Source organism: Lampetra fluviatilis, chromosome 3 (assembly GCF_964198595.1).
Source record: "Lampetra fluviatilis chromosome 3, kcLamFluv1.1, whole genome shotgun sequence".
In the NCBI taxonomy this organism is placed as follows: domain Eukaryota; kingdom Metazoa; phylum Chordata; class Hyperoartia; order Petromyzontiformes; family Petromyzontidae; genus Lampetra; species Lampetra fluviatilis.
In genome coordinates, this window is record NC_136277.1 from 16,971,576 (window position 1) to 17,259,933 (window position 288,358).

A 288,358-nucleotide genomic window follows, 5' to 3' on the forward strand; every position below is an offset into this window, starting at 1 on the left:
CTTACCCCGAACTAACCCTCTCCTACGGATCCTACCCTCCGCTCTGAGGTGTTGTAAGGCGCGCAACACGATACCGTCTGTAGTCCTTGGTGACCTTGCGGCGCTCAGATCGTCCTGCAGACAATCTAGCGGCTCGCCCGATGACTCCTTCGTCGCTGACCCCGTGTCCAAACTCCAGAAGAAGAGAGTTCCCTACTGCCCCTGCGTTTTCTTTTAAACTATTCACATCAAAGGCTAGGAGCCCCCGTCCCGACCGCCTTGGTCTCTCGACCAATCCTGAGCCTAGGATTTCCCGCTCTTTTGCGATCCCGCCGGCCTTTGAACTTTCGACCAATCAGTCGTCCCGGGTCCTGATCCCAGCTATCTGCCTTGCTGACCCGTGTTTGTGTTTGTATGCGTTTCTAACTGCGGGGCTCTCTGAGCTCGCCGTGGTCGTGCGATCTCAAATCCGCCCACGGCGCCGCAGTGTTACTTGGCCTGGGAAGGGTCCTGTCCAATTCCCTGGCCCTGAGAAACCGTGGGGTAACCCCCCTAGGGGGCCCTCGGGTGAAAACTCAGGGTAGGTGACCCGACCACGAGGCCCTACGTGGGTGCGAGTGCGTGTTTATGTGGGGGGGGTGATGGGGGGCAGTGCGGCGGTGGAAGCCGGGCGGCTCCCTGGCTCGGCCGAGCGGCCCCGTCGCTGTGGCACCACACTAGCTTAATGTGGAGGGGAAGTTTGTTCCAGTGCAAGGGGGTAAGTAGGGAAAAGGAGCGTAAACGGGATTGTGCGCAAGGAAAGGGAAGAACGGTTAAGAGTAGGAAAAATTGAGAGAGGAGCGGGCGGGAAGGGACATAATGAGACGAGGGAAGCGAGGCCATAGAGAGATTTATATACTAGCGTAAGGAACTTGAACAAACACCGGTAGTAGATGGGGAGCCAGTGCATTTCTATAAGGGCGGCGGTGCGGGAGCAGTGTGGTAGGTTGTAAATGAAATGTGCAGACGCATTATGGATCTGTTGTAGGGGAATTAATGCATAGGCGAGGAGACCGAGTAGGATAGAATTATAGTTTAAACGAAGGAAGATTAGTGAGTGTATTAGTAGTTTGGCGGTGGACTGAGTGATGAGAGGGCGTATTTTGCTAATGTTTACAAGGTGGAATCGACAGGTGCGGGTGGTGGTGGAGATGTGAGAGGCGAGGGAAAGAGAGGAGCCGAAGAGGGCACCAAGTTTGCGGGCCGAGGGGACAGGGGTGAGTGAGAAGGGTGGGAAGGTGATGGTGGGGGTGGGTGGAGGGGAAAGGGCAGCAGGGAAAAGGAGAACCTGGGTTTTAAAGGGGTTGATGACAAGGAAGTGAAGCGACATCCAAGGCTGAAGGGTGGTGAGGCAGGCTGAAATGCAAAGAGAGCGGTCCAGAGTGAAAGTGAAGAAAGAGAAGAATATTTGGATGTCGTCGGCGAAGAAGTGGTGGGAGAAGTTAAAGGAGGAGATAAGGGTTTCGAGAGGCGAGATATAGAGAGAAAAGAGAAGGGGGCCCAGGACAGAGCCTTGTGGAACACCTGCTGTGACAGGTGAAGGAGTGGAGCAGTTGTGACTGAAGGAGACCGAGGATGAGCATGAAGAGAGATATGATTGGAGCTAGGATAAAGCAGTACCGGAAATGCCAGATTCGAGTAGAGAGAAGAGTGGGATGATGGACACTGTCAAAAGTCGAGGAGATTGAGGCCTGAGGAGACATGCGTGGGCAGAGTTGGTCATGTGTTTCTGGATGGTAATGAGGGCGGTTTCTGTGGGGCGTAGTGGGCAAAAACCTGACTGGTGGATAGGGTCGAGGGAATCGGTGCGGATTAAGTCGGTGTGGTGAGAGTGGACAAGGCGCTCGAACTTTGAAGAGGAAGGGAAGCAGGGAAACGGGACGGTAGTTGGAGATGCAGTTAGCATCGAGGGAGGGTTTCTTAATGGGTGGGGTGATGATGGCAGACTTGAAATTAGCAGGAAAGGCACCGGAGGATAGAGATTAATTTAAAATGAAGAGTAAGTAGGGAAGGATAGAGGGAAGGACGGAGGTAAGAAGGGAAGCAAGAATAGGATCAAGGTTTATGGCTCTGACCGAATGCACTGGTGAGTACGTAATTCTTGTATTTTTTTCATGTCATCATTCAAAGTTAGTTTTGTTACTAACATATTTTACATTTATTGCGTCATATTTTATCAAAGGTTATTACCGATACCCCCATGAAGCCTTCATATATGTATCGCTCATAGTACCAATACCCTTGACTGCAGCATAGCCGGATGTCACTTCAACTATTGCAATCTTGTCCTTGTTCGATGTTCATGAAGCAATTTTCAGATTTGTCACCACAGTCTAGATTTCCTTGCTTCTCTCCAATCCCTCGACTGGCTTCCCATTAATAGCAGGGTTACAAAACCGCTTGCCTATGCCAACGCGTCTCTATTTTCGGTCATTCACAACTGTTTATTTCCTCATGTGACCCTAAACTCAGCTCATGGTAGAACTCAGCAATGTGACTCACAACCTCCTCTTTATACCAAGGTCCAGGACTCGGTTGGAAAACACATTGCAGCAAGCATACCTAGGGCAGTTTTTGAAGGTGCTCTGGAATCAAAATGATGAAAGAAAGAGGCAGATGAGAACAGGTTGGAGTGCTTTTGTTAAACGGAACTGAATATACAGATGTGCCCAAGGAAGAATGTTTTTAATGAGTGCATATTTTCTGCTATGACATATGGATCAGAAACATGAACGTTGACAAAAACTTTGTACAAAAGCCTAAAAATGTACAACACATAGAGACGTGCATGCTTGGGAATTAAACTGATACATGTGTAGGACTTGAAATATGGCGCACCACGCGTTCTCTTGTGCTGTTGCTATGCAAGAGAGCAGTGTACAGTGGGGGTATTTGAGGACGGTGTTGTTGTTGTTGGGCGAGAGGGAGACGCCGTTAAGAGGCGCGACAGGTGTTAGGGGTAACCGGGGGACACAGGCCGGTGATTGGTTAAGAGGGTGAGTGCTTAATGATTGGCGCCGCTCAGGCGGGAATAACAAAGTCACGTGAGGCTGGGGGCCTGGGGGCGAGTGGTAAAGCGGGGGGGGGGGGGGGGAGATAATTGATTGGGACTGATTGGTGTGGATATAAAAGGATAGTGTAATGTAGAGACGGGAGTCTTGGTTGAAGCTGGAGTGATGGTGGCCGGTGATAGATAGAGCAGAGAGTACGGTAAGAGTGATAGATAGAGCAGAGAGTACGGTAACAGTGATAGAGAGAGCAGAGAGTACGGTAACGGTGATAGAGAGAGCAGAGAGTACGGTAATGGTGATAGATAGAGCAGAGAGTACGGTAACAGTGATAGAGAGAGCAGAGAGTACGGTAACGGTGATAGAGAGAGCAGAGAGTACGGTAACAGGGATAGAGAGAGAAGAGATTAGGGTAGAAGAGGAGTGTACGGACCTTGGGAGAGGCGGAGAGAGAGCGGAGCGGAATCGCGGAGCGCAGCGAGCGAACGGGGAGACAGGGAGTGTCGTTAATGATGGACTGTGGAACGGAGCGAACGGGGAGACACGGAGCGGTGACGATGAGGAGGTGAACTCTAAGTGTGAATAAAGCGAACGGAAAGACAACCCGAGTACGAGTCCTACACATGGAATAGAAAACATACCCAAGTTAGAACCATTATAGTGAAATCATAGTGTTCTGGCTTGGCTGATGTAATTTGAATGGACTTGTCTCTGAGATAGGTTGACAGTGTTGCTATTATATTTACAATAATATAAAATGTGAACACGACTGATTTTTAGAAATCAAAAGTATTGTATTTTCAAACAAGTGTAATGCGAGCATATGCTGGGTTTTGCCGCCCCAGCCCCTAAGTCAACCAGGTGCCACAAACCATCGGGGGCAGGGTTAAGGGCGGAGCCCGCGGGTGTTAGCGGGTGGTATTATCTGGAAAGTTCTTAAGGGGTGTGGCGAAGGGCGGAGTCTGGGTGACGTGGGAAGAGGATATAAGGGGGAGCCGGAAGGGGCTTGGGGTCAGTTGGTGGAAGCTGGAAGCTGGGCCACGTGGCGATGCGGAGACGGCTCCCAGCGCGCCGTCTGCCAGCGGTGCGCGGGAGCGGGGAAGCGAGAGCGAGAGGCGGCGCGGAAGCAGGACGCCAGCTCACGCGACGCGCCGAGAGCGAGAGATCGGCACTTCGAGCGGGACGTTAGCTCCCGCGATGTGCCGCGGAACGACCGAGAGAGCGGAACGCGAGCTGTCCAAATAACGAAGAAATAAAGAGACGGAGACACAGTTGCTTGTCGTCGATCTGTTTTATTACACAAGTATGCAGTGTATGTGTAATACGAGAGTTAACCGACGGTCGTCGATCGGTGGGATAGGCTCCGCCGCCTCGGCCATCAGCCAATCAGAGGGATGCGCCGAAGTTCAAGGGCAGAGCTCAAGGGCTCTTGTGGGTAACCAGCGGGAAGGTTCGTTAGGGGGCGTGGCTGTAGGCGGGGCTTGGTGACGTACGTGAAGGGTTATAAGGGGAAGCCGGAAGGGGCTCGAGGTCAGTGTGTGGAGTCAGGAAGCGAGACCACGTCTCGCGCCTCCAGAACGCCAGCGGCCACGTGGCAGGCCGGAGGCTTCCTCCTTGCGAGCCGCCTAACAGTGGCGTGCAGGAGCGAGGAAGGTGTGAGCGAGCCGGCGTACATCTAAACGCGCGGAACGGGAGTGGAGCCATGTCGGAGTGAAGAGAGCGCGGAGCTGTCCAGCTGTCGAGGAATAAATAATAAAGAAGACACAATTCACAGATCGTCGTCGCAGAGGTTTATTACATATGTATTGTCATTTTAGATTAAACTATTTGCACTATCAATTAGGAAAATACCGTTTCCCACACACATTGTCATGATATTTCACTCTTTTTTGTTAATAAATGTAAGTTGGTATGAGTAGGTCACGTTGCTAAATGGGTTGATGGTTAGTGGTCGAGACTAACGATTAACTGGCAACCCAAGGACGTAACACACAAGAAGTCCACTATGGAGATGGTTCAATGAAATCAGCTCATGTGAGGTGCGAGATGGATTGTTGCATCCCAGGATGGAGGAATAGCGATGACTTGGGGAGCCTTTGTCCAGCAATGGAAAGATCATGGCTGACGATGATGCTAATGTTTGGAATTGCGGGCATTCATTTTCTAAATTCCTTAAAAATATATCCTCACGATCTTCATATTCCCGCATGCAGTGAACTATCTCCCCTCGTGTTCTTTTCTTTGATACCAAATTTACCAATTATCTTTTCAAATCTGGTCCTTTGCCCATGCGCCAAAGTCCTCTCATTATGTTGGTCCATTTTGCTAGAAAATGGCAAATCGCTTCATATATTTCATCTGGAGATCTTATTCAGTTTTTGAATCCTCAAAAAATCAGGTTTTTAATTTAATCATATTTCGATGATTCTTAATGATCTATCTCCAAAGAGATGACAAAGCACGCATTGGCAGTGGTGCACAGCCAAGATTTTTTGTGCTCAAAAGAGGAGGCTGGTGGCTCAAGGCGTTAATACCATGTCAGAGCACTGAGATGGCAGTGCTGATATCCTGGCCTACACTTTAATAGGATTCTTGGGTAAGAGGATGACAAATGAGTATTACTCGTTTGTCAGCCTTTGACAAATTAGTTTTTTTTCCCAGCTCTTTCGGGGCAATCCGGTGGAGTGTTAATAAATGGTTTAAGGCAAGTATTATGTGACTGTGCCTCTTCAGCATGACGTAATTTTACTAAGGATTTTCTTCCCATGAACCACTGACTCTCACATGCCTATCCAGGTCACCAGCCCATTATAACTCCCTATGTTATATTTTGACCGCATTATGGAAAAGATTGTTAAGAACAATTCATATTAGACTGGGTTTTTACTTATATCAGCCATCGATGTAAAATTCAACCATTTGCTCAGTAAAGCAGATAATCAGATAATTCATTGCTAATTTTTACTGTTATTGCTTTGGTTGTCAACTTTAATGCTCACAATTGAATTGTTAAATACCATACGGTATCCTCATTTTCTTAACCTTGTCACCATCCAAGCTCTCCATAGATAATGAACATGATTTTGTTAGTATTCTTTGTTTACCCAGGAAAGCATAACTGAGTCTCATGACTCTTTCAGGAGGGTTCTACCAAGTTGTTTGCTGCATCGGACGATGATTGCTATGTATCTTAATTTGGGAGCTTTCGTGACTGCAGGAATTATTCTTTGGTTTTTTTCGGTTAAGTCACGTCTAAAAATAAAATAATAAATCAAAATAAAACAACACATTACGACGTTTCGATTGCAACACAAGCAATCATCATCAGGCATAAAAGAAATAGCAACAAAAATCTAACTAGAAAACTATAGACCGACATACAAGCAGACAGACATCACAACGGCACACATAGAGAGGAGTATACAGGCACACGAAAATTAAATAACCTAGTAAAATATTGAAATGTGATGTAATACAACACAGAGAGTCGGTTAACACACAATTAACGCATGGCCTGGTTGACTACGTGTTTCAAAATTTGCTAAGTTAGAATTTTAAGTGTGAGCAACAAATATCTAACCGAAAAGAACCAAAGAATGATTGCTATGTATATTTCAATTGGCAATAATTCTTCAAATTTAACGAATTTGAACCAGTACTTGGGCACACAATTGCCTACTCTTGTGAATAACGTCAGGGGATATTTAACATCTACTGTGAAAGAGAAGGTTCATATCAATTAGGGTTAATACACCCGCAGTAATAACCAGAGCGGCGACTGCAATAGAACCATGAACCTCTGCAACAAGCGTCAGACACGCCAATGCTAAGCTATGTCACCGGCCCATGACCAGTTACATTACGTGACTTGCTTGTATTGCCTATGATTGCTCTTCCCTTCAAGCCCTTACAGTAGCTATATTTATATGTAACTAGCGACTTGCACATCATTTGGACGTGATTGCCAGTCTGCATGTTCCTCCAGGCAGCAAAACTTTTTAAAATATATAATAGAGTACAAAAGTATCCATCATTGAACGATGGTCTTCCCCCACCCCTAACGTTCCCATCTCCCCACTGCCAGGTGCCCCCTCTACCATGTGACAAGCACCAGCTCGCCTTCGCACACATATATCTCCCAAGTCGCCCCCTTGCACCCACCCTCTCGCACCATTTTCCCGCACGTGCCTCCCCCACGGCCCCCACACGCACCCATGTGCCGGCCTCCTCCCCTCTGCATGCCAGGTAGCACATGATCACCCAGCCAGCCAGCAGAACTTTTTCTCCCATAGGACTGGGGTGAAGTATGGGTGGGGGATAGGCATGATGTCAGCACGACGCATGAAACTGACTCAATGCTTTGGGAAGTGGGTAACGTCATGACGCAAATGTGTGCGGTGACGTTACCACCACGCATGCGCATCTAGCCAGTGAGCCTGGAAGCCATCTAGCCAACAAGTAAAATAATTTTCTCATAGTATCATTCATACTGGCACCTGTATATCAGTGTGTGGTTTATGTACGTGTAGTGTAATAGCGTCGGCTGGTGGACAGCAGTGGCAATTGTCGTGGACAGATAGTACACACGCCGGTGAGGGCGTGCACGGTGTGTGGGCAGAGGGGAGAAACTAGGGTAAGGGTCACGGAGGACCCCGTCTGGAGGCCCCTGGAACCTGCTAGCGGGTTCGAGAAGGGAGGCGTGATCAGCGTGGAGCCAGGCCGCACTGGTAGCATAAAAGGATCCGAGAGTGAGGGCTCGAGGCATGCGGGTTTGGGAATGGACTCATCTCGTTGTCGCTAAATGTCTCCGCTAGATATTGCACACCGAAGGATAGTAGTTGGCTATCTCAGTCAGCGCCGTCAGTGTTAGACGGCTAGTGTTGTGTACAGGCTAGGCTGAGCTACTGTAGAGAGTGTGCGGATGAGACCATGGAAGTTGTTCATAAAAGAGTGCCTCCTAGAAACTCTGCCTCTGAATCGTTGACACTACAAATGTATTGTGCAGGGGAAGGGCACCATAAATGCGAACATAGCTAGCCATGGGTTTTGAAGTCCATTTTGCACCACAGCCTTGGAGCATATCATATTAAATCCATTAGCTAGGAAACCGCAGGGCAACTATCAGGGCTATATATGTAATGTTGTTATGCCTGAGATAAGCCAGTGTATGCATAGAGACATAGTACATTTATCTGTAATATAATGGATTTGAACACATCTATTAAATCGCGTTTCAGGTAGATATGAATCTGTGTAAGTGTTACAGAGCATGACCCCTGTACCAAATCATGGAAGGAACCAATTTTAGGGTAATCAATTGGATAGTAATGTTGCAATGATATACTTGATATGTCCCAAGCATGGTGACAAAAGTGAATATATATTCCACTCAATTAGTATATCCATTATATTCGAGCATGCTATTTATTTTGCGACTATAGAATGCTGCAGTGATCCATATGAAGTGATTCATGAATATTGATAATAGAATTGTGTGAATTATTGGTGCCACAGTGGCGAGATGTTAACTACCTCACCTGTTATACAGGTCGTGGGTTCGATCCCAACCCTGACGCCTGTATATTTGGAGTTTGCATGTTCTCTTTGTGGTCACATGGATTTGTCTCCGGGTCCTCCGGTTTTCCCTCTAAAGTTGGAAACATGCATTTCGAAAATTTGGGTGCTATACATTTCCATGTGATAAGCCACTTTGTTGAGCTATAATTTTAAAATACTTTCGTTTTTAGTTTAAATTATATCCAGTAGGGGTTCTCTTTTTTACATAAACAGGTAAAAAGGCTGGAGGAAGTCAGAGCATCTCTTTTTCCAGAAGAGGTAAGAATCTATCTCCTAGAAAAAGGTGATATGTTATGTGAGAGAATAGATAAAGGAGCCTTACAAGTTTAAAGGGCTAGGTCACTCTGGGAGATGTATTCCCCATTTAACAAGGGGCTTGGTGGTCTCGTGGGCGAGCTGAGTTGGAGTCACCCATATTTCCATGCACCACTATAGACTGGGAATTCTGGTGATGCAGGAGGGCTGTGTTGGAAAAATGAAAGTTGACTTATGGGTTCATCCATTCTGGTTTGGGGTGTTGGCGACTGTTGAATGAAAGAAAAGGGATTTACAGTACTGATGTTAATCCCGATTTTCATAGGCGGCTGCCAACACACTGTTCCCACCCATCTTTCCCAGCTTAACATTTGTTTGTGTTATAGGTGTTTTATTGTTTGTGGGTGTGTATATATATATATGTTAAAATAGATAAATAAATAAAACATACATTGAATTGCTCGTTGATAGTTGTAAAATTAGACCTTTTCAGTTGCCTGTAGGATGCAGGCATTGGTGAACGTCTGTATTAATCTTTGATAGAAATTTCTATGGATGGAGGCTTCCCAATACCCTCCGGGGGGGAGGGCGGTTGGCACCCACCAGACTCCGCGTTTTCTGGGTGCCCAGCACAGTATGATGTTTATATGTTCTGGTTTGGAGTGTCAGCAACTGCCTATGAAATTCTGCATGATTGTAAGTAATACATCCCTGTTTTACCTAAATAATTCTACACTATTTCCAGCATGCCAAACATCCACCTTAACTGGAAAGGCTCCCTCCCCAATTAATTTGGCTTTGAAACGTTTTACTGTACATTGAAACTCACCTGTAATCCCTCATTCAAATCTTACTATTATCGATGAACTAGAATAAATTTGTACAAATGGCTTTTATATACGCAATGATTCATCCTATTATATCCATGGATTTCCTCAGATAAGAGGGACTGTAAAGTGGTGGTAAATTCATCATGTTCTCTGTGTTTATTGCTGCATAGCGACATAGATAACACTGTGTAACAAAAACAATTGTTCGTGGGTAGTAAGTGTTATTTCCTAATTGCCTATGCCTCAAAAGTACAGAAAATGGCTATTCCCCACAAACTTTGCTTTTGTGACCAGGACAGTGATATTTTGAAATGTACCTATTTTCAATTCGAAAACGTGGCGTGCATTTGTGTCATTCCTTCACATAAAGTCCTGGTCACAAAAGCAAAGAATGTGGGGTAGAATAGGCATTTTCTATATTTTTTAGGCATCAGCAATTAAAAAATAACACTTACTACCCAGGGACAAAATCGTGTTGCTTCATGTAATTGTATCAATGAATAGTGCCCCCCACATCACTATAGATGAGGGGCCTAAATATCGAGTAAGATTATTCATTCAACTTTAAATACTGTATTAAAATCAACTATAGATGAACTAGCTGTCAAGTAAAAGTTGAATTGATCAAGTCTGCCAGCTTTATAGGTTGGAGGCGAAGCGGGAGGGTCGGTAGGAGATTTTTCAACATGACAGTGATCCAGCTAACTTTTAGCAACAATCTGTTTTCTGGCTCTATCATTTTAATTTGCTAAGCTGCAAATCTCAGATAAGTGCTACTTCAACCATGTTTCTGCTTTTTCACATTGTAATCCATTGTGGTTGCTTACAAATATTTTACACATGACAATGAGTCGTTTAAAACAAGTCAAATAAATCTTCGTTTTTCATGGTTCGTGTAAACATGTTTTACTGTTATAGTTCATGACTGATTTTATTATATTGACATGCAGTGTTTTATTTTGATTTGTTTCATTTAGATTGTTTGAGAAGTGCAATAGTTTGCATTTTTTGACGTGATGCAATGTAATGTATTTGTTATTTTCGTTTACTTTTTTTGTATAAATGGTAACATCTGCTTTGGTTAACTAGAGGGTGAATTCAACTGAGTTTATTACGATCGAATCATTGTCACATGAACCGTGGTGCTTGAACAGTGGCTAAATTCCAACTCTGAGATTTGAATATATATTGGTTGGACTTTACTCTTTAGTAGTAAAGTGGTTGGGAAAGTGCTGCCCCGACTGTGTAAATAAATGGTCACTTAAAATAAACTCAAAATTAGTGCTCTGATCACCACTTTCATAGGCCAATCTTGAACACATGTTGGGATAAAATATGGAAAAAGATAAAAACATAAAAAAAATGAAAAACAAGATATGATATACCTTTCACTACAAAAACGATATGAATTGTAATTATGTACACAACATATCAGGATCTATTATCAACAGAAAACCTTTTTACAACCCACGGCCATGCCATTCTCACCATCCACTTTTACTATGAAACTTCTTACATTAACACCAGGGGAGGATTTTATACAGTAATAACATGTCAGACTTTGAACCTGTTTTCACAGCTCTTGTGTTACACAAGCAGTGCAAGCTGACAATGGCAATTCATCTCACTCTGTCATCCCTGGATAATTTAGAGCATGCCTTAGTTAATCTGTCTTTCACCGGTGAAGGCACGCTTCCATTTTGCATCTGGGTTGACTGTAAGAGAAATAATCTGTGGTTGCAATGCAGTGTGGGCTCAGAACTTTATTATTAATCACACCATACACATTTTCTTTTTTTCTTGTCAGATGGTAGTGCCACAATGAATTAATTTGCACCAAACAATATATACCATATATAGCATTTGAATCAGTATAAGTTAGCAGATTTGGAAATAGACACACCATGCCCTTCACGAATGTCTTTCCAGAGTAAATCACAACTATTGTGTTATAACTTCAATTTTTTTGTACAGTGGTATTTTCCCTCAAAGTATATTTGCTTTAAGGAGTTTGTGTTGCATGATGGTTAAAATTGGTTATTACCTAAACATTACCACAGTTAAGCAATGCTTGATTTTCTATTATTCAGACCTTTGGGACCAGACCCAAAATGCGTTTTCGGGACTTGGTTAAAAAATATTGCTTTCACGTTGTAAATGTAATTTGGCTTGCCTGAAAGTTTTGCGATGACCACTGTTCACACATTTTTTTATATTCAATTAATTAGCACCCTTTGATGCCATCCATACAATGAACGTAGCCCACATCTACCCTGCAAATACCAACCAATCCAAAGATAAGAGAAGTGCAAAGGGATTTTGTTGCAGTGTTGTCATGGTTCATAACTCTAAATCTGAAACACACATACAAGGGATGTTCCCATATTTCAGATTTAACTGAACACTGCGCCTTGGCATGTGCGATCAGAAACGTATTGTTTTGGATTGATCCAAAAATACGACGGCATATCAGGTTTTCCCAGCTAAAAGTGGTGTCATGTGGCACCAGGTGATATCACTTTCGTTAACACAAAGATAGATTAATTACATCGAGAAAATGATCAGAAAATGTTGCTCCTCTTAACTAATGTAATAAACCTCCTTGAGACGGCTTCCGGAATCAGTCCTTTTTATTTTCAACTTCCACAGTTACACTTTACACACACTCCCCGTTGCTGGCAGACAACGGAGAGAGGGCAGACTTCTCGCCAAGTCCCCACCGCGCACGTGGCACCCAGAGCCCCGTACGCGCGTGACTCTTGCTCTTGTCGTCCCCAAGTCTGCTCCCGACTGTCCTCTCTCCCTCTCTCTTAATCCCTTCGTCACGTGGTACCCCCCAGCCAATCATCTATAGACAGCGTTGACCGTTCCCGATGGTTCCCTGTCAATCCCGGGACCACGCCTCTGATCCGGCTCCCCATTAGCTGGGGCCCCGATTGGCCAGGCCAATCACCCCTGCTAACACGCCGCGATCACGCCGAGGCCATGCTCCCTGGCTCATCCCTTATTGGCTACAAAGCAGGACCGGCAAGCCAATCCCCACGTGAACCCTCTATGGCTGTTATTACACTAAGACAATTGTCCATTACATCTGCTGATAGAGTGGTGCAGTGGTAACACTTGTGCCTCACAGTAAGCAGCAAGAAGGACCTGGGTTCGATTCCTTTCTAGGTGCCGTTTGTATGTTCCTCCACCTATTCTGCATGGATTTCCTTCGGGTTCTCCAGTTTCCTTCCATAGCTAAAAATAATGCAACATCCTCCCCTCCTGCAAATACTTGGAAGGACCCGTCCTGAACATCCTAGTTGCCCACTTTCCCATTGTGTGTGTAACCCCCACTATGTTTCGCTCTCCTTGGCCGTGATTTTCGAGTGCATAGGGGTGACATTAAATCTCATCTTAATGAGATTTATAAAGCGCCTTTACCAAGGCGCTTTACAGTAATTATAACATTGTACATAGCATGGCAATAATTTGAAATAAAGAATTGAGTTATTGTACGTGGTATAGTTTTGATGCAGCAAAGCAATATGGATTTATAAAGTGAGGCTGGAATAGGCCTGGTCGTAGTTGGGGGGCGACAGAAAGCTGTGGGGCTGGAAGATAATCCGCAAACATTGCATTGGGAGACAAAGGGGGGCGGCGAGGGGCTGGAGCGTGCAGTGCAGCAGTGGAATCCCGGCCACAGCTCATTTGCCATGGACGTGAAGCTTCCCTCTGTGCCCGGCATACTGATATGGTGAAGACTGTCCCGGCAGGAACTCAACCTCCCATCCTTAGGACCGCACAAAGCCCCATGATGTCCTGGGGGTGCCGATGCCTCGGCGGCCACGTGGCCATGCGTGGTGGCCATGCGTGGTGGCGCGGAATTCGCACGGCGCTGCCGTGGCCCGGTGGGCTACCAAGAGGACGCCCGGTGGGCGCAGGAGCAGGCAGAGGACGTGGCCGGGGAGTGGCACCTCCAAAAAACAAAGGCTTCGCCAAAATAATGAATAAAACAAATAATAGTGGTGGAGAACGGGATGAAGAAGGGGAAGAGAGAAAGAGAGGTAGGGGTGGTAAGGGATGGCAGAGGGAAAGTAGGGATCGAGCAGATGGCTGCTCCTGCCATCTTGCTCTGGTCAGAGCATGTATTTTTGGTATTACTCTTGCGTTGTTGTCTTTACTTCTCCTCTGTCTCTCGCGGCCTCTGCAGCACACTCACTCTCTCGGCGTCACAAACAAAGGAAATTTCCAACAGCTGGTGTAGAACTTCATCCAGGGTGCCTTTAATTGTACAACGGAAGGGCACCAATAGCATCGGTAACTTTGTCAAAGCCTGCAATGTGATTTTCATGTCACAATTCCACTTTGACAACAATTCTCCCTTCTCTGTTCATTGTCTCTATTCCGTGGCAATAAACCGTGACCCACAGTGTAAATAATCTTTTATATTAATACCATATTTTATCACAAAATTTCCTTGCAAATATTGACCGGTTTACCTTCTATAATTAGAAATATATGTAAACTAACATTTGCATGTGAAATGTAATTGCTTTTATCCTAGGATGGCTACTTACCTCTCAATCGCTTCGCTGATTCTGGGGGGTAAGCCACATGACTAATTAAACATATTCTAGATTTGAAGCTTTCGTGACTGCAAGGATTCATACTCTTAGTTTTTTTCGGTAAAGTAACGTAGGTAAAAAATAAAATTAAAAGTTAATAAAAGTAATAATGGAAATAAAATAAAATAATAAATCACGACGTTTTGGAGGCAACACAAGTCTCCTTCATCACTTGATGCAGTAAATTTAGCTGTGACGGTCCCACCTGATGAGGAAGACTTGTGTTGCCTCCGAAACGTCGTGATTTATTATTTTATTTTATTTCCATTATTACTTTCATTAACTTTTAATTTTATTTTTTACCTACGTGACTTTACCGAAAAAATCTAAGAGTATGCTTAAACACATGCCAAGGAAGCGGCGGATCCTAAAAAGTTATCTACCTACCTAGCAACACGTTGCCGTACACTCATTGATATGCTAATTTTATCTGCCCCCTCCCTCTCTCCGTCCCCGCCCCCCCTCTCTATATTTAAGGGACCGTCACAGAAACGACCCCTCTCTCTGTGCCGATATGTGTCCTCTCTCTGTGTGTCCTTGTGATGTCTGTCTGCTTATGTCTGTCTATAGTTTTCTAGTTAGATTTTTATTGCTATTTCTTTTATGCCTGATGATGATTGCTTGTGTTGCAATCGAAACGTCGCTATTATTTTAATTTATTATTTTATTTTTAGACGTGACTTAACCGAAAGAACCAAAGAATAATTCCTGCAGTCACGAAAGCTCCAAATTAAGATTTACCTACCTACCTGTCAAGGCCAATCGCACACGGAGCCAACCACGTCGCTAATTCCCTTAATGTCGTCGATAAGGGACGTGATTACATGCATCGTTTATCATGAATCTAACCAACCTGGTTAAATGTGCACAGCAATGGCCAGAAGCATCCTTTTAGATTTGATAAAATGCAGCTCTCAGGATGACATAAATTGTTTATTTTCAAAAAATCTTTTAGAATTAATGTTAGATATTGTCTATACTTCTTAGGTATTTTACATAAAGATAAAAAATATATTGTTTTATCGAACTAGGACTCCTAATTGGAAGGGTCCCTGCCTATACAAAAAAATATGGCAGTTGAGCATTGGATTAACAGTCTAACCCTACTGATGAGACACTGTCAAAAACAGTCCATGGAATATCTGCATTAAACCAATGCTACTGAAAAAATGCACTCCCAGAAGGCCGTGTGGCCTATGGTATGTATAATTTAATAACTACCTCGCTTTTATGTATGTATTTTAACTTATTTCGCACTGTATGTAGCCAACCATGCTAATTGAAGGTGCGGGGGAAGGACAACAAACTAAACACAATAATATATTTTTCAATCTAGATTTAAAAGTGCATAGCTCCAGTGGATTCGTCATGTCGGAAGGAAGAGCGTTCCAGATAGATGTAGGAGCGTTTCTGAAAGTGTGCGATGCAATGACCGTCATTGTTCGATGACCAACCAAAAGCCACTGGGAGGATGACCGGGGTTCGTGTGATGGTTTATGCTTCTTGATTTTGCAGTACCTGTCATAACACATGCCAGAGAATTGTGTACACACTGCAGCCTAGTAATGTTTCTTGCCTGACGTCTCGTAGAGTAATGAGTTGCAATAATCGAGCCTTGTTGATACTATGCTACTCGCCACCGTGTTGGCGATGTCATGACTCAACAGTGGTTGAATGTTTGTAGAGCCCTGATATGAAAATTGCAGGACCTGACTATATTTTGCACATGGTGCTCAAACATATTCTGGTCGAGTATGGTGCTGAGGCTCTTTAGATGAGTAGAAAACTAAATTCAGGAGTCCACAACCGCCACACCTCATCCTCCCAAAAATATTTCGCCTGAGCCTGAGTGCCAACCAAAAGAACCTCCGATTTTTCTGGATTAAGCAGAATTTCGTTTCGTGCAAACCACACGTGCACTGCTCCTGTGCAGCCTTCGAGATTATCAAAGCTCTCTTTATCTAACTTTGAAATACAGAAGGTCATGGGTTCGATCCCAACCCTGACTCCTCTATATTTGGAGTTTGCATGTTCTCCCTATGGCCGTGTGGATTTTCCTCTGGGTCCTCCGGGGTTTCCCTCCACATTTAGAAACGTGTTTAGAGTATTTTGCTGCTTTACAATTCCATATGATAAGCCACCTCGTTGAACTATAATTTGTGGCCATGTCACTTCTTAAATAGTGCTATATAGCTCAGTGGGCCTTTTAAAATAGTTTTATATTGGAAGAAGACACATTGTCTCTTATTTACTTTGCTACTAATATTTTATATGACACGAATCTATTAACTACTCAAAATTATAGATTTTTTTGAACCAGGTAAAGCCCACTGAGTTATTTTTCAGAAGCGACCCGGCCACAAATGATAGGTCAACAAAATGGCTTCGTGCAAATACTCTCAACACATGTTTATAAATGTGGAGGGAAAACCGGAGGATACGGAGAAAAATCCACGCGACAACGGGAATGACATGCAAACTCCAAATATAGGCATCAGAGTTATTATTCATGATGCAACGCATGAACTAGTGCATGTGTGCGCATTGGTCCAAGCGTGTTGTATCGTGAAAATTAACAAATAAGCTTCAATGTAGCATCGATAGAGCATCAATCAAGCTTTGACATTATGAGTATGTTGGTCTACTGTATCACTGATTGACAATGCATATATTACTATAGCATGTTTTTGTTGGCATGTTCACCACAAGTACGTGTGGTTAATGCAGACATGATTCCTTGCAAAAGGTTTCTGTTTGGTGTTTGAACATCTTAAGACCTATTTTATTGCCAGAAAGGGTCAACCCTATTATTATGCATTACAAGTACTTCAATGCTATCAGTCCCTCAAAGGCTGATACAACATGAGCAAGAAGACATTTTGACTTGAAGTTTGATTGTAGCCTTAACTATGCACACAAAATACACCATTTGTCCTTGATTATTGACTATGCAAAATACAATTATAAAACCCTAACTCCATAGGTAAAATATACCTTAGAGGTAATGCTATCAATGTATTACGTTGATACAATTAATACGATGTAAATGTAACATAGCTGCATTTAAATCGGTGCAATTTCCTTCCCAACCAGAGCAAGATGACAGATTTGGCGCACAGCTTGATCTCATCGAGTCTTCTTTTTGTGACCTATGTGCAGCTATCTAAACGGCTGCATGATGAAGAAAACAAGGGGAAAGTAAATTTTTAAAATATAAAATATAACAGATTTTTCAAAAGTTTTTTCAAATATACAAATCTAATTCTTACACAAGGTGAGTAGAATATGGGGTGAGGTTGAGGCAGAGTTGTGTGTTGATGGATGTGGTAATTACACATCCAGACACCATTTTATTCCTGCATGGCAAATATATTGGTAATTTATCATTGGTGACTGGCTATCACAATGCAGTACAAAAATAAAGGTTGAATTGACAATGATTTAATGATGTTATTTTAATACAAAACTTGCATACATAGACTAATCTATTATACAATAATAGTGCACTTTATTTACCCCAAAAAATACCGTATTTGAGTATGTAGACATTTAAAAAAAACTGCAGGACACGGAGAAAAGCTATGCATATAAAAATAAAACACTGAACTCCATAGGGATATGTTTCATACACTGATATACTTCCTACTTCTCAGTAGGCTGCCTACTTCTCAATAGGCTGCCTACTTCCATGGCTACTTCTAAGTTCAAGCCTACAATGCCTGCTATTCCCTGGTGACCTCCCCTCCAAGTATTAGCCAGTCTCAACTTTGCTTAGGATCAAAGAGAATTGGGCTTATTAAGGGTGATTTGGTGAAATGTGGAAGCCTATTTCTTTGTATTGTTAATGCAACTTGCTTTGGAAATAATGACACTAATGTTTCTTTTCAGAGGTAGTGGAGCCTATACTTGAGCCTGGGCATGTGGACACCCAACATTTTGTCCACGCAGTCTCTGCCCTCCCTAAAACTAAAAGATGATATTGTTAGCTTCTTCCAATTATGAAAGAATAAGAATAGATTTGACCTGTTCTGCCAATTAAACAGGTGTTAAGATGTTCAAACAGAAACCTTTGCAAGGAATCATGTCTGCATTAACTACACGCGCTTGTGGTGAACATGCAAACAAATGTAGTGTAATAGCGCCGGCTGGTGGACAGTAGTGGTAACTGTGGTGGACAGATAGTACACACGCTGGTGAGGGCGTGCATGGGGTGTAGGCAGAGGGAGGATCACGGAGGACCCCATCTGGAGGCCCCTAGAACCTGGTGGCATGAAAGGATGCAAGAGCGCGGGATCGAGGCTGCCGGTTCTGGGAATGGACTTATCTCGTCGCCGTCGTCACTAAACGTCTTCGCTAGATATTGCATTACGAAGGATAGTAGTTGGCTATTTCAGTCAGCACCGGCAGTGTTAGACGGCTAGTGTAATGTACAGGCTAGGCTGAGCTATTGTGGAGAGTGTGCGGACGAGACCGTGAAAGTTGTTAATAAAGAAAGTGCCTCCTAGAAACTCTGTCTCTGAATCGTTGACACTACACAAATATGCTCTGATAAATAATATATGCATTGTTTTTTTAAACTGATTGACCTACACTAGAGGCAGCTTTCTTTAGGGCCTAATCTCACCAGTGTCAGACCAGAGAACGCCAAAAGGCGAACAGCACAAAGACAAAGCACTATCAGAGCATTTATAGCTCAGGGTGAGCAGCTACAAAATTGGACATTTTTTCCAGTATCAAAGTATGAAAAAATAAGAATAGGTTTTACCATTTCTGGCAATAAAAAGCTGTTAAGATGTTCAAACACCAAGTAGAAACCTTTTGCAAGGAATCATGTCTGTATTAACTACACGTACTTGTGGTGAACATGCAAACAAACTGATTGACTTACACCAGAGACAGCCTTCTTTAGGACCTAGTCTCACCAGTGTTAGACCAGAGAACGTCAAAAGGTGAACAGCACAAACACAAGGTTCGTGTATCGGTGTCTTTATTAGACAGCACCAACACTAGGCCCCGTGTCTTGCTTAACTCTTGAAGCTCCCACTATCCCCCGAATGTCCCCTCCCCTTTTATCTATTTTGAGCCCCTTCTCTAGAAACTTCTCTCACTGTGCTCCTTTCAGCCAATCCCCGTCTTCTCTCAACGGTTCTCAACCGTCGCCTCAACGCTCAACCTTTGCTTCTCGCCTTTTTCAGTTTGAACCTCTCCTCCAATCCTTTCAAACCTTGCCTCCCAACCGATCACTCTGGAGGCCTCTTGCACCAATAGGAGGCCTTGGTCTACTTCCTGGTAGTCTGTTTGGCTGCAAGTTTGCTTCGGTGAGTGATCTAGAATTACGATAATTACACTATTATCTGCAAGTCCCTGATCCTAGTATCCATGTTTATACATGGATAACTTACCTGGATTTGTTTTTGTTGTTGACCTGAGTACAGCACATTGAACAATATACGCAATTGTAGAATTTTTATAAGTCCAGTTAAATATTAGGTGTGTTATAACTCCAAATCCATAACGAAGTTAATCAAATTAAGCATCGTAAAGGTATGAAATAACTTAGTGGTGGTCAAGACCACTATCAAGTTGCTTGCCAAAGTAAAAAAAAATAATTAATGACATTTGCATTCATAACGTTAATCATTTTAAAAACGAAATATAATGAAAATTGATGACATACATATCCTTACTTCAGCCACAGACCAGCTGAAGCACACGCAGAAGCACATGCAGCAATGACATCATGACGGTAATATTGCATGGGGGTTGTCTTCCAGGCAGTGATGTAATGAGAGTAATGACTATTTCCTAGCACCATTGTGCCAACAGCATTGACATTTATATTTCCTTGGAAATATTTGCTTTTACGTCCCTTTGAATTGTACTACAATTGCAGCCTGCTGGACTTAATAACAAATTGTTCAAGTATATAGAGGTAGTCCTCTACTTACGATGGAGATGCGTTACGACGACCCCATCGTAAGTAAAAAAATATCGTAAGTCGAAGATGGCCTAGCCTACCCAATAGTCTTAGCAAAACATTGCAATTTACAGTACCATACTGTATAAACTATATACTGTATAAACTATATACTGTATGTATTTATGTATGTTTTATCGTATGCTGCTGCGTTTGCCTGCCACGCGAAATTTAAAATATTTGACAATTTTGTCGTATCGCTATCGCCATCGTAAGATCGAAATAGTCGGACCATCGTAACTCGGGGACTATCTGTAAATGTGTCGTTAAACCTGTCACCACCCACCCGACACAGGCAATTAGTAAGGTTTGTCACGTAAACAGAACATGCCAATTCGTTACTAGTACAGCACACCGGTGTGTTGGAGAGCAAAGCCAATTTACAATTTGAGTACGTTTCGCAAGTAATTACAACTAGCTTCATCAGGCGACAGCCAGATTTGGGGAGAAATCCTGTTTCGTTCCTTAAATAGAGGGGTAGATGTGATAACATTTGTGTGCTCTTCTTGCTCAAAGTGGGGGGAGGGGGGGGAAGGTGTCACGTGGCATCATGTGACACCATTTTTGTGAGCCCAAACAATATATCTGATCTGAAAAACCCAAAAAGATCTGACTTGTTACTGAGAAATCTGAAAACCGAAATATTAAGATCTATAACTCATGCCAAGCACATTTGCAGAGCATGCTAGTTGGCTTATACAAGTAAAATGAAAGATGAACATTGAAATATTGACAAGGAGTGGGACAGACGCAACACTTAAAAATGTTCATCAAATTCCCATTATCTGAATTTACCCATGGATTTAGGATGTTTCCACAGGCACATCCCATTGTCTGTTTTCACGGATACATATATTTACTTCTCTTCGCTCCCTGTGGAGCATAAGGCCGCAACAAGCCCACGACATTCTGGACGGTCTTTAGCAGCTTTTTCTGCTTCGCCCCAAGAAAGACCCATGGTCTTTAGTTGTATTCTATTAAGGTGTGTTATTGCTTCAAACGGTTGGTGTGGATGCTTAATTGATAATACGATAACGAAATGAGGATGTTCATAATGTGAATAATTGCTTCTACTGCGGATGCTGCTACTTGTCAATTATTTATCCAGGTAAACATTGTTAAATCTAAAGACTCTTTTGAATGAATGATTTTAAACGTGGTGTATCTGGAGAAAAGTCAAGTACCTGTATATGAGGAAATAACTCACGTACTCATTTTACTTTATTGCTATTTTCTCCCCATCTGAACACCGAATAGGTGCTTGCTAACAACACTTGCCCCAACAGTCTGTTAGGCTATACGGGGGATCTTGCACTGTGGTTCTTCATGTATGGTACGTGTTACAGATTTTTATTATTTCTTTAAAAATAATAATTTGCATTTCTCGTGTTAAAAAAGTTGTTTAAGAGTGGAACGTTTTGGGGCTGAAATGTAGCTCAGCTTTTAACATGAGAGTTGATGGGTAAACGATGATCGTTTCACGAGTTTTTACTTACCGAGCAATTTTCGCAATAAACGTACATCACTCATTAAGCGAGACACGCTTGTACTCCTAGGGCATGGCACTTCTCTACATCGGTTTCTCGAAAATTTGTTGATGACATTTATTCAACATCTCTTCAGTACCAGGATCCCTGCCTTTCAATATTTGAGTTTTTTTTACTTTGTTATGACCACTTCTAAGTTATTTATTCTACAACTCTTCAGTTTGTTCCTATTTAGATAATGATCCCATGTTTTAGCATGATTTTAAAATTATTTTTCCGAGACTTGTTATTTTCTTCCTTTAAAAGAGAAACTGGCTGAACCACCACTCGTAAACCTCCAGGACATCCTCCTCAAAACAATCTGCACATCAGCTACTCTGAAACCATTCTAACCCTTAATTAATATAAATCCTCTTTACAAAAGGGATTTTCACTGGAGAGGGGACTGGGTTGCTAAGAGCACTGAACTGGCACCGCTGAGATCCTGGGTTCAAAGCCAAGCAGCTTCCTGTGATTAAATTGGGAACTCGGGTGTCGTGAGTTGATGGTCTCAGCCCAGTCACCAATGACTGCACAAAACACCAAATCCCATTAAATTTAGTTCTGCACTTAATTTTTCTAAATTCCAGCTTTCAGAATGATAATATAGGTTTGACTGTCACGTGACAAACCTCATTCATAAAAACACAACACATTTGTCAATAAACCTGCATTATAAATTTATACAATAGGCGAGATTTTGGGAACTGGCACCTTCTTCATAGTAGATAGAGGCCACAGAGATAGCGTTAATACGGGTTGGAGTAGGTTTGACCAAACACCGTCCTCATGACCCACCACTTTACATCTTTCCGCGTTTACCAATGTACTCCCATTCAAATTAACTTGTCCAACGCTGCACGCGTCAGATGATGATTAAATACGTCCCACGTGACGTGCTAAGCAATTAACGCTGTCTACGTTAATGTAGACGACTCAAATTAAGATTGAGATATCAGTATGCCTGTGTGTACACATGTTTCAGGTGACGCAGACAGCGTTAATTGCTTAGCGCATCACTGGGGACATGTTAACAATCACTGAGCGTGCAGTATGGAATGGTTAATATGTATTTGAATGATTGGAGTTTGGGAAACACTGGGTTGGGGTGCACTTAACATCACGTTTTGGGCCGTTAGGCCTGTGCTAAGAAACTGTGTAAAACTGTCGAAAAGGTGTTGCTTCATGGGGAAAACATAGATCAGATATTGAAATATACGAAGGCATCTATCAAGTGAAAGTCTAATGACAATAATTTATCTGTGGTCCTAAAAGGAAACTAAAACGAGATGATGCTTTAATGGTTATAACATTATCTAATTTCTGATAAAGACAGCAGATTGGCACAAAAGGGGGCACGGCGATGTTGAATAATCCTTGCCAGGACCTTTTTTCATTCCACTGAGGGAAATGTCCCAGTATTTGTTATGATCTGTACAGTCACCCCTCTGAAAGAAGGGGGCCACCAGGGCATTATTCCAATCCTGCGAACCTGTTTTGTGGTCCAGACATTTGTGATTGTCATATAGAGCAGTCTGCATATTGACCCCACCCTTCCTCAGCAGTTCGCTTGGGAGTTTATCCTGGTCTCAGACTCTGGATCGCCCCTCGTACTTCCTCAATAGATGGCACCTCATCTAGCCACTCACAAGGGGTGACTACTTCCAATATTTGAGGCACTTCAGTCCAGCAGGGTCGTTCCCAATTTGCCCCATGGTGTTATCTGAGCTGAGGGATTTTTCCTCCCCAAAAACCTCACAGAAATGATTTTCAAATATACAGACCTGTTCCTGGGGGTTGGAGATCATATCGCCATTTTCCCCTTAAGGATGGTGATAGGTGTGGCACTATAAGTGTCTTTGTTTATGGAATAAAAGAGCGATTTGTGATTGCGGGCTACCATGGTAGATTCCAACTCATCAGCAACCTGTGACCGCCACGCATTCTTGCAGTGACACACGGCTCTCCGAACCTCCGAGTGAAGGCTGCGGTAAGCCTCCTCATTCTCCGATGTGGGATGTTGTAGACGGTGGAAGTGGGCCTGTTGCTTTCTCTCAGCAAGAGTCTCTGTGGAGGTTTGGACTGTGTACCAAATGCAGCCATTGCAGCTGCATGAGCCACAGTCCTGAACCTCATCCATTACCCAGGCACACATAGACAACAAATACAAAGACCCCCCGTATAGCCTTAACAAACGGTTGGGGCAAGTGTTGTTAACGAGCATCTTTGAAGGCCGGCATGGCACACGAGGGGGTGGGTGGCCAACAACGCCCGGCCGTCTTTATCTCCGAGTGGCGATGTTTCCACACTTGCATCAGGTACTCATTTGAGGCTGAGTCGACCTAGGGGAGGCCTAGGACCGGTTCAGATAATCGTTACTGGTGTTGGTCTTGAGCTGCAATCGAACTGAGGTCGCCGGGTTCGTAGCGCAGCTCGCTAACCGTTGCACTACCACAAGCACACACACAGACGTCAACATAGATCAAATAGACAGATACATGGACATTGAAATTAACACAGTAGACAAAGAAATAAAAATACGAAATAGACGTACGAACAGATGCCACCCTAACAATTACCAATTAAACATATACACACAAAACACACACACATCTTCCCGTTCTTAGTTAATTGGCCCAGCCAGGTACTCCGCACGAGTATTTGAACCAGAGCCTCACGCATCTGCGGTTCTTATTGAGTCATGACAGACGTCGGGCACACATAGTGATCGAGCGGAGAGCGACATGCAATTTTCTAAATTCTACATGTTCATGCCAGCACCAAGTCGGCTTGTAATAGCATATCACTGGAGAAAGAGGTGCGTGTTCTACACACATGATCATCTTCATCATCAGCCATGAACAGTCCACTTAACAATGAGGGGCCCACATGTTTTGTTTCTGTATGCCGGGAAGATCAAGCAAGGTCAAAATTAGACTGAAAAAAGCATCATGCCAATCAGTCAATGGCCTTCCTTCAGAGCAGAAAGGGCACAGAGAATGAGACTGGCTTAGAATTGGATAATCATTTTTAATGTTTTTAGGATTTTTTTTACCATTACAGAACAGAATGGGTATTTGGGTGATTAGTTCCAGTGTACACTCTGGTGGAATGTTCTGTGTAACATGATTTTTTTTAAAATCAACATCTTCACAATGATTACAATGGTTACGACAGTTAGAACAACTTAACTATTAATTTTGGTTTATATTTATTTTATTATCATCTTTTACAGTGCGATAAACAATCTTATAATGTTAATGTCATTTTTAATTGTTAGAAAATGTAAAAATGAATACAATTGCAATTGTAATGCTGATGAGAATGTAACACGATGTCAAAAATCCACAACACAGCCTAATGTAAATAGTTGAAATATTAAAATAATACCATCAGGATATATATTCTTTTATAATTTGTTTATCTAATTTTTAAGAGAAACAATATACTTTTCAATGTAAAATTGAAATTAGTACCTTTGTGTAACAACTTTTTAGTCACTTCAAGATAACAAGTTTATTAAACAAATTCATAAATTCCACATATTGAGTACCATTTTAGTTAAACCTGTAAGCAATGAGGCTCATATACAGCAGTTGAATAGAGTTAATAATTAAATCCCAAGAGGAAGCTTGCATCCAAAAAGTCTCTTCATCAAAGAAGTTCAATGCATTTAAATCTTGAAACAGTATCAATTTGAAACATTTAGTGGCTTGCAAGCTGTCATTTTTAATAGGCGAAAACGATAGGATCACAGCATCCGCATGTTAATCTTCGTTGGAGTCTTTGGTTGGCTGACAGTTGCAGCACTCGAGTGTCTGGGTGCAACATCAATGTAGATTGCTGTGTGCCGGTAGCGACCCTTGCCCTTGCTCCAGATACAGAGCAGGAAAAGGCAAAGCAGCACCACACCCAGAAAGGAGCAGCAGCCCATCACTATAGCCATCACCACAATTTTAACATCGAATACCAACTTTTGGTAGGTGAACAATGTGCCATTGCGAGAGTAGCTGGAATAGTTCAATTGCTGTGGGTCGCTACCATTGGAAAGTGGGCCGGCATCGTGTTCAATCTTGCGCACAAAAAGTGTGACAGTGTAGCTATCAGTGCCACCCGCATTTGTAGCTACACATGTGTAGGTGCCTCCATCCTGTGTCTGTGCATAGCGCACCTCGATAGAACCATCGGCTGTGACGAGCAAGCGACCCACACTTCTGCTCAGCAAAACTTTGCGCTGTGGAGTAACCCAGTGGATGCGTGGCGTAGGGTCACCCTCTGCCTGACATGGGAAGCGTACTGAGTGCCCTTCCATGACAATGTAATGCTCGGGCTCCTTCTCACGAATGCGCGCTCGCTGGCATGTGAAATGATTTGGCAGCAAAATTTCTGGAAAATCCTGCCGAGAAAAGAGAAATGTATATGAACAAAATCCATGGTTAGGTTATATACAAATACAGTACATTGTAAATCAATGATCTTCAATCTACAATGAATTAAATTCACTGATTTATGCATGAAGCAATACAAAATAACTTAGCAGATGTTTTGAATATTTTTATTTTATTTTTAAACTCAATTAGCATGGCTGCATATGTACGGCGCAAACGAAGTTCACCATACATTTAAAATATATTGTAACTCATGTTTGTAATACTGCTGTTATAAAACATTCTGGTATTTCTTTACACCATAAGCAGTGTGAATCACAAGCAGCGCGGTGATGTGCCAACCATTGTTATCTGACCTTGGAATGATTCACCCCCCCTCACCACAAAACCCAGGGATTATTGCAATTCAAAACAAATAATTATTCGTACATCAATGTAAATTTTAGTGCTGTTCGTGGCTGCAGGAACAAAGTGAAACCTATTACATACTGCTCTATGTCAACCCATTGCGAGATGAAGGCCTCCTCATGCCATGTTGGGTTGTGGTCATTGTGAGTTGGAGAAGATACAACATATGTGATTTTAAAAGTATTTTATACAAGTGATTTCGTGCATTACTGTGACCTTATGATTCAACATTAATTTATGGAACAATGCACTATTCCACTACTGACAGTATACATTGTGATTACTCCTGTCATCTAAGGCCGAATGTCCAATACTCCACATAAATCGATCCTATAAAATTATATGATCTATGAGTGAAGTATTCCTATTGTTCGTGTTATTCTATAGATAATAAGAGTCACTCAAGGGTAGTGAAAAATGTATACTGCAGTAGTCCCTCGGCTAACGGTTTTTCGGTTAACATTTTGCCTCCTCCATGGTTTCGACTAACGTGAATTTTTGATTAATGGTGTGTTTACGTTATGCATGCTGGCACCAATTTTGGCCAATCCGAACGCCCATAAGTGGGCTGAGCATGCCCAAAGCCAATCAGCGACGCCCTTTTATGAGAGTTTAGATTTCGACTGGCTATGTTTACATTGTTTTCTCTTTTGGCAGTGGAAACAGCTCTCTTACAGGCTCAGTGATTTTTACTTGTTTTTCAACTTATGAGTGAATTCGATTAACAGTTATTTCAGTTTCATGGAACGGTTTAAAAACGTTAACCGAGGGACTACTGTATTCATATTTGATCTCTCCATGACGCACCCGGAATTCTATTCCAGAAGCACAAAATTCCTCCTTTGCATGAACTAGAGAAGTCATCTATAAGTGGTGGCAAATTAGCCCTATTAACTCCATTTATCTACAGATAATTGTACAAATAATTTTGACTTAAAACTTTCGTGACTGCAGGAATTCATATTCTATGGTTCTTTCAGTAAAGTCACGTGGATAGAAAAAAAGAGTAATAAAAATAAAGTGAATACAAATATCACGACGTTTTGATCACAACACAAGCGGTCATTAGGCAAAGGTGATGACGACCGCTTGTGTTGCGATCGAAACGTCGTGATATTTTTATTCACTTTATTTTTATTATTATTTTTCCTATCTACGTGACTTTACCGAAAGAAACATATAATATGTACAAATAATGTATGTGGATAAAGACGGATAATCAGACCTACCAATAACGCCGTCTACATCAATCTTGTTTCACGTAAGTGAATTACTGTATATTGTATATAAATCGCATACTATTTATTCAGTTGTATGCTCAGCACTCAAGGCAGCCGACACTCCCCATCTCCATGTTCAAATAATAACATGGAAATGTAAGAGAAAAAAAAAACATGCCACAATAATGTTTCATACAATGTCTCTGCATCCGAGCAAAGTCAGATTGACTCACACTCTGTAGATGTTTCCTGCATTGTGTTGGCATATCAACATTTTTCTAGAAACATAAATTGAGACGAAAGCAAAACCTTGAGCAACAAAAATGGATAAACACATGTATTAATAATGTAAAGTATATAAATATTTAAAATATATGAAGAAATTTGAGAGCACAGAACTATATCATGGGAGAACGATAAATAATAGCTGTTTTTAAAAACTGTTTTTGGCATGAACTAGCAACCAACAGCAGTTTTTTTTGTCACTTTCATACTAATAACAGGTTATCAGATTCCCATCTCACCAATAATTTATCAGGCTGTGCCATTACTGGCACCCGCACCTCCGATTTCCCGCACCTCTGATTAACACGGTTGGCTACGAACAGTGCGAAGGAAGTTAAACACACATACTAGCAAGGCTGGTAAAGTTAGAGTGGCCAGGGTGATATGTAGGTGTGCCGAGAGGAATTTGCATGTTCAACATATTTCAATTTGTGCTATCACTCAATGTGGGTGTTTGTTAATTACCGGAAGTTTTGACCTGCAGGGAATTTACACCAGAGGATCACAGCAGCATACAGGTAAGTGGCACAAGCAACAAATGTGGGCCTCAGGGACACAGCCAACCTCCCAGCTACTCTCACCCACCCTACTCCCTCTCTGCCCTCTCCTCACAGTGAGCTCCCGCTGTGTTACCACCCGTTATGACTGTTGTGAAGGCAGGCCTAGTTTGTTTTTAATAGTGTGGTACCTGGGTGTGGGTTCCCCTCTGCAAGCTCGACGTTGCAGAGCAATGTATTACACTTATAAGTGCATAGATGCAGATATGAACCTTGCAGCCTTGGCCAATCACGTGTGGGGTGAGCTCAGGCATCATCTTACTGCATAACACAAGTGTGGGGTCCACCCCTCGCAGATGATTGGCTGCCAAGTAATACTCAACAGGGGCACCAGCGTTATCCTCCAGTTATGAACACAGAAGAGAATCCAGTAGTAAGCACCGGCTGTTATCCATAGCTGGGTACTAACTTTGTGTGATTTCCCAGCAGAGAAGGAATGTATGGCCAACATCCATTGTGTTAAAAAAAGCAGATTAAAGCCATTTGTTAAGTAATTTGTATTACCAATGGATTACCTAAGACATTCACATTTGAAAATGATCTGCAGCATGAAGTGATTTTATTCATGCTGCAGAATATTTGCAAATTATAGTGAAAAGATTATTTGTGCAATAAATGTTGTTCAAATTAATATTTACTCATGCTAAATTACTACATAACTGCACAAGTAATATGGTTGTTCTCACATATATTTTTAAAAGCTAGTTTTATTTTGATTTATCCATTTATATACGATGTAACTTTGCTGACGTCGCAACTCTCCCAACCATACACGCTTGTGCATACAATTACATCTCTCAAAGTCATACTAAAGGGGAGAGAGTATTTTCAGGCATGGGAGCTGCAGCAGAGGAAGAACCACCATTCAGTGTTGTCGAAGTTGACTAGGGGTTTTCACTTAAGGCCTAGGCTGTTAGAGCAGGGAACATGTGAATGTAAAAGGTTGGCAGGAGCAATGATGAAGACAAGGAGTAAAATGTTGAACAATATTTGGCAATGAGTCGGTCATATGAGAGGTCTGCTGATTTGATGATGATGACATCACTGATGACGTGTCTCATGTTCCTCCCACATGGTTGCAGATCCGATTTGGTTGCATGATATTGCACGACCTTAAGGTGGTTTGAAATGTTTTTTCCCCAAAATATTTACAATAATTCACTTTTAGATTCCACAAGCCCCAAGACAGGCTAAAAAGCATGACTCCCAGTCTCCCACCAACTCGCATATCTTCCCCAATTGTCCCAGTCATAACAGGTCACTAAAACTGGGTAATAAATCTGTGTAAATAATGACAGCCTACCTAGACTATTTGTGTTGTGTAAATAATAACACTTCCAGTGTGTCCTGCCGTGTGTGTGGGCTGATCGACATGTTCCATCCAGTCGTATGAGGCCAACAAGTCCATGGAATGTTTTAGGAAGATCATTCAACTAAGTTAATATCTAATGTCGTGTTAAAAGGTGTAAAGAGGATCAGATAATGATGAATAGCAAATACAATTTCACGTAGAGTTGGGCAGCAATATTACAATTTAGAATGAGGCCAAAACAGGGAGAGATTCGAGTTGTGTTTCAGATGAGACAAGGCTTCAAAGAAGTTCAACATAAATACATATCAGTTTAACACGTGCATACATACATATAAAATGAGATTAAGGTTCTTTGTTGGATGAGATGAGGGTTCCATATTGTAATGGCTTCTCTCTATAAAATAAAACTTCATTTGGGGGTCCTCTCGACCCTTGGTATATATAATACATGTGTAGTGGGTTCGAATTAGGTGCACACACACACACAGCTTGGAGGCAACACTATTTATTTATTAAACGGTAAGTAATATAACACTGTACATGAGGTGGTGACCACCTTCCTCAACTCACTAGCACTCTGGAACACGACACAGACTGGACCAGGCAGCCAATGGGCTGCCTGGTCCAGAACGACGACCTGGGACTTGAGGACCGATGATATCATCTTCACTTCGGAGTTCAACAGCCCCGCTCTGCGTTCACATCACGCTTATATCTGCTCTGGCGTGGCCGGCTCTGCCCAGGCCACGCCTCCCTTTCCAGGCCACGCCTCCCTTCCCCCACCTCACGGGAGGTCTGGGTCCCTCCACCACGTGACCCCCCAGGCACCCCCTTGGGGCCCCCCAACCCTCGTACGGGCCGACACAGTAGTGACGTCCTATGTCACTACACATGTTTTGCCTCGCAGCATTCACGTGTCCCCCCAGTAATGTCTTCCCAATTCCAGCCCTTCAGGTATCTACGTATTTTATGAAGTTGTTTCAAGGCAATAACTTCAATATTTTTTGGAAGTTGAAATGGATCTCCCATTTTCACTATAAGAAACAGTGAAGAAATTATAAATATGCCATTACAGTATTTAGGCTTTGGTTTGTGAGACTTTGGATATTTACAATGATGTATGTGAACTATTTATATACATGAGGTAATATAATAATGGGTATGTAGTTATTTAATGTCACTTTTATCAGCATTTTTGAAATGAGGATTGTCTTGAGTAATACTTTTATAAGTGAAATATTGAATTGATTTTGTCAACATGAAGTGCTTTTTTGATGGTTGCCACAGTTATACCATACTATACTATCAAGCGTAGATTTAACTTGAAGTCACCCATCTGGTATTCCTCATCTGAGAAATGATCTGATGCCTAGGATACATTATTTTCTGATAGAGATCTCCGTACAATTGTTCCAATCATTTAGAGATTCTTTATCTGTCATGGGTTAAAGTTCCATCTTGTTCTCCAATGGCTACCTTTTGTGAATTGCCTATTGTCAAACCTATTTCTGCTTTATTGCTCACTTCCATTGCTTGTTATGACATCTGCAATTTTCTGTTGTGTTCTATGATTTTCATCATTCTCTTCCTGATTGTTTAGAGTTCTGTGTGTTCAATAATTTTGTTTAGCATCTCCTTTTTATACCTATTCTTTAAATCAACATATCTATTGTGGTTGCTGATTTTTTTTATCCATGTTTGCTTATTTACCTCACCCTCTATATTCAATAAACTATACAATACTAAGTTAAAATGGGGACATTAATTACATACATTTCCTTCTCTAGGCATTAAAACCTCAACACAATTTCAGTGTATATTTCTACATGCTGCCTTCAATCCATAACGTATACTTTATACGATATATTCCCTTTAAATAATTTTTGTGCGACCTCTTTTCACATTAATTAATTTGAGTGGTTTTAATATCGATTGCCTTTTTTATTGTAAAGTACATCTAGATAATGTATACACCTGTAAAGGTGTTTCTATAGGTTGCTCTCTGAGGCCTGTGAATTGTGCATCACAAATATTATTATAATCATGAGTTGTATCCCTCCAACAGACATTTTATTGTTTCGTAAAATAGTTGTACATTCTTTTAGTTTTGCTCATTTAAGTTCAAAGTAGCCTTTGTACAGTACTTCAATCATTCCCTGTAATTCATTTTCATTAGTTTTCAAAACGACGAGGCAACCTCAGCATCTGAGAGGGCTAATCATTTCTCCATTTATGTTCAAGCTATCATTTCTCCAATCAAAAAAATCTAATCCTGCTGTGAATAATGTCTGGCTCTACTTCAGGGGCACAATTCATGACCCTAGTGGATTTCCTGGCGAGCGATAGACAGTTCCGTCACTGGGTATTACCCATGAAAGCTAAGCTTTGCAATTGCAGCGCGTGGTGGCTCACTCTGCTAGCTTGTAGAATGGGTGTGATGTTAGCCTGCTCACAATTTTCTCGTTAATCATAGCTTATAGGCAGGGAAAGGGGGAATCTGTCATAGCTATGGGCTGGAGCTAACAATCAGGTTTATATCTGTCTCACACCACTACAGCACAGTTATCATGACATAGTGTTGCCCATTCTATTGGCCCCAGACATGATAATAATGCTCACAACTCCCGACAGCTCTTTTTAAGTTCAATGTTAAATGAAGCCCTCCTCATCATGTTGGTTATGGGGGCTGTCGACCAAACGCTTCCACACCAATCAGTACGGGTTGGTGAAGGGGAGGGCTGGTAGGATTGGTTCAGTTGTCACTCGTCACTGATATTATCCGTGACCAGGAGATCGAATCTAAATTGGTAGGTTCATAGTTCAGTCAGGAAATTTGCCAATAAATCAGTAAAACGATTAACTAATCATTCAATTAAACAATCAAGCAATGTTCTAGCAATCAGTAAACCAATGAAGCAATCAATCAGTCAAGCGAGCAATTGAGCAACAATTGATCCTTATGGCGGTACCCCAGGGTGCCAAATAATACAAAATGGCCGATGCAATTAAATATTTTATTTCTGGGATACTTTTTTCCAGGGGTGTACTTAACTCCGCGACTGGGGTACCAATCAATCCGTGCTACTCTGCGATGTCGAAACGCAGCGAGGACGATTGCGCTGAAACCATGAATGCTCGTATGCACCACAGTGCATCGTGTACAGCTCGTCGAGATGAGTCGATTGCTGCATCGCCGACCATCAACAGACTAAAAATTACTGCATCACAGACATTATGCGAGAGCCGGGATACTATGTTACCCCGGGGTACCGCCATAAGGTTCAATTGAAGATAGTAGTCAATCTGTCAAGCAATATTACTCCAGGTGAGACAATGAGCCTGTCAATGCATTACTCACCCGTCATCATTGGTATATTAAGCCATATAAATGGGTGCATTGGTGAGCATTCTGTGCCATGAACGTAGTTACCGCAATTCAATTTCTGGCCACTGATGACGATTATTCAGGAAAGCTACATAGTGTTTTTTATCTGCAGAAACAAAACACTGGGGCTCCAAGAGTAATCCCATGCAAATGAGTTCTGCAAATGAGAGTTGACATACCCACTTGTTGTACTATCATTGCCTGGCCATCTTACAATCCATAGGGATTGGGAGTTACGCACATTTGTATGAGCCACCTTCCTATGACTTCAAACCACTGTATTCAAAGCATGGACCACTGCCAAATGTTTCCACTTTTTTTGTTGCTACTGCTGTTCATAATGCTGCTCTTGCTGCTGGGAGAGTGTGTTTATGTGAATGTAAATATGGCTGTGAGTGAATATATATATGCTAAATGGTCAATGGCTTTGCCCGCTTTTCTTTTGGCTTCAACATCAAAAGTTAAAAAAGTTACCAAAAAGTAGTTTTCACGATTGAAATATCTGCAGTATGCACCATTGAAAATTTAGAGATATTCATTTTCATTGACTAATATTTAAAAACAGAACATGCAAAAAAAATTCTAGTTGACTAATTTTATCACTTTGAGAACATAATTCGAATTTTCATCAGTAACTTAGCCAGTCAGTCAGAATTGTTCATATTACAATGTATGTAATGTTGTATATGTATGTGTTAAAATATATATGCATATATCTAGTATATATGAGTTTCCTTCCCAGCCACGGCTAACATGGATAACATCAGTGGCTAATATCTGAAATGGTCCTGAGCCTCCACCAGACCAACTCAGCCTTAAATCAGTACCTTTTGTGGTGTGCAAACATTCGCAATTTAGAGACAAAGACGGATGAGGCGTGGTTGCTGGTCAAACCACCCCCAAGTGTGCCGTGTCAGCCTTCATAGGTGCCTGCTAACAGCACTTGCGATAACGTTATGTTAAGACTATACGGGGATCTTTGTTTTTGTGGTTGTGTGTGTATATCTGTATCTATGTGTATGTATGTGTAAACTTTGTATGTGTAAACTTTGTATGTATAGTCTATGTCTGTGCATGTGTGGGTATGTACATGTATGTGAGGAGTGATAGTGTAGCGGTTATCACGCTGCGCTACGGACCTGGCGAACCGAGTTCGATTCACGCTCGCGGCCAACACCAGTGACGATTATCTGAACTGGTCCTGAGCCTCCCCTAGGTCGACTCAGTCTAAAATTAGTAACTGGTATGGTGTGTAAACATCGCCACTGGGGAGACAAAGGCAACCGGGCCTGGTGCTGGCCACCCACCCCCTCGCGTGCCGTGTTGGCTTTTATAGGTGCTCGCTAACAGCACTTGCCCCAAGTCTGTTAAGGGTTTGTCTTTGTATATGTATGGGCTGTTATTGTTGGTTGTAGAGGCTCCTGCATGGACCACAGGACATGTTTTGCAGGATTTGAAGGATGCCCTGATGACCCACCTTTATAAGAAGAGGGACTGTAGTGATTTTAATAACTACTGGGGCATCTCCATCGTCAACATCCTGGGAAAGATAATTATCGAATGATTATTTTATATTGCCTTGCCAGGCATGCTGACAAGAACCTTGCGGATGTACAGTATGGTTTCAGGCAGTGACGGTCCTACACAGATGCCATATTCTCTGCCTGTCTCTACCAGCGAAGATGTAGGGATTCCCAAGGGAATATATGCCTCTACTTCATTAACTTAGCCAAGGCCTATTATACTATAAATAAGGCAGAGCTTTCGAATATATGTTATGCTTTTAGAGTCCCTGATCCGCTGCTCATGATCACTCAGGAATTTAATTCTTGGGTGTAAAAACAATGTCAGTGCAATTAGCCGACAGGCATTTTATCTGTCTACTCCACTATTTAACATCTTCTTTTAAACGCTGTAGTTCGATATGCTTTCCATGGCACCTACGAGTAAAATTTCCATCTCGCAAGGTTGAATATACTTGGGTGAGGTCAAAAGATGGCTCGATATTAGTCAACCATGTTATGTATGCTATAACCTGTTAACTAATACTCATTCTGGGAATTGGAGATTTTGCTGTTGAACCTGGGGCTTGCCACAAAGAGACAGGGTCTTACTTTCAGCCTCACCTAAACACCTGCCCAGGTACTCTATATCATCAAACATCATTCCACCCTCTCAATATACATTGTGAGTAATGGAGTGATTCTTGACAGAGTTGTGGACTTCCTGTATCTGGACAGTGATAATCTTCGGACACTGATTTGGCGGCAGAGGTTTCACCCAAAATAGAGTGGCATTATATTTTCCTCGGTTGAATATCACTCTGTTGAAGCTGCCTAATCTGTCACTCAACATGAAGCCCCCCATCTTCTCAGCAACAATCATAACCTCTCTTCTCTAGGCTTCTGAGGTGTGGTCCTCTTTACTGGAAAATCTATTCTGGCTTGAAACGTTAAAGCTCACTTGCCTTTGATCCATCGTGGGTTTAACTTGTAGTCGATGATTGATTTAGGGAATTAGTTCCATAGTGCAGGACGTTGGCTCAGTTTCTTCATGAGTGGTATTTAATTATTGTATGTCAAAAAACAGAAAGTCGTACAAGATGATGTCAAGGTAATATTGAAACATATAATGAATGGGGTTATGAACATAGCTCAAATCACAGAGTGAGATTAATGTATATTAAGAAGTTAGAATAAAAAATAGTTGGCAGAATGGAAGATGATGGCAGAAAGTTGAACCAAGAACTAAATTATTCAAAAAGACTTGTTTATGGAACGACGAAGAGCTATTCACATACTGTACCCAGAAGATATATGTAATTAGTGCCTTGACTGTTTTATAATACATAAATTATAATCAAAACCAAAATGTGGCAGGAGGTATGATAGGACAATGAATTAAAGGCAAATATAAAATTGCAAAAATGTGCAAATAATTAGATAAAATAAGTTGATAAATTCACAGCTAGATTGGAAATAGAACTTCATCATTAGAAGCTCATACAAGGCGGAGAGCACTGTACATGCAATGTGGTCACATGACATGCACACAAGGAATGATGGGAGTTGTGCCTTCCTACTCTCTGTGCATACACCTTAGAGTTGTTAAATGTAACATATCTTATGATAAGTTTTATAACCATAAAAGAGCAATTGATAAGGTAATTGATAAAAAAATATATAACTTGGCATTCAAACAGGGTACAGTACTAAATAAATAGACCAGATGAATAACCTGTCTAATATATGTATACAAATTAGATACTCTGTGATGTGAATTTACAGAGCTGTCATTAGTTGTCATCATGCATACAAACTATATGATCAGGTGTTGAAAGCCAGGTTGTGACATATTATCAATCCTTAATTTCTGTAATGCAAGTTTGGTTTGCATAGGTAAAGGGGACTATAGATGCAATTGACATTTTGAGAACCATTCTTGATTTAAGATGATGTATTGAAAAACAATGTGTCTTTATATTTGTACATATTGTCAACTGTGCACAAAGGCAAACTTATTGAAGTCAGCTCTTCACATTCAAATATGCTGACATCAATTATGAAGACCACAAAAAGTAAAATATGAACTGTAATTGAAGTCAACAAAATAGCTTTACATCACCAGCATTGCTGGTAATGTACACGGACGACATTGAATTAAATGATGGAGTTCCATGACACCATACCCATACAAATATGGTGCTGATTGTAGATAACAAAAACTCAGTGAACACTATTAATGATGTTTTAAATGATTAAATCCCTTTGTGACTTTATAAAAGTGTATTTCTCTTTTGTTTTCAATTGTGGTTATTGTTGCCAAGGAAGACTCATTACAGCAGACTTATTACAGCTAATGACAAAGCCCTCACGCCATAATTAATATAATTCCAGCCATATGGATACATCTTTTAAAAAGGGCAGGTAAAAGAATGCCTTTTTTCTATCAATAACATTGCTTACGTAACTTTACCACAATTTTTACTTTTGTGGCACAATTAAAGTATAAATTTAACGAAAATATTTTTTGACTTTAAACTTTTGTGATTGCAGGAATTCATATTCTTGGTTCTTTAGCTAAAGTCACGTAGATAGAAGATAAAATAAAAAATAAAATTACAATAAAAGCAAAAAACCCACGACGTTTCGATCGCAACACAAGCGGTCTTCATCAGGCGGAGAGAAAAGAGGGCAAGCCTCCAAATGCAACTGCTTATAAGGGCACATCTTGACTTAAAGCTTTCGTGACTGCAGGAATTCATATTCTCTTTTTTCACCTGAAGACGATTGCTTGTGTTGCGATCGAAACGTCGTGATATTTTTTTTTCTATCTACGTGGCTTTACCGAAAGACCCAAAGAATATGCGTACAGTATAAGGGTTTCCAACGTGAGTGGGTGGGGGATGAGAGTTGGGGGGAGGAGAGCTTATGCAGCATAAACAGCATGGGCGGGGCAGCCAGTCATCTGGTCGAACACCAATCAGTTTCAAGGACAATGCACCAATTATCAGAGTATTGTTTTTTGTTTGCATTTGACTGGAAGTATTGTGGTTAATGTAAACATGATTCCTTGCAAAAGGTGTCAGTTTTGTTGCCAGAAAAAAGGGGAAACCCCTATTAGTATATTTTGGTACTGGCAAAGGAGGTCCCATGATGATATATTTTTTTTACTTTACGAAGTAAGGCCCACTGAGCGATATAGCTCTTTTTCAGAAGCGACCTGGCCACAAATGGATAGCTCAACGAAGTGGCTTATGTGGAAATGTATAGCAGGTAAATACTCTAAACGCATGTTTCTAAATGTGGGGGGGAAAACCGGAGGACCTGGATAAAAATCCACGTGACCACGAGGAGAACTTACAAATTCCATAAGAACATGCAAACTCCATCAGGGTTGGGTTCGAACCCACGACCTCCTGTATACCATGTGAGGGAGACAACATCTCGCCACCATGGGTACCTAGCATTAGCTTCAGTGGACAGCGATTCCTGACACTCAAAAAGAGACAGCAACACTTTTGCAGATGTCCTCAACATTCATGAGCCGTTATAAGGTGCTTGCTGCATTTATAAATCCTGTCTAAATGGCAGCTGAAAGACTTGAACGAACGAAACCTTTGTCTCTCCAGTGGCAATGTTTACACACCGCACGAGGTACTCGTTTGAGGCTGAGTCGACCTAGGGGAGGCCCCGGACCGGTTCAGATAATCGTGGCCGGTGTTGGCCGTGAGCGGGAATTGAACCCGGGTCGCCGGGTTCGTAGCGCAAGCGTAGCGCTAACCGGAACACTCTACCCGGTGACACAAACATTTTAAATAGAATGTGAGGAGACTATGACTTGTCATAATGTCATATCCACTGCTGGACGAGGGCCTTCTCAACGCATCTAGGCCATATTTCACCACACTCGTCGGTGTGGGTTGAAGGTGGGAGAAAAAAAAACTTGAGGGCATAGAAGTACAGTACAACAATATATTTTGGTGCACTTACCTTTGCTCATGATCTGTACCAGGAACATTTTATTTAACGGGTATGGTTTGACTTGTGGGTGAAGAAGTGCACCTCATCACCAATGCATATAAGAGGTGTGTCTCAGTGGGCTCTGCTGCATTATACCTTCAGCTCCTGCCCATGCACGTAGTCAGGGGTAGCGCAGATCGGCTGATGTCCGTCAAAATTGAGGCGACGTCGCCGGCGAAGGATCCACAACAGGCGGCAGTCACAGGCCAACGGGTTTCCATCCAGACGAAGCACATCCAGGTTTCCTAGAGCCTGAAAAACGTTCTCTTCCAGCGTCGTGAGAAGATTTCCAGATGTGTTCAGGACGCGTAAGTGCAGAAGCCCACTGAATGCCTGCGGCTCGATGGCTAACAGCTGTGCATTGCTGACATGCAGCTCAGTGAGCCGCACAAGGTCAGAGAGTGCATGTGCTTCAATGACACCTAAAGGGTTATGAGAGAGGTTCAGGTAGCGTAGATATACAAGATGGTGCATGGCAGCATGCGGAAATGTAGTCAGGTTGCAGTGGGTGACAGAGAGTGATGTCAGGTTTAGGCCATAGAGGCTCTTGGGAGGCAGACGGCTCAAGTAGGGCCAGTGGTCGATTTCTAAAACCTTCAGCCGTACAAGACGTTTAAAGGAATAAGGTGGGATGGAATGAATATTCATGTATTTGAGTCTCAGCACTTTCAACCGATGCAAATGCATGAGAGAATCTCTGGGTACCACAGTTAAATTATATTTCTCCAATGTCAGTTGTTCCAAACTGTATAGCCCACTAAATGCATGTTGTGAGATGTAGACCACATCGTTCTCAGCCATCATCAGCCAACGCAGGTTGTGCAAATTGTGAAACATGTAGTCGAGTAGAATAACTATTTTGTTCTCGCTAATGTCCAGTTGTGTCAGGTTTTGCAGTCCAGAAAACACACCCATGGAGATGAGCTTGAGGCGGTTGCTTTGCAGATGAATAGTGTGCAGATGGTGCAGGTTGTTGAACGCGCCTGGCTCAATATTAGAGATTACATTCTCATGGAGATCTAACTCCTGCAGTTGTGGGTAGCCTGAAAAATCTCCATAATTGATGCACTTCAGACGATTTTTGCTGAGATCCAATACCCTTGTATCTATGGGTATTCCATCCGGGATGGTAAGAAGTCGCTTGCGATGACAAACAACCGACCAGTTGGGAGAGGGCAAGCACTCACAGCGCGAGGGGCAGCACTCTGCAGCACCCCATATTGCTGTTAGCATTGCCACCATGAGAAGGGAAACCTGGCAGGGGCATGAGAGTGAGGAGCGTATGGAGAAGGGTCTTCTTTCCACCATTTCACCTTCTTTCTAAAATGAAAACAGCCATAAGAAATAACGAATAAGCAGAATACACAATGCAACGATATTCTGCAATGCATCCACATACAGGAAGCAAACATACAGGCATATAGATTAAGCTTTGTATTTAATTCGCATACATGTTAAGGAGGATAATTTAAAAGACCTAGAAACATCAATGGCAATTTTAAGCAAACAACACACAGCTGAAAGAGCACCCAACAAGGAAATACAAAGATCCCCTGCTAGTACCACACATATGGAGATGGTGGGTAGAACACTCTGCAGGACCACTTTTATCTCGCCAGGGCTGACGTTTACATACTGAAAGAGGTAATCATTTACGTGAATAAATCCGTTTTCCCAACATTCTTAAGCCTGTTATTTGCCAATCACATTGTTACGTATATCAGTTGCATTACTTTACACAGAGACGTATATTAATACAATGCGCACTTACAATTTACGAGTTAGATGTTATTTAGGCAATTTGGTTAAAAAACCCCAATATATTTAAACAATCTATTACACAGAATATGGGACTTGTAAGTAAACACAGTTCAAAAGAGTGCAACATGGGACTTGATATTGGACAGCCTCCGTCTGTGAGTCTTCAAAAAGAGCTTCTTAGCCCAGTGGGGGCTTGACTCGGGATATAAGAGATGCCAGCGGAGGGAGCTGGTTCCCTTCTCAATGTGACACCAGAAATTGCCACGCCCTGCGAATGCGCGAGATTAAGCGCTGTCATCTTGAGAGCGAAACACTCAATGTTTTAATCTCTTGCTGATTGAATCGTATTTAAGAGGCTCTGATTTGTGGACATTTGTGAGTTATACAGTAAGTCAAGTGGTCAATATATGTTGGCCGACATTCAAAACAATACAATTTTGATATTACAGCATCTAAATGTGTTCTGCATCCTCAAGATGTAATAAACATGAAACATTAATTGAAAATTATCATCACAACATAAACAAAACAAATCTTGCTGCAAACAGAAACCAGCTGTTTAAATCGCATTTATATGCAAACTGTGGGGAGACATTTATTTATCATCATGCTCTAAACATGAAACATATGGAACAAGATATTTAAACAATGGAGCACTAATCCAATGGAGGTATCAGGGTTGAGTTATGTTTGAGAAGAATAAAGATGTGATTAACATTTGCATACAAATTTGGTGGGACTAGCAGCTCATGGCTGTTTTTGCGAGCAGTTCACACCAACATCCAAGTTGCCACCTTCACATGCAACTGGCAAAAACCAACCCGTGCTGTTGTAGCATGACTGCTAAAGGGTGCATGGGTGGCATTATCTATGGGTATGCCGACGGGAGTTTGCATGCCTAAAATAATCACTGGCTCATTGTTTCCACGTGCATGCCAGTCTTACCAGTTCCGAGCTGGTCAGAAGTTACAGTCAGGGGGGACCGGTGGGGTATAGGAGAGTGGTGCATGCACCGTGGGAAACACACGTGGTGTTCCACACACATAGCCACTCTCACATCTGGCTGCCCAATTGCTGCTAACCCTGCTTCTACCCCCCACGAGACACCTCACTATGTGATGTTGCCACGACTGATGGCTGCTGTAGGAGCTGCCAGAGTGCAATTTCAATGGCACTGGCAGTGAGGGTGCCAAGGAAGAGTTGCCAATGCAAACATAGCTACTTGAAGCTTCTCAGTCACCACCAATCACGCGGGGTTGGCCCTGACATTGTCATGTTGCCGGGGGTGTATGCAGGTTCCACTTACCACATTTAATTGTCTGGTAGTTAACATGCGGAATTGTTGTTTATGTTACCGACAGCTATGGATTAAGGATGTGAATCTGCTGGTCTGCAGAGACTGGTAAACATGACCAGGATATCTCTTTTTTAGCAGGATGCACTCTAAGTGTTCAAGAGATATTTGTATTTCATACATTTGTTTCTAAATTAAATGATCTCAATAGAACCATGGTTTACTCAAATTATAATCTAAAAAGCGTCTGGTCTGTTGTCCAATTCATAGAAATGAATTGACTCTTTCTCTTCTTATTGGCATGGTGGCAAATAAAATGTATGTTGTTGGTGAGGATAACATCTCACATTTGTTAAATTGGGTGTAGACTTTTTTCTACGAGGAATTTGCCTTATCTTGCATCCCCCATGAACACAAGCATGATTTTTATTCTAAGACATTCAGTCATTTTAAGCATTGAGTAAGCTTTTACTTCCTTAAAAATGAAATTGACTTCCATGTTCAACCAGTGAAATATATTTTCAACATCTAATTACTACACATGCAGATTACGTGTAGCACATGCACGTGCCTCATAGATTCTGTGAAATCAAAATAATTTGCACATTTCATAATCATGGAGATTAAATAAAATCGGAAAGGGTTAACGTTACATTTCAATATGTATTGATCAGATATTCCTATAAACACGTTTTACAGATATACCGTACTGCACTTGCATATATACTATGTTCTTGCTTGCCATGTGGACGTACCACTCAGTGTTATTAATTATTCAGTTATTAATTCGTATGAATTAATTCAAAGGAATTAATAACTTAAATAAACATACTATGTTGATGCAGTACCTAACATTGTTATTGACACTGAATAGCATAACAGTTACAACAATAAGTTGAGTTTGCAGTTGGAAGATTTATATTGATGGAAGGGCTGTATCAAACTCTGTTATGATTTGTTATTTAATTCTTATTTAAATTTGATGAAGCATAGAAATGTAGAACATCTGCATGTTATTACTTTTGTAATCACAATTACACTTCCTCTGAATAACATAAAGGATCACTGCTGCAATTAAATAATCATTATTTTACCTGTATGTTATATAAAAATGCGTATTTTTATGGGCTCAAATTCAGGGTCAAAATTATATTTATTTTCTAGTTGTAAGCATCATATTGACTATTTGTTTTGAACTTCAGCTTTCTGCCACTTTTTAGAAATGGGGTGCTCAAATTGTATCATATAACAGATTTCTAACTCTTAGAGAATTGCCCGATGATGCTGGATGCAATTACCAGCGAAACGTCGTACTCAAATTGTAAATGTTGTGGTTTCGCGCTTCAACATACCGGTGGGCTAAAGCAGTGAACTATTTGTCCTTTGTCAACGTGACTCTTTTTTACTGATTGGCCGTGTCGGGTGGTGGAGGGTTACGACACATTTATAAATAACGCGATCAAAACCCAAAAACGTTGATTATGAATAATATTGGTCGCGAAAGCCTACGTGTTAAACTCTTAGAGAATTGCAAGGTAACTCAACCCCCTCATTTGGGGAGGGAAAATGGCTCCCATTTTATTCGAAGATGTTGGATTTCATGCCCAACAGTTTGAACATTCTCAATACCCTGAAAAACTTTTCATGCTTGTCCTATCAAAATCGGTTAAGAATTATGGTCGCGAGAGCACTCGCAGACAGATGGAAATTGTGATTCCTTTACCCTTACCATTTTCAATTAAAGAGTTAAAATAAAAAACAGAAGCTAAATATTATTGGATCTTTCGGTAAAGTCACGTAGAAGGGGAATAATAAAATAATACAAATAAAACACAGCAGCTAAATACATCTATTTTTGTTAATTAGAATTGTTAATATATGCAAGTAAACCATAACATTTCATTATCACAAGTAGATTATTTGTCTGGCCTCTAACGTTTAACATCTTAAAATGTGCAGTTTTGAGCGGATTTTTGGATTTCTTCTGGGATGAACTAAAACGTATATCATCTGTGAAAGTCCACGGATTATATATTGTAGGCGGCTTCTTTCCTCCGACAATTTGCAAGAAATTGCGAAGGCAATGTATTTTTTTTAACTACAGTGGCTTTTCTTTTAATACCCCAGAATTCCCTTTCCGGTGCTTCACACACACAAAGAAATACATGTTTGAAGCACTTAAACACACATCTCTATAAATGTATCTTTGTGAGTCTGAGATAGAGCGACAGATGCAGATAGAGACAATCAGAGATACTGAGAGACTAACGAAGATAGAAAGAGACAAATGGAGATAAACAAATGACTATACTGATAGACAAATGGAGTTATAAAAATAAAAATGCAGTGAGACAATGGAGATGCAGAGAGACAAACATGCATAAAACAATCATTGTTTTTGGTTCATATCATTAACTGTGCTAATGTGGTCTGTTAAGTATTTAATGATTTTTGCTTTTTTTATTTTCACTTGGATATTAAGTCCAAAATTCCAATCTTCCTTTATTGTAGACCCATATTCCCAGATGTTATCCATTTAGGTTGAAATTGTTGTGAACACCCTATAATATGCAGGTTTTTACATTTATTTATGACGTCATTAGCCAAGTGCCATGCTCATCCTATAATCCACAAATGTTCACGGATTACTGGAGTTGCATGGATAATTTTTCCTAAAGTGTGCTGTGCACTGATTTATCGTCAAGGATTTTGAGATTCTTTACGGTGCATTGTGAATTACAGGGTCCGCACGGAGGTGCCCCATATCACCGTGCATTTTTGGATTGACACTGTCAATTCCTTATCATCTGAAATATTGTCCATGATTACATACTAAACTTTCTGAAGCCATTTAAGCTGAAAGTGTGTGTTTTCAGGACAAATTTCCCTTTTACTTGATGACTCAATGTCTTAAGTATATTTTAGCCACAATATATCGTTCAACACCCAAATCCGGGTTTTTATTTAATGCAATGCACATCATACTGTATCAGAGCCTCTTTTTCCAGAGAAGATGGGGCAAACACTTTGCACCAAAATGTTAAATTATAAAGTCCACAATAATAACAAACGAGGGATGTAATGATTAACCCTCCCAGCAATTCGATTTATTGTCATAATTCAGGGTGATGATTCAATTCAAGAATCTGTTTTTATTTTGGCAAATGTAGTGGCCAATAGTGGCTGCATGGCTCTTGTGAAAAGATGACGTCCAACATATATGCTTTTTTTTAAAATCGTACTATGGACATGTTTTGAAGCATGCATCGTGAGCTTGAGACTCAATATTGATGAATGAATGTATCATTATACCCCCATTATAAACATAAATAAAATGAGAAAAAACATTTATACAACACTTTTCATACAAAAACATTACAATATCAACAATCTTGATTTTAAAAAAAGTTCATGCAATTTACACTTTTTGTATAAACCATGCCATTTAAACGACTACCTTTAACACAAGCATTAAGCATGTTTCCTAATTCTGTTCCTGCTCAACGTTAAAAAAATGAGTTTTTCTGCAAAATTCCAATAGCTTAAAACTCGTAACCTGTGTGGAATTGCATGTAATAACTAACTATATACTCTCATATATTCAGTAATAGTGAAACTATTCAATTCGTTTAATTGTCTGCCCTTTATCTACCAAGGCAAGCAGATAAGGATCATATAATATTTACCTTAGGGGGGGACGTGTGTAATTTAAATTAATTGAGAATTACGTTTTTTCACACTGGCTCTCACAAAGGGAAACAATTATTCACCCTTATAAATTGTGATATTACATGGTCTTTAATATTTTCTCTGCAGTCCACCGTTATGAATTCCCCATAAAAGGAGCTGCAAAACATGACATTTCTGCATAAATACAGTATTGTCTTTGAAAATTGACACTGACTTCACAAACACTAGACCAGTGGCAATCATGTTTCACTGCAGTGTATAATTGTATATTCAGCTTACAATATATTTTAGGTTTTAGTGTTTTTACATAACATTTTCAATATATGTTTTAAGTCTGAAACAGAAGCAAAATTTGCCGAAATTGTATATACTGTATATGTATAAATATCCATGGATAGCATCCTCTCCCATACTATGCCATTGTTGTAATCACATTTAGATGCACAGAAAATATGTTAAAGTGGCTTTATATGTATTTCTCACAATGTGTGTGCGTTTTTTTCTAATGAAAATAGGAAGCCCAGCATCAGTCATGCAGAACATGTTGTGACTACAATGTCCCACTCAGAGCTGATGCAGTGGCACTGTTAAATGGCATTCTCAAAGTCTGTTTGGCTGGAGTCATTTATCCTACATTGCAGATGTCACTTTTTTCTGCTCTGACCTTTCCTGTTGAAAATTTCGTTGCATTTGGTTTCCTGACGTAAGATATGGAATATTAATGAGTGTTATTTATACGTTCCATGCCACCTTTTTGCAAGGCCAAAGGAGAAATGCCTCCTATCTAAATAAATGTATTTGAAATATTCAAACCACACGATTTTCATACATACATTTCTTGCTTATGAAGCATTTCTTGCATGTTCAATTTCCTTAAAATGTTTTTGTTTCCAATATACTGTAGTGTGTGGTAAATGTAAAGCTAATTAAGCAAATTTTCGACATTTTTATTTTAAATACATAAATACATCTTAATACCCATTTACAATAGAACACTTAACAGGGATGTATTAATTTGCTGTATTATAAAACGAAAAAACGTTTAGGAAATAATTAAGATACTGAGTTGCCAGTGGCATACTAGCACAAATAAAAAAAACACTCCACTATTGTAATTAAGACAGTTTTATAACAAAGAGTATGTAATTGACTTTTGTTTAAGGTTCGTTAGACAGAACATGCAGTTATTGACTGTCTCGTAGCAGAAGATCACACATGAGACTGTGAAGCCCTGTGAATCTTGTCATCAAAAAATAATTAACCTCAACTTCCACAACATTCTCACCATTGACATCTACAACGACCATTTTCAAAGGACTACTTACGTGCTTTTTGAAGAGACATACACCTCCGAAATCAGCTGGTGCAATACGCTATGTGAGACACCAATTATAGTAGTGTACGAGGTACATTCTCTTGCAACCAGGAAAGATGCAGCAGTTGTATCTTCACATAACCACGACATTATCACCATTGGTGATGATCAATCTACTGCTGAATGAAGGCCTCCCCAAGCCATTGTCATCCCTCATGATCCTGTGATGTAACAGTCCACCTAGACCTTGCACACAGGCTGATTTATTCATTCCATCTCCTTGGTTGATGTCATCTTGGATATGTTTCATCCCTTGGCTCTATCAATATTCTTGACCATCGGCCATTGTCCCTTATAGCAACGTGTCCTGCCCAAGCTTACTTTTCTTAACAATTTGAATGATATCTTTAACCTGGGTAGAGTCTCTAATTTATGTGTTCTTCTTTCTATCTCCTAATGTAATTTTGTTATTGTACACGGACACATTGCTGCAGACGTGACAAGATCTGAAATCGCTGCAACCCTCAAAAGCGCTAAGATACCAGTCAGCAACATCAGTAAAGATGAGAGTTTTGAGTTATCTCAGTTGAGAAAGAGGGATGATATCGTCATCCTCTCAGTCGACACGGTCATCATGGAAAAAAACGTGTACAATAACAAAATTCAGGACCTACTTAATGATGGTAGCTACACAAAAAATAAAAGAGATCCCACCAACAGTCTCATTACAAAAACGAACAGTATCATCACTGATTCAGCTTAATTAATTGAACAGACCAAACTGTTTTCCTTAAAACCTTCTGCTGCTAGAACACCCATATTACATGCCTTACCAAAAATCAATAAAGAAGGTACACCCCTTCGTCCCATCGTGTCCACCATTGGCTCACCCACCTACAAACTGCCCGATATCTGTCTGAGACCTTGCAGCCATTCATTGGTAAGACCACCTATTCTGTACTTAACTCAGCTCATCTCGTATAGTAAATTAAAGACATCTCACTCTCCCCAGGTGATTTGTTCGTTAGTTTCGATGTAGTTTCTTTGTTCACCAAAGTTCCTGTGCCCAATACCATTTCAATCATTGAAGCTTTGGTCCAACAAGGATTGAATGCTGATGTACCGGCCCTGGTGAGACACCGCCTCACCAATACATATGTAGTAACGCTTATGACTCGTTCACACCGGAGTTGGAGGCACACTTGTTTATTTAACACCAACGTTGTGACATACACATTTGAGGGCGTATCGGCCCCCTCACCCGTCTATCTGAGGACACACCTCTTAGCTAACCCTAGCCTGCCTCAGAGTCCTCCACTAATGGGCTAGGGGAGGCTATCTTGGCCCGACACTGGTCAGTCGGACCCGGTACCCAGAGTCCAGACCAGCACTGGCTCTGGCTCTGGTACCACGCCACTGGCTCGAGCCTGCGCGGTCCTGATAAGGACGGCGTACCAGGGGGAGACCAGGGCTCTATCTAAGACGTCTTCCGTCTTCTCTTCTTAGCTAACACATCACTCCCGAGCCCCCCGATACATTCCCCTTTTATACTCCCCCCTCCCTGAGGGGTGGGGCCCCGGGGGATCGTAACGTCCGAATCGGCCCCCCAGGGTGCCTGGCGCGGACGTCGTAGAGGGCACCTGCCCGTGCACTCACGTAGCCCCGCTTACTGTGTTTGTTTACCATAGGCTGCCATGCATAACGGGCTCTCTCTCTAACACCCCTACACATACTTCACCTGGAATTGAAGATTCTACAAACAAATTGAAGGCACCCCGATGGGTTCTCACTTATCTCCGGTTGTAGACAATATTTTAATGGAAAAATTTGAGACGGACGCCATCCAGGCATCCACTCTACACCGGTCCTTGTGGAAGAGGTACGTGGATGACATGTTTGTCATCTGGCCACATGGCCGACCGGCTGTGAACCAATTCCTCAACCACATCAATTCCATACACCCAGCCATCAAATTCACCATGGAGGTATAAAAGGATGGCATGCTACCTTTCTTGGATGTCCTAATCAAAAAGAGACCTGATGGCTCAATGAGCCATGCTGTCTACAGGAAAGTAACCCATACTGACGCCTACCGAAAACCTGATTCCCACCACCATCCATCCCAGAAGAATTCCCTGATCAAAACGCTACACCATAGATCTCAATGTATCTTCGACCATGAACACCTAACCAGTGAACTCAAACACGTACACCAAGCTGTCAAAGCGAATGGATACTCTGACTACACAATCCGCAAAGCCATCACCCCAACCGTGAGAAAGGAGCCATGTGAGGATGCAATCAAAACCATCACCTTGCCATACATAGCAGGGGTAACCAAAAATATTTCCAAAATTATGAACAAACACAAGATCCAGGTCCGATTTAACACAGTACATAAATTTGTGATCTGATCCCATCTCTGAAGGACACGATTCCTGACATGCAATATCCCAGCGTCTACAAACTAAGCTGTATCTGTGGCAGCAGTTACATTGGAGAAACTAAGCGACATGTTCTGGACCATGTTCGTGAGCATAAGGCAGATTTGAAACACGGTATGACCAATACTCCTGCTGTGGCTGATCATTACTTTAATGCAGCTGGCTCACATGAAATGTATTTATCTTAGACGTTGGTACTTTGCAAGCCTACTGGCTATCATCAAAGATTCGTTCATGAAGCCATCAATTTTTACAGACATAGACACAATTTCAACAGAGAGGATGGTTATAAACTCAGCAATCATTGGAAAGATGTCATCAATCACTTTGGGTCAGTCATGACTTGATTTGTGTTTTCTTATTAACCTCCACCGTCAGCAGTGTGGGTGTGTGGAGCGAGGTGCAATGCTTTGATTGGTGTAGACCTACTGCCGGTGTCGAGGTTTTCTCCTACATTAACATTCGCTGCCCCGCCCGTCTCTAAACCTTTATAAACAGTTTGCGTTTAGTGGCTAACCCCCCTTTTCCTGATGACGACCGCTTGTGTTGTGATCAAAACGTCGTGGTTTTTTTATTCTTATTTTTTATTACATTTTATTACTGAAAGAACCAGAATAAGTCTACATTATAGACTGCCAGTGCGCTCACTCAGTTTATTAACCATTGCTACAGTCTACATTATAGACTGCCAATACGCTCACCAGCTTAAAACCAGGCTTCAGTCTACATTATAGACTGCCACTACACTCACCAAGGTTAAGAACCAGGCTACAGTCACTGGCGGAGCCAGTGCGGGGGGTGGGGTGGCACGTGCCCCCCCCCCCCCCCAATGATCCGATTGAAATCCCTAATTTTGATCGGATCATTGGGGTTTAATAGTAATAAATCGGCATTTTGCGACCCCCACTGCCATTGTGTAGTATATTATTACGTGCCAGGGACTCTATGAGATGATAGGACAATAGTCCATAATTGGCAATAAGTAACGGCAAAGCAGTTATAAGTGACTTACAGAATTGTGCGCAGTTGTGTATACAGTACACGACTTTACCTGAAGGCAAAACAACTTCAGCGAGCGCGATGCCAATCACACAACGCGGTTCGAATTCGACCCGCCATCGCCGCACACGCGTCGAATAAAAAGCAAGGGACAAGTCCTTATTTACTAACAACTCCTATACGTTTTCATTGCTGGAGGGGTCGCCCCCCCCGACCTGAAAATCATGGCTCTGCCATTGGCTACAGTCTACATTATAGACTACCAGTACGCTCACTTCGATTAAGAACCAGGCTACAGTCTACATTAGTGTTTTTTTGTTTTTATTATTTTTATTCACTTTAGTTTTTATTATAATTTTTCTATCTACGTGACTTTACTTAAAGAACCAAATAATATGAATGCAGTCACGAAAGTTTTAAGTCAAAACTACTAATTATTGTCTCGGAATGTTTTTGTATAGGGGTTTTTACGTCTATTTTTGGTTGCCGTTTTCCTAACCTCATTATTTAGGTAAGGCTAATTGATTATCCTGTTTTTGTCTTTCGCAGCACTTTCCAAGAACGTAACCCCCGCGAGATTCAAGGGTCTCCTGCACCAAAAAAGCATGATATATGTTGTGACCTCTTGGTAGACATCTAGGCAAATAATTGAACATATCCATTCAGTCTGGCTTGGTAATATGCCTAAACCATTGGCGTATCATCTCACAAGTGGTGACCATAGTCCTGATTACATATCTATATGTGGTGTCACTCTATTCTTAAGTGGAAATGAGGCTCGGAAAAGAACACAGCGCCTTATATACAAATTGAATACAATGAACCGCTCACCTTCACTCCAAAACAGATGAACTAATGCATGTCAGACAAAGCATATTTATTTGTACATATGTACCTAATTGGAACTAATCGGTTTTCAGACTGCTTTATCTGTAAAATTACAGTAAACACTAAGCCAATATTAAAATACATTATTTCGCTTTTTAAGCGTAAGAAGTGTTTAGCACAGGCTGTGAATGCGTATGCATTTGCACGATACCGCATGCATTCACGTCTGGTTAAATATTAATGACATACAATACGTATGATTTCACCCAGAAAACGGCTCATCTAGCAGGAAAATGGCCTTTCATGACCAATCAACATTATTGGCTTTCTCATGATACAGTTCATCAGTTACGCTTGATCAAATAACGTTTTATTGAATTTTTAAAAATATATTTATGCTAAACCATTTAAAGATATGTTTTGTTACCCACTGTCTGGAAATGAAAGCTGCTCGTTTGCTGATTTAAAAACTGTTCATTCGTGAAGTTTTAAGCTTTTTGAGTTTTGCAGGAGTCTGACCCTCCAGGTATAATTCAGTCATTTTCTTTGCACTCTGCTCCAAAGAAGGGCCGTATTCTGTTATGTTCGCCTATTACTGTATACGTATGTCTGTTATTAGGCAGTGTCAATCATTAATATAGTGAGTGTAATTTCGCTCAAAGCAAATAAAATAATCCACATGTATGTAGACATTTTCCATATATATTCAGCATTTCTTTTAAAATTATCAGTCTATAAAATCATAATATGCTATGTGTCCAATGAGTTTGAATGTCGAAGTCAGTTTTATAAGGCCTGCCTTAAACTGTGATATGGACTACTTTCACAACTGTATACAGATACATAGTCATGATATTAAATACACATTTGGCTTACAATCTGATCGACAGTCCACCAAAAAATGAGCATAATGAGTTGGGGGGTCATTACAAAAACTTTTAACGAATGCATTGATCAGATTCATACACCATTCCAATGAGATAAAATAGGCAGAGCACAAATTTGCTCCAATTCTGATGCATGGATGAGATGTGGTTTATTCCATGTTATGATCCCAGGGAAAAATCTCTGCCAATGGGCATTGAGAGGTCCCTGTCTCCTGGCTTGTCAGGGAATGGCAGTATGGCAAGTGGATTGACTTCCATGTTTACCGGAATTGAGCGTTACCCCATGGAAAGCATTTGGGTCCCCGGATTTCCCTCTGGGTTCCACCTCCATGTATAAACACTCATTAATATAGGTGGCCAAATATTACAATAGAGGGCCAAAGAGCTTGGGCAATTATCGGCACCAGTTCTGACTGTCTTCCCACTGTCTGTGGCTTTCTATTACTTCTGAATAATTATCTCTGCGAGTGAGCGCAGAATGTGCATGTTAGAAAGCCTACATTATTATCGTTGTTGGTAGTGAAAAAAGTTACAAATAAAAATATAAATAAAATGTCATTGTAAGCACTATATTCTGGTAGAAAATTCCCTCAATGCAATTTATTGCCATTAAATCTCAACGAGCTTCACACTAGAATATTTGCATGCAGAGTATGCATACAGTACATTATCAGTAGCACCCATTATCAATCCACTGCTAGATTAATGCCTCGCCAAGCTGTTTTCATCTCTCACGGTCATTTGATACAACAATCCATCTAACACCGATAGACAAACTGATTGCATCACTACATTCTCATAGTGGACGTTCTCTCGTGCATTTTCCCTTCTTTTGTTGCCACTCCATAGTTGGTCTCAACCACAGTCCATCATCCCTTCCAGTGATGTGTCCTGTCCAAAACCTACATGCATTTGTATGTATGTTGAACTTCTTCCGCAGCGTATGTAGCCAGCCGTGCTAATCAGAGGTGCGGGAGAACGCCAACAAACTAAACACAAACAGTTCTTAAGAAATTATTTTTCAATCTAGATTTAAAAGTGTGTAGTTCCAGTGGCTTCCTTATGTCAGAACCAAGATAATTCCAGACAGCCGCAGAAGTACCTACATCTGAAAGTGCACGATGCAGTGACCATCTTTTAATATTCTCAAATGCCTTTACAGTCAATATCATGTCTCTATCTTGTATATATTCTCTAATCCATGTGTTCTTCTTTCTGTCTCTCACATTTTATCTGTTTTTCTTTGTCAGCATACATGTTTCTGAACCATATTTCACAAAACGTAATATACACTGATCAAATGCTCTCTTTTGGGGGAATATTGGAATGTTTTTTTCATAATAATTTTCCAAAAACATTGCAACTTGCTCTCTCATTTGCCTCTGTATTCGTTGTCTTTGTTTTATTTTATTATTTCCCTTCTACGTGACTTTACCGAAAGAACCAAGAATATGAATCCCTGCAGTCACGAAAGCTTTAAATCAAAATTTAAAATCTGTATTCGTTGTTTTGATTTCAGTCTGCCTTCATAAACTGTACTTAAGACACTCTGCTGTGTTTTCCAGTTGCATTCCTTCCAACAGATATCTCCAATTGTCTTTCTCAAATTTATCTTGAGCCCAACTTTGCAGCTGTCTTTATTTTATTCTAACATTCCACGTAGTTCATCCCCATTGGACATTATTGACTATGTCTTCAGCAAATCTCAGACGTTCCTATTTAAAAAATGTATATGTATGCTTTTGCTTCTCGAATCCACATTTCAAAAACTATCCTCATATGCCTCCATGAATAATTTTGGCAAAAGCATGTCTGGCTCTCCCATCATGTCATGTCCTGCTCAAGTGAGCTTGTCCTGCTCAAGTGAGCTTGAGCACGACATGGCATGGCATGATGGCCAGTGGTCAATACGAACGACAGTGGCAGCCAAAGGAGGGAACAGGTATGAGAGGCTATCTACTTATGAGACAGAGTGATGAGATCGGCTCGCAGGAGCAAAATAATTGTTTTGCATGTTTTGACCATAAGGGATGGCAATGGAGGCATTCATCTAGCAGTGGGTAGATCGTGGCTTATAATGATGGTATGCATGTAATATATATTTTTGTGAGAAGGGGGTTTAGATTTATTGTGTTTATGGTAATCTGCATCATATCACAAAAGGTGAACTTTAGTGTAAAGAGACAGGTGTTTGAGGCATGAGTAATGTCAGTGTTTCTGTGCAGGTCAGAGGGCTGGGGTCTGATTTAAGTGTTTTCCGTTTCCCGTTGCACCTTATTGTGGTGGATTGGTGGCCGATTGTGTGGACTTATTCTACCATTTAATATTCATGAGTTGCAGTTTCCTAAACAAGGGAAATGTATTCTGCTGTGCCTTAAACCGCATGCTGGTGTGCCCCAAAGTTGCAGAGGAGATTGCATGGTGGCATAATCTACACAATTCTTAATATGCATCTTTTATGTCTACTACAAAAATGTGCCTGCATGAAATAGGCAGTTCCATCTCTGGCATATTTGTCCCATTGCAGTTGGATCCACTCTATCCCTGGTGTATCCAAGCACACACAAACACACGCAAAGACAAATATCTCTTCTATCGCCATAGCCTAAGCAGACTGTGAGGGTAAGTGCTGGAAGAAAACACCCATGAAGGCCGGTATGGCACAAGTGTTGATATTTACACACCACACCAGGTATTATTTTTTGACTGAGTCGACCTAGGGAAGACCCAGAATCGGTTCAGATATTCATCACTGAAGGTGATTGTGAGCAGGAATCGTACTTGGGTCACGGTTTGTAGTGCAATGCACTAACCACTACACTTCCCCAACTACACAAATATGCCAATAAAGCATTTGACAGACTGTTGAGGTAAGTGCTGTTAGCGAGCAGCGCCTATGAAGGCCGGCACGGCACATGAGGGTGTGTGGCCAGCACCATGCCCGGCCCCGTTTGTCTCCCTAATGGCGATGTTTATATGTAGTGGTGGTGCGGACGTGCGCCCGCAGTGAGAGATCACGGGGCGGCGTGGGGTGCGTGGTTGTGCGCGCTGACACAAGGTGGGAAAGAGGATCGTGGGCAGCGCGCAGTGATTGGTCAACTGGGGTGGGTGCTCTCAGCGACGTCCGCATGAAGGACTATAAAGGGGGACGCGCGGGAGCACTCGGGGAGTTGTTAACCAGTCGAAGACCGAAGACGGAGTTCAGAGGTAGGCCCTGAGACCCCTAGTCCCGCTGTCCTTGTGAGGGCCGGGGCCCTGTGTGGCTCGGAGGCGAGACTGTGGGACCCGTGGTCTGACGTCCATGTGGACCGAGACGGGGGGACCCAGAGTCGAGACGGACACCCCGGCTGGGTGTGTTCCGAGAGGCTATGGGGCGTAAGAGCCCGTGTGGATGTAGCCGGGGAAACCCCGTGGGTTAAGGCTGGAGTTAGCCACCCGTGTAATATAAGTTGGTGTTAATAAAAGAGTGTGCTACCCGTAAGGTCGTCTCCCGCCAAGTTCCTACATTACATATACAATGCACCAAGTACTCATTTGAGGCTGAGCTGACCTCCAGGAGGCCCAGAACTGGTTCAGATATTCTCGGGTTGCCAATTTTCTAGTGCAGCACGTTAATCACTATACGACCTCTCCCCACACATACGTGATAGATATATACACTCATACAAGTGTAGTGGTATAGTGTTGGCTGCTGGCGAAAAAGGGGAACTGCGGTGTACAGCAGGACTGAAGTCATCAGGCCATGATATACACTAGAGGGGGACATCTAGTGGAAAGGTCACAGAGGGGCGCCCATCGGGAAGCCTCGGGAACCCGCTAGTAGGTTCCAGAGAGGGGGCGTGGCCGGGGCGGGGCGAGGCCACGCTGAGAGTATAGGAAGGGCCCCTGTGAGGGACCTCGTGGCTGTTGCTGCAGTGGGATCCCCGTTGTGCTGTTCAAGATCGTCGCCATCGTCGCTGTCATCTTCACTCGATATTGCGCTGCTAGATAGTTGTTGGCTGTCTCGGTTTAGCGCCATCGTGTTAGAGAGTTAGTGTTGTGTATCGACTAGCAACAGTAATAGTGTGTACCCACGTAGAGTTGTGTATAGGCGAGCAACTGTAGAGTGTGCACCCACGTAGGGTGCGTATTATCCCGATGTTGTTAATTAAAAATAAGATGTGCCTCCAAGTCTTATTGCCTCCGAGTTAAGTCACTACACAAGCATAAAGACAGCCACATTGCATATATACACAACACGCATGGCTGGCTGGAACATATATTGGGGTTGTGGCACTGTCTTTGTTATAATTAGAGGTGGTGTTAGGCCGACAGTGCTAGTGTCGACTGCGTAATACTACTCGGTAGGTTGCAAGCACAAATTCTAATGGTGATCGTTATCATTACCACCATACTCTAAATAAGGTCAATACAATAAGTAGTACTGCTTTGTCAGAATTCAACAAGAGTGGCTATTCTATGGAAAGACTGGCCATATAAATATGGAGGTTATACCAATGGATTAGGGCTATCAATGAAGATGGGCACCAGGAGTTCACTCTATATTTGGCAAGATGGCCCAGTTCCTAGTGGACCAGGCCCTCTAATATTGTGCAAACTCACCATGTATGAAATGGATCGCAGCCTGATTGGTTGGCTCCATCTGTGAGTGGAGATTGAGCCATAATGTCATTATACTATGGCAAAATCCCTGAAACCCATCCATTGATTATAATTGGTTAGCGATTGTGAAATATATACCTACGTGACTTTACCGAAAGAACCAAAGAGTATAAATAGAAGTAAAATAAGCTTCTGGTCTTTGAACACAAGGTTTTGTACCTTGGTAAAAACTTGTTTCTCTAGTTCATACTGCCATCCACCAGTCATAGCATTATTCATCACATTGGACAGAGAAAATAGGTGGATGCTGAGGATGCTAGAAATATCATGGCAGGTAGAGGTAAACAGCGTAAAAGTGTGGAAAGTGCTGTAGATGAAATAAAACAAATTCGTGATAAATGAGTCACGTGTCAGATGGAGGAGTCAATGTTGTATGTGTGGTTTTTTAGAACTTAATATTGTGATGGTTTGCTATTGGAGTGTTTTGGAGTATATCTATGTTGAGATGGGATATCTGTGAACTCACACGCATGTAACCCCTGATTGATATTTATTGTGGAAAGGGGGGAAACCATGAGGCCTGGATATCTGCTATTAACAACTTTTTGTGACGACTCCAACATCAAGCAACTCACACTCATATAACCTCATGTTTCGTATTCCTTGTGGAGGAGGGGTGATCGTTAGGTATAGTGGCATCTGCATTTTACAATTATACATGGTGACTTAATGTCTACCGAGATCACCTTTAGGTAACTTGAATGTTTATTCATTGAGGAATGGAGTTACTGTGAATACCTGGTTTTTATAGCAGGGTAGATCAATAAATAAACAATTTAAGATTATAAGTGCATGAAGAGAAAAAAACAACCCAGAACACAAAACGTATATTTTGCATCAGACAACCTCCAAGTGCTCGACTCATAAAATAAGTATCTGGCGAGATTCTACAAAAGGCATAGCTCCTGAGCACTTATGTTGATCCTGAAGTAAAATAAGTATTTGCATCAGGCAAGCTCTGAGTGGACTGCTCGTAAAATCAAACGTGGTTGAGCTATTGCAGAAGGCTTAACTCCCAAGTACATATATCGCTCCAGAATCAAACTAAGTCTTTTGCGACCAGGCAGGCTCCGAGAATACATTTTATTATTATTATTATAAAAAATAAGCTTTTCCATCAGGCAAGCTCCAAGTGCATTACTTGTAAAAACAGGTCCCTGCGGGGTGGGCTGGTAGGAACGAATAACCAAAGAATATAAACATAACGTATTATCACACTTGTTTAGCCAGGAAAGCCTCACTGAGTGTAAAGGTTTTTGTAGGGTCCTGCCAAGTGTTTGCAGTAGGGGGCGATGTTGCTACACCTAATCGGACGATACGAAGGGAGAGTTTGAGGCCTATTCTAGGCTTTAGGCCTAGCTGTAGGCTTTAGGCCGCTGTGAGTTAATTTTTAATTTAAATGTTTTAATTATTAATGTAAAAGCTTTAAATGTAAATGTTTCTATAAAAAAACCCATCAGGGAATGTAACATTGTTAAACATTAACTCCCTTTCACACACGCGGGGGTACAATACGAAGGGAGAGTTTGAGGCCTAGTTCTAGGCTTTAGGCCTAGCTGTAGACTTTAGGCCGCTGTGAGTTAATTTTTAATTTAAATGTTTTAATTAAAAACTATCTCAGGGAATTATAAGGGAATGTTACACTTGTTTAGCCAGGAAAGACTCACTGAGTCTAAAGGTTTTTGTAGGGTCCTGCCAAGTGTTTGCAGTAGGGGGCGATGTTGCTACACGGACGGACGGACGGACGATATAATCTATTGTAGGCTGGTTCACTTCGTTCCTACCAGTATAAGATTTTGCATCAGGAAGGCTCCGAGTGCTCTGCTTGTACAACAACACATTGTAGAGCTATTGCAAAAGGTATAGCTTCCGAGCACATATTTCCCCCGGAAGCAAACTGAGCATTGCATCAAGGCAAGCTCTGAACAGGACGGTGCATAAGTAAACTTTGCTTCATGCAATATGAGCAATACATTTCATTATCTCAAGGGTGCTTCTACGTGTGCTTTCAGCTAAAACGCTGCCTCCATTAAGCACATGTGATTGTTAACGTGGTATTGCCTCGAACCCCTCCCTTTCCTACTAATTGAGCTGGTAATGGCGCACAGCTTCAGGTTCCTGTTTGATACATATTAAGCCACTGTTTTTGAGCACACTTGAGACATGGTGAATTGCAGCATTGCTATTGTGCCATATCAATTTTGCACACACCTCTGTACGATTCATACGAGGTTAATTTCATTCGGGACTTGCAAGTCCATTGTAAGGTGACCCTGGTATGTTACTGTGAGGGGTGCATGATGTTTAACCAACAATAACAAAGGAATAGTTGTGCGACACCGGGAACAACGCCGAGAAGCACTGTGGGCTGGATAAATGTGAAACGGCCATCCATCAGCACTGGTGGGCCCGAAGTGGCCAACTGCAGCTTTATCAGGTGATTGTGGTCCTCATGCAGCAGAGCGAAATACATCTTTATATTGCCTATATCACCTTTATATTGACTATATCGCCTTTATTTTGCCTATATCACGTATATGTTGTGTTGCATTATATCGGTCGCATGGGATTTTCCCTTTATATTGTGGAATTGTTGCAACCAGTGCAGTGCTGATTGTAAATCTGAGATACTAGATTGATATTTTGACATTAAATTACCTATATTAGAAGTGTCTTGAGTACTGGAGTGATTTTTTTTATAGTCCATGTATTGATATTCACTTCTGTGTATGTATCCTGCTGGTGTGATCTATGAACTTTGGGACGTAATATATCTTATAATTGAAAATACATAACATACAATGGGAAAGCAAGGATAATTTATTATAATATCATTTAATCATTAAGACATACCTACATAACATAATACAGGCATTGATTAGGTTTTAGATTAGATTTGATTCAATTTATTTCAGCAAGATGGGTCCAATGAGCTGGTAGGCTTTGTTTCATGGGCATCTTGCAACAGTACAGATGTTGTCGAGGGTATTCAAAGGTTAGAGACCTATTTGAACACCTAAAGCATGATGAGGGACATTTAAAACCATACCTCAGAGGTCAGACGTCAACTATGCAACATATGAATATAGCAGGAGAAATCAGTGGAATGGTATGGTGGAATCACTGGTTTTGGCCGTGATCTTGACCTGACATTGAACACTTTCAAATGGAGATATTGGTGTGATCCTTGATTCTTGCTTTCCTAACTTGCTATATTGGAAAGTCGCTCAAACCATATTTTGGCTCTGAACATATTTATGCTTCATCATGGGATCTCCTTTGCCAGTACCAAAATATGAGAATCGGTTTTCCCCTTTTTTCTAGCAACAAAACAGGTGTTAAAATGTGAACTGATTGGTGTGGACCAATCACTTTCAAGGACAATGCATATATCATCAGAGTACTTTTTTGTTTGCATTCTGACCACAAGTATTGTGGTTAATGCAGACATGATTTCTTGTAAAAGGTTTCAGTTTGGTGTATTCACATCTTAACACAGCTGTTTTGTTGCCAGAAAAAAAGGGGAAAACCTATTCTCATATTCATGCTTCCCTGCTTCTTTTATCCACCAGCAATTACTGGTCATAATTCAGTATTAATGATTTATCTAAAAATATGCGGTCAAATATCTGTCACCATTTTGGTGTTTTGTCGAGTATTGCCGGAGGGTTGCACCCTTTGCAGACATCTCTGGTTGACGGTATTGTAGTGGAAGTTGCTTGAGACTTGTGATAGTTTGGGTTTTGACTCAGAGCATTGCCAAAATGCTGTCCGAGTGATGAAATATCTTCCACAAAGATACTTGGCAGGTGCATGGTAGATGATATATAAAAGCTCTTAGATAATCTTTGGTAAACAGTTTAAGTATGGCCAGTCATACATGACAACTATGTGTACATGTGCTCAGATGAAATGTGCCCAACAGTAATGAATGTCTTTCTATTATGCAGCCTCGCCACCCTCAAAGCAGACCTCCTGGGGCCATATTTTCCTTATTTATGTCACATTTAGGACTGCAGTTTGTTGTACACTGTTGTGCCTTGATTTAAAAAATGGGGGTGGAGGGATGGGAGCTTGGGAAAATTTCCATGCATCACAATTTGTTGCAATTTTCTAGAATAGCAATAAATCTGGAAAAAAAGCTCACATAGGTCTTATCAGCGGCAACATGTCAAAGGTCTGTAAATCATTGAGTAATGGATGTATAAATTTGGCAAGGTAATGAGCACAGTAGCACAGCCTGTGCGCATCAGTGCAAAAAAGCCTCAGAATAATGCCCCTCAATATATGTTTGACTATGTATAGTATATAAACAAGAACTGCTACAGTTGCTGTTTTCCTACAATGACTACATATTATATAAACATGTATTGGTTTGAGCTGCCAACTGGCTAGGAGACAAGTCATTGAAATATATCTAACAGTTGAACACTATTTCGCAGCATGCCTGTTCTTCTGCTTCAACATTGTTCCAGCTATTGCTGACAAAATGCATGTTAACCTAGTGGACCTGTAGCATTTAAGAATACAAATACATTTCAATGCACATTAATTTGTTGTTTTTCATGCTCATCATCAGCCAATGTTTATCCCCTGCTAGATAAGGTCTCGCTACTGTCACCGTACCTCATGGTCTTGCATTGCCATGCTTAATTTTGTTCAAATTATAAAACTCATCGCATGGCTTACTCTCTGCAGTGGTTTTCCTCTTGAGCATATTCACTCCTTTAGCTGCTATTCAGCACCAGTCTCCTCCATCATTTATAGTCTCATCTTGTGATATGTCCTGCCGAAGCCCACGTGCTTTCCTCAAACAGACATTGCGATGTCTACAGTTTGTTCTCTGGGCCATGTGTTCGTCTTTTTGTGTTTAAGTGTGACTCACAGCATGCATCTCTCTATGCTTCTTTCGATACTTTTAAGCTTTTGTTTCATTTATTGTTGGTGTCCATGATTCCAATCCATGTCACAGCAGGTAATATGCGCAGTTTGAAATCATTATTCTTTAGGGCCAATGGCAATCCGCACGTCCTTTGGATGTGACTGTCCCTCCGTCCGTTCCTCACAGCCAGCCAGACAGCGAACTTTACTCTTAGAGCCCTGTCTCTCACCACTTTCTCTTGTCTTCGATGTGCTGTATATCCCAATTTGTCTAAAATTTAGATTATATATATTTATATCTGTTTCTCTATTATTGTCCCCTCTGTCTCACCCACCTCCCTCCCCCTGTCGCTCTCTCCGTTTCTGTCACCCTCGCCATTTTGCAACAATTTATTTATTTTGTTCAGTTCACTTTGGTGCTTGATATTTGTTGCTCATTTTTCTTTGATACAACTTTGCAGCCTTCCTAAAGTTCGTCCAGCATTTCTTGTAATTAATTTCCATTGGTTGTTATGATTACAGTGTCACCAGAATGGTTAACAAATTTTTCCATTTACATGTATGCATTTTCCTCCGCTCCATTTGCGGACATCACTGTGAAAATCCTTGGTAAAAAAGCTATATCCTTGCCATTTGATTTGCATTTTTTCATGAAATTTAAAAGTAGTTATTCCATCTTAATAAATTGGTTTAATAAGTTATATTTTTAAGGCCTTGGTTTGGGAGACCTTGGATGAATCAATCACCTTTTCAGAGTCTATAAGTCTGGAATCGTGGTATTTTATATGCACGTATTTTTTCTATGATGTGAATGATATTTGAATGAAATAAAAACGTATTCTAATTGACCTTACATGGTTAGTTGGCCAACATTTTTTCCTTAATTCAGTTCTCTTTGATTTTTATGAACAATTTATATACATACCATAAGATGCTAATGGGTATGTAATGCTTCACATCAAAAGTTCTGTTTCCCTCTTGTATAAAAAATTGTTCGAGACATTATTGCACATTAGAGTATTTCATTTCTGTGTTAACATTTAATAAAAAATGTCTACTAATTTTGATTCAACAGCTGGTTCTACTGTTTTGGTGATGTCTAAAGATGTCCATCATTTTCATCTGGAATGGGAGCTTTCCGTTTTTTTCTTCTGTTAAGTCTGACATGTGGGAAATCATCCCCCTTATCTGGAAATATTTTATTTAAGCAAATTGACCTATTAAGACAACAAATATTGTAATTGTATTATTATTATTCATGTGTCTTATATTTCCACATGTAAAATTTACCTTAGTAGATTTAAAGCAAATTCTTACAAGTCTGCATATAAATTCCCCCTCTGCCCAACCATTTTTGTCCATACCTCTTTTGCACTACAATCCAGGCCACACTTTGTTCCAAATCACTGATTCACCCGCATGTACATCGCAACCACAACTTTTCTACACAAGTTCCTCATACATCCAACTTCATACCTTGGAGATGTCAAGGGTATAACGGATAACTTAGTGTACACAGTTATACACACTATTTTAGTGCTTAAATATGGGTTTCATAAGTGGTCACTGACATGCTCCGATCATGTACATTAGAATACCATTCCAGTGCCCATCACTTGGGACACTTTGCGAATGCATCACATTTTACACTTAATATAAATGTAATTTGTACTCCTGGAAGAGATGATGGCCACCAGGAAGACTGCCTTAAAAAGTTAGCAGTCTCTCCGAGCAAGTAGCTAATGGTTCAAAGGGTGGTTTACATAATACATTCAGTACCATGTGCAGATTCCATGGGGCAACACCCGAATCTACAGGGTGCCAGAAGCCTGGAGACTAGCTTGTTTGAGCAAAATGGGCTCTCGCCTACCTCCTCGTGGAACACCGAAATGGGTGAAGCGCTCACTGACAAGTTAGATTTAAAGGCATCCACTAGGTACCGCACCACTGCCTGTTCGCTGCAGAAGACGGGGACCAGCTGCCTATCACTGCACCATTTGCAGAACACTTCCCAGTGCGAATTGTATACTCACCACATAGACCCATGTCTGGATTTCAGAAGTAGGTCCTAGACCTCCATGCCCAGATCTAAATGGGCGATCTTGACCTCTCAACTGCTATGCTGTCAGTGGCATTTCCAGCAGGGTCTGTCACCAGATTCCCCTGTGACTGAGTAGTTCTGGTCTCATTCCGAGCTACCAGGCTTCACCCTGCAGCAGTGCCTATAGGTCTGAGAACCACGACATCCTGGGCCATTTTGTGGTGATGAGCACCCCCGAGTCTGCTCTTTGCTGATCCTTTCCAGAAGCTTGGGGCTCAAGGTAAACGGGGGAAAGAAGTAACCAGAGCTGCTGGCCCAAATGCATGATAGAGCAGCAGCTAGTAAGGTAACCCAATTCTGGAACCTGGATGCAAACTACTTTAGTTTGGCATTCTCTGTATTGGCGAGCCAGTCCACATTTTGCCTTCTGAATCTCTGGGCCATCTGGTCGAATACCTGGGGATGTAGCGCCCACTCTCTGTGGTTGAGCCTCTGCTGGCTCAGCCAGTCCACTGTCTGGATGTCGACTCCTGCCAGATGGCGTGCTAACAGCCTCACCTTGTTACTTTCTACCCAGGATAAGAAGGATTACGACTTCTGCATCAGCTTGTCGAACCTTGGTAATCTTTCTTTAGCTTGGCCACTGCTGTGACAATGTCACGGCGAATCTAGGATATCCTTCCTGGACACTAGTTCCTTGAGCCACTGTAGCACCAGTCTTATGGTTATGAGCTCCAGAAAGTTTATACTCGCCTTTGCTTCTGCTCGGGACCACTGCCCTTACAGGGCCTGGTTCTGGCAGCACGCTCCAAAGCCCCTTAGGCTGGAATCCATTTCCAGGACCACTTGCTCCTAGAAGAACCCGAGGGGGGACCTCACTCTCCAGCTGGGTAAAGTGGTTGCCACGGTGGTGAGACATTAACTACCTTGCCTGGTATATAGGAGGTCGTGGGTTTGAACCCAACCCTGACACCTGTATATTTAGAGTGTGCATGTTCTCCTCGTGGTCGTGTGGCGTTTTCTCTTGGTCCTCCAGTTTTCCCATCCACATTTAGAAACATGCATTTAGAGTACTTGGCTACTATAAATTTCCACATAAGCCACTTCGTTGAGCTATCATTTGTGGCCTGGTCACTTCTGAAAAGAGCTATATAGCTATATGGGTATTACCTGGTAAAAAGTTAAATAGTTACTAAGTTCAACCACCACTCGAGGTCTCTTCCAGCTGGTTCAGACCACGACCACAGAACCCATTGTAACGACTAAAGTGTCGGCATGTGTCACCTGGTCCACTGTAGCCTCATACTATTAGGAATTTCCTTGTTTGGCCTCTGTTTCCTGAGACCAGCAATGAAATCCCAAACAAGAGTTCTGCTGAGCATGGCACCCAGGTATTTAGAGCCTCCGCTATGGAACGTGGCTGCAATTCTGGCTGTTCCTGAAGCAGATTTCTCTAATGCCCTTGATAGTAAGTCATCCAGGTATGTATACACGTGTTTGCCTCTGGCTCTTGGTTGGGTAGAAACTATTATTAGGACTTTTGTGAAGACCCTCGGAGAGGCCAATCGGCTAAACGGCAATATCTGAAATATCCAATGATCTCCAAAGGCACTGAACCTCAGGAACCCTGTGTTCCTGCCATTTTACAGGCAGATGTAGTTATGCGTCCTTGAGGTCCATTGACACAAGCCAATCTCTGATACGGATGACTTTAAAAATGGACGCCAGTGATTCCACTTTCACCCTCCTGCACATTAGGTACTGATTTAGCCTCTAAGGTGGGTAAGTAACCCATACATCACCCCCAACCCCCCACCCCCTTCTACTGTTTAAAAGGGACGAGCTGAGAGCCCTTGGAGGCCCGGCCTCTACCTCGTCCTCTGCCCTCTACCTCGTCCTCTGCCCTTTGCAGATATACCTGAGTTCCAGGTTGTCTTGCCCACTTTAAAGTAATAGTGAGTCATAATTCACAGGCGCATATCCTCTAAAGCCATGCTATTGGCTTTTGTGTTGAATTTTGGCACCAGCCTATCACAGGTGCCAGCTTTCATGACCAAAGCCGCTGTGTGGAAAACTTTCTGACTCTATTTTTGCTGCCCTTTCTCGTAACTGGGCAGTAGGCTCAGTGGCTCATCTTGTCACTGAATGTTATTTGGCATTTTGCGCCTCATCATAATTCCATCAACCAGAGGTCACCATGATAGGATATTGTACAATATATGTTAGTCCAGGGATACTCCTTTTGATTGACTTGGGGACTGCTTGATTTACACTCTCCATGCTCTCTCTTCATAATCTTTAGCAGGCAATGCGCTGCATTAACGTAATCCTCCACGATATGATTGTACCCGAGGTAGTTGAAACACAATGTTTTTAAAGCACCCTTTTATATCTCTCTCACTTGCGTGTATACACGTTGCCATCTCTGCTTATTCATTAATTAGAGATTCCTTATGTGTCATCTTGCCAATGCCGATTAATCTAATTTTTTTTTATAAGAAACGTGCCCGCTGACCCTTAAAAGTGTCATCGCTAACTTCCTAGCGCGCTGACACACTTCAGACTCAAAATTTAGAGCTTTACCATTACATACCTGTTGGTTATTCACTTAAAAGCTAAGTTTTTTAAAGTTCCCATTTCGCGTAGGGCAGGAAACTTTTTAACAATCAGGAAATGGTGGCGAGTGGTCGCGAGCGTGGGCTCCATCCCCTAGCTCCCTCCCCCTTTGCCCCTGAAGGTGGGGGGTGAGAAGCCCCTGTCTATAAGTACTCATTAAATATATATTGAATGGCAATGTAATGCCTTAGAAAAGTTCCCCAAGTGCTGAGCATTAGAATGGTGTTCTGTAGTTATAGTTCTCATTATTTTATCAGAGCGTGTCAATGACCACTGTATGAATAATCCATTATGCCTATATCACAGTAATTCCCATCCCCTGCATTCATTGATATATAATGGGGTGAGAGAGCTTATGTTTACAGCACATGGCACGACCAGTGAGAAAGGGCACTTTTGTGTTGAACGTTACCTGGGCCAACCCTGCACTGTTCTATAAATCCTGCCTGCAAAGCCAACACTTATAACATGTGTGCCCAATAAGTGGGATTGTGTTAACATGTGTGCCCAATACTGTGCGATTGGATGGGCAGCATTATAGATTATTCCCAATCTTTTAAAAAATCATTTTCTTTACCATGTTATATTATTGTTTTGTGGATTGTGCTAAGTGAATTAAAACCGGCGATTGTGATTGTGGAAGTTATGCAGTACCCATAAGAATACAAATGCATATTCTTAGGTTTTATCGGTAAAGTCACGTAGGTAAAACATCAAAATTAATGAAAATAAAATAAAAAATAAAAATCACGACGTTTCGGAGGCAACACAAGTCTCCGTCATCAGGTGGGACCGTCACAGCCGGATTAGCTGCATCAAGTGAGGCAATGATTCAAGATGTAATCCCTTAAAAGCAAGTTGAAGGGGGGAGGAGAGGGGGGGGGGAGCTCATCAGAATGTGGTAGCCAATGAATGGAACGTATCGGGAGGGAGGGGGGCGGGGCTCAAAGACGACACGGAGTGCCACGTACAACGCATCGGGAGGGGGAGGGGGGCGGGGCCAAAAGGATGGACGACGGCTTGGAATGGCTCCTGATGACATCCTCGTCAGCTTTGATGTAGTATCTTTGTTTACCAAAGTCCCAGTACCGGACACCCTAACAATAATTGAGGACTTAGTCCGACATGGATTGAATTCTGATGCACCTGCGCTGGTTAGGCATTGCCTCACCAACACCTATTTTACCTGGAATGGCACCTTCTACAAACAGAATGAGGGTACCCCTATGGGCTCCCCCTTGTCACCAGTTATAGCCAACATGTTCATGGAAAAGTTTGAATCAGACGCCATCCAGACATCCACCCTGCGTCCTTCCCTGTGGAAGAGGTATGTGGATGACACTTTCGTCATCTGGCCACATGGCCTCCCAGCATTGAACCACTTCTTGGACCACATCAATTCTAGACACCCATCCATCAGATTCACCATGGAAGTGGAAAAAGACGGTAAACTACCATTCTTGGATATTCTGTTTGAGAGGAGGCCTGACTGATCCTGGGGACATTCTGTCTACAGGAAAGCCACCCACACAGATTCCTACTTGAAACCGGATTCCCACCACCACCCATCTCAAAAGAATTCTCTCATCAAAACGCTATACCACAGAGCCCATGGCATTTCTGACCAACACCACCTGACCGGTGAATTAAGACATGTACATCGGGCCCTTAGGATGAACGGATACTCTGACCGTACTATCCGCCAAGCTGTCTCTCCCACCACACAGAAACAGCCACATGAAACTCCGACCAAAACTATCACGTTACCATACATAGCAGGCGTGACCAAAAAGATCTCCAAAATTCTAAACAAACATAAGATCCAAGTCCGATTCAGTACAGTGCATAAAATCCGTGATCTGATTCCATCTGTGAAGGATGTCGTTCCTGACTTACAGTATCCTGGAGTCTACAAATTGAGTTGCATTTGTGGTGATTGCTACATTGGAGAAACGAAACGTCATGTTTCTGATCGTGTCCGCGAGCACAAGTCAGATCTGAAACACGGCAGAACTGATTCTTCGGCCATTGCCGATCATTGCTACAACTCGGTGGGCTCTCATGAAATTGTCTTTTCCGAGACCAAGGTTCTCTGCAAACCTCCCGGCTACCATCAAAGGTTTGTACACGAAGCCATACAAATATACAAACACAGACATAATTTCAACCGTGATGATGGGTACAAACTTAGTAATCAGTGGAAAGATGTTATCAACCACGCAAAAAAGACTTAATTACACTTTTTTGGACCATCTTATCTGACAGGCACTATTTTACTTTACTTTACCGAGTGTTAACATTCCCAGTGTTTAACAGTACTCTCTTCATTGTTCAGCCAGCATTGGTGTAAACATGGGCATTTTCGTTCTTTTTCTATCATGTGTATCAGGCCTCCCCTCCCCCTCTCTGTCCAATGCGTTGGCGTGTGCAGCAGCAACCGCGTCCAAGCCGTCGTCCTTTTTTTGGCCCCGCCCCCCTCCCCCTCCCGATGCGTTGTACGTGGCACTCCGTGCCGTCTTTGAGCCCCGCCCCCCTCCCTCCCGATACGTTCCATTCATTGGCTACCACATTCTGATGAGCTCCCCCCCTCTCCTCCCCCCTCAACTTGCTTTTAAGGGATTACATCTTGAATCATTGCCTCACTTGATGCAGCTAATCCGGCTGTGACGGTCCCACCTGATGACGGAGACTTGTGTTGCCTCCGAAACGTCGTGATTTTTGTTTTATTTTATTTTCATTAATTTTGATGTTTTACCTACGTGACTTTACCGAAAAAACCTAAGAATATGAATCCTTGCAGTCACGAAAGCTTCAAATCTAGAATACAAATGCAGCGATACGCGCAGAGACACTCGGAGTAGGAGGCACTCTATTTATTATAGCCTTCACAGGGTACAAGAGGTAACTACACTTTCAGTCAGGACAGCTAACAGAAACAGACTGCCTGACTTATAACGCCGAGAAGGTGAAGACGGTGACGAAGACTCCAGCAGCCCGAGATTATTCCACCCCAAGCAACAACCCTGAACCTTCGCTCGGGGTCCCCTTTTATCCTCCGAGCGTGGCCTCGCTCCGCCCCCGGCCACGCCCCCCTTCTAGAACCTGCTAGTGGGTTCCCGGGCTTACCTCACGTGCCCCCTCTTATCACCTTTGCCCTACATCCCTCTCTCTGCCTATCGCGTGACCTGCTGACAGACAGGGCTGCTGCAATCGCAGATCCCTTTCTCTGCCAGCAATCAGCGCTATGCTCCATGGTGACCCATTTCATGTCACTGCACAAATGTTATGTTGTTGCTACATTTTTTTTTACTCTGGCACAAGACGTATGAATGCATGGATCAAACACAAGGTACATGAATGTATTTATCATCCTGATTGTGTCAGCTGAATGCAGCACTGATAGGTTTTAATTGTATAGTTGAATGCTAATTTCTCCAGTACACTTATGCAGTGCCAGTGGCAACTCTGAGAAATGTAATAAATTAGATTGTGTACCATGTTGTGCAAGGCACACACAATGGTGGTTTATATTTATACATACTTACATAATTATTGAATCTGATATAATTACAGGTGGCTTTTATGCACTCATCGATCATGACAACCATGTATTAGCTTGTGTATTACGAATGGTGTGATTTGTCACATACACAGCAGTAATACTCTGAGGCAATGAAGCACATGTTTCCATGCCATGTGTTTATACAAGGAATCGTAACTCTTTTTGTGTCAAACACGTGGTAAAGCATTATCTATATTTGTAGTTTTCTACACTATAATCTCCCTTCGTGTTAATTACTATGAAATTTAATCTTGACTTAAAGCTTTCGTGACTGCAGGAATTCATATTCTTTGGGTCTTTTGGTAAAGTCACGGAGATAGGTTATTTTCTTTGAACCTATCTATATACGTGACTTTACCGAATGACCCAAATAATATGATGAAATTGCAAGAACATGTAAATGTTTAATTCAACGTTTCATGTAACAAAAAATAAGAATGCACACGATAATTGATGGGACTAAATCTATTTGATGTTATCGATGAAAGTTCAGGGGTTTGCTTGGTTAATCACTAAAACCAGAGGAGCATAAAAAAGTATTGACACAATGGAGCTTGGCCACACTTACATATCATATGATGGACAAGGAATTAATTTCTGAAGTAGCCAACTACATACCATGACACTGGTATACCTCCCTGCTGACACATTTTCCATTTCAATACTGGAATCCCATTGCAGTTTTCCCTCGTGTCCCCTGTACAAACTGTCAATATGGTCAGAAAAATCCATTGTTGAATTTTTAAATACCCACGGCATGTTACGAAGAGCACCTGTTCCAATTCACATCCATTTTGTAATGTATTAATTCATTGTAACCTTGATTTCTAACTGATTCAAATAATTATCACAGTCTATATCTATAGTGTTGGGAAGGCTACTTTTGAAATGTGCAGAAATAAGTCGATGAATGATGATTGTTTTAAAAAGTAACATCTGAGGCCAAATTAACGAAGGGAACATTTTCCATTTTAATGTAAATCTTCTGGGGAAAGGTTACCATAAAAAATAATTCCACTCATTCATGAACACATGTTAGACTCGATTTACTGACAATTATGGCTGGATCCACATTTTTAACTGGTTACAGAAACCAATCTAAAGTTAGGGGAGGGACAAGGGGATTCTTCAGTGGGCATCATGGAATTGGTAATCAATCCAGCCCGTGGACAAAGTAAATTAATCAGACTCTGAACCCCCTCACGCACATGCACACACAGATGATTGTATTATGATTCATAATTAATATATTATTACAGATTTAAATATGTATTTCAATGGTTCCTCCCCTTCCGATATATTTCACAACAGCATATTTGTTCTTTATAGAAATGGATAACCTTGCACATTGCTGAATCTACGAGCAAGTGGGTTGAGAGAATTGCAGCAGTGGAGTGAAACTGAACTCCTGTCTCAAACATAATATTATGTGTCTGTATCTTCTTTCTCATGTATCAACCCCGGATTACAGTTAATACTGACATCTGTGCAAGCTATACAAAGACAAACATATCCTGTATTGCATATATAGACTATTGGGGCAAGTACTGTTAGTACTGCTCGCATCTATAAAGGTCAGAACAGTGCATAAGGGGGTGGTGTGAGAAGCACCATGTTTATAAACCTCACCTGATACTTATTTTAAAGCAGAGTCAACCTAGCGGAGGCTCAGTACCACCTAATATATCACTTGCCACTAATGTTAGCCATGGTGAAGAATAAAATTCAGATTGCTGGGTTCGTAGTGCAGTGCGCTAACTGCTGCGTGACCGCTTTGCACATACTATACGGATACAAAGAACTCTCGTTTAGGCTTGATTATATTGTTGAGATAAGTGACATAAGCAATTAAGGCCAGCATAGCACCATGCATGGCTGCATTTGTTTCCTAAGTGCTCATGTTTACACACCACAGCAGGTATTCATTTAATAATGAGTCAACAAAGGGCCTGGAACCTGTTCAAATGTTAATCACGACTGACATTAGCTGTGACCTGGAATTTAACTTAAATTGCTGGATTCTCAGTTCTAACCACGATGCCACTGCTGCCCTCAGTATGCACACGTACATTTGTTGTGACTGAGTATTGAAGGTTGGATTATGATAATGATGAATGATGTGGTTGAGGGGCGGATGATGCAGTGGTGGTGTGTTGCGTGGGCATAGGGAGAAGGAGATCTCACAGCCAACGAAATGCAGGGTGAAGGGTTAAAGATAAAGGTTGCCGTGCACGACCTACAAAGTTCTGCAGCGCATGAGTGAGGAGTTGTGTTAAATGGAAAGGATCCAAATGCTGTCCAATCAAGGTAAAGATGTGAAGTTGCGAGAAAGAAGCATAGTTATTCGGAGGATAGGATCCAAGAGGAGCCAATCAGGTGAGAGATAGCAGGGGGTGCAGGAATCTAAAATGCCGGCCCTAATGGCTATGCAAATGAGTGAATCTAAAGGGATGTCTTGCAATTGTGGCTATATAAGGCACGAGCTAACACAGATTGCGAGTGTGCGCAAGATGGGGCTGGAGACTGCAGTAGAACAAGGAGTGGTCAAGAGCAAGTGGAGAAGTGGGCCGAGAGCGCATCCGAGAATGTGCAGGAAAGTTAGCGCAAGAATGTGTGGAAAAGTGATTGTTTGGCCAGGGTCAGCGAAGGTGATGGCCTTGGAGTGTCAGCGATACCTAGAGTTACTATAGTGATAGCAGTAGTGAGAATGCGGGTGATGCGGACTAAGAAACAGTGATTAGTAGACGTTTATTGGTTGTTTAATAATGAAGGTTCATTAAAGTTATTCCACTCATATATGTTATAGAGGTTCACAGTATTTGATGGAATTGCTTTTCTGATAATGCGGTTGTAAATATGTTCATTTAAAAAATATCAGTGGAAGTCGAAGTGTACACCCTTGATCTATTAATATTTGAAAACGATGATATCTAACATATAGTGAAAGGCTAATAGAATACATACATTCATACACATACACACAAATGATCTCCAGTCTTATAGACTGGAGAATCTACACGTTTTTACTTCCTCAAAGGAAACGTAGTCTTAAATGAGTCCCAATTTATTGTGTATTAATTTAGTTGCTCGTCATGTTCCATGCTTCCCCTGTAATTCACAAATTGTCTGCATATTAATGGTTTTCATATCTGTTTCATCCCATAATCTGCTGTTTACCCCGTCCACGCGAACATTTTTGCAGATTATTTGGTCTAACATCCGCGGTACCTTGCAGATTATAGGATCTATGATATAGTGCTCGCTTATCAACACTGATTATAGCATTTCTACTGGATATTTATCATCATCAAGCATCATCATTCATAACTACCATTCATGACCATTTACAACAGTCTTTCTAACTCAACTCGATATAAATTGCAGCTGCTTAAAAATACAGCTGCTCGGTTAATCTGCAGGATAAAGAAATATGAGCACAGCATTCAAGTTATCAAAAAATGCATTGGCTTAACATTGAACAATGCATCTATTTTAAGATCTTGACAAACATTTAAGGAATTTAATCAGTAATTATTGGAGAGTAATGTAAAATTATTTAACATAGAATGTTTTCTTAACAATGGCATAAAACTACCATATTTATTTTGAATTATTAAAAAATTCAGAGAAAGTACTATTGAAAGTAAATAGGTAAAAATGTTACCCAAAACACAATCACTCCCCAAATCATAATAGTGACTATGATAAGGCAATAGATTTGTAGGAAAATCAAACAGTCATCAAAATTTCCCATTCCAGCACTTAATGATGAGCAAATATAAATGATTACAACCAATTCTAAAATACAGAATTGCTACTTTGACATTTGGTAAAAAAAAATCACAATACAAATGGGACAGATTCAGAGAAAGCGATATGCTCTCGCCAGGACTGTTCACAGCGATACTGTACTTGTACATGTACAGCCCTTTGTCAATCCATTGCCTTCACTGCGATGGTCAGTGCCATTTGGTAAAGGCGGGAAGCATACATGTACGAACATATAAGTACATTACCAAAATTCCACACTGCTCTCTGCTGCCCACCATGTAGCCATACAGCCTATAACACCCATTATGTATGGTGGTTGCCCATACAAGCACTGGACAGGCTCAAACCTGCTTCGTTTTCAAGATTTGTGAAGTTCGGGCACATTCCGGAAGATTTAGTTACATTCTTCTCAAAATGACTTTCCTAAATATGTATAAGAGAAATAAAAGCCGAAAGAATCATGCTGAAATTATTAACTATCTCAGATTTTCTAATGACAGTCATAATAAACAAAGATTATGAATGATGGGAATCATATACATCAAAATAATGCAAAGTAGTGAGAGCTGAATAAAGTCATTTTAGACCATCAAATGTGGTACTTAAAAGCAACAAACCGATGTGCTTAAAAAAAAGTTTTGAAACAGTGCATATCACCTGCCATGACATAAAATTGTAAACATTGAACTCTGCTGCAAATTAGAAATGAATGTGGAGATGTATGCTGGGGATAGAAAGATGAACACATGGTTTAGAGAAGAAATGTAAGTGAAATTGTACAGGACACATCGCTCGAGAGGATGATTGCTTTGCTTCTCTCTATCCCAGTATTTGAGTGAGGGGCATTGACAAATTATGACATGCTAGTATTTTTTTAATAATTTCAGTCATACATAACTATTCTCCTGTCAAACAGGCAGCTGATATGTAAAAAAAGCATCCACAAAACATTTGTTCTCTCTGCGTGTGTTGCCTCCCGTGCCGCGTTTGTCCTAATTTTCAGGTTTGCCTCCCGTGCCGCGTCTATCATCTCACTTATAATGGGAGTACGTTGGCGTGCACTCATTGATATGCTGATTCTCCCCGCCCTCTCCCTCCCCCCGCCCCCTCCCCCTCCTCTCTATATTTAAGGGACCGTCACAGAAACGACCTTCTCTTTGTGCCGATTTGTGTCCTCTCTCTGTGTGCCGTTGTGATGTCTGTCTGCTTGTATGTCTGTCTATAGTTTTCTAGTTAGATTTTTGTTGCTCACACAGCCGATTTGTGTCCTCTCTCTGTGTGCCGTTGTGATGTCTGTCTGCTTGTATGTCTGTCTATAGTTTTCTAGTTAGATATGTGTTGCTCACACTTAAAATTCTAATTTAGCAAATTTTGAAACACGTAATCAACCAGGATATGCGTTAATTGTGTGTTAACCGACTCTCTGTGTTGTATTACATCACATTTCAATATTTTACTAGGTTATTTAATTTTCGTGTGCTTGTCTACTCCTCTCTATGTGTGCCGTTGTGATGTCTGTCTGCTTGTATGTCGGTCTATAGTTTTCTAGTTAGATTTCTGTTGCTATTTCTTTTATGCCTGATGATGATTGCTTGTGTTGCAATCGAAACGTCGTAATGTGTTGTTTTATTTTTATTTTTATTTATTATTTTATTTTTAGACGTGACTTAACCGAAAAGAACCAAAGAATAGATTTATAGTGGCTTGTACAATTTTATTTTGTTTTCAATAGAAAATTGTAATGGATTAAAACAAGAATTGGATGGAATGGTGTCAGTGGTTAGACACCATGATGTAATCCCAGCAACCAGAGTCTGATTCCTGGTGAGTGATATCTGAACTATTCTTGGCTACCCCCCAACCTGCGCTGATGAGTGTGGTGAAATATGGTCAACCAATTCCCATGACCTTCATCCAGCCGTGGGTTTTTTGAAAGAAAATACTAAAAGTTACTCAATTCAATGTAAATATATTATTCAAAGGCAGCAAGCACAAGTCAAGACAGCTTAATGGATAATGTTTGTAAATACATTTAAACTAGGAATAATGATCATTAAATAGCCTATATTAATAATTTGTCCTACCTGTGTTTCTTGTCATTGATCTTGTGAATTCTTTGTGCCTGTAGTAAGATGTATTACTCGTTATCTAATGTCACTTATCAGGATTGGAGTTAGGTTTTTTCACAAAATGCAGTTCTTTCAGAATGGATCCTCCTACTTTTGTTGATCTGTTTTACTGGCATTGCCATGAATTGTGGCTTATATAACAAAAATTGGGTATCCATTAATATAATCTTTTGGAAAAATATATAATCGAACTTCAAAGTGCCATTATTTGAAATACATAAAACTACCAAAAAGTGAGAAAATGTATTTCGTCGATGTGGTTATTCTTTGCATTTAATTTCTACATGTCCACCAAACCAATATTTTCTCAGTTGGTTACAGTACTCCTCCAGTCAACAAAATGGTTATCCTTGACTTCTATGCATTTTCAGAAGGGTTCTCTGAACGATTTCAGGGTGCCAGGTGCAACAGTGAGAGTGGGGAAAAGTGCCCGACACGAAAAAATAGATGTGGCTTGAAATTAATGGCTCATTCTAAGCAGTTTGTAACAAAGTTTACAAAATAAATGACAGATAAATACTGTTTACAAAACTCATCCAATTACTTGTAATTTAGTTCTATAACTAAATTTTACTTTTAAAAAAAGTCATGCTAGAATCATGTAGTTTTGTTCCATTACACAAAGCAGTGTAGAGTTTATGGAATGGGCAGTACAAGCATTGCTTTACTGTTTGCACATCCTGCATCAAAGCAGAAAAGTCGATTAAGAAAGGTCACACAGCTTTAAAATGCCACTTGGTCGATTTAATTTGTTTAACTCTCTGTAAGAATATTGATTTATACAAATTACTCTGCCATGACAAAGTAGGGGACAAAAGGTGCTATTAATCAGATGAAATCCTCCTTCAAAGGTCCCCAACTCTGAACCAATTAACTTAACGTTTCAGAAATTACTAACATGATGTCTGTTCGTTTATTAAATTATTATTTTTACAAAAAATGTTGAACGTGTAAATATAATTGATTGCCATTGGTTGATTTGTTTTTACCAAAAATTAATATGTTCCTGTCATGCTGGAAATTTTCAGTTTCACAACGATTATATCTTTTTATCGTCATTGACCATATACAGTTGTTTTCTGGGTTATTTTTTCATGTTTTGTGTGCTCTAACCAGGTTTTAATAGTGTAACCAGGTCTCTATCAAAAATGAGCATGTATTGCCCAATGGATTGTACCTGTGTCAAATAAAATCAAAACCCTAAAATATTGGATTTGTTTTTATACCTCCAGAGTTATATTTTACGAAATGTCATTATCATCCTCTCTGTAATATTTGTAAATAAAACATTTATTGATACGAATGTATTTCGAATTGTATATGGCTGTGAATGCACATTGTTTATAAGATATTTTAATGTGCTTCAGCTGTAAACGCACACTATCTTATACATGGATATTCTTTCATTGTTATGTCCCCAAGGTATGCCTTTGTAAATGTTAAATACAGCTATTCTTCTGCAAAATGGCATGCATTCCTGAATTTTCTTCAATCATATATGATTAGTCACAACTGTTATAACTATATGTGTAATTGTAAAGGACAGTTTACACATACATACAAATTAACTAAATAATCTTGATTTGAAGCTTTTGTGACTGCAGAAATCCATACTCTAAATAATATTCATTTTTTTATGGAAACAATGTTACATTTGTCACATTTGTTAATAGTGTTTCAGTGGAAATACACTCAGACACAAGGCTTTCCATTGAGTGATGCTGTAGTCGAGTAGATAGAACATGTTGGAGTTATTAGTTTGGTATTTGGCTCCAAAAACAAAGTTTTAGCTGTAAAAAAAACCGTTCAATTACGACCAAAGTTTGGTAATGAATATATAACCTTCACAAGTCAAGAAAAGCTCTCGTGTGCTCTCTATTCAGTCATTGTGCCTTTTGACTGATACTATTTTCAAATAACCAATACTGTTGAATGGATGCTAGGTTTTTTTGCGGACTGCATATTTTGTTACAGTTACATATGTATTTATAAAAAAAATGCATCGAGAAACTTGGTTCCTCCCAATCAGCTGATCCATTCTGCAGATCAGCACATGACCCGACCTTGGATCAGGTCAGCGTCTGATGTTTACACAGTTAGTATGATTGTGCAATCCAATCAACTTTTAAACACAAAAATCAGATCATGTTCAAATCTACAGCAAACTGATCATACAGTCCTATGTTGTGTGCATGTTAATTATGGTGAAATAGCATACAAGAAAGAAGTGCACCATTGATTTCTCGCCATGCACGCAAGTGGAAATTGATACCCACATCTAACAAGGACATTCCGTAGATGAATGCAGTATAAAGTAGAAACAAACGAGTACTCTGTGTTACCACCAAATGCAAGTATACAAAATTAATGCCCACGGTGCATTTTGGATATAATCCACATGGTATCCATTTGTGAAAATAAAATATTAAATTGTACCCACTTTATTGTTTGTCATCAAAATGTGTACGTATAAAAATACTTCATAAATCTGATACACAATGTTGTGTCAAGTTCTAAAAAGGCAAGTGTAAAAAACTTCCTGTGGTCAACAATGTTTACTGCAGTGAAAGTCACGGCACTTTAACGCACACGCTCATGTTCTCACACGTGAAATGACTCGATAAACCACGATGGAAGAATGAGTCTTGTGACAATACAAATCATACTCTTTGGTTCTTTCGGTAAAGTCACGTAGGTAAAAATGAAATAAAACAAATCACGACGTTTTGATCGCAACACAAGCAATCTTCATCAGGTGGAACAACCACAGCAAGAAAAAATGCTGAAGTAGGCGAGAGAGCTGCCGTGGCAAGAGGTTATATATGTAATGTAGTAACTCGGCGGGAGACGACTTCACGGGTAACACACTCTTTATTTTATCAAACTCGTTCACAGGTGACTAACACCTACTTTGTATCTCGGGTGACAAACACCCACTTAGTATCTCGGGTGACAAACACCCACTTAGTATCTCGGGTGACAAACACCCACTTAGCTACTTGGCGACTAACGCCCACTGAGCTACTCGGATGACCAACATCCACTTAGTATCTCGGGTGACAAACACCCACTTAGCTACTCGGCGACTAACGCCACTGAGCTACTCGGATGACCAACATCCACTTAGCTACTCGGCGACTAACGCCCCTGAGCTACTCGGGACCCTCCCTGCCCGGGGTATCCGTCTCGACTGTGGGTCCCCAGCCCGACCCACGGGGGCGTCGGACCCCGGGTCCCACAGCCTCGCCTCCGAGCCACACAGGGCCCCGGTCCCCACAAGGACGGCGGGACTAGGGGTCTCGTGGCACTAGGTCTTCAGCTCCGTCTTCGGGTCTTCAACTGGGTAACTCTCCCCGAGTGCTCTCGCGCGTCCCCCTTTATACCCCACCTGCGGACGTCGCTGCGAGCACCCACTTATTCGACCAATCGCCGGGCGCTGGCTACGATCCTCTTTTCCCACATCTCATCGTGCCTCACCACTCACGCCGCGCCGCCCCGTCATCTGTCACTCCCGGCGCGCGCGTCCACACCACGCCCACAACGCGTGCCCAACCCCGCACCCCGCGCCGCCCCGTGATCCATCACTGTCACAGTCGGCGCACGTCAATACCACCACTACATCACCCCCTACCACATAGCTCGCAGCCGCCCCGGCTGCTATAAAAATATACAAACCGCCCTGTGTGCCCCGTAACACAACACAACAACAAGAACAACAACTAACCTAACAACACAACACGACGCGAACACTACCATCCGCAACCCTCAACCAATGCCACCGCGACAATAGAACAATATATACAAACCGGCGAGTGACAATAGCAATGTGTATGCAAAAAGGAAAATAAATGGAAAATTTTTTTTTTCTTTCGACTCGTGCAGTGTCCCCTTTTTCTTCCGAGCGTCCCTGCAACGGGACATTACCCCGGCAGAGGGGAACACCGGCGAGCTCGGTGTAGAGAAAAAAACGTCTTCATGAAAATTGTTGAGACCTAGCCCGAGTCCGCCTTGCCGGTCCGTCGTACGGCACCAGACGCGGTTGAACGTCCGGTGGTGCCGGCGGTTCAGGAAGACATCGGCCAGGCATCGAGGACTCGTGCGTGCCCCGGGGTTCAGGCTCTCGACGGTCAGCAGCCGTCAAGCCCGAGGCACCGGGTTTTGTTGGGATGACTTGTGGCCCTGGTCGTCGTCCCGATGTGGTCCTGTGGCGCGCTGACGCGGGGCCTGGCACCCGGCTGCGACGTGACCCCGAAGGCCGCAGTTGTAGCAGACGACGGACGTCGTAGGTTTCGGTTGCTCCAGCTTGCGGGGCGAACGTGTGGGCGAACGACCTCCCGTTCTCCACTCCCCCGGACGCGATGCAGCGAAGGCCTGCTCCTGCACCGCAGCTGGCTGAGGTTCGGCGATCGTGGCGGCCAGTGCCGCGTTCCCCGCCCATTTGCAGACGACCCCCGGCTTGCGTTTGAGGACCTCGTACGCGTGAATGCTCGTGGCGATCGCCAGGGAGCAGATATCCATCTCGTCTGCCACGTTGATGGGGACCCCCAACTCGTGGGCCAACACCAGCAGCTGCTCCGTCACCATGGCGTCCTTCCCCTCCTTATCCATGCGGGGAAAAGCTGCGTCCGCCAAGGCGAGTAGTGCCGTGCGGTAGGCTAGCGTCGTTTCCCCAGCCACCTTCCGCCGATCGTAGAACTGGTGGCGACACGTGGAGGGCGGCCCGAACACCTTCGCCATCAGGTGTAGTGCGGCCTGGAGCGTAGAGCGGGACGACCTTGCAGCAGATGTGAAGGCTGCAAGCGCGTCGTCGTCAAGCATCGCTGGCAACGCACGCAGGGCAGTGGTGTCGGACCACCCCGACATCTCCTGATGAGCGAGGAACCTTCGTTGGAAGGCTCCCCAGTCGCCCCCATCCGCCTTGAACGCCGACAGCGCGGGCAATCTTTGCTGGAGGACCCGATCGTCGTCGACGTCGGAGAGATTTTCCCGCGCTCCGCTGGAGTTGTGTAAAATGTCGGCTCGGTTGTCAGGCGCAAAATGGAGGGCTCCGGCGCGCGCTGATGACGTGGGCTGCGCTGCGCGGAGGTGTCCGGCCACGTGGCGTCCGTCTTTCCCGCCAATCGGTGGCGGCCCCCCAAAAACGGCGGCAACTTCCAGACTTTTGGCGCGAAGCGCCTTTTGGCGGGAATCCTCCAACGTCGCTTCCTCCACGACCCCCGCAGCCGTTTTTCCGCTCGCCGGAACGGAGATGTCGGCCAAGACAGCGGCGGCGGCGAGTAGCAACTCCGCCAACCGGGAGTGCGCGTCCTGGAGGCTGGTGTCGGAGGCAAGCGGAGCGTCGGCCATCACCGCGAAGTGCTGCATCGGCGGCAACTCCTCGTCCTCTACTCCCGAGGTCGGTGTCCCCGGTACGCCGTCGTCATCCCGACCTCGCTCGTGGGTACGGGTAGTCTTCCTTGTGTCCATACTTCTTGAAGACAGGTTTACTTCTGACGCCAGTTGTAATGTAGTAACTCGGCGGGAGACGACTTCACGGGTAACACACTCTTTATTTTATCAAACTCGTTCACAGGTGACTAACACCTACTTTGTATCTCGGGTGACAAACACCCACTTAGTATCTCGGGTGACAAACACCCACTTAGTATCTCGGGTGACAAACACCCACTTAGCTACTTGGCGACTAACGCCCACTGAGCTACTCGGATGACCAACATCCACTTAGTATCTCGGGTGACAAACACCCACTTAGCTACTCGGCGACTAACGCCACTGAGCTACTCGGATGACCAACATCCACTTAGCTACTCGGCGACTAACGCCCCTGAGCTACTCGGGACCCTCCCTGCCCGGGGTATCCGTCTCGACTGTGGGTCCCCAGCCCGACCCACGGGGGCGTCGGACCCCGGGTCCCACAGCCTCGCCTCCGAGCCACACAGGGCCCCGGTCCCCACAAGGACGGCGGGACTAGGGGTCTCGTGGCACTAGGTCTTCAGCTCCGTCTTCGGGTCTTCAACTGGGTAACTCTCCCCGAGTGCTCTCGCGCGTCCCCCTTTATACCCCACCTGCGGACGTCGCTGCGAGCACCCACTTATTCGACCAATCGCCGGGCGCTGGCTACGATCCTCTTTTCCCACATCTCATCGTGCCTCACCACTCACGCCGCGCCGCCCCGTCATCTGTCACTCCCGGCGCGCGCGTCCACACCACGCCCACAACGCGTGCCCAACCCCGCACCCCGCGCCGCCCCGTGATCCATCACTGTCACAGTCGGCGCACGTCAATACCACCACTACATATAGATAAGAAAGGGGGGAGGAGCAAGGGGGAGAGAGAGGGGTGGGGGGGGGGTGTTTGGTCGGGGAAGGGGAGCTGCGTGAGCGCTCGGGGGAGAAGAAGTGAGACTGGGGGGGAGGGAGTAGGCGGGGCTAGAAGTAGGAAGCTGAGTGTGGGATACGGGGGGGGTGGAAAGTAACTCGGAACAATAGACTAATACCCGGCGGGTATGATGGAAACAACCACAACCAGTTAAGGCTTTACCTGGTTAATAACATCCTTCCAATGATTTGTATCCATCTTCTCGGTTGAAGTTATGTCTATGTTTATACATCTGGATGGCTTCGTGAACAAATCATGAAACACCCATGAGTGAACACCCTCGAGCATGTTATTTAGTCAAGTGCAGGATGCTGCCATGGTGTAATCGTTAGCATACTGGACTTGCCATCCAGAGGTTTTCGGTTGAAACAGGATACGTTTTATAAAGACCCCCCCACCCACAACCACCTCTGTCCACCCTGCTGTGTCAATGGGAACACCAACATTCTGTTTTAATACATTTGTTGAACACAGGCCTCAAACAGCAAGCAGCCAGCAACCAACAGCCCGATCAAGATTGTTATAGATAAGAGTTAACATGTTTCTTGAATTAAGCAAGGTTATAAGCGTTGGGAAAAGTGATCAGATAAGATATCGGTACATACCTAACAACAGCACTTTGCCACGTTCACTTGGAGGTGCCAGCCATCTGGGTTCCTCTTGGTGATCTCCCTAGCCAACTCCTTTCCCATGCCCAATCCTCGACAATGATTATTTTATCCATCTACATGTTGCATGTGGTTATCCCCTTGGTCTCTTCCACCCGTGTGGCACCACTCTAGTACAGAGAACCTGGTGGGCAGGGTCTACCATTGGGAAACGTGCCACATGCCCATACAGGCCCAGCTGACGCTCCCTTATCAGGCAGGTTGTCAGTCCCATCTCAGCTTCCATTGGTATATTTCGGTTTGATACAAAGCCATCCCATAAATATCCCCTGGATTCTTTGTGACAAAAGAGTTGAGCTTAAACTTCAACGCCTTCTTGAGCGTCAAATTCTCTGCTTTGTAGAATACGACAGGGAGGATCAGAGCTTTGAAGACCAGAACTTTTGTCTTCCAGCCCAAATATTGGCATCGCCAGACACTACAATTGAGCATTTCCATGGTCTCGTGAGCCAGGCCCAGACGTCTTTGGCTCAAGCGACAGATGTCATTGGACGTCTGTCTCTGAGCCCTCGTCATCCTGGATAACACTACCGAGGCAAGTAAATATCTTCACACACTTCTACATTTTCACTGCTTACTCTGACCAACCGTACAGCATCATCCATGGAGTGACCAAAGTCAAAGATACCTGTTATCCCAAAGGTTTTAGTTCCAGATCCAGGATCTCAAGAGCTATAACAAGGACTTCCAGCGACTCAGCGAAAATCACAGAGTCGACAAAGTCTAGGTTCGTATGCTTCACTTCGCTAATGGATGCTCCATGCCAACTGATGCTCCATGCATCCATTGGCCATGGTCCGTCATCCTGTTTAGCACTCAACCCATGCAAGAGATAAAGAGCGATGGAGCAAACACACATCCATTGTCTTACCCCATCAATTATGGGGAATAAAATGGAAGTGTGTCCTCTCCACTTGATAGCATTCACTGTTTCTGAGTACAGCCCAGTATTCATAAGGATTTTGTCAGAAATTCCCCGCAGTCGTAGGATGATCCAGAGGGTCTCCCTGAGTCAAACATATTTTTCAGGTCTACGTACGCTGCAAATAATTTCTGACTGAACTCCTACCTGCGTTTAAAAAATATTAATACTAAAAGTTAAGTTATAAAATGTTTCTAGCAAATTCAATTATGGCTAGTCCTATTATAGCGTGCTCAACAAAACCATCATAGCATAATCCACTTAGTGATGCATTCCTGGGTCCAATTATCAATTCAACAGGATTAGAGAGGATCTCAAAATATGCTAGGATTAAAGGGATTTTCAATGTTTTATTTTCCTGAACCTTGCAAGCAGGGAAGAGGAATTTATCGGAGACAATTTAAAACCTAGTCTTAATTGAGTTCATTTTTAACCTATGCTGTATAATTTTACTGACAAAGAGGATTTGTTGTATAAACACATGTGTGTTCCAATACGAGGCACGCCATATATGAACCTACAAAGGGATAGAGTTTTAGAAACACTAAAAAATTCATATTAACTGAAGGTGAGGAATTAATTCAGGCGTGCAGACTTATAGCTATTCAGTTTGAGAGGTGGCCTGTCTTTTTTGTGTTCTCATTCTCACTAGAAATCAAGACAAGATCATGTTTCTCACTCATTCTATGGTCCCCAATGTTGAAGTGACACAAGACACTCGTTTGGACATGTCTGCATGGTAAGCTTACAGAAAAATTGTAGATGTTGTGGGTTTACTCTCGAACACATCAGCGTGCTAAACTAGTAACGCATTGGCATGTTTTGTTTACGTGACAGACCTTACTAATTGGCTGTGTCTGGTGGTGGCGGGTTTAACGACACATTAATATTTACGTGATCTAACCCAAAAAAACTCTAATGAAGAAGATGGATATTGGTCCAATCTATCACAAGACATTTACCATTTTCTCCAATGTAGTGGAGGCACGGCGTTTACATATGATGCAATAAACAAGAATGGTGGAGATGCATGTAAACCTATGGTACGTCACACATTCTGTTTTGGGTGTTTTGATCCTTGTATCAGCTGATGTCAAGATACACGTACAGCAACTTCTCAGATTACATGGGAAGGTGCCTGGTACGCTGTTGTTATTGCTGGTGTTCACATAGAACTGTGTTGTATCCTGAGGCTATGACACATTTTAAGAATTTATTTTTGATAGCCAGCATTTATAGGTGGTATGTCAGGACACATGGCACAATGTCTTGTATTTTTTGGTTGTCCGGTTGCATAGTTGCTTTACAGTCCACCTTAGAAGGAACGTTGGTAGTCACTCTCCACTACCTCTTGAGGGTATTTACAAGCAGTGAAGAACCTCTTCATTTTATTGTTATCTCCATGGTTGCCGCACAGGTGATGGAGGTAGAGAAACTGTGAAAACGGCATTGCCCCCTTCGTGTGGGCAGTGAGATGATGTGTAGAGCACGTAGGAGTGTAAGTCTATTGGTTTGTATTGTATGACACAGATGTGGCTCGTTTATTCACTTGGATGGACAGTGCGATGTCCAGAAAGGAGAGGCTGTCTATTATTATTTACCAAGTAAATTTTATTGTGGGATGAAAATTGTTCACATTGTTCACAAGAGGCAATGCCCACACAGAGTCATCTGTCTACCAAAGAAGGCTGGTTTGGTAACTGTATGCACGCAGTCCTCGACTTGCGAACATAATTGGTTCCTGAGACCCGTTCGTAAATAGAACAGTTCGTAAATCGAACGGTTCATAAGTAGGAACGCAATAATGTACTGTTTTTAAACGCCCATACGGTCAGTGTTATAACATGTGTTAAGGTTCAACAAAAAAGGGAAGCATTGTTAAACTCATAAATTAGAATAAATATTGTACATTCATATGTAACACTAGAAAACATACTGGAAAGTAAATGAAATAAAACATAACAATAAGTAACATAAATAGAAAATCTAAAATGTTTAAATTTCACTTACCTTGAGTTCTGATGCTGCCTTGCTTGTCAGAAGGGGCACACTGAGTAACCACAATCGCACACACTCACACAAAGACATCAAGGACAACGATCCCCCGTGTAGCCTTCACAGGCTGTTGAGGTTGTTCGCGAGCAGCACCTATGAAGGCCGGCACATTACACGAGGGGGTGAGTGGCCAGCACCACGCCTGGCCGCCTTTGTCTCCCCAGTGGCGATGTTTACACACTGCACCAGGTCCTCATTTGAGGCTGAGTCGACCTAGGGGAGGCCCAGGACCCATTCAGATAATCGTCACTCACGTTGCTCGTGAACGGGACGCCAGGTTGGGAGCACAGCGCGCTAACAATTGCACTACCGCTCCCCACACATACACACATGCACGCACACAAAGATCCCCTGTATAGCCTTAACAGACTGTTGGGGCAAGTGCAATTAGCAAGCATCTATGGGCAACTCCACGCCCGGCCTCCTTTGTCTACCCAGTGGTGATGATTACACACCGCACTAGGTACTCACTTGAGGTTGAATCGACCTAGGGGAGGCCCAGGACCGGTTAAGATAATCATCACTGGTGTTGGCTTTGAGCAGGAATCAAACTTGGGTCGCCACTTTAATACTGCTCCCCACGTACTCATTTTCAACAACAACAATCGTCATTTGCCACTTAGTGGCTGTAACATCACAGCGCTTGGGCCAGGCTATGTGCACTTTAAGGCCACGTGAAATATCGACGCCCGCTGGCAGGAGGTGACGGGACAGACCCAGGTGCCATGGGTTGAATGAAATGACTGGTAGATGCACTACATGTGCTCCCTACTCTGCCAACTTTCTGTGCTTTAGCCACCCGGCGCTCCGCTCGTTATTGTGAGCTTCGCTCCTCTGCCCTCCGTTGTTGCTGGAGGGCGACTGCCACCAATTGCCCAGTAGCGTCCTTCACGAGCCTCCTCCACAGAGGCAAATTTTGACACCGCTGATACCAGTCATCGGCAAGTCCACTCAGCTCCACATCCTCCTGTACCACATCGCTCCATCTCTTCTCGAGCCCATGCCGTGCCTATTTAGCCTGCTTTATCCGGCCGAATAAAAGCTGTTTAGGCATGCGGTAGCCAGGCATGTGGGCTACATGATCCAGCCAACGTAGCTTTGCCTGCCAGAGGAGCTCACCGATGGGACTTTGTCCGGATCTTTCAAGGATTTGTGAACTCACACAATGCAGCCTGGTTAAAAGCACACACACACACGTGTGCGCACACGCATACACAATCACTCCCAGCGTGAGGCTGACACATTACATTTCATGGAGGATCACTTTGCTGAACAAAATAGTTCCATGGTTCAGTTTGCAAATGCAAGTTCACATTTTAAGTCAATGTAAAAAAAAACATCGAAGGTGGTTCGTAAGTGCAGGTGTTCGTAAGTCGGGAGTTTTTAAGTTGGGGACTGCCTGTACTGTTGGAAAATCTGTCCGACAAACAAGTTGCCATAGCTTGGGCCCATGCATGTGCCCATGGCCATACCACTGGTCTGGATGCAGTGGCATCCACCATATTGAGGGTGAGCACAGGTTCGGCCAACCTCAACAGAATCAGAATCTTTATTAAGACTGGAATCATCCAATGAGCTATTTAGCTCTTTTTCACAGATGTCTGGTAGGGGCAGGTCAGAATGTAACAACAAACACTACAAACACCGATAGGAGTGCAAAGTATATGAAAGCTAAGCAAGTCCCTAAATATAAAAAAGTATATAAGTACAAATTGCATTAATTCCTGCTGATTTTCCAAAACTAAATGCTATCTTGGGCAAGGCAGAAAAACAAACAGTCCCAGACTACACCGAGACAACACACAGTCCCTCAATATATTTGCAGATTAAAATGTAACTTTCGATACATGGGTAAGGATCAAAGTAAAAAAAATCACATTTGCAAATGTGGTTGTATCCTGCACGTATGTTCTGCTTCAGATTTTTTTAAAGGAAGATTTATGATGTTAAGGGAATACACCAGGATGTTCCAAAACGTTGGTGCTGCAATAATGGCAAAGACTTTGTCACCTATTCCAATTTTAGTTTTTGGGATAGTTAAGAGGCAATTAGATGAAGGTGTTAGGTTTCTTGGGTGTGACAATGGGTTTATGAATTTGCTATGTATAAACGCAGATTTTCCAATAAGGATTTTATGGATGAACATGGCCCAATATAGATTTATTTAGTAGCTGATCTGTAAGCAGCGTCACAGTAATCTAAACGTAGTAGAATCACAGCTTCAACAATGTCAGGCACAATCGAATCTGAAAACAATGTTTATTTCGATATAAAACCCCACATTTTTATTCAATTTTCTTTGAGATGTAACCAATATGGTGTTGGAATGTAAGTTTTTAATCAATCACTAAATCCAAGTATTTGAAGCACTCTGTTTGTTAAATGATGTTGTATCTGATATCCGTAAGAGGCTAAGAGAATGTAACAATTTTAGTTTTTTGGGGATTTAGGAGCAATTTTAGTCACGACAATTGCTATTGAATTAAGTCAAAATCGTGTTGGAGATTCTGTTTGATTTCGTTTGGAGATGTACCCGATACTGGCATGACTGTTATCAGCAAAGAAATGTAATTCTGAGTGATTCAAGTTTCGTCCAAGAATCTTCTGGAACACCCTTTGTTATTTTAATATTTGTGTATGAGATGTTATCACAACGCACCTTTTAAGAACGGTCTGAGTAGGCAGCTCTTAAACAATTTTATTTCACTGTCTGAAAATTTTAGTTGACCAAGTCTTGTAAGTGGAATATCATGTTTTTCGGTATCAAAGGCTTTAGACAAGTCGAGGAATAGTGTGCTGCAGTAGTGGCCTTTATCCAGGTTACTGAAGATACATTTGAATACATCCATCATTGACGTGGTGGTGTAGTAAATCCTCTAAAAAAACAGACAGTTTACTTTACAGGATCTTTTGACGTTTTACGTAGCAGTTTATTTGTGAATTAAATATTGTTTTTTGATGAAGTCCTTTAGCCTGGGTGTTGAACAAATGTGTAAGTACCTGTGAACTCATCACAATTGTAAATGATGGTGTACAGTGAACTCATGTCCATAATGAAAAAAAAACTGAGGGCCAGTGATCTAAGGTTCTTGAAGTGGTGTAGGGCATGGTTATGGTGATACTGTGTTACATGTGTTTAATTGAAATGACTGATGCATGCAGTGAACTGTCATCTGCAAAGACGTGGATGGTATTGTGATCAAAGACTCACTGCTGATTAATGGTTCCCCATGGCCCCTCCTGCTATCTGGAATTCCATTCTCCTTAACATGTGCAGTATTCAGCCATCTTCCACCATCAAAAATTATCGAAAGACTCATGTTCCAGCAAGCTTTTGAGGAACTCTGAGCTGAGCTCTGTGCCTTTGAGCTGTGTTTGAACTTTTGTCTGTGAAATTGTGAACGTTAAAAGTAGTTTATTATTATATTAGACTATCGATTATCCACGCTAATGACGGGGAAGATGGCCGCGGATAATAAAAAATCGTGGATAATAAAAAACAAAAATCAATTTTCCGCGTATCGCTATGCCAAAAACAACGAATATAAGTATAAATCACGATCGACGCCACCCACTAAGTGGATAGCAGAGCCACGCCAATCAAAAGCAATCAAACTCCGCCCACTGTTGTAAAGACATGCAACTACTGTACTGTAGGGGCGATCACGTGGATTTCGGATTAACCGGAGCACATATTTGCTTGGTCTAAGCACATGACTTGTAATAAATATTCCAAGAATTGCAATGTATAACTCATTTTTATTATTAATTTGAGCTAATGGGAAATCTATGAGTTACTCATTCATGTCAATCCGCAAATAGGATAAACCCCACACGGATAATTGAGAGTCTGTTGTATTTACTAGTGGAAGAATGACGGTCTGTGCCCTCTCCCCAGGATCCCCAGCTCCATTCGCAGCCGCACGTGATACCCCCTCGTGCACCCCCCTGCCTCACCCACGAGACAACCCCCCAGCACTACCGCTGTAGCGTACCCCGACCCATGGGCCAGGCTTTTGTATGCTGTAATACAAAAAAATCGGACACCCGGCAAAAACCACTGATCAGCAATCAGCCCATATATTGAAGAATGTAGGCATGGCATTGCCTGTAGGGGTGTCTCTGCCCATTAATGGTCTTGGGAAACTTGAATCAAGGTATATTGTATCGATTCTGCTCATAGTCGATCCGAGAGCCATGTTAGAGTAATATATTCATTGAATGTTAATCACTGCGGCGATTCATTGGCAAGCGATCAATGGATAAAGCAATCCCATTGGTTAGCATGGCATCATGTAAAATTTTCCATTTTTTAATGGCGAATCAAAGTTGGCCATCTCCCGCGCCTCCGATTAGCATGGTTGGCTTCATAGGGTGCGAAAGAAGTTCAACATACATACAGATGAAGAGGCAGGTAGGCAGGTGAACCTGCCCCTTCGTCTGCATAACTCCACCACTGCTCATGCCAAGAGGCCTCAATCAGCAAGCACTTAAACCATCTCTGGTAAGTTTTATTCAATTATTTGTATTTTTTTACGAGTAAAAATATATGTTAACCTATAATCATATGTAATTTTGTACACTTCATGACATTTTGTCACCCATTTTTTTTACAGAAATGTCGGCTAGGAATGTAACCTCTGATTTTATCATAATGTCTATGGCTAATTATAGTTTTTTTTAAAGTTTTTTTCGAGTTAAGCAGCATTTCCCAGAAAAACATCCCTTACGTACAGCGGGAAATTCCTGAAACCTTCACAGAAAGAAGTATTTTTCCCCAGGATGCATTAATTTTCTGCACTGTAACCGAGTTATAAACAAATCTCAAAAAGGAAAATAAATTACCATTCCATATCTGTGGTTGCAACCACAATACAAAGTGAACTAGACATGGTGTTCTTAATGCCGTGCAACACACAAGTTCAAGTAATTATACTTGAATTCACATAAACAAAATTCATTTAAACAAAAAAAAATACATGGGTGCTGTCAAATGACCTAATTACATGTAGAGTCACAATTTGGCACAATTTTACACATGACTGCACATGTTGCACTGGTTATACACAGATAGATGACAAGGGGCTCTAATGAATGAATTTACAATTATTTTCATACCAATTACAAATTAAAACCTACATGTGGGGAGTGCGATTCATGTATGCTTTGTGTACTTGTCTCCAGAGTGCCGATGATAACGCACTGCACCAGATTCTTATTTAACGCTGAGTTCAAATGGAAAAGGCCCAGGACTGATGTTAGCCATGTCTGAATATTAAACTTAGGTCACTGGGTTTATAGTGCAATCCACCAACCACTGCATCATCACTCCGCATATATGTGTATACACACATATATACACACACACACAAAAAGATCCCGCTCATAGCCTTAAGAGACATTTGGGGACAAGTGCTGTTAGCACCTACTGTATGAAGGCTGGCACGGTACGTACCACACCCGCATATTCTCACACAATAACAACAACCTCGATTTCCGATAAGTGGCAGTGACGTCACCACGGTGCTTGTGCCAGGCTATGTACATGTTGCGGCCGCATGAAGTCTCGAAGGCTCACTGGCAGGAGGTCATGGGACAGACTCAAGTGCCATGGCTTAGGATGACGGGAAGATTCACCACCTGTGCCCCCTACTCTACCAACTTGTGTTTTATCTGCCCGGCACTCAGCTCGTTGTCGTGAGCATCGCTCCTCTGCCCTCTGCTGTTGTTGGAGGACAACTGCCTCCAACTGCTCAGAAGCGTCCTTCACGAGTCTCCTCCACAGAGACCGATCTTCACACCGCTGGTACCAGTTATTGGCAAGTCCACTTAACTCCATATCCTTCTGTACCAAATCAGTCCATCTTTTCTCTATCCCATGCCGTGCCCATTTAGCCCCCTCTATCCTGCCAAACATAAGCTGTTTGGGCATGCAATAGCTGGGCATGCAGGCTACATAACCCAGCCACCGCAGCCTTGTCTGCTGGAGAGGGTCACCAATGGGAATTTCAAGGATTTGTGAACTCGGCACACAGCCTGGTAAAATCGAGGATGGAGGATGGAACGTAGGAAGGTCAGCCTGAATGTTTTTAACCAGTGCATATGTTTCAATAAAGGGGTCCATATTTCACAAGCATAGATAAAGAAGGGCATGACTGTGGCTGAGAAGACCTAAAGCCTCTTGTAGAGCCACAGACCAGGTAGCTTATGTAGGTGATGAAAATATAATGCCGCCCGACGAGTGAGAACTCTGCTGTGAAACCGGAGCTGACCATAAGCGCACTGCCCAGGTATGGAAACCTCTCCACTCTCTCCACAACTGCCCTATGACCTATGGGGAATTGAGAGGGTGGATTGTTTAATGACACAAAATGCTCAGCCAAGTGCTTAGTTTTGGTTAGGCTGATGGTAAGGCCCCACTTCTTAGTAGCACGCTCCAGGTTCAGCAGCCGCACCTTCAACTTATTTTCTGAGTGAGCAGCATGGTTGACCAAAAAGGAACCATCCTTTGACTGCACCCAGGCATCGATCAGCCTCCCATTGTATCTGTACCAGATGGAAATTCCTCCAGTACAGCCATGGGAAGCTTCTAGAACTACTTACTCCCAGCAACATAGCTTTATCCTGACCTGTCCACCATCATGAAGGTCCTTAATGATTGTAAACAGAGTCAGGGACTCTGATAGTATAAATAACAAGCCAGAGCCTTGGCTGATTGATAGTGCCATAGCCCTTGACCAGGTCAAAAAGGAAAGATATAGATCCTGTTGGAATTCTCTACACTTCTGCTGTAGCAGATGGACAGAGCATATAGTGCCTGTGCAGGACCGCCCTGGCTTGAAACCACATTGGGGTTCCACAAGCCTCTCAGCTTGCCTGGAAGGGCGATGTTTAATAATCCTTGCCAGGAGCTTTCCCAGCACATTGAGGATGGAGATGCCCCTGTAGTTGTTACAATTTGTGCGGTCTCCCCTTCTAAAGATAGAGACCACCAGACCATCCTTTCAATCTTATGGAACCCATCCAGTGGTCCAGTCTGTTTTAATGATGTCATATAGGGCAGTCTGCACACAAATGCTACCGTCCTTCAGCACCGTCTCATGCCTGCATACCTCCATTGATGTGTATCTTCAGTGAGGGCTTTAGTCACGACCACCACCACCATTCCTTGCCTCCCGTTGATGGGCAGGCACGCCCACAGGAGATTGGAAGTTACAGCTTCCAACAACTCACCGCCAAGCTCCCAAACACCCTTCATTCAGTTTTCTGACCCAAGTAGAGGACTGTCCACCCCTCATGGTGAATAGTGCTAGAACCAGTCCACCGGATCTCCTGAATGCCACAAGATGCATGTGGTACTGGTCCAGCTCCCGACAAAGGAGTGGCAGCCTCTACTCCGCAGTGAGCGTTCGAACGTTGCATTTGGCCACTCACAGTTGTTTTTTTCCATTTCTGGAGGAACCCCAAGGGTGCGGGTTCAGTCTCCAGGTTCTGCCAAATGGGGTTTGGCCAGGAGACGTCATAGACGCCTGTCCCCCCAGGGCCTCTGTTACAAGCTTAATTTAATCTTTCAATTGTAGTTTTGTGATAATTTTAATTAAAGGTGGAGGGGTTACTCGCCCCTCACACCCGTTCAGAGCCCTCATTGGTCACTATGGTATTGCTCAGATCACACCAGTGTTACTAACCAGCAACTACTGAGGAAAAGGGGGTTGTTTATATATCCATACACACATGCACGTTGACGGATAACATTGTAATATGCTGTACATGTATAGTGAGCATCCACATAAATTTACACATGTTTAATAGTTCGTGTTTGAATTATGTATGTACATTTTCCAATGAAGGCTGGAAAGCTGATGTTTAGTGCAAACATGTGTCTGTGCCAATCACTAGAAAAATATGAAATAATTAATGCATTATTTACACGTTTTATTCTATGTATTCTTCTTCTTCATCATCAACATCATCATATAATTCATCCTCATCATGATTCTAATAGTAAATTAAGACGATAATAGTAATGAAAGGATGACGTTGATAATTAAGTCAATGATGATGGTTATTATGATCATTGATGATTATAAATATGTGATTATGATTATTTAAGAGTGCTTCAGACCCAATTGGTGCTCGACCAGAGGACGCCAAAAGGCGTACAGCTCAAAGACAATGCACTATCAAAGTAATGAGGGCTCTGGGTGAGCATCTACATCATTAGACCTCCTTTGCCAGTACCAAAATATAATAATAGGGTTTTCCCCTTTTTTCTGGCAACCAAACTGAAACCTTTTACAAGGAATCATGTCTGCATTAACCACAATACTTGTGGTCAGAGTACAAACAAAAAACATACTCTCATATCAGTTTTATGCCAGAAAATAGGGGAAAACCTCTTCACATATTCTGGCACTGGCAACGGAAAACCCAAAGAAACCTATGAAAATCAGGGGGAGAACATACAAATTCCACATAGAAGGTTGTCCGGGTCCAAATTAAACCCAGAACCTTGTTGCTGTGTGGCACAAGTGCCATCACTGTGCCACCTTGCCGCTTGTATGTATATGCTACTTAATAAAACAAATCAAGAAATTAGCATTTGCATGATAAATTCAAAATACATTTTTTCTATAATATTAATTTCAGTGCCAAAAAAACGAATTTCACTGGGATTGAGCTTATAATGTAAATAGTAGTCTGCACATCGGTTTTTTAAAAATGAATATGACTTGGAATGTTGCGAAACAAATTTTCAGAAGATTAGAGCTGAATTGTAAATGCATACAGAGCCAAGGTGACTGAGCTCTTTAAAGAACCATTTCACATTGTCTACAGGAGTAATGTGTTTTTGCCAGAAACTAAATTTCCCAAAGGAGAATAATGGTTAATTTCACTGTCGTTATGAATGAAAATCTGATGTACAGTGAACTAAACTATTCAGTCTAGAAAGTTGATAACTTGGAACTATCATTTTAATTCAAGAAAACTCCTCATATCTGCGGTGATATGGGGGTCCAATTTTGCAGATTCTATCATCTGTGAGATTATCCGCGATTTTAGTACTCTCATCTGCTGGGTAAATATTGTGGATAACCTGCAGGTAATATAATTAATTTGGCACCTGACTCCTATAATCGGCAAAATATTGTGGTCAATAGGATTATTTAAAAGCACGTTTTGCATTCAGGAAACGTGCATTTCTCTATCTCCGCTTGAGCAACAAAAACGGAGACATAGAAACACACGCAGAGATACAGAGACACACACGGAGACAGACAGAAACGCAGAGACAGAAAGACATGGAAACACTGACCCTTTTCTGTAAGTGGGATTTGGCAGGACACGTCATTATAAGGGATGATGGACTCAAGAATAATAACAACGGAGTGACATCAAGGAATGGAATGCAACCGAGAGGATATCTCCTGAGAAGATGAAGCAATGAAATCAGTTCATGTGCAGATGATGGATGGATCGTTGAATCACAGGATCGGGAGAGGTAATTACAGCTTGGGAAGGCCTTCATCCAGCAGTGGATTCACCATGGATGTTAAGTCTACTGTGCTACAACAACCCTGGCACCCCGGGTTCGATTCTCACTCACAGCTAATATCAGTATAGATTATCTGAACCAGTCCTGGACCTCCCCCAGGTAAATCGGCATTAAACAAGCACATGGTGCGGTGTGTAAACAACAGCACAGGGGAGGCAAAGGTGGCCGTGATGCAGGCCACAACACTCTATTGTTGCTCCCCTTTCCTGGCCTTAATAGGTGTACACTAATAGTCCTAGTAGCCTGTGTAGTATACATGGGGAGTCTTCGCCTCTGTGAGTGTGCTTATCCTGTTGGGGATGTGATGTTGATGATGATGTAAGGATGGTGAGGAAGTTAGTGGGGTGATCCGGAGTTTGAGACCAGGATAAGCGGCAGGCAGAGATGATCTCCTAAGTGAACTGCTGAGGGAGGGTGGCATCTGTGTGCAGACTGCCCTATATGACATAATTACATCTGTCTGGACCACAGAACGGGTTCTGCATGATTCCAAGGATGCTCTGGTGGTCCCCCTCTTTAAGAAGGGGAACCGTACTGATCGTAACAACTACCAGGGCATTTCCCTCGTCAGTGTGTGGGAAAAGGTTCTGGGCATTATTCAACATCGCCTTGCCAGGCACGTTGAGGAGAGGCTTGCAAAGCCCCGATGTGTTTCAGGTTGAGGTGGTGCTACATGGATGCCATATTTTCTATCCATCTGGTACACCAAAGGTGCACGGAATTTCAATGAGACCTACATCTGATGTATTGACCTGGTCAAGGCCAATGATGTCATCAGTGGGCCAGGGATCTGGGTTGTTCTTCGTGTTGTCGGGGTCCCTGACTCTCTGCTCACAATTATTAAGGACCTTCATGATGGTGGGTAAAGCTGTATGGCCAGGAGTCAGAGTCATTCCCTGTTCACCTTGGGGTGTGACAGGGTTGTCCTCTGGCTCACACATAATTTAATATCTATTTCAACCACATTGTTTGAAAGGGTTTCCATGGCTATAAAAGAGGCATATCCATCTGGTACAGATGCAATGGGAGGCGGATCGATGCCCAGGTGTTGGTCAAGAGACGGCTCCCTTTTGGTCAACCATGTTATGTATGCTAATGATCTGGTGATTGCTGCTCACTCTAAAAAGAAGTTAGGGGCTCTGCTCCTGCACCTGGAGCGTGTCACTAAGAAGTAGGGCTTACCATTAGCCCCACTAAAACTAAGCACCTGCCTGGGTATGTTGTGTCATCAGACACTCCACCTCCTCAACTCCGGATGAGTGATTGGGCAGTTTTGAAAAGATTGGAGAAGTTTTTGTACCTGGGTAGTGCGCTTATGACCAGCTCCAGTTTTTGCAGCAGAGGTCTCACTATGAATCAGCTTAACAGCATTTTATTTTCATCAGCTGTGTAACGCTATGTGGAAGCTACCCGGGCTATCATTCCACACAAAGCTCCGGGTCTTCTTGGCCACAGTTATGCACTCCGTTCTCTGGCTTTGCATAACACAGACCCTTCTGAAGGAACATCTGCGCCAGTTTGAAAAATTGAGGCTGGCCTGCCAACGATCTATCCTGGGTTTAATCAGGCTGGATTGTGTGAGCTCACAAATCCGTGAAAGATCTGGACACATTCCCATTAGTGAGCTTCTCTAGCAGGCAAGGTCGCATAGCCAGCATATCCAGCCACCGAATGCCCAAGCAGGTTCTGTTTGGCTGGATAGAGGGGGCTAAATGGGTGCAGCACATGCTAGTGAAGAGATTGACTCAAATGGTAAAGGAGGATGTGGAGTTGATTGGACTTGTCAATGACTGGTACCTGCGGTGACAAGATCGGCCTCTTGGGAGGAAGCTTGTGAAGGATGCTACTAGGCAGGTGGAGACAGTTGACCTCCAACACCAGTGAAGGGCAGAGGAGCAATGCTCACAGCAAGAAGTGGAGCGCCGGGCGGCTAAAACACAGCAAGCTGGCACAGTAGGGAGCACAATTGGTGCATCTACCAGTCATCTCAGTCAGTCAACCCAAAGCAACTGGATGTGTCCCATATCCTCCTGCCAGCGAGCCTTCGACACTTCACATCGCCTATCCGCCACTTAGTCCCGAATGGTGGTTGTTATTGTTGTCTCCATTTCTGTTTGTGTCTCTCTGTGTTTCCTTGTCTGTCTCTGGGTCTATTTGTGTCCATGTCCGTGTGCCTCCCTGCATCTGTAGTGTCTCCATTTCTGTGTGTATTTGTGTCTCTGTGTGTCTCCCTGTATGTGTAAAACATCGTAGATAACCCACAGATGACAAGATGTATTTGCCGTGGGACTCCTTTTATCTGCAAAAAATTGGATTGTTCCACTAAGACTTATGGGAAAAGTAACCAATAATCACAGAAAATAGGAACCGTAGATAATAGGACCGTGGATAAGAGGAGTTATCCTGTATCAAATATCCTACATAATAAATGTATAGTACGAGGAACATAGAATGGTGTGCATAATTGTGGAGCATATAAGTAACAAAAAATAGAAGCAGGCAATGCATCCACAAATATCTGTCCCTCCACATAAAAAATTAAAATATTTTTTACACTTCACGTCAACTGCAAGGCCTTCTGGGGGTGCATACATTCAGCAGCATTAGTTAAATTCAAGCAAACTCTGAACCGGTTCTGACATGTTTTGTCTCATCAGCAGTGGCAGGGTCGTTTGGACCAATGCTGGTGAACTGCCAGACGTTTTAGTCAACAATCCTGTCTTTAAGATATGGGTCGTAATTTGATGCAATTTTTTTTTATAATGCATAACACAATAAATATTTGAGTTGTGGCAGAGAATATAAGTAAAACATATAAGCAGACAATATATCTACTTCATATATCTGTCCCTCTGTATCAAGATGAATATATTTATAGGTCAAAACAGTCAACAAGTTAACAAGCTGATACCAGCACTCATAATCGCATCTGTCTATGTGCTTCATCCTGTAACTTGTATAGTCACCACCTGACTCCCAAGGACAGCCTTTCATTAACATGTTGGTCACTAACCACACTGCGCCATACGAATGCCTGTCTCAGCAACCTGCACTTCTGCATCCTGCACATGTATCAATCACAACCTCCTCTGTCATAGGGCATCCACTGTCAAAAAATACACAATATAGTTCTACTCAATTTACCAACCCACCATGGTCAATCATGATTGATGATGATGCACACGGATCCACACACTTACATATTTATATGTACACGAACGATAATTTTCCCCCCCATGAAACCTTATTGTCTGCTTCTAGATTTGAAGCTTTCGTGACTGCAATGATTCATATTCTCAGGTTTTTTCGGTAAAGTCACGTAGGTAAAAACATTAAAAATTAATGAAAGTAAAATAAAACAAAACAAAATAAAATTCACGACGTTTCGGAGGCAACACAAGTCTCCGTCATCAGGTGGGACCGTCACAGCCGAATTAGCTGCATCAAGTGAAGCAATGATTCAAGATGTAATCCCTTATAAGCAAGTTGAAGGGAGGTGGAGAGGGGGGAGAGCTTATCAGGCTGTGGTAGCCAATGAATGGAAACGTATCGGGAGGGAGGAGGAGCGGTGATCAAAGACTGCACGCAGTGCTCAACACAATGAATGGAGACGTGTCGGGACGGAGGGCGAGCGGCGATCAAAGACTGCACGCAGTGCTTAACACAATGAATGGAGACGCGCCGGGACGGAGGGCGAGCGGTGATCAAAGACATCACGTAGTGCTCAACACAATGAATGGAAACGTGGCGAGCGGTGATCAAAGAACAATGAAGAGATTACTGTTAAACACTGTGGATGTTAACACTCGGTGAAGTAAATTAAAATAGTGCCTGTCAGATAAGATGGTCCAAAAAGTGTAATTAAGTCTTTTTTGCGTGGTTAATAACATCTTTCCAGTGATTACTGAGTTTGTACCCATCATCACGGTTGAAATTATGTCTGTGTTTGTATATTTGTATGGCTTCGTGTACAAACCTTTGATGGTAGCCCGGAGGTTTGCAGAGAACCTTGGTCTCGGAAAAGACAATTTCATGAGAGCCCGCCGAGTTGTAGCAATGATCGGCAACGGCCGAAGAATCAGTTCTGCCGTGTTTCAGATCTGACTTGTGCTCGCGGACACGATCAGCAACATGACGTTTTGTTTCTCCAATGTAGCAATCACCACAAATGCAACTCAATTTGTAGACTCCAGGATACTGTAAGTCAGGAACGACATCCTTCACAGATGGAATCAGATCACGGATTTTATGCACTGTACTGAATCGGACTTGGATCTTATGTTTGTTTAGAATTTTGGAGATCTTTTTGGTCACGCCTGCTATGTATGGTAACGTGATAGTTTTGGTCAGAGTTTCATGTGGTTGTTTCTGTGTGGTGGGAGAGACAGCTTGGCGGATAGTGCGGTCAGAGTATCCGTTCATCCTGAGGGCCCGATGTACATGTCTTAATTCATCAGTCAGGTGGTGTTGGTCAGAAATGCCATGGGCTCTGTGGTATAGCGTTTTGATGAGAGAATTCTTTTGAGATGGGTGGTGGTGGGAATCCGGTTTCAAGTAAGAATTTGTGTGGGTGGCTTTCCTGTAGACAGAATGTCCCAAGGATCCGTCAAGCCTCCTCTTAAACAGAATATCCAAGAATGGTAGTTTGCCGTCTTTCTCCACTTCCATGGTGAATCTGATAGATGGGTGTCTAGAATTGATGTGGTCCAAGAAGTGGTTCAATGCTGGGAGGCCATGTGGCCAGATGACGAAAGTGTCATCCACATATCTCTTCCACAGGGAAGGACGCAGGGTGGATGTCTGGATGGCGTCTGATTCAAACTTTTCCATGAACATGTTGGCTATAACTGGTGACAAGGGGGAGCCCATAGGGGTACCCTCATTCTGTTTGTAGAAGGTGCCATTCCAGGTAAAATAGGTGTTGGTGAGGCAATGCCTAACCAGCGCAGGTACATCAGAATTCAATCCATGTTGGACTAAGTCCTCAATTATTGTTAGGGTGTCCGGTACTGGGACTTTGGTAAACAAAGATACTACATCAAAGCTGACGAGGATGTCATCAGGAGATAGTACCATGTCCTTAACCATAGAGACTAATTGGGTTGAGTTGAGTACTGCCGAAGAGGTCTTGCCTGTGAAGGGGAGCAGAGTATCTGATAGAAAACGGGCTAGTTTGTACGTCGGAGAGTTTATCGTCGACACGATGGGTCGTAGCGGGGTGCCTTCTTTATGGATTTTGGGAAGACCATAGAGTCTGGGAGGTCTTGCCGCCGATGGTTTTAGAGAGGGACGTTTGCTTGGTTCGATTAGGGAAGTCGAACTCGTGATGATACTGTTGGTTTTTGTCGTTAGGCTTTTAGTGGGATCGTTTTTAATTTTGGAGTAACTCCCATCATTAAGCAGGTCCAGGATTTTGTTGTTGTATGAATCTTTATCCATGATGACCGTGGCATTGCCCTTGTCTGCCGAGAGGATGACTATATCATCTCTCTTTTTTAAATTCTCTGCTCTTTGACTTGCCTGGGTTAACTCAGCCTTAAATTAGTCCCTGGTGTGTGTAAACGTTAGCCATAGGAAGACAAAGTTGGCCAGAAGTGGTACTGGCCACACCACTCGATTGTGTACAGAACCAGCTTTAATAAGGTTTCACAATCAGGACGTGTCCTTGTCTATAAAGCTACCCTATCGTATACCCGTTTTTCCTATAACCAAAGGCTATAATCTATAAGTCTATAAGGTTGTTTTTGTGGATATGTAAATGCAAGGGTGCATTTGTGTATAATAAGGATCATCATCTATCGTTATCATCATAATCATCGGTGCAAAAGAAGTTCATACGAACATCATAAATAGCAGCAGCAACAATACCAACAGCTGGCCACATTGGTATGTCTGTAATCCAGCACTTTGGAAACAAGGGTTCGTGGATTACACAGTGACAAAACTCTTACTAGATTGTGAGATTGTCAGGAAATTGGATCCAATAATCTTTCTGCATAGACCTTTCAGTGTTATTGCTTTACATGCATGTGTTTTATACAGTTACTCAAATGTCCTCCCACATGAAAACTATTTGCTAAAAATGATCTTCCAAACATCCCATTGATGGACCATTGTGAAAAAACTTTAAGACTTAGTGAGGCTTTTCTGAAAAAAAATAAAGACATCATCTTCATCATAATCAGCTCTTACAATTTGCTGGGGAAGTTTCTGGCACATTTTTGCAGAATGCAATGCCAGAGCCACACGTAAAAAGGTCACCACATCCAACCTACACTACCTTACCAGAATTCTGTAATCCCAGCCCTGGAATTGTGAGATGTAAACTGTGGAAAGTTGTTGATAATCTGGAGCATTGCTCTAGCCCACCCAATTCAATCCGTTCCACCATGCAGATTTATTAATTGCATAATGTATAAAAGGAATTGTCCATAGTGAACACAGTTTCTTTAATACTGTACTGAAAACTCCGTGCCATATCATTCCTGTTGCTGCTCATGAGCAAACTGTATCTTTAACACCAATTACTGCCGCTGTCCAACATTATGCATCGATCAATTCTTACTCATTTAAGACTATGTGTAAATTCTTAAAGTCAGCAACAAACATTCACATCAATTTATAAAGAACATTTTGGAAAGTGTTACAAACCATCCATTCAACATCAACTTCATTCGTTTCCCATGTCTGCTTGTCCTGGTGAGGGTCGCTGCGGCGGCATGCTGAGTAAGGCGGTCCAGACCTCCCTTTCAATATGAACTTGATATGGGACATTATTTTTTTAACCTACAGGATTTGGCTGGGTGGTGCAGCAATATAAAATACAATTTGCAATTGGAAGGTCAGGAATTCAAAATCTCATTGGGACCTGACTGCCCCCTTTAACCCCTCAAGGGTTAGCAAATTGAATACACTTTGTGGGGAAGTCAACAGCAATTATCCTATGGAAGACCATAGGAATGTGGTGTAAACTTCATTATGAGTGTCGCCCTGCACTGCATTAAGTGGAAAACCACTGACATTTTAATTAGAACTTAACTATCATTGAGTGCCTTATTTGGGGCAGTCATAGAGGACTGTTGTATGTAGAGTCAGAGTCAAGGTGTCTCTGTTCAAACGAACATTGACAGTGGTGCTCATCTCTGCTGACAGTCTTGAACCTGTGGTAGAAATTCCATTTTCATATCGCTGATGTCATTCTCTCTAGAGGATGACCACTGCTGACCTTCCATAAAGTGGTACTCATGTTAACTCCAGAGGGATGATGTGCTGAATTGACCTCGAATGACTCAGGTCTGTAAACAGGAGCACTGCCCCATGTTCAATTTAGTGGGAAACCATTTTGATTTAATTTATACCTACATGTCATTGGTTGGTGTATTCTTCATGAGATGTTAATGGTAAAAAAATATGCCAGAGAATGTGGATGTCAAAAATATAATAACAGATGTCTGTACATCTTAAATCATTTTAAATTTGGGTTCTAGATAAATAGTTTGCAAGGCACAGCATCTCGTACATCTTGGGTGATGCTATTCTGTTCAATCTATACTTGCAACAATAACCTTTTTTCTTTTAATTACAATTACACACTAGACTGGTTGTAATTGCACTATTATTTTTGTATATATTTTTTCAAAAAATGATATGAAAGTGACAATGACTTACATGGTTTTTCTTAGGCTACATTTCAAGCAACTGTGATACCTAACCTCAACTGGATGACATTCTGTAGTGAGGGCTCAAGCAATATCGGTTTTTTTAATGATATGTTTATTATAAATGTACTATTTATCGTATGCTCATCCATTTTTAACGATTGAATATTTAACAATGACACATATACAATAACCATGCACATATGTTGGGGAGAGGTGAGTTTTTTATGATTGTGTGATATGGTCTATGTATTGTAGGAACCTACTTCGGTTAATATCATGAATTCATATTTACTAAGGGCTTCAGCAAGGATAAAAACATAGTGTCTGTGCTTGTCATGCATCAAATATAATAACACAGGATTATCTTGTATCCACAATGTGGGACATATTAATACTCTCCGTACCCATATTACACCTAAATCTGTGCAAGAGACTTACACACAGGGATGCACAGCATTATGTATTATGTTGAACTTCTTTTGCACAGTACATAGCCAACCGTGCTAATTGGAGTTGCAGGGGAAGGACAACAAACTAAACACAAAAAGAAGTTCTAAAGAAATTAGTTTTCAATCTAGATTTAAAAGTTCATACAGTAGTTCTTCAGCAGTTGTTTATTGCTGTAGTTGTCCCACCTGATGACGATTGCTTGTGTTGTGATCGATTTGTTTTATTTTATTTTATTTCTAACTACGTGACTTTACTGAAAGAACCAAAGAGAATGGATTCCTGCAGTCACGAAAGCTTCAAATCAAGATTAGTTCCAGTACCTTCCTAATATCGGAAGGAAGAGCATTCAAGACGGTTACTATGCCATGGATGTGGAAAATTCAGCATTGCTGCAATATACCAGTACAGTGTCTGTGATATGAAAGATTATTTTGTATTCCTTACATAACATTTGTATCCCTTGCCTATGGTGCATTCACCGAAACATGTGCATAATAAGATAAATTATACTGCACCTAAACAGCGACCAACCCAGTTTCAAAAACAGCCTGCTCAAACACATATCTTACATATGGAATATGAGAAGGAAGTTAACTCCCATACCAGAGAGCTGAGCACTGCCAGTACACCACCAGAACTATTGTAGACACTTAAAATGTCATTGGTTGCAATGCATTTATGAAAATAAATCCTTTGCTACAAGTAATTAGAATGTCTAGACTGGTGTATGCATCTTTAAAGATAATAGCTACCAGTCATGCACCTGGCTAAGTGACTTTGCAGATCACTTCTTGAGGAATCATATCATAACTGACGGCTCAGTGACTGTAGGCTCACAATCTACAATGGCATAGATATTTTACCCCAAGGGTGAAGAAATATCAGGAATTGAACACCCAATTACGCACAGCCAGGATAATGTCTCTAAATCCGTAACATTTTGGCTGGCATTGCCTGATGTGATAATGGTCGTGTTGATAAGAAAATGATAATGGCCGGGTTGACAAGTTAGAAAATCAAATAGGGCGGCTCAGGTGTTCAATGCTACACTTTTGGAAATAGCCCTCATGCCGAAGAGAATTACAACAAACATTACATAACACCTGATCTCAAGCCATACAAAAATGCATTGAGTGTGCTCAACAGGTTAATGAAATTAAGGTTCGCCTAATTCAACAGCAAAGCAAGCAGCCTCTGCCCCTCTTGCTTCTCTGTAAGTGTATTTTAAAGGGCTCACGTGGAGTCCTACCTAAGACGAAAAAAACTACACTTGGGGATGAATGCCAAACATGATCTCGAATGGGAAGAAAGAGCCGTGTATAGAAAGTATTGTAATGCAAAATGTTAGCGATGCAAACTGCCTAGATGCTGACAAACATTTATAGTTGTATCATATTATACAACTTTTTTACAACTGTAGAAAAAAATGCAAATATCTATAACTACCTCACGTAAAAAGTCGCGCATAGCTCAAGCTAATATGCCACAGCCAATAAGTTTGATACTACCAGATTTGCCTTTGATTATTTTTGCCAAATGCAGAATGATCCACACTTGCTGTATGTTTCCCTCTTGTCACCAATATCAAGGTATCCAATTATTATTCCAACTTGGTAACCTGCCCTCCTGTTTATTATGCACTCCTATTCCCAAGGGACTGGTAACCCTTCCACTTGGCACTTTTTCTACCAAGCGCCACAGTGGAAACACCTGACTCAGCTCATGCTGGAGGCCCGAGGAGATAGGCGTTCATGATGCCATCTGGCCCCACTTTTGGGCCTTCCTCAAGGAACAGGAGAATACTGTGATAGACCACGTGAAATGTTCAAACTCTCATTGCAAAGCAGAGGCTGCCAATTCTCTGTTCAGGAGATGGACTGGTTCCGCCTGGACCTCTGTGGAATACAGGAGATCCATTAGACCGCTTCTGGTTCCAGTCACCATGAGGGGTGGATGGTTCTCCACTGAGTGCACGAAACTGCTAAACACCAGGGAGGGTCATTGCTGCTAAACAAAATAATGAACGGGGTATAGGAGCGTGGAGGTGAGGTGTGGGAAGCTGTGGGTTTGCCTCCCCATCAACAAGAGACGAGAAACGGTGGTGGAGGTGGTGGTTGTGGTGGTGGTTGCTTCCACCTCCACTGAAGATGAACATCAGTGGAGGGATGCAGACAAGGCCGATGAGTCAGACGCCTTCTATAATCTCCTGTTCTAGGTATGAGCTAGAGTGGCCCCTCAGAATAGAGTCATCCTGTTGGGTAAATGTAATGTCCGAACGGGTCATCACGCAGACACCTCGAAGGTATGGGCCAGATCAGGTCTATAATAATAGTAAGAGGTTGCTAGACTTCTGTGCAGCCCATAGGCTTGTAATTACCAACATGCTGTTCCAACATCAGTGCATCCACCCAACATCATGGATGCACGCCGGGTCCAAGCGAGAACATCTGCTGGACTATATCGTGACGGAACAGCAGATGCGGACCCATGTCCTTGACACCAGGATCTACTGTAGAGCTAATCTGTCCACTGACAATCGACTTGTCATCTGTAAGATGCACCTGCCATTCTTCCACTCCCTGGGAGGGTGTCCACATAGGACCCCATTCAAACCCACAGTAACTTGTTCTCAGCTAGCTGATGATAATTGCTAGCAGGAATTTCAACATCGCTTGCAGCTGGGGTTGGCATGGTCCCTCACTCTCCTGATGCTGAGAGGAAATGGGTGAGATTGAGGACTGTGGTTCATACAGCTGCATTGACTGCATTGAATATGCAGTGCAGACCTCCCCAGAGACTCTGGCTGAAAGAGGATATCTGCAGTCACGAAAACTTCAAATCTAGATAGGAGATGTTCTAGCTGGTTGAGAGAAAACGACAGGCACACTATCATCATCTACAACATCAACCATCAGACAATGAGGAGCTTACCGCAGCCTTCACTCGGAGAGTTGAAGAGCTGTGCAGCGCGGACAAAATGAATGGTAGGTGCAGGTTTCTGAGGAGATGGGATCTGCCTCAGTAGCCCGTGATCACAAATCACTCTTTAATTCTATAACAAATTATATTTCAGCACCTCATCTATTGCCATCCTTAAGGGAAAGAAGAGTGATCCGATCTCTGACCCCCAAGGAACCAATATGCAGGTGTAATGGGTTCCGGAGACACTTGTAGAGGTAACTTCTTTATTACAATACAACACTCCAACAGTCCTGACACTTTGTTACAGCCTAGGAACACAGCCTACTTCTAGTGTGCCTGACACTGGCTACGCTCTCGGGTCCTACGGCTACAATTACGCTAGGGGAGGCTACCTGACCCGACCCAGCCAAGGTGCAGGTCTAGACTCTGGCTTCCTCGGACCTCGCCCTTACAAGGGCGTAGAGCCGGGAGTCCCAGAGTCCCACCACTGGCCCGCACAGCGTCCCGGCCCTTACAAGGACAGGCGGTGCGAGGGGGTCCAGCGTCCTAAGCTGGCTGGTCTTGGGTCTTGAGCTGCGACTGGCCCCGATCAGTTGGGGAGCGGCCCTTTTATGCCCCTTGCCCATCGAGGGGTGGGGTTGCGTGGGATCCTAGATTCCCCGCAGCCCCCCGTTGGTGGCGCCAAGGGGCTCAGCTGTCTGGGTTGTCTGGGATCCTGAGGCCCCAGCAGCCCCCCCCCTTGCGCTGGCACAGTGGCCCCTCCCCTGGGGGTCCGAGGTACCTGCAGATAGGCCCTGTCCACCACTGCCGGTAAGTATGGCCCATCTACGGCACTACACAGGTCTGCAGAGCATTTCGATGAGGGAGGGAAATTCCCTCAGCCCAGACAACATCATGGGGCAAGGTGGGGACATCCCTGCTGGGGCTGCGGTGCCTCATATATTGGCAGAAGTATCTACCCCTTGTGAGTGACTGGCTGAGTCGCCATCTGGGGATGAAGTATGAGGGGCGATCCAGAGTCTTGAGACGGTTAAACACACCTGGCAGAAATGATCTTACAAGCGAAATACAGCCTAGGAAGGATGCTCTGGTGGTCCCCCTCTTTAAAAAGGGAGAACGCATGAATTGTAACAACTACAGGGGCATCTCCCTGCTCAATGTGCCGGGAAAGGTCCCGTCTTGCCAGATATGCTGAGGAGAGGCTTGCCCAGCACCAAAGTGGTTTCAGACCAGGGCGGTCCTGCACGGATGCTATATTCTCTGTCGGTCTGCTACAGCAGATGTATGGGGAATTCCAATAGGATCTATATATCTGCTTTATTGAACTGGTCAATGCCAATGATATCAATAGGCCGGGGCTCTGAGTTGTTATTCGTGCTTTCGGAGTCCCTGACTGTTCACAAACATTAAGGGCCTTCATGATGGTGGGCAGGCCTGCGTAAAGCTACGTGGCTGGCAGTCAGTTCACCTTGGGGTGCGACAGGCTGATCGATGCCTGGGTTCAGTCGAGGGATGGATCCCTATTGGTAAACCATGTTATGTATGCTGATGATTTGTTGATTGCTGCTCAACTCAGCAGAGGAGTTGGTGGTGCTGCTTCTGAACCTGGAGTGTGCCACTAAGAGCTGAGGCCTTACCATCAACCCCACCAAAAATTAAGCACCTCCCTGAGTAATTTGTGCCAAACACTCCACCCCCTGAGCTCCCCATTGGTGATTGGAGCAGTTGTGGAGAGAGTGGAGAGTTTCCCATACTTGGGCAGTGTGCTTATGACCAGCTCTGGTATGACAACAGAGGTCTCACCCCGAATAATTCGGCTGGCATTATCTTTTCATCGGCGGCACAATGCTGTGTGGAAGCTACCTGGTATGTCGCTCCACGCGAAGCTTCGAGTCTTTTCAGCCACAGTCATGCCCTCCCTTCTCTATGCTTGTGAAACGTGGACCCCTCTAATGAAACATCTGTGCCAGTTAGAAACATTCAGGCTGGCCTGCCTATGGTCCATCCTGGGTTTAACGGAGCTAGATTGTGTGAGGAGCTCACAAATCCTTGAAAAATCTGGACACATTCCCATTAGTGAGTTCCTCCAGCAGGCAAGGCTGCGTTGGCTTGATCATGTAGCCCGCATGCCCAGCCACCGCATGCCCATGCAACTTCTGTTCGGCCGGATAGAGGGGAATAAACGGGCATGACACGGGCTGGAGAAGAGATGGACTGATGCGGTATGGGAGGATGTGGAGCTGAGTGGACTTGCCGATGACTGCTACCAACGGTGTCAAGATCGACCTCTATGGAGGAAGCTCGTGAAGGACGCTACTGGGAAGTTGGAGGCAACACCTGAGGGCAAAGGAGTGACACTCACAACAACGAGCAGAGCACTGGGTGGCTAAAATTCAGCAAGTTGACACAGTAGGGGGTACAGCTGGCACATCTCCCAGTCATCTCAGTCAGCCAACCCATAGGACCTGGGTTTGTCCCATGACCTTCTGTCAGTGAGCCTTCGACACTTCACGTGGCCTCAAAGTGCAGCTGGCGTAGCACGGGCGCCGTGGTGATGTCTCCATCACTTAGTGGCGAATGGCGGGTATTGGTATGTGCTGACTGTGAATTTGTGTGTGTGCTGTGTATGTGCCGATTGAATGTATGTATTTAATGTACATATTGACAGTGTGAATGTGTGTAATGATTGTGTGAATGTGCGGAATGACAGTGTGAATGTGTGGAATGACTGAATTTTTGTGATGACTGTGAATATATGTGCATGTATGTGCTGTGTGTATATGGGTGTGCTCTAACCGTCTGTCTACTGACCAGGAGTGTAAAAATGTTGGGGTATCTTTTGGCCATATCTAAAAATGTTGGGGGTGTCTGGATAGTCATGGCACCCACAGTGGCTGTGCCTATGGTTTGCAGTTACTCTATGGAAGGGCTGTTTGTATTTCCAGCTGGTGCATATCAAGGATGTTAATCTGCTTTTATGCAGCTAGAAAACCTGACCAAATCGTCCTTGCTTGATTGGATCTCCCCACAAGGATGTGAATCGTATCCTTACAGTTTCATCACAGCCATTGTTTCTGACTTCTAGGTGTCCTATCCAATGTTTGTCTCAGCAATCAGACCTTCTCCATCCTGCACGCCTTCTCAACCAATTTCAGCTTTGAATTCCACAGTACAACCAGTGCTAACTTCTCACAAAGTGGTGTTTATTGATGGTGATGGCAACCAACAAGAATAATTGCCAGATGTGGTTATGGGCCAACTTAAAAAATACCATGATTCTGCCAAAAAAGGGGGACATAACTCAAATATTCCTTCATTATTTGATCTTCAAGATTTGTGTTTTTGTTTCTGTACCAACATTGCAAGCACTTTAAATTACTCTTCGACATACACTGGCAGAGGCAGTGGGGGGGGGGGGGGGTGGCACGTGCCCCCCCATTGATCCGATCGAAATCCCTAATTTCGATCTGATCATTTGGGTTTATTCGTAATAAAACGGCATTTTGCGACTCCCACTGCCACTGTGTAGCATATTATTACGTGCCAGGAACTCTATGAGATGATAGGACAATAGTCTGAGTCCATAATTGGCAATATGTAACGGCAAAGCAGTTATAAGTGACTCAGAATTGTGTGCAGTTGCGTATACAGTACACGACTTCCCTGAATGCAAACACTTTCAGCGAGCGCGATGCCGATCAAACACGGTTCGAATTCGACCCTCGATCGATGACTGCGCCATCGCCGCACACACGTCGAATAAAAAGCAAGGGACAAGGCCTCACTTACTAACAACTCCTATCATTTTTAATTGCTGGAGGGGTTGCCCCCCCTATCTGAAAATCCTGGCTTTGTCATTGTCTACATATTACATTTACAAATGTGCCCCATTGCAATTGATTGTTAACCATGTTTTATTTTCAAAATAAATTCATTCTCCAGACAATTCGTGCGTAATGTGCACAAGGATTTGGAGCGTGGTTGTAAAATGTGAAATACAAGAATCTCCAATTACACTCATGGTTCACGCACCCTGGTGGTGGTTTATAGCCAGCTTCGTAGCTACCTTCAGCATTGTGGGTTTCAAGCAAATTTCTAAGATATGCACTGTGTCGACGTGATATAATGTAACGAACTTTGTTATGGGATATCTACAGTGTATGCATGCTATATTAAATGTAGACGAATGTAGTGGTAAATAACGTGAACATCTAGATTTTACAATGAAATGTATTTTTTTGATACATGAAAGACAAGTTGCATTACTGTACAATATAAATAATGTATTATATACTCTGTGTGTATGTTTTTGTACCATATAAATCTTTGAAACAGATGCTCTCTGGAGGTCTCCCCAGTTAGGTATGTTATCTATGAATCCTGTTATCCATGGGGGTGAAGAGATCTATGCTTTTTTCCATGATTACACGTGCTCAAGTATTGACATATAAATCAGATGACTAATGTAAAAAAATGCCCATTTTGATATGTGGCAGCAACAATAATTGAACTCCCTCAGCTGGAACTTGTCTCCTTCTTGTGCACAAAGAGAGACAATGATGTGTATGGCACAGTGGCAGTGTGCTTTTCATCTAATTGGTTCATGGCATGACTCACTCTCCTAATCTCTTCAGCGAGAGGCGAAATAGAGCAGTGATTGCTCAGCTCAGTAGTGTCACAGGGTAGTGCAAGGTACTGCAGTCAATCCAGCGTGATGTTTAATGCGCAGCGAGAATAATAAAACCACATGTTTAGGATCCCAGCAGATCCAAGCAATGATTCCAGGGCAAGGGAGAGCTCTCATTGTCTCACACATTTGTCCATGAGGGAGATGAGGTGAAATAAAATGAAAACCTTCGTCAACGCAGTATCGTATGGCTTAACACAAAGAGGGCACTTTGCACTGTGTAATGTCACGGTATCACAGCAGTCTAAAGGTGATACCTGGAGCACTATGAAGTTGACCCGAGGATGCAAACCTGCGTCCAAGAGACCCAGCACAATGTATTTGGTACACAAGGTACAGGCCTTTGAATTACCTTATACGAGACATATTACATCGTATTACATAGAGGGATAGATAAGTAATCTTTCGTGATAAAATGTACATTATTGTTGTATGGGTCTTAAAGACTCGACTATTGGAACAGGATATAGCCCAGAATATTTCAGGGCTGTATTTTAGGGTTAATATGCACTATGTATTAACACAACATCTTCTTAATAATGTTATTTTAATGTGTTTTGTTACTTTTTCTAATTTTATTCTAGTTGTACTAGCAGCTTTTCGTCACGAGATTAAGTTTCCATTCAGCACTTCCACAGAGCAGTGCAACGCCATGTGTTAGATAATGGCTGTGGAAGGAAAAATTACAGAATTGCTTTATTTTTATTCATGCACTAGACATTGCATTATCCCACATGCCCTGCTATTAACTTATCACTTGGCTGTGAAACAGATATTTGTAGTCGAATATTCCCAAATTAGGCACAAACAAAAACGGATTGAACGTGGTTTGTACGTGTAGTCATTTATTACTGGACTGAAACCATTATGCCACTCCATTTGGGAACCCTGTTAAATCACACTTGATATGACTAACTCTGAAACAAATGTATATTGTGCTAGTTTCCCCACGCTGCAGCACATATGTAGCGTATGATGTGACCTGGAGATGCCATGGTTCAGGTGAAACAGCCCACAAATAATAATAATAATCTGAGATCAGCACCTGCTTATCTGCAGGCCTGTCCCCCTGCTTTATTTCGGATAAGAGGAGTTCGCTCATATTTTATGCTGGTTATTATGTATATATCTCATATGGAATGAGCCCAGACACAGGGGCTCAATTTGCTCATTCCCATAGTGTATCTGCTTGGGAGAGACATGTCGCACCTGAGTGATGAGATTTTGTGAGTAAACTAGGATTTATGGATATAAAGATACTGGGTGATATTTTTAGATCATGAACAGGGCCAGTGGGTGGGAGGGGAGAGGGCATATACAGCTCGAGCGGGGACAATTATGAACTGCTCATCAAGGTTCACGAACAGGAGAGGATAAGAGGATAAAGGCGGGGCATGCGTTGTATTTGCTACCACTACTGTCTCCTCTACCATAGTCATCAGAAGGGTTTGTAAAAAAACGTCTATATTACTAAAGCACAGTCCAGCTGATTTTACCAGGACTAAACAACAGTAGGACACACCATAATACACTGTCCCGTTTCACATATACCAGAATATGCGTAAGGTTCACATTTTACGTAAAAAAAATTTAAAGGTTTATCCAAAGAAATACCAGTAACTGTTTTACTTTACTGAATTATCCAGGGGAGCCACACTGAGTCTTATGACTCTTTTTTCAGGAGGTTAATGCATTGGAATTTTATTAGAAGATGTTTTCAGCCAATTTAATGAGGGTTTAAATGCGTGATGAAACTGGAGCAAGCAGAGGAAAGCCACGTGCACGAGGACGTAACACTTTTCCCCCGACAAAATGTAAACCGATGGCGATTAGTACACATACTGTACTGCCTTCTCCTGGAGAGCGAGGGTAAGTTACTCGACCCCCATGGGAAGGAAATTTACAACATTTGCGTGATCCACCAACTCTCGCTTCCACAGTTGCTGGATTACAGGCATGCGCCGCCATAGTCTGGTTAGTGATAGAGACTTCACGAATCGACTAAAAGTAAATAAAATAAATACTTTCATGTATATTTGCATATTGCCAGTGCTGCACTATGCAAATACAATTTTATGTCTGCAAAGCACTGCCAATGCCTTGAGATTTGATGGTTCATTGCGATGCTGGCATGTAAGTAAATAAAGTCCAGGGACGGAGCATCACAATCAATCATGGGCTCATTGAGCAGATGGGAACCTTTCTCAAGTTAGCAACACAGCTGCCTATGTACAATCATTTAGCACCTGTGCAACATGTTCTGTTTTTATGTTTGATTTGCATTCGGTAACATAACAAAGGCAGCACAAATAAAGATGATGTAAGAAAACAGTGAGAGAGGAGCGGTATATCTAAAGGAGCATAGGAGAATGTTGAGAGAAAAAAGGGGCAATTTAAATCCACGTGTTATTCCAGTTGTGAGTGGAAAATGTTTAAAATTCCTTATCAGTAGTTCTGAAAGTCAGACCAACCTCTACAAATGGATGAATTACACCATGAATGTGCAATATAATTCATTATTATTTCCTTTTTAGTTGCAAATTGAATGTCCGGTATAGAGGCGTTTTTGTTCCACACTGTCATGTCTGTCTGTGGTATAACCCCCATAGCATATTTTTCTCATCCTTATTTAACCCTACTCCATCCACAAAGCTTGTTAATTTTACCAGTAGTATATGTGTCTGGCGACTGTATTACAGACCTTAAGACCTGTTTAACAACTAACATTTTTTATGCTGTGTTTGGTATACATATAAGTAATTTAACTGCAATTTTCTGATAGCTGTAATATATGGTATTGGCCCTATACAGCTCCACACAGTAGACTTTTACAATACAATCTTCATGTACCAATGGGTGCATTGTAAGAGGAATACACATTTCTAAATTACTGGATTATTTACTAATAACAATGATAGCATCAGCTGGTACTGTATCAGAGAGTTTAACTTACAATCGGATGGTTAGAACTTCAAACTCCTGTCAGAGGTCAACCCAGCCCTCCAGAGTGTTTATAAGATAATCTCTTGACTTAAAGCTTTTGTTCCTGCCGGAATTCATATTCGTTGGGTCTCTCGGTAAAGTAACGTAGATAGATAGACTTGACCGAAAGACCCAAAGAATATCAAAATAATCTCTATTTTGTTGGAAGTGAATCGTGATTGTTCTCCAGAGTGACTGATCCTGAATACTTAATATATGAATGTGGCATTAACACTGTGGACTGAAGAACACCGAAGGTGATAACTACTATCTTGTGCACATTTTAACATTAGAGATACATCCATTTTAAAATATGGTTATGAAATAACAAATTGGTGTTATCATGCATCCAAGCAAATAAAGTAATGTTAAATACATGTAACACATTTGCCTTTTGAACCCAGCAAGCCAGCACCATCTATTTGAACATTTTAATTTTACATACTACATCACTTAGTGGGTTTTGTTGTTGAGATTTTTATAGATAGGTTCAAACAAATGAAAAAAAAACAGAATGCAAAGTGAATAATCTACATCAAATGTTTAATGTATAACAATAGTGGATATACAATTATACATATACTAACAACATTGATTAATGCAGTGTACCAGTCTTTACAGTCTTTTTTTAAGTTCAAAATTCATTCCAGTTTCCCAGTCTTGCCCATTACAAGTAAACCCGTAAAAACAAAGTTTTTCACTATAAATCCTTTATATGTGTGGCGGCTAGAGTCTTCTCGTCCTCTGGCTTGAGATGGCTGCCACTTATGGGTCAGATGATTGTCTGCCAGTATTAAGCAATTGGTAATTAAATATTTAATTTGTTTTCCCTAAACAGTGTAAAATTTTGGAAAAAATTTTTCACGAAAATTAATGGTCACACACAACGAGTATGTGTGGAAAATGTCAGCTCGATTGGATCACGGGAAGTGGGTTAAAAAACGAGTGAAAGATTTGCACGGTCCTAAGCAAGCAAGCGAACTTAATATAAAGGATTTACAAATATATTCGCCTGTGGAGGACGCGGGGATCGATCCCGCGACCTTTGGCATGGGAAGTGAGGGCGCTACCAACTGCGCTACTCCGCCACGGCCTGTGGAGGGGTTACGCTCTGGGCTCCTACACTGTGACGTTCAGCCAAAGCCATGAATGAGTTATATTTGAATAAATGTAAAATAATTTTTTTTTGCCTAAAAGTGTAAAATTTAAAAAAAAAATTTTAACGAACATTTATTGTCTCGCACAACGAGTCTGTGTGGAAAATGTCAGCTCGATTGGATCACGGGAAGTGGGTTAAAAAACGAGCGAAATATTTGCACGGTCCTAAGCAAGCAAGCAAGCACGCAAGCAAGCAAGCACGCAAGCAAGCAAGCGAACTTAATATAAAGGATTTAAAAAAAGCAGATCCTCACATGAGCCCTATTTTTCAGACTTTGCCATGTACCGTATCATTAACTTCAAGGAAAGGATACATTGATAAAATGTCTCGAAATAAATAACCCTAATTGTATTTTAATTGTGATAAATCTCATCAGACCTCAACAGGTGAACATAGATAAGCCTGGTTAATACTTGGATAGATGGCCAACAGGGCTTAACAGGTGGTGTAGATGTGAGGCTATGAGCTGGTCAGGAGATCCGTAAGCTTTCTCCATGTGCTCCCCTTTACTCCCACATGGCAAAGACACATGCATTGTATTACAACAAACAATCTAATGTCCAATCCTCCTGGAAATATCTTGAATACTCAATGAGGCTTTCATGGGTAAATGCATGTCATTATTACTTAAATGTATGAAGCCAATAACAAACAAAACATAATACACCTTTACCCTACAAAAGGTCACAATACATAAATGATCCCATGCCAACTACATTAATTGCTTAATCCCTAACATTTCCAGCCAAATCCATCATGGCCTTCATAAATGCCTCCACCTGCTCTACTACTTCCCCCTTTCCTCTCAAAAACCAGTGATCACAGGTTCCCTCAAATCTCTCACTGGATCCCACCTTTCAACCTACCACCTCGACCAAAAAACATATCTAAGAGTCATTTTCCCTTGTTTACCAACTAGCTCAAACATTGTGTACAAGTTCAATCTCATCACCATCAGAAATGATATATCCACTCCTTGTCACTTTCCTTCATGGTTTCATAATGCAAAAGAGTATGATGTAGGTCATATTTTGTTTGGTATATTAATCCATTTCTATACCTCTCATTTTCTCAACGAGCTTCTATTCAAATACCTTGTCCTATTTTTTTATTATATATTTGTACCCACATCCAAAGCACTACGATTACGATGTTAGTTATTTCAATAACTAAAGCAGTGATATCCATTGAATAATTTTGCTTCATTAGGGATTTGAATCTGTTGCTCAGAACTAGCCTAAAATCGCCTACCGATAGAACTGGATATTTAATATCAACTTTTTTTTGCCTTTGTCCTCTGGTAATGCTGAAGTGTAACTTGCATCACGCAACCCTGCGATGACTTCCTGCCTTAAATGTTCCAAGGACAAATGGAATATTCACCCTCTCATATCTGCACTTTTTTCCTACGTTCGCAGTGAAATCACCCATTATAACGTTGCATTGTGTTTTCCTTCATTTAAAGTTGGGTTAAATTCTTCATACATTTGGTTTACTTTTATATCTCCAGAACCTATTTATTTGAACTATCTTCCATTTGTACTGGTTCCATCGCTTTAATGTTACCTGAGAAATCACATCCAAAAGTACTCTTGAATACCTAAAATTCGATGTTTGATTACCCAAGAGACGAAGAATTCCACTCCTGCATATGTACTGTCAGCTCGCCATTTGCCACTATTTAAATGTGCAGTTATTTCCTTTTTCCCTTACCTCATTGAATTTAACTCTGACAATTTATTTCCCACGTGGTTTTTACGCTGGTGCTCTTCTCAATATTTTTTATTCTGCAGTGAAAATTATATCCTTAAATAATATTCACCATTTCTGTCACTGTGAATGTACATTGACTCGGTGGAACCCACATGATAATCTGCCTTTTCCTCCTAGTTCCCTATTCCAGGCAGTGTTGATGACCTAATGATATCTACAGTGTAGTTCTTTACTCATTTGAACATTAAAGTTGTTTACCTTTTTCCTGCCATTGCAATACTAGCATCTTCTTTTTGAACCTATATTCCAAAAGTAAAAAAGCTTACTTTCTTGTCGCTTGACGTTTTGGCCTTCAGGCCTGTTCTCAGCAACTGTGTTAAAAAAAACATGACTACGTTATGCCAATTCCTCTACGATCACCATTTTCTTTCTTCCTACTGACACATGTGATAAAAGTGCCAGAGCTCCATTACTAACCGCTCCTGGAAACTGAGCTTTTGAAGAGTTAACTTTCGGGCTCAGTTATCCAGCCCAAGTATAAATATATTTTTGACATGTTGGACAGTGTGAAGCATATTGACATCATTGCATTTTTGGAAACATGCAACCTTTTCTGAGGCAAATCCCTCTTGTGGATCTCTTCACGGGAAGGGTTGGGAGGTGTTTGTGCAATATACATGAATAGTGGTAATTGGATCACCACACTCTCCACACACTCAGTTTAGTGCCCTCACCCCAGCAGTGGGATACCATAATCCATGAGTGGAAACTCCCTGAGAACTATGACACATTATCCAACAATACGAATTACGATTTTGTCCTTCGGTTATCCAGGAAATGCTCACCAAATATATGTTTTAGGAGGGCCATGCATTGGGATGTTTGACTAATTCTGAAAATGGGTGTTTGGGGTTGTGTGGGTCTGCCCTGGCTCCATTCTAAATCAAACCCACCTCGGATGAATGCGTCACGTGGAATTCACTTAGAAATCATAGCATAGGTTGCACAAAGGTCCTTGCTAAACTAAAAAAAGCAAAACTGTTGCGTGTTTCTGCAAAAAAGGCCCTCATTCTGTCCAAATGGAACACGACAGCTCGACATACTTCGCCAAAAGGACACTTTGACTTTCGTAATATGCATATAAAGAACTTTGCTTTACATATTTTAGCTATCTGACATTAAGTGAAAAAAATGTGTGAAATACATTACCTTTTTAAGTTTAGCTATTCTAATCCTTGCAAATTGTAAAGCAAAGACTACAGCATCGCCATTCCCAGAAATTCAGTAAGTTGAGCAATACAGAGTGTAACAATTGACTTTGCACTAAAAAAGGCATCGTTTTAGTAGTGTCCTCTCCCTCCATCCACACGCATATCAATTCCTGGACACACTTCATCTGCTATGCATTCTTTCAAATATTTGTTGCAGAACGTGTAAGAATTATCTACGGTTCATTAGGATGGAAACTGTGTGGGTGGAATGTTGTTTTTGCGGTATTTCTTCAAAATACTGACAGTGCCTGGCAATATGAGAGCTAATATATAATATTGCTAATTAGATGTGTATGGCATGCGTTTAATTGCATTATTAATTTATGATGGGAAAGTACATACTGTATGTATAAAATAATGACGAAGCATATACTGTCATTTGTTTAACATTAATTCTAGATTTGAAGCTTTCGTGACTGCAAGGAATCATATTCTTAGGTTTTTTCGGTAAAGTCACGTAGGTAAAACATCAAAATTAATGAAAATAAAATAAAACAAAAATCACGACGTTTCGGAGGCAACACAAGTCTCCGTCATCAGGTGGGACCGTCACAGCCGAATTAGCTGCATCAAGTGAGGCAATGATTCAAGAAGTAATCCCTTATAAGCAAGTTGAAGGGGGGAGGAAAGGGGGGGGGGGGCTCATCAGAATGTGGTAGCCAATGAAAAACAATGGACTACGGCTTGGACGAGGTTGCTGCTGTACACGCCAACACAATGGACAGAGAGGGGGGAGGGGAGGTCTGATACACATGATAGACAAAAGAACGAAAATGCCCATGTTTATACCAATGCTGGCTGAACAATGAAGAGAGCACTGCCAAAAAATAACTGGGGATGTTAACACTCGGTAAAGTCAAGTAAAATAGTGCCTGTCAGATCTTATCTGACAGGCACTATTTTACTTGACTTTACAGGCACTATTTTACTTGACTTTACCGAGTGTTAACATCCCCAGTTATTTTTTGGCAGTGCTCTCTTCATTGTTCAGCCAGCATTGGTATAAACATGGGCATTTTCGTTATTTTGTCTATCATGTGTATCAGACCTCCCCTCCCCCCTCTCTGTCCATTGTGTTGGCGTGTACAGCAGCAACCTCGTCCAAGCCGTAGTCCATTGTTTTTCATTGGCTACCACATTCTGATGAGCCCCCCCCCTTCCCTCCCCCCTTCAACTTGCTTATAAGGGATTACTTCTTGAATCATTGCCTCACTTGATGCAGCTAATTCGGCTGTGACGGTCCCACCTGATGACGGAGACTTGTGTTGCCTCCGAAACGTCGTGATTTTTGTTTTATTTTATTTTCATTAATTTTGATGTTTTACCTACGTGACTTTACCGAAAAAACCTAAGAATATTGTTTAACATTACCTCTATGGGATACACTATCTGAAATAAAAGTGAATACAAATAACATTGTGCAATCTTACCACGTTGAAGAATGTGGTTGTGCATAATTGTAATCCAAAGCTTTGTTATACAGCATTGGTGGTAATTTCATCAAGAGTTTTAACTTGCTGTGCTGAGGCGGCCAGGAGATGGCAGTACATTAAATCGGTTCCTGACCCGTGAGAATTGTTCCAGTGTAATCCCTTCATCCATGGTCTGTAAGTTTTTAGTTTCCTTCTATAGTCCATGCAAATACGTACCGATTGAAGATTTGAAATGCATTCCAATTCCGAACATACCTGGACAATCTTCATATTCAGTGAGGCCTTTCTGAATAAGTAATTATATGATGATGTAATCATCATCAGCCATGCTCAATCCACTATTGAATGAAGGCCTTCCCAAGCCACCACAATTTCTCACAGTCCTGTGATGTAATATTCTATTCGTTATCTGCACACAAACTGATTTCATTGGTTCATCTCCATGGTCGACAGTCCTCTTGAATGCCTTCCATTCTTTGGGTGCTGCTGTCACTATTCGAGCTCATTGGCTATCATCCCTTCTCGCGACGTGTCCTACTCAAGCCCGCTTACTTTTTATAGTTTAAATTATGTCTTTAACCTGAATATGTTTCCGAGTTGTGTTCTCTCCTTTGGCTACAATGTTCTCATCAGTCGTGTCCATCAGTCATGATCCCTTCTACGAATGAGTTCTGCCCATACACATTTATATTCATTAACTGTGAAGATTATTATTACTATGTTTACCCAAGAAAGCCTCACCGAATCTCTCTTGGAGGCGGGTAATTTAAAACATTTGGACCACAATGCCAGCACACACTGACCTACTCTCATGATGACACCACATGCTCCTTAATGTCCACTTTGAAGCAAGAGGCTTGTAGTTTTATGGTCAATACACCTGCAGTAATAACCAACTGCTGGACTAAAACCGTCAACCTCTGCAACAAGTGGCGAACGCCCTACTGCTGGCCACGTTACCGATTTTAATTTATTGCCCGGATCACGTGCTTCTCTTCCTGTATTTCAATGTCATTTTGAGCGTGCATTTCTCCATGGTCCTTTGTGCACTTTTCAGCTTTGTCAGTGTCCATATTTCTGATCCATATGTCATAGAAGGCAATATGCACTGATTTAAAACATCTTCAGGCACAGTGGTATGCTGCTTTTAATGATCAGGTGCAGCTTTCCAAAGGTGATTCCAAGCAATTTCAATAATTGCCAGAAGAACAATACATTTACTGTGCTGTCTTTTCAAGTCGTGTCCTTCAACTATTTGATTTTGGTCAGCCAATTTTTACATGACTTTTATGCACAACTTGAGTCCAATTTTGTAGCCTCTTTTGTAAAGCTCTTTAATAATTGAAATTATTGTTTTGATTGTTATACAGACTATATCAATTCCTCAGCAAACATGAGATTGCTGCCTCAATCTAGTTTTAAAAATATATATACTGTTGCTGCGCATATCCTTAATAAAATCATATCTCCTTGGCTAAGTTGTGGGTGGCTTTTGTTAATGTTCCTCGAAGGAAAATTTAGCAAAAAGGGTAGACAGAGCAAGATGGCCAGGAAAGAGAAGGGATTGCCGAGACGGAGTCCCTAAGACAGACAAAGAGAGTACGGCTCCAGATGAGAAGCAGGAAGAAAGAAGGAGTGCTGGGCAGGAAGAGGAGAAGTGGGAGAAGGAATGACCAGGCCAAGATGTTGGAAATAGTATGGTTATAAGAGAGTAAGAGATAATGCAGGAGAAAGCAGAAGAGAGCTGCACGGTGCAGCATCCGTTTTCTCAAGGGGTTGGGGAGAGGGGAAGGAGTGAGGGTGGCCACACGTAGGTCACGTGATTTACAAGAGGCTTGAGCTACTTTAGATATATAGATATTGCAACGGGTAAGGATAACTTTTAGGAGAGATGTAGAAGGCTGAAAATGCCCAACAAAAGATATAATACACGTAACTCTTTCAAGCTATAAGATGTCTAGAGCGAAACAAAAATGATTTCCAAAGTGGAAATATTATTTCTCAGAATAGGAGAATGATGTTCCAGATGTCACAACTGAAGAAGTAGCTACTGCAAGATAATACAAAATTGATATACAATGGCCAAGAGAAAATGTGGTTTGCACTTCACTTACCATTTGAGCCCATATGATTTTTTTTATAATAACATGGTGTGTCCAGGTTAAATTCAAACCAAAGCACGTCACAATACTGTACAGTACTCTTTGGTTCTTTCGGTAAAGTCACGTTTAAAGAGAAAATAATAAGTTAAATACTAGCATATGACGTTTCGATTACAACACAAGCAATCATCATCAGGTATAAATGAAATAGAAACACAAATCTAGTATACTTAGAAATGTAATGTAATACAACAGAGAGTCTGATAACATAACAGTCAACACCCTACCTGGTTGATTACGTTCTTCCTGAGAATGCTAAATTTGAGAGAGAGATAAAACACAGAACCAGAGACATATAGACAGACATATAAGCAGACAGATATCACAGAGATACATAGAGATACATAGAGAGAGACAAACATAGGCACAGAGAGCTGTACAGCTCATTTCAAATTATATAATTGATAACATATCATTATTTATTTGCTTTTAAGACATTTTTTTTGTAACTATCAACAAACATGTAAGTAGCCAGTCAAATAAAAACGTTAAAAGACTTAATGTATTTGGTAAAAAGTATACACTGCATGAGAATGAGATTTGGCATAAGGAAAGTATTACGTTTATTGAACTCCCAGATGTTTCCATGTTTCCAGTAAAACACAATTTCCAATAAAACACACTGCCTATGAAAAGGACGTGTTTATTTTTTCAGATTACACCATTAGATAGTATACTGAATTATACTGAATTTAAAGGATAAGTATAAAATTCACTTATTGAATGAATACCATCGTATGATCTGAACTTTTAAATAAACAATTGTATTAATTTCTGATAGTATACACTGTAAAATGTGAAAACATTGCGTATGAGCTTATTACGTATAGTGATTAAAAAGGAGCACAAAGCAGCTACTGGTTCAATCAACCATCTACCCATTATACAATTTGTTATCTTTGTATGCACAAGCAACACAGCACATATTTGATTACAACTGCTTTTTACGTGTAATACTATTTGAACAAGATGCAATTAAACATGTCATCGCTTTAGCTAACACCCCAGGGTAGATGAAAATATTAGAATGAATACTTTTCACAACTACCGACCTCAATCTCGACAATCCAGCCTGACATGCAGTATATTGAGCAGATAGACACGCCAAAGGATTGAAGCAGTCCATACAGACATTTACCTTATCTCTGCTACCTGAGAAAAGACAACAGGTTCTTCTGGTTAATAGTTGGATATGTCTCTACCTTATGTGAATCGTATTGGCAAATCGTAGGCCATGTTTTCTCATCAGTCAGCCTTCTGAAGTGTTGATATTTATATGTATAATGAACAAGCTTTGTGTGCGAAATGTTCTCTAGGACGGTTCAGAATGCACAAGTGGGAACAGGATGTCTATTGAGCTGTGAAACGTCAGTTGTTCAATGACAAATGACTGCTTCCTTTGTGTGTGCTGGAACGTTAATGCTTTTCATAGTGTATATGAATAGATTTGAATTTTGGAAAATACAGCAAAGCCAAATTGCGGAAAAAAATTCCTCGAGATTATTTTGGACATGTAACTGAAATGCTGATCTGATAACGAACTGTAAGGTAGCTCGTAAAATCCTGCAGCGAACCACATGTGCCAATGTTCCCTCTAATTGAAACATAAATTCAGTTTTTTAATGTACATTTTATGTAGAACACAGAGAAGGGGAGAAAATGTTACATAAAATAAAAAAAATATTCTGAGTGAGCCAAGAGCGCATCTTCACTTATGAGACATACCTTTTTTAGGACTTATTTTGTAAGATTAATATTCTGTGTTTCAACGGTTATAATACGCACTTAAAATACTGTAATCATCATATTGGTTATTTCGGTAAAGTCATGTAGAAGGGAAGTAATAAAATAATAAAAATAAAACATAAAATAATTCTCACGACGTTTCGGCCACAACGCAAGCAGCCGTCCTCAGGTGAAGACCAGGTCTGTCGGGGAGACAGCGTCTGAAATGCTGAGACGCTGTCTCCCCAACAGACCTGGTCTTCACCTGAGGACGGCTGCTTGCGTTGTGGCCGAAACGTCGTGAGAATTATTTTATTATGTTTTATTTTTATTATTTTATTACGTCCCTTCTACGTGACTTTACCGAAAGAACCAAGAAGATTAATCCCTGCAGTCACGAAAGCTTAAAATCGAAATTTATACTGTAATCAGTGTAATGAATTATTAACATATACAGTATGTTAAAAAATATATTTCTATTTTTTTTATTACAGCTGCGAAGAACCCATCGGTCCCGAGTTTGACTCGTGACCACGGCTAACATCAATCACAATTGACATCGAAACCAGCGCAGGCTCCTGCAGCAACACTTCAACTGTCCAGTTTGGTGAAGTATGGTCAAATAACCCGCACAGTTGGCAGTGTGGGGAGGCCATCATCCAGAAGTGGAATGACAAAGGGGTTGTAAATAATTTCTCAAATGTATTATTTATAGCTTATATTCTGCTGGTGAGATTCAGGGAAGCCAAAAATGGTCCAGGATTTGCGTTGTTCAACAAATGTTGTTACATTGATTGTTCCAAGAAGACCCATAAGTAATTGACTTTTTTTTAGGTATGCGATAAAACCGACTTTTACCTGTTTATTTAAATATAGCAATAATATATACAGATTTTGTTATGGTTCTATACTGTATGATAATAAACTAAACAAAAATATGTGCCCAATATAAACATTTTTTAAGTCAACGGGCATACTTTATTATTTTGAAAGCGCAATTTAACTTAAGATTATCCAACAATATCAAATCATATTTAGAATTTTAATGCCTATGAGTTTTGCACTAAATATGGATAAATGTTCTTAACATTTTTCAATTTGTATTAATAATCTATTTTATAGTTAGCTAGATATACTACACAATGGTGATATTATTCAACATTGCATCATAGCGTTTTTACCATCACTTGCACAATGCATGATGACCTTTGGTATTTTCAGAAATTACTTGGTGGTGGTGGGAGGGAACCATCACAGGTCTAAACAAACTGGCTAATTGGCAAACCTGCTGACCATTATACTGTCTGGTCACCCACCTTTGGGATGTAAATGATTATTTATGAGACTAGTAATGTGATACCGTGTTTGCAATTATTATATTTCGTAACAATGTATTACAAGGTTATTGAGAGAACGTATGAATGTAAAACAACTTAATGCATATATTTGGAACATATTGGATCATTCAAATATTTGATCCCTTCATTATGTTGTATAGTCCAATTAGTGCTAAATTGCATGTGTCTAGATACAAATGTATATTAAAATAATACAGAATAGAGGCGTTACATTAGACTGGGAGTGGGGATTATCGATCAGGATGTGGGAGAGGTTGCTGTGAATGTAAATGTTTCAGGAGTCAGAACACCAAATTAAGTGCAGATACAATGAGATAGAGAAAAAGTTGTTAGCAGAGAAGAAGACAACCTCGAGCGCTGGATTTAAACAGGGGGACATCAATACTTTAATACATGTCAGGGAAACAGAGTTCCAGACAATATGGGTGATTGAGAAGGCATTATCACCTATCGAACAGAATTGACTGGAGGTGTTGATATGAAATTGTGGTTGATGTCACTTGAGGCTTTTGTAATGTGCGATGCCAGATAAATCATTGAGTAAAACACTTTGGTTTAGCAATGCATAAATAATTTTGATAATGTACTTTGAACTTTTTTTTTTCAGACTCTGTCTTCTCGACAGACCTGTTCTCCACCTGAGGATGGCTGCTTGCGTTGTGGCCGAAACGTCATGAGAATTATTTTAAGATGTAAAATTTGTATTATTTTATTATTTCCCTTCTACGTGACTTTACCGAAAGAACTAAGAAGATGAATCCCTGCAGTCACGAAAGCTTTAAATTGAAATTTAATGTACTTTGAACTTTGCTCATCTTAATCCAACACAATATAATGCTTCATAACCTAATACAACATTGTTGATAGTGTGCTATACCAACAAGGTCTTTTCACAAATCATTCATTGTGTACTTTATAATAAAATATGTATTTTTCTGTTTGAGAAAATAATGTTCGTAAAATAAAATAATTATCGCTAAAATCATACATTTTATCCATCTCCCTATATGCCATGTGTATTGTTGATCGATAGCAATTAGCCAATGTACATAGTCCTCCACAAAATCTTAATATTTAGTGAGGCATTGCTGTTAAACAAAGTGAAGCATTCTTGGTTAAACAATGATTTACTTTTAAAATTTGGTCATTATAAAATGTAATGTATGTAGGATGGTTTTAATATATTTATAAATGACTCAATGTGTAATATGGCTAGCTTGTCTGAACTCAGAATTAATATTAAGGTATGAGAATATAAATCTTATTGAGCACTACACCAGAATGTAATATTAAATATGCATTTTTAATGTACTTAAAAATTGTGAGCACCGATTTCTATTTTCAGGTGAAAACAAAGAACATTTTTAGGATTTTATAAACGCCAGTTATAAATAGTTTACTTTTACGTATTGAAATTATATGTTTACAGTAGCATGTGCAACCTTTAGTATTTAAAATGGGAGGAGCACTCTAATGAGTTAAATAACTATCTAGGTCGCATACTGACATGAAGAGACTATCATCATGAGAAATACTTTCACCTTAGGAGCCATAAATTAGATGGAGATTCAGAACGGGTCCCCATTGCCCCACTTTTGGGCTACTCTGGCATAATGATCAACCTACCATACTTACTCCATTGATCAACTCGGCAACACCTTGTCGGCAAAAGCAACGAAGTGCAGTAAAAAGGTTGAAATTGGTGCATAAAGACTGCATCTTTTATTTGGAACGGCTCGCAATATTTTATTTCATCCAGTGCAGTCGGATGTGAACATGAGTACTCCCTTTGGTAGCCTTACCTACACCCTTATTCTGCCTGCCGACCCCATCCATCTGTTTCACATTTCATACAAAAGGCCAACAGTTATTGCTTTTGCAAATAATATGGCGACTAACATGAGTGGAATGTTGTATAATCCAAGCATATACTGTACTGCATTATATGGTATGGAATAGGTTGCATTCTTTGGCAATTGCAGTACACAAACTGGAGCTGGAACTAACAAATACAAAGCCCAAGCCATTCAGAATCAATTTATTGATGAGTGATATTTTATCTGATGAAATCGAACTTAGACGTATTATGTTTTGTGAAAGAAGATATGTGTGTGTCCCTACATATTTACGTAGAGACAGTAAATTACTGCATATTTACAGTGAGTAAGACTTTTTTTTATATCAGCCATGACACCCAAAAATTAAATCCTACCTTTGCAAATGATTATGTCATAGTATTTCAACATACGTTAAGGAATGCTTTGTATGAAAATAATTGTTTTTGCAATTAAAAGCCAATATGATCTCTTTTGCATTTTTAGGATATATTATCAAGCCGCTGTTGGAATAAAACTGTTGAATCCATGAAATCTGGTTAAAAACCAAGCTAACGTGCTAGGCTATACAAGCGGCCAAATCTATGAATAGACATTCACCCATCGTAAGCATTTCTATTCGGTTTCCAGAAGCAAACATTTCAGAAGCATTTTTATAGTTTCACCCAAAAGGTTGTAATAATAATGGGACAGATTTTACAACCAATGCAGTTATATGGTGTTGGTCCATCTATGCGTGGTTGCTTTAGACTGTGAAACTGAATGAAATGAATTTATACATATAAAATGTTGATTCCTCTAATATTGAAAGTAAATGCAAACGTTACAATACCTAACATTGTAACACTACCCCAACCACTGTTGTACACAAATGTTGTTCTCTGCATGCTTTGCTTATCTGAATTCACCATGTGTGTAAGTCTGTGATTAGAAGACACGGAAAGGTCCATAAGACACCAATTTACCCATTCAATGGACCCAATTTGGAATATTCATGTGGCGTGTCCATCGCGCCCAATGTATTCACACTCACTCATACACGAGTCCCTCCTTACTCGTCACAGTTCACTGTTTACATCTACATATTTATTATCCCCTCCTGACTATTCCTCTTTCAGCCTAGTACAGTCGTGAAAACTATCGACTTGTAATCTGGCAAAAAAAAATATGGCACATCACAAATAAATCATCGCAGTATTGCATTATTGCTTGTTATTTTATTGATACTATATATGTTTTGAACATTTGCTATAAGAGGAATAATGGATTGATCGATACATTTATATAGATTTTTCTCATGATATATGCGTCAAATCAGATTTAAGTCAATAATTATCTGTAAATATTGTATGTAATGGGTTTGCATCATCTCGAAAGCCACTAGTAGCACCACCATTTACTGCATTGTTAAGAAAAGCTCAGAATGGATTCTTGAATCGAATTACAATCCTGGGCCGTGACAATTTATTGAATCAGTTGGGAACAATTGTTCCACCCCAAGTATTTGTCACGTAATTTTATAATCGCGTCCAATGAAGACAAGCAGAGTCTATTAAATGTGCAGTTTTGCACAACGGTAACAACGGATTGTTTTGCCAGTAGTGCACACGCAAAAAAAACCTCACCATAATCATCACGAACACTGCATTGTAATATAAAATTACGTAACGGACTTACTATTTTGGACAACAGCCCAATTGTCAAGGTGGGTAATTGCCTAAAATGTCCCTAAACGTTAGCCTATTATATATTCTTTTAAAAGGCAATGTTAATGACACATTTGGTGAGTTCTTTGATTTGTGATTGTATAATGGTGTTAAGTATGATTTTATCATTAAAGGAGTGTGAGGCATTTGTGATTTTTTTTTTTACTTGCAGCCCTGAAGCAGTTGCGAGAGTTCTTCATTTCTCAAGGGAATTTTCAAGCTTGCTTTTAACACCACTAAAATATATATGCATGAGGCATAAGTTGGCGATTAGACAAGTATGAAAAATAAGAACTCGACATGTAATGAACTTACGATCTATAGACAAATACATTCTGAAAATGCTAAGGTGTGTCATGGTCACACAAATATATTCTGGGAAGTGCTGCAGTTTTCAAACAAATGGAAAACCTTTGTTTTTCACAGTGCACCAGCTAGCTCAACTCTCTAACGACCATGTTACTATTCAGAAAAAACCACTCTTATGACATTGACGAGCCTATCCATATAAAACAAAATCATCATGAGCATCATTGAGTATAATGAAAGTAACAAAAACAATAACAAAAAAAAATCTAAGTTTTTTTTGTTGCTATACCCATCGACCACAAGGTCTTCTTGGAGTGTAATTTTAGCAGCATTTGTTCAATGCAAGAACATTTTGGAGAGGTTTCGACATACAGAGGTTAACTGGCGACAGTACTGTACTGATGAGTCCTAATAAGGACGAAGCCAGTCTTCAGTTGTCTACCTCTGCTGCCTCTGAGTTGGTCACATGTGCTACATTTTATTTTGATAGGCACTTAGCACAAGAGGACCACAATGCACTAATTCAGGAACTGCTGATGTTTTTTTCACGTCATAAAAGGCTGAGTGCTATGAATACGATTTGGTGTGTTGTTTGTGACTTAAAGAAATGAATATATAACTGTATACAATCTTGTTTCGGCATGTCGGTGGGACTCGGGCAGACTTTAGAGTTTATCCACAGATAAGAGGAGTTACTTTAAAGGATTATAGGATGAAAACTCTCATTTGCAAATTGTATTATGTATAAATAGTGCCATCTACAACAATGGGGATTAAGAGGCATTCTACTGTATGTGTTGTTTTATTTTTGTTCACAATCAGCTGCATCACACAAAGTGCGAAACAATTATCACATCAGCAATGAGAAAACAAATGAAACTAACCACACTTGTTTTTGATACCGCCTTATAACAGGAGGGCCTTTGATTATTCAGACAAAGGCGGTATTAATGATGACAGTGGTGCATTTCGAATTTTTATTTTTGCATCACTGTTAACTGAATTCTATTTTTTTTGTTCACCCCTGAAATGATTCACATTTATTATCAAAGACCAATGATAAACCACATGGTCTCCGTGTCTGTGTTTTGTCTCTCTCTCAAATTTAGTTCTACCAGATGACGATTGCTTTTTATTGCATTCGAAACGTCGTATTCTATTATTTAATTTATTTTCTTTCTATGTGACATTACCTAAATAACCAAAGAGTAATTCCTGCAGTCACAAAAGCTTCAAATCAAGTTTGTACACACTAAAATACGTTTCCTCATGAGAAGAAAATCGGTTAAGTCGGACTGAAGCCCCTGCTGTAAATGTTGGAATATCCATGTTCAGAATTGTAGTTCTATTCTATCCTCGAGTATGGCAATATGTTCAGGGGCTAAATGCCAATGACGAAGTCTGCTAGCCCTAGATGACTTCAGGAGAGAGTTCGTGTAGATTTGGTATTCGTCCATTGCAAGAGCGTAGACTACAGTGGTTTGTTCTATATGGTCCATAGTTTGGGTCACACTTTGGCTTGTGTATTTCATTTTTCATGAATGACAGAAATGTGCAGAGCGACCTGTTGATGTTCTGGTGCTGTCTGATGGAATGTCAAAGCCAGGAATTAAGTGTTTACCATGGATGTCTGTGTCATTCCATTCTGTTCGCCAGCGTCCTTCCAAATCTGGGTGAAATTCTAGGATGATGACAGCATGATCTCAGAAGGGCAATTGGGACTTGGGTCGGCAGCAAGGTACATTGTTGAGGTCTTGGTGAATGGGTAAGGTTGTTATTGGCAAGAAAACGTGCAAACTTCCTTGCAGTTTGTATGTCTATGCAGGTATTTGTTGACAGAATGTTCACTAGAACAGGGAGCCAAGGTATTGGTGTCAGTTTCAGTGTTCCAGTTGTGATGCCCATCGCGTTATTTAATTATGCATCTATCATTTTTGTGTAAGAGCTCGCAGAGCAGGCCAAACACTCTGCCACTGAGTAGATCAGTGTGAGGGTGGCGATTTGCAGCACATCAGCTGAGGTGCCCCAGGTCATTCCTGCAAGTTTCTGTAAGAGGGCAATTATTTATTTAGTCTTTTCACAGATCTGTTTTACGTGAGTGTTGAAGGGCAGGCTTCTATCCATGATAACCCATAGATATCTTGGAGTGGGGTCATAGCGCACTGGGCTACCACAGAATGACACATCAAGGGTGGCATCTGCTGCACGATTGTTCAAGTGGAAAGCACTTGTGGTGGTTTTGGAAGGATTTGATTGGAATTGTAGACACTCCCCTTTTTGGCAACTCAGAGGAAAGTGATTGCAAATGCCACATTCGCATATATTGCATTATTTCACACCGTCTCAGAATTACTTTTTAGTGTGCTTTGTGTAGTATATTGGCACTTCCAAATACATTTTGACAGAAACTGACTTTATTCACCAGAATAGGGGCCTATATCTTTTGTACATTATTCCATTCTGTTGCTGCTATTGTTTCTTGGGAATTCTACCAAGAGATGTATGTGCAAATGCTAACTAAACCAGTTTTTCCATACTTGCCGAATGATGCGTCACTGTTACCCCTAACTGGTATAACAATATAGTGCAATAACTTGTTTTACTAATCTCTGTTTACATGGAATTTACACCATATTCAATACTAATTAGATAACTAACATGCGAATTGTCACCTAACTTAACACAAATCACAAAACAAAATATTCATTCACAGGCCAAACAAATTGTTGGAGGGACACAGCTTGAGAATAAAACAGATTACGTATAAATCTTGACTTGAAGCTTTCGTGACTGCAGGAATTCATATTCTTGGGTCTTTCGGTAAAGTCACGTAGATAGGTTCAAAGAAAATAATCAAAATGGCAGAAAACTACGACGTTTCGATCGCAACGACCGCTTGCGTTGCGACTGCTGTCGTAGTTTTCTGTTATTTTTGATTATTTTCTTTGAACCTATCTACGTGACTTTACCGAAACACCCAAGAATAAGAATAGGTATACCTAGAGCAATTATTAAAGGCAGACTGAGATCAAACTTCTGAAATAGATAAGTTAGCAACAGCAGAGTGGATGGCTTAAAAAAAAACCATTATTATAACAAGCAACATAGCAAATGTTCCTAAAGTGGAAAGTTTTTTATGAGTGCATATCATCTGCTACGAAATACGGATGCAACATTAACACTGACAAAAAATTGCGAACAAAACCTTGAAATTATGCAGAGGAAAAGAAGAGAATCATTCATGAGATTACACTGAGAGACAGAAAGAACAATCCATGGATCCAGAGAACAAACACCAATTAGAGACACGATGTTGTCCGCATACAACGACAAGTTGGCTTCAGCTCAATGATGATCGGTGGCCGAGGCTGAAAATGGAGTGGTAGCCATGTCCAGGAGGACAATCACAACAGAGGTGCAGCGATGAGATCAGGTCATGTGCAGGAGCAAGGTCGATTGTTGCATCACCGGACCATGAGGGATGGCAACAACTTGGGGAGGCCTTCATCCACCAGTGGATAGACGGTGGCTAATGATAATGCTCATACAATACTCCGTGATGTAATTGGTGTGAACCAATTATCAATTACAAATGTATTGTTATGCTCCTGATACATACGCTGAATTGTGTGTTGATGAAGCAATTCTTTCTAATTAACCCTATAGATTCTACATGTAGCACAATGGCAAAAAAAATCGACCTGTGAATTTAATCACGATGACAAATTGTGACACTTTATTGAATCATGGATAGGCTGAATGTTATATATCTGTTAGGGATGTAAATGAGCCCTTATTCAATCAATTGAATTGATTGTTCCACTCACAATGCATGCATCAATGTGTGTATTTGGAATCAATTACTACACAGTATATCCAATATTTTAAAAGTATTTATACCACTTTGGATTGTACATATGAACACAAATGTAGGTTACTTATCACGTGATTAAATATTACATGAATTCACACGACGATATTTTAATCTATGTATTCACACTACAAATATTTAAGAATCAAACTGTAGCAACGCATTGAACATTTCATCCCAAATATTTATGGATGTATTCTACACTATATTTATGAGTGCAAAGGTGTGTGTAATTTTGTTTAACAAGGTGAGGACTCAAGGGACCAGGATAGTCTCAATGCAAGAGAAATCTGGGTCACTAAGGTTAAAAGGTAAAGGTGCAGCTTTGCTCATGTCAATGCCGGTGGAAGAGCCTTCCCTAGTAGGCAACTCTTGAGAGTCCCTATAGAAGGGGCTTACCTCTTCATGTTGGCCAGATATCTTGGAAGAGGTGGAAGTATCCACACATTTATCTTTTGTGCTTAGAAAGCAGTGTATAATAAATCTGTAAGAATAAGTGAGATGCACCAGAAGCAGGGCGATTTAAGAAAAGTGTCCATTATTTCAAATGCTGCATTGGGAGATCGTGATAATCGTTACACCACAGCGGCATCTCTTTTAAGCATGTTGAGAATTGAAAAAACAACAACACCTATCTGATTAGTTGATTAGAAACTGTCTGATCAGCAATCAGGACATGACATAATTTCGATCAAGTCCCATTCCGATCCATATTTGGCAGAGTCCTCATCTGATCCAATTCGGAATTTATAATTGTTGCAAAAATTGGATTAGACCTGATTAATCGAAACTGTTGATCCACCCATAATGGCAGGGTAATATTTTCTATTTTCTATAATGGTGAAAGTCACATTTAATGTCAATAAATACAACTCACGCAAAATTGTTATAAATACTACAGAGATATACAGACCTTGCCTCCCTCTCATCGAATTCTGTACGATTGTTTAGCAGCTTGATCCCATGCCCCCTTATTCCCTCCCCCGTCACACACACAAACATATAATCACATTTGTTACAAGGAGGACATGGTGGGACATATTCTTCTGAAACTATATTGTCGAATTGCCACCTCCTTTCCTTTTCATGGTCGTAATTAATGATGGATGCACGTGTTACTCGAAAAGAGGTAGATTTAATAGTGTTATACGTGTACTGTAATTCCATATTGTATCCCACGTGTCCTCACTCTCATTAATATTTAATGCTTTTTGAAGCATTATACCAAGGTGCTGTGGCTGCTGTCAGTGTGCCATTATGAATAGTTTGACCTCACCTCATTTACATGTGCATACACTTAAAATCCTGAGCACATTTTTCTTCTATGTGTTGTAATTGGAAAGTAAATTTGTTCACTCATTATTTCCATGTTCATTTAAACACGTGCAGTTAATTATTTGACAAATTGGTGCAAGTTTTTCATGGAATTTTTTTATGTGCCTAGAATTTTGCACACATGAACACATTTCACCTACTCTAGATGTCTTCGTGATAAAGGTGTCCCATCTATTCTCACATTAACTATTCACACACTCCATTTTTGGCTATGTATTTGTAAATATTTTTATGGAAATATAAAACACAACATAAAAAGACTCAGGCATAGGTAATTCTCTCATGTTTGCAAATTACAGAATGTTATGTTTGTAATTTTTTTGTCGAGTTAGTGTATGTTAATATTTTATTCATTACAGCATTGACATGCCCTTATGCTCGTGTGCTTAGAAATCATTGGACAACACTACACAAGAACAATAAACTGAAATTGTCAAAAAGTGTCTTATGCTACTATTTTTATGCACGTGATAATAAATAGTTTGTTAATTAACTTTGGTAAAATTCGTAGATGACATTGGGCAATTGAAGAATAGGGCCACTGCTCCCACGGATAATGAAAGTCTTTGGTAATAGAGTCGTGGATAACAAGAGTTCTCCTTTACTTAGATAATCGGATATAAAACATGACCTGGCATGACTTGGTGATATACAGGTCATATATGCAATAAAAACATATGCAAAAGAAGTGCGCTTTTTAATTGTTATGAAAAATAATGTTGCTCCCACATTAATTTCAATTCCAGTATATTTAAAATTGGTAAGCATATAGGTCAAACATATCTATGATGATCAAAGCCAAATATTTTAAATTCAGTCACACTTTCAAGTATAATATTACTTCACATGTTGACAACATTGCATTTAAGGGAACATTTGTTTTTTTAGTATATTGAAAGATTTAATTTTAAAAGGAACATTTAGTGGCAAAATATGAAGGTATTCTATAAGTCTAATGTGTACATTTAATTAACATTGGAAGATGTTCTGTTCTCTGCTTGCTCAAAGCAAATAAAAGAAATTGCGTTTCATCTGGTTTAAATAGTAGCATTACAAAATAAACTGCAATGTAAATCCATAATAGATGTTTTTTTGGGTTATATGGGTTATATCTAACCCAAAAAAAACTCTATTATGGATGATATTGGTCGCGAAAGCCTACGTGTTAAACTGCAATATGAATGTTTTCCTTATGACTGTTGACAACGAGTTTGGGCTCACCGGCCTATATTTGAATAAATTAGACGTTTCAGCTACAGTAAGGAGATCAAAATCTTCATCATTTTAAATATCCGACCGTTATGACAGGTTTAAATATGAGGCACCATACACTGAGGTGAGAGGGGGAGGCTCTGGAAAATGCATGTAAACAACGAAAAATACATTCCTGCAGCAGGATTTATCCCTGTGTCTCAATTATCATCCTAACTCATTTTCGAATCTGAATGGTTGAATTCAAAATGTCACAGTAAAAAGAAATGTGTTTACTGTATGACATTTAATGTATGAAATGTGCTTATCTATACATGCATGCTTGAGGTCTGAGAGATTTCATGTGAGTTAAATGTGCATTGTTGCAAATATGTAACTACACTTAAAACTTGATACATCTGTGACACATTAAACATGTCCAAGTAGGGTTAAGCAGTGGAGGACACTAAAGAATGTGTCTTATCCAATCATGATTGCTGCTCCATAATAAAAAAACGAAAATATGAATTCAGACTTCTTCAACTTCCAAGTGTTTGTCCCACTCAGTATGGTCCGCTTTCTGCATTCTCCCTCCGTTATCTTCAATCCATCATCACCTCCACAGTAACACTGCATGCTAACGTTGACAACTTCGCACCATGCCTTCTTTAGTCTGCCCCTCTTTCTCCTTTCTCTCAATTGTCATGATCTGAACTTTCTTTCTAACGCAATCTTCGGACCTTCTGGCAACATATCCGGACCATCTCAGTCTATGTTCACCCAACTTCTCCTTTCGTGATGCTACATTCACTTGTTGTCCCACTTGTTTATTTCTCACATGGTCTCTTCAACTTCCTCCACAAATCCATCTCAGCATTCACTATGTATGGCAGCCAATTATTGAGTGCCCAGCACTCTGAGCCATACTGCAACACTCAGGCCTAATCACCACCCTCTTCACTTTTCCTTTGGGGAGATGATAACAACCTACACGTGGTCTCCCAGTGTTTGCTCGTTCGTTGAGAACCTGCCAGCTAATGTCATCAATAAGATGACCGAAGGCCCAAAAATAGTCTCCAGGTTTGATAATCATAAAAGCTCAAACATGTTAACTAAAGGTCCTTTTCAGAAACAACCAATCAGGAAAACTGGCCCAACGTTGAAGGTCCAACCAGAGCAAAATGTAAGGTCTTGTCAATAGAACTTAGAATGCAGAAGATCGATGTTCTTTCCCTCTAAGAAACCCATCTACCTGAACCCAACTCATGCTGAATGAAGATCTATGGATTCTACATGGTAGGCTGCCGATACCATATGAAACAAGGTATGACCACATATGTCCGAGACAACTTAACTACCCAAGCTGAAGAAATCCTGTCAACAAACAGGTCACTGTTTTCCATCACAATTATTGTGGGAATGCTGACCATCGTGAATGTCTACAAGCCTCCTATGGAGTTATAATCACCCATTGTCCTACCAACCGCTAACCACCCAGTCATCTACATCTGCGATTTCAATATCCACCACTATATGTGGGGCTACCATAAAGCAAACAGAGTGGGCAAACAACTCAAAGAATGGGTGTCGGTATCTGGCACCCACCTCTTCTTCAAAGCCAAAGAGCTAGGCACCTTCTCTGCCCGCTGGCAGAATAAATACTTACTAGACCCCAGCTTCACATCCAGTGACAGAAAAGAAAAGTCACTCACCTGCTCCCGGAAGATACTCAAGAACGTCCCCCACTCAAAACACTGATCAAAGATCATACATATATGGATCGAAGTGCTAATAGTCGCTTAAGTCTCGTAACCAAGATGGAACTTCCAAAAGGCCTCATAGACCACCTTCACTAGCATTGTCAAGGTGACAAGCCAGAGTTTACCACCCTCTCCAAACAACTACTAACAGTTTTCCTGACTGTTGAAAGTGGCAGTCACCAGAAGCATCCCAAACAGCTACAGGAAGAATATGTGCCTTGCTGGTCCCAGAAAAGCGAGAGACTGCTGGCAGAGATCAATCCCACTTAAAATCTGGACACAGCAACAGCCCTCATGAAATCCCTAGATCAGTGGTTCTTAACCTGGGATGCACACACCCCCTGGGGGTGCAAGATGTCCTTTCTGGGAGTGCAAGACATGCCAGATTTTTTAGAGAAGGTAAATCATCGACACACAAATTTAGCACGGGCATGTAAGTACAACTACTTTGTTTCATCAAACCTATGTATTTATTAACATTGTATTTTTTTACGATTGAGAACCAAAGGGGTGCAAGGCTGCAGTAAAGGTTAAGAACCAATGCCCTGGATGAAGGAAAATAAGTGCATTGGCGAGAAACCACAGAAAACATTGACTTCTCACACTCCAGCAAGAAACCAAGGAACCTCCTCTGCCAGCTTGGCATCATCTTATTACCCCTACCTGAGATGCCAAAAGCTAGTGCCGGTGCCATTGTGACTTGCCTCCTAAAAAGGCACCGACTACTGTCAAACACAAACACGGAGGGAAAAAGCTGCTCAAGTTCTCTCTCTGAAAAAAGCTGTCCCTAATAACACCTTTTGAAAACGACACAAACTCTCTCTAGAAACCCTCTCGTGGCTAGCATACATCAACATTGGCACTTAGCTCCCAAACAGCACGTTGACATATGTAAGATTAAAATAGAGGCCTTCACAATCGACGAGGTGGACACAGTGCTGACAGCCACCAGTCTGGAAAAGCTGTCGGAATCGATAGTATCTACCCAGGATTCCTCAAGAACTTGGCCCTAAAAGATGGATATGGTTTGCAAAATTCACCTCCAAAAGTCTGGCACCATTCTAAAGTCATTATCATCCTAAAGCATGTAAAATCACCAAAAAGAACCAAAGAGCTAACGCCCAATTGCCCTTCTATCTACAGCCTACAAGGTGGCAGAGTGATTCATCATTAACAGGATAAAACCGGTCCTAGAAAGCCGCCCTCCAAAATGAGCAGCTGGACTTTGGACAGGAAAGAAGAAGCACTGACCAGGTCTTTGCACTCAACACCAAAGTTGAGATAGGCTTTCAGAAGCAGCTATAGATTGGATCTACGTTCATATACTTGTCATCAGAATATGATTGACATCAAGTTCTGCTACTAAAGCTTTCAAAAACATTCAATGCCACTAAACTTTGAGACTCATCAACACCTGAATTAGCAACCTCAAGTTCTACATCTCTTCTAGGTGACAGAACCAGCCAAACATAGACGCTAAACAACAGGCTGCCACAGGGATCAGTGCCCGCACCAGCCCTTTTCAACATTTACATGATAGACATTGAAAGTTAATTTCTGCCAATGACATAGCATTGCTGATGCAAACATCAACACTATATACGCAAGTAGGATGTTCACAAGAAATTTGGACCTGCTGGAACGCCAGAGCCTGCACCTCTGCCCTAAACCAGAAAATACACCATTGTGCCAGCATTCCATCTGAACAACAAGGTCGCTGAGAAATCACAAATTTCCTTTTGAGAAAGGTGTCTTACACACGATCCCCACCCATAATACCTGGGCATCAACCTGGACAGGACTCTCGTCTATCGCCCTCATCTCAACAGTACCTGCAAAAAAGCTAAAAACCAGGGTGAACCTGTTTTAGCACCTCAAGAACATTCCGCAGTGCAACAGTGGCCCTCGTCTATTCTGTTGCAGACCACTTCTCTGCTTCATGGTCCAGCAGCTGACACACACAGATTGTAGATGTACAATTAAACGCTACCATAAGGACGGTGTCAAGGATACTTAAATCCACTCCAACTAAGTGGCTCCCGGTGCTGTACCACATTGTTCTGCCTGCTATCCACCATGATGCTACCGTGCTACGTGAGATACAACAAAAAATCATAAGCAAGTCCTGCCTTACCCACCATTCAAATACTTAAAAATACACTGACAATTCTGCAGCCAAATTCCATATCGCTGGCACTAACCCATTATCCAGAGAGATGGAATCGTTGGACACATGCAACATAAAGAATTTGACAAGTGGAAAATGAGACATGACCCCAAATGCGACTGTTGCCATGAGTCCCAGACCATGGAACATATCACATCAACCTGTCCACTACAATCTGTTGCAGAGAGTCACTTCATTTCTCCACTTCACATCTCAGAAAGCCATTGAGTGGATCGCTAAACTAGACTTCCCAGTGTAATGAGAGAGGGCCATCTAATGGGCAGAAAGGGGTAACCGCACGGCCACCACCGGGTAGCGGGTATCCAATCCCAAGCGGGGATATATCTGGGCCAAAGGTAATGGGCCAGGTCAAAGGGGAACGTGCGGGAACCATCGGGAAGGTTCCAGGAGGGGGCGTGGTTAGAGGCGGAGCTCAGCTCTACCGAGAGAGATATAAGCAGGGGCAGGGGAAGCCTCTAGTCCGGACCGTGTCGCTGCAGAAGCCTCTCCTCGCCATCGCCCACATGGTGGAACCCAGCGAAGCCCGCCTCTCCTCCCGGCACGCCGCCAGCCAGTGGCGGGATCGGGGAGTGGGAGAGAGGTGGACCTCAACGGCGGAACAAAAAGAACGGCTTGTCCCCAGCCGTAGAGAGAAGGGAACATACGGGGAGAGCGGGAGTGAGCTGTGCAAGAATTCTATCAATAAAAGACGCCAGTCAAGATCGTCGTGGAAGTCGTTTATTACACCAGTGTAAGCTTTTCCTGTCATAATAAAAAAAATATATATCCACACACCATGCCTCACTTCCCTCAATTCATCCATACATTGTTTATTATGCTCCCGATCTCCTCATCCATCTCCCCATTATCTTGTATAGTAGATACCTGTTTATCGTTTCCCTGGTCACCATCTATACTTCTTCACTTCCATACCATGTTGTTCTCTCTGGATAAACAATTTCTGTTAATTATGCTTACCATTATTTTTGGACAGATACTTATTCATTCCACAATTTCTCTATTTCTCTGTTCAATACTACTCCAACCCCATTTTGTTTGTTCGACATCTCATCTTAAATCTGCTGATAATCTTGATCAATTTCCATAGCTTTTTTTGCCTTTCCGCCTCATTTCCTGAATGTACGCCAAACTGAATTTAAAAAAAATTTTGTGACTTGGCCAATTCCATACTCCATTCTGTCATTGATCTGACATTCCAGGTCACTATCCTGATCTGGATCTTTCGGTCAGTCTGAAGCAGGACCACTTGCCAACTTGCCACAACTGTCAGTGGCAGTTGATGCACATCGCCTTTGGGATTCACACCCTGGCATTGTTTCCACTTTTTTTAGGACTCTTCATGATTGCGTTTGACTGGGTTTTTAAATGGCCAGCTACTAACCTTGCCCATTCTTCCGGCCTTGAGATCAGCACAACTGACACTGGAGTTTACCAGCAGTGTAAATGGAGATGTACATAAATATTTGGATCTTTGGTAAGTAGTTTAATTACATAAGGATACACAAATATACTTCTAATTATTGAAGAGTCACTTTAATCGCCATGTCACTTCATTGTACAAGAGGTTTTGGTGGGGTTTAAATATGTTTATGAACAGGCCAGAAGGAGTTACAATTTCAAAGCGGATAATCACATGCAACTTTTGAAGAATAATTTGCTTTTACAGAAATATGAATGCTCCTTTACGTTTACACAACCAGGCTGTAAAATTAAAATGAGTCCATTTGGCAAAGTTTAAAATCGTGTTGAGAATACATATACTATAGTTTACAAGCATAACAAATTTGTGAAAAATACTGTCAGTTATGTGAGAAAGCTCAATTCTTTCAATGCCCATAGATATATATCCACCATCAGCATGGTGTGCATCTGTCATAACTTACCCTTGAAAGTTTAAATATTAAGTTTGCATAATTTTACAGTTTAAATGAGGCTTAAAAATAAAAAAAATACTTAACCCAAAACCAATGTCACTCAATGGCATGCAAACTACCTAATTTTCTGGCTTCATTATTCTGTTAGCCAACTGATTTTTTTTTTACTCAGCCAGGTGGCAATGTAATTAATTAATTATAAAAAATCAGTCCTACGTCAATCCACTGCCGGATCAAGGTATTTTTATGCCATGCTAGTCATGAAGGTTATTTGACCACACCTTATTAAACTGGTCAGTGTGGTTTGGTGTTAGTGGGCTTTATTCACAATCAGGAGGTTGTGAGTTTATTTCAGTGAGTTATCATCCACTGGGATGGTTAAATTGGATTAGGCAACAGTCGTCTCAGTGTCTAAAGACTTCCCCTTGTTCAAAACAGCAGAGAGGCACTACACTTCTCACTTGACCACTGTGAGATTTTGAAAGGGAGAAGTGGGTAATCATATGGACATTTTTTTTATTGGCAAAAGGTAATTTAAAATTTACATTATTTACCCCAAATTTAACATTCACATTATCCACCTTAAAACAGCACACCACGTCATCACTTGCAAATTATGTCACAAGAATCAAGTCATCAACTTATTCTGTCAACTTATTAAATCTGGCTTAATTGCAAGAGCAATAATCACAATATTATCAAGCCAACCCAAACCAACATTTATGTGAACGAGTATGAAACCATCTAAATGAGAAATAGATAAGAAGACAATGTCTCCCTCGTAATATTTGTCTCACCACTTAAAAAATAAGTATTTGGACACAACCCATCTGGCCCTTCTGGGAGTGCATAATTTCAGAAGCATTTATTCAATACAAGCAAACTCTGGATTAGTTTTGGCATACAGTGTTTAATCAGTAGTCAGGCATACATGAATAAATGCTGGTGAATTACCACATGTAAGAGACATGGACACTCTTTAAAATATGGGTCCTAACTTTAAGCAAAATTATATAATACAAAAAACACAAAATGATGAGCAATGCTGTGGAAAACCCAAGTAAAACATAGATAAGCAAACAATGTCTCCTTCACATCGCCGTCTCTCCACATACAACATAACCATAGAACTAAATATGAAAGTATATAAAATATAGCAGGCTGTGTGACATTCAAAGCCTGATACCTATGCATATAAAAACATTCAATTATGTGAGTTTTATGCGTTTAGCTATTTAACAACACCTGCAACTTGGCATAACTGTATCCCATGTCAATAGGTCAGATATACATATAATTATTATTATAATTAAACCATTAATATCAGTCAATATTTTTTACTGGCTACACTCAGCCTTCTTGATTACAACAATACCAACTTATCATTGGTTCTTTGGGGCTCCATGGAACTGCGTCTTAGCAGTTTGCGTATTACGATTCTTTATTACATTATGCAGACATTACTCGTGATTGCTTGACCCCATTCAGTCGAGTTTTCATTACATTTCTCATATGATTGTCTGCTGCTGTAAGCAGATTTTTTTAATGTAAACATTTATTTCAGTAGTTTTTATGGCTGTGCTATTTTGAAATAGTGGATATGGCCATGATGGCCTAAATAAATCATTCATAATGAATGTTTGTGTCAGAAGGCATGAGTAAAATGCCAATGTGTTGTACACCCTCCTCCACCCAATACAGCTATTTTTTGATTGCTTCAGAAGCACTAAAAATTGGCACCTATGCTCACATGATGACTTTATTTATATGGTATTCAGGTGGAGGAGGGTGTATGACACACATTGGAATTTTTCACACGCAATCTGACCGCAAATCAATTAGGAATCGTATTGGTCACGACACCCTACATGTTTACATTTTTTAATCAAATGTAGAGTTGAATGTATAAATTGCAAACACCTTTTGGGCTTAATTCATGTGTTCCCAGAAAAAGCAGCAGCCAAGAAGAATCCGAGCCATCTGTGGTGAGGTTAGCATTCTCACTCCTCCATTAAACTTCACCGACACATCAGGCTCTGGTCCACCTCACATGCAAACACACACGCTCTAATATGTGTATGACAGTTGCTCCACTCTCCACCAAGTTGGACAATGTGGCACCAAGCCAAAGCCGGGTTAGCACTATGAAAAAACAATGATGATGATAACCATGCAAAATAATTGTAATTTGCAGAATTCCTTCCAAATTTATGTGGAATTGGCCATCAATCTGCTGGCAAAATTAGTTGCACAAATCAGCCCTCCTGTTTTGTGATCGCATAACCAACAGGGTTGGTCGATTGGACAATTGTTGTGAATATCCTTTCCCGTGGAGATTGTGGTGCCATACTCTGGCTCTCCAGGAGAAGGCAGTACAGCAAATGGACTAATCGTAATCTGTTTCCATCTGTACAGGGAAAGGGTGTTGCCCCCTTGCGCACGTGCGTTTTCTCTGGTTTCCTCCCATTTGTATAAACACTCATTAATTGGATGATAAAATTCTAAGCTAATCTCAACGCAATATCCCTCCTGAAAACGAGTCCTATGACTCAGTCTGGCTTTCCTGGACAAATACGTACATTATTACATTTATTATTACGACTGCACTTTAGCCTCCTCTACTTTGGCCAACTCCATCATGCAGACTGAGACATAGCAAAACATGCTCCATAGGTGGTGTAAAAGCCTGAGTTTGTGAAAAATCAGCCATCATTCTTCCAATTAGGGCAGAAGATAGCCAACAATTAATCTTAAATTGTGCCCCTGGTTTTCGTTACTAAAAGTCAATGGAAACACATTATACGTGATATAACATCAACAGTTGGCCAGCATATCAACTAGAACTGTACATTGATCACCATGCCATCTCTATTTCACATTTACTAGTAATGGACACACCTAGTGATAATTAGAAAATACAATGCAAGACCACATCCTCCCAAAACCAATGACAAAGGCAATAACATGGAATGTCTGTTATCCTACAGTGGTTTTATGATCATGATCACACTGTCAACTCTAATAAAAAATTGTTATCAATTATACAAGAACTATACTCTACATGTAACAATAACCTTTTACATAAATGGAAATTTGCAGTATATTTTGCAAGCCAATTGTGTTATCTCCTGTAAAAATACTCCACACTCATTGTCATACATTTAAGGTAAAAAATATAGTAACAACTCAGGTTTTAGGGATATTTGATGCGTCAATATACAGTACAGTACAACCTCTTCTTTAGTGGATTGTTTACCCCGTAAAATTCCTTAATTCACAGTTTTACATATGTACACGAGTTAAACTTTTGCGCCTTTTTCCTTAGAGTATTCATGATTTGGAAACATTGCATCATACTGTAACTTGAACAGTATAGTCGTGGATTGTGGCCTGTGTGCCGCCATCCACATGCGAAAGCTTTTATTCTTCGAGTGCCCGTTGCTTTTGTGTTATTTTTGCCTTAGTTGTGGTATTTTTTTTCGATCATGGGGCTTAAGTATCAAGTGAGTGGAGGAAGTGAAAGCAAGAGGAAAGGGCAGGAAAATAAGTAATGAGCTTCGCTAAAAAAGTAGAGTTGTTTGATAGACTTGCTCGTGGTGATAGTGAGTATCCTGTTGGTCGCCTTTACGTGTTAAAAGAGCCAACAGTCAGATATATAAAGAAAACGAGAGGGAAATTAGAGAAAGTGTGGCGATAGTGCTCTGATGACCGCCAAAGTAGTGTCATCATCACACCCCCATCATCATCCAAGGTAAATAAAACTTTCAAATGTACAGAATAATGTATTGATGTGTTATCTATTTTTTATTATTGTACAATTTAACTAAGTATATATATGTTATTTATGTGTACAGTACAGGATTAATGTTACGAAACATTTAAATTTTCTCCCATATGCTCTGTCATACATGGGAGCCTAACTACATTTCCATTCACAAATCTTACTTTTGCGCAGATTTTCAAGAACCTAACCCTAGCAGATGTCGACCATATTACCCACGATGCTTACTATCCATAGATATTAATCGATCCCCAAAAAATCCTGTTATTTATGGATCAATTATTTTTATCAATTAAAAATAGTGAATAGTCACCCAGAAGTAGTCACGGAGGAGGCTATATTCATCCTCTTATCCAAAACACCGCCTCGACAAGAACCTACAATACATCTGCAATTCTGCGGACACAGGGAAGATTAGAGGCAGTTGATGCTAAATTTGTTATATTTATTGTTTCCGAAAAAGAAGAGGATGATTGAGAAGCTGAACCACAGAGCACCACCTGAAGGTCTATTTCACAGTGATGTGATATGTGGTGGTATCAACCACATTCAACGTAATTACCGCTTTAACTTGATCTTGAGTGCTTCCCCAGTCACCCCGAGGGGCTGCTTTAAATGGGAGGGCTAATGGAGAGGCCATGTTGTTCATTAAGAGGGCACAAGCACCTCCAGACATCCCAACCCCTAAAGAATCACCCAAGACCAGATCAAATGCTATTTTTAAATGGAATAAACTGTGTTTTAATTAATCAGAATGGCCTTTCCAACTGCCTTTGAGGGCAACTTAATTTACTCACAATTTGTTTAAATAGTAATACAATTTGATAGTCAGGCTAAACATTGACATGTCTACAAAAAAATATGAATATCCAAATATTGTGTTTAAAAACGCTCGTCTTGCAACTAATGTTTTTGTATGCCATATATGTTTAATAAAAAAAAGTATGTGCAAACATGCTTTAAAAAATACGAATCGCACTTTCACCATAGTAAAAACATCTCACATTTAAGGCAAATATTTACATTTTTATTGTATTTATAGCTAATGCACATGTTTTATTAATTGCATTTAATTTGCTGAAATATTTTCTCATGCTTTGTCTGAACAGAACCTAACCCTGACCTTTTCATATATATTAATAATCCAGCGCATTTGAGTGTTTTAGATAACATTCTTATATAACTATGAAAAAAAATCTGATTCCTTGTAAATTTCAAAATGTTCTGAATTCCAAATCCATGACATGAAACCCACCGAAATATAATTCTCTGCAGATTTCACAACAGTAACAAATTAATACTATACTATATTACACAAGAGTTATCAATTGAATTCTATTATCTTTTCACTATAAATAAATACAAGGGATGAATAAATGAACTAAGCTTTCAATAAATTAAACTGTACACACCAGTTAATACCCCATACCTGCACATGCTAAATAGTAATGTCAATTGCACAATCAGAAGATATTACTGTACTTGAAATGGAGCTAAATTCTTTGTTCATTACACATGATCATCATCCATGGTACTGCTGGATGAAGGCCAAAACCTTAACCATCGTTTCATGATGTCGAGATGGTACAATCCCTCAGACTCTTCCACATGAGCTGCTTCATATTTACCATGAACCTTATGTTAGTCATGTTTGCTCCTGTGTCTAATACTCCACTATTAACCTCTACAAATGGTTATCATCCATTCTGGTGATGTATCCTGCCCAATTCCACTTATTTTTCTGAACAGTCAATACAATGTAACTGATTTGCATGTGTTCTTTGATCTCAAGTGTAATTACAAGTGTGCACACCTACAATTGTTGCATTCTTTGAAGCTTTTCTTCCATTCTCGTTGGCAATGTCTGTTTCTGATCCATATGTCTTAGCAGGTAATTTACTTTTTGATTTAAAGCTTTCGTGACTGCAGGGATTCATATTCTTGGTTCTTTCGGTAAAGTCACGTAGAAGGGAAATAATAAAATAATTAAAATATTAAACAATAAAAATTCTCACGACGTTTCGACTGTAACACAAGCAATCATCATCAGGTGTGAAATTCACAGCAAGAAAATTTGAAAAACACAGCAAATTTTCTTGCTGTGGATTTCACACCTGATAATGATTGCTTGTATTGCAGTCGAAACGTCGTGAGAATTTTTATTGTTTTATATATTTTTTACTTTTTTATTTCCCTTTTACATGACTTTACCGAAAAAAACAAGAATAGGTAATATACTGTTTAAAACAACTTTGATTAGTAAAACTGATATGTTGCTTATGCTTATTAAAGCATTCCAGCCTGTTGTCATCTGCCTCTTCATTTCATTACTTTGATCACAATCCAATCGAGCTGCATGATTGTCATGATTCCTAGCCTGGAATCATAATTAAATGCTTACGGTCAACTATGATTCTTAATGGGATCATGGTGGAATGGTGAAGGTGTGGGTTGTGTGAATCCTGGAACGGCATTTGGACAATAATTGGGGACCCTTGCAGCCTCGCTTCGTGGAATAAGTTTTTAAACATATGGCAGTTGCTTATGTTATTCATTTCAATTGGATTGTGTGACATAGAAGCAATGTGCAATGTGTTCTGCAATGTGTGTGTCATGTTATCAATATCAAAATAAACTATATACCATTATGAGTGTCCTTCACCGTGCATTCAAGGAATTAAACTATTTTCTTGAAGATGTGGATAATTCTTGCCCCTGACGAATCCATGAGTGTCCTGTCGTATGTATGCCTTTTTTATGAATTCATTTTAAAACATGATGGTTGTCTATTTATAGTGTTTTTGAGTACACCTCTGCTAAGAATGGACATCTGCGAGTCCACCCCTGTGTAACCTCCTATTTGTTTATTGTCGAAGGCAGTGACTGAAGCCTGGTTGCCTCTGCTGTATGCGACCGTATGTGGTTACTTTAATGACAATAGCAACATCCTGTAAAATGACCACAAAGGTTTGCTTTCGGGAATCAGGGCAGATAAAGGAGCTGAAGTCGAGAAAGCCTAATTAAACTTAATCTCAAAATACACAACGCCCTTTGCATAAGGCAGGCTCCAAGTGCTTTGCTCGTAAAATAAGCTGTTGCGTCAAGGTAAGCTCCAAGCAGGACTGCTCATAAGTAAACTTTGCTCGACCCACTTGAGTTTATGCAACTCATTAAATAAATTGTATTTTTATGCACGCTTTGAGCTAAACACACCTTACATGAATTGTGTAATCGTTAAGAACGCTTGGGCCTTGAGCCCCTCCCTTCCCCTTTTGTTTAGCTGCTATTGTACAAGGCTGTAGGCTCCCACCCGATACGTATTAAAAACTCAACACATTCATCGATAACACTGCTTTAAAAGAAAACATAATAGGTGATGTTTTGGGTAATGGCTTTTCTTTACAGCCAATAAACACATTTTAAACAAAAATATTTGAGCTTATTTACCACTGCCAACACAGCATCACCAAATTGAGCACACTTCAGGACAGATATGCTTTATGAGTCATGGTGAATGGCAACATTGCTTTTGGCGTGTTTTCTAAAAAAAAGTGCGCCATATTAACGTGCGCCACACCTCTGTCGGATTAATACGAGGTTAATACTGGTAGGAACCTCCTGGTTACACCAGTCCACAGGGGATTATTGTGTCCGTCCGTCGTGCATCCAAAAATGAGAGGGGTGGGGCTGGGTGGAGAGGGGAGGGTGGGGAAGGGCTGGGTGGGGAGGGGCTGGTCACCCCGTGGTGCCCTTATAAAACTCAACGTTTAACCTACTCACGCCGGCTTGTGCCCGCCCTCACAGTCGGGCATATTTGCGGAATACACCACGCCGCCGTTGACCCTGGCCATTGACCGAGCTACCTAACGTTCCTACCAGCTCCCTCCACAGGAATGTGTTTTAATTTGGGACTTGCAAGTCCAGTGTAAGGTGACCCTGATGTGCCATTGCGAAGGGTGCATGACGTTTAACTGTGCCGCTGTACAAACCACTCACTGATGGATCCATATACAATGTAATATGTAATGTAGTATGCCCTTGGTTCTATGCTATCCCAGGCAATTCTTAAATTTGATCAGGCAATCATCCGAGCAGCGACACGGGGACCACCGTTAACTCAATATAGGGATCCATACAAGTGCTACCAATGCAGATGAGACGGGACCTGAAGCTCATTGAAAGCAGCATTGGTTCCTTCCCTTGTATAGGCTTACTAGAAGTGTACCCTCTACCTGAAGGAACAGACTACGTATACAATGTAAAGACATCATCACAAAGCATTTTTTATTCTGGCTAAAATGGAGGTAAGGAACTTTAACAGCATCATAACCCACCACCACAACATGTACACTGAGACAACGTGCAAACGGAAGTGGTAAAGTATATGTCTCAACCTGGGTGGAAGATTCAAACTCGGGAAACATTCTGTAATTTTGGAATAATGTTGTGAGACAATTCTCTTATTTGTCAATGTTAGCAATAAGCTAACTAAGACGAACACTCCTGCATATTACCTAATTCTTAAATGCCGATTTCATTGTTTGTGCACAAAGGAAAAACCTGCATCCCGAACTCTTTTTCTTGCAATGGAACAGATAATATATTCCGCAGCAATGGCAGGGTCAAATAATTGAGTAAAATAAGTCTTACATCTTTTTTTTTATATAGAATAAGTATACAATTAGCTAAATTACATTATGATGCAAGTTTTAGCTTTGTTTTATCAGTTGCATTCCAGAATTAAGTCTTTAAGTTATCAATCATGTTACAAGTCAAAGTGTGTGTTAAAAATTAAAAATCTAATGAATATTTTACTTTAGTTTTTTTAGTTCATTGGGTTATTGCTTAGGGTCAATTAATACGTTTTGTCATTCTTACTGCTCTTTGTTTTTGCTGTGTTTTTCTTTGTATTCAGTCCTTTTGGCCTATTTTGGTTGCTTCAGTTTCCTCCACTCGCAGGATATATTATCTGTGCGTGCACAAGTATTCATCACACAGAAATATATGCATGTAGTGATGTTACACAGTTAATGCTTTTTGTACATATTTACGTCTCCTTTCTACGTTATATATATTTGTTATTTTTATATATATATCTTGTGCTGCACTGTGTTGTGCTTGGGTATCTACTTTCGCCCAAAAATATAACCAGATTTAAAATGTTCATTTATCTAATATTATTAATCCTGGAGAAATCAGATGAGCTAAGAAGCTATTTTTTTTTATATATAAATGTCCTTTTGTCATGGGGTTAATGAACACTGTGCCACATGTGCGGCATACAATCTATGCACGTGCAGCAATGGAATTGTAGCAGAGCGGTTCTGAGCTAAATAATTGTAAAACGTTTTGCATGGAAGTTTTCCTATTGTAAGTTTATTGGCCATGCAGTGTCTGGGACAACGACCAACAGTCAGGGAGACTGGAACCTGGTGGAGAAGCCAACTGAGAAACAGTGGCGAGCAAGTGCGGGAGTTGAAGGGCATGGCCCAGAGTCCCCGAGTCTCTGAGTGCCTGCCTTGAATGTCCAGCTATAGAGTTTCCTGGGAGGAAACCGGGCACCAATATTGTGCAACATCGTGTTGCGGTCATACTAACAGCCTTGTGCGACGTAATATTTTAGTTCTACTAACAGCCTTGTGTGGCATAGCAATGCAGTCGTACTCGTAGTGGGGCATGCAAGCTGTACTTCAGGGTACTGAGAGTACATGTTCTGAACGGTGGGTGTTTCAGTGAGAGATGCACACAAGAGCAGTAACTGGGCACATGGTGATTGTTGCACATAACGGTGCGGAACTGAATGTGCCATTAATTAATTTGGGATGAGCGACTGTGTAAGCGGGACCTCGATGTGTGCACAGAAGTAAGCCACAACTAGTTGTCTCGGGGCTTCCCTAGTCTCGCACTATTCGGCCCTAAATGTAGGTAATGCGAACACCAGGCTACTGGTGTTTGCATGGATAAACCTACAATAATGTGAGATGTTACTAGCGTATCTTATACAGTTGATACATGGGCTAGTGACCGACAACCTGTGTACCAATTGGCCGAGTTTGATAGTGTGTATTTTAGCGCAATCGCTTCGGGTGTTTAGGTGTAGCAGGGTGTTTGGGTTGGGCCGGCACTCTGCCCTTCTATCTCTAATATCCTGGGGTGAGCTCCTATTCATAGTGAGCTCGGACCCCAACCTGTCTCCGCACCTATTCTCAGAACGCGGTTCTCACCATTGCACCCCACCCATGGTACCATACCCAAAGACGCCCTGTTAATTTATTTTTATACATGAATGTAGAGCAAGGGTCTGGAGCACCCCACATGAGCCCTGGGTTCTCGCATCTAAGCCTCCCGTGACACCAGTGTAGCATGCGCCCTGCACGCTAGACGTGTTTCATCATCGCACAACAGAGATTGAAAGTTGCTCCTCCCTGACATACACTTTAAGAAACTCAAGAGAATGGACCAAACTAGTTATTTGCACACATTCACTCTCAGCTGGAATATGTGCACAAAATACGCAGGCTTCCCGCAAAAAAACAACTTTGCATCTGATGTGAGCACTGAGTGCTTTTCACGAGTGTGGGAGTAGGGCATGGGTGCTGGACCTAGCTGGTTGCAGTAAGCCTGCACAATCAAACCTTGTAGAAATGGGAGGCAGAATTTTTAAAAATAAACTAGTATATAATTGGCATCAACGAGATGAGTAGAAAATGGGAAAACTCAATACTTCTGAAGAGCGGCGACCTTTTCTATCAAACACGAAGGGTTTGGAGTAATAATTGAGGAGTGAGATTCTTAATCTGTCCAGAAATCAGAGTTGCCCAGCTCACACTAAGGCTCTTGAACACGATAAATTAAATATCATTCAGGTATATTCTCCAAAAGCATACCAGGATGAAAACGAAATGGACCAAATGTATGAAGACATTTCTTAAGTAATAGATTAATATAAATGACATTTAGAAATCTTAATGGTCGACTTCAATGTAAAAGTCAGTAAAATGTGCAGAGATGAGATGATGACGATAATAGGTATGTTTTGCAAAACTAACTATAACTATTATTAAAATATTACCAGGTAAGCCCCACTGAGCTATATCGCTCTTTCAGAAGCAACCTGGCCACAAATGATAGCTCAATGAAGTGGCTTATCATGTGGAATTTTATAGCAGCCAAATACTCTATAGTAATCGTAAAAGTCAACAGATTAATCAATTACACTGACTTACAAAGAAAAATATATAATAATAGGCAACGTTTTAGGCAAAGCCCTATTTGATAGCACAGGGCTACTGATGGAACGGCCATTTCCCAGAATGTCACCTATTATATACTTATCCCTTTAAGGCGGTGTTATTGACAAAGGTGTTGCGTTTTTTGTTATTTGTGCTTACACACCACTGCCATTGCAATATCGCCACATACTTTGCATAATAACCATGCATTAAAGATATATGGTAGCCCTAAGGACATCTGATTACCCTATGCACTATTCACACCCATGTTTTGCACTCCACCGCAGTTACATGAGGGCAAAATAAAACGAGATGGATGTGGCATGCCAAAATAATTCCCCAAACAGTATTTTGGACTATTCTGGCAGATTGTAAGCACTGCTTACACATGTCTCCGTAGACAAATGGTCGTGTTTTGGGCAAAACTGTTTTCTAGTGGCAATGAGTGATGTTTGAGGAGCAAGACAAATAGATGTTACAGGTAGGGATTATGCAATGAAACGATATTGGGCAAAGTGCATTGCACTTCAATACGACTACAGAGTAATCGTTTCGTTAAGGTCAGTATTGTTTTCTATCAAGTCACAAACATACAAAAAATCCCTTGTATGTTGCATTGGTGGCATCTGATGAGGGCTAGATCCAAAAAAAAACTTGTGTTTTTAGTTATCAATAATAAAATGGCTGTAGTGATATCAGCAAAATTAAAGAAATCACGCCATGATAATAATAGGAGTGAACGACATTCTCAAAATAGATTAGGTAGGCCAGGATTTATTACGTGATTATTATTATTTCTACTGGCTGAGGAGAGATCAATTTTATGATAATGGTATCATCCATTTCCACAATCACATCACTCCAGAACTGTACTGCACTGCTTGGCACATGCATCATTAAAGTATTACATTGAACAACATTTTTCTGGAATAATTAATTACAGGTATAGCAGGCAAATATATTTGTAAATATTTAGAGTTAATTAATTTTGGACACTTCCGAAAAGGATCACTCTTTTAAAAAGGTGAATATATATATGTTGTGTACAGCAATCCTTTTCTATCAAGATATTTAACTAAGTGCAAAAATAAAAATATACTTTTTAAATTTAACGAGCCATCCATTACCATTGGTGAAAACTTTGACCTTAGCATCTGCCATTGTGCAGTCGTCAGAAACAGTAATGAGTGTATTGACCTTCAGAAGCTCTGAAAGAACATAAAACCAATCTAAAAACCAGAATGCAGGCAAGACAACATTTCAACTAGCATATTGTTTAAATTGCTTCTTTAAAAAGGTTGTAATTTATTATTAAAGCAACTATTTAGATACACCATGTATGCATACTTTATTTTATTCAACTAATTAATAACCCAATATGAGCTCAGTTGAAGACTAACATTTGAAGGGAAATATTGAGCAAATTAAGTCAGGTGCAGGTGAGTGTGTAACATGCAAGGAAAATGTGTACTAAACATATAAAAATGCTAATTTTCTGATATATAGTTTAGGAACAAAAGGTTAACATTTTAAATGTTGAAATATATCAACTACCAATTGTATTTTTATATACATGTACTTAAACATACATTTTTTTTTTAATATGCAAATTAGGCATTTTCTTTTTCTGTGATTGAGTAGGGAAATGTGGACATAACAAAATTAATGCATAACAGGAGATGCCCTCTGATCACTATAGATGCAGTGGATTGTGTTTGCCTGCAGCACCACATCACCGCACGTTTCCTGTAATTGGAGGTGATGTACAAAAAAAAAAGTAATTATCAATGAAAAAATACACAAAGTTGATATCTGAGTTTGAACACTATTAACCTGGACTCAAACCCGATGTAAAACGGCACAAGTCTGTTTGGTGCACAATGCCAAGGATTAGATGTATCTGTGCATCTGTTTTTTAAATAATATTTACTGTAATAAGAGGCCCACGATAAATATGAGCCATAAAGGACTGCAGTGATTCCCTGCTTCGCTAATTTATAGCATGGAGCTTCCCATGCCTACCTTCTTTCTATTTAAAAAATGCACTGGAAGATAAGAGAAAGTCCTGTGCCTAACCATCAGTTCATATATACCACATTTTTAATGCACAATTAAGAAGAGGATGTGCGATGCAGTTAAGTAAGATAAATAAAGCAGAAATGTCAACATAAATCGAAAATAAAAATTAATCCATTACTTATTATTTATATCATATATCATACAGGAGATCATCTCTTGTCTTCAACCCTGTTACCCACAACTCCTAACATCTGTGGGAACAGTAGAGTTCACAAACACTCAAATATCTGGTGGCATATTCATGCTGGCCCTTGTTTACTCCACAGCAAAGTATTGTTCTCCTGCCTGGGTGAGGAGCGGTCACATCCAATACCTAGACCCCATCCTAAACTCAATAATGTGACCATCACTGTTGCACTAACCTTGGCTACTCTTCCTTGGTTACTAGCCCTATCAAACATTCTTCAACCTGAAACCCACAAGCTTCACTGATGCCTGTATGACTACACCTACGCCAAATGCAACGCACACCTACCTATTCACGAAAATTTCAGGAATATATTGCACACTCAAATTCCTGTCCCGTAAGCCATTTTGGCTGTGGTCCTCATCACGTCAAGATTTTACACGAAATAACACTGGAAACAACTTTGGGTTAACAACGACATTCCAAGCAAATATTGAATTCCCGATCACACCACTGAACAGCCTGATGCTGACCTCCGAAAACAATGGAGGAAACTCAACCAAATCTACACAACCACCAGATCCAGCCAACGCCTTAATGAGTGGAAAATCAAGGCAAGTCTGGAAGGTGACCGAGGCGACCCTGACGAAACCATAGAGTGCATTGTGAACTACCATCTATGCAAATTTAAAAGAGGCACTGCAGCAATTCATTCTGCCTCGCATGAATCGATCGCATGGCTTCAAACTTGGATATAGTTGTTGCTATCTTTAAGTTGCAATTCACTATGCCATATGCAAGAAGGGGTGGGGGTGGAGGGTTATGGCTCCCCATCTGTAAGAACGGAGGACTACACCAGCAACACTACCCACTCCCCATCTAATCCTCACACCTGTAAAAGGGTGAAAACTGCCTATTTTTATGGATAATTCTAATGCTACATTTTCATGTTTAGAAAACTAACTTTTTTAAGAAGACATTACGAATTTAAACAAAAAAGTATCAATGAAAGTGATTGAAATGAGATTTTAGGGTTCCTGTCAACAAAGTGAATGCAAAACATAAAACAATGATGCATTTTTTCTGGAGGTTAACATACTTCCTGCTTGGTCTTACCTCTGGATTTTTGTTTGCTTTGGAAGAAGTACAAGCGCTTGTGACTTGAGTACCGTGTGGAGTTTTCTCAAGGGAGCTTCTCATTCAAGGGGAATGTCCTCTGCAGTGGTTCGCTGACTCCTGGCAACAACATTTTAACAGAAAAAGCTCATTAACAATTTGCTCTATAAATTGTATGCAGTAATACATTATTTCTCCTTTAAAACCAGTCCCTTAATGCTAAAGTTGGCCTCTCTTTCTTGTGCAAAGTCCTATTCAGTCAAACTGAGTTGTTTGTGTAATGACAACACGGAAATATGCATATTCCACCATGGTAAGTAATATTTAAGAAAGTTTTAAGTGGCTTAATATGGTGGCAGATTTGTTGGGCCATTTTTGTGAAATGCAACTGCCAGAACTGCTCATGAATTCCATAGTTTTGTTTTATCCACTCTACATCTTGCCTACGCCACTTCACTTCATGCCATTCTGCATTGCAGACTGAGGACCAGTGGAACGCATTCTGCAATGAATAGTGATCTAAGACATCTATAAAATCTGCCGAAGTTTACAAAAAGAGGCATTATTTTGTCAAAACAGGGTATAAAAACATCAACAAATAACACAGCCATAACTTTCAAACTTCTCTTCATGTTTTTTGTTTTTAGTATCGTTGGTACACTCCAGCGGTTGTACTTATTTTATTTCCATAAATTTGTCCATTAAATGTTGGTTTGGACACTCAAAATTTACTCCTTTTTGCTCACGCAATGAAAATAGTCTGAACGTAACTAAAATTGAGGTGTCAAGATGTTAAACACCAAACAATTCTTATTCAAGGAATCGTGTCTGCATTAACCACACGTACTTGTGGTGAACATGCAAACAAAAAAACACGCTCTGATACTATTCTATGGTTCTTTCAGTATTTTTCTATCTACGTGACTTTACCGAAAGAACCATAGAATATGAATTCCTGCAGTCACGAAAGTTTTAAGTCAAAATGCTCTGATAATATATGCATTGTCGTTGAAACTGATTGGTCCACACCAGAGACAGCTTTCTTCTGAACGTCGTCACAAAGTGTTAGAACAGAGAACGCCAAAAGGCGAACAGCACAAAGACAAAGCACTATCAGGGCATTTATAGCTTGGGGTGAGCAACTACAATATGGGACCAGTATATAACAATAAGTTTTACCCTGGCAATAAAACATGCAAACATAAAAAAGCATATTCTTGGTTCTTTCGGTAAAGTCACGGTAAAGTCACGTCGAAGGGAAATAATACAATAATAAAAATATATTGTATATATAAAATAATAAAAATATATTGTTTCATATATTTTTTATTTTATTATTTCCCTTCTACGTGATGTTCACCACAAGCACGTGTGGTTAATGCAGACAGGATTCCTTGAATAAGGATTCTGTTTGGTGTTTTAACATATTGACACCTGTTTCATTATATAATGATATATTTGATTATAAAAATGTATATATTATTTTCGATTCATGAGTGGATGCTTCCATCAGGAGGGTAAGAGCATTATTTTTTGCCTCAGTCCACACCGCAGCGGGCTTGGTTATGTTGCAACTTGGGGCACGACCCAAACAATGGCAGAATAATGGCTATGGTGGTGCTTTCACAGCAATTCAGGAACACTTTATGCCTGTTGCATAATTAGATGACACCATGAATTAAATCAGTCCTATACACATGCCCTCAGTTACTTACACATCCATTCAAACATATACATACATGTACTCGCTCATATTACGATATAAGGAAAGTGCTTCCTTAAACGAAAAGCTACCATGAAACATTGGTCCAGAAAGCCGAAAGACTCATGGACTGATGACATTTTATTTTTACCTGGAAAAACTGACTTACTTCATTCGTAACAGATGGGACTTAATCTACCAGACAGTCTAATCAGGATTGACTCAACCTATCATAATCAGTAGCAACATTCGTATTAACATGAGCAGCAGCAGTGTCATAATGATAACTATCAGCATTAGCAACAGTAGTATCATCAACACCAGCAACAATAGTATCATCATCATAATCACCATCCATCATTTTATGACAAACCAACAGCAGCGGGCATTCTGTGGGTAGATTGGATCCTGTGCTCGGGAAAGCATAATTTCCACGAATTATTTTTATTTGGGTTATTATGGATATTGGTCGCGAAAGCCCGCGTGTTATAATTTCCTGTGCTGACTCAGGGCCACCATGGAGATGAGCACCAGGGGTTCAATCTGTGCTTTGTAGGATAGTCTGTTCCTAGTGGGCTGTCCTGCTAAGCTCCAAATCCGCCGGTGATATAGAATGATTTGGAATTGATTTGAATGTGCTAACAGCTGGCACCAGCAGTGTCAAGATCATCCTCTGTTAAAAGGGGGCTTGTGAAAGAAAATACTGGGCAGTGGCAGTAGCTGCCCTCCTGCAATCTGACAATTATAAGATTGCTGAGTGGTTAAAATACGGAAAATTGACAATCTTCTTACACAGTTAACCCATGATACTAGGGTATGTTCAATTAACTCCTGGCAGGAAGTCTTCCCCATTTAATGTGGCCTTAAAAGTGGTTGCTGTGCTAATGGATAACACATCTTTCTTGTAAAATATCCAAGCAACTAGCTAAATGGGATCAACTGAGTAACAAATAAAATAAACTCAAAACTACATGCACATGTGTAGGTGGATGTAGGCCATGGTCTAGGGACGACACAATGATGTCATGATGCTATGGAAGATTTTCTTCTCCCCACGCAAAAACGTTGGTTCTCATATTGGAAATGGACTCATGCCACAGATTCTGCAGGCCAATAGAGTGTTCTGCCACACTCATGACGAGCAAATAATTGCCATGGTAGATTATTTCCCAACTTACTGATTTGATGATGTCCACATTTATTATATGTGGTTTGAGGGTTTTCCCTTTTTTCATAATGCAAATGGTTGCTTTCTGAGGGATAACATCCAGAATGTCTTCCTCATCTGAGAATTATTGTCCACATCTTGACATTTTCATTTCTCGTTATAGACATCAGCATCAAATTCCACCAAATAGTTTAATGATTTTGTGTATTTTGTGTTATGGTTCCACCTTGTTTTCTTACCGCTACCATGTAATTCCCAATTACCAATGGCCTTTTCTGCGTTAATGCTCCCATTGCTTATTATGACATTTTCAAACACTTTCATTGTGTTCTTTGATTTCTGTTCTTATTATTTATCTATGTATTCTATCTTTGGAATGTTCACCCTTTGTCAGCTCTCTCCTTTCTTTATGCATGTGTGGTGTCAAACTTATAGTACACTGCCCTTACAATGCTAGTTGTTTCAATATATATTGTGATGACATCTTGTTCATCATGTTGCCTCTAGACTGTTAATATGTTGCTTCGAATCAGCCAATTTTATACTTCCTTATGAGCTAGTCCTTTAATGGATCCAGAGCTTATAGAACTGGGGCCCTTGGTTTAGGCATGCCATTCATATGAGTTGTTGACCACACTTAATTTACCATGCTGGTCAGTGCGGGATTGAAGGCAGCACATTTTGTCTAGCTTCTTGCCGAGTACCTCAGTGATCATTGTTTAGTTGCTTGCATCAGATAAATCAAAGTAAAAAAATACCATAAAAATTAATCAAATTAAAATCTTACAAACATTGTGACCCTAATTGTTTTATTTATCACATCTGATTAGTCTTCAGTTCTTAATTCAAATGTAATAAAATCTGCTAAGTCCACTTGAAAAAATATATATTCATAAACATTATAAATTTGCATTCCCTCCTTAAGAAAGTGTCAAAAAACTAAGGTAACCCCTGGTTTACTTCTGAACTAAGTGACCACCTCAGGCTAAGGAATAAAGTGTGGAACATAAAAAAAAACATGACTGAAGCATCTCCCATATAGGTGTACTGTTCAAATACAAAAAGCTACTTTAAACATTTTAAACAAAAGATACATCGAAAAACAATCCCAAAAAACGATTGGTCTGTCATAAAACCCCTCCAGAACTGCACTACTCAACACTCACCTATTTCTAGTCTATGAATGGAAGTGATATTTATGGTGAAAATAATATTCTTGATGCCTTCCATACGCAATTTGAACATGCAGAAAATACCTTTGAAACAAGTAATATTTCATCGATTCCTACCACTCATCCACCCGCAACCAAGCTTAAATAGTCCACCCCTCTAATTTACTTCAGAACATTGGACACTTTACTTACATAACTGCATTCATACAATACCACCAGAACAGATGGCATTACTCCTATATATCTAAAAACAGGTGTTAATGCTCTTGAGCATCTAAAACGTTCCAACTCAATACCAATTGATTGAAAATTGGCACGTGTTCATCTTTTATGTAAATGGTGGATTAAAATAATCTATCCCATTGTCGGCCTATCTTAAATCTCTGTATGTTCACTAAAACATGAGAAAAGCTGTTTCAGATATAATTGATTGGCTATCTAGAGTTTTACGGAAAATTAACAGAACATCAAACGAGCTTGAGGCCTAATCATAGTGTAGTGAGTCCAACTGAGTTGCAGACGTTATCTTGGGAGCAACACTATTTATTCACATAACCATACGTAACACAACACAACCTACGCTCGGGTCTCTAATGCCCATCTAACCACGCTACGGCAGAACTAGACACGGTTCGCTTTCCTGATTAGGACCACAAGCTGGGTCCCGGACCGCGTGGCTAGAGGCTTCTTCTCCCTGACGTGGATCTTCGAACACCAACACTTGAAGAACCCCGAGCTCCTCATGGAGCTCTCATTATATGTCCCCGGGCTGGGGCTGGCTCCGCCCTTAGCCCCGCCCACCTTCCAGGCTTCTCGAGCTCCCTCTCGAATGTTCCCGAGAGCCCCTCAGAACCACGTGACCGCCCCTTGGCCCCCGTCCACCGGTGGTCCCACTCCAGTATTGTCCGGTCACGTGACAACAGGTCAGCCAGAGTATCATGCTTGGTATACGTGCTCCAGTTTACTGGCTAGGTGGTGATGGTCAGAAATACAACGAGCTCTCTGTTATAGAGTTTTGATGAGGGAATTATGGGATGGATGGTGGTGGGAGTCAGGTTTTAGGTAGGCATCCGTATGGGTGGCTTTCCTGTAGACAGTGTCCCATTGAGCCATCAGGTTTCTTTTCGATTAAAACATCCAAGGAAAGGATGGTAAGTTACCAGAATGGTAACTTGCCATCCTTTCTTTGAATGGTCTCTTTTCGATTAAAACACTCTGTTTACAGAAAAGCCACCCATACGGATGCCTACCTAAAACCTGACTCCCACCACCATCCATCCCAGAATTCCCTCATCAAAACTCTATAACATAGAGCTCATTGCATTTCCGACCATCACCATCGTGAACATAAAGCAGATCTGAAACACGGCACGACCAATACCTCAGCCATGGCTGATCATTATTTTAACACATGAAATTGATTTTGCCAAGACGACGGTACTCTGCAAACCCAGTGGCTATCAGCAAAGATTTGTCCATGAAGCCATCCAGATATATAAAAACGGACACAATTTCAACCGAGAAAATGGGTATAAACTGAGCAATCATTGGAAGGACGTTATTACCCAGTTTAGGTCATAACTGGCTGTCTTGTTCCCTTCCTATCTACCTATGTTAGGTGTTATTTTCGACTCTCTGAGTTACATTCACTAACACAGCCACCGTTAGCTGTGTTAGTAAATGGCGGCTTGCCATCCTTTTCCACCTCCATGTGGTGATGTTCCTTTCCGAGCTCTTTATAGCTTACATTTACAAGCAAATTTCTTACATTGACATGATAACCTCTCCCAATACAATGGCCACCCCCACAGCTTCGTTGATCAAGATTTCTCCTTACATTTACATGCAAATTTCATCTCTAGTCCCCGCCCACTGACCCTTGGGCTACACCCATCTCAAACCTTTATAACTCCCTGCCTTAGCAGCGTTCCCGCCATATATTTTTCCTACTTCAGCAGCTCTCACCTGATGACGATTGCTTGTGTTGTGATCGATATGTCGTGATATTGATTATTTTTATTATTTTTCTATCTACGTGGTGTTACTGAAAGACCCAAAGAATAGCATACATAGATTAAATTACAAAAGGAACATCTGCTAAATAGTCTTCATTGACTTAGCTAAGGCATTTGATACCATTGATCATCACATCTTCTGAACCAGGTTAGTCGATTCTGGTCTCAGTTAAAAACAACAGATTGGTTGATAAATGATTTATGCAATGGAAAACAATGCATTTTGGGAAATCTTTCCTCTGACTTCACTCCACACAGCAAATGTGTTTCAAGGGTGCCTGTGCTCGATTGTATTCTCAATATATCTATATAAATTATATAGCATCAAATTTATTTCATTTTTTTCTTTATGCCCCAGGATCTCCATTCGGTAATGTAAACTACAATTACTACAATTACAAAATGTCTTTACAGTCATAAAACACGTAAGCGACTTGAAACTCCTCCTGACTGCAAATAAGACAAAATGTGTTACTTTTATGAGCCCCAACTCTCCTACAACTTAGTAATTGCACTTTTTTAATAACCACTCCCTCCATAATACCACTCCCTGTAGTATAACAAGTGAACATGTTTCTTCGTGAAAGTATCTTGGCTTCTGGCTCAAGTTTCATCAATATCAAACCTCAAGAGGTGGGCAGTGGTGGAGCATGCCTGTAATCCAGTACTGTGGAGGCGAGGGTTGGTGGATCGCACAAATGTTGTCAAATTCCCTTCCTGTGGGTGTCAAGATGCCATGCTCTGACTAACCAGCAGAGGCCAGAACAGCATGTCAACTAATTGTCATCTATTTTCATCTTTATGGGAATAGTGTTGCTCCCTCACGTACGTAAGTTTATCCAGGTGCTCCGGTTTCCTCCCATCATGAATTGGCTGAAAACATCTTAAAACAGAAACCTCCTGAAAATGAGTTTTACGACTCAGTGTGGTTTTGTCGGAAAAATAAGTTGATTTCCTATTTTTATTTTTGAATATTTAAAACATTTTAGGTATAATGATGGGGACTTGTGTATAATCAAATCTTGTACAAGGAAAATTTTTATAGCTACTGCCTTTATGCATATCCTAGACGATGCTGACAATTTACAAATCAACCTTTGAAACAATCATATCTTTCATCTCACAAACTATTTCATTGATCACTGTGATCTTTACTCCACGACTGGTTATCACCTTCTTTCAACTCAGAGGGAGTTTCATTGGTCTACATTTATCTGTGTGCATAGTCCCTTACCTATCCAAAGTGTGTATTCATCAACGACATTCTCAACATCTGATATGTTCCCACAACACTAAAGTGCATTTTACCAAGGCAAGAAATCTCACATGGTTCTCACTCATTCTCACAATGCCCCAAAGACATGTAATTCCGTCAATTCATAAACTGTCTTCAGTTGCAACTGCATTTGACAAATATCGTTTATTATCATGGTTCCCATATTCGCCCTATATATGTGCAATGTTTCTGTAACAGTAGTGTATTTGTACTATGATCAGTCTAAAATAAATGTCCCGATCTAACTCATGCTTGAGGAAATTTATTATGGAATAATTATGTGTTTGTGCAATATTTTTGATTTCTAATGAAGAACGTAGTTTTTTTTTTCTTTGATTTCTATTTTCTTCATTGCTGTACTTTATTTACTTTATTTTCCTCTCGTCATTTTGGTAACCTAGGTCACTCTTGCAAATGAGACGGTCGTGGTCACTTGAGAACTCACCTTGTTAAAACATATAAACTTGATGCTTAAACATATAAAACTGGACTTCACTTGTATATATTTTTGAGTTGTGCTTTTCAATACTAACTTCAAAAACATTGCCTTCATGCCTAACCAATCTCTGCTGACATTATTATGCATTCAAATTAAATATTGAAATATTAATGTAAACAGCCTGCTTTAAACAAGAACTTGAAAATAAAATGTAAAAAATGAAAACAATAATGACATGTTTGCAACTGCATCCTTCTCTCATAGGATTCCAAAATTATAACTTATATTGATCATTATCACCACTATGTCATGGAAAAGACAGAATGCATATCTAACAATGTTAATAAAATTACATCAAAGTTAAAATTGTTAATTTATACATTCGAACTCATTAAAGCGATTTTTTGTAAAATATACAACAAAACACACTGATGTATGAAATAAATATAAGTAACTGTCAGTATATAGTCTTGGGACTTTACTAAAGCAAGACAATGTCAATGAATTCAACATCATACCTCACGACTCCAGATTACAAGTTGCACAGGAAAGTAAAATGCAGCCCAACCTTGTGCCGGTGTGAACAAAGTAGTACAAATGTGGTCACACACACACACACCTACATACTGGATTATAAGACGCACTCCCATTTTTATTGATTTAATATACAGGTTAAACAATTGTGTCATGTATATGTACCCACAAATCCTAGAAAGGACCATTATGAGCATTCAAGTTTCCTCTCTGTGTTCCTTACTTGGCCTGTAATTGGTTGGACCAAATGAGGCAGATGAAGCTGTGGGGATAGAGACACAACGTCTGAATGCCTCGCTATTATGAAATGCTCAGCTAATGTGGCCAACAATTACTTGGAGCAGAGTAGGCTTTTTTGGCTGGTACCAATGGGATTATCAGGTTTGGCCCCTGGTGAAGAAGATTCATGAAGAATAGCACTGGGCATGTGACATTAGTTGCCCTCCAAAATCAATGTGAGGCTGAAATTGACACAACAGTAGGAAAAACATCAAACAGCTGAAACATGAAAAATTGATTGATTCTGACCAATTATGCATGTCTGGCTACCCAATATAACAGGGTCTGTCTTATAATGTCTATGGGCATGAGTATGTGTGTTTGTGAAAATAACTTATAGTTTAGCTGAAAAAAAACCAATCATAACTAGTTATTTATTAAATAAACAGATGGTCTCGCCTCAGTGTTATACTATTTAGCCACAGTTTTAAGGCTCAGCCTTTACAGAATTTATGAGCAGATTCTCCCTGTCGAAATTATACAAAATATAAAGGTAGTGGTAACTAAAATAACCTCATCATATCGCCTGACATCCTGACACTACACAAGTGCACATGGAGTCAGGGACAGTTTGGGCAGGGGTGGAGCTAAAGGTTGCTTATTATGTGTGTGGCAATTACTGTTACGGAGGAAATGAAATGAAATCGAAATGTTTGTGCATGTTGAATTTTCAACATGAACTCACAATGCCATATGCTTAAAAAGATACATATCAACACTGTATTTAAAATTCCAACACGTTGTTATGTTTTACTGTATTGTTATATATTACTGTTTAAAATTGCTATTGCTTAACACAACATATTTGGTTGTTGGCAGTGGCGTAATGTTTATGATTGTACTTATTGTGTTACATAGATATACCGAAAAGTTAATGATTAAACATTAATCAAAACATCATAGCTACACACATTACAAATGTTCATTGTAAATGGTGAAATAACCTTGTTCTGCAAGGTATTCTCCTACACAATCTTGATATTTAAATACATTAAAAAAGCCTATAGGTGTCTCCCTTAGCCATTCATAGAGCAGACAACATGTCACCAACGTGCAAAATTATTTTGCAAGAGCCATTCTGACACAATGCATGGTTCAGTAAAACGTATGTACACGTGTTGCACAGATTGGCACGTGATTACTTGGCAGTGTGCAGCATAGGAGATTACACTGGTAGGATCACAGACCTGCTGCTCTCTACAGATCTAACATATGCCCCTCCCATTTTGCCTGTCAGAATAGTGTTTAATTGATAATTAATTGGATTGAATGTGCTTTGCAAAAGTTTCCGCTGCCATAACGTCCATCGAAGCACATTCCCACAACTCAACCATTTGCCATGATTGTATATTTGTAGATATAGCCTACCAAAAGTTGAAAACTACACATCTTACTTTTACTTCAATCTTAATTTTAGAACTTTCGTGACTGCAGGAATTATTATTTGGTTCTTTCGGTTAAGTCACGTCTAAAGATAAAATAATAAATTAAATTAAATAATAGAATACGACGTTTCGATTGCAACACAAGCAACACAAGCAATCATCATCAGATATAATGAAATAGCGACATAAAATCTAACCAGAAAACTATAGACAGACATATTAGCAGACAGATATCACCAAGATACATCTCTGCCTCCGCCCCCCCTCTGTCTATTTAAGGCCACCCCACAGAGACGATCACCCCTCTCTGTTACCTGTGTTGCTCCCACTATGTATCTTGGTGATATCTGTCTGCTAATATGTCTGTCTATAGTTTTCTGGTTAGATTTTATGTCGCTATTTCATTTTACTTTTACTTTTTGCAAATACAACAGCTCACTATGCAACTGCAAAATTGAAAACAACAATTTACAAGCTATATTGGATTTTCATGAATATTTTTTTGCTACAAATACACAAATGTAATAGAACTTAGCGCATTGCATGTATTACAAACGCATGTGTGGTGGCCTCAAGGGGGCCACCGCGGTGCAGTGTGAGGGGTGGTACTGTAAGGGCGGAGCCCGGGTATCGCTGAGAAGGGGGTCATGTCAGGACGTGACCGCGAGGTGAACACGGGAGGACACGTGACCAGACGAGAGGGGGCAGGGGGGGCCCCAGTCGGGGGTGAGAGGATCATGTGATGGGGATCCAGAGTCCCCACGAGGGTTCTGGAAGTGGGGCGTGGCCAAGGGCGGAGCCAGTCACGCCAGGGAAGTTATAAGCGGGGTGCCGGGAGGGATCGCGGTGCTCAACTCTGGGAATTAAGTCGCCGTCCTTGATCCTCGGTCCTCGGTCTCCGGTCTCCACGTGTGGACCAGGCAGCCTGTTAGCTGTCCAGGTCCGGCTATAGAATTGTCTCTCCGAGTGTCAGTTTAGTTAGCTGTGGTGGGCACCACCCTATGCTGTTATCCTGTTAGAGTTACCCGTTGTGTTAAATAAACGTGTTGCCTCGAAGTACAAGTGTGCGCCTAAGTTAACACACTACACATGTTCCAGAGTCATAATCCATCTATATATATCCTCAGTATACAGTTTAATGGCTTTACCATATAATCATGCAACCAAAGTTGTGTATAATAATGTACAAAAGCATTCAAATTTATTTTGAGGATATAGATAATGTACATTACTTTTTAAGATGCATTTATACATTCGTTTGGTTTTCAATATTAATAGTTATAGTTTATGATAATTATACGAACTGTCATATAATCAACTTATTTTGGTATCTATATTTGAAAACTACATATTAAACTTATGCATTTTAACTTCAAACATGTTTCAGGTAGAAGTAATGTGTTAAAATTATAAAAACAATAATATTTAGTTTAATTATCTTTAAATATTATTTGGGTCGTTCGGTAAAGCCACGTAGATATAAAAAAATTAAAACATAATAATATCACAACGTTTGGATAGCAACACAAGCAATCGTCATCAGGAGAAAAAAGAGGGGGAAATCTGCTGAGGCAGGCTGTTTATAAAGGTTTAGAGATGGGCGGGGCAGCTAATATTAATGTAGGAGAGGTCTCCGTAACCGGCAGTAGGTCTACCCCAATCAAAGAGCTGTTTACAAAGGTTTAGAGATGCTTGTAAATGTAAGCTCGGAGGGAGTTAGGAAAGAGCCATCGCCACATGGAGGTGGAAAAGGATGACAAGCCGCCATTTACTAACACAGCTAATGTAACTCAGAGAGTCGAAAATAACTGCTAACATAGGTAGGTAGGAAGGGAACATCACAGCCAGTTATGACCTAAACTGGTTAATACCATCCTTCCAATGATTGCTCAGTTTGTACCCATCATATTTTTTTTCTATCTATGCGGCTTTACCAAAAGACCCAAATAATATGAATTCCTGCAGTCGTGAAAGCTTTAAGTCAAGATTTATCTTTAAATAATAATGGTATTAAATACAATTATTTTGTTGCTAGAATAACTGGATTGATTGTAGAGCTTTCTACATCTTTTGTAAGTAAAATTATATCTATAAACCTCTGGGAAACTACAATGCCATTCGAATGCGGAGCACTCGAGTTACGAATCCGTTTCGTTCCTGAGCCATTCGGAATGCAAAGATTTCTGTATTTAAATGCCCAAACGGTCAGCGTTATGAAATCTGTTATGGTTCAACAAAAAGGGAAGCATTGTTAAACTCACAATTAAGAATAAACATTGTATATTTGCATATGTAATGAGAGAGCGCTACCTAAGGGACGACGAAGGGCTGCATAGGCACTGCTGGGTTACTCATATCCAATCAGAGGGAAGGGTTCCATCTGGGCCAAAGGTAATGGGCGGAGCTCGTGGGTATGTACGGGAAGCATCGAGAAGGTTCTACGAGGGGCGTGGCTAGAGAGCAATATAAGGAGAGGCAATGAGAGGACTCGGGGTCGGTGTGGGAAGCCTGGAGTCCGGACTGCATCATCGCCTACCTCGTCTCGCCACCGGCCACGTGGCGACCTCTGCTATCGAAGCCCTCTGTGCGAGAAGAGAGAGACGCACCGCAACGGTGGACGAGGGAGCGTGCGCGTTACGGCAAGAAGAGAGAGCGCGGAGCTGTGTAGTCATCTAACCTATATAATTCATTTTTGTCTGTCTGTCTGTCCGTCCGTCTGTCCGTCTGCGTACGCTCCCTTCTGGGGGATGTAGCTCTCGGACCGTGGGGTTCGCCGAGATTACATTTTGCAGGTGGGCACGCCCCCGGCCCCGCGGCAAACTTAGGCATTTCCGATTTTTCGTCTCTAAACTTTAAATCGGACCGATTATCGATTTAGTGCGATTTCTCTTTGTTTAGTTATTTAATTCTTTATTTATTTATTTAATATTGCCGACCGGCGCGGACCACGGCGGTTGCCCCTGGCAACGGGTAGCAACGCCTTCGCTGCGGGGTGGACGCCATTTTTAATTCCCGTTAAAAATATGCGCACGCATTAACACGCGACTCTGAGGTAAATTCATCAAAGTTTCACGTCCTCTTCACTCCCCCCCCACCCCAATGTGTGCAATTACTATCATAGGGTCGGTAGATAATAAAATTATAGCGATTAGACAGTATTATTGTAGCGCGGGGGGGGGGGGGGGTAACGGCCCCAGTACCCAGCCTCAGCCGGGTGGGCAATCTAGGCGAGGCCGGAGGCTCTGCACGGTACTAGGCCTCGACACCCCACACGTGTCAGGTGACGACTTTGTGGTATAAACTCGATATACCCAGCGTTGCCCGGGGGAAAAATACATTTAAAATCTTCTGAAAACTTTAAAACATAACATACCAATGAAAATACAACTGTGTAATTAAAATTCTAAACCCGACCGCGCCAAGAATCGATTCTCTGAATCGCGAAAAGGAATCGAAGGTTGTAGATTCATTTAGAATCGCCCTGTTCCCGTTTCATATAAGTTTGTTATAGAGTCGATGTAAACTGCTACGAATGGGAAATATCCGGCGTTGACCGGGGCAAAAATATAATAAAAAACTCCTGAAAACTTTAAAACATAACATACCAATGAAAATAAAGTCTGTAATTAAATCTTAATTTAGGAGCTTTCGTGACTGCAGGAATTATTCTTTGGTTCTTTTCGGTTAAGTCACGTCTAAAAGTAAAATAAAATAATAAATAACATATTACGACGTTTCGATTGCAACACAAGCAATCATCATCAGGCATAAAAGAAACAGCAACAAAAAATCTAACTAGAAAACTCTAGACAGACATACAAGCAGACAGACATCACGACGGCACACAGAGAGAGGACACAAATCGGAAAACTATAGACAGACATACAAGCAGACAGACATCACGACGGCACACAGAGAGAGGACACAAATCGGCACAAAGAGAGGGGTCGTTTCTGTGACGGTCCTTAAATATAGAGAGGGGGGGCGGGGACGGAGAGAGGGAGGGGGCAGAGAGAATTAGCACATCAATGAGTGTACGGCAACGGAGTGTACGACAACGTACTGCTGTGGAACGGGCACGCAAGATTGAAAACTAGGAGGCACACGAAAATTAAATAACCTAGCAAAATATCGAAATGTGATGTAATACAACACAGAGAGTCGGTTAACACACAATTAACGCATAGCCTGGTTGATTACGTGTTTCAAAATTTGCTAAGTTAGAATTTTAAGTGTGAAAATTCTAAAGAGAGGACACAGGCAGAGAGAACAAATAGCCAGAAAGAAAAGGATAAGCTTAAAACTTCCCCGTAGAAGTAGTTCAATCTTAATTTAGGAGCTTTCGTGACTGCAGGAATTATTCTTTGGTTCTTTTCGGTTAAGTCACGTCTAAAAGTAAAATCAAATAATAAATAACATATTACGACGTTTCGATTGCAACACAAGCAATCATCATCAGGCATAAAAGAAACAAATATGTTATTTATTATTTTATTTTACTTTTAGACGTGACTTAACCGAAAAGAACCAAAGAATAATTCCTGCAGTCACGAAAGCTCCTAAATTAAGATTGAACTACTTCTACGGGGAAGTTTTAAGCTTATCCTTTTCTTTCTGGCTATTTGTTCTCTCTGCCTGTGTCCTCTCTTTAGAATTTTCACACTTAAAATTCTAACTTAGCAAATTTTGAAACACGTAATCAACCAGGCTATGCGTTAATTGTGTGTTAACCGACTCTCTGTGTTGTATTACATCACATTTCGATATTTTGCTAAGTTATTTAATTTTCGTGTGCCTCCTAGTTTTCAATCTTGCGTGCCCGTTCCACAGCAGTACGTTGCCGTACACTACGTTGCCGTACACTCATTGATGTGCTAATTCTCTCTGCCCCCTCCCTCTCTCCGTCCCCGCCCCCCCTCTCTATATTTAAGGACCGTCACAGAAACGACCCCTCTCTTTGTGCCGATTTGTGTCCTCTCTCTGTGTGCCGTCGTGATGTCTGTCTGCTTGTATGTCTGTCTATAGTTTTCCGATTTGTGTCCTCTCTCTGTGTGCCGTCGTGATGTCTGTCTGCTTGTATGTCTGTCTAGAGTTTTCTAGTTAGATTTTTTGTTGCTGTTTCTTTTATGCCTGATGATGATTGCTTGTGTTGCAATCGAAACGTCGTAATATGTTATTTATTATTTTATTTTACTTTTAGACGTGACTTAACCGAAAAGAACCAAAGAATAATTCCTACAGTCACGAAAGCTCCTAAATTAAGATTGAACTACTTCTACGGGGAAGTTTTAAGCTTATCCTTTTCTTTCTGGCTATTTGTTCTCTCTGCCTGTGTCCTCTCTTTAGAATTTTCACACTTAAAATTCTAACTTAGCAAATTTTGAAACACGTAATCAACCAGGCTATGCGTTAATTGTGTGTTAACCGACTCTCTGTGTTGTATTACATCACATTTCGATATTTTGCTAGGTTATTTAATTTTCGTGTGCCTCCGAGTTTTCAATCTTGCGTGCCCGTTCCACAGCAGTACGTTGCTGTACACTACGTTGCCGTACACTCATTGATGTGCTAATTCTCTCTGCCCCCTCCCTCTCTCCGTCCCCGCCCCCCCTCTCTATATTTAAGGACCGTCACAGAAACGACCCCTCTCTTTGTGCCGATTTGTGTCCTCTCTCTGTGTGCCGTCGTGATGTCTGTCTGCTTGTATGTCTGTCTATAATTTTCCGATTTGTGTCCTCTCTCTGTGTGCCGTCGTGATGTCTGTCTGCTTGTATGTTTGTCTAGAGTTTTCTAGTTAGATTTTTTGTTGCTGTTTCTTTTATGCCTGATGATGATTGCTTGTGTTGCAATCGAAACGTCGTAATATGTTATTTATTATTCTGTAATTAAATATGGAAACCTCCTATGCGCCAGGAATCGATTCTTTGAATCACGCAAAGGAATCATCGAAGGTTGTAGATTCCTTTAGAATCGCCCTATTCCTGCCACGTTTGCTTAACATTTCCCACACACACATTCACACATTTAGCTTTTACATTTAACATACAAAACGTCAGCATGTACTGCTGTCATCATAGGTAAAAATATATACACCTTCACCACTCTCCCTCACCACTCTCCCTCACTCACCATCACCACTCACCCTCAACACTCACTATCACTCACTATCACTCACCACTCACTATCACTGACCACTCACCACTCACCCTCACCACTTACCCTCACAACTCACCCTCACCACTATTCCTCACTACTTACCCTCACCACTCTCCCTCACCAATCACCAATCACCCTCAAGCATACTTGGCGACACGTTAGTAAGTTTTTAAAACGGGAATAGGGTGAGTGGTGGTGGTGAGGGTGAGTGTTGAGGGTGAGTGGTGAGTGGTTATGGTGAGTAGTGAGGATGAGTGGTGAGCGTGAGTGGTGAGCATGACTGGTGAGGGTGAGTGGTGAGGAAGAGTGGTGAGGAAGAGTGGTGAGGAAGAGTGGTGAGGAAGAGTGGTGAGGAAGAGTGGTGAGGGAGAGTGGTGATGGAGAGTGGTGATGGAGAGTGGTGATTGGTGAGGGTGAGTGGTGAGGGTGTGATTGGTGAGGATGAGTGGTGAGGGTGAGTAGTGAGGGTGAGTGGTTGTTGTGAGGGTGAGTGGTTGTTGTGAGGGTGAGTGGTGAGGGTGAGTGGTAAGGGTGAGCAGTGAGGGTGAGCAGTGAGGGTGAGTGGTGATTGGTGAGGGTGTGATTGGTGAGGATGAGTGGTGAGTGGTCAGGGTGAGTGGTGAGGGTGAGTGGTGAGCGGTGAGTGGTGAGGGTGAGTGGTGAGGATGAGTGGTGAGGGTGAGTGGTGATTGGTGAGGGTGAGTGGTGAGGGTGAGTGGTGATTGGTGAGGATAAGTGGTGAGGGTGAGTAGTGAGGGTGAGTGGTTGTTGTGAGGGTGAGTGGTGAGGGTGAGTGGTAAGAGTGAGTGGTGAGGGTGAGTGGCGGTTGTGAGTGGTGATTAGTGAGGGGTGAGTGGTGAGGGTGAGCGTGAGTGGTGAGGGTGAGTGGTTAGGGTGAGCAGTGAGGGTGAGCAGTGAGGGTGAGTGGTGATTGGTGAGGGTGTGATTGGTGAGGATGAGTGGTGAGTGGTCAGGGTGAGTGGTGAGGGTGAGTGGTGAGGGTGAGTGTTGAGGGTGAGTGGTGAGTAGTGATGGTGAGTGGTGAGCATGACTGGTGAGTGGTGAGGGAGAGTGGTGAGGGTGAATGGTGAGGGTGAGTGGCAAGTGGTGAGGGTGAGTGGTGATTGGTGAGGGTGTGATTGGTGAGGATGAGTGGTGAGTAGTGAGGGTGAGTGGGGAGGGTGAGTGGCGGTTGTGAGTGGTGATTAGTGAGGGGTGAGTGGTGAGGGTGAGGTTGAGTGGTGAGGGGAGGTTGAGTGGTGAGGGTGAGTGGTGAGCGGTGAGGGTGAGTGGTAATTGGTGAGGGTGTGATTGGTGAGGATGAGTGGTGAGGGTGAGTAGTGAGGGTGAGCGGTGAGGGTGAGTGGTTGTTGTGAGGGTGAGTGGTGAGTGGTGAGAGTGAGTGTTGAGGGTGAGTGGTGAGCGTGAGTGGTGAGGGTGAGTGGTGATTGTTGAGGGTGTGATTGGTGAGGATGAGTGGTGAGTAGTGAGGGTGAGTGGTGAGGGTGAGTGTTGAGTGGTGAGGGTGAGTGGCGGTTATGAGTGGTGATTAGTGAGGGGTGATTAGTGAGGGGTGAGTGGTGAGTGGTGAGGGGTGAGGGTGAGCAGTGCGGGTGAGTGGTGATTGGTGAGGGTGTGATTGGTGAGGATGAGTGGTGAGTGGTCAGGGTGAGTGGTGAGCGGTGAGGGTGAGTGGTTGTTGTGAGGGTGAGTGGTGAGGGTGAGTGGTGAGGGTGAGTGGTGATGGGTGAGTGGTGAGTGGTGAGGGGTGAGTGGTGAGCGTGAGTGGTGAGGGTGAGTGGTGAGAGAGTGGTTAGTTTTGAGGGTGAGTGGTGAGGTTGAGTGGTGAGGGTTAGTGGAGAGTGGTGAGTGGTGATTGGTCAGTGGTGATTGGTGAGGATGAATGGTGAGTAGTGAGGGTGAGGTTGTGTGGTGAGGGTGAGTGGTGGTTGTGACGGTGAGTGGTGAGGGTGAGTGGTGAGGCTGAATGGTGAGGGTGAATGGTGAGAGTGAGTGGTGAGTGGTGAGGGAGAGTGGTGAGGGAGAGTGGTGAGGGTTAGTGGTGAGGGTTAGTGGTGAGAGTGAGTGGTGAGGGAGATTGGTGAGGGAGATTGGTGAGTGGTGAGTTGTGAGGGTGAATGGTGAATAGTGAGTGGGAGTGGTGAGTGGTGAGGATGAGTGGTAAGGGTGAGTTGTGAGTGGTGAATGGTGAGGGTGAATGATGAGTACAGTCAATATGCACTGCTGTAATCATAGCAGGTACCACCACAGTATGTACTGCTGTCGTCATAGCAGGTGCCACCACACTCGGTATGTACTGCTGTTATCATACCAGGTACCACCACCACAATATGTACTCCTCTCATCATAGCAGATACCACCACAGGAGTATGCACTGCTGTAATCATAGCAGGTTCCACCACAATATGCACTGCTGTCATCATAACAGGTACCAACACAGCAGTATGCACTGCTGTAGTGATAGCAGGTACGACCTCAGTCGGTATACACTGCTGTAGCGATAGTAGATACTGCTATCGAGTTGGTAGATACCGCTATAGTAAACACTAAAACAGTCAGTATATACCGCTACAGTCAGTCAATACTGCTACAGTCAGTATATACTACTATACAGTCAGTACTTACTACCACGGTGAGTATCTACTAGAGTCAGTAGATACTATTATAGAGTGAGTAGATACTGCTATAGATTTTGTAGTTACTACTATAGTCAGTGGATACAACTATAGAGTTAGCAGATACTATACAGTTAGTCGTTACGAGTATATAGTCGGTAGATACTACTGTAGGCCCAGTAAATACTACTATGGTCAGTAGTTATTACAGTCACTAAATACTACTACACATTCAGTAGCTACTACTGGCTCAGTATATACTACGGTACAGTCAGTAGATACTACTACAGGGTCAATAGATACCACTTCCTCTGTTGTATGTAAGGTGTTGTTAGTATATATACCTACGAGGGGTAAAGATATTTTTTGAGGGGGGGGGGGAGACCACAATTTTCGGAAACCTTTTGACATCAACTATTTACCCCACACTTTCTAAAACTTTTTGGACTTGTGAAAGCCTCTTATATATTTGTTGGTGGAGAAATGTACAAACAGCCCACCGGGCTTTGACAATACCTTAGTATCTGTGTATATATATGTAAGGTTTTTAAGAAATATATTTTTCACCCGGGCAAAGCCGGGTACTTCCGCTAGTTGTTAATAAAATACACAAGTCTACAGTCGTCGTGGAAGTGCTTTATTATTACACATGTAACACTAAAAAAACATTGTATAGTAAATAAAACATAAAATAAAGTAACATGAGTCCTGATCGCTAGCTTGGAGTCGGGAGTCACCACAATTGCACACACGGGGCACGAGCACAGACACACAAAGAGACACACAAACACAACCCCAACGATTCCCCGTGTAGCCTTAACTGGCTATTGGGGCAAGTGCTGTTAGCGAGCAGCACCTTTGAAGGCCGGCACGGCACACGTGGGGTGAGTGGCCAGCGCCACGCCCGGCTGCCTTTGTCTCCCCAGTGTCGACGATTACACACCGCAACAGGGACTCATCTGAGTCGACGTAGGGGAGGCCCAGGACCGGTTCAGATAATCGTCACTGGTGTTGATTGTGAGAGGGAATCGAACTCGGGGTCAGCGTTTTCGTGGCGCAGCGCGCTAATCGCGACACTACCACTCCCCACACTCTCACACATACGTTCACGCACGCACACACGTAAACACTGCCAGCGCAAGGCTGACTCATTTACACCTCATGGATGATGGCTTCTCTAAACAAAATAGTTCCGTGGTTCAGTTTGCAATTTCCAGGTCGCCTTTGAAGTGAATGTTTTTTTTTTATATTTCATGGAAGCTGGTTCGTAAGTATGGGCGTTCGTAAAACAGGAGTTCGTAAGTTGAGCGTTCGTAAGTCGGGCGTTCGTAAGTCGAATACTACATTGATACTTAAAAACATACAGTACTAAACTGCACCATTGGAACCTCATTTGCCAGTATAAAAATATGATAATTGTTTTTTTACCCTTTTATCTGGCAACAAAACTGACACCTTTTTTACAAGGAGTCATGTTTGCATAGACCACAATACCTGCAGTCATAATGCAAACAAAAAACATAACTCTGATAATGTATGCACTGTCCTTGAAGTTGATTGGTCCACACCCGAGACAGCTTTCCTTAGAGCCTAGTCTCACATGGTGTTGGACCAGATGACACCAAAAGGCGCACCTTATCCGTACTAAACTGCATATATACTTGAATGTACAGTACATATTTAATAATACATTAACAATTTTGAAATCTTTACCAGGGAAAAGCTTGGTGAGTTTAAAGATGCCTTCATTGATAGATTAATGCTGCTAAATTCCAAACCTATATCCTTAGTAATGATACCAAAGGGAATTACCAACAGCATTTGAATTTATGGCTACCAGGGTTCTCTTTTTGGAGTGTTTCACATCTACCACAGTCATGTAGTCAAACAGCTACCAAAATATTACAATGTTGATATTGGGGGTGCTATTTGCAGAATAAATTATACCAGTGACTAATACTAGTGATTATAGACAGCAGTGGATAAATGCAAAATTAAGTAATTTGCTGCTACTTCCCGGGTACACCACTCAGCTAGTGCAATGCCTCTTTTGCTAATACTGTACTTATCCTAAATCCCTCTGTAACCTTTATTCAGCTCTTCTATAAGTTCCTGTCGTTTATTTACATGTGTTGCTATAATGGCAATGCCATTAGCAAAGCTCAAATGGTTCATATGTTTTCAATGCATATTTATGGTTTTGTTTCTCCAATTCAATCACATTCAGATGTTGGTCGAAATAACTTTGGTCAAAGCATGTCAGTCCCCTTCTCATGTATTCTGTACTATCTCCATGTAATCTCAGTATAGGTGCAAGTGGTTTTATTGTTTCTAAATATATATTTAGGCCTTGATATGTAATAATTGAATAACTGCATCAATTTCCACCGATTCAGATGTATATAGAAAGTCTGCAAAGGCTAGGTATAATGGTAAATTATATTTTTAAGAATTTTAATAATAGTATATATTTGAAAGATAAAATATATTTTTAAAACCAGCTTGCTCATGTGTTTGGCCGCTCTTTAAATGTTCCCTTATTCTGTTTCCACTGATGTTCTTAAACGGATAATATAGGTACCATAGCGATCAGAGCCTAATGGGTCTGTGATTCTTCCAGACAGTTTTATCACCCTTTTTGAATCGACAATTACTGAGTCATCATTCAATGAATAAGATAATAATTTTTCGTGTAAACATTCGGTAAATGTCCACTAATTGTGTTCCAACAACTTATCCCGCTTCTTTAACGATACCCACAGTTATACCATCTGTTTCACAAGCTTTCTCTTTTGAATACTCTAAAGGGCAGTGAATACCTCATCAAGTGAAATATATTGTATATCTGCCACTTCATCTGAAGAACACTTTAATTCTGAGATTAATTAGAGTTTGCTATAGAGATCCGCATACATTTTCTCCATTATTTTTTATGATTCTCTATCATGAGTTCCTGTCACATCGTTTTCCATATAGACCACCACATGTGAAATATTTTATCAATGGTCTACCTCTTTACTGCTTTCCTGCTCTCATGGCTTGCTAGGACCTTGTCAATAATTTTTTCAATCATGTTTGTGTTCTTTAATTTTGTACACTCATCGTTTTCTGAGCATCTCCCTCGCTATTTATATCTGTCCTCTTCCTCAACATGCCTTTTGTGGTTGCAGGTCATTTGTTCTCCGATTGGTTTTTAATCTTTCCCTCACTTTTAACACACTGTACATTACTAGCCTAGTTATTTCATTATTTAAGGTGGTGACAACCATTTAATTATTTTGCTCTCTTCGGCATTTAATTTTGTTTCTTAGCATTAGCTAAAATTGGCTACCTCGTTGCCTATATTGTTATATTAATTATCTTGTTTTTGCCTGTGATTGACGTCCTTTCTTTTGCTATGTTGAATCACTAAATGCATCACTACAGCCTGTGATTGTTCTTTGTGTTAAGGATCTGATTGCCTGACATTTTCTGAGACTCATTAATGATTTTTTTTAAACGTCAAGCATGTCATCATATAACTATAGTGACATCACTATTTTTATGTTTGCCATAAATGCAGTGAGTATGCTATGACAGTCCATTTGACATCCTTTTAAGTATTATTCTCATAAATTAGTATTCTATTTAATGTTGGACAACCCAGGGCAGACAGCCTAGCTAAGTCTCTACAAGAGCTATTTGTGTTTTTGATTGGAAGCGTGTGCCTATAGATCATCATGTTTCTCTGGTTGAGGTTTTAAGGGTGGGTCTTCATCTTTTAACCCCTTTGTGAAAATTACTTTGAATGCCACTATGCCAGTAGCGAGGCATACCTTAAAACATTGGTGAAATGCAGTAAAGCCATGTGTTTGTGATTCTGTCATCAGCATCCTATCCATGAATTGAGCAGCCATGAGCAGTGGCATCAGTGCGTTCCATGGTCACTTCTTCAGCGTAGACATGTCTCTTGAGATCTCTTTATCATGAGCAATGACAGTGGAAGGGAGTGGGTGGAGATACAGGGGTAATAGCCTGTCAAGAGCAGCCTTTGAGCACGAAAAAAATGTTATTTTAATGACACTTAAAATATATACTGTACTGGTGTTTACAATGATCATAAGATTAAGTGTTGGAAGTTTTGCCAAATAGTGCTTCGTATGATGTTTTGCTAAAATAATAAGTGTCTCCTGAAACTTCACCAAATGCTACATTATGGTTTTAAAGATTGCATTGTTGTTCACACAACTTTTTGAAACATAAAAACACACTGTATTTGAAACAACTAACACTTGAAATATGATTGTTGAGATCACAATTCATTCTCTGGGTTTTGTGCATTAAATTGGTAAACATGTGAAGGTTCATACAAATCGTTACCATATGTTTATTGATTAATGCCAAATTCCCCTTGCAATACAGATTATTTTGGTAAGAATACCATTTTAAGAAAAACATATGCATGGAAACTTGGCAAAGTATAGCAGAAATCCGATTATTATTGAATGCTTAGATTAATTACCTTTAATATATGTGGGACCGCGTCAATCTGCATGTATTCCCATTTCATGAAGACATTTCGACACTAAACCCTATGATTCACTATTATTAATTAATAATACATGATGATGGATGATCACTGATTATGATTATTATGGCAGATGAAGATTGTAATGATCATTGTTTTACTTCATTAATACCGGGGAAATCCTACTGTGAGATGAGGGCATCTTAAAGCAGATAAGCAAAATCAGTGTGTACGTCCCTGTCTCGCTTCTCAACCATACCCCCCTAGTTTATTGTCTCTTTCTCTCTATCCCTGTATCTCCTTGTTTATCAATATATCTCTGCGTTCATTTCTCTCTACCTGTGTACACACTCTTTGCATGTCTTTCCCTGTCTCATCATCACCATGCATCATCTCCATTTCAAATGTCATCAATTATCACCATTGTCATCCTCAATCAACGTCCCCACCACTATAAACACTAAATTACCACCACCATCAATTGAGATTTATCCATCTTCCTTTATCTGTATGGCAAACATAATCCATCAATATCACTCACCACCTTCCCTGCAACCATCCTGTGTGATCTAACATTCATAATCATCCTTCATCTCCATTGAGCACCCCCTTCCCGTGTCACATGCTGCCACAGTACCTGCCTGCAATACCCACCTGCTCCATCTTAGCTGGCTGCAGCTCTGTTTAGTTACACATTACGCACACATTGAGTTAAACATAGGTAGTGTCTTGAAATTATTAACACGGAGTGACAGATCACCTGCTTACACTTTATTCATCCTACTCTCGCACCCGTTGTAGGCACTCCTATGACTGCCTTCCACTGTCACCACACACTGCTTCTCCTACTACCTGCTCTCATCTACTCCGCACCTCACCTACTCTGCACCTTACCTACTCTGCACCTCACCTACTCTGCACCTCACCTACTCTGCATCTCACCATTGACGGCTCGAGTGGCAGCGGCGAGATGTCTTCTCTCTTGGTCTCCCAAACAACTCGCCGCACTCACGCACACTCCCGCTTATATACCCCTCCTCATTCCGAGTCCTCGCGTGTTCCCCACTTAAGCTGTCGCCTCCACGGCGCCTGTCGCAATCATTAACCTCCAGCCCCAGTTCGCACACTTGCTCGTCCTGGATTGCACCCGCTTCTCCCCTTAATTACTGCCGGCTCTCCGGCGCTAATCTCGTGCTCCAACGCGCACACCTGATCGTCCTCAATTGCACCTGCTCAACTGCGTGCACTGCGTACATCTCTACTCTACATCTCCCCCCCGCCCACGTTAATAAAAATACAGCAATTCCGGCTGTCAATTCTATGTGAGCGTGTGCGCATGTGTGTGACCGAACCACGAATTAATAAAGTAATCATAAGCAGTGACCGCAGAAGGGGCAACCGGAATAACAACAATAAACAGTAACGACAGTCATTTGAAGGCGGGAACAGTCCTTCCTATTAACGAAACGTGACGCATCGTGGGCGAGTGCGTGCGGCAGGTCCATCACCGCAGACAGAGCTGGTATCACTTGGGTTTGAGGAAAGGTCGGACGGGTCAGTAGAGCGAGGCCTCTGCCCCACCGCAGGGGAAACAGTACCACCACCCCTGGGGTGGTTCACTTCGGGAGTCCCTGCTGCCCCATCCTTGGATGTTAGGCGCTCCAGTCCTGTAGGCAGAACAAAACAAACCCCCTCACGTCCCGTTTCCCAAGGCGTGGCAATCGGCTCGCCGGACACATCAGACATTGGCCGCATAGGATATGGGGATGAATCGACAGGACTAGGCGAGACATATCTTTTTAGCCACGGCGGATGCACGAACCAGCGCCGCTGGCCGAAATGAATACGTACACATTGCGGCCGCCGGACCTCAACAACCTCGACTGGCCCTTGCCAGGGACGGCACAGTTCAGGGGACGTGCCTACGGGCACCTGAGGGGAGTGTAACCACGCCCTGTCACCTTTTTTGCCAAGGAACCCCAGGCCCTCCTTGTCCCTGCGACTGCTCGTTTCCGGCCTGCCTACGGGCCGAATTGCTCCTGGCAGCCTGGCGGGCCAACCGCAGCTGCTCAAGCATTTGCGACATGGGGTTTGGCACCACTGACGCCTTCTTGGAAGGGGGCAAGCCCAACTGGACCTGTACCGGGGGTTCGGGCTCTCTCCCGTACATCAAGTAAAATGGTGAGAACCCCATCGAGGTGTGAGGAGCTAGCCTGTAGGCAGCGAGAACACCTGGAATGTGAAGATCCCAGTCCGACTGGCCCGTGGCCACCTGCTGGCATAGCATGGCCATGAGGGTCCTGTGCAACCATTCGATCATCCCATCCGTTTGTGGGTGATAAGGTGAGGTACGTATTTTCCGCATGCCCAGAGAGTCACACACCTGAAGCAACTTAGAGGAGAAATTCCTGCCATGATCCGTGAGGAGCTGCTCAGGGGCCCCCTTATCAAGAATGTAGCCATATAAAAAGGCGTCGGCTATGACTGCGGCCGATTGGTCAACCAGAGGCCAGGCCATAGGCCAATGGGTCAAGTATTCGACTCCCACGGGGAGGTATTTGTGTCCTCTCTGGGAGACCGGAAAGGGCACCAAAATGTCAAGGACCACCAATTAATTCACCCGTGACACAACAATGGACTGTCGCGGGATCAGGAGTGAGGCGTCATCAACCTGTAGCTTGGTCCACGCATCGTGGTCAAGATTCAAGACAGAATCGCGTGGCGTCTGAGCGCCGTCAATCCGCGTTGTCCCAGCTGCAACAAGCACCATGGGAGTACCTTCTTGCATGGGTTTACATCGCGATGCACCCGAGGCACACGTACATGCGATATGGGGCGGCAAGCGGGACAGTGCGTCAGCGTTGACGTGCCGGGTGCTTTTCCTGTACACAACAATAAATGAGAATCCCTGGAGGATTTCAAGCCATCAGGACAGCTGCCCTGATGGCTGGTCAATGCGCAGGGAGTACTGGAGGGCTGCATGATCCGTGTGGACGACAACGTCCCACCTGTACAAGTATGGACGATAGAGCTGGATAAAATGGATCATGGCCGGTAACTCCCTGCGCGCGACGCAATTGCGCTGTTCAGCAGGAGACAAGACTCGACTGCCGTAAGCCACGATCCTCTCTGTACCCTCGACAAGCTGGGAAAGGACCGCCCCAATGCCCATATCGCTCGCGTCCATATCCAATATGAAGGGTCTGGTGAAATCGGGATATACGAGCTGAGGGGCATCGGCAAGGGCAGCCCGGAGAGAGAGGAAGGAATCCTCAACCTTTTCCCAGCGGAATTTCTGGCCCTTGGCCATGAGGGCATGGAATGGTTTAGCAATGGTGGCAAAATCCCTGACAAAACGTCGGTAATATGATGCAAATCCGACGAAACTGCGGACGTCCGCCACCGACTTGGGCACCTGCCACGGGCGCATGCACATGTTTTTTCGGGATCCGTGGCAACTCGCGCTGACTATATGGCCCAAATATTTCACCGATGTCTGAAGTAAATGACATTTCTGAGGTTTAAACTTAAACTTAACCAAACGTACTCTCTCAAAGACCGAACGCAATCGCTGTGACTGTTTGTCAAAGGTACAGCTAAAAATTATGACGTCCAAATAAATTAGGCAAGAATCCCATTTCAATCCTGCTAGGACCAATTCCATTAACTGCTGAAAGGTGGCTGACGCCGAATGAAGTCCCATCGGAAGGCATTTGAATTGGTAGAGCCTCTGGGGCGTGTGAAAAGCATTTTTTAGTTTAGATTAATCATCGAGGGGCAATTGCCAAAACCCGGAAAGCAAATTGAGGGTAAAAAAAAGACAGTGCGCCCGAAAACTTTGTTAATTTGCGGAAATCAATGCAAAATCGCAAGTTACCATCACATTTTTTCACTAGGACTATGGGCGCCCCTCACGCGCTTTTGGACGGGGAAATAATATCAGCTGCCAGCATCTCATCCACAGCCAGGCGTACCTGTTCCTTCTCCGCGGGGCATAGTCTGTGCGAATTTAGCCGAATGGGGGGCGAGTCGCCCATGTCGATATGATGCTGGAGGAAAGAAGTGCGACCAATATCAAATTTGCTGGCGCTAAAGACATCGAAGAAATTGCGTAAGAGCCAGTGGAGCTGAGCTCGCTAAACCTCCGTCAATCTGGGGTGCTCGGAGCACATAGTTTCTGACTCGTACATTTTTTCAATGCTTCTCGCGAAAACAGGAGCTGACTCCGTATTGTCAAAACACTGGGCGGCCGTGGCGTGCACCAGGACAGTGCCCGTCTAATCCACAACCGGAGCATGCCCCGTATTAAGTACTTGTAGGAACGGCATTTGCTCGGCGGATACAATAGTCATAGACCCCGCGAGGGAAGGAGATCGCGCCACGGCATTTGAAGGAGTTAGCAGGACACCCTCCTCAGGGCCCATCAATGGTAATTCCTTGCGCAAACGTAGCGGAATGAGAATCTGGGCACCTGGAGGAACTTTAACAGTTTGGCTAGCCATTGCTTGAATGGCAGCATTCTGTGATGGCTCCCGGCTGGGGGAGTTCAGAAACAGCAATCGCTGTCCCGATGGCATTTCAATGCACCCCTGGTCGATGAGAATTTTCAAAGGCATCCTGCATAAAAAAGTCGGTGACCAGCAAACAGGGCATGGCCAATGTCCGTGAAATCAACACCAGACCTTCCAAAGTGATTTCCCCAATTTGCACGGAGGCCATCATCTGACCCATCATGCCCAGATTCTCCCCATTAGCTGCCACACAAGCACTCTGTACAGGGGCAAGACGACCGGACAATGAAGGTAACGTGCGAAACACAGCCTCGGAAACCATGGTCGCCGAGGCTCCTGTGTCTACCAGCAGACGAACCTGGATCCCCTGAATGAACCATATGATTGTTGAGGAAACCACCGGGGCACCCACTACGCGATGAGCCAGTGCATTCCACTGCTCGGCACCGCCCGGTCAACACGCTACCGACTGTGCACTCTGTGTATGAGTCGCCACGGGATGAGTTTTTACAGGATGAATCTGCATCCGACCAAAGCTAGATGGGTGATGGGACAAAAGCGGCCATGTGTCAGATGCATCCGGACACGCCTTTATACTGCGGGAAGAGGAGGTCTTGAAGTCAGAAGATGATGGAGACAACGAGAAACTGACTCCCATAGTGGCAGTTGATGGTGATGTGGCCCGGGTGGCCGCACCTATAGCAGGTCCGGGGAGAACGCCCAGACGGTTGGCCCAGCTTGGAGCACCACTCCAGTGACGGTGGACGCAGCCCAGCGCTCCTTGCCTCTGGCCCCCGGGTGAAGGAGGCATACGCTTGCTCGTCCGTGACTGGCTCCGTTGTGCAGGACGCCACAGTCCTTGAGGTTGAGGTGTGCTTGGATGCTTCAGAGAGGTCAGGTCGTCCTTTTCCGTCACCGAGAGGGTGACCGCTTCCTGTGCAAGGGAGTCCAGGGCAAACTTCGGACGAGCAGAGCGCGGCTGCAACCACAGGAATGGCAGGAAGGTCCAGCGACCCTGTTACCTCGGCCACGACAGCAGCGGGAATCGCGTCTTGGCGTCCTGTGGAAGTTGCAGCTGTCATTCGCTTGAAGAAATGAGCGGCAGCTGACAGTAATCTGCGAAGGTGACTGGCGATGTCCAAGCCAGCTTTGCGAAGGAGGCGGCTGGGCTGGGCTCGCCACGCACTCTTGGGCAGAATTGAGCGCGTCGTCGAAATGGGTGATTGGGGCTCCAGCACCCGGAGCTGTCGGAGGAACCACGTCTTGCTCGGCATCATCGGACGACACAACAGGTGGATTTCTGCACTTTACCGCTGCCTTGGACATGACGGCAAAGGATCTTCAGCACTTCCTACACCAAATGTAGTGTCTTGAAATTACTCACACTGACACAGAGTGACAGGTCACCTGCTTACACTTTATTAATTCTACTCTCGCACCCGTTGTAGGCACTCCTATGACTGCCTTCCACTGTCACCACACACTCTGCTTCTCCTACTACCCGCTCTTATCTACTCCGCACCTCACCTACTCCGCACCTCACCTACTCTGCACCTCACCGTTGACGGCTCTCCGGCGCCAACCTCATGCTCCAACGCGCACACCTGCTCGTCCTCAATTGCACCCGCTCAACTGCGTGCACTGCGTACATCTCTACATATATATACAGTATAACAACGAATATAACTCCTCTCGTCCATAACCTTTTATCCACAATTCCTAATATCCTGAGGGTCTGGCTGATCTGTGGTGTTGCGATTGAAACGTCGTGATAATTTTATTTTATTATTTTTCATTCACTTTATTTTCATTTTTATAATTTTATTGTTATTATTTATTCTATCTACGTGACTTTACCAAAAGACCCAAAGAATATGGATTGTTGCATTTCAAGGTTGATGATGGCTTCGGGAGGCCTTGATGCAGAATTTGATTAAAAAAGGTGGTTAGTACATTGTATTAGGAACCCAGGCCCCGAGGTTAATTCCGGATCATTACTAACATCACTGGAGATTATCTGAACAGGTCCTGGGACTCCCATTGGTTGACTCAGCGACAAATGGGCACCTTATGTGTAAATATCAGTACTGGGGAGACAAAGGCAGCCAGGCATAGAAGTTTACTTGACGCCATGCTTGGATGACTTGCAATTATAAAAAACCCCAACCATCCTGACCCACTTAGCATTTATGGGCCGTCCATAAATGACGTCACGCGATTTTTGACGATTTTTGACCCCCCCCCCCCCCTTCGTCACACGACGTCACAAAAAGTCAGACCCCCCCTCAAATATGACATCACAAAGCTCTGCCCCCTCCCACCCCAAATAAAACATGCTTCAAATCGCTTTAAACTATTGTCATTGTAGTGCATATTTAATGTGGCGTTTGATGTTGTAGGAAAAAACATTTTAAAAGTCTATTTAATTAAGTAGAACGTGTTGTCTATATTTATTTAAAATTGCGCATTTTGATGTGACGTTACATTTCTCAAACCCTCCCCCCCTTGTCACACATCGTCACAAATGTCTGACCCCCCCCCACCCCTAGGTGCGTGACGTCATTTATGGACGGCCCCTTTCCCGCACTCGGTTAGATAAATAATCAAATATATAATCGCTGCTCCTTGCACCACCTAGAGTTGTAGTGTGCACACGCGCCCAGTAGGTGGCACGTGATTTATAGCTCCGTGTAGCTCTGTATTTTGCTGTCCATATAGTCCTGCCCTTCTTGCTTTGTTTCCATTTTGTCTTTTCGTCTCCATTTTTGTCTTTCATTCCTTTTTTGTAATTTTTTATTACTCCAATTATGTGCTCAATGTTTTACTTCTCACCGAGCATCAACACAGCTCAAGTGTGAGGAGAGTGCAGCACACCATGACAGTACTGATTAACAAAAACACCTACCAGCATCAAAACACAACGAAAATGTACAAAGATGTATTTTACTACATTTTACTTGCTGTGTAGTGTTGTTCATATGTATTGTCCTGATTGTTAGTGTAATTTAGGTTTATCATATTTATTGGGATTAACTGTGTTTTTATTGTTGCAGCAGTTAGTCAGACTTTTTGTTGCTAGCCGGACCAGGGCTCTCCCACGCCCCATTAATCCAGCTAGGCGAGGTTTTACTATTCGTGACAAACTACAATGATTCGTGGCTATTTGCGATTTTACTGCACAAAATTTAGTAAATTCATGGATAATAGGATCCGCGACAAGAGTTCTGCAATTGTACTTCCCCATAGAGCATGCTGCACCCACAGTATCATGGCAGTAATCCTTGCTCATGAATTTCGTCTATACGTTGAATTCAAGCAGCAGCAGCTATGGAAAAGGTTTTCAGAGGGAGCTCAAAACACAAGGGATTCACTTTATAGCACACGAACAAGTTACACTCAGAACACAAAGTGTTATTTGTATTTATTTTTTTCTTGTGTTTTAAAATGTCCCTGCAGCTATGTGTAACTGATTAAAATAGTAAAAGTCAGTTACAAAACTGAGACTATTAAGGAACAAAATATATATTAGAAGTCAGGAAATTTGAAATTGTTTGACAAATGTTCATAACAGAAACATAAGATTTTATTTTCTGAAAACTTATTGGAGAAAGGCATACGAATAAATGGATAAAATAATTAGTTTATTACCATGCTAATTTTCACACTTGGACATGATATTATAATATTGCCTGATACCATCAGTCAAGTTAATGTCCAAAGAAATATAGTTAACATAAGGTGAACAAGTAAGTGTAATCATTTAGATTTTTAAGTGACTTTAATATTATTCGGATATAATTTGTAAATCATTGATAATGAGTATGGTGTTTGCAAAACCTACAAGCGTTATAAAATTGCATGTAAATGTATTGTTTTAGTGAAATATTTTCCATGTAAAATTGGGAGGGATACATTCTTTGAAAGACAGCGAATGTGTGGAAAGGTGTATCTTTTTATAAACGAGTCGCATGGATGTTCTGAACCACCGCGAGCCAAAATTACATGATACACTAACCAGCTTACAACTTGAGCAAAGTAATTCACATTCCACCAGGCTAATAGTACTGTATGTGGAGTTATGAATACAGTAGCAGGCTTACAATGATGGGGAAGGGGTACACGAATGTTGTATGTAGCTAGGAACACAGTGGGCTGTAGACAATATTGAAGGGATAATACATACGTGAGTGAATAAATGGTAGCCTATGGATGAGTTATACTGGTAGGAACTTCCTGGTTACACCAGCCCACAGGGGATTATTGTGTCCGTCGTGCAGGGAGGGGCTGGGTGGGGAGGGAGGGGCTTGGTGGGGAGGGGAAGGTGGGGAGGTTGGGGCTGGGTGGGGAGGGGAGGGTGGGGAGGGGCTGGGTGGGTAGGGTAGGGAGGGGCTGGGTGGGAGGGGTGGGGCTGGTTGGGGAGGGGCTGGTCACCCCGTGGTGCCCTTATAAAACTCAACGTTTAACCTACTCACGCCGGCTTGTGCCCGCCCTCACACTCGGGCATATTTGCTCAATACACCACGCCGCCGTTCACCCTGGCCATTGACCGAGCAACCCAACGTTCCTACTAGCTCCCTCCGCAGGAATGTGTTGTGAATACGTTAAACCATGCCCTCTGATTAGCTCATCAGGGCCATTAAATGTATTCAAACCCAAGGATTGGATCTGGCTGGATGGTTAAGGAGTCAAGAGTACTGAACCAACACAGCTGAAATGTTGGGTTAAAATTCAGGTAGATACATGTGATTAATTATGATTCTCAAGTGTGGTGAGTTGATTGTCTCAGCCTGGTTGTTAGTGACCAAAAACATTGACTTAGTTTTTAAAAAAAATTTATTTAAAGCTTTCGTGACTGCAGGGATTCATATTCTTGGTTCTTTCAGTAAAGTCACGTAGAAGGGAAATAATACAATGTTTTATAATTGTATTATTTTATTATTTCCCTTCTACGTGACTTTAGTTTTTTTTACTTATATATTAGTTCGCGCTACGATGTTGTTGTGTAAGTGCAGTCTCGTATGGATACTTTGAAGGGACCTCGGTAATTCTGTGATATCAACTTCAACAAGCCGTTCTCGAACTCGGGGTGATGTACGGGTTTTGACGGTTCTTATTTCACACTTTGCCTCATTACATGATACAATAGCAGCACACATTTTGAATAACGTTGGGGGAGAAATAAAAATAAGTCAAAGTTTAACTACGAGACATTTTCAATGGGAATACAGTACGTACTGCATGCAACATTGTGCACCAGGGGATGAGAATCGTGGACAATGCAGTGGTTTAATGTTTACGACTTAAAAAATGTAATGTAATAACATTTCAGTTATTGATTACTTACATTTTTTATTACTAATGTAATACAAAGCATCGATGTTATATCGCTGCGTGCAGCTGTGTTAGATGGTAGAATGACCACATTTATATAACCTCATCTGGTTTACTAGATCATGTGCACACATGGCCTCCATTACGAGGGGAGACTGACAGACCCTTTGGCGACAGATCTGTTGAACCTCTCAAGTCAGCTTGCCTTGGGGACATTTCCAAACCTGTAGCTTGTCACTTCACCAACGGTGACATAATCTCAATGACATGTATTTGTTGTGTTACCAGGTCTTTCGTAGGAATTAGGCTTTGAATAGGACGGAGCACCACTAAATTCAAGCTTGATACAGTTCACCCAAAAGGGATAAATAGTGTAGCTGAACATTTAGGCATTAAACAAACCTAACTTTTTTTTATGGACGTACATACAACCTTACAGGACCAACATCTTGCTGAATAAATACATCTACTGTCTCATCCTACACGTTAATTAATTGTACACAGTATGTGCATATGGCTGTATGTGTAGGTAAATATAAATAAACAGTATTTAGAACCTAGTAATTTAGTCCTCTTTTTGAAAAAGATATGTAGAATGAATCATTTAAACCAACAACAATAGGCAGCCAACTGCTGTCTCAAATAGACGAAAAAAGATAGCTAATTTAAATCATATATCATATTTACATTCATATCTGTTATTGATAACTGTTAAATCCAATTAAAATGTATTCCTATGTCACTGTTCTTCAAATTCTCCAGGGCTTTCAAAACATCACACTGTGAAGTGTGGTCTCCAACTATAAGTCAGTAAATCTTTCCCTCCCCTTTCTGTTATGAAAAAGGAGCCATTGCTTTAAACACCAGCCTACTGCATATTTTTGTGTTACAGGGGATTGCTAATGATGGTTTTGAATTTTGTTTGTGAATATATTTTGTATTCAAGTATTGGAATGCATTGTAACAGGCTTTTAGTAACCTTCAACTCTACTTAGCGTTTGTTTTGTGCTTATGGTTATGAATGAGCAATGTGGTGTTTGTATAATGTAATTTTACAATGCTTTATGGAATGTAATTTTCCAATCTAAGAGCTTGTGTTGTATGTACTGAGTGAAAGTGCACCACTTGGTTTCCTTGATTATTGATAGGTTTTCATTTGCTGATTGTTGTTTTGAGCATGCAATTCAATTTGTTGTCCAATGTCGTTTGTGATTTTTTTTTAATATAATGACTATTTCATAAATGCTTTTGGTAACAATGGACATAATTCAATAATGTTTTTTTTTATATATATGTGTTAGGCTTTCTAAATCGTGATTATCCAGCCAGTAGCAATGAATAGAAATTGCACATTGTAGTTTCGTTTAACACGTACGTAGGCTTTCGCGACCAGTATTATTCCTAATAAAGGTTTTTGGGTTAGATCGCGTTATTTATAAATGTGTCTCAGCCCTCCACCACCCGACACAGCCAATCAATAAAACATGCGTCACGTATTTACACTATGAGATCTCTTTTACCAGTGGCAAATTATGATAGTAGGTTTTTACCCTTTTAACTGGTACAAAACTGACACCTTTATTCAAGGCATTGCAAACATGATGCCTTGAATAAAGGTGTCAGTTTTGTACCAGTTAAAAGGGTAAAAACCTACTATCATGCGTCACGTAGGTATGGCTCAGCTCTCCGATCTTACATTTACATGCAAATTTTATCTATAGCCCCGCCCATTTACCCTTGGTCTCCACCCATCTCAAACCCTTATAACATCCTGCCTTAGCAGCTCTCCTGCCATATATTTTTCCTGCCTCAGCAGCTCTCCCGCTATCTTTTTTCACCTGATGACGATTGCTTGTGTTGCGATCGAAACGTCGTGATATTGTTATTATTTTCATAATTTTTTTCTATCTATGTGGCTTTACCGAAAGACGCAAAGCATAGGTATTATATGGTGTTAATGAGCAACAGTTACTGATGTTGTCTTTCTCTTTAGCAATCAATATCTGGCCACCAAGTACCTTTTCCTGTGGTGACGATAGGTTGATCAGTTCATTATTAAAGATAAGTTATACCTTTTGTTACGTTTCATGTTGGGTGTAATTGTCCGCGGCCCCTAACATTATGTGAAGCTTCGCGTGGAGCTATAAAGGACGGCGGCCCCTGGGGTCTGGGTGGCACTTCGTGGAGTCGTGGAATAAAGGATTTGTTGATGCTAAAGCTTCTCTGCCTTTGGTCTCAATAACAAGTGTGTCCGGGGTCTGCTCTGGCGGGTCAAGACACAACACCTTTTTTTACTTAAAACTTTCTTGACTGCAGGTCTTTAAAGCCACATAGAAAAATTATAATGAAAAAGAAAGTGAATAAAAATCATTTAAAAATAGTTTTTTTGTTTTTTTTATTACTTTTATTCCCTTTATTTATTATTATTTTTCTATCTGCGTGACTTCACCGAAAGAACCAAAGAATATAAGTTATACCTCCCTATTCTCTGGTGTTAGATCAATGGTTCTCATCATTTTGTATATGATGGCTCCACCCAGCTGCCATCACCGGTCCCCACGCTCCCCCCCGCAGTCCAAAGGCTCAGCCTTCAGAGAGGCCACAGAGAGACAACATGTCCACGCCTCTAGTCAAAGCAGTGTTAGTAACGCATCTGTTTCATGGTGTGTATTTGTGTGTTTTGTCACCACAACGTGAAGCTGACGTTCCCTGCGCACATTCTTCATTTCTCCGACATTGAATCGATGCCGCAGCCTGCACCCCTTCCAGTCCCCACGGATTGCCCCCCCACCTCCCCCATGGGTTCAGAACCACTTTGTTAGAAGTTGCAATCAGAAAGAATGGGCCCATCAGTTTTGAGCTTGTTTATTGCAGTCTTCAGCTCGCCGAAATCAGCCAATGTAGGGTTAAATTGTGCCCTATATGGCGACATACACTTCTCCCGGAATGGAAATGCAGCAGGTGCATTTTACAGACGACCAATCTATGGTGAGAAGATAATCTCCTCGGTAGGTGTTAGTGTCAAGGTCATGAGCTCACTACTTGGGAAGTATTTTGTGGATGCGCACATATACATGCAGAAATGCTATTTTTCTCTGTTTTTGAAATGTTTTGATGTGCTGTTGGCGAGCACCAATTAAAGTTGACACCATGCCCAACTGTCTTTCTGTGTGTTTGTAGTGTGTGCCTGTATGTGGCAAACAAACACCTCTCTTCAGAATTATAAGGAAATCAAACTCGGATATGTAATATGTTGTTGAATATTCGTTTATAAATCATAATAGTTGCTACATGTTAAATTTAAGAATGGTTTACTTAAAGTGTCGATGTTTACCTAATATGTCCTCTCATTTCCCTTGTCGCAGAGATTATTCTCTATGCAGCATTAAGTGAACACCATTCAATATTTATAATGTGTTTTAATCCTAGCTCTTGGGGCACAAAACAAAGACGCTTTGTTCCTTTTTTTGCACCATTTAATATATGATGTAGCTTGTAAGCTGCACGTAGGGATTTACAACACACATTAAAGCTATACTTGTATTGGCAATACAACACAATCATTGTTTAACACTTATCAATGTTCAATTAAGTTCATTAAAGTATTACATTTTTAAATTTCATTTACATCCCCACGATTGTCCTTGACTAAGAATTATATGATGAAAAAATATTGATGGTCTGTTGCTTCTCTAATACATGCATAAGGTACTTTGTTAAGGTATATAAAAAAAAATAGTATTTGCTCAATAAAAAGCAAAATACTTTAGCTCAATATAGCTGACTTTTAAATTCAATAAAGCAACAATCTACTGGCCACACCAATTTACATTTGTTCAACAAAAAACAACAATGAATGTTGATGTACCTTGTCATAAAAGGGGTTCTAATTAATGTGGTGGCAAGTGAAGAACTGAACATAAGAGAGTTAATTCATTTTATAACAGCAATATTAACCAGCTTGAAAATTCTCCAGGTTATAAAGACCAGAGATTCCTGGAGGCCCAGTCCTCACAGAGAAACGTATTTCAACAGATACACAGAAACACCGAGGACAAGATGAACATTTGTCATGGAGCTTTCCTATACGTTTACCTGCTTTAATAAGCATGCACCTGACCCAGGAGATTTGCAATAGACCTTTTATATTCTCGCACCTCCAATTATCATGATTGGTTACGTACGGTGCAAACGAAGTTCCACACATACGTAAATATAACATCCCACTCTTAGAAAAAAAGCAGAGTTTGCGACAAATACTCTTCGGTTCTTTCGGTAAAGTTACGTAGGTATAAAATAAAATAAATTAAATCACGACGTTTAAGGCGCAACACAAGCGTCCGTCATCAGGTGGGACAACCACAGCAAGAAACAATTGCTGAGGTGAGTAAAAGGGCTGCTGTAATAAGAGGCTATATAGGTAAGAGAGGGGGGAGGAGCCAGGGAGGATAGAGAGGGGGGTGTGGGGTAGGGGGAGTGGAGTGCTGCCAAGTGAAGCGCTATGAGAAGGGATTAAAGGGCAAGCACGGCAAAATGCTAAGGGGTGAGTGAGCGGGGCTGGGAGTGGGAGGCTGAAAAAACTGGAGATGTGGATATGAAGGCAGCAACCATAAATCAGTTAAGGTTTTACCTGGTTAATAACATCCTTCCAATGATTGCTCAATTTGCATCGATAAATGTTTACCAAGCCCTTGCTACAAATGTTTACTGTGAGCCCTTGCCTCATACCAATTCAGGAAACCCCAAAGCTTTAATTCTACTTATGCATACATATGTAACTAGCTTTTTTTCCCGTCCAAGGACGGGTGTATATTGCAGTAAATCTGAAATATTCAATAGAAGAATTGTTCAGCTCATGATTATTAATGAGGGGGGGTTGGCCCACGTGGAGTGAAGTCACCCGCTAATGGTTATTGGGGAGGGTTGCGGCATGTGGAGTGACGTCACTCGCTCATGATTATTAATGAGGGGAGGGGTGCGGCATGTGGAGTGCGCGACCGTCTTTTGCGGTAGTGTAAATTTCTGCGCGGGCATGAATATTAATGAAGCGGGAGGGGGGGGGGCTCATGTGGAGTGACGTCACGTGGGGCTCATGTGGAGTGACGTCACGCGCGGGACACACACACATTCTTGGCTCAGGGTAATTACGGTTATGGCTGCATTATACTGGTAGGAACGAAGTGGACCAGACCACCAATAGATTAATGTGTCTGTCCGTCCGTCCGTCCGTGTATCAACATCGCCCCCTACTGCAAACACTTGGCATGACCCTGTCCGACAAGATGGCTGCCCGCTCCCCCTGCGATCTGTGAACTAAACAAGATGGCCGTCGCTTCCGGCGCCTCACGGCGAAACTTTAAACTTCGCTTCAAATTTACTTTACTGAAACGCAGCACGTTTTTTTAACACAGATACATTTATTAACACAGAGACGAGATACATTTAATCGCCTTATTTGTGCACGAAAAGCACGGCGCTAGGCCTAGTGCGGCAGGCTTCGCGAGGCCTAGTGCGGCAGGCTTTGCGAGGCCTACTGCGGAAAAGGCATCGCGAGGCCTACTGCAGAGAAGGCTTCGCGAGGCCTACTGCAGGGAAGGCTTCGCGAGGCCTACTGCAGAGAAGGCTTCGCGAGGCCTAGTGCGGCAGGCTTCGCGAGGCCTATTGCAGAGAAGGCATCGCGAGGCCTACTGCAGAGAAGGCTTCGCGAGGCCTAGTGCGGCTGGCTTTGCGAGGCCTACTGCGGTAAAGGCATCGCAAGGTCTACTGCAGAGAAGGCTTCGCGAGGCCTACTGCAGGGAAGGCTTCGCGAGGCCTACTGCAGAGAAGGCTTCGCGAGGCCTAGTGCGGCAGGCTTCGCGAGGCCTACTGCAGAGAAGGCATCGCGAGGCCTACTGCAGAGAAGGCTTCGCGAGGCCTACTGCAGAGAAGGCTTCGCGAGGCCTACTGCAGGGAAGGCTTCGCGAGGCCTACTGCAGAGAAGGCTTCACGAGGCCGAGTGCAGAAGGCTTCGCTAGGTCTACTACAGAGAAGGCTTCGCGAGGCCTAGTGCGGCAGGCTTCGCGAGGCCTGCTGCAGAGAAGGCATCGCGAGGCCTACTGCAGAGAAGGCATCGCGAGGCCTACTGCAGAGAAGGCATCGCGAGGCCTACTGCAGAGAAGGCTTCGCGAGGCCTACTGCAGGGAAGGCTTCGCGAGGCCTACTGCAGAGGCTTCGCGAGGCTTAGTGCAGAAGGCTTCGCTAAGTCTACTGCAGAGAAGGCTTCGCGAGGCCTAGTGCGGCAGGCTTCGCGAGGCCTAGTGCGGGAGGCTTCGCGAGGCCTAGTGCAGTAGGTGGTGGTGGGGGGTGGTGGGGTGGTGGTGGTGGGGTTGGGTGGTGGTGGGGGTGGTGGGGGGGTGGTGAGGGCTGGTGGGAGAGGTGGTGTTGAGGGTGGTGTTGGGGGGTGTTGGGGGGGGGCTGTCAACTGGTGTAGGAGGCGGTGCACTTCTCTGCTTCAATTTTGTTGCGATTTATTATCTGCACACAAACAAAACCACCGAGAAGTAAGACGCGCCACCCAGCCCTGCCCCCCCCCGCCCTCTCCCCCCACCAATATTTGAGTGATATTATAATTAAAAACAATGATGCAGCACCCCCGCTTTTACATTAGTAAGCAAATCACACAGCAAGATTAGTTTTTTGCACACTACGGGCAACACATTTTCTCCAGTCACTGCCTTAAACCCGTTCAGTCGACCGAGTGGAACAACAGAATAGGCGGCTAAATACGGACTGAGTGGCACATAGAACACATTCCTGCGGAGGGAGCTGGTAGGAACGTTGGGTTGCTCGGTCAATGGCTAGGGTCAACGGCGGCGTGGTGTATTCCGCAAATATGCCCGACTGTGAGGGCGGGCACAAGCCGGCGTGAGTAGGTTAAACGTTGAGTTTTATAAGGACACCACGGGGTGACCAGCCCCTCCCCACCCAGCCCCTCCCCACCCAGCCCCTCCCCACCCAGCCCCTCCCCACCCAGCCCGGTCGATATCCCTGTACCTGTACTAAGTATTATTCCTACCAGCCCACCCGGCAGGGTCCTGTTATAATGCCTTATTATAAGGGGGGCGTATCTGGGGTAAAGGTGAAGGGCGGAGTCAGTCGAGAAGATCCGGGAACCAACCAGAAGGATCTGGAAAGGGGGTGTGGCCAGAGGTGGAGCTTGGCCGCGCCGGAACCAGAGGTTCGGGGCTATTCCACGAGTCCTGGGTCCTGTCTGTGTCTTCAACCACGTGGCTATTCTTTTACGCTAGTCGAACAGCTAGCGTAGCGCATGACGGAGATGGGCTGCGTGTTAGAACCACCTATGTGTAGCTGCATTACGAAGTGTATCGCCCCGTGTGCTCTTAATCAATCAAAAGCCTTCTACTCGACGTGTCTCGGAAGTCGCTCACTACACATACAATACAGTATAGTCTTGATATATATTCAGTTATGTGTGTAACAGACAGAAAGATTGGGAGATAGATTTAGATATAATTCCTACTTGAGGTTCCAAAAACCTCTGTCACTCTATATTTTCCATTATTATGTTACAAAACTAGAGTAATACCTATTTAGCAGGGTATTAATTTACCATCATGGGTGAGATTCGCAAGGGACAACCCTTTAACCCTCGTGGAGTACTCTGAATTTTTAAATCAATATAATACAAAATAATTAACATTATGAAGAATATAGTACCAAAATGAACAAATGTATATTTTTGTTATATTCTCCGCAACGAGGCTAATGCTTATTTTCTGTTGTGTATGATATAATGTTGCATCAAACTAGGATTGTCCTAAAGAGAGGGTCCTTGCCTATATCATCTCGCAATTCACCAGCATTTTTCCAAAAAGCTAGCCTGCCGATAAAACACTGTACGATGAATCTGGTCTAGAGTTTGCTTGTATTGAACCAATGCAGCTGAACTTGTGTAATCCCAGCAGGCCTTATGGTTGATGGGATACATACTATTTTTACGTGGAGGGACAGATATATGAATAAAATCCATTGTGTGGTTATGTATTTTCCTATTAGCTCCAACAAAAATGGAGTGCTTCAGGCTTATATGGTTCTCTGGCAACATGTGAATTTCAACTTTTAGGTAAATGTTAAGTATTTGTAAATTTCGTCATTTGTTTTCACTTTTCTCTGTCTTGTGCCAATATGCTCAAGTATATGCTCAAGTAGTGCACATTTTTCTGACACCATTTTGACGCTTATAAAATATTATTGGTTATTCATATTTGTGGAAAATCAGAAGAACATTCCCACCTCTTTAACCAAACAATTTTTGCCAAATGAAGAATTATTCCACAGCAAATGCACTATGCATGGCAATGGCAGAAGAGTCCACGGTGGGCAGATCTAGGACAAAGTCGGGGCCAAGCTAAGGGGAGGCAGGAAGTGTCCTTGAATTCATAGTCCATGTTTATGGGTGCAGAAACACGTCATTGCACATGTTCTTATGCTCATGATCCATCCATTGAATTGTGTATGCACAAATATATTATTTACAAGAACGAAAACGATGAAAGTAATTTTCTGGTAAAATGAGCATCGAGGTGGTGCTCATTTCTTGTTTGCAGCCCTGAGCCAGTGATAAAAACTCCATATTCTTTTGACAGGGGTGAGTCTATGCATAAGATAACCAGTATTGACTTTCCCACAAAATGATACTCCCAACCAGAATTTGAACTTGCAACCTTCCAATTTTGAGCTACTTGATCGATTGATAAACCACCTGGCCATTTTTTTTTATGTTTGTGTCATGTTCTTCATGGAGGCACACACTTGAACTTGGAGACAACACGTTTACTACACGGCCCTAACAGGGCTACTACTTAAACGTCACAAAGGGTTAACTAGACCACAAAGGGGTAATTACATAACCGGGTCAGTCAGTAACACACTGCCTGACCCATGATGCCAAGCGCAAAGACCGAATACCGAGGATCTAAGAGACGGAGCACCGACGGGTTGACCGTAGGAACTGGGGGGGGGATACTCATTCGTGTTAAAAATGCAAAAAAAATCACAACGCTGAGGTAAATTCTTCACAGTATGATGTCCTCTTCTCCCCCCTTATTGAGTCTGCAGATACTACTATAGAGTCTGCAGATACTGCTATAGAGTCAGAAGTTACTGTTATATAGTCAGTAGATACTACTACAGTCAGTATAATCTGCTGTAGAGTCAGTAGATACTACTATAAAGTTAATAGTTACTACTATAGTCAGTTGATACTACTTTAGAGTCAATAGATATGACTATAGATTCAGTATATACTACTATAGTCATTAGATACTTCTGTAGAGCCAGTATTTACTACTATAGAGTTGGTTGATACTACTATAGAGTTGGCAGATACTACTATTGAGTCAGTCGATACTACTACAGTCAGTAGATACCCCTACGGTCAGTAAATACTGCTACAGTCAGTAAATACTGCTATACAGTCAGTAGATACTACTATGGAGTCAGTAGATACTACTATAGAATCAGTATATACTACTATAGAGTTTGTAGATACTACTACGGTCAGTAAATACTTCTACAGTCAGTAGATACTACTATAGAGTCAGTAGATACTACTATAGTCAATGGATACTACTATAGAGTCAGCAGATACTACTATAGAGTTAGTAGTTACTACTATAGTCAGTGGATACTACTATAGAGTCAATAGATACGACTATAGATTCCGTAGATACTACTATAGTCATTAGATACTACTGTAGAGTGAGTAGTTCTACTATAGAATTGATTGATACTACTATAGTCGGCAGATACTACTATTGAGTCAGTAGATAATACTACAGTCAGTAGATACCACTATGGTCAGTAAATACCGCTACAGTCAGTAGATACTACTATACAGTCCGTAGATACCAAGGCCGTAGTCATGGAGTCAACATTGGGGGGGACCAAATCTTCGAGGAGGTCTGGGGGTCTCCCCCATAAAAAAATCAAAATTTGAAAACGAATTTCTTGCCTAAAATATTTTAAAAATCACTAACACATGGGATGGACTTTTTATTTATTTTTTACAATAATGTCCAATAGTGTATTGTATTACATTGCTCTGTTTTTTTCTTTTTTACCTTTTCTTGTTTCCTTGTATGTAATGGCAGAGATTAGGGATTAACAAAGTACAACCATAACCACAATCATATGAACAGAAATCGATGCATTGTTATATGAAGACAAGTCCAGATATTGTGGCCAAGGTTTAGCAAATTGTTATTTTTATTTACATATGTATAAGCTTACTGACAAATATAACGTAATAAAGACATTAACGTTAGTTGAATACCCCCGTGAGCACCATTGTTAGTCACTGGGTGAATGTGTGGCTAATTAACTTTCCAGGTAACTTACTTAGTTATGATAGCTAACATTAGCGATGTAAGTTGAGGTGTGGAAGTTATTCAAAGTCCACTCAATATCATTTAGATATTTCCAGGGAGTGAGAGCAAATTTCTAAATATTCAAAACTATTTTTAGCATGGTTACCAAATTATTGTAAAACTCACTAAGATTGAATCACCAAATCCAAAGGTTTAGACACGTGTTTTTAGATTGTGAAAGTAAATTCATAGTCATGAACAGATTATTGCAGACATATTTTGATTAGTAAAATTAATTGAAATACATTAACAAGTTAATTTGGTTCTAAAAGTTAATCCAATGTATTTATTGGCATATTTATTGTAGGAATATACTTTCAAAGACATTTTATGTCATTTTAGACATGAAAGTAATCTTAAAGGTATTTTCATTTAAGAGTGTAATTCATAATATTTCAGTCTTTTTTTATTCAAATACATATTTTTAAGCATAAAAGTAAATTTTATTTGCTGTAAGGTTGAGTATATGTCAAATATATAATTTCGATCCTTGAAGGATATTTATAAGTCAATGCCATGTCCTTTAATTATAGTTATACTTAATCCGAATGTTCATACAATTTTGAGATGAACTGAATATTGCATTACCTCATGGCCAAAAATGTATCGTTATGAACCAAAATTCTTTACAATTAAGGCAGCGCATTAATGTAGCCGTTTTAGGTGATAATGTTGCAAACCACCGCAGTCTTATTTTTGTGTGTTGCTGGATGAAAAGAAACATATAAGTCGATGTCTGGATTAGTTATCAAAAAATAGCCTCAGTTGCGTTCACAGTGGTTTACTACTATGTGGTCAATGGTCTGGTTGGTGTTTCCGAAATCACACGATAAACTTTCTTTGAATCTTCACTTGTGAAAGTCACAGGCAGATCTGCCGCATGACATTTGGATTTGATTTAATGTGGGCAATTTTTTTCGAGGTACATTAAATCCCAGAGGTTATTTCAGGAGACCGGCGGTCAGGTGCTTTTATTGATATTGGTATTTGCCAAAATTGTCACAATTTCTCTGATGCACTAAAGCCCGAATTTGCAAGGCTCTCTGACTGTGCTCAAAACTGTTCAAAACTGTTCACATGATAATATTATAGTTATCTCATGTATGGGCAGCATGGAAGGTTATTTGCCATAGTGACTACAAGATTATATGGAATTTGATCTACTATGAAATAAAAGTATGATAGGATGCAGAGTACATGGAAAGAGCAAAGAATATAAATGAAAGACAAATTACTTCAGGATACAGTATGCCTTTTATATAAAGGAAGAAATTTACAAAAAGAGGCATTGTAAAAAATGGTCTGCATAGTGAAAAGATATAAAACCAATTCATGAAGACATGTTGACTGATTCACAACCAATTTTGGCAAAGTGAACACATTTTTCATTCTCCTTTTAGTAATATGAAGAAGCCAATTCCTACAGTTTTGGACAACATCTCAACATTGCTACTCACTTCTACTGATGCTGCCTAGTCATGTTTTTATTAGTTTACAAAAAGCTGTAAACATATTCTCGGATGTTTTTGCCATGGAAATGTTAGTTGCAACACTTCTACTTGCTATAGAAAATAATACATCTCTCAGACTAACCTACCCTAATCCCTTCTATTACTGTGTATGGCAATATGTTGAGGAGCTAAATGACAATGATGCAGTCTGAGAGAAACCAGAGGGCTTCAGGAGAGAGTTTGTGTAGTGTTGCCATTCCTCTATTGAAGGATCACAGACTAAGGTGATTTACTCTATGGTCCATAGTTTGTTTGGCATGGCCACAGTCACATTTTTTAATTCCCATTTATGAAGAAGATGTGCGCATAGGCCTGTTGATGTTCTCACGTGGTTGATGGCACACTTTCATCTGTGGAATGTCAAAGCCAGGAGGGTGCAATGTTTTGGTCTCGAATGAAGTGTTTTATTCCGGACGTCCACGTTGTTCCACTCTGTTCATCAGCATTCTTCTGGATCTGGGTGAGAGCATATCCATATTTAACAGAAACATTTAACTTTAAGGGGTGAACTGCAGTATTTCTTACATGTTAATCAATAAAGTAGTCATTACATTTGAAGAATGGTAGGCAATACTACGTTGTTATTTGTTATTGCTTAGCATGTTTTTTATTACTGCAAGCGTTAAAGTAGAGTGCATACAATAAACCAAACATGATAACCAATAAAATATAACAAATACCTATTTTCCAGAGTTACTCAAATATAATTTAAGGGCTATTTTTAAGTTTGTATAGTAACTTATAATTAATGATACTGTATTTTGCTAAACATTGGAAATTTGTGTATCTAGCCCCATATTTATGTTTCTACATGTGTATCTATGCGACTATTGTATATTGCTGGGTCTTCTTGTAACCTCAACTTTAGCCCTTGTGTACTGCATGCAAAATCATGTAGTACTGTGTATAAGGCGTTTCACCTTGTGACTGAAGAACCATGGTCAATGTGCCCTGTAGCATAATTTGCTTAGGGACTGCACACCTTTATAATGTTTTACAATACAAGCTGCAAAGCGCAATATTCATTCACTTTTATGCCAGTTATAAACTGGTTGCCACATATTCTTGGTTCTTTCGGTAAAGTCACGTAGAAGGGAAATAATAAACTTTTATCTTATTTTATTTATTATGTTTTATTTTTATTATTGTATTATTTCCCTTCTACGTGACTTTACCGAAAGAACCAAGAAGATGAATCCCTGCAGTCACGAAATATTTAAATCGAAATTTGGTTGCCACATACTTTTTTTAGAGGTTCTCACATTCTGGAGTCCAAAAAAAATGTTGGCTTGGCTTTTGTTCCCAACAAATCGTGGTTATAAATTTTCCTATCCCTTTCTTTGTTGAGGTTCAATATAGATTTGCGGTTACCAGGGAATTCCCAAATCAGGGAAATTAACTGAGCATCACCTCTATGTACGCGTAGGTTTCCTCCTCCAAGCCACACTCAATGGTAATGGCAAAAGAAATCTCAATATCAGACCCTCCTGTTAAAAAGCTTTAGGTCTCAGTGAGGCTTACATGATTATTATAAATGGAATTGTAACATGAAGTTTTCTGTTCCATTTTTTTTATTATGATTATCAAAGGCTTCACGATAATTAATGTGTTCCGTTGTAACTGCAATCATACATTACTCTTTGGTTCTTTCGGTAAAGTCACGTAGAAAGAAAATAAATGAAATAATAGAATACGACGTTTCGATTGCAACACAAGCAACCATCATCAGGTAGAACTAAATTTGAGAGACAAAACACAGACACGGAGACACACAGACATATACACAAGCAGAGAGACAACACAGAGACACACAGAGAGAGACACAACATAAAATTTACCAGGCTCTCATAGGCCCATTCGCTCTTTCTCTCCCTCGGTCGCTTCGAGGTGGAATTCCACACAACTCTCTCTCAAATGTACCAGTCTTGTTGGGTCTTTCATTGACATGCTAATTTCTCTGATCCAGCAGCTGCTCCAGCAGACCCACCTCTCTCTCTACCCCCCCCCCGCCTCTCTCTCTCTATTTAAGGCCTCGACACAGAGGCATTGTGTTTCTATGTTGTGTGTATCTCTGTGTGTCTCTGTGTTGTCACTCTCTCTCTGCTTGTGTGTCTGTCTGTGTGTCTCCGTGTCTGTGTTTTGTCTCTCTCTCAAATTTAGTTCTACCTGATGACGGTGGCTTGTGTTGCAATCGAAACGTCGTATTCTATTATTGAATTCATTTTCTTTCTACGTGACTTTACCGAAAAAACCAAAGAGTAATTCCTCCAGTCACGAAAGCTTAAAATCAAGTTTGAATCATACATTAATTTAAATGTATCTGTTATAATTATTATAACGTGTTATATTGTGCTAGGTGGATAATTATTACATCTCAAGTGGCTCTTGTCAGTCCACTGTCTTCATCCAGCAGTGGATTGACCATGGCTAATAACTACAATATAAAAAAACAGTATCTTGCAAGCTATTGTTTAGAATTATAACACAGTAATGAGTGAACATTATTATCTTATTTACTTTTTCATTTTCAATATAGCATTGGCTTTAAGTTTTATACAGCATGGTTTTGGTTTTGTAAAAAATGTATAACAGTAAACAGTATTGATTCATATAATGTATTGTTTGCTGACATGTATTTACTGAACATGTAATTACACTTGAGAACCAGCATATAGGCATGATAAAATATTGTGTCAGTATGCCCTGTTAGGTCTGACATTCCATTTATCAGCGCTGTCACTTAATTTACTAAATATTTTTCAGCAGAAAATTATAACTATATGAATGTAACTGAACTACCAGATTGAATTTCCTGACCTCTCAATCTGGGATCTCATTCTATTACGTCTTATATATAGCTTGAGGGATGGTCTTTGACAGTCTGTAGTTTTTAATGTGTGATCAGTAACCTCTGATTCAAAATAACAAAAATGCCAGCAATGCAGTCTTACGCAGCATATTGTAAACTGTGGCAGCAAAGTAAATGTATATTCTACGTGATGTCAATAACGCAATTATTCTAAAACAATGAAGGAATCAAATAAGTATTATCTCCTCATGAAAACTGAATACCCAAAGCAGAAAGTAAAAAATGAATTTTCAGTTTCCATCATTTATTATGTTGGACCCCCCATTTAAAAAGTAAAACCAATTGCTACGTGTATGCATTAGCGGCGCACAATTAGTATTTGATCGGATCTAAACATGTAGTTTCTAATTAGATCTAAATGCAATTCTTAACCAGTCAGATCCAACACGTATTTTTTTGTGTCAGATTGATTTGCAGCGGAATCCAATGCTGATCCACTAATTTAGATTAGATCCTAATAACAGAAAAGTAGATCATAGACAATGCCATAAATGTGGCCACACCTTAACATTACTTTCTTCTGCCAGATTCCTAGTGTAAATATATATAAACATGAGAAAACATATTATTTCAAATTGACTCAAGACAGTAAACCTCCTCTTGTTTCAACCCTTTGTTTATTTGCACAAGCTTTTCAGTTACCTTACCTTGCATTTACTCATGTCCACCACAATATTTTATTGCAGCCTCTCCAATCAGTATCTGCTTTGCATGTTCTTGCCAACAATAAGTATTATAATTGTGGAGAATAGGTAATGAAAAAACTAGTTGACAATACACCTTCCCAAATGTGTTTCGCCACGTAAAACATAAACAACATTTTATCAGCCACACGACCTTATTGGAGTATTTTTTTTCTTCAGCATTATTTAGTGCAAGCAAACTGGATCTTAACACATGAAGTGAAAGGATATGTGGGTAGTTAAATTACAAAAATTAGGAGCAGTTGCTATGGATGATCTAAAATCATTCTTGAACACTGTTACCTGAACTATGGCACCCTGAGGTTACTGCACTACACGTCTACCTCAACAATGGGTGACCAAAAATACATAAAGTGTTAGTAATTAATGCTGCATTCCCTGTTAGTGGTGATGAGGTGAACCACACCATGATCTGATCCGTGATCATGCGGGCATGAGTCCACCTGTCATGAAATGCCACCAAATTCTTGATGCTGGTGTGAAATCACAAGCTTCTTATCTATCATCAAGTTTGTCAGGCACTGTGAGGGTTTTTTATGTCTACATCTTAATTATGCTTATTGTATAGCATGTTCAATAAATGCAACACTTAAGATTAAGTGGCGAATTGGTGTCCTCCATGAGACCACATAGCATATCATGCCTTGTTTTAACTTTCCCCAATGAATTAAGCCGTGAAAAACAAATAATTTGGTAAATGTTACTTTCACATTTTTTAAACATATAGATTGCTCATATTTCTTATTTATAACATGGTTCTCATTGTGTTAGTTTAGGAATCCAGACCACACTGCAGACACTTACATTACTGCATTGCTTATCTGTGAATCTTCAGGGATCCGGCCTTTCTGGATTACTAAATCCATATCTCCAATAGTAACTCTGCACAAAAAATAGTTCACCTCTCCCCTCTGTATTTCGTATGGCAGTGGGAGGGGAGAGCAACAGTTTTTTTAATAGATGCCATAGTTAAGTCCCTTCAACAACTGCAGAGATACCGCCAGGATGTGCGTGGATGGTGCACTTATCGGTAATGTGTTTGATGGTTTGGGTATCACCACAGTTGCAGTTCAGCGATTCTTTGATCTTCCATTTATGGAGCGTGTATGCACATCTCCCGTGCTGTGTTCAAGCGCGGTTCAGTGGTTCACAGCCGTCGTGAGAGAAAGAATCCGGGTACTTCCACAGTCAGGTCCTCAATGATGTTTTGGTTTGCCACGTTCTGAGCCGCCCATGATTCAGCCCACCAAGTGCCGGTGTCTTTATTTTCGGCTGCTGGGGCAGAGTCAAGTATCTGGAAATGTTTCCTGAATTTAAGCCTAGGACGTGGGGGTTCTTTTATATGTTGGTGGAGCGGCAGGGCAAAGTTTTCCAGGATCTTGTTGTACTCCCGGATCATCGTGGCATCACATCAGATGTCCACTGGAGTGTTTGCCAGCATAGGAAAGTCATGCGAGTGGAGTGGACTTCAGGGTGCCGCTCATTATATGAAATGCAGTGTTGATTTTGACATTGACGAGGTTTTTTTGAGGGCTGGCACTCAAAACTGGAGCACAGTAATCCGCTACAAAGTGGACCAGGGACTGCGTCGATATCTTCAACGTGCGGACGTCGCTTCCCCACATTGTTCCCGCAAGCCATAGCATCATAAAGTCTTCCGTACAATAGTTATTTTATACTCTTTGGTTCTTTCGGTAAAGTCACGTAGGTAGAAAAATAAAATTTAAAATAAAAAATTAATATATCACGACGTTTCGATCGCAACACAAGCGGTCGTCCTCAGGCGGAAAAAAATAATCCAGCAGTGGAACTGATTAACCAGGAAGAACACAGCGAGAGCTGTCACAACAAGAGGTTATATGTGTTGGCGAAGGGCAACCTCTATATAACCTCTTGTTGTAACAGCTCTCTCGCTGTGTTCTTCCTGGTTCAGCAGTTCCACTGCTGGATAATTTTGTTCCGCCTGAGGAGGACCGCTTGTGTTGCGATCGAAACGTCGTGATATATAATTTAAAATTATATTTTTCTACCTACGTGACTTTACCGAAAGAACCAAAGAGTATGGATTCCTGCAGTCACGAAATCTTCAAATCTAGATTGAATTATTCGTACAATTTTTCAGGCAAAGCAACTGAAATGCTCCAAGCTGTTTAAGAATAACTCAAAATTCATGAGGCCTGCCTGAATCTTTAGCATCTTCTTCAGCAAATGACGTATACAGCAGGTGATTTTAAAAACAATGTTTAAAGTATTATTTGCCCATTTGTACATTTTATTATTTTATTAAAATGTAGTTCCTAAGGATATACTGTCTGTTAGTCTTTTGTCTAAATACCCCAAGCCATATTGTTTTAAAGGTAACATACCAAGTTTGAAAGTCTCCATTGTGCAAGTTTAAATAATGACATGCCACACATTGTCTGTTTGAATATTTGAGGAAATAGACATGAAAGGTGGTTCTACATGTTTGAGGATCCATGCTTTATAATAAAACTAAGTGGGTTGAGTAATCAAGCATTGTTTTTGGATGAAAGATTCACTCGTAATGAAGAGCAAATACTTTCAAAAATGCTGAGTACAAGGCAGGTGACGAGAGTGTATGTTTAGTGAGTTGGAATCCTCATCCATCCTCATTCCTGTGCCCACTGCACTGATCAGTGCTAGTATTGGGGTAATCTATACAAGTAATTCAATCAAATGATCACATACCTGAAATGGTGTTTCTGTATTATTGCATTGTTTTCCATGTACATTGGGATTATCTTTACTAGGCATGTGCCAGCTGATTATTTTCTTTATTTAACAATTATATATCTTTTTTAGATTTAAAATGAAAATGGGAGAAATAAATTCAGCAGCTTCGGTTAATGTTAAGATAACAGCAGTCATTGCATATTCATCATCTGTCAATGCCAATAACTTTAAAACAATAATCATCAGCCATGATCAATCCATTGCTGGGTGAAGATCTCCCCACACCATCACCCTCCAACACCATCCTGCAATTTCACAATACACCTCCCGTACATTAGCTGATCTCATCGCTCTATATGTGCAGTGGTCATCCTCTAGGGCATGTTCTGTCGCCGATCAATGCAGGCTGGTGAAAGGAGCCCATCATCTTGCCTCTCAACAAGTATCTCATTGTCTTGCACATCCCTGTCCAGTATAAGTTACTCAGGTCCTAAAGGATCTCAATTTGCATTTCAACATTAAGGTAGTACCCACTAGAGAAGAATCCTCGTATAATTCCATTATGTTCAAGATTAAATTAACAAGGTTTATGTAAATGTTAAGAAAGGAATCGGAAAAGTGAATACATAGAGTAATTCAATTAGACAGTTCTCGACTTACGAACACCTGCGCTAACGAATTAGCTTCCATGAAATATAAAATGTTTTAACATTGCTGAAAATGCGAACTCACTTGCAAACTGAACCGCAGAACTATTTTGTTCAGCAGAGCAATCCTCCACGAGATGTAATGAGTCAGCCTCGCACAAGGAGTGTTTGTTTGTGTGTGCGCGCCCACATGTGTGAAAGTGAGTGTTTGTGTGGGGAGCGGTAGAATAGTGGTTAGTGCGCGGTACTACGAACCCGTTGACCAGAGTTCGATTCCCGCTCACGGCCAACACCAGTGACGATTATCTGAATGGATCCTGGGCCTCCCCTAGGTCGACTCAGCCTCAAATGAGTATCTTGTGCAGTGTGTAAACATCGCCACTGGGGTGACAAAGGCAGCCTGGCGTGGTACTGATCACTCACACCCTGCCGTACCGGCCTTTATAGGTGCTCGCTAACAGCACTTGCCACAACAGTCTGTTAAGGCTTTTCAGGGGGTCTTTGTTTTTGTGTGCACGCCTGCCCAGTGTATGTCTGTCTTTTTGTATTTGTTTTTGTGTGTGTGCTCGCATGCCCCGTGTGTAAGTGCAATTGTGTTTTTTTCATTGTGCCCCTTCTGACAGGCAAGCCAGCATGAGGACTCAAGCTAAGTGCAAATAAAACGTATATTTTTGTATGCATGTTACTTTATTTTATGTTTGATTTATTTTACAGTATTTTGTACAGCGTTACATGCAATTGCACAAGATTTATTCTTATTCATGAGTTTAACAATGTTTCCCTTTTTTGTTGAACCATAACACTTTTCAAAACACTAACTTTATGGGCATTTCAATACAGTACATAATAGTGTTCCAGCTTGCAAACCGTTCGCCTTATGAACGGGTCCCATTAACTAATTGTGTTTATAAGTAGAGGACTGTCTGTATGTTCATTTGTCAGGGAATAAAATTGATTTATTTACCGGTTCAGTTCAGGTTAAATAAAAACGGATTGAAATACAGGCGTGTCTCGCTTAACGAGCGAGATACGTTCCGGGAAAATTGCTCGGTAAGCGAACACTCCTTAAACGACCATCGTTTTCCCATTGACTCCCATGTTAAAAGCTAAGTTACGTTTCAGCCATAAAAATGTTCCACTCTTGAACATTTTTTTAACATGAGAAATACAAATTACGGTCTGATTTTAAAATAACGTAATGAAACAACAAATGGAACAATTGCCACACGTGAAGAACCGCAGTGTAAGATCCCCTGTAAAGTCCATAATAACACTTCCTCTCTCTCCACTCAATCACACAGCCCGCTCTCCGCTCCCTCTCTTGCCCTGTCTGTCTCTCATGCACATCCGCCCCCTCGATAAAGATCCCCGTATAGCCTTAACAGACTATTATTGACGAATGTGTTGAGTTTATTACGTATGCTTGTGCACCACTGCCAACGCAGGATCACCAAATAGTTTGTTTAATCGATATGCTGATGATACTCCACTACGTCTCCATTAACTCTACAATCTTTACAGACCCAACTGTCTGTTCTCTACATGTCTTGTTGTATGTTATTTTCAACAAGTTTAAACTTTCAAGCGAAAATGTATTCCAAACAATAGTTCTATATGGCAAAAAGTTAGTCCTGAGTTAAAATTCAATTTCAACAATGTTCCCCTGAATTCTGACATGAAGCTTACACAAACATCTGAAAGTTGAACACAATCCTTGATCTACACGTTTCTCTGTAAGACTTACCACCACTTCCTTGCCCCCTGGTGCTTGCTGATCTATACTCATATGCCTGAGAATAGGTTTTCCCATTTTTTATGGCAACAAAACAGGTGTTAAGATGTTAAAACACCAAACTAAATGTCAAGGAATCATGTCTGCATTAACCACAATTATTGTGGTCAGAATGCAAACAAAAAACATACTGATAATATATGTATTTTCCTTGAAACTGATTGGTCCACACCAGAGACAGATTTCTTTTGAGCCTCGTCTCAAAACGGTGTTAGACCAGAGGACGCCAAAAGGCGTACAGCCAAAAGACAATGCACTATCAGAGTAATGAGGGCTCGGGGTGAGCATCTACATCATGAGACCTCCTTTGACAGTACCAAAATATGATAATAGGGTTTTCCCCTTTTTTCTGGCAACAAAACAGGGGATAAGATGTTAAAACACCAGCAACTACCGCTCCAACCCAATCTAAGTTGCATGAAGGTCTTTTTTAACTTGTGAGGCTGTCAATGACTTTTTGGAATAGCTGTTCATCGGATTGGAGCCTGATTAGTTGACTTTCAATTGGTGAGGATTATACAATGCCACCATGATGTATTGGTGGAATATCTACTCCCCACCTAGAACGTAAGATGGTCTGCAATTTGTGAAGAGGTTTGTTCCCCCATCCTGTTGCTATTGTAAATTTGGTCGCACCAAATGACACGTGAAATTTTTTCAAATAAGTTTAATGAACGGTATAGCCAGTTCAATTTGCCATGCAAAACTGGAAAATACCACTGCCATGTATCATGGCCATTAAAATATCGGAAGAAAAGCAAAACAATTGGGCAAACCCTACATTTATTTCCCTATGGGCCATCGCTGAGTTTAGTCTGTTCATTTTGGATGGGGTTTATCCAAATGGATTAATGTTTATCCCTTTTAATAGTACGATTTGATCAAATTAATAGTTCATCATGTACAGACACTTTAGAAGATCAATGTTGGTTTATTTGCCAAGTCTTTATGCCATTACTTTGAACTCATAGTACTACTTATTATACAATTATACTTGGTAAAAATTGGTTAATACTATGGTGTGCTTGTTTTACAAAATATAACGGTGTGCATGAAATGATTAGTAAGTAAAAAAAATAGGAGTCATGCGTATTATTTATTTATGTGCATCTAGCGTTCCATAACGTGGTCTTTGATTGCACATCTAAGGTTTGACAGGTTGATGGTATGACAATCACTCACGCACTAACAATCAGTAGCTGACCAGCTATCCCTCAGCTTTCGGTTTAGATACCTGCAAACACCCACCAATCTCTTTTAGGGGTGAAAATGTATTTATAGATATACTTATTTAAGCAGAGTGATGAAAAGAGTAGGTCTGTTAAAATGGCGTCACGATAATTAAAGCCTGTGACAATTTTCTGTCTTCATAATTTGGCAATCATTTTCTGAACACGTTTCTAAAATTAATGTTACCTAGAAAAATATTGCCATTTGTAAATGTATGTTTTTAAAGCAGTGGAATAAATCTTCTTTATGATTAAACTAATAAAATATATCCATAATTACACATAGATAAATATATTTTTATGAAAGCAAACAAAACATCCATAATCTTTTTTTTTTAAATACTACAGTTAACTGCAAATAACATGTGGTACAACTTCTAATCCGAATCCAGAGCTATAGAACATTGTACTCAGTATATTTTTGTATGGGTGAATCCATAAATTGCACCTGGAAATTTTACCGCATCAGACTAAAATACAGGAGTGTCAATAGGTCTAATTTTTTGTTTAAACATGTTTTGTATATGTGGGTTTTTGGAGCTGCTGCCTCAAAGATACAACCACTGAAATATATTGAGAGGCATATAAAGGGTGACTTTAAATATTAAAATCCTGAATTTTACCAAATGTGTAGTAAGCTTTGTACTTATCAGTTATCAAAGGTCTACTTAACTTTCCCCATTGGTAAACAAATTATTACAATCAGCAGTAATTTATGTACGCATAATGTACTTGTGTTAGCTTGAAACAAATACACACTTGAAATATATTTACATAGTTAAAATGGAAATTGTATCCTGTTGTTGAAAAAGAGAAGGTCAAAGCGGCTGATCATGATAGTTCTCCTTGAGATTTAGGGGACATAGAAGAAAATCATAATGACACAGTAAGTGCAAAAGGTTTAAGTAACAGCCTTTCCTTAATTGCCTTCAACCCAAGCTAGGTTTTTTAAATCACTTGACAAAATTGCATTTCAGAACTATGCCATGGTTTTGGAAAAACTCAGAAAATAAGATATTCAATGATCAGACGTGTGTAAATAGCATTATAATGCACAGCAAATATTTACACAGTGCATACATGCTTTAGGATATTTGTGTTTTGTCTAGGGTTTGTCTGTTTGGGTTTTGCGAGCAAATTGTGTAAGCTGCTCATGGCCAGGCAATCGATCCTCTTTAGAGTTTGCCAAAACATTTGGGGATGTCCCTTGGAAGGCCACAGACTTTTAACGACGTATAAGGTGGTTATTATAAAATTATTTGCAATGATAAACAAACCTGCATGGATCAGCAAGCAATGCAGATAATATAATTACAAAAATATGAATTTCATTTTGATAGTTTTATATGATATATGTACCTACGTCGCTTAAGAAAAACATAGATATTTTTTAATTATTTAATTGCATTGTCTTGTTGGTACAAAAACAACTGATGACTGCTGTAAAAAATGTCAAAAATAACTCTTTCATTCTATTACATATTCTATTCCATTTTTAGATGAAACTAACAATCCGCATGTCCTCTGGACATGATCATCCTTCCATTCATCCCTCCCAGCTAGCATTTTAAAAATGTGATATAGGCAGTCATCGACTTACGAACACCTGACTTGTGAACAACCGCACTTACGAACCAGCTCGACTTAAAACGCGAAGTGGCAATTGCAAACTGAGCCACGGAACTTTTTTTCAGCAGAACAATCTTCCGCGAGATGTAATGAGCCAGCCTTGCACTGGGAGTGAGTGTTTGTGTGTCTATGCACGCGTGGGCATGTGTGTGTGTGAGATGGGGCAATTGTGGAGAGTGGAGAGTTTTGCATACCTGGGCAGTGTGCTCATGACAGCAGAGGTCTCACTCCGAATCAGTCGAGCGGTATTATCTTTTCATTGGCTGCGTAACGCCGTGTGGAAACTACCTGGTCTGTCTCTCCACACAAAGCTTTGCGTCTTCTCGACCACGGTCTTACCCTCCCTTCTCTATGCTTGCGAAACATAGACCCCCCCCCCCCTAATGGAACATCTTCGCCGGTTATAAACAATTAGGCTGACCTGCCTACGATCCATCCCTGGGTTTAACCAGGCTGGATTGTGTGAGCAGCTCACAAATCTTTGAAATATGTGGAAAAAGTCCTATCGGCGAACTCCTCCGGCAGGCAAGGCTGCATTTGTTGAGTCATATAGCCCACATGCCCAGCCACCACATGCCTAAACAGCTTTTGTTCGGTCAGATAGAGGGGGCTAAATGGGCGTGGCACGGACTAGAGAATATATGGAGTGATGTGGTAAAATATGTGGAGCTGAGTGGACTTGCCGATAATTAATTGGTACCAGTGATGTCAAGATCGGCCTCTGTAGAGGAGGCTTGTGAAGGCCACTATTGGGCAGTTGGAGGCAGTCGCCCTCCAGCAACAACAGAGGGCGGAGGAGCGATGCCCACAACAACAAGTGGAGTGCCGGAGCAAGTTGGCACAGTCGGGGGCACAGGTGGTGCATCGGTCAGTCGACCCATGGCATCTGGGTCTGTCCCATGACCTCCTGCCAGCGGGCGTTTGACACTTCACGTGGCCTTAACATGAACATAGCCTGGCACAAGCGCCGTGGTGACGTAGCCGCCACTTAGTGGTGAATAGCGGTTGCTGTTGTGTTTGAGTGAGTGTGTGTGAGGAGCGGTAGTCTAGAGGTTAGCGTGCTGTGCTACAAACCCAGCTACCTGAATTTGATTTCCGCTCACGGCCAACACTGGTGACAATTATCTGAACTGGTCCTGGGCCTCACCTAAGTCGACTCAGCCTCAAATGAGTACAGTACCTGGTGCGGTTTGTAAACATCACCACTGGGGTGGTGCTAGCCACTCATCGCCTTGTGTGCCGTGCCGGCCTTCATCGGCACTACTCACTAACAGCGCTTGCCCCAACATCCTATTAAGGCTATACGGGGGGGTTATTGTCATTGGAGTGGATGCGTGTGTGTGCGCGTCAGCCCCGTGTGTGTGTCTTTGTGTGTGTGACCCTGTATATATGTCTTTGCCATTGTGTCTGTGTGTGTATGAGTGGGTGCGCACGTGCGTATGTGTGTGGAATTGTGGTTACTCATTGCGCCCCTTTCAACAAGCAAGCCAGCATCCGGACCCAAGGTAAGCAAAAATAAAACTGTTATTTTTCTATTTATGTCACTTTATTTTATGTTTTATTAGCTTGACTACCCGGCTTCGCCCGGGACTTGGATTCACCACGCCCGGCCGCCTTTGTCTCCCCAGTGGCGATGTTCACACACCACACCAGTTACTCGTTTGAGGCTGAGTCGACCTCGGTGAGGCCCAGGACCGGTTCAGATAATCATCACCGTGGTGTTGACCGTGAGCGGGAATCGAACCCGAGTGGCTGGGTTCGTAGCGCAGCGCGTAAACTTCAACACTGCCGCTCCCTGACTCTTTTGCCTTACAAAACTATAGTGTTGGTGTCGGATGAATGTTTGTCATGGTTAAACTCATAACCTGGCTAACTTTTCAATGCTTCCTACTTATTTCCAGCAGAAAATGCGTACAGTTATGGACAGCACCATTAAAGTATTACATTCTTACATGATCCAAACAAGCAATGGAATGCAGCATAACAAATGTCCCTGTACCCCATAATAGATGGCAGTACAGCTGTGGCAAATGGATTTGACATATAATCTGCTTTTACTGTATTTGCATAAGCAATTTCATTCAAAATGCGGAGTTTCAATTAAATAAATTGACAATTACGTGAATATAATAAATACAAGAGACATGCTTAATTCATCACCAGCCATTATCTATTCACTGCTGGATGGAAAGCAATACAGGTTTCGCTCACTTTATGCAGGTTTGGTTGTGCGATTTCGCATATATGCACGGAAACTATTTCTACCCAAAATTTACTGTTTGCGGTTTGAGTTCACTCATATGCGGCTATGCGGTCGGGCATGGGACAACATTGTGTGTGTACTGCGTGCGCTACTCGGCAGGCAGCAGACTCTTGCGGTGTCACTTTGTGCGCCATTTTGTTTACCATAAAATGTATGTGTATTGTACGTTTAGGCGACAATAAAAAGTAGGTGAGAGAGCAGTTATGCTGTGGTTGTTAGCACACTGTGCTATAAACCCGACAAACTGAGTTTAATTCCCAGCCATGCCTAAATTTAGTGGCAAGTGACATCTGAACCAGTCCTGGACACCCTTTCACCACCAAACTGCATTGACCAGCATATTGAAGTATGTCCAAATAACCCCCCATGACTGACACGTCATGGAGAGTCCTTCTTCAAATAGTGGATTGATAAATGGCTGAAAATTATAAGTAGGTGTTTTGATTATCCAATATGAGATTCACAGCAATGTCAAAAACTATTCAGTATTCACACTTTTGTTTATTTGTTTTTATTGTCGGAATACTAGCATTTTGCACATTGCCTTAATTGAGCAATTTTATGGCAAAACATGTTTCACAATGATCACAGGCCTGTCATTCAAAATGTAACTAAAACAAATCATTCTATGGGCAAGTGTTTTTAAAATAAACATACAAGCCTGGGGGTGATAGTCCCTTCGTCCTTCTCACTGCTCATGAAAAATTTCCCCCCCAATGCTTCAGGAGATTATTAGCTCACCTCAGGGCATGGGCGGATATCCCCCTTTCTTTCCACAATAGGGCTCACCTAGTCTAGATGATGGTCTTGCTGAAGCTCCTCTACCATTTACGAATGATCCCCACCTGTATCCCAAGCACGTTCTTTAAGACGCTCCATTCTCATATTGCCTCCTTCATATGGAACTTCAAGTGAGCATGAATACATTTCCACTCCCTTACCCTACCTAGGAGAGAATTGGGTCTGGCCCTCCCAGACTTTCTGAAGTACCACAAAGCAAATAGACAGGAAAAGAATGGGAAGAAGATTCCATGACCCCATGGTCGCTGGCCAGGATCGCCTTCTCCCCTACAGAAGATAACCCCCGGGGCATTATACTATTGTGGATGATCTCTGTTACTTTGGGGGTGTGCAAAGACAGGCGTATCTCTCTACCTTTCTACACAGGTGATCCGCTCTGTGGGGAAACCCTTCTGTGAAAATAAGGAGGCATGGGGATTAACTGGCCTAGCTGGAAAGCAAAGGCCTCCAAAGGGTGGGAGATCTCTTGACCAAGGAAGGGAAGATGGTATAATTTGAGCAGCTATGGGCACACCATGATATCCCATGGATGCATTTCTTTAGATACTTACAGATCAGGGACGCCATCACCAAAGTCCCAGACAACGATATTGACTACCGCACCCACCCCATCATCTGATTCATGTACAGGAACTCCAGACGAAGCCCAGAACTAGCAAGCAGTAGGCCCCAGGTCTCTGCCGCTGAAATTCATCCAGTTAAAATTATTGCATGGGTCCTGCCTGACTAATGTAAGAAGAGCCAAATTCACCGATTCTTCTACAGACTGCCCTAGATGCCTGCAGGGCATGGTATAGACCTACCTACATTCTTTCTGGAGTGTTGCATTGAACTATGGCAGACCCACCTCCATCTCTACCCCCCCTCTCTCTATTTAAGACCTCGACACATAGGCATTGGGTCTCTGTGTGTCTATGTTGTGTGTGTCTATGTTGTGTGTCTCTGTGTGTCTCTGTGTTGTCTCTCTCTGCTTTTGTGTCTGTCTGTGTCTCTGTATCTGTGTTTTGTTTCTGACGGTTGCTTGTGTTGCAATCTAAACATCGTATTATATTATTTAATGTATTTTCTTTCTACGTGACTTTACCGAAAGAACCAAAGAGTACCTTTTGTAGGACTTGAGGCCAAGAGGGGTGTCAAAACACCAGCACGCTCTACTTCAAACCTTCCACATCGGAAACCCATCCTGGCCAATTGGGGAAAAAACATGAACCCCCCTCCTGCAGACTTTGGCACAGTACTCTCCTTGCTCTGGCAGGAATTTAACACCTCAGCTGTAAACTAAAATGGAAGGAACGGAAGCATGTGGCCAGGTGGTTCCCATTTATGCTACGGATAAATTGGGAGCCGGGGGAAGAGGGGATGGACTCTTGATATTACACCTTCTATGTAAACATATGACGACCACAGAGCCTGGGGCAATACGATCGTTGTACAATCAAACGGCATGTTTATGTTATTTTATTTCCGGTTCTGTTTGATTACATTATTCCCCCCTCCCCTTCATTCTACCTTCCCCGACATATCCTGCTGCCGATCGTTGCCCCTACGGTGGTAGGGCAGTGAGCCCAGGTGCCTTTGACCAATCCCTAATTTGAGGATGTTTAGCTCCGGGTCTGTCCTCGCTCGTGACCTGTCTTTGTTCCCTCATGAATGTTTGTGTGTTGTATCGGGCTCCTGAATAAAATAAATAAAGTAATAGTAAACATTGACTTAAAGCTTTCGTGACTGCAGGAATACATATTTTATTGGTCTTTCGGTAAAGCTACGTAGATAGAAAAATAATAAAAATATCACGTTTCGATCGCAACACAAGCAATCGTCTTCACCGAAAGACCCACAGCATATAATAATATTAAACATTCAAGGGCTGCACCATTGGTATGGTTTGGAATAAGATCTGATATGATTTTGGTCACGAACGTCTACGTGTTAAACTGATCAGATGGAGTTTGATTATTTGATTGAAGAGGAATAATTTTTGTATATGTACAAAATGGTATTCAGAACACAAAACACATTTGTATATATCACTGAATGTCTGAGAAACATATAACAATAGTTTTTTTTTACCAGTATGAAAGAAATTACAGTTTTATGTTTATTAATATATAACAGCATCTGGAAAGTAGTTTTTATGCTTGAAAAAAATGTTTGTATATGCCTCGGGCTGTATTTGAACCCAATACCTTTATTCTTCTATAGGGGGTAGAGTCTCACAACCTGTTCTACAGCACTACAGCAATGCTGGCTGTCAGGAGTGTTTAAACACGCATGTATGTTTTGAGTATTTCAATAAGAACATAACACATTTTCTTATTTAATTAATACAGTATTATGTAACTTGCAATGTTATTGCAGTATACTGTACTGTAATTATTATCAGTTCCCAGCCAGCCAATCCAGATTATCTTTTGCTGCTGAGCAATTACATATGAGAAAGCATGGATTGGATCCAATATAAAAATTAATCAGATTCATATCATTACAGTATTGGATCCTACATGATTAGGTCCCATCAGACCAAAACCTATGCAATTGTGTCTGCCACTTATATACAAATATGAATCTTTAGAATTGTTTCAGATGCATATTTATCAGCAGTATTTATTTAACTTAAAATGTCGGTATTGTTTCCAATACAATGATCCATATTTGTTTTTGGGTTCAGCCACATGGTATTTTTATGTCAACATCATTGTCATTACCGTCCACCACCCAACAGGATTGTCACATTTACAAATATATTATTTGTATGTTCCAACGTATTGATCACATTCTGCTCAGTACAGCTCACTGGTTACTTACGACTGATACTGGTCAACATACAATGTCAATTAATTTCCAAGTTCTTTACCTGATGAAGCTCAATGCAGTTTAAGCCAACAGTCGTATGTTGATGTTAAATTCAGTCGTGAAAAATATTAAGCCAATGTTGAGTTTTATTGGCCAAAAACGTAAAAAAATTGGCTCCTTAATTTTTTTTTTGGTAAATGCGACAACATTCTCAGGTGGAGGAGGGTTGACAAGAATTTTGGCATAAAATGACAGAGGCCAAAACAAAAAAACATATAAATTAGCCTCTTTTGAATTATTAATTTGTCACTTTTGGAACTGCGTACATTTACCAACAGTATTTTAATTATCAAGCCATCTGCCTGAATGTGATCCACATCTTAAAACTGTGATTTAAAAAATGTTATAAAACACACTTTAAGCATGGCATGGGCATGCATAGAAAATTGCATTTGAACACGTGGAAGTAAGGTTTAAGAGGCTTAATTTATGAATGGGTAGTACAACAATTAATCTACAGTATGTCCTAATTGGTCAGTCATGCTTTTTTTTAGAGGGACGTTATCAGCACTAACCCTCGCAACTTGCTCTTGGTACCCTTTAGACAGCTGCCATAATATTACAGCTATTGTCCACGTGTATGAAAGGTGACAATCGTGTATTTTAACTCATAAAACTCGAGCTGGTCTTGTGAAAATCCAGTAATGTATATATTTAGATCCATTTTTAAGTTTGATTATATTTCTCAAAGATGCACTTTATGTAAAACCCTTGACGTATATTCAAATAATATACTTCATATCCAGAATGATACACGGTTTTGTTATCAAATCATGGCATATGAATACTAATGCTCAATATTTGAACATTAAGTTAGTGAAACAAAATGTGGGCATGAGTGCAAATGTTAACGTTTCAAAACGATGCTACACAAGAATTATATTCAAATTTTCGAAATATATCACGAAGCAAGAAAAAAATAACTATAATGCAACGTGTTATTTAATTCTAACTACAGCAATACCCCAGTTTTACATTGGGGATGCGGTCCTGAATGGTGCGACGAACATTTAAATTACATAAATCAAAATTTTTTTCCAAATCACCAAAATACTTGACATAAATTATATATTGTACAGTAGTTTGTGTACAAGGTAGGTGGAGGTGAAGGCAGAGGCGGTGTATACGACAAATAACGGATGCTGTCAGCAACGTAAGTCTGGATTGAGGCAACGCAAATCAGGTCGTGGTATTTGCGAAATTACGTAAAATGGGGAGACTAAATTGAGGTATTACTCTACGTTTTCACCTAAATACATGTTTTTCGCCACCATATACACAGGATTTTGGTAGTAAGCCAGAATAAAATTACTTAAACTCCATACATCATGACATAATTTGTATTTCAAACTGTCATGATTATATCATGAGACACAACTTGATCACATGAATACAAAATCCCCCGCTGAGTTAATTATCCGTGAGTAATTAAATAACTTGAGTAATGATCCAGCTCTAATTTAAGTTATGCACCCCTTGTGGACAACACAATGCATGATCTCATACCCACATTTTTATGACCTAATATTTCACCATTAGTTAGTTTGTAACATATTAGGTATTGAATACAGTGGGAACACTAAAATAGCAAGATACAATTATCAATGAATTTACACTGAAGAGATGGAATGTTATATTGTAGTGGGTGCTACTGGAAAAACGTGACATCCCCGGCACAAAAATGTGTAGGCAAGCTATACAGAGTATAGTGCAGCTCTTCTTTAATACAAACCTACTAATACGTTTTACTTGATTTGGCATTTTTTTAAACATACTATCTTGAATATACTAAATTCAATGGCATGTAAATTACCACGATAAAGAGGAGATAATTATCAAGGAATGTTCATAATTAGAAAATCTAAATCAATACATGACATTGCAATTAAATCATATATATGGCAGAATTTAATGTCTATAAATAGTGTATACTTTTGATAGTATGTACAGTACTTATACTGAACATATATTATTATTTGTCAAGACTTTGTCTCATACATTGCAGCAGATCTAATTTGTAGCAGACATATTTTTAATTACAAAGGGGAGTAGGTCATCATTATGCAAATTGTACGATTTAAAAGGTTATATATGTATTCATGTTCATTTCTACTCATGTCATGCAATATACAGAAACATGCATGCGCACAAAATTGTGGTTTTGAATTTGTAATATTTATATGTAAATATATATTTTTCAGAATTGTACCCCGATTGTGCTCTTGGCATCGTGTGATGAGAGTATGTAGGCATTCCTTTCTCTCGCAGAGTGATGCAGCCGTGTGTTTAATAGAATGGCCCATGGAAGCGGATAGCACAAAACTACAACCGAGATCCCTTCACGTAACACTTTCCGACGCACAGCCATATGAGAGTAATGTTACTCAACTCACAGTTAAACTGCTATTTTAATTCTCGGAGGTGGAATTTTAACAATGTAAATACAGGACAACATTTCATTGGATGTTTTTTTGGTATGTTAAGTCATTCGTGACCAGACTGAGACCATCAACTGACTACACCTGAAAGCATGTTTTGATTACAGGCAGGCTTGCCTGATTTCGAACCCAGCATCTCAGCGGTACCAGCTCAACGCTCTAACCTCTGAGGCACTTGGCTACCTCGAAATTTTAAAATATTTATTGCAAAATATGTCAAAACTAGTTCAACCTTTCAAATATGCTGCATTTAAATTGTTCAAGTATTGTTTTTTCCCTCCATACAAGGTAATCTCAATCTAAAATCATAACAGAACAAAAAAGTAATTTTACAAATCTAAAATTACAAATGCTGTTGATGAAGCTTTAGATTTTATGTCCTATTAATGTCATCAAAGATGAAGTGGTATTCACTTTTTAAAAGTAGCCGAGAAAAAATATTTATTTTTGAAGAGTATATGTTAGAATACACGAATATTTGTTATTCATACATGACATTTTATATTAACATTGAATATTAAAGTTTTGCCCAAATGCACACTGATACAATGTGATGGAAATTAACATACCCTTTTTACCCCAAGCACTGATGTCCTATTTTTTTTAGCTAATATTGAAGGAATTATTAAAACACAACACTGACTGTTACTTTTGTATTTCTTATTATTTGTGAGTGATTGAGAGAAAAGGTGGATGAATTCCCACAACAGAGCAGTGTGTTCCCAGCTGGCTGTGGTTTGGAAATCGAGGTCTCATTTCGAATGAGCCAAGAATTGGCATTGTTTCATTGAATGTGCAATGCTGCGTCAAAGCTATCTGGATTGTCACTTCAAACAAAGCTTTGTTTATACTGCCAATGATAATTCCATCTTGTATCTATAGTTTGGAAATGTTGGACCAATACAGAAACATCTGCTCTGTCTTAAAACATTCAGGCTATGGATCATAGCCAGGATCTGTGTTTTCAAGGTTGGACTTGTGAGGAGCTCACAGATACTGGAATTAGTTTAACAGTCCCATCATCGCTGTACTTTTGCAACGGAGGTTGCATTAGCTGGGTCATTGCCAATGTTTGGCTGGATACGGAGGATAAGACCCCTCATGCCAGAGGTGGGTTGATTTGGTATATATGGAGGATCTAGATTTAGTTTTATCTGGTAGCAACTACTGTGGAGGAAGCTTGTGAATGATGCTATTGGACCGCTGGTAGGGGTAGCAACAACAACAGGCGGTGGAGAAGTGATGTTTACAACAACATGCAAAGAGTTAGGATGCTATAACACAGGTGGTGCATCTGCCAGCAACCCCAAAATGTTTACCCATAACACCTGGGGCTCTCTTGACACTTAATGTCAGCAAACCTTACAGATACATCGCCACTGCTTCCTCTTACTAAAAGCAGCGGCCCCTCTGGAAGCAAGACTCTCCTCCCTCCCCAAAGACCTTCGATTAGCAAATCACATGCTGCAGCTACCATGTACCGACCTACTCCATCCGCTGCCCACGCACATCTCACCTGGCTACTGCCCTGGAATCATTGCCACTCGACGTGGCAACAAAGTGCACTTAGTCTGGCACAATAAACACCACCAACTTGTGGGTTAAAAGGCATATATTGTTCTGAAGGTTAAATATTGTAGTGAGCATACTAACTTACAATCCCGGTTATCTTTGCTAGTTTCCTTGGTCACTCCCCGGAACATGCTATTTAAATATGTCCTAGGCCTATTGTAGTATGACTTAAACATCTGCACGAAGGAGACAAAGGCGCTTTTGCTGGGTGCCAGCAACTCCACCCCATAATGTGACATGCCAGGTGTAATAGGTGCGCCCCAACGGCATTTGCTCTAAAGTGTAAACGGATAAACAACGGATTGATTTTGTGTGGTGTATTGTCTGTACGTATGTTAAATGCATTGTCATTTGCTAATGTGGTTCAAGATTTAATTATTCATGGCGCTGCATTTTGTTTCAATATACATATATGTTACAAATAAAACATGTTATGCTCCATAGTTGCCTGTATACGATACATAATATAAACTAAGATTCGTTCAACTTAATTAGCTTTAATAAGCAAAATTATCAATGCCAAAACATTGTCTATGAGTTACCATTGTTTTTAAGTTGTAAAATCTGTTACCTGTCCACTTATGAATCAGCTACAAACGTATCATCGTCATGTTGAAACCGTTCACGCCTCGTCTGCCTCGATGACCTCTTTTTTCCCTTGACCAACTCCTTTCATAATTAGAATCACTCCCTTTTCTTTAATCCCTGCTGCTCAGTGGTCGACACATTTTTCTCATCTTGCGCCGCCTCTGAAATGTTTTCATCCTGCCAATCTGTACCACTTGATAGAACCCACCTTTTCACCCCATTGCCTTCGGTTAACGGAGAAGGAAGCTTCGACTAGAGAGAGTGGACAGTGTGTTGGAGGGGGTTTGTGATGAGATGAGGTCAGAGCGGTAGGAACACCAATTATAGAAAGCCATATTTCATCCCCCCACCCTCCCCTTCCATGTATAACTGCTGTCTGCCGAGGTCTATATTTTAACAAATTACGTGCTATACATAACCTAGGCATATAGCGGTTTCCCTCGGATAGTGGCACATTGAGTAAAAATGTTTATTACTCACGATATAAATTTCTAAAATCGAGTATATAATATGTACGTAAAAAAAATGGGGGTAAATAATTATATGTTGACGCTATACATGTTAAAATAATCCGCTCTATGTCATTTACAGCAAGAATTAGTTTACATTTGTCTGACGTGAGAAAATTATTGATTTTGCTGCGAGTTTATAAGACAGCTTCCGCAGTACAGTTTCCTGATCCGTGTACATCAGCTGCACTCCCGTTTAGTGGGGATAACAGTCTGGGATTATTGGTCAAACTATGGGGGGTGGGGGTGTGGAGGGTTGGTTGCATGCTTTTGCCTTGTAGCACTGCTATAGTCTCAGTAGGGAATGTAATACGTGAAAATGGGCAAGAGGTCAGTTTATCACTTAACACCCTGCCCCGCAGCCAGCAGCAACACATCATAGCCTATAAGGCACTCCAACCCCAAAGCGCTACAGGAGAGGCAAATGACAAAGGGAACGAGTTTTCTAAATTGCATGGCAACGATCCCACACAGCAGACGCTGGTTTTAATCCCCTTTATGCCCGTTTGAACCCTCACGACAAAATATTACAATGTCATTTAAGGAGGGAGTACGGGTTCAGATACTGTTGGAAAAACACACCCCAACACAAGTGGTACTTTTTATGCAATCTCCACACCAGCGAGCGTAAGTGTATCGCGATTCGTGAGAAACAGTTTTTTTTATGCTTAGTTCTGTTACTGCTATTTTTTTCAATTCATCAAATCAAACACTCGCGATTTTTTTAAATATATTCCTCACCTACTTGTATTTACATACCGTATTGTATATATGAAATCTACGAGTGCAATAAGACATTTTTACAAGTACATGGATTTAGACATTAAAGTATGTTACGTCCATGTGAGAACTTACATCACAGAAAAATCGAACTAGAACCGTTAAAAAAAATGTAAAGTCTTTTTTTCATAACAGTACACGGTACATCTAGTTAAATCTTTTTAGAAAGCCCGTCAATGGGAGAACTAAAGTTTCCCATTCAATAAAAAAACCGCAGGACATGCAAGCATTTGAAACACACTGCTGATATGTATGTCACATAAAGCAGCTCCGTGTCGCATCGTTACGTACGGCAGGCAAATAGAAGTTGCAACTCACCCCAGTCCTGCTCCGGCGGTCCCCCCTTTAATCCATAAAAACCCGCTAGGCGCCTGACGAGCGAGGCTTTTTGTAGTGGAGGAAGCTAGAGGTGACCGGGGGGGGGGACAATCTCCGTTGCAGAGCGCTTTCTATGGTGCCACGTGGTTGTGTGCTGCCACCGTCGCCGCCTCCTCCTCCTTGATTCACTGGCAGGGCGCTGCGCCGCTGTGGCCGCTCGTCACTTTCAGACACTCACAGCGCAGATGCCCCTCGTCCTCTGGCCGAGTCGTCGGGTCGGTCCCGGGCAATACCGCCGTCGTAGCCGGCACCACCACCATCATAGCCCGTCCGCACTTATCCCGCCGCTCGGTGATTAATAACCTCCTTGTTTGTCCGGCTGCTAATGAGTTCACGTGGGCAGGGGCGCGGCGCGTGGCAGCGAGTCTGTTCACAATGATGTATAATGCATCGACGGCGGAGCGGGCTCTGCGTGCCTGGCGAAATGCTGCGATGCGTGCTCGCTGATCGCTGCTGCTGCTGCGCGATTCGGGGCTGTTTTGTGTCCTGCCGGCTCCGTGTCCTCCCCCCCCCCCCCAAGGGGCTTGGCAGAGAGCAGCCGCCGCTGCCTTTTTATTTGCTGCCTGGTCGCATCACGGGCAGTGGCGGTGGTGGATCAGGATAATGTTTGTATTTTGCCATCGTGGTGGGGTTAGGTGGAGTCATATCTGTGCGTGAAGCAGCATCGGTATGCGAGAGTCGCTAACGCAGTCATGGCGCACGAGCCGCCGTCAGGCGTTGGGAGCGAAGGGGGCTCGGGGATGAACGCCGAGGGGGTCGCGGTGGTTCGCTTCGCCTTTGCTTGCTTGCTTGGCCCTTTGTGTTTGTTGCCGAAGGTTTCTCACGTATTGTGAGATTTAAAATAAAGCACGCGCGCAACAAGGAAGTGTAACGTGATGTTTTTGTTTGTTTACAAAAAATAATGTTAAAGGGATAGGAATGCAATTTTATTGTGTAAAAATAACAACATCGTTTTTGTGCGTGTCCCCTCAATTTCACCTCTATTGGCCTCACCACTCCAAACGGTGCAATTACAAGGGTGAAGAGCAATAGGCAATACGGGTCTACTCTGTCGTTAACCTTTTACAGGCATTGCCAGTAAGAGCTACATTCATCGACCTCACACCCCCAGTTACACGTCAATTAAAAATTTTCCCTGCACATTTTTGGATATGGCATAGCATTTGTTACTAAAACGTAAGATGTTGGGGCGTATTTCATAAAGATCGGGCTAAAAAAAACTCCAAATGTAAAGTATCACGAGTGCTACATTCAATTCAGGCGTATTAATTTCACGCCAGAAAATTACAGTTACACTATCATAGGTAATATTATTTTAAGTTTTTTTTGTTCTTTATTAAAACACCATTACAATTACTTGAGTATGATCAGCGCAGCCGATGAGAATTAAAAGCTGCATGTGAATTTAGCTGATAATGGCATTGCACTCATGTACAATAATTATTGACTAGGTAATTCAAGGGAGCTCAAATTGTCGTCACGTTCTATTGAATTTATGGAAGACGCTTATACTAACAGCAGATTACCATCATTGATGAGCACATTGGTTACAACTGAAGAGTTAACGTTTAACTTCGTACATCGCGACCATCTAATTTATTATATATTTGTTGACGGGGTGATGGAAGTCTATGCGCTCCAGCTGCTTTCCGTCAACCTCCCTTCTTGTCATGCAGCTCTTAGATTGTGCATTGCACAGTACTGAATGCTATTCTTTAAGCCTCTGTGCATTGGTCATTTGAAATTGAATTTTAATGTATGCACGATGTGCCATTGCTACTGCAATGCCAATTTGCTGGAGCAGAGAGGGAGAGAGAACTGCTCAGTATATAACAATGTCAGAATAAAGATGCAGTTTAAATTAAAGGTTAATTATATTACATTAAACGTGAATGCATAAATACGCAATTTGTAATTCAACAGATTTTCAAACAATATAGACAACCTTTAAAATAATATCGAACTCTATAACATTTAATACTCTCAATAAATCGTTAAAGTGTTATATATAATGCATAATGACATCTGTTCAAAGCTGATTCGTTACAAAATAAATGTTAACGTACTAATAGTTCAAATTTACAGCAATATTAATGTACAGCTTTTTATCAATCCAATACAAATTGTATCTCATTGCAAGTTTACAGAGCTTTGATCCTTTTTATACTGCCTTCTGTTTCTTCCTCGATCAAAATAATGATCTATTCTTAATTGGTTTTTTTATACGGAAAATACAAGTTCCTTGTCCAGTCTATTTTACAAGGCATATAGCAGAATCTTACACCACCAGCCAACACATTTCCAAATCCACAGGAAAATCCATACAATGAGACAATGCTTAGCATTTCTTTGTCATATCCCAATAATAAATCCAAAACGGCACATTACATCTTTAAAATACTCATACATGGAATGATACTCCATATGCACCACATTTACCATCTCTACCATCTTGGTAAATTTCATTACACATAATTGAGTCCTTTTTGAAAATCATTATTGCGATTTTTGGAAACAATGCAGGAAATTATAGCATATTCTGTAAACCTAATACGGATGAAAATTTACATATTAATTCAACCTATTGTAATATATTTGGTAAAAACTTTATAATAATTATAAAAAAAAAATATTTTCGTCTAACACTTTACATGATATATATTTGGTATGTATGTTTGTTGTACGCACTGTTTGCCTCTACTTGTGTGCAATAGTTGTTTTGTACATTTGTGTTGTTGTTTCATGCATTGACCAATTTTTGTATTAAGTTATTTGTATGTGTATCCAGGTTTCCTTTTTAAAAGTGTCATTAGTCATACTGATCTTGCTTGTAATGAAATATTATATATATTCTCTACATAATAATTTAAATGTATTGTATTAAATTCATTTCAAGCCTACCAGTTGAGTTCATTACAATAGATCCAAACTTTAGAAAATTGTTCTCATATATCATATATCAAATATCAATTGTTAATAACTGTGGAAATAAGAATAAACCTTTGCATTAATTGACCAACCAAATCAGTGACGGGGCTTCACGTAAATTACGAGTCGTCCCTAAACCATATGGTATGGTGTACCTTAAGTTACGTATGATATGCTGAATGTCACGCGAAGAAGTCCTGGGATGCTACAAATGTATGTATGTTGAACTTCTTTCGCACTGTAGATTTTCCTTTACATATCCCATGGAGATACACATTAAATATTGGGTGAGCTTTCTCCCTTTGTTATACAGTATATTTTTACTTCTTTATCCCATACCACATGCTTGATGTGGTGCAGATGTAACTTAAGAAAGAATTGGAATGCCACACTGACTGGATGTTGTCAGCAATTTCTCCAATCTGTGAACATACTTTAATTTACTCTTTGGTTCTTTCGGTAAAGTCACGTAGGTATAAAAAATAATAATAAATCACGTTTCGATTGCAACACAAGAAAACGTCATCAGGTAGAAAGATACAGCAGTAGAACTGCTGAACAAGAAAGAGCTGTTGCAACAAGAGGTTATATATAGGTTTGAGGTGGGTGTCACCCAAGGGTAAGTAGGCGGGGTCAGAGATGGAAAGGAGTCCCGTCGCCGTACGCAAGCACAACAGCTGCGTTAAAGGAGGATTGGCATGTTTCATTAATCATCTTTCTCTGCATCAAATGAAAATAGTTACTTTACTTTCACATTCTGCTCCCTGCCTTTGTCTCAGATAGGCCTCTGCTTTGGAAACAAAACTCAGAATCTAGAGTTATTACTGAAGAATGAACAGAAAACACCTTTGTAAAATGTTCTTATGCGTTAGTTGTTCCATACATCCCCCGATCCCTCTGTGTGCTGAGCTTCAGTCGAACAAAGCCGGTAATTGATATCCCTCATAATAACAATATACCAAGAGGAGCCTTGACTATTTATCAAAGCAACCATAGTATAGTCACACAGTTTAACACGAAGCATCAGGTAATACACAGTGCAAGGCTCTGAAGCACTAACTTGCGCAGCTTTCAATATCAACATGGTTATGAGAAGCATCTTGTTTGGTCTCCTGCACTGGAAAACTCACCTGTACAGAATTGCAAAACCCTGAACCTCTTTTTGTACTGTTAAGCCATAAATTCCCTCCTCTGTACTAGAAAATCACAACACCCTGTACACTATTATATTTGTAGTGGGTTCCACGGAGGCACACACATGAACTTGGAGGCAACACGTTTATTACAACACCCCAACAGGGTTTCTACGTAAATGTACACTGGTTAAATAGACCACAATGGGGTAACTACATAACCTGGTCAGTCAGTAACACACTGCCTGACCCACGATGCCGAGCATAAAGACCGAAGACCAAGGATCGAAGAGACGTAGCACCGACGGGTTCCATTTCAAGAGACCTCCCTTTTATACTCCCGAGAGGTGTGGCCTCGCTCCGCCTTCGGCCACGCCCCCTTCTGGATCTCACCAGAAGGTTCTCGACCAAGCACCACGTGTCCCTCAAGCCCCCCTTTGGGCCCCCTCGCTATCCTGTCCCGGTCACGTGCCCTCTCGGGTTCACCCAGACTCATGTTCTTGCTTGCCCTCTCTCTGACTGTCACCAGAACCAGGCCCCCTAGGGCCCGCTTCCATGCCATGTCTACTCTGGTGCCAGAGAGAGGCTCAAGACGCACAGTTCCACTCTTGTGACAGTAGCTAGCGCTAAACGCCATAGTGACTCCATTTACATAACTACATATTGATACTATTTTTTACTTTTTATTTTTCACTTTACACACTTTTCCACAAAGTGTTTTAAACACCAGCAGCAGCGGAAATTATAATTAAACTATATTTTCAAATGTATTTGAAAATATAGTTTAGCCAGCCGTACTAATCGGTGTGGGGGGAGGACAACAATCTAAACACAAAAAAGCATTTTTAAAGAATTTAGTTTTCAATTAAGAAGAGTAATGGTAAGCTTTTATTTTAATTAGAAAAGAATAACAAAGTTGAGAAACAACCACATGCATCAGCTATAACTGTACTATCTTGATAAAAGTGCTAACCCTGCAGTCTGTAAAGCATAACGAGTTATCTTTATTTTTGTGTAGATGTGTATGTGTGCGTGTGTACACGTCATTGAGGGGTAAAAGTAATGCTTAATAAGAAGTGTACAGTGAAGCAATAATGAAATGATTATAAGAAAATGCGCATGCAGACGGGGAGACATCGAAGGGTGTCCAAAATAAGCATAACGAGGGACGTGTCTAGAGTGGAGCTTAAAGATTGAAATTCATAACGGAGAGCTCTGGTTGGTACCAGTGAAGGGGGTAAGCGTTCCATGGCAAGACAATTAGCGAAACGCACCCAGACGCAAGGAAAAGGGGAAGAGAGGGAGAGCAAGGAGACTTGCATTGTAAACGTGTTAAAAGAGACGCGCAGGTTACAGAGGCAGATGAAAGTGGGACAGAAGATGAAGCAACGGCTGGGAGGAAAAGCAGCTCTTAGGGATGGTAGCGCTAAGCGGGCGTTGTCCTCTCTAAGTCGGGGAAGGGAGGGAGCAGGCGTGCGAGCGGCAGAAGTCGCCCGGTGTCAGGTGGGAAGTTGTATAGAGAGAGCGATGAGGACGCTGGGGCACCAGGTTTATGTTGACAGAAGATTGAGATGTATTTCGTGGTTGTTGTACCAGTTTATTTTGAAGTTATTAGCAAGTAATAATCAATGCGTTGCCATCAATCTGCGACGAGTCTCCAACGTGGTAATTCCACGTATGTATCGTTAATTGTCATCAATAATCAAGCAAGAGCATTGCCAGTCATTTATATATTTAAAAAAAAAACATATCTAGTGTAACGATGCATTAATATATAATCGTCAAAAGCAGTAGCAACATAAATGGTAGATCATACAGATTTGTAAAATTCCCACTGAGCCTAGCAGTTTACAGGAGATCACAGGACGGTTACAGCATGTGGGTTACTCAGTTCCGGGAAGTCGTAGCTCATGACATTTTGCCACATTTTTGCAGATTTCTCATGCTGGAGTGACCAAAACTCCTTTGTGAATTGGACGCTCGAAGTATATTTTTAAATGGAGACCTCTCATAAGAAATGACATACCTATGGCATATATTGGATACTTTTAAGGATTACAATGAAAGCACTGATGCCAAATGACTCTTCCACAATTCTAAAATGAAACGTTATGTGGAGAAACTCCACAATCAGGTTTTGCACAGATAATAGGGGTGGGCCAATTCATACCCACGGGCGAGTTGATGTGTTGTAATTCAGGTCCTTGATTCAAATACAGTTATAAATGAATTTATTTGCACTGTGGTAAATGGTAGTGCCTCTAGTTGCTGCAGGTGCAACCTGAAACAATTAATTAAACATACACATTTTAAAACATAAATTCTAATGCACACAATTCGATGCCTGTATTGTAAGTTTCAGAATCAATTTTAATGGATTAATCGATGCATCATCACATCCCTATATATAATGGTTACTGGTTAACCTTGATGAAAGCAATACATTATAAATAAAAGTGTAGGAAATGCTGTTTGTACTCTTTTAAAGGCATATGGCAGTAAGCATGTTGATAGGACACTGGTGGGAACACGTCTTTTAAAAACCTTTAATAATTGCAACTGCAGATGAAAAAAATACATTGAGGTCCAAGAGACTCCCGATAAATGGATTTAGAAACCCCTCCTGCACTACAAGGCTTGACTTAACGTTTAAAAAAGTGGATACATTTCTTACACAGCCTCCAACATTTGGTGGGTGCAAATCCCAGATTCCACTATATTGCAATCCCTTGAGTTGCTGGTGCAGTTCCACAAAAACTCAGATGTCTGCGATCAACGGGACTAGATACATTAATATACTCCTTAAATGAAGGTGAGAATAGATTGTCTGGAAAGAGAACACCAAACCTGTCATTGTCCTGTAGCTGAGATGACAGTAAGATACAATACTTACCCGATCATCTTGAACCTCTACAATGAAAGTCAGAAAATTAGCCTTTTGGAAAAAAAGGCAACGACATTCATATGCATGGATTTCAGAATCATTTCCAGCATGTTTGCAATAATTACAACCAATTAATCAGAAATAATGTTATCGCTGAAGGCACGCGATGACATCACACGGCACATGACGTGCAATTTTTGCGATTTGACATTGCACTTTATGATGTCATGGGGAAGCAATGTGTGCAAATGGGTTGTGACGTCATCATCTTAGCCAAAAAGGTTTATAAATTTAGCATTGCTTTTTTATCACCGAGTTTTGGGCAACCCTTTTATAATTATATTTAAAATTGTAGTGCAGTCCGAGATAGTGATGAGCACATTTTGTGAGGACTCCACAGTTCTCTTACTCCCAGTCTCTCTTGCAGTTTTAAAGATATATTAGAAGTTCAACAGAACTATAACACAAGGGTTTGTAGAGGTTTCTTCTGAATTCAGCACACACTATGCTGGCTCTGACTCAGGTACACTCAATACCCACACCATCTCAAGCACACACAGTGCTTTCCATTGACAGTGCTAATGACACCGTTTTAACCCTGGTCTTCTTCTCCCACTCAGTGGCACACAGCAACGTGTGTTCAGGTCTGGTCTTTAGCAGTCTTCTCTGCTTGTATCCTCCTTCTGAAGCCCTGCCCATGCCCAATATACTCTTGTGGGCTCTGTTTTTTTCAACAGTGGCTCCCTAATGCCAAAACTGCCTGGAGCCGGTCTTAATTAAAACATATGGAGTTTGTCCTCAACCAAATGGGAACATTGTCCAATTTAAATGCGCGTGCAAGATGCTGTCTCTCGCCTATAGCCCAGCAGTATGATTCAGCAAAAAATATTTTGGGAGGCTGATTGGTTGGCTCTAAGCGGACTTAAATAGGACACTGGGCTATCTCTGAGAGATTATCAAATATTAGAGTAAATACTTCTGAAACCTGGCACCTCGTGCCTGGCTCCACACCTCCATGTGCTCCACATTGTGGGGCACTCCAGAATAAGCTCTTAATAGCAACACAACTTACGCTAAAGTTGAATTTAATTTATTTTGGAGTATACATGTCACAGATAGACGAACTGAGCGAATGCTTAGTTGGGAAGCATAAAAAAAACACTTTTCCTTATTACCCTTAAACCTATACTGGCATTATATTGTACTCTTATATTCTATCACTACTGTTTTTTTATGGAAAGAGGAGTCTCTGGATTCGTTATCTACATGCTAATCTATATTTTTACGTTAATCATTTATAATACCCTCACAACAGAAAACCACTAACTGGTAACAGCTAATATGCCGTATTACTCATCATCAAAACAATACAGTCCTCGCGCAAACGCTCTGCAATGTCTACACAAGCAACATGCGGCAAACTAGTTCACGCAAATATGCGGATGACCTTGCCTTTTCAACGCAAGCAGCCACTTTAAACAACATCGAATCCAGCACTGAACCAAAACCTAAACACCATGGGCGAATATTTCCGTAAATTGAGGCTCAAGCCAAATCCCCACAAAACAACAGTCACTGCATTTCATCTCGATAATAGGAGCGCCAAGCACAATCTGAAAGTCACCTGCAGCCACACTGTGCTACACGACCCTACTCCAACCTATCTTAGAGCGAAGCTTGACTGTACGCTAACCTTCCACGACCACCTTAAAAAAGGGAGCCGCCGAGACCAAAACGAGGGTCAACCTGGTCCAGAAACTGGTAAGCACAAGCTGGGGAGCATCAGATCCCAGTGCTACGGACATCAACGATGGTCCCTTGTGTACTCCGTGGCCAAAGTACTGTGCAACAGTATGGACTAGAAGTACTGAACACTGCAATAACGGTGAATCACTGGAACCCTCAAGTCGAATTCAACACCCTGGCTGCCGGTGCTGTCATATATCTCTCCTCCACCCATCTGCCACGATGCTGCAACTCTCCAGGAAGTCTTGCAAATCGAGGAAAATAGCCGTCTTCCTATTCACCTCAATAAGGTCCCTCTTCATCGCTTGAAGTCACGCACATCCGTTCGGACCCATGTGCTTAACCTTAAACAATGCGAATTCAACCCCGATGAAGCTTAGAAAGCTGAGTTCAAAAGAACTCATAAACAAACACATTGTGAAAGACCAAACGTGGAAGATCCCTGGTTTTGATCTTACACGAAGCTCATGGTCTACCCTAAACCACATCCGCACAAACCGTGGCAGATACAGATAGACTGAATATGTAAATATGTACTCGCCTTTAAAAAGCTACTATGTGTGAATAGGCCCTTTTATACTCTCATTATACAATGTAATCCAGGGTCTTTGTGAAAGTGTGTTCTTTCAGTTGAAATGGACACTGGGTGTAAACCATCCAATACAGTTTAGAAAATGAACAGTACATTTAATCGTTTTAAATAAACTAAATATCTGTGATTAAGTCACCTCCCACCCTCCTCCACACCCTCCCTTACCCCTCCAAGGTGATTTAATAATTGTGGTGTTTCACGGTTGTGATTCTATTCAACATTTGATGTTTTGCCTGAAGCATACTATTTGAAAAACATTGGTTCATATGCACGACATTTTATGCATGTATCCTAAGCTTAAGCATACATGTTAATTTAGTCTAAATTGAAGATAATGCACAGATCCTAGCAAGAAACCCCATCAACAATTAACTTGCATACATTGCCGAGGATGACACGTATCATCGGTTTAATATAGCATACATAAAAACCATGACTTTGTGCACACAATCAAGTCTAAGTAACTCAACCCTGTATATGTAATCCATTACTGAGCATGTAATCAAACACCAAACACATCAGGCTCATAAGTTTTAACAAATGACTTAATGCAACAATTTCCTATTTATAATGGTACATTTCATCATTATCTTGAATTGGATTGTATTAAACCATATCCAATTACTATTATAAACATAAATACATATTCTGCCACCACTATCTTCATAACTATTTTGCCGTTATTTATCTGTACGACCGTATACCAATATGTAGTCACGCCAATACATAGCCATAACCATGCTGCAGTATTTGGGCCAGTTGAAGTGTGCAATATATTAAAGCAGACAACCAATAGTGCAAGCTTAAGATGCTTCATCATAATATGATCTGTCCTGTAATGAAGCATGTGGCTGATGAGTATACATTTTATTCAATATTTCTTGATGGGTTTTTTTAGCACCATGTGCACCTTCACATGAAAATACAAGGGACAACACCTTGCACTGTTGAGTCACAGTGCCATCTGCTGACAGTCATGGTTGGCCTTCATTTGACTTCTGAATGGCTACTCCAAAATCCATACCCTTATCCTTGCCTCGAGACAAATCAAATATTATACTCATTTAATTGTTTATTTCAACTGTTTATCAGACTGTACCAAGCCTGGAAATATAAGATTGGTTATATTGTTCCTTGAAACTGAAACAACTGACTCTCCACTACATACACATGTTTGTCTGGTTTTCAAACGGCCACACATGAAAAGAATTGTCACCGCATCCTCGTCAACTTTAGGTGACATGGAACATCGCAAGCAGTCAGACTTTAGCGAATTACCGATACGAAACGTTTTTCACCTCCCCGATACAACATCAGAAGACTCGGCCTTTATACAGCAGAAATGCAGTCAGCATAAACAACCGCTTCACAGCACTTTCCAATGAAGGAACATTCTGACACTGTCAACAACATTGCTTTGACTTGCCTTGGAGCTCGCAGCAGCAACATCAGCAAAGAGTGGATGGGCGATGAAATGTCGAACTTAATTGATTCTATTCCAATATTTTTCATGACAATATGTTCAGGAGCTAAATGACAATGTCGACGCCTGCTGGCCACAAGAGGGCTTCAGGAGAGTTATTTAAGTTTAGCTATTCCTCCATTGAAGGAGCAGCACTTGAATCCGGTAAGCCAGGTACATTGTCAAGGTCTTGGTTGAGGGTAGGTTGTCCGCAAGAAAACTTTTAAACTCCATTGAAGCTTGCATGTCTATATTGATATGAGATGGCAAAATGTTCGCCAGAGCAGGGAGCAAGGGGATTGGTGGCGGTTTCAGTGTTCTGGTTGTGATGTGCATTGCGATATTTAATTATGCATCTAGCAGTTTTGTATAGAGCTCCCGGAACAGGAGGCTGCATCGCCATGCTCTGCCACTGATTAGATCAGTGAGAGGGTGCCAGTTTGCAGCACATCAGTTGAGGTGCCTCATGCCATTCCTGAAAGTTTTTGTAACTAGGTGATTCTTTATTTGATATTGTCAGAGGTCTGTTTTATGTGGGGCTATCCATTATAACCCCTATATATCTTGGTGGGGTCATAACACACTAAGCTACTACAGAAGGACACGTGATTATTAAGGTGTAAAGGACTTGTGGTGGTTTTGGAAGGATGTTGTCAGTCTACAGTGACAAAAATGCTTCCAATAATGTTAGATCGGCTGTTTTAGTATTGGTGATGTATTTGAGAGTTGTGACTTGTGTAGCAAAGGCTATTTCATCTGCATATATTAACTTGCAAGATGATGTACATGCCAGGTAGCTTGTATATACAGTATGTTAAATTGTGACGGTGCTCGTACTGGCTTGAGGAAGGCCATTATTCATAATCCTCTTGCGGATGTGTGTGCCAGTAAAGTGTACCCTGAAAGTCCGGTTGCTGATTATTTCATCTATTATGTGTATAGTAGAATGTCATCTGATGATTTTGGCCAACTTAAGCAATGATGCCAAAAGGTGTAATAGGCAGCAGAGGTCAAGAATTGCTGTGCCAGATTTTTGTTGATGTTGGAAACCAGTTTCAATGAGGGTGTTCGCAGCAGCTACGGACAGTTCTAAATATGGCTTGTTCAAGTGGCAGTTGGGGGTCAATAATGGGTTAAGAGTCTGGCAAGCATGGCACGTTCCATTAGCTTGGAGGTGGAGGACAAGAGGGATATTGCCCTGTAGCTGGAGGGAAAGTTTTCCGGGTTTAATAATGTAGAGAACTTTGGCTTGCAACCATTTGCCTGTCTTGTGTATGGCTGTGAAGAGGTTTACAAGCTATTGTCGTCCACATATCCCCAGATTCCTTAGGAGCTCAGGCACAGGCCATCATATCTTGGTGCCTTGTTCGACGTTGTGGCCCTGAGAGCCTCTTACACTTGAGCCACAGTGTATGTCTTGGTGGATCTGTTGCTCGTGGTAATTGACTCAAGGGGATGGTGAGTTGTTTCCTTAATTGAGAGCAAGCATAAGGCATGGCTGCTGGGGTCCGTCGACAACTACAAGATCCTGCAAAGGCAAGCTAAATCCGAAATCTGGTGTAAGTATCAGACATTAGCTGCTGCTACGGAGCAAGCCGAGTCAGATATGCTCTTGCGAGCTTCAGGCAGCTCCGGGGAGCCTACTATGTAGTCTTTAGCACAGTCATGGATTGTATAGGCTTCCTGGTCAGTATTAGGAGGCAGAAACTCGCACATTGAAAATAATTCTACTCTCAGCTGTTAAAATTGTCTACAATTTCCTCATCTGGAAAACAATATCTTCTGAGAATGAAACGAGTACTTATCTTGGGAAAATGAAAAAATAGTAGGGCACCTGAGACCTGTGACATCATGGCAGAAATGCTGAGGTCTGGAAAGATCCCTTTTGAATGACAAAAGGGATCTTTCAGCGACATATTGTGTATTCACTTCAGTGAGCATATCACAAATTCCAAGGTCCGCAGAACAGCGTGTCGGCTGGTGTCCGAAATAGTCAAAGCCAGGAGGTTTCTGCTTTTCAAACACATTTCTCAGGTTGACATGTTGGTGGCTTACACCAGAGCTATACACGTGATTATCAACAGCCTTCCCCTCGGGATTGAAAGAGGTGCAAGGGTAGGCCGAGGCTGATCTGAATGCACACAATTGAGGCCAATCTCAGAAATCATAATCTCATCCTGCAATCTGCGTGGTACCAGGCGCAAGACAGGGTTTTCTGTCGATATATCGTGAGGGCCATTATGCCCCAGCCGAGGCCTGTGACTTCTTATTTGATTATTACATGCTGAAATATTTAATACAAGATTTGTACGAGAACAAACTGTATGTAATGTCTAAAAACAGAACCAACCTAGGTTTTGCACCTAATTCACAACATTCAAGAGCTAGACTTACAATTAATTATATTTGACCTTGATGGCATGTAAAGCAATGGAAAAAGGTTATGCAATGTATTAGTAGCAAATGGCGTCCCTTACTCTTAATTTAAAGGAACTTATTTGAATTAAGGATGTAAGAAAATATGACGTTTCACAACTGAAATGTTAGTGTCATGTGGCAAAATTTATATTTGTTTACGAAACATTGAGCTTGCTTCTATTTACTCCATGTCAGCAAAAAGCAGTGCCAAATCCGTTAAGATTGCATAACAGTCCACAGAATTGGGCAAAATGCATCACGGTATACATTTGTGGTGTAAATCGTGAGCTGTTTATGCCAGCTCTTGTGCTTCATTGTGGTGGATTTCTAGCTGATATCAGCCCGATTTTACGATTTGCAATTTATGAGTGGGCCATGCCCATTAGTGACAGACTGCATTCAAGTGGCATGTTGGAGTAGACACGAATAAGTATATGCATCCAGCAATGTTCATGGGCAATTAATGCTACTTCAGACGGCCACTGTGTGGAGTTAAAACACCAGTATATTCTACACTTCCGGTCAACCACAACGCCTTCCGGGAGTGCATCATTCCAGTAGTATTGATTCTAAACAAGCAAACTCTGCACCAATTTTGACATTCACCATCTCATCAGCAGTAAAGCTTCTTGAACCAATGTTGGTGAACTGCCAGATGTTCTAGGCCAGGGTGCTCTCTTTAAGATATGGGTTCTAGTTCGATGCAAAATTCTATCATACATCACACAAATTAATCATGTGCCTTGTGTAGAATATAAGTAACAAAATAAATAAGCAGATATGTCCCTCAAAATATAACAAAGGTATTTTTTATACTTCCTATCAACCACAAGGCCGTATTGGTTAAATATACGAATGACGCGTACGTTAAAGAGAGGGTCCTTCCCCACAACTTGTATATTTTCATGAGCATTGGCTCAAGTAAGCTTGACTATGCTAATAATTAAGTGTCAAAATTGGTACAGAGTTTGCTTGTATTGAACAAAGGCAGCTGCAATTATGCATTCTCAGAATACCTTGTGGTTGATGTGATTTGTAAACGTACTTCGTTTTTTTAAGTGTAGGAACATACTGTATATGAAGGAGATATATTGTCTGCTTATTTATGTTGCAATTTTTGTTCTCTATAACGATGCTGATTATTATCTCATGGAAAAGGGTGAGCTGCAGAATATTAAGAACATCTTTATAGCACCATACACATACATTCCCCATATAGCATTGTATACTTAAATCTTGACTTAAAACTTTCGTGACTGCAGGAATTCATATTATTTGGTTCTTTTGGTAAAGTCACGTAGATAGAAAAAAAATAAAGTGAATAAAAAATAATCAAAATAAAATATTATTTTTATTATTTTTAATAATATAAATGTAATATTTTTTATTCACTTTCTTTTTTATTATTATTTTTCTATCTACGTGACTTTACCGAAAGAACCAAAGAATATGAAGCCTTGTATACTGTTGAGGCACTGAAGGCCAGTTTCGTGCACATACACCACAACCCATCGACATCGGTAGAAATCTGCCATGCGTATCCAAAACAAGCGTGTGCCCTGGTGGAAACCTTTCATGTCGGCATAACTGTCTTCACCAGGAAATGAGAGGTTCTGGGTTTGGTTCATTAATTGTGTGGCTCTCGTGGTGGAAAATTGCTGCAAGAACACATTCTGTACACAACCACAGCGCCCTAGCCCACCTGGAAGTGCCTTGCGTAGGGGTGTCACTGATACATTCAGCTTTGTCGCTTCCATAGCTCGACATATGGCTGACAACCATGTATGGCTGCAGTTGATTGCATTACTGGGGCAATTTTGACCCCTGTTGCAGGAGCTACGTGTATGAAACTTACATGGTGGTGTGCCGAGGCATTATTTATAGTAAATAAACAACGTAGTGGAATCATGGAAGCACATATGAAGGGGGATGTGTCGGGTATAATCATAATTCGTAATATTGACATCACTTTGACAATCCACTGCTGGATGAACACATTGTGTTGGTCGTGGAGGTTGATTAGCCATAGTTTATCATGCTGGTCAGTATGGATTCATAAAGGGTGGGAGGCCCAAGAATTGTTCAGATATCACTCGACACTAATGAGAGTCGTGTGCAGGAGTTAAACGCAGGTCGCCAGATTAAGAGTGCAATGCGATAACCCACACAACCATACCATTAAATATTCTTTGGGTCATATCATGAAATTCTTGTTAATAATCACGAGTCAATTATCGCTGGTCACCGATTACGAGCATGCCTCACAGCCACCCCCTGCGAAAGTCATGGCCTTCTGCTGCACTGACTTCATTCCTAATTAGCGGTGCGTTGCATGACAAATGTGCTTATCCCAGAGCAGCTGATCCCAGACACGCTGAGCACAGATGTCGTGCAAGATGAGGCATGTGGTGACAATGTCAACACAATGCTGTGACCTGTGCTACATACACAGCCCCCGGACATGTCAACGTGTTAGCTTGCCTCAAGATTTCCAATGGTCCATTCAAGATGTCATGTTTGTGATCGGCAGGCATCACCGCCGTTGTTTATAACAAGGTGAAAGCTCATAGATACTAAACATCTATTTTTCAAGGGAGATCTGGCTAGAAACAGATACACCACATATATACATATACTGTATGTATATATAGAACATAACAACACATATGGAGACATATAATACAATACCATAACAGCAATTACACAAATACAAGGCAAAAGCAGAGTGTATGACAAAAGTTGAAATGTGTTATTGCTTTAGTGATTCTGGTGATAACTAGATACAAATAATACTGGTAGGAACCCACTGGTTCTACCAGCCCACAGGGGATTATTGTGTCTGTCGTGCATCCAAAAATGGGAGGGGTGGGGCTGGGTGGAGAGGGGAGGGTGGGGAGGGGCTGGGTGGGGAGGGAGGGAGGGGCTGGGTGGGGAGGGGAGGGTGGGGAGGGGCTGGGTGGGGAGGGTCTGGTGGGGAGGGTGGGGAGGGGCTGGGTGGTGAGGGTGGAGAGGGGCTGGGTGGGGAGGGTGGGGCTGGGTGGTGGGTGGGAGGGGTGGGGCTGGGTGGGGAGGGGCTGGTCACCCCGTGGTGCCCTTATAAAACTCAACGTTTATCCTACTCACGCCGGCTTGTGCCCGCCCTCACAGTCGGCCATATTTTCGGAATACACCACGCCGCCGTTGACCCTGGACATTGAACGAGCAACCCGACGTTCCTACCAGCTCCCTCCGCAGGAATGTGTTTTAATCTAAAACATCTAGGAATTCAAAAATATCATACCAATTACATTAATCCTATTCAAATCATGATCCATGTTCTATCCATTGTTGCATGAAGGCCATGTTGCCAGCATCCATCACTGTCTTACAATGCCACAATCAGTCTTCACTCGTGTACATCTGATCTAACTGTTCTATTTCCAGTGGCCTACCACTCAGGTATGTTCGTCCCTTTGACTGCCATTCAATAATTATCAGTCTCATCCATCTACTATCATCCCTTCTAACACTGTGTCCTGTCTTAGCCCACTTATCTCTCTTGACTTTCAATATTCATTCTCTATGATGAAAAAAAAGAATTGTCTTTACCCTTTCTTGAAAGAATACGTGTGTTAAGATGTTTTTTCATGATCTTGATACTGGCAAAAGAGGGTCCCATATAATCTAGGATTGAAGCTTTCGTGACCGCAGGAATTACTATACTCATTGGTTATTTTGTTAAAGTCATGTATGTAGAAATAAAATGAAAATAAAAATAGATCACAACGTTTCGAACGCAACACAAGCGCTCGTCCTCAGGTGAAAATGGCGTAAACCACGCAGCGAGGGAACACACAGAGAGACATCACACACAGAGCACACAGAGAACGGCAAACTGCACGGAGGTAAATACAGCAAGAAGATGGGAGACGCGCGAGGGAATACACAGAGGATCATTTTGCTTCGTTTTAGAAGCAAAATTATCCTCTCACCATTTTTTTCCAAAAATGGCAGATATGTTTCTATTATAGAAGTTATAGTAATGAAAAATAAGTTCTTACCAAGAATAAAACGTAGGGCTGAATGACAGGGCTATTTTTTGCTATTTAGAAATTTTTGTTTTTATACGTACAGAATATCACCATCATGATTTAACTTGGGTGTAGAGACATTGGTGAAGACAAAAAGAAAACTATTTTTATTTCTGTAAAGGAAACTCAGTTTTATTTCCTTTTCTTGTATAAGGTATTGTATTATGTGCGTAAGTTGTAGATGTGTAGCCACATGCCAAAACATCCACAACATTTTCAGTGGTGAACCCACATTTGACTAATTCAGTTTGCAGATAATTAATTCAAATGAATGTTTTGGCTTATACAAATTTTCCTTTATTTGTACTTATTTTTTAGTGACTTCCTTACCTTTCTTATACTTTCCACTCATATCGGCTTTTGTTTATTGTTAATGTAACTTTCTGACCCACCCCTCCTGGACATCTGGAAACAAGAGCTGCATAGCGCATCCGATTCCTCCAGTCTAAATAAAGATTCTGATTGATAAACATTTGGTTTTGTCTGCATGTGACAATAATGTTAAGGGAAACGAGATGTTGATGTATGCTCCTGAAATCTGCCTGTAAGTTAGATTAGACTGTATTAACAGTCGTTGCTGGTTGTTGATATAGGATCAGTTAATTACACTTTTTTGGTGAATAAAAACCTCGTAAAAGCGTGTTTGTTACACAAGTAGCCATTTTTTAGATTAAAAACTATAGTGGTGGTAGTTATGGTGCTATGCCCATATCTGATTCCTCACTATTTAAAGTTGAAGATATGATTTGCCTCCAGATAAGAAACAGGCTGTTGTTTTACAAATGTTCTAGTCTCAGGAAACATATGTTTGATATTTATATTCTTTGGGTCTTTCGGAAAAGTCACGTAGATATGTTTAAAAAAAAAACTACGACGTTTCGATCACAACGTAAGCGGTCGTCATCAGGAGAAAAAAAGAGAGGAAAGCTGCTGAGGCAGAATGTTTTAAAGGTTTGAAATGGGTGTAGCCCAATGGTCATAAACGAAGTGGGCGGGGCTAGTTATGTAAATGTGAGAAATTAGCATGTTGATGGGAGATCCGAGGACGACCTCCACGTCGAGCGCGCGGAGGTGGCTATGTTATTGTGAGAGAAATGAGCATGTTAATGTAAGATCGCAGAGCCACAGCCACGTCGGCGCGCGAGGTGGCTGAGAAATTTAACCTGTTAATGTAAAACCAGAGAGCCGCAAATAACAACTAACATCGGAATGTAGGATGGAAACATCACAGCCAGTTATGACTTAAACTGGTTAATAACGTCCTTCCAATGATTGCTCAGTTTGTACCCATCTTGTCGGTTGAAATTGTGTCTGTGTCTATAAATATGGATGGCTTCATGAACGAATCTTTATTGATAGCCAGTGGGTTTGCAAAGTACTTCGTCTTGGAGAAATCAATTTCGTGTGAGCCCACCACATTAAAACAATGATCAGCCACGGCCGAGGTGTTGGTCCTACCGTGTTTCAGATCTGCCTTATGTTCACGAACACGGTCCGAGACATGTCGCTTAGTATGACCCTTGGGCTACACCCATTTAAAACCTTTAAAACAGTCTGCCTCAGCAGCTTTCCTCTCTTTTTTCCTCCTGATGACGACCGCTTGCGTTGCGATCGAAACGTCGTAGTCTTTTGTTATTTTTTGTTACTTTCTTTGAACCTATCTACGTGACTTTACCGAAAGACCTAAAGAATATGAATTCCTGCAATCACGAAAGCTTTAAGTCAAGATTTAACGTTTTATATTTTTCAGTAGTTGTTTGGATTTTTGTTATATATATCATGCTCTTTATGTAAAGGACACACAGACTCTAGTTTCCAGTGCTTAAACAATTACTTTAAAGAGACTGAGAGATTGAAAAATATTATTTTCTGCGAGTCCGAGGGAGGTTGTTGCCAATTAAATCAAATAAATAATGGTGGAATACGTAAGGACCAGTCAAATTATTACGTAATCAAACCAGAGCTTTCAATTTCCTGAAATAATTTAAGCAATGAAAGAGATAGCTACGCATTAGAATCGTGATGCAAATATTGGACTACAGCAGATAAGCTGCTATTTTCAAATACATTTTCAACAGCTGAATAATGACAATTGGTGTCCAGTATATTTGTTTCACCCGAAGTCTAGAAATCACATTTTAAAATATATATATTTCTTTTGAGTCCGTAAAATCCAGGAACAATTTGATGTTGTATCTCTGATGTATTTTGTATATATGTTTGAGTCAGCTATAAAATCTGTAACTAATAAACAGTGGCAGACTTTCACCAATTTTTTTTTTATTAACTCCAGTTTAAACTTGGGGAGGCAAAACACGGGAGGCAAATTAATTAGTTTAGCGATGCTAGGATTCACACGTTTTTTTAACATTTAACACGATACTTTAAACAATTGAGACATTTAAGCTGACCCTCACCTATGAGCAAAACAAATCTATATTTGAACCAACATTATTAGAGGTTTCAAATTAATAAATGCAGTTTGTCGTGTTGTTGCTGATAGCCCCTGTCAGCAACAATACAACTTAAACTGGGTGTTTGTTCAATGTTTTAAAATTAGGGAAACTGCATAACCAAATTTGTCTCATTTCCCTTATTTTTAAGAATTATGGCCTGCATATTCTTTACACAATGTGACAATTATAAAGACATAACTATGTTTTAAATTTCAACTTTATAGCCCTTCTAGAACATTATAAATTACATCAGTCGCTCATTTAGCCAATCATCTGTATGTATTGGAGATATCTCAGTACGACGTGGCAGTTCTCAGCAGTGACATAAGTAGCCATGGGAGCACTCCATATCCACTGCCGCATAGCAGCCAATCACCCCTTCTCTTGGGGCCATTAAATCAAGAGTGTACAAGCAAACGAAAGAGTGTGCCAGCACATACCCATCATGTGCTCCACGTATCATTCACATATGTGCAGTGTCTGGAAATGTGTTAAGCATGTGAGCTGCATATTCAGCAAGTGAAATATTTTACAGCTGGGTCTGCAATGATGTAACTGAACCCCAGAAACTTGGCGAATACATGAAATCCCCACCGCACTGATCCTGGCAGTTCGATGAAATGGCCATATAATGACTATAGCGCGGAGTGCCACTTAGAAATTAGCAGAAACCTGAATAACTCCAACAGTGTTCATGTGCAGGAATCTGGAAGGGGCCCATGGTATACAACTGCAGTTCTGCTGCGGTTTGAATGTCCACAGGCACCTCCCAAATCTGGCTGCAATGGGACCCATGGCAAAGGGGCTCCAACAGTTTGCCTTAGACCTGCACTTGGTACTCGGTATCTCATCATGGAAATCTTCAGGAGAATGGTGCTCACTTAAATTTCTGCTCATATGCACCTTCATAATTTTTAATCCTGCTACTAGTGCCAAACCACACCACACAAGTACCGTAGTTTTATGTTAGGAATAAATGACAATGGGAATGGGTGGGTTGTGCCCTTATATATCTACCATTTCCTGCCTATTGTCAGAATGGCTTGATCACTATTGAATACGTTATGATATTGTATCATACTGTTGTATGTGTAATGTAGTAACTTGACGGGAGACGACCTCACTGGTAGCACACTCTTTATTAACACCAACTTATATTACACGGGTGGCTAATTGCAGCCTAACCCACGGGGTTCCCCTGGCTACACCCACACGGGCTCTTACGCCCCGTAGCTTCTCGGAACCCACCCGGCTGGGGTGTCCGTCTCGACTCTGGGTCCCACAGCCTCGTCCCACATGGACGTCAGACCACGGGTCCCACAGTCTCGCCTCCGAGCCACACAGGGTCCCGGCCCTTACAAGGACAGCGGAACTAGGGGTCTCAGGGCCCTACCTCTTCAACTCCGTCTTCGATCTTCAACTGGTTAACAACTCCCCGAGTGCTCCCGCGCGTCCCCCTTTATAGTCCTTCATGCGGACGTCGCTGAGAGCACCCACCCCAGTTGACCAATCACTGCGCGCTGCCCACGATCCTATTTCCCACCTTGTGTCAGCGCGCACAACCACGCACCCCGCGCCGCCCCGTGATCTATCACTGTCGGCGCGCGTCAACACCACCACTACATCACCCCCTACCACATAGCTCGCAGCCGACCCGGCTGCTATAAAAAATTTTTATTACCCCCCCCCCGTGTGTGCCCCGTAACACAAGCAACAATCACAACAACACAACAAGAACTCCGCCATCCGCAAGAATCAGAACATGCCACCGCAACAACAAGAACAATATGTACAACCCGGCGAGCGACAACAATAAATGTGTATGCAAAAAAAAAAATGACTCGTGCAGCGTCCCTTCATTTCCGAGCGCCCCTTGAACGGGACATTATACGGGGCAGAAGGGGAACGCGGCGACGAGCTGCAACCTCGGGCCCCCCCTCTTTTTTTTTTCATGAAAAGTGTCGTGTCTTAGCACGAGTCCGCCTGGCCGGTCCGTCATACGGCACCAGACGCGGTTGACCGTCCGGTGGCGGCGGCAGTCCAGGAAGGCACGGGGCAGGCATCGGAGATCCGCGCGTGCCTCGGGGTTCCGGTTCACGACGGTCAACAGCCGTCAGGTGGAGACACGTGAGGATCAGACTGCGACACATCCCTCCCTGAGTCGACGGCCACATCACACGCTCGGTCGTTACGGCACAAAGGGAGGCCATGTGGTGCCGCGAAGGGTTTCAGCCGGGAGGGGTGTACGTACCAACGGCGTTTTTCCCATTTAATCTGGATACTCTGGGGTCGCGCAATATGCACGATTTCCACCGGTCCCCTCCATGGTCTCAACAATTTAGGGGACGTAGCCAACGGTGCATGTGGGCAGTGCAGCCAGGCCTTATCGCCTGGTTTCCAATCGTGCGTATACACCTTTCGTGCATGCAATCTTTCGTTAGCGATCTGGCGAGACCTTGAATTCAACCTCGCAGCCTCTCGCGCTTCAGCCAGTTTGGACATCCATGGCCGGATCGGCCTCCCGCCCATACATGAGAAAAAATGGGGAAAACCCCGTCGCCGCATGGGGGGCCATTCGATAGGCCGCGAGTACCCCAGGTACCTGTAAGTCCCAATCAACCTGATCGTTGCAGACCTGTTGGCACAGCATAGAAGTAATCGTCCTGTTTAGACGTTCAACCATTCCATCAGTCTGCGGGTGGTACAGGGAGGTACGCACTTTCTTCGTACCCAACAGGTCGCACACCTCGCGCAACAAAACGCTCGAAAAATTCTTTCCTTGGTCCGTCAGCAAGCGTTCGGGGGCGCCTTTGTCCAAAACAGCCCTGGACAAAGGCGTCCGCCACTGCCGCAGCCGACTGGTTGGCGAGTGGCCACGCCATGGGCCATCGGGTGAAGTATTCGACGCCAACCAGCAGGTACTTGTTACCCCTAGGTGTAGTGGGAAAGGGCCCCAAGATATCGAGCGCAACCAGTTCGTTCGTGCGCGAAACCTGAATGTATTGTAGCGGTGGATTAGCCGCTATTTGTGGCGGTTTTCTTTGAGCGCACCCCACACATCCCTTGAGGATGTTTGCCACGTCGCTCCCCATACCCGGCCAATAGTAGTCCCGTTGGAGTAGGGCGAGTGTTTTGTGAAATCCCAAATGCATGAGTCGTTCGTGAGCAGCCAGAACGAGCCTACCCCGCATAGCAGATGGAACAACGAGCGTATGACGCCGGGACATATTGTTCCACTTCATCAGCAGGCCCTGCCTGACCACCCAGGAACCGACCCGCGTCTCCCCGCCCCCGGGAGCCTTTGCCTTCCGACGCAACGTGAGTAGGGAACTGTCGGCCATTTGGAGACGGCCCCACTCGATAAGAGGCAACGCGAGTAACGAGTCCCCGCCCGTGGGAGCGGCGGGCGCGTCGACCCCCGGAGCGTCAGTGGCGGCGAGCAAAACTTCCGCGGGGACGGTGACAGGGGGTTTACACCGCGCCGATCCCAGAAGACATGCGCATTCCGAGCGAGGCGACAACCGCGACAAGGCATCCGCATTCGAGTGCCGCAATCCCTTACGGTAAATCGTCGTGAATTGGTAGTCTTGGAGGGCCTCCAGCCATCGGGACAATTGGCCGGAGGGTTGCGCCACCCGCATTGCGTATTGGAGAGCCGCGTGGTCCATACGAACAGTAAAATGATGGCCGTAGAGATACGGCCTGAAATGCTGTATAAAAAAAACGATCGCTAGCAATTCATGACGTGTTACACAGTAGCGTTGTTCCGCAGGTGACAAAACTCTGCTACCGTAGGCGACCACCCGTTCGACCCCCCCGACCACCTGTGAGAGCACTCCCCCGATACCCGTGTTACTGGCATCCGTGTCAAGCATGAACGGTTGCGTGAAATCGGGGTAACACAAGGGAGGAGCCCGCACCAAGGCGTCCCGAAGGGAGCAGAACGCAGCCTCCTCTTCTGGCCCCCAGTGAAACCTTACCCCTTTAGCTGTCAAAGCGTGTAGGGGCCTGGCTATGGTGGCAAAATGTTCGACAAAACGGCGGTAGTAGGAGGCGAATCCTATGAAGCTGCGGACTTCAGTGACTGAGGTTGGCGTTGGCCACGAGCTGACGCAGTGCGTCTTAGCAGGGTCTGTAGAGATCCCTGAACGGCCAACGATATGCCCCAAGTACCTGACCGATTCCCGAAGCAGGTGACATTTAGCCGGTTTAAATTTTAATTTAGCGGAACGCATCCTGAGGAACACCCCTCTCAATCGCTGGAGGTGCTCCTCGAAAGTCCGGCTGAAAACGATGATATCATTGAGGTAAATCAAACAGGTGTCCCATTGGAGTCCTGACAAAACCAATTCCATGAGCCTCTGGAACGTGGCGGGAGCGGAATGTAAGCCCATGGGCAATCGATTGAATTCAAATAGGCCTCCTGGTGTCCGGAAAGTGGTCTTTGGTTTCGATTCCTCATCGAGGGGCAATTGCCAAAATCCCGAAAGCAGGTCAAGCGTCGAAAAAAACTGTGCTCCCGCCAAGGCATCCAGCGACTCATCCATCCTGGGGAGTGGATACGCGTCGGCCATCGAGATTTTATTTAGGCGGCGGAAATCCACACAAAACCGCAAGGACCCGTCCTGTTTTTTAACAAGGACGATGGGAGCACCCCACGGACTGGAAGAGGGCGAAATGATGTCGGCAGCCAACATGTCATTAACAGCCGACTGCACATGCTCCTTCTCGGCTGGGCTGAGCCGGAAGGGATTCTGCCGAATAGGGGCCGCGTCACCCGTCGCTATGTGGTGGCGCAACAGGTCCGTGCAGCCAATATCGTACTTGTGTCTGCTAAACACGTCAGCGAATTCGAGTAGCAGGCCCCTCAACGCTCCCAACTGCACACTAGACAAGTTACTAGACCCAGCACACAACGAGTCCAACCATTCTGTCCCCTCCTCCAATGGAGGATGCGTATCGAGGCTAGAATCCGCATGTGCAATGAGCTGTTCATCGACGGGTAGCGGCGCCGCGTGAGCCAGCACCGTGCCCTGTGTAATTACAGCTGGCCGCGATCCCGTATTCAGAACCATAACGAACGGATCCCTGTCCGCCCGCACCATGGTCTGAGCTACCGCTAAGTCGAGGCCCCCAACAGCTCTGTTTGACAGCCCCAACAGAACACCTTGTTCCGCCGCATCCACCCCGAGGGGTTTTCGCAATCGAAGGGGTACCAACATTTGCGATCCCAGGGGCACCCGCACAGTCTGAGTTGCCAGCGCCTGAACCGTAGCACAACCCGTGCGTATTTTGGTAGGACTCGTTAAAAATGCAACCCGCCGACCCGATGGAAGCTCAATGCAGGCCTGATCGACGAGAATTTTAATGGGCATTTTAGCCAGAAAGTCCGTACCCAGTAAACAAGGAACTGCCAGAGATGATGACACAAAAATAGGACCCGCCAATTTGATATCGCCAATACAAATAGTCGCCCGAATCTGTCCGATGATTCCCAAAGAACCCCCGTTCGCCGCGTAAAACGGTACGTCCACCGGAAGAAGGGGTCAACTTTGGACGGGGAGGATGTTATAAATAAGGTCCGAAATGATAGTGGCCGACGCACCCATGTCCACCAGCACCCGGACCTCAACCCCGTCGATAAAACCCGTTACTACGGACGACCCGGCCGACGCAGCCACTATCCTGTGGGCCAACTCGGACCATTTGACTGCTCCCGGGCCGTGTACGAACCCCCCTCGCCGAACCGAATCCCCGGTACCCATACGCGGTCCCCCCACCGCGAAGCGGCGACCCGAGTGTGCCGTGTATGTGGACCGAGCGTGTGGGGTGCCGCGACTTGCCGGGGTTAGCTGGGACGACTTGGGGCCTTGGTCGTCGTCCGGACGTGGTCCCGTGGCGCGCTGACATGGAGCCCGGCACCCGGACGCGACGTGACCCCGAAGGCCGCAGTTGTAACACATGACGAGGGACGTCGTAGGTTTCGGTTGCTCCAGCTTGCGGGACGATCGTATGGGCGAACGACCTCCCGATCTCCACTCCCCCGGTCTCGACACGGTGAAGGCCTCCTCCCGAGCCGTAGCAGTCTGAGGCTCGGCGACCGTCGCGGCAGGTGTCGCGATCCCCGCCGATGCACAGACGACCGCCCGCTTGCGTTTGAGGACCTCGTGTGCGTGGATATCTGTAGCAACCCCCAAGGAGCAGATGTCCATTTCGTCCGCCGTATTGATGGGGACTCCCAGGTCGTGAGCCAACGCCAGCAGCTGCTCTGTCACCATGGTGTCCTTCCCCTCCTTGTCCATGCGGGGAAAAGCGGCGTCCGCCAGGGCGAGCAGCGCCGTGCGATAGGCGAGCGTAGTTTCTCCAACCATCTTACGCCGTTCGTAGAACTGGTGGCGACAGGTCGAGGGCGGTCCGAACACCTTAGCCATGAGATGTAGCGCGGCCTGGAGCGTTGAGCGGGACGACCTTGGGGCGGATGTGAAGGCCGCAAGTGCGTCGTCGTCGAGCATCGCCGGCAGCGCGCGTAGGGCAGTGGTGTCGGACCACCCCGACATCTCTTGATGTGCGAGGAACCTTCGTTGGAAGGCCCCCCAGTCGCCCCGTCTGCCTTGAATGCCGTCAGCACGGGCAGTCTTTGTTGGAAGACCTGGTCATCGTCCTCCGATGAATGCTTTTCCCGCGCGCCGCTGTGGTTGACGAAAATGTCGGCTCCGTCGGCAGGCGCATGGTGGAGGGTTTTGGCGCGCGCCGATGACGCGGGCTGTGTAGAGTGGAGGTCCCCGACCACGTGGTGTCCACGCTTCCCGCCAATCGATGGTGGACCCTCAAAAATGGCGCCAATTTCAAAACTTTCGGCGCGGAGCGCGTTCTGGCGGGATCCCCCTGGCCGCGCTCCCTCCTCCACCCTCGTAGTCGTCCTCCCGCCTGCTGAAACGGTGATTTCTGCCAAAATTGAAGCGGCAGCGAACAGCAACTCCGCCAGGCGGGAGTGTGCATCCTGTAGGCCGGTGTCGGAGGCGAGCGGAGCGTCGGCCATCGCCGCGAAGTGCTGCATCGGCGGCAACTCTTCGTCCTCGCCTTCCGAGGCTTGTGGCTCCGGTACGTCGTCGTCTTCCCGATCTCGCTCGTGGGTACGGGTAGTCTTCCTAGTATCCATCCTTTTGAAGACAGGTTTACTTCTGACGCCAGTTGTAATGTAGTAACTTGACGGGAGACGACCTCACGGGTAGCACACTCTTTATTAACACCAACTTATATTACACGGGTGGCTAACTGCAGCCTAACCCACGGGGTTCCCCTGGCTACACCCACACGGGCTCTTATGCCCCGTAGCTTCTCGGAACCCACCCGGCTGGGGTGTCCGTCTCGACTCTGGGTCCCACAGCCTCGTCCCACATGGACGTCAGACCACGGGTCCCACAGTCTCACCTCCGAGCCACACAGGGTCCCGGCCCTTACAAGGACAGCGGAACTAGGGGTCTCAGGGCCCTACCTCTTCAACTCCGTCTTCGATCTTCAACTGTTTAACAACTCCCCGAGTGCTCCCGCGCGTCCCCCTTTATAGTCCTTCATGCGGACGTCGCTGAGAGCACCCACCCCAGTTGACCAATCACTGTGCGCTGCCCACGATCCTATTTCCTACCTTGTGTCAGCGCGCACAACCACGCACCCCGCGCCGCCCCGTGATCTATCACTGTCGGCGCGCGTCAACACCACCACTACATATGTATGCCACTCTTGGAAAAAATTGGCAATGGCAGAATCATTCTAACATTTGTAGAAACGTGCAAGTGTCACATCAACAGGAGGTGGAATTAAGTAACACGTGCTTTTGACAGTTGAGATACATACATACGTTGCTGACAGGCTGTTTGTTTGTTGTTTCTGATGTTGATTTCGAAAGACTTATTATTACGAGACCATCTTGAGTGCAATCACCTTAGACTACATCATTAGTAAGGCGCCAAGGAAGAAAAATTAACAACCCATTGGTAGAATAAATATGAGGAAGGACGCATGCGTTGTATCTACCATCCAAAGCATACAATGGCTTTTCACATCCTACACAACACCATAGTATTCACCACAGGGGAAGCAGATGGACCTTTTGTCTGCTAAAATGGCAGACTTACAGGGGGCAAACAATAGTCTCAATGTCGTTGCTAGAGTGGAGGGTAGTACAGCAAATACAAAACGCGAATGCACTACAGCTTGCTTATTAAAAAAGGGGACAGTGATTGGGTTACAAAGTATATCGTTAATTAAATTCATGAATCACAGTGTATTTAAATAGCTTGGCACCAATGTTCTAAGTCTGTTTATCATAGTTTTTAAATTGATTTTGAAATATTATTTAAAATAACTATTGAGTACTAGTTAAAAAAGAAAATCGTCACAAAATAACAGACTGAAATCTGATATCAGGAATTTAACCCCCGACATTTGCATGTTACGCGAAGTCACGAAGCATTCTACTTCCTTTGGACACAGGATCTCCTTGCAAAGAGGCTCCGTTTTGTTCATCCTTGAAGTCAACACAGTCTTCTCTACCGTGCTGTCCTGCTCTGTCACTCCATTAATCCTCTCACTTGTAAAATGGTTCCGCCACCTTGTGAGATGCTGTGTTTCCATGCGGAAACATCCTGCTTCTCCCTGGGCCTGCCCTAGATTTTCCTTGCTCTGCCCACTATAGTCTATTATTTCGTGCCTAATGCAAGCATATTATGGATGTGGAATGTGTCCCGCTCATGGCAAAATGCATTTGGATAAAAAAAAAATGGGAATGTTTCAACATCTGCCATGTTATAAAATGTGCCCCACATTTGAGGCAGAGCGTCTATCTCATTGTATTCTCATCAAGTTGAAATCCTTGCTGAGAAGCAAAGCTGCATTGAGAAAATTGAGTTGATTGAAAAAAAACACTGTAGTGGAATACAGTGCCCTTCAAAGTAAGTAATTTAACACTCGTAACACAAAAACTACACGTGAAATGACAGCACTGTGCGTAATATTCTGCATATGTCGAAACTGAATACAAAAAATGCATGACATGCACGAAAAACATATACAGTACATATACTATAATAAGTTAATTTGCATTAGCGGTTGATAATGTGCATTTCGTTCTTACCCGATTATCATTGCACGGCGTTTTTAATTTAGTTGCATGAATAAAATGGCAGGGATATTGTAATGTTGCTAAAAAACAGGCTGTAGCCAGTAAATGCAGTGAGTATGGATGGGTTCATGCATAGGTGAGTGAATATACATATGCAAGCCAATAGCACAGACATGTGAATACACTAATCCCTCTGGCGTCTTTGAAAATGCTATGTACCATATGTCAACGACTGACTTTAATGCATGGCAAATTCCCATAAGGAGTGCATGCAGTACACAATTTTATAATGGAGAATAAGGGATAATTGTATGTTATTTACTGGAGTGTTTTAATAGTTCTAATTACTGTATTGTAAGAAGTAATGCAATACTATACCATAGTTAAAAAATGTAAAAATTGTAATTAGCCTTGTTATCATTCGACAGTATCAATTGGAATACAGTTCAATTTATATTATTTATTATCTAACCAGGCGTGGAAATAATCTCATTGAGGCACAGGAAACAGTCTCTTTTGCGAATGTAGTCTGGGTTACATCTAGAACAAAATTATTTCCAATGCATGTGTAGTGGTATAGCGCTGGTTGCTGGCGGAAAAGGGTAACTGCGGTGTACGGCAGTACTCGCGTCAGCAGGCCACGATATATATGAGAAGGGGACATCTAGGGGAAAGGTCACAGAAGGGGCCCATCGGGAAGCCCCGGGAACTCGCTAGTAGGTTCCAGAAAGGGGGTGTGGCCGGGGCGGAGCAAGGCCACGCTGGGAGTATAAAGAGGGGCCCCTGAGCGAGACCTCATGACTGTTGTTGGAAGTGGGATCTCGTCGTGCTGTTCAAGATCATTGTTGTCACAATCTCGTCGTCGTCATCATCTCCTTGTCGTCACCATCTCCCCGTTGTCGTCTCCGTCTTCACCATTCCGGGGCGCTGTTAGTCAGACAGCCTACCAACTGTTCTAAATAAGTAGTGCCACCGACAATAGACGGTTTTAAGAATAAAAGTGTGCTCCCACGCAGGGTGTGTATTATCGCGATGGTGCTTGTTAAATAAAAGAAGTGCCTCCAGTTATCACTGTCTCCGATCTGCGTCACTACATTTGATGTCAGAAGTAGGGTGATGTAGTGGTATAGCACTGGCTGCTCGCGGAAAAGGGTAACTGCGGTGTACGGCAGTACTCACGTCAGCAGGCCACGATATAGGGGAAAGGTCACAGAAGGGGCCCATCGGGAAGCCCCGGGAACCAGCTAGTAGGTTCCAGAAAGGGGGTGTGGTCGGGGCGGAGCAAGGCTACGCTGGGAGTATAAAGAGGGGGCCCTGAGCGGGAGCTTGGGGCTGTTGCTGGAAGTGGGATCCCCGTCGTGTTGTTCAAGAGCATCTTTGTCATCTCATTGTCGTCACCATCTCATCTTGTTGCTATGGCTGGTGTCAAACACCACACTCTTGCTGATATTATTCTCCTGCTCATTGATGCTGCGGTCATCCTGTAGGCTTGCAGGGTCTGACCGCTTACAGCTTGGCTACCGCTGCTGCTTGCCGTCATGATCGCTTCCACTCTTTGCTGCAACGAACCACTGCCACCGCTAGGCCTCGGCTCCGCAATCCTCGTTACGGCGCTCTCAACGTTTTGCTCTCTCTGTTCTCCGGTTTGACGGTTGCCTGCTGCTCGGGTGCGCATGGACCCCGCAATACTCCGCCTGCTAGGTCTCGGTCGCTCCCAGGGAAATTGTAAATCCTCAATTCTGTAACATACACACTCTAGAAAGGGAGTTAGCACATCCACCTTACATTTATTTAGGAGGCCCGTAAGCCAAAAATCGTCTGCGATCCGAAATTTTGCATATCGAGGGTGCAGCACTTCTCGACTCCTGTAACTCGCCGGCTCTCTATGCCACCTCCGATTAGCGCTGTTGGCTACGTACAGTGCAGTGACACGTCCCCCTCAGTGAGGCAGATGTGATAGCTGACTCCCCTGGTGCTTTTTCATTGCAGTTTCATGACGAGACCAGCGAGCCTAAATATCTTCATACACATACGTGAAATAAGTTACCTGGAGTATGGAAGGCGAGGGCATGGAATGAAGGGGTCTATAAACATAACATTGGTGACATACTGAGATAGTAACAGGCACGCGCTTATTGCCCACGCTCCATCCACTTATTGAGGGGTTGCGCAATCAGAGGGGAGGCTGAGCTCGTCGCTGCCTCACCTCTCGTCTCTTGCTGTATTTGCAGCGGAGCTCCACAAATTTGGCGATTTTGACTATAAAAATTATTGGAATCGTACAGAAATGACATTTATAACACAGATCAGTGGAAAAATCTTAATATTTATTTAATTGCTTATTCTTTTTTTATTTTAGTAACAGCTATTTTCATTGGAGTACTGTATGACAGGCGAGGCTCTGCCTCCCCTGACCGCACGTCCCTGGTACAGTGTGAAACAAAACATGGGAAGCATTATTAAACTCACAAATAAGAAGAACTATTGTACATGTGCATGTGTTACTGCAAGAAATACTGTCGAGTAAATATAAACATGAAATAAAGTAACATTAATCGAAAAATAATCCGTTATTATTTTCACTTACCGTGATTCCCGATGCTGGCTTGCTCGTCCGAAAGGGGTGCAATGAATCCCCACAATTGCTCACCCACAGACACGGAGGCACACACACACAACGAGCTCCAGTATATCCATCACAGACTGTTGGGGCAAGTTTCTATTAGCGAGGAGCGCATATGAAGGCCGTGTAGAAAACCCGTTCTCAAGCCAGAGGGAAATAGTGGATTTTTTAAACGAGGCTTAACATGTAATTGAATTAGCATATGCTACCTCAAGCTAGCATCCATTTTTCAAATTGTCCTGTTTTAAAAATAATAATAATAATACTACCCTAAAGCTGACCTATTTTAGACAACCGTTACCAGCACACGTTTCTTATTCATTAATTATTGGGTGGCATGTCCAAGGGTTGACCATACCGGCCCATTTTAAGTGCTCGTATGAACATGAATCAAAATAGGTCTGAACATTGTCCTTGATAGTTGTTTATATTTTGTCACTGTGAAGGTAAAGCAGATTATTTTGCATATTAGCTGCGCAGGAGGCACGCAGGTCCTGCATGTGACCTCGCATATTCTGATGGGAACTAAAGTATCTGAATGTTAAAATGAGGGCTTAACTCTATTTGTGGTATGGAGCTTGACGTGGAATTACCATATTCCTGTCTTCCATTGGATGAATAAATATGTGTAACTGCCACTACATCATCAAGTACCGTTCATGCTTCGACTGAGCATGGGTGGTGCTGTAGGCCAGCAAATGACTTCACTATACATATTCTTTGGGTCTTTCGGTAAATTCACGTAGATAGGTTCAAATTAATACAAATAAAATAAACAAAAACCACGACGATTTTTTCCCTCCTGATGATGATCGCTTGTGTTGTGATCGAAACGTCGTGGTTTTGGTTTATTTTATTTGTATTTATTTGAACCTATCTACGTGACTTTACCGAAAGACCCAAAGAATATGAATTCGTGCAATCACGAAAGCTTTAAGTCAAGATTTACACTATACATGTGTACCAACATCAATACTTGCACATATATTTTATATTTTATACACTGTAGCCGATTGTAATTGACCGAGTAATGTTAGTTTTAATAACGTACTTGATGAGTAGAAAATGGAAAAATCAACATTCACCAATGAATATGGTAAAATGTATTTTTGTAGATAGTTTCTGACAAGATAACTGATAACAAACCCAAAAATAGTTTGCCATGAATTGAACTCCTGATACTTAATCTGTGCAAAGAATAATTGGATCATTTTCCCATCCTGATAAAGAAAAGTTCACCTTGGTGATTTGCCCCATTAATAGCAATGGTGACAAAAATCTGACAATTAACATTATTCAACATGAAAATGTAGTCTAAAGTATTTGTATTTAACCCTCTTATTTACCAGACTGCTCATACAGCCATTAACCATACCATGTGATGTCCGTGTATTAATCAAGTTTCTAAGCTGAACCACACCTTAACGCTAGAAAATCATGCCTCCATCCCATCTATCAGATTATCCATAATGTATTCAGGCGTGTTTAGGCATGTGTGAGAGTGTAAATTATAAAAATAAACCTATGCTGGTAAGTTAACTCGTGAATGTTTGTAGGTCACCACTTCAAGTGTTCTTCAGCACCTCACGCTCAGTAAACAAGGTCATCATCCAATATAAAATATTTAAAGATGGGCATCACACTCATATTCATATTTCAAGGAAGGGTTGATATAAAATGTTCTCAAGCTGAACCCCACCCCCACCAAGATGCCAAGTTGTGTCTTTGTGAGGGTTCCGGTTTGGTGTGTGTGCTAAGCACACGTGCGTTCATACCGCAATGCACACATACACATGTATGCATTCACACTCGCACTACATACGTATGCACATGACTCTAAATGCAAAAACACGTAAATAGAGGCACATACGTATTAGGGTTATTCAAACCCTTTCCCATTACCAGTAAACACATGGAAAAAAATATTATGAGTTTTCTACGGGTATATTAAATCAAAATTGTGTTTTCTTTAACTAAAAACTTAAAGGTGTAATGGTGAACACGCTGGAATTACAATCAAGAGGTCGGAGGTTCTAGTCCATCGGATTTAAACAACGGGGAAAGGATCTTAAATCAACACACCACCCAGCAGTATACATGGGTACACTACAGTTCGTTGATCGTCATGTCACGTGGGGTAAAGTGTGAGTACACAGATCATTTTTTGTACGTGAGTTAATCCCCAGCCATTGCTGAGCTGTCTTCACGCTCCTGGATACTGCTGGTTGCTGCGAGGTCTTGTGGTCTCTGTGCAGGCTGTGAGTTTTGCATTTCTGATCCATTCTCTGGTGTGGGTGTCTAAATGCCAAGAGCGCAGATGATTCACCCAACTGGGTGTCTAATTGCCTAACTCACCACACACTGGGCATGATCCTAATTGCAAAAGTGTGCAAATAAAAGCAATGGGGGTATCATAATCATCCTATTCCTCAAATAATGGGTATGGCCTAATTGGGAAAGTTTGCGCCTTCAGCCAATTGCGTATTAGCCACTTTCCTCCAACATTAATTTCACCTGTGCTCACCCTCCTTGCACCCTAAACTCTCGCAATGATTTTTGCAACTTGTTCCTACTGTACCCAAGTAATATTTATCCCATGAGGAAAATCGACCAAAGATGTTCCTCTGGCTACTTCAAACCCACCTACTTTTCCTCAAAATAATCATTATTGTAGTGATGGAATATATATGTAGTGACGTCGCTGGATGTCAACAGGCTGTGGGTGCAATACCGGCCCTAGAGGGACACGGCGTGCGGTGTAGCGACATCACCGGATTCCACAATGGTGTGGGTGTAGTACCGGCCCTAAAGGGGCCGGGCGTGCGCTGAATAATAGCGCTAGATGTCACCACGCTTGAAATGCAATCGCCGACCCTACAGGATAGGGTGTGTGGGTGCCGACCGAAAGGAGAAGGTTGTGTGAGGCCATGGCACTCTGGTTAACCCGGGAGGACACGTGACCGATTAAGTTGACAAAGGGGCCCCAAGAGGGGGCTGGCGGGGGTCACGTGATCGGGACCCAGATCCTTCCCGAGGATTCTGGAAGGTGGACGTGGCCAAGGGCGGAGCCGGCCACACCACAGAGAATAAAAGCCGGGTCCCGAGAAGTACCAGGGTTGTTGTTCATCCTGGAAGAAATCATTCGTCTACATTCTCCGTTCAACGAGTCTCCAACACGTGGACCCGGGCGAAGTCGTTGGTCCCAGTCCGTAGTAGCCGTTACGTTGTAACTAGCATAGTTAGCCTGGTGGTCACCACCTTAGGTTGTTATTCTGTTCAGGGGAAGTTACCCTGTGTGTTGAAACTGAATAAATGTGTTGCCTCCAAGTCTACGTCTGCGACTCAGTTGAACGCCTTACATATAAATAACAACATATAATAGCAGAAAATGTCTTCATATTTGTTTCTTTGCTTTATGCAACCCATAAAAACCTACGACATTTTGGGAGTGAATCATTTCAGCACCATTTTTTCAGTACAAACTCTGGACCAGTTTCAATATACACTTTCTCAACAGCATAGTCAGGATTGATTGATTCAATGTTGGTGAACATTCAGATGTTAAAGCCAATGACCCACTCTTTAAGATATGGGTCCTATTTTGACGCAAAATTATATAATACATAACTCATAATTATTATTAGGGTCGTTGTGGAGAACATAAATGACAAAATGCTTATCTATTTTTTATCTTAACGAGATAAGCTTAATAGATCTGCATCATATGCATATTTAACTGAGCACTGCAGTGATCTTTGATGTGTCTTTGCCACGTGTATCGTCTTATGGTCGGATCTCCTTCCGCAATGTAAGTCTCTTAGCTCAGCCACACGAGTCAATGCTTTCTCTCACTCTCTTTAATCTGGGCCCGGTATTCTCTTTTTATAGGAGACTGCGCTCCGGTATAGATTCTTGACTCCGTGGATCCTCTACGGTACTGGTTGAGTTCTGCTAGCCAGCCCTCCCTTGGTATTCTGCAGAATTACGGGCACAGACATCTGCAGTTCATCAATCTGAACAGACCTAGAGGAAGTCAGGCTTAACTATTCACCATTAATCGATTACTCAGACAAGTTTTGTATTCCAGTCTTTTAGCTTTGGTTGATTGGTGTAAGTCTTTGTCACACTATTTCACTGAATAAATAGGTTTAAAAAAATCCCAATTGTTTTTATAATTTTCTGCTCATCTTCCTTCTGATTCTTGTCTCCTTTTAAGAATACAAAACTAACTGCGCTGTTAGATATCACTTCTTCTGAGCTCAGTACTCTGATCTCTGAATCTCATCCCACCTGTTGCCCATTGGATCCTTTTCCAACTAAGTTTCTCCAAGAGAACTTTACTCCTCTCGGCACATTGTGTTGGATGTATTTGTAGTGACATCGCTGGATGTCACCATACTGTGGGTGCAGTACCGGCCCTAGAGGGGCACGGAGTGCGTGGAGTAACATCGCTGGATAGCACCATGCTGTAAGTGCATAGCCGGCCCTAGAGGGCACGATGTGTGTGTGCCGACCTAAGGGGAAGGTTGTGTGAGGCCATGACACTCTGGTTGATCCGGGAGGACGCATGCCCGGTTGTAATGGCAGGGGGGTCCCCAAGAGGGAGCTAGGAGGGTCACGTGATTGGGACCCAGGTTCTTCCCGATGGTTCTAGAAGGGTAACGTGGCGAAGGGCGGAGCCGGCCTCACCGCAAAGAATATAAGCCAAGTCCCGAGAGGGATCGGGGTTGTTCATCCTGGGAAAAAAACCCTTCGTCTACGATCTCCGTTCTACGAGTCTTCCAGCACGTGGACCCCGGCAGTATGCTGTTGGTCCTGGGTCCGTAGTTACATGGTAACTAGTGTAGTTAGCTGGGTGGTCACCACCCTAGGTTGTTATCGTGTTAAGGCGAAAGTTACCCCGTGTGTTGGAACTAAATAAATGCGCTGCCTCCAAGTCTAAGTGTGCGACTCAGTTGAACCCGTTACATATTCAACAGGTCTCTCAGAGTGTGTGTTGTCCCTTCCATTTAAGATGGCAGCTGTAACTCCCCTTCTTAAGAAGCCGGGTCTTGACCTCTTTTCTGACTTCCACCTAATTTCTTAATTTATTTTCCTCTCTAAGGTCCTGCAGTGTGCTGTGGTTAATTGGCTGCAGCAACATTTGGCCTTAAATTATCTGCTTGACCCTTTTCAATCAGGATTCGGATCGTGGCATCGCACAGAGACTGCTTTGGTTAGGGTAGTAAATGACCTGTGGAACTCTGGAGACCAGGGTTTACAGGTGCTCTTGTTCTTCTTGATCTTAGCACTGAATTTTACATGATTGACCATGCCATTCTTATCAAACACATAATGGGGTAACAGGCATTGCTCTGCCGTGTTTTTAGTATTACCTTAATAACTGTGTGCAGTACGTCGCCTTGGGCGGCTTTAAGTCTTCCATCAGTCCGGTTTTATTTGGGGTTACTCAAGAATCGCTGCTGGAACCCATTGATTTAAGTGTGTACAAGGCCCCACTTGGAGGTTTGCTTTAATTTCTATGGTTGTGCCACCACTGCTATGCGGACAACACCCACATTTTAACAGCTGAGACCTGACTCTATATTACAATATAGAGCCCTTGCCAACATTAACTGAAAATAACATCAGTAGTAAAATGTATTAGTTCATTCCAATGTGCTGTCACTCATACGATGATGATGTAAGATTTTAGTAAAGCATAAACAATGGCGAGTATATTGCATCAGATGTAAATTTTTAGATTTTTATGATCTCGTTGCAAAAGTATGCTTACGAAGCATTGTTGAATGCATGTATATATCTGCATGTACTGTACAAGGATGTACTGAATGCTCAATTTCTATGATTTATTTTAGTTACACACTTATTCCAACTGATTCCAACTGAACTGTATTGATTTTTACCAAACCTAATTCAAAACTGATTTATACAAGTTGTTTCAATAAATAGCACTCTAAGGTTTTCATACAAATTTAGATACAAATTGTGGAATGGAGATGTCAAATATGCACGTGAATGTGTTTAATGGGCCACCATGTCGTCTTAAGATCGCACAAGCCATGCTTTTAAAATTTGATGATTTCATCCCATTGTTTGTTCTGCCATAAAACCCACCCACAGAGCCATTTATCAATTTGGATATTTGGTATTCGTGGTGGTGGAATGGTTCTGTTTTTTTGTGGAGAATTGACTCTACATTAATTTTCATTTGAAAATGTAAAATGTTTCTAATTGTATACAGATTTAGCTATTCCACCAAAAAGTGGTGGGATTATGGCCTGAATATCTAAATAAATCGGGCACTCTACCTCTCCCTGGCTCTGCCCTATATCCATCCTGGCCCTTCTTACTGTGGAACATTCTGCTGTGCAAATTGCAAGTACGGCATGTGTTCTGCTCATGGCGGAATGCATTTGGACAAATAGAGGGTTTTGGCATATTTAATATGGATTGAGCCCCTTAACCATGTGCTCTGCCTTTGTATGGGTTTTTGAAAACCATAAAAAAAAATATTTTTGCCATTGATATTGAGAAATTAAAGACCGAGATGGTATGCAAACTACTTGTTTTAATTAATTGCAGCACTATGGAAGGTGGTAATTGAAAATGTACAAGTTAAACATGAAACTTAATATATTATTTATTATCATAAAGTGAGACTTGTATACATTGCATTATAATGTAAAATACATAGCAAAAACATAGTGGAACATTAATTTGTGCATTCTTTATTGCATGTTTTCCTTCTCCACTGATAATCTGCTGTCTGCAGATTAACTAGATTTTTTCTTTAATTTTAATGAAGCAAAGGCAACATTGACTTTTGCTTAAAGGAAATACATAAAAAGTATAATAAAACATCTTCCATTTATCATTCTCATGACAACTCGCTAATTTAAAGTAAATCATTCTGGTACCTTTAGATTATTGCAAGGGAAGAAGGGTTGCTGATAATTATATAGCATAGCATCACCATCAGATTTTTTTTAGATGCAAGCATTTTCTTTATTTAAAATTATTCATCTGTAACACCATCATGCATCACCATTTTTTCAACATCGGCTCGCAAAAATATAACAAGCAGATGTGTTCAGTTGTTTCATTAACACACGAAGTGCTATACGTACAATATTATCAAAGTGATAAATGAAGAGGAAATTGCATACAATATCATGTAAGTGTAATTCGTGAATAGCAAATCCAAACAATATTTTATGCAAGAATGTTCTGTTTGCAAATCAGATTAGCTCTGACCACTAATCACACCAAACCATCAAAGTCTATTTCCTGTGTTTTCAAAGTTCTTGCCATGGTGGTAAATGGTAGATAGACGGCTTAGACTGTTGTTTCAAAGACTCCGGGGTGGCTGCGAATGCACATTTAGATATATAAGACAAAAACTGCATTCAAATGGACATCACATTTACAATTAATGCTTGTAAAAGGCAGAAATACAACTCATATAATGTTCTGCATTTGAGGGTACAGGCATACCTCCTACATCGCTCGGGATGCAATCTTGGTAAACGAAGCGCTATACGAAACAGCGCTATAGCAGGTCATGATGACATGGTTTCAATGGAGATGCGTAGCGACAGCGAAATTTGTTTTTACCTATGAGCGACATATGAGGTCTTCAATGGGGTGTCGGTGATACCCTTAATAATGATACTGTGCACATGTTGAGTGAATTAAAGCATTTTAGGATTTTTTTCCATTTAATTATAATTTTTTAAATACAATCATTTATGTACTCACCAGTGCATTTGGTTGGAGCTGCGCAACATTAACCGGCGTCTGTCGTAAGCATACGTTCCACAGAAAGCTATACAGTCTTATTCTTTGGGTTGAACCTATCAACGTGACTTTATCGGAAGACCCAAAGAATATGAATTCCTGCAGTTACGAAAGCTTTAAGTCAAGATTTATACAGTACTACCCAATGGGATTACTCGATCTCTGGATCGCCAATTAAACGATGGCGTGATTAACCCTTGATGAATGGATACTCTATCATGGATCGACTACGAACAGAATCGATACAATAGACACCACGATTCAGGTTCTACAAGACCATATATTGGCATACGTCCTTACGGGCAACGCCACGCCTACTTTCTTCCATATATGGGCTGATTCGCGCAGAGATTTCTTCCAGCAGAAAGAGCACAATAATGAAACAGCGCTATAAGAGGCAGTGCTTTACGAAGTCTGCCTGTACTTGATAATGAAAAGCTATTGAGCCCAATTCCTATCTCATCTCTCAAAATACTGTACATCATTTAATTAGTCTTCTGATGTTGCAAAAAAATATCCACAGCTGTAAGAAAGTAGCAGAAGACACTTTTGTAATTGCTAATTCGGACTTGAATTTTTACAGAATAAATGTTTAAAGTAATATCTAAAAAGGCAGTCGTTCTGCTTTCCAGACTGATGGAAATGTGATGTATATTAAGTCTGATTCATATCTCGCTGAGTAATTTGTAAAAAAAAAACTAACATAAAAAAATGGTTTATTTTTACAAGAGCAAATAATTTTGCTGGATGATTCAATGCTATTCAACCTTATGCGGGCAATACCAAGTGCCATGCATCATCTTATATGCATAATAATAGTTGTATCCTTTATGGGGGGGAGGGCTTAATTGTGGCTTCTGTGGCTGCATGTGGCCCTGAGAAAATTCTGTGCAGCTCAGAACCTTTGAAGTTACACGCTCCAAGTACTATGCTGGAGGCTATCCCACACTCATAACCATTGAATAACATGTAAGCATCCAAGCAAAGTGTTCAACAGCATTTGTTACTTCCAGTGGTGGCCAAATAGTACAAACCTAGGCATCTTAACTTCATACCTCATAAACACTCCTGTCTATGGCCATGAGAACTATAAATATTCGAGCACTTTTTTTCAGTTCACTGAATTGACAGATGGCAGCAGCCAGCAATACAAAAAAATGGTGGCTAGCAATGATGCACATATAGAGCAGACACCAGTAATCACATTCATTACAGCTGAAGGAGCATCACTAATTGACATTAACATTTGAATGTTTTTCCTTTTTTTATTATTAATGACGTTAATGTGTGAACTGTGAAACTCTGGTGTTACGAAGAGTGGAAAAAGTGACATAGGCCTCACATTGCGTAGACAATAATAGCTGTGACTAAAGTGTACATGAATATAGTGTCTCTTTTACAAGGGTGACCTGCGTCAAGAATTGGCAACAAAACTGTGTAATTTACACCTGAGCACACACAGCTCAGTGATCTATAAGATATCAAATAAGCCATGGTAAGCAAAGGCAGTATAACATAAAAGCAGTGACTAACATAACCCCTCTAAAATAAGGTAAAAAATATTGCATCAAGAAAAAAATTAATGTGCAAATAAACAAGTCATACTTTCCAAGTAGTGTCTGGTTTCTAATTAAAGATGGATCTAGATGAAACTGAATTTAACTTCACAATGCACACCAGGTTATTTCAGATATGCACAACATCATAGGTGAAAGTGCATTCTCCAAATGTGATAAGAACTCTTGGCACAGCATAAAGGAAATTTGAGGCCTGATTTATCGCACGGTTTTAAATCTTGTGCATACACATATACACCAATACATGCACATGTTGGGGCCGCTGGTCCCCGAAGTCCCTCCCTGCTCCGTGCCTATGGCAGGGGCTCTGCCGTGCGCCGACCCCTCGCTGCTCTGCGAGCAGCTGCTGCCGTCGCTGGGCACATCGCCCGACGGCTCCCCTCCCTGGTCCGTCCCTCCGCGAGCTCGTGTGAGAGGCATCGCTCGCCGCACGCCCTCGTTCACCTGTAGATGCTGCGTTGTCTCTTCACGGGTCACGCGCTATTAAACGGGGGTCAGGGGTCAGAGGGCGAACGACGCTGCCCTCACACTGCGCGAGTCCCGGCGGCGACAGACGGAGCGGGGGCCTGCGGACGCACCGACCCCTTCCCCCACACTACGAGCGCACACACCTGCACACACGCGACACCCACTCGTGCGCCGCTCTACGCAGCGCTCACTCACGTGGCGAACCACTATGTACACACGCGCACCCACACGTTCCCACTGCTCGACCACACGTTCCCACTGCTCGACAAGATCACGCGAGGCCACGCTTCGCTATTAATGATTTATTATTCGCTACCTGGTAACTAATGTTGAATCAGTGAGTCGACGAGGCTGGCCTATTCCACTAAACCTGTACCTATTCCTTATCTATCGGCTATTATCCTACTTCACCTTCTTACTCCCTGTTAGATGCCCACGGCGGTTCGTTGATCCCGTACTCGCAGCGTGCCTCGATGCGTCTCACGGACTTTCGGGTCGCTGGACTGGAGAGCATCCTGTCGCCTGGCGCTGGAGAGAAGAGAGCCCGATCTCTCCTTTGCCCCCCTTTTTTATCCTCCCTACATCAAAGGGATGCGGCTCCGCGCCGGACGGTGGCCCTCAGCTTTTCCTTAACAATGGGCTCGCGTCCTCTAGCACGCGCACCGCGGTTCCGGACGCCTGTGATATGCTAATCAATGTGCGGCGTTGCGCGGCATTAATTCTAATTAATCCCTTTCCCTCCCTAACAATGGTGCCTGCACGCTCAAGCGTAATTATCCCAACCATCCGTGACTATGCGCAAGAGCCCCTGCGGTCCCGCTACTCATGCTGTCCCGTCCCTCCCCTGCTTGCCCCGTCGACACGTGGGTGGTGTGTGTGGGGGATGCGCTTCAACCGCGGTGGCCGAATGCCCCTCGCCGCGGCCATGCCATCTTAAGGCAGGTCGCAGCGCCGCGGTGCAACGTAGCGTCGGGGGAGGCCGTCCAATTCCCTGATCGCCGGAAACCGTGAGAGTTAATCCCGATAAGGGTTTCTCGGATAAAAACCGGTTGATCAGGTGACCTTCCCTTCCAGCTCTATGGGGGGGGGGGGGAAATGCGTGCAGGTGTGTTCATGTGAGGTGAGGTGAGGGGGACGAAGGGTTGGCTCCATTGCTTGGTGGTGGCGAGGTCGGGGATGGGGCGCCTGCTGAACGGCTTCGTGGTGGCGGCATCACATAGCCCCCCGAGGTGCCAGTCCCCGTCCCGGGTTGACTGGAGCACCTTGCTTGGGCCGCGCCCACGAGGAAACGTTGTGGGGTTTGGGGGATCCGTCCGGACCTGGTGGCTGGTCTTGGGGCGGGTGGCTCCGTCCTCTGTAGCTCCTGCGGCGGCCTCCTCCTCCACTCCAGCGGCTCTCCCCGTCCTCCGGCACCTGTGGGCTGGTGCACAAACTCAGCAGCGGAAGGGTTTAGGGGCCGTCGTCCGCGTCGTCTCCTGACTGGATCGGGGCGTCTCGGGGGCCCGGCGAGGCCCATGTAGGGTGCGAGGCCCCCCAATATGAGGGGTGCGGGTACTCCGGGATTTCGGGGCCTTCGGGTGACGGGGTTCTCTCTCGCCGGGGCCGCTTTCCACGGTTTTAAGCGGCGGACGTTGACCACCGTCTCTCGATCCCTCTCCCCGCCATAAATTAGTACCGTCCAGGGGGAGATCTGTCGCACCACGGTCCAGGGTCCCCGCCAGTAGGTCGTCAGTTTCCCCACCTGCCCGGCCCCGACGCGAGGGGTGTGTAGCCACACCTTAGCGCCTGTCAGGAATAAGGGGGGTTCCATGCGGGGTCGGGTGCCCTGTTCCTGCCGCCGATGCGCGGCTTCCCCTTGCGGGTATGCTCGGCCTCAGGCTTCTCGCAGGGTCTCCAAGAGGTGTTCCACGGGGCGGCTTCCCTCCTCCGGCTGGGGGGAAGGGACGCCGAATAGCAGATCTGCGGGTAAACGAGACTCGCGGCCAAACATCATTAAAAACGGGGTTTGTCCGGTCGACGTGTGTATGGTGGTGGCGTAGGCGAAAAGGGCGTAGGGGAGGTGTTCGTCCCAATCCCGTTGATTTGCGGCCGCCATACGTTTGAGTTTCCCCGCTAGGGTTTGATTCATGCGCTCTACCATACCGTTCGCTTGGGGGTGGTACGCTGTGGTTCGGTCCTTCTGGATTCCGAATTCTCGGCACAGTGCCTGGAACAGCTCGGCCTCGAACTCGCTACCCTGGTCGGTGAGGACTCGTTCTGGGATCCCGTGCTTCAGTACGTAATGTTCCACAAATGCCCGGGCCACCACCAAGGCCGTTTTATCAGGGATGGCCACTGCCACGGGGTAGCGGGTGAAATACTCTACTGCGACCAGAATATACCGGTTGCCTCGATGGGATCGCGGGAATGGCCCCTGTAGGTCGATCCCGACCAGCTGATTCGTGCGGCTGATGCGGAACGGCCTTAGGGGTACCTGGTATCGTGCCGGTTTCGGCCCGCACTGCTGACAGGCGCGGCAGCCCTGTACCCAGGCCGCCACGTCTTGTGCCAATTTGGGCCAGAGATACTGGCGACGCAGGGTCTCTCGCGTGCGTCGTTCCCCATCGTGGCCCCCGAGTGGGTGGTCATGCACCAGCCGTAGCAGCTGGGGTCGCACCTGGGCAGGAACATAGATGCACCCCGGCTGGCCGGCCTCGGTTAACTCCCGTACCACTCCGTTCTGCACACACAACCGGGCATACAAACCGCTCCAGGGTCCTGGTAGGGCGCTCTTTTCCTCCCGCAGTGCCGCCTCCACTGCCGCCAGATCCGGATCTCGCTGCTGGGTCTGTCTCAGCTGCTCGTCGTTTAGGCCCGGGAAGGCGCAGCCGACGTCCTCCTGGATCCGTCCGATCGGGTCCCGAGCTGCGGGTCCCGCGCTTGCCGGGCGGTCGATGGGATCCTCGGTGCCACCTGTGAGGGTCTCTGTGGCGCACACTGCACTCTCTCTCGCTGGGGGGGGGGGGGTCAGTGGCCGCGGCCTCTCGGGGGTCCGTTGCCTGCCGGCAGCGTCCCCCCGTGAAACACGGGCAGGCCTCCTCCGCCCTTGTCTCGGCGTACACCGTGGGTCGCTTCGACAAGGCGTCCGCGTTTGCATGCGTAGCGTCGGGGGAAACCGTCCAATTCCCTGATCGCCGGAAACCGTGAGAGTTAATCCCGATAAGGGTTTCTCGGATAAAAACCGGTCGATCAGGTGACCTTCCCTTCCAGCTCTATGGGGGGGGGGGGGGGAATGCGTGCAGGTGTGTTCATGTGAGGTGAGGTGAGGGGGACGAGGGGTTGGCTCCGTTGCTTGGTGGTGGCGAGGTCGGGGATGGGGCGCCTGCTGAACGGCTTCGTGGTGGCGGCATAACACACACAATTATCCATGTACACATATAAAGCAGGGAGCCAAACCATATGGTTTTCACGTACGGTTAGGTCGGTTTAAAACAGTCACGGAAAGTTTGGTTCTGGTTAACGATTTTCGAAAAACTGGTTTGAACCCGTTCAAATTCTCAATGTTCAGAATGTATTAAATTTACTTTAATCTTTACTTCAATGGTAGTGCTACAGTTCACCAATTAAACTTACATTGTACTGTGAAAGATGAAGAGAAAATGTATTTTTTACTAATTAGCAACATTTTAATTGGTAGATTCTGATTTCATTTTGTGAGGAGATGAGCTGCTGCTGCTGCTAAGGACTTGCGTGAATCATTGTGGGAGCGTGGCACTTCAATTAAAAGCGTACAGCATTGGCTCCTCTTGTTTCTGCACATTTCAACCACTACAGTAGAACTCTAAACATTCACCGTCCAAGAAACTGTGCATCCTATTTTTGGGAACCCGACGGTTCACATCAACTCCTGTACTCTACGGAGATGGAGATTCTGAAATCCGTAATCTTTGCTGCGGATATTTGGATCTCTTGCGGAAGCAGTTAATTCCTTTGACATGAGCGGCGAATAAAAGATTGTGCCACGCTTTAAAAAAAAAATCCGCATCGTGGAGTCTCACATTGCAAAGAGACGTGTTTGAAATGCTACATATATGCATTGCGAGAGAGATGCAGAGAGACAAATGGAGCTGCAGAGGCAAACGGTGATGCAGAGATACACACAGAGCTTCAGAAACTAAAACGGAGATACAAAGAGAAAAACAGAGATGCAGGGTGGCAGCTTCACATAAAACAAAGAGAACTGCAGAGTGACAACCAGAGAGACAAAACAGAAGATACAGAGACACACGGTGTTGCAGAGATACAAATTATGAAGTAAACAAGGATAAAAAAGAGACAAAATGAGATGGAGTGACAAACGGTGAGACAAACCTATGTAAAGACAAATAGAGGTGGAGAGATACAAATGGAGAAGCAGAGACAGAGTTACAGAGAGACAAACGGACATATAAGGTAACAATCGGAGCTGCAGAAAGACAAACAGAAATGGAGAACGGAGATGAGAGACAAAGGGCCACAGAAAGACAAAGAAATAGAGCAAAAGAACAGTTTTGCTCAATTTAGGTATTTTACAGTGGATTAATGAGGTGCGCAACAAAATCTGAAATCTCACCACGGATTATTCGATATTTTTTTGCAGTAGCCAGGTGATAAGATCCATGGGTGGCTCCCCACCACATCTCTGCAGATTAACAGAGTTCTGCTGCATACCCAAATACTTATTCTATAATTAACGTACACTCCTCACCATCCGTCCATTCTCCCTACCCGATTTCCCCTTCTTTTTTTTTATCTCAACACGAGCCCCTTACCGGTATGGGGGGCACATATGAGGATGTGGCGGTGGCGAGATGTTAACTATCTCGTCTGGTAGACAAGAAGTCATGGGTTCGATCCCCACCCTGACGCCTATATATTTGGAGTTTGCATGTTCTCCCCGTGGCCGTGTGGATTTTTCATCCGGGTCCTCCGGTTATTCCTTCCACGTTGAGAAAAATGCGTTTTGAGTATATGGCTGCTATAATTGTCCACATGATAAGCCACTTCATTTGTGGCGAGATCGCTTCTGAAAAAGAGCTATAGAGTTGTGGGCCTTACCTGATCAAATAAAAAGTTTTGTGTTTTATTTGGTCTTTACATATACTCCACGGACCACCTACGAAAACGTAGTACTGCTGGATTTAGAGGGAAAAAAATTGGGCTCATTGTCCCACATGATGTAAGGACCGCGAGCGTGAAACGTGGATTTTTATATGGGGAGGGGAAGTCAAGAGAAGAGGAACTAACCTAAAGGAATGGAGGGGATGGGAAGGAGGGAAGGGGGTTGAATTCTCCCCCTTTATTATAACTATTTATTAATTAGGTTTTTGTTGAATACAAGGACTTAAGGCCGTGACAATGCGCAAAATGACAAAAACAACCGGGCCAAGACATTCACGAAGCATACAGACCCATCGCGATCGATTCATTGAATGGTGAAGCAGTCAACCCGGGCGGGCGGGGGGTAAAACATAGTCTTTTTTATGTAGGGGAAGGGGATGGGGATGACTGTAGGGAAAGGGGGTGGGTGTGGAGTGTGTTCAACATACGGAGGGAAAGTCCCAAGCTTGTAGGAAAAGCGGAAGGTGGGGAAGAAAGGCGGGGGGATAGGCTGGGAACTCGCCCTAAAAAAAAAGTGCAGTCATCGTGCGTCAACACTCCACCTCCACCAGTCCAGGTACCGCTCCCGCTGAGTCCCTGAGGGGTCGATTATCCCCCCCTTCTTAACTCTCCATTCCCATCTCTGTTTCTCCATACGCCACCGATATATTTAACCGGCAGTCATCACTGATCAATGAAAACGATGTCGCAGTAACATTTGCCACGATGACCTATTGTTAATAATATGGGAAACGTTCTATATGTATGCAATGCTCTACACCAAATTTATATTGAAAAAAGTAGAGAATAAGGGTGATGTACAAATCTGCCATATCAAATGCAATTAGACAGCACAAAAAGTAGAAACACAGCAGGGGCTAATGAGGCAATTAAAGGTTCCTCTTCAATCACGCGATGGCCTCACGGTCCGCATCGCTCAGTGTGGGAAGATCCTGGGGAAGCCCATCACAGGAGGAGCAACCAGACGGGAGCAGGAGCAGCGGCGCAGCATCCTCCATCTCTCCACATCCGCATAGTGGGTTGTCCTGGAGACCCCTCCACAAGTGGTCCATCTCTCAGCATTGCACCATGCTGCTCCTCAGTCTGTTGAGGGGGCTCCACGGGTGTGATGTCAGCTCAAAGACCGGGTTTTTGATGTGGCCGTTTTTCATGTCGGCAGTTGCGCTTTCCAATATTTCCTGCCAAAGATTTGATGTTGCTTTCCTCCAGTTCGGTTGTGGTTTATAACTGACCAAATTGGTCTTTTATTGTGGAGACGACGGCGGGGTGCTTTTTGCATGTTTTGTAGGAGCGGCAAATCTGATGACCTAAATTTTTGCAAACAAGCTGCAAAAGCCATCTGCCAAAGACTATAAACAACAATACAATTGCTTTTAATCCAGTAATACTAGCTTCATTGTCTTTTTGCATGAAACATCATGCTGCGTTAGGAATGATAATATAATGTAGCTCATGAGTTGAAGTACACAAAGTTTTCATTTCAAATATTCTGTAATTGAATTTCGATTTAAAGCTTTCGTGACTGCAGGGATTCATCTTCTTGGTTCTTTCGGTAAAGTCACGTAGAAGGGAAGTAATAAAATAATAAAAATAAAACATAATAAAATGAAATAATTCTCACGACGTTTCGGCTACAACGCAAGCAGCCGTCTTCAGGTGAAGAATGAGACACTACCAAGCTAGGAGCTTATATATAAACTGGGTTGGAGGTGGAAGAGCGCCTTAACAAAAAATAATGTGCATATGAAGAGGAATTTAGCATATTCATGGAAAATGCGTAGGAGGTGGGCGGGGGGGGTTTCAAAGGCATATTATGCCCATGCATTATGCAGGATCAACAGCACCAAGGGGGGGTGCAGGGAGTAGCATTAACAAAGGAAAGGAATGTTATTGATATGTAGCTGCAGTTACTAAACAACCACGTAGAAAACTAAAGTATAAACTACATAAAAAACTAAAGTATAAACTGCATAGCACCATCAGTATACTTACTATACTCTACAATAAGCTGAGTTACTAACAGCAAGTAATACATTACAATTCTACGTCGTAAAAATTATATAATATGCTTCCATCTAAACTTTATTCTCTTACATCACACGAGCATATACCGTACTATATACTGCCATAGATAAACCCAACATTAAATTATATACTGTATTACTATAAACCACCCTATACCTTATACATTTCAACATAACACTATGTATTATTCTACCCACCCTAATGTGTATCGAAATGGTTTATTACGTCCTTCCAATGATTGCTAAGCCAGAATCCATCTTCTCGGTTAAAATTGTCTCTGTGTTTGTATATGTGGATCGCCTCATGAACGAATCTCTCATGATAGCCAGATGGCTTGCAGAGAACCTCTGTCTTGGAGAAGTCAATGTCATGTGAGCCCACTGAGTTGTAACAGTGATCTGCCACGGCTGAGGTGTTTGTCCTACCGTGTTGCAGGTCAGCTTTATGTTCACGGATGTGGTCCGAGACATGTCGTTTGGTTTCCCCAATATAACTGCTACCACAGAGGCAACTTAGTTTGTAGACACCAGGGTACTGTATGTCTGGAACCACATCTTTTACAGACGGTACCAGATCACGGATTTTATGTACTGTATTGAATCGGACCTGGATCTTGTGTTTAATCAGGATTTTGGAGATCTTTTTTGTGACCCCAGCAATGTAGGGTAAGGTGATGGTCTTGAAAGGCTCCTCAACAGGATCCTTCTTGATGGTTGGAGTGATGGCTTTGCGGATTGTGTAGTCGGAGTAACCATTAGCCTTAAGAGCTTGGCGTACGTGTTTGAGTTCACTGGAAATGTGTTCATGGTCGGAGATGCATTGGGCTCTATGATATAGAGTCTTGATGAGAGAATTCTTCTGGGATGGATGGTGGTGGGAATCCGGTTTTAGATAAGCATCCGTATGGGTGGTTTTCCTGTAGATAGAGTGGCTCATTGAACCATCAGGTCTCCTTTTGATTAGGACATCCAAAAAGGGTAGCTTGCCATCATTTTCGACTTCCATGGTGAATCTGATGGCTGGGTGTATGGAATTGATGTGGTCGAGAAATTGGTCTAGAGCAGGCCGGCCATGTGGCCAGATGACAAAAGTGTCGTCTACGTACCTCTTCCATAAGGTCGGACGTAGAGTGGCAGTCTGGATGGCGTCCGTCTCAAATTTCTCCATGAAGATGTTGGCTACAACCGGAGATAGGGGGGAGCCCATTGGGGTGCCCTCAATTTGCTTGTAGAAAGTTTCATTCCAAGTGAAGTATGTATTGGTTAAGCAGTGTCTCACCAGGGGGGGTACCCCAGCATTCAGTCCTTGATGAACCAAGTCTTCAATGATTGCGATGGTGTCAGGTACAGGAACCTTGGTGAATAAGGAAACCACATCAAAACTGACAAGCAGGTCGTCTGGGGACAGGGCAATCCCCTTGATTGTCGATACCAGGTCAGTAGAGTTTAGTACTGCAGAGGTGGTTTTTCCAGTGAAAGGCCGTAGAATTTCAGACCAAAAACGAGCCAATTTATAGGTGGGGGAGTTGATAGTAGAAACAATGGGACGAAGAGGTGTATCTTCTTTATGTATCTTCGGCAAGCCGTATAATCTTGGCCTGGCTGCAGAAGGTTTCAACGAGAACTGTTTGGTCTGATCAAATAATGCGGTTGAATCAGAAATGATTTTGTTGGTTTTAGTGACGAGGCTGTTGGTGGGGTCTCTTTTTATTTTTGTATAGCTGCCATCGTTGAGTAGTTCTTGAATTTTGTTGTTGTATTCTATTTTGTCCATGATGACAGTGGCATTGCCTTTGTCGGCTGAGAGAATGACAATGTCATCCCTCTTTTTTAATTGAGCTAATTCAAAACGCTCATCTTTGCTGATGTTGCTAGCTGGCATCTTAGCGTTTTTGATGGTTGCAGAGATTTCGGATCTTGCTACGTCTGCAGCGATGTGACTCAAGCCCTTGAGAGCTACATCTACTCGAGCAATTATATCATTAACTGGTATGTGTCTAGGTGTGACTGCAAAGTTTAGTCCTTTAGCTAAAACGGATTTCAAACCTTCAGAAATAGAACTGTTACTGCGATTAATTACGACTTTGTTAACATCTAGCTTTTCAATGTGTGGGTCCGGTTTCTTGTTTGAGAGGCGGTTGAATTTGGAAATCAAGTTGTCCTTACATTTAGTCGACATAGCGGCAGCTGAAGAGGCAGTCATTTTTTCCACATGTTCCCAATCCGATGTGGACATTGTTGCACTCAAAGATAAGTGTGATTTGTAGAGTGTCTTGTCTAACTGATCTAGTTCGGTGCGCGTAAGTCTGATTTTCTCTGAGATAAGAGCTAAGCTAGTTCTAGACAGAATTCGTTTCGCATTAGAAGAAGTTACAGCAGCAGATGTTAGTGTAAATGCGTTTGGTATTACCTTAGAGTCGCGGCATCTCTTGAGAAAGGTGAGAGACTCGATTAGCTGAGCCTTCTTATCATGCTGAGGCAGTTAAATTTCGATTTAAAGGTTCCTGTACCTGACACCATCGCAATCATTGAAGACTTGGTTAATCAAGGACTGAATGCTGGGGTACCCCCCCTGGTGAGACACTGCTTAACCAATACATACTTCACTTGGAATGAAACTTTCTACAAGCAAATTGAGGGCACCCCAATGGGCTCCCCCCTATCTCCGGTTGTAGCCAACATCTTCATGGAGAAATTTGAGACGGACGCCATCCAGACTGCCACTCTACGTCCGACCTTATGGAAGAGGTACGTAGACGACACTTTTGTCATCTGGCCACATGGCCGGCCTGCTCTAGACCAATTTCTCGACCACATCAATTCCATACACCCAGCCATCAGATTCACCATGGAAGTCGAAAATGATGGCAAGCTACCCTTTTTGGATGTCCTAATCAAAAGGAGACCTGATGGTTCAATGAGCCACTCTGTCTACAGGAAAACCACCCATACGGATGCTTATCTAAAACTGTATTCCCACCACCATCCATCCCAGAAGAATTCTCTCATCAAGACTCTATATCATAGAGCCCAATGCATCTCCGACCATGAACACATTTCCAGTGAACTCAAACACGTACGCCAAGCTCTTAAGGCTAATGGTTACTCCGACTACACAATCCGCAAAGCCATCACTCCAACCATCAAGAAGGATCCTGTTGAGGAGCCTTTCAAGACCATCACCTTACCCTACATTGCTGGGGTCACAAAAAAGATCTCCAAAATCCTGATTAAACACAAGATCCAGGTCCGATTCAATACAGTACATAAAATCCGTGATCTGGTACCGTCTGTAAAAGATGTGGTTCCAGACATACAGTACCCTGGTGTCTACAAACTAAGTTGCCTCTGTGGTAGCAGTTACATTGGGGAAACCAAACGACATGTCTCGGACCGCATCCGTGAACATAAAGCTGACCTGAAACACGGTAGGACAAACACCTCAGCCGTGGCAGATCACTGTTACAACTCAGTGGGCTCACATGACATTGACTTCTCCAAGACAGAGGTTCTCTGCAAGCCATCTGGCTATCATGAGAGATTCGTTCATGAGGCGATCCACATATACAAACACAGAGACAATTTTAACCGAGAAGATGGATTCTGGCTTAGCAATCATTGGAAGGACGTAATAAACCATTTCGATACACATTAGGGTGGGTAGAATAATACATAGTGTTATGTTGAAATGTATAAGGTATAGGGTGGTTTATAGTAATACAGTATATAATTTAATGTTGGGTTTATCTATGGCAGTATATAGTACTGTATATGCTCGTGTGATGTAAGAGAATAATGCAGTTTATACTTTAGTTTTTTATGTAGTTTATACTTTAGTTTTCTACGTGGTTGTTTAGTAACTGCAGCTACATATCAATAACATTCCTTTCTTTTGTTAATGCTACTCCCTGCACCCCCCCTTGGTGCTGTTGATCCTGCATAATGCATGGGCATAATATGCCTTTGAAACCCCCCCCCCCCGCCCACCTCCTACGCATTTTCCATGAATATGCTAAATTCCTCTTCATATGCACATTCTTTTTTGTTAAGGCGCTCTTCCACCTCCAACCCAGTTTATATATAAACTCCTAGCTTGGTAGTGTCTCATTCTTCACCTGAAGACGGCTGCTTGCGTTGTAGCCGAAACGTCGTGAGAATTATTTCATTTTATTATGTTTTATTTTTATTATTTTATTACTTCCCTTCTACGTGACTTTACCGAAAGAACCAAGAAGATTCTGTAATTGGTATCGGGATTCAGCATTACTGTGCTCAACAAGGATGCCATAATATAATCATACATTTTTTAATGAGACGTATTTTTCGCACGTAAAAATCAGCCTTTACACAGTGTAGACTTGAATGCATTCAAGCACATCTATTTATAGTGTCTTTTGAATCATTGGTACATTTCAGTCGGACATTAAATGTTTTATGATATAGTTAAGGCATCCACACTTTTGGAAGGTGTAAATAAGAAAAAACACAAAGATAGGGTTTTGTTTTCACACTACCAAACATTTACTTTAATTGGTGGATTCTGATTTCATTTCGAAGGGAGATCAGCTGCTGTTGCTAAGGACTTGAGTTAAACTTAACACGTGAATGAATGTGGGAGTATGGCACTTTAATTAAAAGTTTGTATGTGTTCTCTCGATATTTGTAATCATCTATGTGTATTAAATGACCGCTTTGCCAGTTGTTGGAAAACTGCTGTGCGTGTGATATGAATAATATAGCAATTATATTATGTAAACTTTGAGTAAAGTATCAAAAGCCCCATGGTGCCCTGTTCCACTTTAAAGAGATTTTAAATAATAATAATAATAAAACACAGCACAAAAATAAATCCCATAAATCAATGCACTCTTGAGTGGAACTTTGATTTTTTTCCTTATTATCCCCGCTTGAAGTTGTGTTTGGTGAGAGCATTCGTGTGTTTATTTAGAATAAAAATTATATCAGTTAAAATGTGCACGAGTCAAATTATTTAACACAGTAGATATTCTTGATGCTGTAGCTAAACTAGCTTCATACACTTTCAAATAGATCAACAGTACTGATGGGAGTAAAATTTAAATCAGAGCACGCAATGCACATTTTTGTAATCCTCGGTGGACTATATTCCATGCGCAATTGCATTTCAAGTAAAAATGTGAGGCTACATTTAACTTCCTTTTTAGTTAGCGTATACCATTCATATAAATATTCAAGAAATGTGTATGTATGACGTATATGTATGCAACATTTTAATATTTTATAAAATACTTTTTTATTGACAGATATTAATTTAACTGGAATAATGATGGAAAATTGGAAATGTATAGAAAATGTGTTTTTTTTTCTCCAATTGTATTATTCGTGTCACGTTATGAGGTAAAGGACCCCTTCAGAATATTTGTAGAGCAGTGTATTATACCCCATGCATTAAAGAAAATTCTCTAGAGCGAGATATCACATCATTACTTCTGAGATTCATTCAAAAGTTAGATTTTTTAAATTCACAAATAAGGGTGGGAACTTTTCCAGTCTACAACAGAAAAATGTTCAAAGTTTTTTGCAGGCAACCAATATTTGCAAATTCGTGTATCAGTTGCTCCTCTGCGTTTTTTGTTTCGTTATTTTTTTTACCTCTTTTTTATTCTCTTCGTACGTTTATATAACAATAGTTTTTTACACCCATAATTGTATATCTATATATTTTTTTGCGAAAAACTAGCTGCTAGCAGCTGTGGCCTTTCCGTGTTGCCACCAACACGCAGCCTGGACTCTCCTTCCGAAGCAGCTATGTACACGCTCACACATACAGAACAGTACAGTGCATTATAACAACATCATAAACACTGCTGTTTTCACTTGCATTATAATACTCAGACTATCACACGAATCTTAGCACAACACCTCTACTTACCTAAACACATCCACTCTTACACTTATACATTGACTCATCCCAATACGCACATTGGTATCACAACACTTATATTAATGTCTTATATATTAATAATACACTGTTATACATTGCAACATACACATTTCCACATCCATATGAAAACACATTTACATATACATATGTAGTGGCATGGAATAGTAATGTAGCAGCATAGCGCTGGTTGCTGGCAGGGAAGGGGATCTGCGGCTTACGGCAGCCCTGACGTCAACAGGCCACGTGACACACCAGAGGGGGATCTAGGAGAAAGGTCACAGAAGGGGCACAACAAGAACCCGTTAGTAGGTTCTAGAAAGGGGGTGTGGTCGGGGGCGGAGCCAGGCCACGCTGACAGTATAAGAGGGGCCCCTGTAGGGGACCTCGAAGCTGTTGATTACAAGTGGGATCCTTGTCGTGCTGCTCAAGTCCATCGTCGTCGTCACCATTCTTCTCTTCGTCGCCGCAGTCGTCGTCGCTTGATATTGTGCTGTTATACAGTTGTTGGCTGTTCCGGTCAGCGCCATCGGTGTTAGACGGCTAGTGTTGCGTATAGGCTTGGGTGTGTGAAGGGAGATTGTGAGTATAATAAAATACGTGCCTCAAAGAATTACTGCCTCCGAGTTGAAACACTACACACGTACTCAGTACACACGTACTTATTCATTAGACCAGACATTCACACAACATTTCCACTAAAACTTACCTTTTGTCATACATTCGGTGCGCTGCTGGTGTATTGCTTGAGGGCCATTGGTTCGTTGCTGGTGCACTGCTCGTGTACTGTGGCGCGTTACTGGTGTACTACTGGTGCTCTACTGATGTGCCTCTGGTGTACCACTGGGGCGGGTGCTACAGGAGACCTGCTGGAGCACTGCAGGTGTACTACTGGTGCGCTGCTGGTGTGTTGCTGGCATACCACGATCCACCTCTACGCCCTGACATCATTCTTCAAAAAAATGTAAAAACATTGCTCTCGTTACGTTTACTAGCTCTCTGCCCTGCGTCCCACCTCCACCTAGCTCATGAAATCGTCAGGCGTCAACCGTACCTGCACCGTGGGTCAGGCCACATTAAATCAGCACGAGCCCAAGTTGAGCCTACTGCCATCCACTCAGTGCTCATTCAGGACACAACCAACCATACCTTTACAGCTAAAATTTCTAAACAGGCAAGCGACCATGCTACCGACGTCATCATCCACAATCTCCACCCATTTCATGTCCAAATGCCCATCAAACAGTGAAACTGTGGTGCCACAGCGACGGGGCCGCTCGGCCGAGCCAGGGAGCCGCCCGGCTTCCACCGCCGCACTGCCCCCCATCACCCCCCCCACATAAACACGCACCCGCACCCACGTAGGGCCTCGTGGTCGGGTCACCTACCCTGAGTTTTCACCCGAGGGCCCCCTAGGGGGGTTACCCCACGGTTTCTCAGGGCCAGGGAATTGGACAGGACCCTTCCCAGGCCAAGTAACACTGCGGCGCCGTGGGCGGATTTGAGATCGCACGACCACGGCAAGCTCAGAGAGCCCCGCAGTTAGAAACGCATACAAACACAAACACGGGTCAGCAAGGCACATAGCTGGGATCAGGACCCGGGACGACTGATTGGTCGAAAGTTCAAAGGCCGGCGGGATCGCAAAAGAGCGGGAAATCCTAGGCTCAGGATTGGTCGAGAGACCAAGGCGGTCGGGACGGGGGCGCCTAGCCTTTGATGTGAATAGTTTAAAAGAAAACGCAGGGGCAGTAGGGAAGTCTCTTCTTCTGGAGTTTGGACACGGGGTCAGCGACGAAGGAGTCATCGGGCGAGCCGCTAGATTGTCTGCAGGACGATCTGAGCGCCGCAAGGTCACCAAGGACTACAGACGGTATCGTGTTGCGCGCCTTACAACACCTCAGAGCGGAGAGTAGGATCCGTAGGAGAGGGTTAGTTCGGGGTAAGGACGAGTAGGAAAGCGGTTTAGCAGAGAGCGCAGCATAGAATAGGGCTACACGGCACCAGAGTGTGGGTTAGAAGCGCCTTGCTGGCCCGCACACACACACGTATGGCTCGGTTGGTTAGCAAGGGCTAATAAAATCTCGAGCGTAGTAACAAAACCGTGTTGTTGGGTGTTTTTGGAACTTGGTATTAGCGTGCACTGCATTCGCGAGTGTGTGGTCGTTGTATGCATAAAGGCCGTGGTCTCTGTACGATTGTGCGGGTACGGAGGTGTGTGCGTTAACGCCCGGGGAGAGCACTTTTGTGTGTTGGCGTGACTACGCAGCCGTGTGAGAGGAGAATCGTCCTTGTACGATATTTGTGTTGACGTGCACGCGCGAGTGGGGGAGGGGACGAGTCGTCGTGTCGGTGTGTGCCCCGCTTGCGTGTGCTCGTTACTTGCGTAAAGTGCGGCGCGGTGGTGGACCCCTGACCCCCGACCCCGCGGCTCGAGCGCGTAATCGGCTGCGCATTGTTGTACGGTTTGTCTCGCGCGCACGGCGGCGGCGGCTTGAGTCGTTGTGTCGGCGTGTGCCCCGCTTGCGTATGCTCGTTACTTGCGTAAGCTCTCGGCGTGCGTAATCGGCGTACCCCAGGTGCGCGATCGTAACGTGAGCGGCCAGCGCGGCGCAGAGCGGCGCAAGAGTGGGTATCGCGTGTGGAGCTGTATGTGTGTGCGCGCACGTTCACGACGTGTGTAACACAGGTGCGCGATCCTAACGTGAGTGGTCAGTGTTGGGTGAGTGCCGTGCAGAGCTGTGTGTGGGTGTGCGCGTACGTGGTTAACCATGCCTGCTACGCGGACCCGCGGTGGAGGGGAATCCTCGGGTGACGGCTCCCACACCATGGGTGAGGAGCCTAGCGGCGGTTCGCTTAGCAGCGGGGGGGGCGATTGATGATGTTAGTCCGGCCGTTAGTATTATCGAGGGAGGGATCTCGGGGGCTAGCGACCCCCACAAATTAGTGTCGGAAGCGGTACGGACCCCCGCGTTACCTCACGCTAAAATAAGACTGATATTTACCGGCCGGGGGGCCCCTTCGTGGAAGGCATTCGCCCACATTCTCTTAGGGGCCAAGGAAATTAATGGATGGACGGACGCGCAGGCAGTACGTCAACTTAATATGAATCTTGATGGGCGGGCAGCCGATTTTGTAGAAGCGTTACCCGCGAGCGCACAGACACAGCTAGAGGAGCTGATGCGCCGACTCGATCAGCGTTTTGGCACGCGTGACGAGGAGGAAGCAAAATCGGCCTTAGAGGCGCGCCGTCGCCAACCTGGCGAAGATCTACGTGATTACGCCGAGGATGTGCGCGAGTTAACAAAGATCGCACGCCCGGGGTACGCAACTAATGTTATTGAGGAACTGGCCGCCGAGAAAATCCAGCGGTACCTGTCTCGCACGGCGTGGTGGCAGCCAGACATGAGCTGCCCACGTCTTCCCTTTAACGCCCTTGTCGAGCGCGCACGTAAGTGTGAAAGAATTCACAGCGAACGCGCGCAGCTCCGGGGGCTGGGACGAGAGCGCGCCATTGCGAGCCTGCTCTCGGAAGACGAGGAGGAGGAACAGGAGCTCGCGAGGACGGTAAGGGGCCGGGAAAGAGAGCCTCCAGTGTCCCGCGAGACAACCCCGGGATGGGTTGCCGGTATACAAACGGGTATAAAGGATGTCTCCGGCCAGGTAACCCAGGTAGGTGACAGGGTAACCCAGGTAGGTGACAGGGTAACCCAAGTAGAAAACAAGGTAACCCAAGTACGGGCACACATGACTGCGCTGGAGACAATGGTAGAGACGGTCCAGGCCGAGGTAGGAGGATTAACTGGGAGAGTGGCTCGACTGGAGGCAGAGTCGGGGCAGCGGCGTGCCGGAGGGGGGATAGGGAACGGACGGGGGGGCTCCTACGGGACGGCCCCCCGTGCGTGTTACCTGTGTGACCGGCGAGGGCATCTCGTGAGAGACTGTCCGCAGATCGCCCGCGCTAGAAACGCGCCGGGGTTAAACCCCCAACGCCCCCTAGAGAGTGGACCATCTGGGGGTGCATTCGAAGCGGTCCCGATGCAAAAAGACGGTAATAATGGCGAGCGAGTGATCTCCACACAGGTTCCAACAACAACGCCCACGGAAACGGTGACTCCTGGCGACTGGCTACGGGAGCTGGTGGCGGGGATCACGGGGGCCACGTCGCTGGTGGAAGGGGAGGTAAACGGAGTGCGTACCCGAATTCTGCTGGACACGGGGGCGGTGGCCTCGCTCGTGAGCGCAGCGCACTGCAGCGCGATCGGGGTCGACGTGCGTCACCTGCAGGCACCGGACCGCGCGCTGCACACGGCGAGCGGAGCCGGAATGGGGCTGCTGGGGAGAGCCACCCTAGAGGTCCGCATAGGCAGTCAGGTGTGCACCCAGGAGTTCTACGTGTCGAGTGCGTTGTGTCACGAGTGTATCGCAGGTACCGACCTCTTAGAACGGCTGGGACTCAACGTGCAACCCCGCCAGCGATGCGCCACCATGGAGAGCAACGGCGAGCGGATACCGTTCCTGGGACGAGAACCAACGCACCCCCGCTTCGCACCTGTGGCCGCTATCCTGGCGACGGCAGTCACCATCGGCCCGCTCACCGAGATGCTGGTGCCGGTGGCAACATCCCCCACCGACCCCGCGCTCCGACCATCAGGAGAGGTAATGCTAACTCCTCACCCGGAGTTGGCAAAACGGTATGGGATAGTGGGATCCGCCACGTTGGTAAACGCAGATGGGGACCGATTGTTTATGCGGATGTTTAACCCCCACAGTACCCCAGCGATACTGCGGCGGCGCACCCCGATAGCCACCGTACACCCCCTGCACACACGCCACTCTAACGACTCGGTGTTCGCACTCTGGGCTGAGGACCCCGGGCGTCCTGAGGGTGACCAGGACCTGGCATGGCGAGTCGGCCCGACTCCCCAAGCCGAGGTCGTTCCCCTGCTCGACGCGTTACATGTACCATGGGCGGATTTACCTAAGGGAGAGACCGATCGGCTGCGCGAGTTACTGCGGGAGTATGCCGACGTATTCAGTGAACACGACTCGGACGTGGGTCGGACCGAACTTGTTAAGCACCAAATTGACACCGGTGCAGCCCGACCCATCAAACTCCCTGCGTACCGAGTGGGCGCACCCGAACGCGCCCAAATCAAAGAGGCAGTTGGGGACATGCTTCGCGATAACATAATTCAGCCCTCGGCGAGCCCCTGGTCAGCCCCAGTGGTACTAGTAACGAAAAAGGATGGGTCAACTCGGTTCTGCGTCGATTACCGTAAACTAAATGCAGTCACGCTCGGCGATGCCTTCCCCATACCCTGCATCGACGACACCTTCGACAGCCTCGCTGGAGCGCGATATTTTTCCACCCTCGATCTCGCGTCCGGGTACTGGCAGGTGGAGATGGCGGAGGAGGATCGGCCGAAAACCGCATTCACCACCCCGATGGGACTATTCGAGTTTCGAGTACTCCCGTTCGGACTCACCAATGCGCCTGCGACGTTCCAGCGGCTGATGGAGTTGGTGATGCGGGGCTTGCAATGGGAACAGTGCCTGATTTACTTGGACGATGTGATAGTGTTCAGTAGATCTTTGTCTGAGCATTGGTCCAGGCTTCGAGAGGTGTTCCAGCGACTGCAAGCGGCTCATCTCAAGCTCAAGCCACGTAAGTGTTACATCGCACAACGCGAGGTGGGGTACCTCGGGCATCGCGTCAGCGAGGCAGGCGTGCACACCGATCCGGAGAAGGTACGCGCCGTAGTGGAGTGGCCACGGCCAAGGAATCTGACGGAGATCAGATCATTTTTGGGGCTCGCCACCTATTATCGTCGATTTGTAAAGGGATTCAGTGAGATTGCACGCCCTCTCACCCAACTCACCTCCCCTAAGCACCCCTACCAGTGGACGGGGGCCTGTCAGACAGCCTTCCCCACTCTCAAAGATCACCTCACCCACGCCCCCACCCTCGCTTTCCCCGATTTTACCACCGATTTTATTTTGGACACCGACGCCTGCAGCAGCGGGCTGGGCGCGGTGTTGTCACAGGTACAGGAATGGACGGAACGAGTCATCGCGTACGCCAGCCGGACCTTGAGTGGGGCCGAGCTGAACTATTGCGTGACCCGCCAAGAGTTGTACGCCGTAATTTTCGCATGCAAACAGTTCCGGCCGTATTTGTACGGCAGGAGATGTCGCGTACGCACTGACCATTATGCTCTGCAGTTCCTTCTTACATTCAAGGAGCCGCGGGGGCAGATGGCCCGGTGGTTGGCGCAGTTGCAGGAGTACAACCTGCAAATCGAGTATCGGGCTGGCCGGACGCATGCAAACGCGGACGCCTTGTCGAGGCGACCCACGGTGTTCGCCGAGACGAGGGCGGAGGAGGCCTGCCCGTGTTTCACGGGGGGACGCTGCCGGCAGGCAACGGACCCCCGAGAGGCCGCGGCCACTGACCCCCCCCCAGCGAGAGAGAGTGCAGTGTGCGCCACAGAGACCCTCGCAGGTGGCACCGAGGATCCCGTCGACCGCCCGGCAAGCGCGGGACCCGCAGCTCGGGACCCGATCGGACGGATCCAGGAGGACGTCGGCTGCGCCTTCCCGGGCCTGAACGACGAGCAGCTGAGACAGACCCAGCAGCGAGATCCGGATCTGGCGGCGGTGGAGGCGGCACTGCGAGAGAAGGAGGATGCACTACCAGGGCCCTGGAGCGGTTTGTATGCCCGGTTGTGTGTGGAAAACGGGGTGGTGAGGGAACTGGCCGACGCTGGGCAGCCTGGGTGCATCTGCGTTCCCGCCCATGTGCGACCCCAACTACTACGACTGGTACACGACCACCCGCTCGGGGGCCATGATGGGGAACGGCGCACCCGGGAGACTCTGCGTCGCCAGTATCTCTGGCCTAAATTGGCGCAAGATGTGGCCGCCTGGGTGCAGGGCTGCCGGGCCTGTCAGCAGTGTGGGCAAAAGCCGGCGAGGTACCAGGTACCCCTGAGGCCGTTCCGAGTCAGTCGGACGAATCAGTTGGTCGGAATCGACCTGCAGGGGCCCTTTCCACGATCCCACCGGGGCAACCGATATATTCTTGTAGCGGTGGAGTACTTCACCCGCTACCCCGTGGCGGTGGCTATCCCGGATAAAACAGCCCTCGTAGTGGCCCGGGCCTTCGTGGAAAACTACGTACTTAAGTGCGGGATCCCCGAACGAGTCATTACCGACCAGGGTAGTGAATTCGAGGCCGAACTATTCCAGGCGCTGTGCCGAGAGTTTGGGATCCAGAAGGACCGAACCACGGCATATCACCCCCAGGCGAACGGGATGGTAGAGAGGATGAACCAGACTCTGGCCGGGAAGCTTAAACGCATGGCGGCCGCGAATCAACAGGACTGGGACGAACACCTCCCCTATGCCCTGTTCGCCTACACCACCGCCGTTCACACATCTACAGGACAGACCCCGTTCCTAATGATGTTTGGTCGCGAGTCTCGCCTGCCCGCAGATCTGCTGTTCGGTGTCCCTCCGCCGCAACGGGAGGAAGGGAGCCACCCCGTGGAGCACTTGCTGGAGACCCTGCGAGGGGCCAGGGGCCGAGCCTACCCGCACGGAGAGGCCGTGCACCAGCGGCAAGAGCAGGGCGCCCGACCCCGTATGGAGCCCCCCTTCTACACTGCGGGCTCCGAGGTGTGGCTGTACACTCCCCGCGTCGGTGCCGGACAGGTGGGGAAGCTGACCACCTACTGGCGAGGACCCTGGATTGTGAGACGGCAGATCTCACCATGGACGGTGCTGATTCAGGGAGGAGAGAGGGGCCGGGAGATGGTGGTCAACATCCGCCGACTGAAGCCGTGGCGAGCAGCCCCCGAGGGGGGGAGCCCCGCCGTCCAAGTACCCCGAAACCCCGGGATCCCCCCACCCCCTGTGCCCGGGGGCCTCGCGCAGTATATGGGCCCCACGGAGCCCCGGGCTCCGAGGGGCCCCGGGCGGGGCCGGGGGCGACGAGGACGGCGACCCTTAAACCCCACCGCCTCTGAGTTTGTTCCCCAGCCCGCAGGTGCCAGAGACCGAGGGGAGCCGTTGGAATGGAGGAGGAGACCACCGCCGGAGCCCCAGGAGACGGAGCCGCCACCCCCGAGGCCAGCCACAAGGGCCGGGCGAATCCCGCGGACCCCGCGGCGATACCTCGTGGGGGCAACCCAGGCGAGGTGCTCCAGTCAACCCGGGACGGGGACTGGCACCCCGGGAGGCTATGTGGTGCCACAGCGACGGGGCCGCTCGGCCGAGCCAGGGAGCCGCCCGGCTTCCACCGCCGCACTGCCCCCCATCACCCCCCCCACATAAACACGCACCCGCACCCACGTAGGGCCTCGTGGTCGGGTCACCTACCCTGAGTTTTCACCCGAGGGCCCCCTAGGGGGGTTACCCCACGGTTTCTCAGGGCCAGGGAATTGGACAGGACCCTTCCCAGGCCAAGTAACACTGCGGCGCCGTGGGTGGATTTGAGATCGCACGACCACGGCGAGCTCAGAGAGCCCCGCAGTTAGAAACGCATACAAACACAAACACGGGTCAGCAAGGCAGATAGCTGGGATCAGGACCCGGGACGACTGATTGGTCGAAAGTTCAAAGGCCGGCGGGATCGCAAAAGAGCGGGAAATCCTAGGCTCAGGATTGGTCGAGAGACCAAGGCGGTCGGGACGGGGGCGCCTAGCCTTTGTTGTGAATAGTTTAAAAGAAAACGCAGGGGCAGTAGGGAAGTCTCTTCTTCTGGAGTTTGGACACGGGGTCAGCGACGAAGGAGTCATCGGGCGAGCCGCTAGATTGTCTGCAGGACGATCTGAGCGCCGCAAGGTCACCAAGGACTACAGACGGTATCGTGTTGCGCGCCTTACAACACCTCAGAGCGGAGAGTAGGATCCGTAGGAGAGGGTTAGTTCGGGGTAAGGACGAGTAGGAAAGCGGTTTAGCAGAGAGCGCAGCATAGAATAGGGCTACACGGCACCAGAGTGTGGGTTAGAAGCGCCTTGCTGGCCCGCACACACACACGGGTGGCCCGGTTGGTTAGCAAGGGCTAATAAAATCTCGAGCGTAGTAACAAAACCGTGTTGTTGGGTGTTTTTGGAACGTGGTATTAGCGTGCACTGCATTCGCGAGTGTGTGGTCGTTGTATGCATAAAGGCCGTGGTCTCTGTACGATTGTGCGGGTACGGAGGTGTGTGCGTTAACGCCCGGGGAGAGCACTTTTGTGTGTTGGCGTGACTACGCAGCCGTGTGAGAGGAGAATCGTCCTTGTACGATATTTGTGTTGACATGCACGCGCGAGTGGGGGAGGGGACGAGTCGTCGTGTCGGTGTGTGCCCCGCTTGCGTGTGCTCGTTACTTGCGTAAAGTGCGGCGCGGTGGTGGACCCCTGACCCCCGACCCCGCGGCTCGAGCGCGTAATCGGCTGCGCATTGTTGTACGGTTTGTCTCGCGCGCACGGCGGCGGCGGCTTGAGTCGTTGTGTCGGCGTGTGCCCCGCTTGCGTGTGCTCGTTACTTGCGTAAGCTCTCGGCGTGCGTAATCGGCGTACCCCAGGTGCGCGATCGTAACGTGAGCGGCCAGCGCGGCGCAGAGCGGCGCAAGAGTGGGTATCGCGTGTGGAGCTGTATGTGTGTGCGCGCACGTTCACGACGTGTGTAACACAGGTGCGCGATCCTAACGTGAGTGGTCAGTGTTGGGTGAGTGCCGTGCAGAGCTGTGTGTGGGTGTGCGCGTACGTGGTTAACCATGCCTGCTACGCGGACCCGCGGTGGAGGGGAATCCTCGGGTGACGGCTCCCACACCATGGGTGAGGAGCCTAGCGGCGGTTCGCTTAGCAGCGGGGGGGGCGATTGATGATGTTAGTCCGGCCGTTAGTATTATCGAGGGAGGGATCTCGGGGGCTAGCGACCCCCACAAAA

The 288,358-nt window shown here is 42.6% G+C and overlaps 1 protein-coding gene across 2 annotated transcripts; it reads right to left on the reverse strand.

The window, feature by feature from the left end:
* Nucleotides 1-25,552: 25,552 nt before the first annotated feature.
* On the reverse strand, nt 25,553-224,025 carry LOC144949218 (leucine-rich repeat and immunoglobulin-like domain-containing nogo receptor-interacting protein 1). 2 transcript variants are annotated; one of them, XM_078879108.1, is made up of 4 exons: nt 224,000-224,025; nt 155,265-155,384; nt 38,975-40,198; nt 25,553-26,197 (listed from the first exon to the last, which is right to left on the reverse strand). In XM_078879108.1, exons 2-4 carry the CDS (start codon nt 155,346-155,348, stop codon nt 25,553-25,555), a joined length of 1,953 nt encoding a protein of 650 aa, XP_078735234.1. In that variant the 5' UTR covers nt 155,349-155,384; nt 224,000-224,025. The 2 variants fall into 2 exon arrangements, with proteins under 2 accessions (XP_078735234.1, XP_078735243.1); XM_078879117.1 differs by lacking the exons at nt 155,265-155,384; nt 224,000-224,025 and adding an exon at nt 85,737-85,826.
* Between the last annotated feature and the right edge of the window lie 64,333 nt (nt 224,026-288,358).

What these genes read in the sequence shown, in the direction of transcription:
- LOC144949218 (XM_078879108.1), bottom strand. Translation starts at nt 155,348, where the DNA reads ATGAGAAGCTCCCTTGAGAAAACTCCACACGGTACTCAAGTCACAAGC. An exon ending in AAGCAAACAAAAATCCAGAG is followed by an intron (nt 40,199 to 155,264) that starts GTAAGACCAAGC and finishes TTTTCATTTTAG; the next exon opens with AAAGAAGGTGAAATGGTGGA. An exon ending in TGCATGGGCAGGAGCTGAAG is followed by an intron (nt 26,198 to 38,974) that starts GTATAATGCAGC and finishes TTTTCTCGGCAG; the next exon opens with GATTTTCCAGAAATTTTGCT.